The sequence below is a fragment of the Biomphalaria glabrata genome, chromosome 2 (assembly GCF_947242115.1).
Source record: "Biomphalaria glabrata chromosome 2, xgBioGlab47.1, whole genome shotgun sequence".
Lineage (NCBI taxonomy): Eukaryota > Metazoa > Mollusca > Gastropoda > Planorbidae > Biomphalaria > Biomphalaria glabrata.
In genome coordinates, this window is record NC_074712.1 from 62,208,898 (window position 1) to 62,466,456 (window position 257,559).

General features: G+C 36.6%; 11 protein-coding genes and 2 long non-coding RNA genes across 22 annotated transcripts; 6 read left to right on the forward strand and 7 right to left on the reverse strand.

Annotated features, from left to right (window-relative positions):
- Positions 1-302: 302 nt before the first annotated feature.
- On the forward strand, positions 303-12,514 carry LOC129924837 (tetranectin-like protein). Its single transcript, XM_056022133.1, has 4 exons — positions 303-430; positions 2,371-2,544; positions 7,449-7,634; positions 12,204-12,514. Exons 1-4 carry the CDS (start codon positions 373-375, stop codon positions 12,314-12,316), a joined length of 531 nt encoding a protein of 176 aa, XP_055878108.1. The 5' UTR covers positions 303-372; the 3' UTR covers positions 12,317-12,514.
- A 3,668-nt stretch (positions 12,515-16,182) lies between these two features.
- Positions 16,183-18,666, reverse strand: LOC129924389 (uncharacterized). The gene is made up of 2 exons (XR_008776314.1): positions 18,374-18,666; positions 16,183-16,352 (listed from the first exon to the last, which is right to left on the reverse strand). It is a non-coding gene; the product is annotated as an uncharacterized LOC129924389 (long non-coding RNA).
- A 1,379-nt stretch (positions 18,667-20,045) lies between these two features.
- Positions 20,046-22,309, reverse strand: LOC106078316 (uncharacterized). The gene is made up of 2 exons (XM_056022134.1): positions 22,113-22,309; positions 20,046-20,470 (listed from the first exon to the last, which is right to left on the reverse strand). Exons 1-2 carry the CDS (start codon positions 22,168-22,170, stop codon positions 20,049-20,051), a joined length of 480 nt encoding a protein of 159 aa, XP_055878109.1. The 5' UTR covers positions 22,171-22,309; the 3' UTR covers positions 20,046-20,048.
- Positions 22,310-26,273: 3,964 nt separating this feature from the next.
- On the reverse strand, positions 26,274-36,946 carry LOC106065372 (C-type lectin domain family 4 member M-like). Its single transcript, XM_056022136.1, has 4 exons — positions 36,681-36,946; positions 31,786-31,941; positions 27,962-28,147; positions 26,274-26,452 (listed from the first exon to the last, which is right to left on the reverse strand). Exons 1-4 carry the CDS (start codon positions 36,727-36,729, stop codon positions 26,337-26,339), a joined length of 507 nt encoding a protein of 168 aa, XP_055878111.1. The 5' UTR covers positions 36,730-36,946; the 3' UTR covers positions 26,274-26,336.
- Positions 36,947-39,803: 2,857 nt separating this feature from the next.
- LOC106061932 (lectin-like) lies at positions 39,804-50,519 on the reverse strand. Its single transcript, XM_056021821.1, has 4 exons — positions 50,419-50,519; positions 45,910-46,083; positions 43,458-43,643; positions 39,804-39,964 (listed from the first exon to the last, which is right to left on the reverse strand). The coding sequence occupies exons 1-4, from the start codon at positions 50,465-50,467 to the stop codon at positions 39,852-39,854; spliced, it is 522 nt and encodes a 173-aa protein (XP_055877796.1). The 5' UTR covers positions 50,468-50,519; the 3' UTR covers positions 39,804-39,851.
- A 16,040-nt stretch (positions 50,520-66,559) lies between these two features.
- On the forward strand, positions 66,560-80,223 carry LOC106061893 (uncharacterized). Its single transcript, XM_056021822.1, has 6 exons — positions 66,560-66,665; positions 70,749-70,956; positions 71,191-71,306; positions 72,063-72,201; positions 74,458-74,610; positions 75,856-80,223. Exons 2-6 carry the CDS (start codon positions 70,932-70,934, stop codon positions 76,062-76,064), a joined length of 642 nt encoding a protein of 213 aa, XP_055877797.1. The 5' UTR covers positions 66,560-66,665; positions 70,749-70,931; the 3' UTR covers positions 76,065-80,223.
- Positions 80,224-82,471: 2,248 nt separating this feature from the next.
- On the forward strand, positions 82,472-137,143 carry LOC106061877 (uncharacterized). 3 transcript variants are annotated; one of them, XM_013220099.2, is made up of 5 exons: positions 108,561-109,206; positions 121,585-121,666; positions 123,929-124,823; positions 130,838-130,922; positions 133,715-137,143. In XM_013220099.2, the coding sequence occupies exons 2-5, from the start codon at positions 121,597-121,599 to the stop codon at positions 133,745-133,747; spliced, it is 1,083 nt and encodes a 360-aa protein (XP_013075553.2). In that variant the 5' UTR covers positions 108,561-109,206; positions 121,585-121,596; the 3' UTR covers positions 133,748-137,143. The 3 variants fall into 3 exon arrangements, with proteins under 3 accessions (XP_055877798.1, XP_013075553.2, XP_013075552.2); XM_056021823.1 differs by lacking the exons at positions 108,561-109,206; positions 133,715-137,143 and adding an exon at positions 82,472-82,568 and having other exon boundaries at positions 130,838-133,237; XM_013220098.2 differs by lacking the exon at positions 133,715-137,143 and having other exon boundaries at positions 130,838-133,236.
- Positions 137,144-151,740: 14,597 nt separating this feature from the next.
- Positions 151,741-167,392, forward strand: LOC106061884 (uncharacterized). 2 transcript variants are annotated; one of them, XM_056021828.1, is made up of 5 exons: positions 151,741-151,975; positions 158,982-159,062; positions 162,928-163,457; positions 165,376-165,466; positions 166,919-167,392. In XM_056021828.1, exons 1-5 carry the CDS (start codon positions 151,928-151,930, stop codon positions 166,937-166,939), a joined length of 771 nt encoding a protein of 256 aa, XP_055877803.1. In that variant the 5' UTR covers positions 151,741-151,927; the 3' UTR covers positions 166,940-167,392. The 2 variants fall into 2 exon arrangements, with proteins under 2 accessions (XP_055877803.1, XP_013075564.2); XM_013220110.2 differs by lacking the exon at positions 151,741-151,975 and adding an exon at positions 151,982-152,262.
- Positions 167,393-168,122: 730 nt separating this feature from the next.
- LOC106061883 (actin-related protein 2/3 complex subunit 1A-like) lies at positions 168,123-181,381 on the reverse strand. Of its 2 annotated transcripts, XM_056021824.1 has the most exons (14): positions 181,227-181,381; positions 180,553-180,628; positions 178,168-178,319; positions 177,902-178,007; positions 177,622-177,739; positions 177,219-177,278; positions 176,417-176,523; positions 176,158-176,260; positions 175,491-175,566; positions 173,845-173,945; positions 172,029-172,118; positions 170,356-170,445; positions 169,157-169,247; positions 168,123-168,512 (listed from the first exon to the last, which is right to left on the reverse strand). In XM_056021824.1, exons 2-14 carry the CDS (start codon positions 180,617-180,619, stop codon positions 168,474-168,476), a joined length of 1,200 nt encoding a protein of 399 aa, XP_055877799.1. In that variant the 5' UTR covers positions 180,620-180,628; positions 181,227-181,381; the 3' UTR covers positions 168,123-168,473. The 2 variants fall into 2 exon arrangements, with proteins under 2 accessions (XP_055877799.1, XP_055877801.1); XM_056021826.1 differs by lacking the exon at positions 172,029-172,118 and having other exon boundaries at positions 181,227-181,380.
- Positions 181,382-181,604: 223 nt separating this feature from the next.
- Positions 181,605-192,726, forward strand: LOC106061882 (protein canopy 4-like). Its single transcript, XM_056021827.1, has 7 exons — positions 181,605-181,898; positions 186,267-186,387; positions 187,287-187,427; positions 187,936-188,020; positions 188,124-188,241; positions 188,921-189,025; positions 190,591-192,726. Exons 1-7 carry the CDS (start codon positions 181,760-181,762, stop codon positions 190,656-190,658), a joined length of 777 nt encoding a protein of 258 aa, XP_055877802.1. The 5' UTR covers positions 181,605-181,759; the 3' UTR covers positions 190,659-192,726.
- Positions 192,727-194,820: 2,094 nt separating this feature from the next.
- Positions 194,821-197,651, reverse strand: LOC106061891 (uncharacterized). Of its 2 annotated transcripts, XR_008776763.1 has the most exons (4): positions 196,858-197,651; positions 196,404-196,750; positions 196,107-196,221; positions 194,821-194,975 (listed from the first exon to the last, which is right to left on the reverse strand). It is a non-coding gene; the product is annotated as an uncharacterized LOC106061891 (long non-coding RNA). The 2 variants fall into 2 exon arrangements; XR_001216717.2 differs by lacking the exon at positions 194,821-194,975 and having other exon boundaries at positions 196,105-196,221; positions 196,858-197,650.
- An 861-nt stretch (positions 197,652-198,512) lies between these two features.
- On the forward strand, positions 198,513-222,662 carry LOC106079007 (nuclear pore complex protein Nup85-like). Of its 2 annotated transcripts, XM_056021829.1 has the most exons (22): positions 198,513-198,645; positions 205,626-205,719; positions 206,348-206,449; positions 207,019-207,079; positions 207,848-207,918; positions 208,535-208,648; positions 208,823-208,944; positions 210,128-210,253; positions 211,225-211,347; positions 212,050-212,181; positions 212,737-212,843; positions 213,204-213,293; positions 213,431-213,496; positions 214,484-214,534; positions 214,785-214,885; positions 215,186-215,271; positions 216,179-216,210; positions 216,709-216,809; positions 216,910-217,009; positions 217,427-217,478; positions 221,912-221,992; positions 222,378-222,662. In XM_056021829.1, the coding sequence occupies exons 1-22, from the start codon at positions 198,601-198,603 to the stop codon at positions 222,489-222,491; spliced, it is 1,971 nt and encodes a 656-aa protein (XP_055877804.1). In that variant the 5' UTR covers positions 198,513-198,600; the 3' UTR covers positions 222,492-222,662. The 2 variants fall into 2 exon arrangements, with proteins under 2 accessions (XP_055877804.1, XP_055877805.1); XM_056021830.1 differs by lacking the exons at positions 221,912-221,992; positions 222,378-222,662 and adding an exon at positions 221,516-221,629.
- A 345-nt stretch (positions 222,663-223,007) lies between these two features.
- LOC106079008 (transmembrane protein 104-like) lies at positions 223,008-236,244 on the reverse strand. 4 transcript variants are annotated; one of them, XM_056021834.1, is made up of 11 exons: positions 235,942-236,244; positions 235,173-235,250; positions 232,976-233,097; positions 232,122-232,209; positions 231,029-231,101; positions 229,430-229,476; positions 228,064-228,094; positions 227,830-227,929; positions 227,449-227,551; positions 226,119-226,212; positions 223,008-225,891 (listed from the first exon to the last, which is right to left on the reverse strand). In XM_056021834.1, exons 2-11 carry the CDS (start codon positions 235,248-235,250, stop codon positions 225,143-225,145), a joined length of 1,485 nt encoding a protein of 494 aa, XP_055877809.1. In that variant the 5' UTR covers positions 235,942-236,244; the 3' UTR covers positions 223,008-225,142. The 4 variants fall into 4 exon arrangements, with proteins under 4 accessions (XP_055877809.1, XP_055877808.1, XP_055877807.1 ...); XM_056021833.1 differs by lacking the exon at positions 235,942-236,244 and adding an exon at positions 235,522-235,880; XM_056021832.1 differs by lacking the exon at positions 235,942-236,244 and adding an exon at positions 235,522-235,880 and having other exon boundaries at positions 235,173-235,296.
- Positions 236,245-257,559: the final 21,315 nt, after the last annotated feature.

The window sequence follows — 257,559 nt, forward strand, 5'->3', positions numbered from 1 at the left end:
GACACCGTAGGTGGGAGAGTCCGCTGTCTCTAGAGTAATTGAACATTTCACATCTCTCTCCTAATTAAAAAAATCAAATGAAGACCTTTTTGAGTGTCAGAGATTTAAAAAAAATATTTTATAGGTTTTACGTTCTTCATTTAGTTTAATTCTGTCTTGTCTGACTAAATAGTTTAATTGATTTGGTTCTCATAATCAACGCAATATGAGATGGATGTTAGCAAGTTCAGCCTATTCAAAGAACTGTCTAATAAATAAAGATAATTAAATAAGATATACGTGGCAGTACGAGGACTTGATTATTTATACAACTTCCGGTAAACTTGAAGCTCATTACTAAAATATATCCACATAGAGCTAGGCAGAAGGGACATGACAATTCTAAATATTATCTACCTGGGCTTCCTCGTCTTCTTCTTGGCATGTGTAGGTAAGACGTTTTAGCTGCCCCTGAAAGTTGATATAAAGATATTAGTGTTATCTGTCCGTCCGTCCGTCCGTCCGTCTCTCACTCTAAAATCTAAAAAATATCCAAAGGTATAATGATCTTCTTACTGGGAACCCTTTTGCTTTTGACATAAAGCTTACAAGGCAAAGTTTTTACTAGAAAATGTATGTTTTGTATAAAAAAATTGATTATTATGCGAAGGATGTAGCATATAATGATTAGAAATAGTTTATCCCGACTAGAAAATAGCTTATAAATCCTACGTATTAAGGGAACTCTAACGATGATCATGATTTATCTTGAGATTGCGTGCTACAGAATTTGAAAAAAAAAAACTGATGTAAAATTTTATTCAATAGAAATTGGTTGAGCCAATACAACGAGGTGATTACCACCTTTATGGATTTTTACTTAAATGTAAAATGAGTGTCAATTCTATTATAAAACGACATTTATTCAGTTGTTGTTGTACATGTTATAATTGTTTTTAATTAAAATGAGAAACAAACTTAAGATCACCAGAACAAGTTTCCTTTGTTATAGTTTTGAGACAGAAATGGTATAACGCTGTGCTGTGTCATTTAAATTGTAACTACCATCTAGAATCTAAATGCGTTTAGGCATATTCGGGCATATATCTAGAGATTTTATTATTATTATCTTTTCCGATGTGTCTGCTTTTGCCAAGATATATTTTTTCCAATTTGTTTGTCACCTCTAAAATGGTGTCGCCCGGTTCGGACCGCACCCCTCGCACCCCCTAGTAACTCCACTGCTCCAAAATATGTACCTCTCGTCTCAGTGGCAATGTACGGGTGGTGCGGGCCGCACGGGCATCAAGAGTTGGGGGCATCAAACTGAGGAAATAAAATCTCAGTAAAACTACACATTGTAATTACATAAACAAAACCAAAAACATTTATTTGTTTTGGTAATTCGTTAGGTCCTAAAAAACAGTGGTCTCCCCTAATAAAGAGCCTCAGTGTTTGAGTGTTTAATAGTTAATAGTTGTAAAAGTGGTGTAATTTTATTTTTAAAAAATGCTTACATAAGTGATTTAAAATATTAGATTTTTCGCTTTCAGAAAATAAAAAAGTAGCCGTTGCATCAGAACTTTGAATGGTCTAAAATATTGCGATGTCGAATTTTCACTATCTTTTTTAGTTTACGAGATCTAAACGGGTAAATGTAGTAGGTAGTAGTAAAAAAAATAGTAAAGTTCCCCTTTCAGACCTTGTGGTCTATAGGGCAGATGATGTAAAGGTCATCTGTTTCTGTGCTTGCAAAATGGCTGTGTGAAGCGTCTAGTGTGGTAGCTTAACTTGTTGCCACCGCTGGCTAGTATCTGTGAAAGGGGAGCAATTTTGTAAGTAATGGCCTTTTTAGTCACACAAGAAGTTGCAAAGGGAAAAGATCGTCTCTCGAGACAGAGTCATAGTTAATTCAAATTTTAGTCGATACATCAGCCCACTTCAGCGAATACGTATACCAAATGCAATACAACAATTATTAAATCTCTTTCAACCCATGACATTGAACACGTTTAACTGACTTTAACAAAATTAATATGAATTCAAAAGAGTCACTCTTTCTCTCCGTAACTATTTGTCCACGTTTTAAAGGAATTCTTCATTTGGCTCATTACTACTTACCACCTCATTACCACCCCTGTTATAATTGGGCTTCAATAGCTTTGTTGTTTGTTATCAGAATATGTTGTATTTGGTATAGAATTAAAAGGGAAATGCATGCTCTTTTTATATAACACAAAGTTTTTCAAATTAAACATTAATTTATTTTAATGAGGTCAAAATCAACGATGGTATCGTCGATTAGGAGAGAAAGAGTTAAAGTGCTTCACCTGATTCAAAAACCACAGAAAAGAAATATCTCATAGTGTATATCTTTTTATCACTTTTCAGCACAACGGGATGTCGTCAAGGAGAGAAGCAGAAGAGTTACGATAACAGTGATGGATGCAAAATGTCGAAAGTTTCAAGACTTCAAGATTGAAAGATACGAGCTTGATGGCAAAATGTGCCTCTACTGGTCTAAAGGCGCTAAAAACTTTACCGACGCTAAAAAAGACTGTGAAGGTTTAAAAAAAAAAAAAGAAAAAAAAAAAGCATTACTACATTTCATTTAAAGACAAAAATATTTATTTTTTTTTTATATTTTTTGTATGCCTCGATAACAGAAAAGTCGCAATTTGTTTTGTTTGCTCTGACCGTCCGAACCGTCCGTTTGTCACGTTAAGATTGAAGATAGTTTACTTCAAGTCCAAAACCTTCCGCAGGACACCGAGGGATGGGAGCGGACAGGGCATGGGCTCGGGGCCATTGAGAAGTTGTTTGTAAGATATTTTACACTTGTCGACCGGCGGCGTAGCATACGCCGCTATTTTGCAGGGCCGGTCTTAGGCCACTGCAACCTATGTTACCGAAGGATCCGCACTTTCATGGAACCCGCGCTAATTCAAGGTGTATAAATTATTAAATTAAACCATTTTATAACTTAAAACAGATTTACCGCGCACTCTTGTCGATTTACCAGGAGCTCCTGGAAATCTCCCGAAATTGCAAAATATACGAAAAAGTCCTTAAAATATACGGAAATACATAGAAAAAAATTGTCATTTTGGGGTGTCATTCAATATGGAAAACGTCAATCCTACGCGCTATTAATAAAAACGGCATTATGCATTAAACGTAATTGTGTTATCCGGTGAAAGAAGCTTCTCGCGCCTCAAACTAATGAAGAATTACTTTAGGTCAACAATTCTCAAAGATAGATTGAAACATATGTTAATTCTTGCTATTGAGCGGGATCTATGTAGGAAACAGAATTATTATGATAAACTGTATGACTTTGCTACACGCAAGGCTCGTAAAGTAATTCTGTACGTAGTAAAGGTCTTTAAAAAAAATATGGCTTAACTATCAGCACAAAGAAAACTAATGTTATAAGACCACCTGCTACAGCACCACCCTCCATTCTCATTGACGATAACAAGTTGGATACCGTAAATGAATTCTGCTTTCATGGATCTACTATTCCAGATGACCTGTCTCTAGAAGAGGAGATAACAAAAAACGCATAGGGAAGGCCGCATCGACCTTCGCTAGACTCCGACCAAGAGTTTGGGAAAACCGGAAGCTGACTACATCGACCAAAATAGAGGTCTACAAGGCATGCGTTCTTGGTAAGTTACTGTACGGCAGTGAGTCGTGGACTACCTACGCAAAGCAAGAAAGAAAACTAAACTTATTCCAGTTGCGCTGCCTCCAAAGGATCTCGAAAATCACAAGAGAGAGTGTGCAATACTAAGATCCTCGCGCGAACGGTCCTTCCCAGCATCTTTACAGTCCTCAGACAACGCCGCCTGCGCTGGCTAGGACATGTTCGCCGGATGGAGGACAATCGCATCGCGAAAATCATTCTCTATGGCATCCTATACCATTTCTTTGCCGATCACTCACAGTTATACGATTCCTCAGTATCCTCAGAGGTGTTGCATCTGGCAGATAAAATCAATAGTACCGTTGCAAGGGTGAGCGATTGGATGGTTGAAAATAAGATGAACGAAGATAAGACAGAAATAGTTAAGATTGGCAACGTCTCAAAAGTTGAAAGCACAGATTCTCTTTTAATCACGAACTGCCAGGTTCCTTATGTCCATGTAGTGCGGAATCTTGGAGATTTCTTCGACTCAACACTATCTTTCGACCAACACATAAGTCAGCTCTGCAATGGTCTTTATCTGCAGCTGCGTAGATTAGGCCAGATCCGACCATATTTAACAACGGAGTCAACAAAAACGCTAGCTGTGGCATTCATACTCTCCCGCCTTGACTACTGTTACGTCGTGCTAGCAGGTATACCTGATGACAAAATAGCCAAGCTGCAACGTATACAGAACAACGCCGCACGAATAGTACTTAGAAAAACAAGACGAGATTCTGCTACTACGCTTGTGCGCACGCTCCATTGGCTTCCCGTGAAAGCGAGAATCGATTACAAGGTCGCCAGACTTTGTCATTAGTGTATATATAACAATGAGATGCCCTTGTACCTTAAGGAACTGATTACTCCATATGTCCCCCAGAGAGCCCTGCGCTCAATGGACTCAACGCTTTTAGTGGTGCCACGTTTGTCCCTCAAAAGCTACGGTCTGCGGGCTTTTTCAGTGCACGGACCAAAGGTTTGGAACTCACTCCCCGTTGATCTCAGACAGACAACATGCTACACCACTTTTAAGAAGAACATTAAGACCTACCTGTTTAAAACTTTTTAGATTAACTGTCAATTTAGCTCTCGTGTTTTTGTTTGTAATGTTGTTACAGCGCCTTGAGCCTACATTTTGTTTGTTAACAGCGCTTTATAAATAAAATTATTATTATTACTATTATGGGCAACTCGCGTCTGGCTCAAGAAAAACTGGTCTCCCCCACCTCCATTACGTGCATGTAATAAAACAGGATTTAAAAAACAGTGAACATTGATACTGACCATTGGGAATACACAGCCCTAGACCGCACTAGTCGGAGAGAGGCGGTAACCAAAAAAAAAACCAATGGGCAGTGTAAAAACAAGGGCCTCATCTCTACCACCAAAGCGAAAGCTACCTTGGCCTGATTTGTGGACGGGAGTGTCTCTCCAAAATAAGGTTCCACAGCCACATAAAAATGTGTAATGAAATAATAAATACTAGTATACCAATACCATGGCTTTATCGACAAAATTAGACTACATTAAACAGGTGAATGAAACCTGCACGTCTGACATAACACTGATGAAGTACTATTAACACACACACGCGGGACGTGACCTTTTTCGAGATAAACCATAGTCGTTCTACGACTGATGGAGGCCAATGTATGTTCGCACATATATCCCTTGCATCATACTTTTTTTTGCATGCAAACGAAAGGCAGCTGAGCGGGGCAGACAAAGGTGGAGGATATATATATATATATATATAACGGAAACTAAGAACATGTAGGTGGGTCTTTACACCCCCTATAGTTCGATGTGTACAGATACGCCCGTGGGCTCGTATTTCACTGGCGTGTTGCACTCGATGTGTCGCTTGTTAGAACGACTGGAGTACGATTGCATCTCAAGGAACAGACCCCTGATGAGAAACAAATCTCTAGTGCAGGGGTTCTCAACCTGTGGGTCGCGACCCCCCTTGGGGGTCGATTGACGATTTGCCAGGGGTCGCCAAAGACCATCGAAAAAGTTTTATTGTTTTTGTCTATTCCATCATTACTGTGTGTGTGTGTGCGGGGGGGGGTCGCGGCAGAGTGGTGGATTGTAAAAAGGGGTCGCCGAGCTTAAAAGGTTGAGAACCGCTGCTCTAGTGGAAGGGTTATGATCATGGAAGATTGAATAGTTTCTATAGTCTCGTCCTATTTGTCAGGTTTATGTTCAATAAGACTCAGACGACAACCTATAAACCTTTTCAGCTTATACCAGTCAATTACAATTTCTTTCCCTTGTTCGAGATAGCAAACAAAATAAATGTATAACCATTAGTAAATAAACTAATTCATTATTTTTTTTTTATTGATTTTTAAGTTGTCGGGTGAAAGAAATAATTGTACAAAATATCAGCTTGATCCGAGATTGGGTGTTTCAGAAATAACGTGTAAAAACTTTTTACCAGACAGACAATGTTGATATAAGCTTTGTAAAAAAGAGGGCACGCGTTAACTGATGAAACAAACAGTTAATATCCTGGGAATAAATCAACGGGAGTAGCTGGTGTTAAACCCTAGTTGTAAATTAAAGAGTAGCTGGTGTTAAACCCTAGTTGCAAATTAAAAAGTAGCTGGTGTTAAACCCTAGTTGTAAATTAAAGAGTAGCTGGTGTTAAACCCTAGTTGTAAATTAAAAAGTAGCTGGTGTTAAACCCTAGTTGCAAATTAAAAAGTAGCTGGTGTTAAACCCTAGTTGTAAATTAAAGAGTAGCTGGTGTTAAACCCTAGTTGCAAATTAAAAAGTAGCTGGTGTAAAACCCTGGTTGTAAATTAAAAAGTAGCTGGTGTTAAACCCTAGTTGTAAATTTAAAAAGTAGCTGGTGTTAAACCCTAGTTGTAAATTTAAAAAGTAGCTGGTGTTAAACCCTAGTTGTAAATTAAAAAGTAGCTGGTGTTAAACTCTAGTTGTAAATTAAAGAGTAGCTGGTGTTAAACCCTAGTTGTAAATTAAAAAGTAGCTGGTGTTAAACCCTAGTTGTAAATTAAAAAGTAGCTGGTGTTAAACCCTAGTTGTAAATTAAAAAGTAGCTGGTGTTAAACTCTAGTTGTAAATTAAAGAGTAGCTGGTGTTAAACCCTAGTTGTAAATTAAAAAGTAGCTGGTGTTAAACCCTAGTTGTAAATTAAAAAGTAGCTGGTGTTAAACTCTAGTTGTAAATTAAAGAGTAGCTGGTGTTAAACCCTAGTTGCAAATTAAAAAGTAGCTGGTGTAAAACCCTGGTTGTAAATTAAAAAGTAGCTGGTGTTAAACCCTAGTTGTAAATTAAAAAGTAGCTGGTGTTAAACCCTAGTTGTAAATTAAAAAGTAGCTGGTGTTAAACCCTAGTTGCAAATTAAAAAGTAGCTGGTGTAAAACCCTGGTTGTAAATTAAAAAGTAGCTGGTGTTAAACCCTAGTTGTAAATTAAAGAGTAGCTGGTGTTAAACCCTAGTTGCAAATTAAAAAGTAGCTGGTGTTAAACCCTAGCTGTAAATTTAAAAGTAGCTGGTGTTAAACCCTAGTTGTAAATTAAAAAGGAGCTGGTGTTAAACCCTAGCTGTAAATTAAAAAGTAGCTGGTGTTAAACCCTAGTTGTAAGTTAAAGTCATTGACCCAAAGCTACAAAATCCACTGTCATTTAATACTGCCTTTGACAAATGCAGTACAAGGTTGCCTTTGTGTTCTAAATTATTTCGTTTTTTGAAATTCACCTGGAATATAATAAATAAATGTGGTCTTTGCTATTTATTTTCCTTGCAGCTCAAGGAGCTAGACTTGGAGTCTTTAAAGGTGCTGAAAAAATGCAGATTCTCATCAGACAAAATGTCATATGGAAAAGAAATTTTTGGATAGGTCTTGATGATTTGGTAACTGAAGGCACCCTTGTGTGGCACGACGGAACTATTCTTCCACGGAGTGACTATTACCCACTTTATTTTAATGCATGTAAGATTTTTAAATTAATACAGCTGAATCCAATAATCAGATAACTCCTGGACAAGATCGTCCTGGTCCGTTTTACTGCCTAAAGAGCTGAACCGAAGGCTCTTCCAACACTTGTCTTGATTGAACAAACCGCTCTGTGCGGAAGAGGTCCAAGTCAATGTCCATATTTAACACTGCTATTTCCAATGTGTAATGCACAAATTGTTCAACAAATTTCCTTATGGATAATATACATTGTAATTATCAGTGCTTTTTTGTAAAAAAAAAAAAAATTGGTGCTGGTACTCAGTGATGGATTGCCTAACTTTTAACTACTAATAAATTAATATTAAACGTTAAAATACAAGAAATGTAATAATTTTTTCCCCACATTGAAAAAGGTGCCGGTACGTACTTTACAAGAAAAGCACTGGTTATTATTATTATTTTCTTATAATTTGCCAAGCTAACCGGGCAGGACTCAACTCAATGATGAAACGGTCCATTGAGGAATGGCGCCTGGATTTTTGATATGGTCGTGTGAGCTTACTTACTACTCTGTTCTGTGCAATGGGATTGATCTCGCACTCTCTGAGACTCTCCCACAGGACTCATGTGTGTTACTGCCCGTTCAGCCTATGCGTTTTCTTCCGCGATCGTTTCCACCCGAGTGCAACGTTTTGGGCAGGGTAGTGTACCCTTGGGGCAGAGTGGTGTACCGTTGGGGCAGAGTGGTGTACCGTTGGGGAAAGGTAGTGTACCTTGGAGCAGAGTAGTGTACCCTTGGGGCAGAGTGGTGTACCCTTGGGGCAGAGTGGTGTACCGTTGGGGAAAGGTAGTGTACCTTGGAGCAAAGTAGTGTACCCTTGGGGCAGAGTAGTGTACCCTTGGGGCAGAGTAGTGTACCCATGGGGCAGAGTGGTGTACCGTTGGGGAAGGGTAGTGTACCTTGGAGCATGTACCCTGGGGCAGAGTAGTGTACCCTTGGGGCATAGTAGTGTACCCTTGGGGCAGAGTAGTGTACCCTTGGGGCAGAGTAATGTACCCTTGGGGCAGAGTAGTGTACCCTTGGGGCAGAGTAGTGTACCCTTGGGGCAGAGTGGTGTACCGTTGGGGAAAGGTAGTGTACCTTGGAGCAAAGTAGTGTACCCTTGGGGCAGAGTAGTGTACCGTTGGGGAAGGGTAGTGTACCCTTGGGGCAGAGTGGTGTACCGTTGGGGAAAGGTAGTGTACCTTGGAGCATGTACCCTTGGAGCAGAGTAGTGTATCCTTGGGACAGAGTGGTGTACCCTTGGGGCAGAATAGTGTACCCTTGGGGCAAAGAAGTGTACCCTTGGGGAAGGGTAGTGTACCCTTGGGACAGAGTAGTGTACCCTTGGGGAAGGGTAGTGTACCCTTGAGGCAGAGTAGTGTACCCTTGGGGCATGGTTGTGCACCCTGGACGAGACACTTGTAGAACCCTCACGAAGGTGCGGGACACACATTTAATGTCCAGATAAAGGTCTTTGTAGAAGAAGGCACAGAAGATGTAAAGAAAACATAAATAGACACTAGCGGACAAGGGCTTTGTCTGCATGAAGTGTTAGAAAATATGCAAGCCAGAACTGGGTCTGCGTAACCACGTGAAACTCTGCACTCAAATCGCTTAAAATAATAAGACATTGCCATTGTGACCAGAAATTATTTTTGTCTAAAATTGAAGATGTTACATCTCTGTCGTGCATTTCAATAATTAAATCGCCAAAACCATTCTTTGATTAAAATCAATATCTACATAGCTAAAGACTTTTGGTTAATAAATGTAGCTGGTTATGATAATTGCGAGCTCTAGTACTTGGTATATTATATGATAATTAGATGACGCTGTAACCAGAATAAACATATTCAGATAAAACGGCCTCATTTAAAAAAACAACTTTGTTTTCCAAAAGAAAAGCCACAGTCCTAGACAGTCGCTAGACCTAAAAACACATTTTGTCCTAGGCAGTGTTGAAATGAGTCTCTACATATAATGATATAATCTTACCCTAATCTATTTCCGTTCGAAGTTTTTAATGTTTCGTCGCGTCACTAAGGAAATCCCCGATTAGTTTCAGCTTCTACGCGTCCAACTATAGAGTCATTACACTACTCTATATAGTTCGTCCATCGTGGTTCGATGATGACCACTTCTGTCACACATGGGGCTGAGGGCTTTGCACTGGGTTTTTTTGTGCCTCCTCGTGTGGCTGGTGAGACCTATGTGAGCCCCGAATGTTCGGCTGCAAACATGGCAGGTATTCCAACTGAAGCTAGTGTCTTTGGCCTTGCTTTTCTTCTCTGGGGTTTTTCTTCTGCTAGCGTTGTTCTCTTTTCCTCAGCAATTTGTGCGCCAGTTTTCACAGCGCGACGCCATGAAGCTCTGTTATGTGCTTCTGTCTCCCAGGTGGCTGAGTCGATGCTGAACGCTTTTAGAGAAGCTTTGAGGGTGTCCCTAAAGCGTTTTCTTTCTCCACCTTGTGATGCTTTCCTTCCCATAATTGGCCATACAGGAGTCGTTTAGGGATGCAAAGTTCTTCCATTCTGTTGACGTGTCCTGCCCATCGCAGCTGGGAGTGCATCAGGATTGTGTGGATGCTTTGCAGACCCGCTCTTCGGAGGACTTCAGAATCAGGTATTTTTTCTTGCTATTCAGTATTTTTTTGTTAGACATGTCATGTGGAAGTTGCTCAGTTTCTTTGCAAATTTTCTGTATACTGTCCACGTTTCGATGTAGGGAAGATGACAGATCGATAGACCCCTAGTTTTGTTTTTGTGGTTTACACTACTAATGATTTTCAATAGGATAGTGATATTCTCTGATCATGAGGCTCTATTGGCCCTGCTCTCAGAGAGCTCAGGCGCTAATGAGTATCTCAGAGAAATAAAACACATTCTGTAATGATGATTTCTTAAGACTAAATGTAAACAAGGTTACAAAGACAGTTTGTGTGGAAACACAAACTCAAAATTGGCCCCCGAAGTGGTCCACCCAGGCAGATAAAAAAGACAGGTATCAATATTTTCAGAAAGAACATCAGAATTAAATTCTATCAAAGACAAATGACAGAGAAGAATGGAGAAAGTAGGTTGACAGATCGTGTGTGGTGCCCCAGCGTTCCAGCAGACCAAAGAATAGGTGAAAGTGAATGTGAAGTTAAATGCGAACCTGGCCTAACTGATGTCTTATAATGAATATCTAATTGGTCTAATTGTTTTGTAAAAGGTCAATCTCTTATTCAAATCCTCAAAATTAAAAAAAAAAAACATTTTCAGCGTACGCAAACTTGTTGACCGCTAGCTAGTGTGAGCGAGTAAGGCGTAGAGAAGCTGTGCTATGACCAGTTCGTTTGTTTTGGTATGGGACAGTAGACTTCGAAGCTTTAACATAACTCACCAGCAAAATAACAACAAAAGTAAAAGCTACCTACATGCCTCTACGCTATCAAAGTGCAAACACTTTATGAAGCACTTAAAACTTAAAACAGATCGGCAAATTTTATGTCATTACTTCTCTTCCATAGTTCCATAATAAATGAATGTACAATAAAATGTTTTGTAAAATGTTTTACATTGTTTCGGATGTTCCTTCAGAGTTGAAGATAGTTTACTTTCTAGTCAAAACCTCCCGCAGGACGACGGGGGATGGGAGAGGGCAGGGTTTGAACCCTCGACAGTCGATAAATCCGAACGACAGTTCAGCGCGCAAACCGCACGACCAGGCAGTCATCCATACAATAAGGTGGTACGCAAATGTTTAATTAGGCCAATGGATTCATTAAAACTTGTAATGGTTTCCAAAGAAATGTTTTAGTATACTTTTGTAAGCTTAGTGACGTAAGCGTTGTCAAATTTGTTTTTTTTTTCCTTTGACGTCATATGGAATATTTTCATTCATAAAACATTCTAGCCAAAATTAATTGTTCGATATTGAAACATTTTCAAACCGATATAACGGTCGATCTCGAGTCTTCTCCATCTGGCCAATGAGTTGAGAATATTTTCCTCATTTATTTACATATACCTTGAAATTTTAAAGAAAATCGTTAGACCCTTTACGAAATAAAATTTATATATATATATATATATATATATACAAGAATTGCTCTCTAAGAGTATAGGAATCTGCGTTGTATAGATATGGTTCGCCAAGGTTGCCCTTGTTAAAGTGTTGATTTCCGCCGTGACGCTAATGCTAGTTGCTCGTTTATGTGAGCCTAGATCTTATTTAACATGGTGTCAGCGGTAATCGTTAATCGGTTTATAAAGATTCATTGTTTGCAATAATAAATAGACAACCATTACAGGGCTACGCCTTACAATGGTGGCAAGAGATTTCCTTCCTGTACCCGAGCCACTTGAGGTGGAAGGTAATCTGGCCGCGAATTGGCAAAAGTTTGAACCCGTTTTTTTCTTGTATACCTCACTTTTCAGTAAAAAAAAATATTTTTTTTAAATTTAAAAAATAAATAAATATATAAATAAAAATAGAAAAAGAAAAAAAATAATTAAAAAAAAAAAAAAAAAAAAGATGTAAGACAATCTCATTCAATGATTCCTTTATATTTCTAGACAACCCAAGTGGCAGTACACAAAGATGTGTTCAATTTTGGACATCTGACGGCAAGCTGGATGACGTAGAGTGTTATTCAATTAGATATTATGTATGTGAGAAATTGCTATAGTTGTTGTGTCAATCCTCAACCACATTTAAAACAATAAAAGTAAACTACAAATTGTATAGATTGTTGTTACACAGATGGTAATCTACACAGGATCTTGTCTTTGAATCTGGCTGCTCTTATTATTCTACCAACGACGAACACTTTCAAATCTAAACGGATCAATTAGTTTAGATCTTAGAATTAAACTATAAATGTATTTTTATTGTCATAATTATTGTTTTGCATAATTATCATTACGATCCTTTATAATCAGTCTCTGTAAGCACTGCCCGTTGATTTCTTCCCATGTTTTATATTGTTTCTTATGACCGGAACATCCCTTCAGTTTTGTTTACAAAGCTTCTATCAAATTCATTCTGTCTGTCTGGTAAAAAGGTTTATACACCTTGCTTCTACCACACCTAATCTCTATCAAACTTAAATTTTACACCATTACCACTTTTTATCTGACAACACAAGAATCAATTAAAAAAAAAACAACAATTAGTTACTTTAGTATTGGTAATTAATTATTTTGTTTGGCGGTATCTTAGACAAGGGGAAGAAATCGTACTTGACAGAAGTGGTGGTTTAATCTGAATTAGTCCCCTTGAGAAATCTTGAGCCCTGAGTAAACATTTTTTTAACGTTTATAAAACCATCATGTAGACATTCACTAAGACACCCCCTTATACATTCCCCTTTTACTAAACATATGAAAACAAATATTTCTATCGCATAGATTTACAAGTCTTAGTCAATTGTACATATAATTACATGACTGATCCAAACTAATTGATACAATTACACTGTATATAAGTTTTGTTTTTAAACAAGCAAAATATAAAAAAAAAAAATAATAAAAAAATCAACAACAAAGCTCATTTAAAGGGGAAGAACTCACTTTTTAAAACTATATCTACCAATAGTATATAAATTATTTCACTTTAATATATCAAAGTAAATAAATATTTACCAATAATTAGTTTATTGAGGTTTTTTAAAATTGATGAGTGTCCATTAAGTACAATATATAGTCTTCATAAGTATCAACTTGATCGTCAATAGTCAATACCATTATGGGCCAAGCACTAATAGCGGATCCATAACCTTTGAGGGGAGGCGATTTTTTTTCCAAACACTGACCTTAACGTCCAGTAAACTTACACGCACACACACAGCATATATAAGAATAAAAAGTTGTCTATCTAACAACTAGAGCAGTGTTTCTCAATCTTCGGCAAAAACAAAACAGTCATGTTGCTGGCCCTTCTCATGACAGATATGGGTCTAGGGGAGTTTTTTCTCGCATTCTTCACAGCCGAAACGCATTCTCATGACATAACAACTAGAGCAGTGCTTCTCAATCTTCGGCAAAAACAAAACAGTCACGTTGATGGCCCTTCTCATGACAGATATGGGTCTAGGGGAGTTTTTTCTCGCATTCTTCACAGCCGAAACGCATTCTCATGACATCTACAAGTTCATTATTTATCCTGTTTGAAAAAAAAGGCAGGTTAAATGAAGTAAAATAAAGTAATAAACGTGGGGGCAATGGCCGATACTGAAGTGAGACTGACAATCAAGGCAGAAAAGTGTAAGTATATCGTTATTAGGCATAAGTATCGTAATAGTATCTTCATGTTAAGCGAGACCTCTTGTAGTAGGCTTTTTTTTTTTTTGGTCAGAATAAGACACCTAAATGAACGATGATTTAATGCTCTTTAGATACTCGACCGTTTTAACGCGCGCAAAATGTCTAATTTTTCAATACTGTAGTAATTCCAGTGGCGGACCGAAAGGGTTAATGTATGTGCGGCCTACTGATACACACGACTCAGGCCCATCACACAGGTCAACGGGTCAACGGCTGTTGAACAAGGGACGGTACTGCTAGTTCACGCAAATATGACCCATGTTGTGGTCATGTGATCGAGAGCCTTCACGGACTAGCGACAGTGTAAATAGACAGTTGAGTCAAGGACAGCAAGGCATAAGGACTTGTGGTACCTTTGAGTCCTCGAAAATGTAGCTGTACGAGCTAGATAAAGACTTGTAGTGATTAGTTAGGCAGTTCTTTTGTGTTAAAGGAATATGAAGTTAGTGAAACCAATAAAGTGTTGAATTGGCTGTCCATGTAATTTGTTATTAAACCGCCACAGTGTTACTTAATGCTCTTGTTGTCAAGTTGATGTTTTAGACGTGCTATTGTGTTGTTGAGCAGTGTATGCAGAAGGCCTGGTAGAGAAGATCGTAACAATACTTTAGGAATAATGTGTTTACTTTTTTAAAAATTCTAATATGAATTTATAAGCCCTAACTACGTGACAAAACAAACGATTTATTCCTTGAAAAGAAAAGACACCCTACAGATTTTAGATTAAGTCTTTGAGGGTCGCCTCCGAATAAAAATGTCTTCGAAATATAATATTAAAAACGAAGTTCATTAATAATGGACTCATTTTGTTCAATACGCCTGTTTGTAGCTTCGTTTGGTTACAGAATTATAATTCAAAGCTATGAAAAACAAAAATTTCGGAAGTGGGAATAGAAATTAAGCAGACCAATTAGCCGAGATTCTACGCCTTTTTTTTTAGGATTCAAGTAGAAATTGTGAGTTATAGTCCCAAAGTTATTTATACAATAGAACAATATCAGAAAAGGCGATTAGGACAAAATTATTTGGGTTCAGAACTCATTACTCAGGATGGCTGCCTGGTCGTGTGGTTTTCGCGTTGGACTGTCGTTTAGATTTATCGATGGTCCAGGGCTCAAACCCTGCTCGCTCCAATCTCCCGTCGTCCTGCGGGAGGTTTGGACTAGGAAGTAATTATGTTCAACTCCGAAGGAACATCCGAAATTTATAAAACATTTTACAAACATTTTTACTCTTATACTTAAACATTTCTTATTAATTCCATATTTTCATGAACAAATTCTTTTTTTTTACAAAATTACGAAAAATTCATACGCTATTACATAAACTCTGTCGCCATATTTGACTATTGTGTTTTAAAACGTCATGTTTTCGTCGGAATGTGGGGGGTGGGAAGGGGCGGTAGAGTAAAAATGATTAATCATGTTAGTCTTCACCTTTTTTAAAACTATTGCTGATGATTACATTTGGCATTAAAGAATAGGATGAAGGTAACATACAGCAGGCATAGAATTATTTTTTTTTGTAAAAAAAAAATGTGTAATTTCTTCACTAAAATACAAACGAACAAGTCTTGGTCTGCTCGCTGTGTGTATGTGTGTGTGTGTGGGGGGGGGGGTAGTGATTGCATTCATTGCCCCTCCCACCTAGTACCTCTTTCGTTTTATATTTACAAATTTATTAAATTTCAGATTAGTATACAAAAGGGGTTAAAATATGAATAAGTAGCTTATATTATATAGATATTCAACTAACTTTGCTCACACGCTATGGTTTCTGCTTAACAATTGGACCACCCCCGCCACTCAAAGGGTTAAAATAGGGAGGACAGTTGATTCACTTGCCCTCCCTCCCCCCCCCCCCCACCGAATCAGCCAAGATGCCTGAGGTGAGTGACGGAACATAAAAATTATATAAATGTTTAAAATAATTTTGTTATGAAATCAAGATTTCTGCATTTATAAAAATGTCCCCCCCCCCCACACCAAATCGGCCAACATATTCTTATAATAATATAAATAGCTAGTATGCATTATAGAATTCGTATGCAAATTGTGTGATTTCTCTATTAAAATTCGTCCGCAACCCCCCCCCCCTTTTTTTCGGAGGGGTGGCGGTTCGGCCGAAATGGAGGTGGAGGGGGGAAATTGGGGGAGGTATTCTAAAAATAGACAGACTAACAAGTAAACAAAATATTGCAGATTAAAAACAAAACAAAACAAATTTAATCCAGCGTGACTCATTGCTAATTTATTTTACTTAATTGTGGTTAAAAAAAAACAAACGGTCAGATTTTTTCGCACACGTAATAATAGGCATTGGTGCATACGTTATCTGCCAGGTAGGTTTCTTTTTGCCAGTAATGAGCGCAGTCCTGATTATCGAAATTATTTGGTTGACCTGGGGGGGGAAAAAAACAACTGCACATGTTATTGTTTACCAAAAATGACGTCACATCTAATCTAGAAAGAAGAGGAGAACGAAGACACAGTGTGAGATGGCGGACGAGATTGAAAGACAGAAGGAGAGGAAAAAATGAGATTCATCGCAAAAGAGAAATAGAAATAGAGCGTGATTGAGTGAGAAATTCATTATAAGAGACTTCAATTTCTTTGCCAGATTTTTTTAGAAAGTAGCCAACATTGCTAGGTACAAAAAAAATATACTTTGCACTAAAGTTAAAATTGATATCTAAAAAAAATGAAATAATTTATACTAGTCCACCGGCAGCGTAGCATACGCCCATATTTTGCATGTCCGGTCTTAGGTCACTGCAACCTATGCGACCACAGTAGGCCCCCACTTTCAAAGGATCCGCACGTTTATAGGACCCGCGCTAATTCAAGGTGTATAAATTATTAAATTAAACCATTTTATAACTTATAACAGATTTCCCTCGCCCTCCTGTCGATTTACAAGGAGCTCCTGGAAATCTCCTGAAATTGCAAAATATACAAAAAAAGTCTTTAAAATATAAGGAAATATATTGAAAAAAATTTGTATTTTGGGGTGTCATTCAATATGGAAAACGCAAATCCTATGGGCGATAAATAAAATCGGCATTATGCATTAGCCGTAATTGTGTAATTCGGTGAAAGAAGCTTATTGAGCCTCAAACTAATGAAGAATTTATTGAAGTCAACAACTCTCAAAGATAGATTGAAACATTTGGTAATTCTTTCTATTGAGCGGGATCTATGTAGGAAACAGAACTATCATGATATACTGTATGACTTTGCTACACGCAAAGCTCGTAAAGTAATTCTGTACGTAGTAAAGAATGAATAAAATGCATAGACGAATTTATTTTCTAATTTAAACTCTTAAATTTCACTTATTGGCCGCTTCCCTACCCAAACTTGGCCCAGAGAAATCCGTTTCAATGCTTAAGTCCGGCCCTGCTATTTAGTGTTTGCAAAATGATTGTTTGTAAAAAAATTTACATATTTCGGATGTTCCTTCAGAGTTGAAGATAGTTTACTTTTTAGTCCAAATCTCCCGCAAGACGAAGGGGGGTGGTAGCGGGCAGGGTTTGACAGTCCAGCGCGCAGCCATCCGTAGCGACGTGTTCTCCCCCCCCCCCTTTTTTGTTATTTCGTGGGGTGACTCCGCAGAAATAAGAGAGTGATCTTTCCTTTAATCCTACTACTCGTTTAAACTGTTGACGGAAGAAGAAAATTACATATGTAGATTATCTTATCTTATCTTATATAATACAGACATTACTTCAAAAAGGAAGATTATATTAATTATACTCCGATATCTTTTAAAACATCTGACTGTGAAATATTCTGATGCCTAGGCTGATGAGCTGAATTATAATATTCTTTAATCTAATTAATCTCTGCTGTAAGATTTTTGGGACATGTCGTTTCCTGAAGCTGATAGTAAGATCAAACTGGGGTAGTAGCTTCAGCAAATTCTTTGACAGCAATCTAAAGCTCCTGCTTGGTGTGTACTAGAAGGGCGTATTTATCTGCATGGAGAAGCTTTATGTGTAATAGTTGACTTATTTGATTTCAAATGTATTGGTATAATGTCTGTGGCATTTAACGTTTCGATGAATTAACAATTCCCCTTTGCAACTTCTCGTGGGACTAAAGAGGCTAAACCTTGATGCACAGCCGTGGCCACAGGTTGGGCATTCGCAATCACAAAGCGCTGTACACTTCACTATTACTAGTGTATTTATCACAATTGTATGGATATAATCTAAGCAACGATGTTTATTACGGTACACAAATGTACACCTATCTCTTACAGATTGTCAAACTACTAATTAGCAAAATACGACAAAAATGTGTCAATATAAAAATAATAAATATAAAAAAACATTTTCTCATAATCTTAACATATGCGTGCATTTATTTTCATAATTGGTTTAAAATTAAATACTTGAAATGAATAATAGTACTCCTTACCGTCACTGAAATAGGTAGGTTGATAGCTCCACTGTGGGAGAATACTTCCATCATGCCACTTCCAGGTGCCTTCAGTTGCTATATCATCTAGACCCACCCAAATGTTTGCATTTAAAAGGCGTCCTTTCCTCCTCAGAATCTGCATTTTGTCAGCACTCTTGAAGACTCCGAGTCTTGCTCCACGATCTGTAATTTGAAGCAGAGAAACTCACTTCACATCTACACTATACCATTCTACATTTATGTATATCGATTGTTATAGCCACTGCATACATTTCCAGTTTTTAATAGGAATATAATATGACGAGGGTCTGGAAAGAAAGAAGAAAAAAAAACATTTCTAAATAATACATTTACATTATACAATAGTGTATACAATATAATACATTATACAACTTTAAAATAAAATAAATTATTCAAAAAAAAATATTTACAAAATATCTTAATCTTATCTTATCTTATGTAATACAGACGTTACTTCAAAAAAGAAGATGATTACGTCCTACGCGTCATGCATTTAGTCATGCATATTAACCAATGACTTAAATTCTGCCAAGTCACTGGTTTTCCTGGCTAGCTCAGGCAACCCATTCCATGCTCTAATAGCACTAGGGAAGTAGGAGTATTTGTACAAATTTGTCCTAGCATATGGGACGAGGAATGTGCCTTTATCTTTTGTGTCTTTCAGAGTATTTTATTAAATTTTATCTTTGTAATTGAAGATTATGGTTCAGTGTTTTATGTATAATTACTACTTTACTTTTGAGTCTTCTGTCCTGAAGACTTTCTAAATTTAGTGATTTTACTAAAGGTGTTACTCTAGTCAAATTTGAATATTCGTTTGTTATGAATCTCACTGCTCTATTTTGTGTCTGTTCCAGTTAATGTTTTCTTGAGTTGAGGGGTCCCAAACGGAGGATGCATATTCTATTATTGGCCTAACCAAGGTTAAATAACATTTTAGTTTTATGTTCTTATTTTGATTTATAGAAATTTCTTTTAAGGTTAGGGCTTAAGCTCAAACCAAGTATCCAACGCGTGATCTTGACACGGGCAGCTCCATTGTACGAACGATGCAAGCAATTAGCGGACAATGTATAATTGACTAATGTATTTATCTTTTTATTTTCATTATATAGACATCTAGAACTAGATCTTCACTTTTGATTTAGAAATTTTTAAACGACAGTCTAGCGCGCAGCCAGTCATCCGTTGTGTTTTCTCGTGGACTAATCCGCATAAATAAGAGAGTGATCTTTCCTTTACTTCTTGTTTAAACTCTTGAGGGAAGAAGAGAATTATATATATATAGAAGATATGGAGGCGCGGTGGCTTAGCGGTAAGGCGATTGGCTTTCGAACCGGGAGTCTCGGGTTTGACGTGGCAACGAGCTATTGGTCTAAGCTGCCCATAGCTTGCGACGTCACATGTTAGTGTTCACGCCTTCTATATCGATTGTTCTCGGTTGAAATCCCAGAGAAGACTCCGATTTGATTTGAACGCCCATGAGTTCACCCAACTGGCATCTTAGAAGTGTGAAAGGGGTTGGTTGTGGTGGCCTAATGACAGCCTTTTTAACCTTACAACATACTCGAGCGTTACATCATCTGACACCATAGATCGCAAGATCTAAAAAAAGGTAACCTTTGATCTCTACCCTACTTATTTTATTTTTTTACAAACCTTGGCAATCTGCTTTGGCGCTTGGGAAGCTTTTGGCGTTAGTAGCCCAAAAAAGACACATTTTTGAATTGGAAAATCTTTCAACTGAAAATCCTGGTGACTTCCTGCACTTTACGTCTAACGTAGATACAACATATCTTTTGTTCCTCGCTTTGATGTAATCCATTTGTGGGCTCTTCCTTGATGATTTCCCTTGGATGCCTTCCACTTGTTGGCGCTTCCTTGATGACTTCCCTTGGATGCCTTCCACTTGTTGACGCTTTCTTGATGACTTCCCTTGGACGCCTTCCATTTGTTGACGCTTCCTTGATGACCTCCCTTGGATGCCTTCCACTTGGCCCTTCCTTGATGACCTCCCTTGCATGTCTTCCAATCGTTGACGCTTTCTCGTCGATTTCCAATTGATGCCTTCACCTTGGGTATTAAGGTAATAAAAAAATGTTTGTAAAACATGTACACCTGTGACATAATTTCACTATCTTTTGTTAATGCTTTGTGTAATTAATCCGTTTATTGTGTTAACTGTCTAGGTTCATAATTAAAACAAGTACATTCATTTGAATTAGTTATACACATTGACTATTGTGTGGTACATTCTAATCTAGAATTATAAGAAAATGATCCTTTTTTGTTGTATTCTAGGGGTTAGGGGCGAGCCAATACTGTGAGATTGCATTTGTCAGTTCACTGTGTTCAGCTTATAAACGGGCCTGCTACAGCCTACAGTACAGTGGGTAATGTTTCGTTCCAGTGTATTGTGAAAGAAAGCAACAATTTATATTAAAACAGAGGTTTGCAAAGAATTAGTGGAATTATTAGCTTTATTTAAAAGTTCCCCTTTCAGACCATGCGAGATATAATTTTTTTTGGACAGCGTTTAACGAGCAGGGTGTCATGTGGCCAGCACAACGACCAACCGTCTTTACCTTCCCCAACTTGCTTCAGATACCCATTAGTGTTAAGTAGACTAAAGGGGGCCCTAAAAATACAAAAATTCAAATCCCAGTCTTCAGTAGGATTCGAAGTAAGAATCCCTGAATCGGAAGCCACGCGCTTAACCACTCAGCCACCCCCCCCCCATTTATTTAAAGCTTGTTTATTTTTGAAAGAGTAAAATTTTATAAATAAATACATAAATAATGGCAAGATGATCACCTGGTATCGTTAAGTTTAACTTAGATCTAAAAGCTAGTGATGATTGTTTAAATGTATGTAACAAAATACTATCTCTTCTCTGCCTGTAGTCCCTTGTGGTGCATAGGCCACCAACCAGCTTCTCTAGGCATCTAGGTACCTGGGAGAGTATCTCCAACTGTTCCCACAACTTGGCCATCCGCTTGGCCTCTGGTTCCAAATCGCGGCGCCATGTATTCTTGGGCCGTCCCCTCTTCCTCTTTCCTTGAGGATTCCAAGTAAAAGCTTGTCTTGTATTGTTGGATACATGCTTTTGAATGCTGTGGCCTATCCATCTACAATGGTCTGCTGCTTTGTTCTTTCTGACAGTCACCTATTTGAGATCTTGTCTGGCCAGCGGTTGTGGGCAAAATGTAATAAAATTTGTGGTGAAAATAGTGGTTAGCATTAGTAATAAAAGTGATGAAAGTAAGTGGTGAAATTTAGTAGTAAATATCAGTCGTTAAAATTAATTTGGAAAAAAAAATATTGTGTTGGTTTCTTGTCAGTTTGTCAAACCTATAATTGTGGGAAAGTTATTATTAGTATAACATTCTAGACGAGTTAAAATTATGATAATTGTTAGAGTTAGCTTAATAAACGACGGGGGGGGGGGAGCTTGTTACTAGTCGGGAAAGACTATTTTCGTATTTTTATAAGCTTTTTCACATAATAATATGTTATTTCTATAAAACATACATTTTCTAGTAAAAAACTATGTCTTCTAAGCTTAGTGTTAAAAGCAAAAGAGTTCCCATTCAGAAAATTTAAAGAACCTTTGAATATTATTTAGATTTAATGGTGAGAGACGGACAGACGGAAAGACGGACAGACAAGATTAATATCGGAGTATCAACTTTCGGGGACCGCTAAAACACCTTACCTACACATGCCAAGAAGATGAAGATGAATCCCAGGTAAATAATATACAGAGTTGCCATGTCCTTTCTGTTTAGATCTCTGTGGATATGTTTTGTAATGAGCTTCAGATTTACCGGAAATTGAATAAGTAGTCAAGACCTCGTACTGCCAAGTATATCTTGTTTAATTATCTTTATTTATTAGACAGTTCTTTTAATAGGGCGAACTTGCTAACATCCACGAGAAGAATAAGGAGGTCAAACTCCCATTGAATGCACATGATCTATAACTTAATTGTTTTATTTTTTTTTAAAGAACAATAATAGATAATCTGTGTTTACTACGCAGTGTGTAGCATACTGCGTTAATTATGAGAACTAAGTCGATTAAACTATTTAGTTTGACAAGATAGAAATTGATCTATTGTTTTCTTCGGTCCCTGACACTCAAAAAGGTCTTACTCTGATTTTTTAATTAGGAAAGGAATGCGGAATGTGTAATTATCGTTTACTCGGCGCTCTCACCACTCCCACAGTGTCTGCAGACACCAGATTGCCGTAATATCAAATATAAGTTACAAGCTCAGAATGTTTCTATAAGTAAATCAGAGGTAATAGCTAACGGCAGTCAGTGGCGTAGCTACCATGGTGCGAAGGGGTTCATTGTGGCCGGGCCTACGACCACTTTGGGGCCCAAAAGGGGTTATGTAAGGGAATGCGTTGACTATAAGAATTAAATGCATCACATCATAACATTATTTTACTTAACTCTTTCTCTCCGTAATTATTTACCACACTCTGGTGGAATCAACGTTGGTATCGTCAGTTAGGAGAGAAAGAGTTAAATCATGTTCATTGTTCTTAAATGATATTCCCGGTTTCCAAGCAAAATAACAAATCCATGTAAATCTTATTACTGTAATTTGTAATCTTTTAAAGGAAGATAACTATTAAATTGACAGTAAAGCGTTTCATTTAAATCTAACGTATTCTATTTTGTATTTAATAATAATAGTAATAATAACAATAACTACTTTTAAGCCTACTCATTGTGAAAGTGTACTATATGATGAATATAAGCTTTTGTTTTGGCCCAAGTGTTATTGATTTCTTTTATATTACAATGCACATTGACTAGTTAAAATACTTGAATTAATTGTATGAGTAAACAGTAGATGTAACATTGTTGTTTTCTTAGTGTATTTAGGGCATATATAGATATGCACATTTCGTCTAATTATAGTATAAAAAAAAAAAATAGTATAGACAACAGGTCTTCTAATTATTTTTTTTCGAAGTAACAAACATTTGTTCATGGAAACTGAACTTGAGATGCTTAAAAAACATCGTCTCCTAATTAGACGAATTACAGAAATGGGAATCAAATTGGAGCATGTCTTTCCATCTAGAAAAATGTCACTTGTTAAGAGTAACAAAAAAACGAATACAAATTAATTTCACTTATCTTATTCATGGTAAACCAGTAACACAAATTGGAAATCGACAAGAATTCTTAGGTGTTATAATAAATGAAAAACTGTCATGGGATCCCCATATTGGTGAAATTATCAAAAAATCAAACAAAGTATTTTGGTTTATTAAAAGACATTTCTATAACTCAAATAAGAACATAAAACTAAAATGTTTTTTAACATTGGTTAGGCCAATAATAGAATATGCATCCACCGTTTGGGACCCCTCAACTCAGGAAAACTTTAAGAAACTGGAACAGACACAAAATAGAGCAGTGAGATTCATAACAAATGAATATTCACATTTAACTAGAGTAACACCTTTAGTAAAATCACTAAATTTAGAAAGCCTTCAGGATAGAAAACTTAAAAGTAAAGTAGCAATCATACATAAAACACTAAACCATAATCTTCAAATACAAAAACAAAATCTAATAAAATACTCTGAAAGACACAAAGATAAAGGCACATTCCTCGTCCCATATGCTAGGACAAATTTGTACAAATACTCCTTCTTCCCTAGTGCTATTAGAGCGTGGAATGGGTTGCCTGAGCTAGCCAGGAAAACCAGTGACTTGGCAGAATTTAAGTCATTGGTTAATATGCATGACTAAATGCATGACGCGTAGGACGTAATCATCTTCTTTTTTGAAGTAACGTCTGTATTATATAAGATAAGATAAGAATAGATAACTATTTAGGTCTCTCGTTAATTGTTCTCTATATAAAAAAAATATGCAAAGTGTTCCGCTAAATACTCAGAATGTGCGAAGTGTTCCGTTAAGGAAAAAGTTTGGGAAACTTTGATCTAGTAAAATGTTGAGAATGTCTCAGGGCGACGGGGGGGGGGGTGGCAGCGAGCAGAGTATGAATCGGGGCCATCGAAATGGCTGCCTGGTCGTGCGGTTTGACCGCTGGACTGTCGTTCAGATTTATCGATGGTCCCGGGTTCAAACCCTGCCCGCTCCCATCCCCCGTCGTCCTGCGGGAGGTTTGGACTAGGAAGTAATTATCTTCAACTCTGAAGGAACATCCGAAACATGTAAAACATTTTACAAATGACCAGTCGAAAGTCCAGCACGAATACCGCACGATCAGTCAGCCAAATAAAAGACGCATATTGTTGATATTGGTCTAACTAATATTAAATAGTTTTTAGTTTTATGCTTTTGTTTTGATTTATAGAAATTTCTTTTAATAAACCCTGTGTGTTTTTAACATTTCATCAGTTTGGGATTATAAGATAACATTTTATTTATTTAATTCCTAGGTAGTTGGAATTTTTAGTCTCTGTAACTTTTTTCCCCCCTTTTTTCTCTTTCGCAGCTGAACATCATCCTATAATTATTTCGTGACAACGACTGATGATATTATCAAAGAAAGGATAACCTAAATATTAATTATGACACTAAAACCGAGTTTACAGTTTAAAGTTTCATTTTTGTGGGAAGCGTGGTCGAGAGGCTAAGAACGCCTGTCATCTGACTCGAGCAGAGTTTGTTTTTAACTGAGAGCATAAAGGCAGCACGGAAAACCTTCTCCCACATACCCCCTCCCCCACTGGTCCACAAATGAGATTGGACCATAGCGCTCTGAGCATGCTATAAGAATGAAAGTAGCGCTATATAAAAGCTATAACTATTATTATTATGTTAGAAATGAACGAGTAGTCATTCTCTGGCGCTGCCAGGGTCGAGTTTCGTTAAAAAAAAAACAAAATTCAAATTCATGGCAGTACCTTTGTCAGTTTCCACTGAGGAATTTTCTGGTGATGTGGCAGGTCTGCAGCAATACCGCCCTCTGTCTGAATAGAATGTTTCTAGTAATGTTAAGGGCCTTGAAGGTATCTGTGAAGTAAGTTGGCATTATCCCCCTCGGTTTATATAACAATGGGTTATAGTGTTATTTTGGATAACTTCCATAAACTCTTAATCTCCAAGCCTAGGTTCCCATATTTTCTTTGTTTTTCAATATCATTTTTTCTTACATTATGAGACAGTGGTACAACGATGTCAATAATGGTGGTATCCTTTAGACCGGGCGGTCAAGCCGATATTTTGGTCTGGGACGGACAATAGCGACTTAGAAAGTCAAGTAGTAATTTCAGTCAGATAGTAACTTTTGGGCAGTTGATGCCAGTAGTTTTTTTGAGACATGTATTTCTAGGAGTTAATCAGTATTATTCTGCACAGTGTTACCCGCTGAGATGTGGACGTGATTTGTAATCTACTCTAGAGAGTTTAACGTATTGGATATATTTGATACCGCTGTTATGCGGAAAGGATTGTTTCTTGACTTGTGTAACTAACAAGGAGTGCAGTATTATTATTATTGTTGTCAAATAAACTTTATATTTGTCTGCTGAAACGTCAATTTGTGGTATATATGTTTGTCACGTGTCAAGAGTACTCCAGGAGGCACGAACCCAGCATTCTACGCATTCGTGACACAGTAGTAGTGACCAGTCCCTCTATAGTCACACTATATCAACACCACGTCTCTAAACGTTTTGTCGGTCGAATTAGGCCTATCCCAGTACAGCAGATGATCTGTAGACTCGAGAACCTTTTGTGGCGAGTATTTGTTATCTGCAGGAGTATCACATTATGGGTCAAAGCCAAGTGTTGGTGAATTATTTTTTAGCATTTATAGGAGCTAACGACACTATTCCACATAAGACTACTAACTTGAAAAAAACAACAACTTTGTATGTGACTTCAGACTTCAGACGATTGGTAGTCTGACTTTATTGTTTCAATAGCAATTACTATTTCCTCAATCAATCACTTTCTCACACACATAATGTACAGGGACATGACACTCAAAGTCGTCCAATTTGTTGTCAAAGATCCATAATTGGATGCAGTCTTGGGTGGCACCAGATGGGTTTTCTAGATATACACACAAAGCGTTGAATAAATTTAACATATGATCTTGAGACGTTAAAAAGAAGGAGAGAGAGAGAAAGAGAGAGAGAAAGTGAAAAAAAATGGAGAAGAGAGAGAGAGAGCAAGAGAGAGAGTGAAAGATGAACAGAAAGAGAGAAAGAAGAAAGAGAGAGAGAGAAAGAGAAAAAGAGAGAAGAGAGAGAGAGAGAGAAAGAGAGAGAGTGAAAGAAGAAGAGAGAGAGAGAGAGAAAAAGAAGAAAGAGATAGAAAGAGAAAAAGAAAGGAGAAGAGAGAGAGAAAGAAAGAGAGAGTGAAAGATGAAGAGAAAGAGAGCAAGAAGAAAGAGAGAGAGAAAGAGAAAAAGAGAGAAGAGAGAGAGAAAGAGAGAGAGAGAAAGAAGAAAGAGAGAGAGAGAGAAAAAAAGAAACGAGAAGAAAGAGAGAGTGAAAGAGAGAGAGAGAGAGAAAGATGAGAAAGAAAGAAAGAAGAAAAAGAGAGAAAGAGAAAAAGAGAGAGAAGAGAGAGGAAGAGAGTTATAGAGGAAGAGAGAGAGAGAAAAAGAAGAAAGAGAGAGAGAGTGAAAGAGGAAGAGAGAGTGAAAGAGGAAGAGAGAGAGAAAGAAGAAAGAGAGAGAGAGAGAGAAAGAGAAAAAGAGAGAGAAGAGAGAGAGAAAGAGAGAGAGTGAAAGAGGAAGAGAGAGAGAAAGAGAAAAAGAGAGAGAAGAGAGAGAGAAAGAGAGAGAGTGATAGAGGAAGAGAGAGAGAGAAAGAGAGAGAAAGAGAAAAAGAGAGAGAAGAGAGAGAGAAAGAGAGCGAGTGAAAGAGGCGGAGAGAGAAAGAGAAAAAGAGAAGGAGAGAAAGAGAGAGAGTGAAAGAGGAAGAGTGAGAGAAATAAGAAAGAGAGAGTGAGAGAAAGAGAGAGTGATAGAGGAAGAGAGATAGAAAGATATATGAAAAAGAGAGACAGATAGAAAGAAGAAAGAGAGAGAGAGTGAAAGAGGAAGAGCGAGTGAAAGAGGAAGAGAGAGAGAAAGAAGAAAGAGAGAGAGAGAAAGAGAGAGAAAGAGAAAAAGAGAGAGAAGAGAGAGAGAAAGAGGGAGAATGAAAGAGGAAGAGAGAGAGAAAGAGAAAAAAAAGATAGAAGAGAGAGAGAAAGAGAGAGTGATAGAGGAAGAGAGAAAGAAGAAAGAGGCGGAGAGAGAAAGAGAAAAAGAGAAGGAGAGAAAGAGAGAGAGTGAAAGAGGAAGAGAGAGAGAAATAAGAAAGAGAGAGAGTGAGAGAAAGAGAAAAAGAGAGAGAAGAGAGAGAGAGAAAGAGAGAGAGAGAGTGATAGAGGAAGAGAGATAGAAAGATATATGAAAAAGAGAAAGAGAGAGAGAGAGAGAGAGAGAGAGAGAAAGAGAAGGAACTGTATAATACATAAGACAGAAGCCTAAAAGTTCTTCATTTAGAATGAGTGCTCTCTATTGGAGGGTGTCAAGAAGTCGTGGAGAATGATAACAGTTTGTCTTACCTGTGCTAAAATAAAGTGGGTAATATTCACTCTTTTGAAGTACTGTCCCATCATGCCACACAAATGTACCCTTAGTTACTGTATCATCAAGACCTATCCAAATATTTCTTCTCCAAATGTCCTTTTGTCTGAAAAGAATCTCCATTTTGTCAGCACCTTTAAAGACCCCAAGTCTCGCCCCTCGAGCTGCATTAAACAAAAATAAAAATAAATAAACAACTCATCATTGGGCCTGGTCTGGAGATTTTTTTTTTAAACGAAATCTTTTAGAAACCTAAAAAAAAAAACAAAAAAAAAAAAAAAAAAAAAAACACTGGGTTGTATTCAACAAGAGCAGCAAGGAGGCATGGCGGATGGGGTGGTAAAGCTCTTGGTTTCCGAATCGAGTGGTCCAGGGTTCGAACCCTAAACAAGACTGGGATTTTTAATTTCGGGATCACTAGGGCGCCTCTGAGTCCAACCAGCTCAAATGGGTACCTGACATTCGTTGGGGGAAAAGTAAAGGCGGTTGGTCGTTGTGCTGGTCACATGACAACCTCATTAACCGTGAACAATAGAAACAGGTGACCTTCACATCATCTGCCCTATAGATCGCAAAGGTCTGAAAGGGGAACTTTTTTTTAACAAAGGCAGTGACAGGTTTTTTTTCATATATAGCACTGACTTAAATTTACATTATCTTATCTTATATAATACAGACGTTACTTCATCTAGTCATGCATGTTAACCAATGACTTAAATTCTGCCAAGTCACTGGTTTTCCTTGCTAGCTCAGGCAACCCATTCCATGCTCTAATAGCACTAGGGAAGCAGTAGCATTAGTACAACTTTGTCCTAGCCATAGACATATATATATATATATTTATTTATGTATATGGCACTAGCACAGGGTTCTCAACCTGTGGGTCGCGACCCCCTTGGGGGTCGATTGACGATTTGCCAGGGGTCGACTAAGACCATCGAAAATATGGATTTTTAGTGTCTATTCTTCTATTGCTGTATGTGTGGGTTGGGGGGGGGTGGGGTCGATGTCGACGCAGATTGGGGGATTGTAAAAAAGGGGTCGCTGTGCATAAAAGGTTGAGAACCGCTGCACTAGCATATGAATGTGCCTTTATTGGAATGAATAGGGATTTTTTTTTAAAAAGTTCTGCGTTCGAAAAGAGTGACTGTAGTAATGGAGATTTTCAGACATGGTGACAAATCAATATATAGCAAGTTTTTTTTTTTGGTATATCTGGTGAATAAAATACATGAAATTTTGATAAACTGTTTTATTGTTAAATTTTATGCATAGACTTATATATTATATCTAGACTGAAAACCGCCATTGATCGATTCACAGAGATTTTTATGTACGTAACTCTTTTTCAAGCTCTAAGGGAAGTCGCCCCAATCAATCTTTTCTGTCTTTGAAAAGTAATGATCTTTAGTTTTCAAAGTTTAGAAATAATGCGAAATCATTTCTCGGATTTTCTTTAGAATGGGCTTATAATTCACGCAAATATATGAAACAAAGCGATTTCCTGTTAGTTTCCAATGAGATAATGTTTCAAAAATCCTAAATCGAAATAATTCATGTCTGTTGATTTTTATCATTTTATGTACATTTAAACAAATTGATTACCTAGATCTTTCTAGATTAGCCTACGTATCTAAAAATTGCAAAATAATAATAATGAGACGAGAGTACTCTTATTTTTTATGTTCAATTACTAGATCTAGATCTAAAAATTAAATTATATTAGTAAAAAAAACTACTTCTTATAACTACTTTACAAAAAAACGTCTTCTTCAGCTTTTTAAAAAAAAAATTTGCGACAATTTTTTGGAGTTTTAAAAGATCTAAATCTCCAGTCTAGATCTAATATATATATATATATATATATATATATATATATATATATATATATATATATATATATATATATATCTAAGTCTATGGTAATGATCTTTAGTTTTCAAAGTTTAGAAATAATGCAATAACATTTTGCGGATTTTAAATAGAATGGGCTATTAATCACAGAACCATATATTAAAGCTGACATAGAAGAGAACACCTGGTTTCATGCGGCCTCAGAACGAGACAGCTGGAGGTAACTCGCAAAAGCCGCGGGATACACACTTGAGGCCAAAAGAAAATCCGCTGCCTAGGACAGACGCAGACGGTGAAAAGAAAATTTTAATCGACCACCGGCGGACAATGGTTGTGCTTGCCTTGTTGTGGCAAAATATGTAGGTCACAGATGGGGCTGCGTAACCACGGGAAATACTGCATTCCTCGTTTATATTCGGACACGAAGACAAGCCTTATTATATATTCAAGCAGATCTATGATACAAAGCCATTTCCTGTTAGCTTCCGTTGAGATAATGTTTCGAAAATCGAAATAATTTAAGATCCAGACAGAAAATGTATAGATTTATTAAACTCTTTCATGAGCGCAAGCGGGAATACCCGCTGAAGTACGGATGCTAAGTATATAGAATGTCTGTTCATCCAGACCAAGTTATTTTCAGAAGGGAACATTTCGAAAAATTCTAACGGTCAAACCAGAATAATTCTTTTCCAAACAATATACATCAAGGTATCAAATGTCTATAAAAAAAAAAGAGTTAGAGCTGTTTTCGAGATCCGTGCCTACCACGTTTGATTTTGTTTTTCGGGTTTTGTAAAATTGTAAAACGAAATGATTGACTAAAACAATTAAAAGTCCAGTAACCCAGTTTTATGTCTGCACGTAGAGGGTTTACTAGAGAAAATAAAAGCTTTCAATCAATTTCATGCGGAACAAAATGTCTATTGTTCTATTTGTAAGGTTCTCCATTTCAGACCACGTGATCTATAGGGCGGATGATGTAAACGTCACCTGTTTCTGTGGCCCACGGTTAACAAGGGTGTCATGTAGCCAGCACAACGACCACAACGTATTATGTCAGGTAACCATTAGAATTCAGTGGCCCCCTAAAGATCTTGATAGTAAAAATTCCAGTCTTCATCATAATTCTAACCCGGGACTCCCGGTTCAAAAGCCAATCGTTTTACCACTCAGCCACTGCGCCTCCGTTGGTCTAAGAGTGAGGAAATGGGGACAGAGAAAGAGAAAGAGAGAGTAAAGAGAGAGAAATACAATTAATATATATATATATATTGTAGTAACTCCATTGGCGGACCGAAAGGGTTAATGTAATGCCTACTGATACACACGACTCAGGCCAATCACACAGGACAACGGGTCAACGGCTGTTGAACAATGGGACAGTACTGCTAGTTCACGCAAATATGACCCCATGTTGTGGTCATGTGACCGAAAGCCTTCACGGAAGAGACACAGTGTGTAACAATAGACAGTTGAGTCCAGGACAGCAAAGCAGTAAGGACTGTGTGGTACCTTGTGAGTCCTCGAAAATGTAGCTGTACGAGCTAGAGAGACTAGTAATGTTTTAGCTATGCAGTTCTGTTAAGTACAAGAAAGCATTTAAATTTGATGTAGCCAGTTGTGTTGAATTGGCTGTCGATGTATTTGTAATTAAATCGCCACTTTGTTACTTCAAGCCCTTATCTTCTTATCTTATATAATACAGACGTTACTTCAAAAAGGAAGCCCTAGTTGTCTAGTGCTTGTATTAGACGTGCTGTTGTGTTGTTCAGTAGTGTTTGCAGAAGGTCTGGTAGAGAAGATCGTAACAATATATATCTTTTATTTACTTTAAAAAGAAACTCTTTTTATTTTTAAAACTGCAGAAAGACTGGGAGCAAATAAAGAAAAAAAATGTTTACCTTTTTTTTTTCAGACTAGCTCTACATAATATTTGTATACAAACCTTGACAATCTGCTCTGGCATTGAAAAAAGTTTCAGTTGTCTTCGACCAGAAGAGACACATAGAGCCACCATTGTAGTTTTCAACCTGAAAATCTTTATTCTTTTCACAGCGTGAAGTCCGATACTTTCGCAGGCGTTCTCTTGTTTTACCTTGAGCTAAAAAGTTTGTCAATGGTCATGAAATCCATTAGAAATTTTTGTTCTGATATTTGCATTAAAAAAAAAACATTTTGTGTTAAATTATTACCTTTGTGTACATGTCCATGGGTTAAAGAGGTCAGTGTGTTAGTGTGGATGAGAGTGTAGAAACTTAGAGACATGGGTTAAAGAGGTCAGTGTGGATGAGAGTGTAGAGACTTAGAGACATGGGTTAAAGAGGTCAGTGTGTTAGTGTGGATGAGTGTAGAGACTTAGAGGCATAGGTTTAAGAGGTCAGTGTGTTAGTGTTGATGAGAGTGTAGAGACTTAGAGACATGGGTTAAAGAGGTTAGTGTTGATGAGAGTGTAGAGACTTAGAGACATGGGTTAAAGAGGTCAGTGTGTCAGTGTGGATGAGAGTGTAGAGACTTAGAGACATGGGTTAAAGAGGTCAGTGTGTTAGTGTGGATGAGTGTAGAGACTTAGAGGCATGGGTTAAAGAGGTCAGTGTGTCAGTGTGGATGAGAGTGTAGAGACTTAGAGACATGGGTTAAAGAGGTCAGTGTGTTAGTGTGGAGGAGAGTGTAGAGACTTAGAGACATGGGTTAAAGAGGTCAGTGTGTTAGTGTGGAGGAGAGTGTAGAGACTTAGAGACATGGGTTAAAGAGGTCAGTGTGTTAGTGTGGATGAGAGTGTAGAGACTTAGAGACATGGGTTAAAGAGGTCAGTGTGGATGAGAGTGTAGAGACTTAGAGACATGGGTTAAAGAGGTCAGTGTGTTAGTGTGGATGAGAGTGTAGAGACTTAGAGACATGGGTTAAAGAGGTCAGTGTGTAAGTGTGGATGAGAGTGTAGAGACTTAGAGGCATGGGTTAAAGAGGTCAGTGTGGATGAGAGTGTAGAGACATGGGTTAAAGAGGTCAGTGTAGATGAGAGTGTAGAGACTTAGAGGCATGGGTTAAAGAGGTCAGTGTGGATGAGAGTGTAGAGACTTAGAGGCATGGGTTAAAGAGGTCAGTGTGTTAGTGTGGATGAGAGTGTAGAGACTTAGAGGCATGGGTTAAAGAGGTCAGTGTGGATGAGAGTGTAGAGACTTAGAGACATGGGTTAAAGAGGTCAGTGTGGATGAGAGTGTAGAGACTTAGAGACATGGGTTAAAGAGGTCAGTGTGTTAGTGTGGATGAGAGTGTAGAGACTTAGAGACATGGGTTAAAGAGCTCAGTGTGTTAGTGTGGATGAGAGTTTAGAGACTTAGAGACATGGGTTAAAGAGGTCAGTGTGTTAGAGTGGATGAGTGTAGAAACTTAGAGACATGGGTTAAAGAGGTCAGTGTGGATGAGAGTGTAGAGACTTAGAGACATGGGTTAAAGAGGTCAGTGTGGATGAGAGTGTAGAGACTTAGAGACATGGGTTAAAGAGGTCAGTGTGTTAGTGTGGATGGGAGTGTAGAGACTTAGAGACATGGGTTAAAGAGGTCAGTGTGGATGAGAGTGTAGAGACTTAGAGACATGGGTTAAAGAGGTCAGTGTGGATGAGAGTGTAGAGACTTAGAGACATGGGTTAAAGAGGTCAGTGTGTTAGTGTGGATGAGAGTGTAGAGACTTAGAGGCATGGGTTAAAGAGGTCAGTGTGTTAGTGTGGATGAGAGTGTAGAGACTTAGAGGCATGGGTTAAAGAGGTCAGTGTGGATGAGAGTGTAGAGACTTAGAGACATGGGTTAAAGAGGTCAGTGTGTTAGTGTGGATGAGAGTGTAGAGACTTAGAGGCTGAGAAGAAAGAAAATTACGTCCTACGCATGTCACGTGTCAATCTAGTTCATGCATGTTAATTAATAACTTTAACTCTGCTAATCGTTGGTTTTTCTTGGATGATTCAGGCAACCCGTTCTATTCTCTAATGGCACTAGGGAAGAAAGAGCGCTTGTACGAATTTGTTCTAGCGTATGGAATAAGAAATGTGCTTCTATTTTTGTGTCTATGAGTATTTTATTAGATTTTGTTTTTCTATTTGTAAGCTATGGTTTAGTGGTATTATGTATTATAGCTACTTTACTTTTTATTCTTCTGTCCTGAAGTGTCACTTATGATTTTACTAATAGTGTTACTCTAATCAAATATTTGTTTATTACAAATCTCACTGCTCTATTTTGTATTTGTTCTAGTTTCTTTCTGTTTTCTTGAGTTGAGAGATCCCAAACAGAGGATGCATATTCTAATATTGGCGTGAGTAAAGTTAAATAGCATTTTAGTTTTATGTTCTTGTTTGATTTGTACAATTTCTTTACACCCTAATGTTTTACTTGATTTTTTTAAATAATTTCATCATTACGGGGAATCTGTATTATATAAGATAAGATAAGATCCATGGTAACTTTTCATTCATTATTACACCTAGATATTTTGACTTTTTAGTCTGTGTTAATCGTTTACCATGAAAAAAAAAAAAGTAGTTTTTATCTGTTTTCGTTTTTTGTTATTCTTAACAACTGACATTTTCCTGGGTGGAAAGACAATTTGATTCCCATTTCTGTAATTCATCTAATTCTCTTTGTAAAATTTCTGTATCTAGTGTGGTTTTTATTGTTCTATATATTATGCAATCGTCTGCAAAATAATCTGACTTTTGTTCTTGACCTATTGTGACGTAAATTAGAAAACAGTTGTTGGCCTAAGACTGTTTCTGGAGGTACACCTAAGTTAACTATTGTTGGTGTTGATTTGGAGCAAATTATTATTAGGCCTACAGTTCGCTCAGTTCCTACTAGTACATCTTAAGTTCCATTATTATTACAGCTTTTATATAGCTCTACTTTCATGCTTATAGCATGCTCAGAGCGCTTTGGTCCAATCTCATTTGTGGACTAGTGGGGGGGGGTGGAGGGGGTATCTAGGAGTTGGTTTTCCGTGCTACTCTGCCAGAGTCGGGTGTCGAACCTCGAGCCCCCTTCTAGGTAGCCAAGCAAATACAAGGTCAAGAGCACTTGGCATTTCGACCACGCTTCCCATTGATGAAGTGAACCACTTAGTGCCAAAGTATTTTAGTTTTTCAAGCAGACTGTGGTCGTGAACTTTTGTCGAATGCCTTAGAAAAGTCTAATAAAATGGCATCTATTGGCTCACAATTAATATTATCTAATCCCTTTGGGAAATCAGCAATTTATACTAATAGTTGAGTTTCACATGACCTATATCATAAAGCCATGTTAGTATAGTAAGTATGTAAGTAAAGTTTCCCTTTCAGGGCTTGTGGTCTATAGAGCAGATGATGTAAAGGTCAGGGTTAGGTTAACGAGGGTGTCATGTGGCTACCACAACGACCAACTGATGTCAGGTACCCATTAGAGCTGGGTAGAATCGGAGGCGCCCTAGTGATTCCGAAATTAAAAATCCCAGTCTTCACCAGGATTCGAACCCGGGACGCCCGGTTCAGAAGCCAAGCGCTTTACCGCTCAGCCACCGCGCCTTCTCTGTTAGTTTACAGGGAGGATATTATATTTGTTGATAAATAATTAAATTTTATGTGTTTCTAGTATTTACGTGTGATCCTGGTGAGTGATTCTGGTCTGTAATATACTAGATCAGATTTTTACAGATTTTTTTTTAAAATAGGGGAGTGAGTCCCTTGGTACTCTGCCCTGGTTAAGATGCCTGATAAAGTATTTTGAACACTGGTCGTGGCTTAGTTCTGTGAGTAATCCAGCCGAAATACCATCAGGTCCAGACGCTTTATTTGGTTTTATGTTAGCTAATAGTTTTTGGATTCCCTTTTCTTGTACATTTATATCTCTTATGTTTTCTACTTGGTTTACATTTATTAAATGTCTTTGTCTCCTGGGGCTGAGAATGATGATGCAAAATATTTATTAAGAATGGTAGCTTCAATTTCTTAATCGTTATGTGCTAAGCTAGTGATGCCCAAAACAAGGCCCGCGGGCTACAACCAGCCCACGACATGGTTCCATCCGGCCCGCCGAAACTTCGGCGCAAGGTGTAGAGAATATTCACAAAACTTCTCAATGCCTGATCGAGGATGACTGCGTGGTCGAGGGTGGCTGCCTGGTTGAGGGTGACTACATGGTCGAGGGTGACTACATGGTCGAGGGTGACTACATGGTCGAGGGTGACTGCCTGATCGAGGATGGCTGCCTGATCGAGGATGGCTGCCTGGTCGAAGGTATGCGCGCTGGACTGTCGTTCGGACTTGTCGATGGTCCCGGGTTCATACCCTGCCCGCTCCAATCCCCTTCATCCTTTTTGAGGTTTGGACTAGGAAGTAAATTATCTTCAACTCTGAAGGAACATCCCAAACATTTTACAAACTTAGCGAATGCCCAAACATTTACAAACTTAGCGAATGCCCAAACATTTAGCAATTTTATGAGATAATCCATAGCCGCCTCGCGACTTTTTTTTTTGCAGTATAAAAAAAGAATGATATTGTTATATTATTGTTAACACTTTATCTTATCTTATCTTATCTTATATAATACAGACGTTACTTCAAAAAAGAAGATGATTACGTCCTACGCGTCATGCATTCAGTCATGCATATTAACCAATGACTTTAGATTAGACTTCTCGTGGCAAACTTAATTGAATAGCATCCAATATTCAGCTAGACCTGGTGTGATTAATATAACAGAAATGAACTTATCTCTTTAGAAAGAAAATAGACATACAAAATATGAGAAGTTAAATGTACTTGAAGTGTGATTGATTTATCCAACCACGACCTATGACAACACTATACAAACTTACCGAACAAGATTAACATCAAGGCAACATAGACTGCACATGTAGATCTCATGCCTGTAATCTACAAGATAAGATGTCTTAAAGATTCTGTTCAGAATTCTGCTCAAAGATGTCCGTAGAGTTGGTCAAGGGACGTCTTCGTATTGCCACGTAGGACTCGCTGTCTACTTGATAAGGCGTCTCTTTCTAATCAGAGGCGTAGATGGTCGCCCAGATGAAGTAAAACGTTTTATAAACTTTCTGTTAAGTGGTATTTGAACTTTTTAGTAAGAATGAAACAGGCAATATTTTGAGAAAAAAAATATATCGGATAATATGGTTTATTATTATTGTTATTATTATGTTAGAAAAGAGCGAGTATTCATTCTCTGGCGAAGCCAGGGTCGTGTTTCGTTAAAGAGAAACAAAATTCATCGTAGTCCATTTATCAGTTTCAACCAAGGAATTTTCTGGTGATGTGGCAGGTCTGCAGCAGTACCGCCCTCTGACAGGCAACGAGTGTTCCTGGGACTGTTAATGGTCTTGAAGGTATCTGTGAGGTCAGTTGTTATTATCCCCTCAGTTGATATAACAATGGGATATATTGTTGTTTTTAGATAACTTCCATAAACGCTTAATCTCCAACTCAGGTTTTCTTAAATTATTAGTATTATTATTATTATTAGCTCTTTTTTTTTCCATACGAAAGTGTACATATAGGCCTATTGACGACTTTTCTAAGCTCTAGATGTTAACTGAAGATTTAGGTTTTATTATATGGTGAACTAGTAGAGTCGATAAAACCTGTCTTAAGATAAATGAAATAGACGTTAAGCTGTAATTTATTTATCTGCTCCTGTCTTCATGGACAGTGGTTCTAAACTTTCATAAGTTAAAGTAACTGCTTTTGATATTAAAATCGTTATCTTAATATAAATATCTCATTTGCATGTTGTATTTTCAATTTAGACATTGGACATTGGACATTAGACATTGGACATTGGACATTAGACATTGGACATTAGACATTGGACATTAGACATTGGACATTGGACATTGAACATTGCCAAAGCTTTGTGTCTACTTCTGTTTATAGACTGGATAACTAACAGAGGAAGGTCCTAGCACTGGAATTGAGACGCTTCAGAAAGATCCTAGGTATAACAATCAAAGACTGCATCACAAGCGAAGAGATTAGAGACGGGGTTACTACAGTGATTGGACCTCACGATGACCTGCTAACTTCTGAAAAAAAAAAGGAAATTAAAACTCTATTGCCATATTACAAGGTCTTCGAAGCTTGCAAAGACTTTCCTTCAGGGAACAGTACCAGGAAAAAGAAGAAGAGGCAGAAAAAGAAAGCGATAGGAAGACAACATAAAAGAATGGAAGGGCCTGTCATTGAAAGAGGTTTTATCCAAGCCAAACTAAAAAAGAACGGAATTAAGAAGAACGGTAAACGGATCTTGTGTGGTGCCCCAAACGCTCTAACAAATTACGGGATAGGAGAGGATGAACTAATATATGGAAAACTTTTTTTTATAGAGATCGGATATAAGAAAACTGTGTTTTATTTTCACTTTCAAAAATGGCTAAGCTCATTACTAGGTTTAAAAGAAAAATCACTTTATAAAGTAAACAAAGTTTTTTTTTTTTTTCATTTTTCTATTACCAGAAATCTAAATTTAGACTTAAAATTAGATAGTAAACAAGAAAAAGAAGCAATATTCTGTTTCGTAGGAAATCGTTAAAGATGTTCACTTTTTTATCTACTTATCGTGATTAAATTGGGGAGGAGATTTATAATTTGTTTTTTTTTAAAGATAGAGCGATAATTACATTTATCATTGAATATTGTCTTTCATTGAACTCCGGTGACGAACTACCCAAAAAGAAATTAGTTATTTGTAGGTTTTCATATTTGTGAGAACCAGAAGTCTGTAGGATTCTCTACTTAATAAAATATCACCAACTTTCTTTAAATAACTTACACTGTCAAGCAATGATGGTTCTTAATATGAGTGGACTGTACAATAGCCTTTAGGTATTGTTTCAACAAAAGCGGCCGCTTGCGCATTATGTTCACTGTGCTAAACAGTACTTACACAAGGTCTTCAATGAATCTGTCAGCTGTGTAGTAAATATAGGCTTACCGATATTTGTCATACATGGGGGGCATATTTTTGAACCCGGGCTCCACGGGTACCTTGCTACGCCACTGGTGGCTAGCACTACAAACAACTGCCTTTACGTTTCCCCAACTAATGTCAGGTGCCCATTAGAGTTAGGTGGACTCAAGGGCACCCTAAACATTCTGAAATTCAAAATCCCAGTCGCCACTGGGATTTGAACCCGGGACACCTCAGTTCAGAAGCCAATCGCTATATCAATCTGCCACCACGCCCCCCCCCCCCCCCATGAGTATTTTATTTCGCACCAAACAGACAGACAGACAAACAAGAAAATTATTTTAAAAAATACTTTTTACAAAACGTATATCAGCTCACTCTGTGCAAAATTTCAACTTGATACGAGATGGGGGGTGTGGGAGAAATAAGGTGTACAAACTTTTGACCAGACAGAGTGAGTTCATGTAAGCTTTTTTTAAAAAAAAATGAGATGTTCGGCCATATAAAACAATATAAAACCTGGGAACAAATCAACGAACAGTTTTTTACAGAGACTGATTATAAAGGATCGTAATGATAGTAAAGTTCTCCTTTCAATCTATAGGGCAGATGATGTAAAGGTCATCTGTTTCTGTGGCGTACAGTTAACAAGGGTGTCATGTGGCCAGCCCAAAGACTAACCGTTTTTACTTTTCCCCAACTAAGGCCAGGTACCCATTAGAGCTGGGTGGACTCAGAGGAGCCCAAAGATTCCGAAATTAAAAATCCCAGCCTTCATCAGGATTTGAGCCCGGGACCCTCGGTTCGGAAGCTAAGCGCTTTACCATTTAGCCACCGCGCCTTGTTTTAATAATAACTGTGACAATAAAACTAAATTAATAGTTTAATTCCAAGAGCTAAACTAATCGATCCATTTACATTTGCAAATGTTCATCGTTGGTAGAAACATAATGACAGACACTTTTAAGAGTGGCGTGTTTATTTTAATTTGGGTTCAACAAAACACCATTCAATACAATTTGTAGTTTAGTTTTATTGTTTTAAATGTGGTTGAGGATCGTCTCAATTAAAACACTTTCTCGCATACATAATATATCACATCAAAACACTCCATGTCGTCCAGTTTGTTGTCCCTCGCCCATAACTGAATGCATCTTTGTTCACTGCTGCTTGGGTTGTCTAGAAATAGAAAGGAATCATTGGATGAGATTGTCTTACATCTTCTTTTTGTATTTTTATATATATTTTTTTATTTTTTATATATATTTTTTTATTTATTTTTTTTTTATTTATTTTTTTATTTATTTTTTTTTATTTTTTTTTAATTATTTTTTGTTCTATTTTTTTTTATTTATTTATTTATTTTAATTTTTTTATTATTTTTTTTTTTTTTTTTTACTGAAAAGTAACGTATACAAGAAAAAACGGGTTCAAACTTTTGCCAATTCGCGGCCAGATTACCTTCCACCTCAAGTGGCTCGGGTACAGGAAGAAAATCTCTTGCCACCATTGTAAGGCGTAGCCCTGTAATGGTTGTCTATTTATTATAGCAAACAATGAATTTTTAGCAGCTGATTAACGATAACCGCTGACACCATGTTAAATAAGATCTAGGTTTACATTCAGCAACAAGCAAACAACTATCATTAGCGACTTGACGGGAAGTAATTCTTTATTATCTTGAACGAATACACCATTGCGCACCACATCTTGAACGAATACACCTTTGCGCACCACATCTTGAACGAGTGCACTATTGCGGTCCATATCAACACAACATAAAATATATATTTATTTTTTTTATAATTTAAAAAAGCCCGGGCATGTTACCCTGCCTCATCGTGGCGCCCGGGTGGAAACGATTGTAGGAGGAAACGATTAGGCTAAAGGGTAGCAAAACAAGACTCCCGTGGGGGTGCCTAAAGGGGTGCGAGAGCATCCTCATTGCACTGAGCGGAGTTGTAAAAAAGCTCCCACAACCTTGTCACAATCCAGGCGCTGTTCTTCAAGGGGGCCGTTTCATAAATGGTGTGTCCTGCACGGTTAGCTTGGTATAGAAAGGAAAATGGCAGGCGTCCATGTGCACGCGGTCTCTGACTGCGAGTCTGACACCTCGCCAGACAGAACAGTGTACACTGTTTTCATTCAGGCCGGTGAAAGGGAGCTTTTGTTCACTTTTGCTGGCCTAGAGTTCCAAGAGCCGAAGGCTCAACTCTACCTGACAGTTTCAAGAAGAAGAAAAATTTTAAAAAGAAATTATAACTCAAAGAAACCTAAGGTCAAGCCAGGTATAGAGCTCGCACTTTGGCACCATCAGCTCGATGTAACTACGAGCTACTTTGTATCATTGTAATTGTATTATTTAGTGGCACTTTCATTCTATAGACATCTCGAACTAGATCTAGACAGCGGATTTCTCCCCCGAGAAAGAACCATGGTTAAGTGAATGTATACATCTACTACACTTTATAATATTCCAATGATATGCCTTTAGTACTAGACGAGATAATGCGCAAAATTTTCTGTAAAGATTATTTTATTAAACTCTTGAATCAATAATTTAATCAAACATTTGGAAATTCCCGAACGCGACAGTCCTTTCAAGAAGCATAGGAAAATGGCGGGGTTTCCCGGTCTACTTCGGCACATTGGAAATAGCTGTGTTTAATCACTAGCGGATCCAGAACTTTGGAGGGGGGGGGCGATTTATTTTTCTAAAACCCTAACCCTAACGCCCAGTAAACCCCAACCCTATGCATAAACGTCCGTACAGCATATATATATATATATATGATTTCCGCCCAAGTCTAGAGCTGAAATGAAAATGCCGTGCTCGAGGCAGATGTCTTATGTGTTTGTTATGTCTCTTTGTAAATAAACCATAGACATAAATAAATATAGACTGGAAAAAGGAAGTAACTTCATGTAACTTGAAAACATGTATATCTATTGTTGTCGGATTTCCGAATTCTGAAAAGTTGCATGATCTTCATTCTTAGAGATTAAACAAAGCTACACTGCCACCTTATTTACAATATGTATAGGTGTGTGGCTGAAATAGATATGAATACTTAACTTTTATACTGCTCATAAATGCTTTATAATAAAGTACACAAAATTGCAAGTCACAAATTTTCGTTTCATAAAACTCTTTAATTGGCCAGTCTATATTTATTTATGTCTATGAAATAAACATCTATGTCTCGTTGAGTTGCCTCCCTTAAGTTATTACTCTCTCTCTCTATATATATATATATATATATATATATATATATATATATACTAGCCATATGTTACCCGCGGCCCGAGGGTTTTAATTTGCGTATCACTTTCGATGTAGTCACTGAGAGTGTTATCTCAATCGTTGCTCCTATACTGAAAAAATTCGTATGAATTCTACATTTTAAAAGCAAAGACTTTCTTTAAAAAATTATGATTAAATTCATGTGAAATTACATAAACTCTGTCGCCATATTTGACTATTCTGTTTTAAAACATCATGTTTTCGTCTGGAAAGCGGAAGAGCGGTAGAGTGAAAACAATCAATCCTCGATCCTTTTAATAATTTCTTCTAATGATTGCATTTGGCATTAAAGAATAGGAGTGGAGTAACTTGATATAAGAATTTAATTTATAGCATATATAAATTATATTAGTGACTGATTTTTTTTTATTTTGTAATTTCCTAACTCTAATACAAAAAGAAAAAGTATTGGTTTGTCCGATGGGCGAAAGTCGATTGCATGTATCGCCCCTCCCACCTGGTACAACCCTTTTCCATTTTATATTTACTAATGATACAATTTGAGATTAGAGTGTGGTGCGACATAATATACAAATGGGTTCACATATGAATACGTAGCTTATATTATATAGATATTCAACTTATTTTGTTCACAAACTAGGGCTAGAGTAGGGAAGGCAGAAGATGCAATCGCCCCCCCCCCCCCCCCAAATCGGCAAAGATAACAGAAATAAAAAATATATTTTAATTCATCTAATTTTGTTCAAAATCTATGATTTTCCCATAAAAGTAGGACCCCCCCACACACACACTCACTCAAGGCTTTAGGTGGGAAGGGCAGTAGAGGTATTCGCCCCCCCCCCCCCATGGGCCGACAGGGGAACGACATAATATAAAGATCGGCTAGAACATCAATAACAAGTTTTAATCATATAGATATTTTGTTTATTCTGTAAGCAAGCTGTGATTTCTAAAAATAAATTAGATCGCACCCCACTCGAAAGTCTATCTTTTGATTTCATCGCCCCCTCCCGACCCCATCAAATCAACCAACATACTAGAGGGAGCGAAATAATCTAAAAATAGGTTGAAATATAAATAATAAGTAAATATTATTAACAAAAGTAATAAATTCATATCCAGATTGTGTGATTCTATACCGCAATTCATCCACCCCACCCCTTAGGGGGGTGGGTCGATCGTGTTGGGGGGGGGGGCGATCGCTCCTACCGCCCCCCCCCACCCCCAGGATCCGCCAGCGTGTTTAATATGGACATTGACAAAGCGGTTTGTTCAATAAGGTTTAAAAGCCTATAGTTTGGCTTAACTCTTTTGACAGTAAGACAGACCAGGACGAACTTGTTATCTGATTCTTGTCTAATTATTATCTGATTATTGGATTCAGCAGTATTAATTTTAAAATCTTACATGAATTAAAATAAAGTGGGTAATAGTCACTCCGTGGAAGAATAGTTCCGTCGTGCCACACAAGGGTGCCTTCAGTTACCAAATCATCAAGACCTATCCAAATATTTCTTTTCCACCAGTCTCTTTGTCTGAAAAGGATCTTCATTTTTCCAGCACCTTTAAAGACGCCAAGCCTTGCTCCTTGAGCTGCATGGGAGGAAAAAAAATTGCAAAGACAAAATGTACTTATTAGGCCAGGTGATTTTCAAAAACGAAATAATTTAGAACACAAAGAAAGCCTTGTACTGCATTTGACAAAGGCAATATTAAATGACAGTGGATTTTGTAGCTTTGGGCAGGGGCGGACTGGCTATATGGGCATTCGGGCAAATGCCAGGTGGGCCGGTACCTAAATGGGACGGTAGGCTAAAGGTTTTGTCAGTCTCTTCTAAAAGTGACCCTTTGAACGGCATTTAAAGAAATCTTTCACACACTCTACAGTGTAATACTAATTTAATCGAACACATTTTCCGAAATAATGTAATATCTTACAGCCGTAGACAGTGCTACTAGTAGACTACATCCCTTTAGGGCCGACACGTTTAGCGATTAAAAAGCAACATTTGGCCCATATTTCTTATAAAGATATTAAGCATGTGTACAGTTATCGATACATTATCATACTTAACAATGATTTTGAGGACAGATAGACATAGAATTGGATGCCCATCATATTATATACAGTTTTGGGGCCGGATTGTACAGAAGTGCCCGGGCCGATTTTGACATTCAGTCCGCCCCTGGCTTTGGGTCAATGTTTTCAATTTAAAACTAGCATATTACCCGGCTTCTCCGGTCGATTTGTTGCCAGGTTATTTAATGTTTATTTTGATTAGTTAGTTGTTATGACATGATTAGGAATTAGTTATTTGTTTCGGGAATAAGGGGAAAGTTTTAATTAGCGACAAGTGACGTGACAGATCTTTGAAAAATAGGAACGCTCTAGACGACGCTAAAAGAAAGACGCTTCTTGTAGAGTAGTAGACTTGAGTACGACATTATTGACATCGGACGATTCCCTTCTTGAGTATTAAATATCTTTATAGAACAACATATCAGCGTCGACTACATATTTGATTGTTTCGGCCTTTCGCCGGTGTTACTGAATTAGTTTAGTTCAGCGTTACTTCCAGTCAGATCTACACTGGACAGATTGCCAAGAATCAACACCGCGCGGAAGCCTTAACAAACGCTTGGTCCTCTTTTTTTTTAAAGTTTATATCAACTCACTTTGTCTGTCTGTCTGGTATAACTTTTGTACACGTTTTTTCTCCCACACCTGATCAAGCTGAAATTTTCCACAATTATTTTTTTTATCTGACAACACAAGAATCAATTAAAAAAAACAAAAGTAATTAGTAAATTAGCTAATTGTCACAGACTCGTTTGGGACTCATTGTGACATGAAGTGATCTTGTAGTCACTTCTTAGACTCTAGATCAAGATCTAGAACTAAATCTAGAATTCAGAATAAATCTAGACTAGATCTAGAATCTAGATATAGAATCTAGATCTAGTCTAGAATTCTTATGACTTTACACGTTTAATCATAAAATTACTAGATCTAGAGTTAGGCCAATATTATGATCAGGATTAGAAGACCTCTTACTGTGTAATAGTGCTCTATGCTGTTCGCATCACATTCACTTCTTAATGTGATATTACTATTTACATAACAAATAAGCACCCCTAAGCTGTAAGACGATAAGCTACTTCCTTAATAATTTATAGATATAAAATTTGTTCAAATTGTTTAATACATTTAAATCTAAATCTACACCTGGCCTCTGTTTAGTCTAATTTAGATTGTTGTCAAGTTTATAATGAGGATAAGTCAAAACTGCGCGCAATAAAAGTAGTTATATTTTTTTTTTAAATTTCGACTAAAACGAAATTCGTATCAAAATCTTTTTTTTAAAAACAACCTTTGAATCAGCATTCCATTCCATAAGTTAGTTAATAAATGGAAAATATATATTATAATGATCCATTGATACTTTTTCTATTGAAATCTTAGATGCATTTTTTTTTTTACCAATGCGCGAATCTATAAAAGAAGCTTGAGTTATTAATGGAAAAGTCTTTAACCTTTTTAAAAACTTACCTCCCCTGAAGTTTTTTCATTTAAAAGAGGTGTATTATTTTGAAAACTCTGCTTGCATAGATCATTTTTAAAAAATTAAATGGTTCACTTTCGGAAAAGAAAAAAAGTAGCGTAGCATCAGAACTTTGAATGATCATGATTTCCAATTTTCATTTTCTTTTCTAGTTTCTGAGATCTAAACGGAACGGACGTACTGCCAGACAGACAGACCACACAAAATTAATAGCGTCTATTTCCCTTTCGGGGGCCGCTAAAAATATATATTTTCCCCTTTAAATGAAATATATGTATTTTTTTGTCTCGTCAAACCTTTACACTCTGCTTTAGCGTCAGTAAAATTTTTAGTGTTGTTAGACCACATGAGGCACATTTTGCCACCTAAATCGTATCTTTCAATCTCGAAACCTGGACTTCTTCTACATCTTACATCAATCACTGATATCTTAGCTCTTTTGTTTCTTTCCTTGGTGACGTCCCCTTGAGCTGAAAATGGATAGAAAAACATACAGTTTGAGATATTTTCTACTCTGTTTTCTTGTTCTTAACCCTTAAAACACGTGTGGTAGTTTAGCCTCTAAACATTAGAATTGTGTATGCACTCATTGTAAAACAGGTCAGCAATTTAAGGGTTAATCAGTAAAACACTTTGACTGTTTTGAGCTCATATTTATTTTATCAGTGTTTAGTCAGCTCAACGTAGTAACTGTCTTGGGCTCAAACAGATTCAATAATTATTATCAGCGGCGTCACTGGCGGGGATGCGGTCCGCGCCGCGTGACTCTGACCCTAGTGACGCCACTAATTCTTATATTGATTTTTTTCTACGTATTTTCTATAGTAAGCTGAGGCATCGACTACAATTTGAATGAACTCTACATGGTAAGCTCCAACGTTTGAGTTGGCTAAGAGCAGACTTTAACAATTGTCTAACTGCCTGAAAATTCCTAGAAAGAACTAGATAGTCAAATATGTATGTTCAAATTGACATACAAGAGTATACCATCACCAAAGTATGTACCCTATCCATGTCAACGCATTTACATAAGACCAATTGCATATTCAGCTGTTACTTAGTCTGTTGGATTGTTGGTGCACCATACATGATATTGTAGTAACTCCAGTGGCGGACCGAAAGGGTTAAATGTGTGTGCGGCCTACTGATACACACGACTCAGGCCAATCACACAGGTCAACGGGTCAACGGCTGTCGATAGACAAGGGACAGTACTGCTAGTTCACGCAAGTATGACCCGTGTTGTGGTCATGTGATCAAGAGCCTTCACGATCGAGAGACACGGTGTGTAGAGAGAGACAGTTGAGTCCAGAACAGCAAGGCATAAGGACTGTGGTACCTTTGGTACCTTCGAAAATGTAGATGTACGAGCTACAGAGAGACTTGTTAAGTTAGGCAGTTCTATTGTGTTGAATTGGCTGTTGATGTAATTGTCATTAAACCGCCACTTTGTTACTAGAAGCTCTTGTTGTCAAGCTCTTGTGTTAGATGTGCTGTTGTGTTGTTGTCAAGTAGTGATTGCTGAAGGCCTGGTTGAGAAGACCGTAACAATATGTTTACCGTCTCTCTCCATTTCCGTTTTGTCATCTACAAGAATTACAATAGCAGACGATTCTCTTTTGTTGATAGGCCAATCAGGGGCGTAACTAGGGATTTGGGGGCCCGGGGGGATTGACCTCTTTGGGGGCCCCTTGCATTTTGACATTCGACATATGACATGGACTAATGTACGCAAAAATATATAAGCCCCAAATCAAATTGGTTCAGTATATCAGTAAACTTAACAAAAAGTAATCAAGACTCTTTTAATGAATAAAAGCTTTGTTTATTAGTTAAATAATGCACAAGTGACAAATCTCAATTGATATCGCTTCACGTCTTGCATTCTGTGCAGCAAAGACATCTATAACATCAACTACATCGATACTTTCTAGTATTTGTGACTTCACTGACATTAAAGCCATGATAAGCCTTTCTTGTGTCATTGTGCTCCTGAGATAGCTTTTGATGAACTTGAGCTTTGAGAATGATCTCTCACATGAAGGAATGGAAGTGGCCTGAGCTAGCAGTATTCGGAGGAGGTTGCAAAGTTTGAGCACACGTAATTACCATATGAAGCCTGTTTCCTCAATATGTCTATTGGTGATTGTATTACTGGTTTGTTGATGAAAAGTGCTCGTGCATCAATGACATCATTGAAAAAGCGATTTTCCATTTATTTCATCATACAAACAGGAAAAGTAGCACAGTTTGTCATAAGCGTGTCTTCATCTAACAGGTGTCTTGGTTCAAGAAGAAACCCAAAGGTATCCATTTTCTTTCCAGCCTTTGAAATCTGCCCTTCATCTCCATATGAAATCTGTCCAGCACTTCTGTCGCAACACGTTTGAATTGCAGTTCTATTGACAGTCCTACATTAGAACTCAACTTCCCATCAAGTCTTTTCTTTCTTCTGGTTGTTTTGATTATTATTATTATAGCTTTTATATAGCGTTACTTTCATGCTTATAGCATGCTCAGAGCGCTTTGGTCCAATCTAGGAATTTTCCGTTCTGCCTTTAGGCGCTCAGTAAACGCAACTCTGCCCGAGTCGGGTGTCGAACCTCGAGTCCCCTTCTAGGTAGCCAAGACAAGCCAAGTTCAAGCGCACTTAGCCTCTCAACCACGCTTCCCACAGGGATTACACGGAATCCATAGTATTCACTACCTTCTTTTGCTTTTTTGATGGATTGGGTTTTTGTCAGTTTCTCATCATTTTGCAGAAAGCATGAAAGGGTTTTAATTTCTTTAGCAGCTTTCCGTATATGCAGTCCAGACTTTTGTAGTTTCTTCCGAACTATATTAATTGTGAGCAAGAGCTTTGACCAGAATTTCAGATAGGCAAAAAATTCGTAATTTTCCACTGCATGAAGAAGATTCTGTCCTAATATTATATGGTACTACGTTTATGTTTTGTGCGCAAGCAAAAGGATTCAGAGCATACAAAAGTGGGAAAGATCCATATCTCGTTATGCTCGAGTATAGAAATACTCCGATAAGTGGACTGCCGTATTCACCATCACAACTGGTGACGAGTAGAAGACTCAGGGAATCATTCGAACTGATCCCAAACTATTGAAACCATCGGTAGCTGAAAATGCAGAGACATTACTCAACGAACGACAGATGAAAAGCAAAGTGAAATACAATGCAAAAGCAAGACTACCTAAAGATAATTCTGTCGGAGAGTTCGTCTAGGTCAAACATGGCAGAAAGCAGTTATAAAAAACATTCAGCACCCAGATTTTACATCATAAAGACAAACGGAAAAACATACAGAAGAAATCAACGCTTTTTGAATAAGAGTTTCGATGAAGACATCTCTGGGTACTATGATACCGATGGAGACAATGAACTGCAAACTGTTGGAACAAACGAAACAGACAGTTATAGACCAACGTCTAGAGAACTTGTTGTGCCAGTCAAGACAACCAGAAGTGGACGAATTGTTAAATTTCCTAGTAGACAGGGCCGGCCTTAGGCCACTGCAGCCTATGCGGTCGCAGTGGGCCCCGCGCTTTCATAGGACACACGCTAATTCTAAGTGTACATTATTAAATTAAACCATTATAACGTATATAAAATAACAGGGTTTTCGTGACCTCCTGATTTTCCAGGGCCTCCAGGAAATCTCATGAAAAGGCAAAATATACGATAAAGTCCTGAACTTTTTTTGAATTTATTCAAATCTCCTGAAGAATAGACGAAATTGACATTTTGGGGTGCCAATAAATAAAAAGTGGCATTGCGAGCTTTCATTTGATAAAAATATATTGCAAAGACGAAAGTAGGCCTATTTTCTAATTTAAAAAAAATAATATTGACATTATGCTCATCCCTACCCAGACTAGGCCCCGCGCGATCCGCTTTGCATAGGGCCCCGCAAATGGTAGATATCACTCTTAAGAACTTTAAAAGGAAGGGCGTGATAATAACTTCAAAAGGAAGGATGTGCTAATATTATATGATATTACGTTATTGTTTGTTGTTTATGTTTTGTGCGAAAGCAAAAGGATTAGATGGAAATAAAAATAGAGTTTCCATTGGATTGAGGAAAGATGAATAGAGGGGTAATAACTCGAGTGTGAAGTTTAATTCTGAAATTATAGACGCCAAACCCGAATAATGGACTATTCTAGCATTATTAAGAATAACTTTTGGATCTGTTATACTCGATTCTGTAAATTTTGCTTCAAGGTTAATTAGTATAGCCATAAAATACTCGCCATTTAGATCTATTATTAGTAAAGGTAACAAGATACCTGGAATTCGCTGTATATCATGCAGTTTTATTCGTGGCAACAAAGTTTAAAATGTAAAACTAACTTTAAAAAAAACTTTGATCTCTGTGGGAAAAAATATTTTTAAAATGTCAACAAAGTCAACGTACTGATAGACCTAGATCTAGATTTAGTCTTTGTGATAAATTTTTAATCCATAAATGTTGAAAAAAAAGACACCCGTTGACACTATTTGTCAATCAAATATATAAATTTATGTATTTACAAATAAATTTCGGACACCCATTTGGGGGCCCCCCCTAGGTGGGGGCCCGGGGGGATTTTAAATTTCTCCCCCCCCTCCCCCCCCCTTAGTTACGCCACTGAGGCCAATCCATTCCTTGGAAATGTCTTCCCATCGCTTATATGGTCTGCCTCCCTTTCTTTCGCCTGGTACTGTTCTGTTCCCTCTGAGTCGACATACGTATCAACGAAATGTTATAATTAAAACAGTGTGTATAATGTTAAAAAAAAATACTAGCTCACCAAACGAGATAAAAATCAAGCCAAGGTAGATAATAGTAAGAGAACTCATATCGTGGCAGACTTCAGCTATAAGTATGTACTTAGTACTGAGTTCAGCATTAACAGATGTTTACAAAGATCACACAGTCACGTGTATATTCGTTCTATAGTTATTTAAAGCGCAGATGATTTAAATCATAGGCGTAGTTGTGCGCTTTAACTCTTTCTCTCCGTATTTATTTACCACATTCTGGTGGAATCAACGCTGGTATCGTCAGTTAGGAGAGAAAAGTTAAAGGGTTAAAATTGTTTAAAAGGACTGCAATGAATTTTGTATCTCTCTAACGAAGCTCGACCCTGGCAGCGCCAAAGAATCAATATTCGTTCATTTCTAAAATAATAATAATTTAATAATAAATCTTTTTTGTCACAATTTTTTTTATATCCTTTGAAAACAATGTTCTCAAACGACAGGAATGCTAGTGTTTAATAGTGTCCATTGAGGAATTTTCGGTGATGTGGTAATCTGTAGCAGTTTAGCCATTAAGATGTCTGCGAGGTCACTTGTCATTATTATTATTCTTTTGGTTGAAATAATTTTTAAAAAATTCCACTTATCTTATTCGTGGTTAAACAGTAACACAGACTAAAAACGCAAAATAATAAGGTTCTATAATAAATGAAAAACTGTCATGGAATCGCAATATTGATGAAACTATTTAAAAATCAAACAAAGCATTAGGGTTTATTAAAAGAAATTTCTACAACTCAAATAATAACATAAAACTAAAATGTTATTTAACCTTGGTTAGGCCAATAGTAGGATCAGCAACCGTTGTCTGGGACCCCTCAACTCAAGAAAACATTAAGAAACTCTAACAGACACAAAATAAAGCAGTGAGATTCATAATAAACAAATACTCACATTTGACTAGAGTAACACCTTTAGTAGAATCATTCAATTTAGAAAGCCTTCAGGACAAAGGATTAAAAATAAAGTAGCAACTATACATAAAACACTGAACCATAATCTTCAAATACAAAAAAAAAAAAAAAAAACTAATAAAATACTGAGAAAGACACAAAGATAAAGGCACATTCCTTGTTTTATATGCTAGGACAAATTTGTACAAATGCTCCCTCTTCCCTAGTGCTATTAGAGCGTAGAATTCGTTGCCTGAGTCAGCCAGGAAAACCAATAACTTGGCAGAATTTAAGTCTACGGTAAACACTCTTGACTAAATTGACCTAACCCTAACACGCGTAGGACGAAATCATCTTCTTTTTTGAAGTAACGTCAATATTTCATAAGATAAGATAAGATAGTATAATGCACTGCTGTAACCTATCCTGTTTCAAGTAGATCTGGCATGCTTTGAGCCATGTTATGGAAGAAGCCTTGTCAAGCTTGTCAACGTGTAATAGATAAGGGAATTGTACGTATAGTGCTTTTTCTTCTCGTTGGCGAATTTCCTGTGATAGAGAACTTTCACGCTGTGGCTCGGATCTTGTTGTGTAAAGACAGTGCTTTTGGACAGTTTTATTGTTTGTAGAGTGATACAGGTAATTTAGCTGACCTGGTTCGGGATCGTATTGTAATGGCCTCTCTCTCTCTCTGTCTCTCTCTCTGTCTCTCTCTCTCTCTGTCTCTCTTTCTGTCTCTCTCTGTCTCTCTCTCTGTCTCTCCCTCTCTCTCTGTCTCTCCCTCTCTCTCTGTCTCTCCCTCTCTCTCTGTCTCTCACTCTCTCTCTCTCTGTCTTTCTCTCACTCTCTCTCTCTGTCTCTCTCTCTCTCACTCTCTCTCTGTCTCTCTCTCTCACACTCTCTCTCTCTCTCTGTCTCTCTCTGTCTCTCTCACTCTCTCTGTCTCTCTCACTCTCTCTGTCTCTCTCTCTCTCTGTCTATCTCTCTCTCTCACTCTCTCTCTCTCTCTGCCTCTCACTCTCTGTCTCTCACTCTGTCTCTGTCTCTCTCTCTTTGTCTCTGTCTCTCTCTCTGTCTCTCACTCTCTCTCTGTGTCTCTCTCTCTGTCTCTCTCTCACACTCTCTCTCTGTCTCTCTCTCTTTCACTCTCTCTCTGTCTCTCTCTGTCCCTCTCTCTCTCTCTGTCTCTCTGTCTCACTCTCTCTCTGTCTCTCACTGTCTCTGTCTCTCTCTCTTTGTCTCTGTCTCTCTCTCTGTCTCTCACTCTCTCTCTCTCTGTCTCTCTCTCTCTGTCTCTCTCTCTCACTCTCTCTGTCTCTCTCTCTTTCTCTCTCTCTCTGTCTCTCTCTCTCACTCTCTCTCTCAGTCTCTCTCTCTCGATATTCTGCAAAGGACAGCTACTGATCGGCAGGTGGTGGACTTTGCTTACGCGATGATTAAGATAATGATGATTATGATGTGTTAGTTAGCTTCTTAAAATGTTTAAAATAAATAAGATTGCAAGCGAGGCCAGCGACCGAGACCTACGAGGAAGCCCTTCGTATTTCAAAAATGCATAGCCCCAAACTATGAGAATGTCGCTACAACCGTGACCTCCGTGTCTATGTCGAAGGTGCCGCTACAACAGAGTGCGATAAAGAACCGAGTTATGGGTAGAACAGGGGCGAAAAACTCCTTACTTCCTTTCTTTCCCCTTGTATCAATTCAAATGGAGGATTATGTCCCTTTTCCCTTCTTGCCTATGTTCTTTTATACATAGTTTCATTAGGCAGTGGTTCTTGCTATTTAAAAGCTGTGCACACTCAATATTCCTCATCTCTTGGTCTACATGTAGAATAGAAAGTGATGCTATGTTCACGCTGACTAATTGTAGACAGCAGGACCTCGTACAATGGCAGCTATTGCAGGCAATCGTGTGTGTGTTTTTTTTATTTTACATGTTTAGGATGTTTCTTCTCATATTTTGAAGATAATTATTTTCTAGCCCACATCATCGACAGAATGACAGAGATGGCAGTAGGTAGGATTCGAACAAGTGATCATCAAAACCACCGAACGACAGCTCTGAGCGCTTACCACACAATCATGTAGTCATCCATGTTTTTTTCTTGATCCACAATTTCGATTGTTGACAGTTTGAACTTCATAGCCTCTGATATTCGTGCTAAAAAAAAATACCGAAACCTGCCTTTCTGAACTGCTTAAAGAACAGCGAAACCAGATCGGACCCTTCGGGGCCGCCTCTGAGTTTTTGTTTCTAAAATCTTTTTTTTTTAATTGTTTTAACACTATAAATCAATAAAAATCAATATAAAAATGCAGCAATAATGAATTAGATCTTCAAGTACCACGCACGCACACACAAACACTCGATTTGAGAGTATTCAGGTCCCTCAGTCACGTGCCCCTTCCCGCCATTAACAAGATTTTCCACGTCTGCTCAGTCGAAATTGCGTACATGTGCACTAAAGATATTTTAATTGATAATAGATCTTATTATTTCAATTTGCCACTGCAAAGTAAGCTAATAGCTCTTAAGAGTTTATGCTAGTGCATTAGAGTGCTATTAATGGATATTGGTATTTTTTTTATTATAGATTCGACGTAATAGAGCTGCCTGGTCGTGCGGCGTGCGCGCTGGACTGTCGTTCGATAGTCCAGGGCTGCTACCCTGCCCGCTGCCTTCCCCACGTCGTCCTGCGGGAGGTTCGGACTAGGAAGTAGATTATGTTCAACTCTGAAGGAACATCCTAAAACATGTACAACATCCCCCCCCCCCCCAACTTAATGTGAGTTGGGTTTGGTCCAACTTAATGGACAAGAAACTAACAACCAAATCTATACGGTCACCATACGGTTAATGAGCAATCCGAATGTGTGAGCATTCAGGGCCGGATTTAAGTATACGGAGGCTCCGGGGCACGATTTTTGGTGGAAGCCCCTACACTCTTTCGAAATCTTTAATAAGGATCCAGTAATGAATTTCAAAAAGCAATGGATGGCTGCCTGGTCGTACGGTTTGCGCGCTGGACTGTCGTTCAGATTTATCGATGGTCCAGGGTTCAAACCCTGCCCGCTCCCATCCCCCCGTCGTCCTGCGGGAGGTTTGGACTAGGAAGTAAATATCTTCAACTTTGAAGGAACATCCGAAACATGTAAAACATTTTACAAACAAACAAAAAATACTTATATCTAAAAGCATGCTATATTTTAGTAGCAAGAAATAGGGCACTTGTAGATGTAATGTCAATTTCTTTTTTTTTAAATATATTTAATATATTTATTTAGTTGTAAAAAAAACTGAATATGATTGAGTTTGTGGGAGGGTAAGGCCCTTGGTAGACGCACTCCCGTAAATCTGGAGCTGTTCCGTTATTTACATGTTCCGAGCATGCTACAGCTGCAAGCGGGACACTTCGTAATCACGATTGCTACCCGATGTAAGATTTAAAGCGTTTGCGTACAAAAAAATGAGAGAGAAATACTTTAAAGTATCTAGCCCGTCGAAATTCCTATATATATTTTTTTTTGTGTGGAGACCCTGGGGGCTGTAGCCCGGCCTGCCCTCTCATTAGTCCGGCCCTGTGGGCGGTAGTTTGTGGTTGTTGGTAGAATGTAGTTCATGGCTTATGATTTTTGTAATAGAAAAAAAGTAAAAAAACGGTTTTAATGAAAGGCGAGGTGAGGTGACCGCTGTCAGAGTTGGATTTGGTGTGGAGATTATAATCGTTCAACTGAAATGGGTCATGTCCAAATAATTTCGGACAGTTGAGAAACAACTGTAGTTCAAAAACAAGAAAAACATTTAAAAAAAAAAAATTATATTAAGTGTAATAGTATCACTAAGTTTGGATCAGTTATAGAATCGCGAGTATAATACGCTTATACATAAAAAAATATGTGCGATAGAAATATTTTTACTAATTGTTTTTTTGCTTAGCATTTAATTAACTTTCTCAATGCGCTATTTTCTTATCACTTGTCTGGACCAGTTCTGAAAGGGGGAGGGAAGAAGGGGGGCCGTTTTTTTTTAAATTTATATTATAAAAAAACTAGTCGACCCGCGGCGTAGCATACGCCGCTATTTTTCAGGACCGGCCAAAGACCACTGCTACCTATGCGACCGCAGTGGGACAGGCACTTTCATAGGACCCGCGCTGATTTTAGGTTTAAATTATTAAATTAAACCATTTTATAACTTATAATAGATTTTATAACTTATAAACTCCTGAAATTGCAAAATATACAGGAAAGTACTGGAAATCTCCGGAAATTATTATTCAATGTTCCGGATCCGCTAGTCCCGGGTATACTATTCCGCATCAACGTGCCACTAGGGTGGAAACGATAGTTAGAGGAAGTGATTAGGCTAAATGAATAGCAAAACAAAACTCCTGTGGGGTTGTCCAAGGGAATGCGAGAGCTTTCCCATTGCACGGTGCGGAGTTGAAAGAGAGCTTTCATGTCCCTGTCGATAATCCATGCGCCGTTCCTCAAGGGACCGTTACATTAATGGCGAATACTGCACGGTTAGCTTGGTACAGCATAGGAAAATGGCGGGAGTTCCCGGTGTGCTCGGCCTTCGGCCATGTATTCTAGTCCATGCGCCCGGAGTGCTGGATACGTCGGAAATAGCAATGTTTTACATAGACATTGACTTGGACCTCTTCCAGTCAGAAAGGTTCGTTCAAGCAGGCTTACACGCCTAGAGTTCGAAAAGCCTTCGGCTCAATTCTTTTGACAATCAAACGGATCCGCTAGTGAATGAAAGCACTAATTACCTTTCGACTGCTGCTCAGGTTCCGACACTTATCCCGAATGAGAGACGACGGTATGCCAAAGGAGATTTTTATCTTAAAAGAGGACGGCGTAACACCAACAGAGGTGTCCCTCGTAGGCGCTATAAATATCAACTCAGGCACCATTTCGCCCTCACTGGCATATAGAAAACAGGCTTTGTCTGCACGAGATGCGAAAAATTATGCAGGTCGTAACTAGGCTTGGAGGCGCGGTGGCTGAGCAGTAAAGCGCTTGGCTTCCGAACCGGGGACCGGGGTTCGAATCCTGGTGAAGACTGGGATTTTTAATTTCGGGATCTTCGGGCTCCTCTGAGTCTACCCAGCTCTAATGGGTACCTGACATTAGTTAGGGAAAAGTAAAGGCGGTTGGTCGTTGTGCTGGCCACATGACACCCTTGTTAACCGTAGGCCACAGAAACAGATGACCTTTACATCATCTGCCCTATAGACCACAAGGTCTGAAAGGGAACTTTACTTTTACTTTAACTAGGCTTGCGTAGTCTTGTGAATTAATATAGTCATCCGTAGGCCTAATCTTCGAAGTCGAAGATAGGTCATCATCCCAATATAATAAGTAATCGGTTCTTTCGAAGACCACTTGTGGTAAGTATTTGTTGGTAAGTATTTGTAGTAAAAAATATTATCTTCTTAATCAGATTATTATTATCATTGTCACAACAATTATTGCCTTTAGCATTGGATTATTTGATAATACTGAGTCTGAACTGTCGTACCCGTGAAAGCAAAGACAACAAATCTACTTCCTGAAACTATAAAGTGCGATAATTCAGTATTTGTTTTCTAAAAATGGAAGTCATACGAAGTTCTCTTATCGTAACAATGTTAGAACTAGCTGTGCAAGTCATAATCTGAACTCGGCTGTTGAAAAGTTTTTAAAATCCCATGGTAACGGTGATAGAGACAGTATACGTACTAACCAAAAGGCAGCTTTTCTGTACAACTTGGATACAAAATATATTTTTCTTATTTTCTTGTCTTATCTTATAAAATACAAAGTTATTTCAAGAAAGAAGATGATTACGTCCTACGCGTCATGCATCTAGGCATGCATTTTAACCAATGACTTAAATTCTTCCAAGTTATTGGTTTTCCTGGCTGGCTTAGGTAACCCATTCGATGCTCTGATAGCACTAGGGAAGAAGGAATATTTGTACAAATTTGTCCTAGCATATGAAACTAGGAATGTGCCTTTATCTTTGTGTCTTTCTGATTATTTTATTAGGCCTAATTGTTGTTTTTTTTTTTTATTTGTTTTTGTACCAACTTTTATTTTAACACCTATAGACCATTGTTAAAATATTCGTCTTTTGTGATCGAGAATATATATATTATAATGCGTTATATGATAGACAAAATTGTTTCACCACACCACACCAGGTGGTATCAAAGCACTGTGTGCATATGAAGACAGTTTGGGTTATTTCGGTCATTCGGTTCAACTGCCTCCCTCCAAAAAGAGTAAAGATTGACCTCAAACATATAATGATTAACTATGAGTGGGCAACCTTTTTCCATTGAGGGCCGCATTAAATAAATTTAAGGAACGAGGGGCCGCATATATATATATATATATTGAGGAATTACTAGAGTTGGTAATTTGTCGAACTAATTTTACGAATATTTCTTTGAATTTTGTTATTGTCTTTTTTACATCACAACATTTCAGTTGTGCAGTTGTACCGAATGTGAAGTATTTCGCTGTTTACACTCGTGCATAATGTTCAGGAACTTTGGAATTAACTTACTAGATGCTACCTTAAGTTCTGGATCCGCTAGTGTGGCATCGGTTTCCAAAATGTTATTGACTATACTCAGGAAAAGTTCTGTTAGTGAAAGGCTATTTTGAGTGTATCACGTGACAGTGAGCGATTTTAGCGCTAATTCCAGAAACATCACAAAGGCTGATATTTCTCAAATACAACACGAAGCTCTGATTCTTAAACCGGCAGTATTCAACTTTGATCTGTGTTCTGCATCAGATCATTTGTTATTAGGCACATTTAATGCATCAATGTTTTGTCCACTTTGACTATAGCAATTTTCATGTTTCAAGATGGAGTAGCTAGTATGTTGCACATTATTTGTGTTTTATCTTTGTTTATATAAAGCTTCAAATTCAAATGCTTTAAGTTTTAAATTTAAAATTTCATTGAGTTAATACATGTAGCCTACTTAGTTTTGCTATTATCTTTTCTAAATAACATCTAATTGTAACCAAACCCGAAATTTTGAACTAACCGTACCGAATCCCAACCATGTCCTACTCGTTTCCGAACTCGAAATTTATAAAATTAGTTCGATTCCCATCTCTATTATTTAGGCTACTAATGATCTGCATTAATCTACAGTGTAATAATCAGACAGTCCTTTTTTCGCAGGTAATGCGGCTCTCTATGCTGATCTCGGAGATCTCTGGCATAAATATGGTAAAAAATAAAACATAAAAAAAAAAGAAATGATAAGGGTCCGAAGATTAATGAGGAATGCAGTATTTTCAGACACAGCCCCAGCTGTGACCTACATATTTTGCCACATCCAATGCAAGCATAACCATTGTCCGGCGGTGGTCGATTTAGATTTTCTTTTTCGCCGTCTGCGTCTGTCCTTGACAGCGGATTTCCTTTTGGTCTCAAATGTGTATTCCGCGGCCTTCGTGAGTGACCTCCGGCAGTCTCCGTCGTTCTGAGGCCGCATGCAACCAGCCAGGGGCGGATTGGCTATATGGGCATTTGGGCAAATGCCCGGTGGGCCGGTACCCAAATGGGCGGTAGGGCCACCGAAATGCCTGATCGAAGTCACTATGGCACATATCAAGTTGTTAAAGATTTTATTATATCCTTGTTATGTTATTATTTATATATATATATATATATATATATATATATAAAAATATATATATATATATATATATATATAGGCCTATATATATATATATATATATATATATATATATATATATATATATATATATATATATATATATATATATATATATATATATATATATATATTAAGCCCTCTGAGCGTCGTGTTTAAACAAAAAGTCTTTCACTGACATTACAGGGTAATACTCTTTTAATCAAACACATTTTCCGAAAATAAAATGTAGAATGTAGACAGTGCTACTAGTAGGCACTGGCGGATCCAGGGGGGGGGGCGGTAGGGGCGATCGCCCCCCCCCCACTCGGCCGACCCCCCCCCCCCGGGGGGGGGCGGACGAACTTTAGTATAAAATTCACACGATTTGTATACGAATTTATTATGTTAAAAATAAATATTAATTATATATATTTCAACCTATTTTAAATTATTTCGCCCCCCCCCCTCTAGTATGTTGGCTGATTTGGTGGGGTCGGGAGGGGCGATGGTATCAATCCCGCCCCCCCTTACACTTTCGAGTTGGGGGGACGGTCAAATTTATTTGTAGAAATCACAGCTTGCTAACAAAATCAATTAAATATCTATATCATTAAAACTAACTTGTTATTGATATTTTAACCGATCTTTTTATTATGTCGTTCCATGATTGCCGATTTGGGGGGGGGGGAGGGGGACGAATACCTCTACTGCCCTTCCCACCTAAACCCTTTGAGTGGGGGGGGGGGCGGTCCGTTTTTATGGAGAAATCATGGTATTTTGGCCGATTCGGTGGGGTGAGGGGGGGGGCGATTGCATGTACTGCCCTCCCCACTCTAGCCCTCTGAGTGCTGGGGGGGGGCGGTCCTATTTTTGTGGAAAATCATAGTTTGTGAATAAAATTAGTTGAATATCTATATAATATAAACTACGTATTGATATGTGACCCATTGTATATTATGTCGTACCACACTCTAATCTCAAATTGTATCATTAGTAATTTTAAATGAAAAAGGGTTGTACCAGGTGAGAGGGGCGATACATGCAATCGTATTTCCCCCATCGAAAAAATCAATACTTTTTCTTTTTGTATTATAGTTAAGAAATTACAAATTAAAAAAAATCTGTCACTAATATAATTTATATATACTATAAATTAAATTCTTATATCGAGTCGCCCCACCCCTATTCTTTAATGCCAAATGCAATCTTTAGCAGAAATTATTAAAGGAACGAGGATTAATCGTTTTCACTTTACCGCCCCTCCCATTTCCAGTCAGAGTTTTTTGTAATTTCACTTGAATTTATCATAAGTATTTTAAGAAAGACTTTGCATTGGAAAAGTTAGAATTCAAACGAAATTTTTCAGTATAAGAGTCATGATTGAGATGAGTTTTAAACTGAAATAATGTTTTTATAGTCGCCTTTTCCCAACCTTTACTCAATCTGATATTTTTCTAGCTAAAAATTTTGGAACTATAACTCACAATTCATACTACAGTTTTCTTGAATACTATTTATCGAAATATTTTTTTTTTTCGGCGGCGATCCTCAAAGCAAAAATCTAAATACGTGGGGTATCCTATCTTTTCAAGGAACAAATCGGTTTTACTTGCAATGTATTATGGGCCTATAAATTCATATTAGAATATTTTTCAAGTACAACATTATTCGAAAGGTCCTTTTTTAATAGTATGAATAATGAGCTTTAGGAGAATGCTTTTCTGCAGTGAAGAATGCAAGAAAACGCTTTTGGCGTCGGGGCTTCGCCCCGAACTCCATTTATTAATAATGTTGTAGATGTCAGGAGAATGCGTTTCTGCAATGAAGAATGCAAGAAAACGCTTTTGGCGTCAGGGCTTCGCCCCGAACTCCATTTATGAATAATGAGTTGTAGATGTCAGGAGAATGCATTTCTGCAGTGAAGAATGCAAGAAAATGCTTTTGGCGTCGGGGCTTCGCCCCGAATTCCATTTATTAATAATGTTGTAGATGTCAGGAGAATGCGTTTCTGCAATGAAGAATGCAAGAAAACGCTTTTGGCGTCAGGGCTTCGCCCCGAACTCCATTTATGAATAATGAGTTGTAGATGTCAGGAGAATGCATTTCTGCAGTGAAGAATGCAAGAAAACGCTTTTGGCGTCAGGGCTTCGCCCCGAACTCCATTGATGAATAATGAGCTGTAGATGTCAGGAGAATACGTTTCTGCAGTGAATAATGCAAAAAAAACGCTTTTGGCGTCGGGGCTTCGCCCCGAACTCCATGGATGAATAATGAGCTGTACTTGTCAGGAGAATGCGTTTTTGCAATGAAGAATGCAAGAAAACGCTTATGGCGTCGGGGTATTACCCCGAACTCCATTGATGAATAATGAGCTGTAGATGTCAGGAGAATACGTTTCTGCAGTGAATAATGCAAAAAAAACGCTTTTGGCGTCGGGGTATTACCCCGAACTCCATTGATGAATAATGAGCTGTAGATGTCAGGAGAATACGTTTCTGCAGTGAATAATGCAAAAAAAACGCTTTTGGCGTCGGGGCTTCGCCCCGAACTCCATGGATGAATAATGAGCTGTACTTGTCAGGAGAATGCGTTTTTGCAATGAAGAATGCAAGAAAACGCTTATGGCGTCGGGGTATTACCCCGAACTCCATTGATGAATAATGAGCTGTAGATGTCAGGAGAATACGTTTCTGCAGTGAATAATGCAAAAAAAACGCTTTTGGCGTCGGGGTATTACCCCGAACTCCATTGATGAATAATGAGCTGTAGATGTCAGGAGAATACGTTTCTGCAGTGAATAATGCAAAAAAAACGCTTTTGGCGTCGGGGTATTACCCCGAACTCCATTGATGAATAATGAGCTGTAGATGTCAGGAGAATACGTTTCTGCAGTGAATAATGCAAAAAAAACGCTTTTGGCGTCGGGGCTTCGCCCCGAACTCCATGGATGAATAATGAGCTGTACTTGTCAGGAGAATGCGTTTTTGCAATGAAGAATACAAGAAAACGCTTATGGCGTCGGGGTATTACCCCGAACTCCATTGATGAATAATGAGCTGTACTTGTCAGGAGAATGCGTTTTTGCAATGAAGAATGCAAGAAAACGCTTATGGCGTCGGGGCTTCGCCCCGAACTCCATTGACGAATAATGAGCTGTAGATGTCAGGAGAATACGTTTTTGTAGTGAAAAAAGCAAGAAAACGCTTTTGGCGTCGGGGCTTCGCCCCGAACTCCACAAGAGAACCTTAAAGCCCTGCCCCAGTTGTTTTGTTTTTCGCCGAAGGTTGAGAAATGCTGCTTTTTTTATTCTCAAAGATATATATATATGTGTGTGTGTGTGTGTGTATGTGCCGTACGCACGTTTATGCGTAGGGTTAGGGTTTACTGGGCGTTAGGGTGAGGGTTTGGAAAAAAATCGCCCCCCCCCAGTCCAAAGTTCTGGATCCGCTAGTGCTAGTAGGCTTCATCTTTTTAGGGCCTACATAATGGCTGATTTAAAAAGACGCTATATTGCTTATTAAGATATAGAGTTCACTGTATGCATGCATATCGATACATTATCAAACTTAACAATGATTTTTAAGGACAGATACACCTAGACCCGGGGTCGGCAACCTGCGGCTCGCGAGCCACATGCGGCTCTTTAGACTGGAAGCTGCGGCTCTTTAGTTCCTTACGCAAATTTTATTTTTATCGAAAAAAAAATCGTTCTTTATCTATCAACAATGAATTGGCACCGATTACATTTCTCAGCCACTTGTACTCGCTTTCCACCCCTCCCCTCCCCCGTGACACGCGTCGTCACTGTCGTCCTTCCGTTGGAAGCTCTCTATATTAAGTTTTACTTGGCTTTCGACACAAGACTATTTGGCGTCTACTCCACGTGCTTTGGCTGTGAAGTGGAGTTTGTTGTTTCAAGTAAAAGAGTTAGAACTGAGTTATCTTCAAGGTCATATATTTGAAAACAATTTTGTCTGGTTTATTTTTAGAACAATAACTGGTAGCAAGGTCGTAGATTAAATTTATTACAAGTTAGTTTAAAATTAGGACAAGGTTGTGGAATTTCCATACGCTTCAACAATAGCTTAGAATTAGATAGTTCGATAAAGAAGAAAAGGGGAAGATTGTAGAGTATTAACTGTTTTAAGGAGAGAAGAGACTTTGGTAAATATATTGATATTAAAATTGTTTTGTTCATTTACCGCAATCATGGCATCTACAAAAAGAAAGAGAAGAACTACTGAAGAAGAGAATCGAGAATTTAATCTGGATTGGACAGAGTCTTTCGCTTTCATCTGCAACTCAGATGGCCTTCCGATTTGCCTCATTTGCCATGAAAAACTCGCACACAATAAGAAATCAAATTTAGAGAGACACTTCACTAAAAAACATACTCAGTTTGCTAGTAAATATCCAGCAGGCGAAGAACGAAAAAAAGCTGTTGACGAGCTCCAAAAACATAGACAGCAATCAAGTTTCATGTTAAGTAACTGGACTCAATCTACAAGTAATGTTAATCTGGCAAGCTTTGCGGTATCACTTGAAATTGCAAAAAAAGGCAAACCATTCACAGATGGTGAGTATGTCAAAGATTGCTTCATACAAGCATCTGAAGAACTGTTTCGTGATTTCAAAAACAAACCAGAAATATTGAAAAGAATCAAAGATTTGCCACTATCCGCTAAAACAGTACAAGATAGAATAGCTAAAATGTCTTCAAATGTAACACATATGCAGGTGGAAGATATTCAACTTTCTTCTGCCTTATCACTTGCCATAGATGAGTCTTGCGACATAAAAGACACCGCACAAGTTGCCCTTTTTGTTAGGTATATGTCTTCCCAAGGTCCAAAAGAAGAACTTCTAGGATTATTACCGCTCTCGGGACAAACTAGAGGGGAAGATATAGCAAATGCCGTGCAAACATGCCTTAAAGACAATAAGATTGATTTAAATAAAATTGTTTCAATTGCAACTGATGGAGCCAGCAGTATGACAGGAAAAAATAAAGGAGCTACTACGATTCTTCGGAGCAAAATAAACCATGAAATTCTTACGTTTCACTGCATTATACACCAAGAAGCGCTTTGTGCCCAAACATTTCCAGCCGAAGTTGTTGAGGTCATGAATTTGGTAATCAAGATTGTTAACAGCATCTTGTCAAAAGCACTCTATCATCGTCAGTTTAAAGAATTCTTAAACGAAATGGAGACTCAGTATTCCGACCTTCTTCTTCACAATAAAGTGCGATGGCTTTCCAAAGGTAAAGTGTTGAAACGTTTTGCTGTGTGCTTGAATGAAATAAATACTTTCCTAAATGATAAAGGCATTAATCACCCTGAATTAGAGAACGACAAATGGTTGCAAACATTTTACTTTATGGTTGATATTACAGAGAAATTAAATGAGCTGAATCTAAAACTGCAAGGAAAGGGAAACCCAGCCTATGTTTTGGTGGAAGAATTAGTTTGTTTTGAAGGAAAATTGACTGTTTTTGTAGAAGACATTCAGAGTAGTAAATTACTTCATTTTCCATTTCTAAAGCAATATCGCGATAAAACCAATGCAACTGTTGACACAAATTATTTCAGCACAGTTATTAAAAAAATTAAAGATGAATTTGCTGACAGATTTCAACAATTCAAAACAAACAAAACCACTCTAGCATTCATAGTTAATCCTCTCAACACAAATTGTAACGAGATCCACATTGAGCCATTTGAAATTGATGCTGGATCTCTAGAAATGCAATTGATTGATTTGAAAGGTAAAGCTTTGTGGAGTGGAAAATTTACAGAAATGAAAAACAAGTTGGAAGAGTTGGAGGTCCAGAAATGCATGTATGTAGCACAAAAAAAGTGGACAGCTTTAAAAGAAATGCCGAAAGTTGAGTCACTTATATTCGACACATGGAATAGTCTTCCAGATTGCTACAGTGAAGTGAAGAAGCTGGCATTTGGAGTGCTGACTATCTTTGGATCTACATATTCGTGCGAGCAAGCGTTCTCTTGCATGAATATAATTAAAAGCAAAGTAAGAAGCCAACTAACAAATGAAAATTTAGAGTCTTGTTTGAAACTAAAAACAACAAGTTATGAGCCAAATTTATCCAAACTCTCTAGAACCATGCAAAGCCAATTTTCCCATTGAATTTGTTCGCTCAAATGTATGTAATTGCTTTCCTATTTTAAATAAAAGTTACATTGTTTAGTAAAGTTTAAGTTTTCTATTTGAATAACCATGCAAAGCCATCGCACCCATTGAATTTGTTCTTTCAAATGTATGTAATTGTGTTTTTTTTTAATATTGTATTTGAAGTACAAGTTACATTGTTTAGTAAAGTTTAAGTTTTCTATTTGAATAACCATGCAAAGCCATCGCACCCATTGAATTTGTTCTTTCAAATGTATGTAATTGTGTTTTTTTTAATATTGTATTTGAAGTACAAGTTACATTGTTTAGTAAAGTTTAAGTTTTCTATTTGAATAACCATGCAAAGCCATCGCACCCATTGAATTTGTTCTTTCAAATGTATGTAATTGTGTTTTTTTTAAATAGTGTATTTGAAGTACAAGTTACATTGTTTAGTAAAGTTTAAGTTTTCTATTTGAATAACCATGCAAAGCCATCGCACCAATTGAATTTGTTCTTTCAAATGTATGTAATTGTGTTTTTTTTTAATATTGTATTTGAAGTACAAGTTACATTGTTTAGTAAAGTTTAAGTTTTCTATTTGAATAACCATGCAAAGCCATCGCACCCATTGAATTTGTTCTTTCAAATGTATGTAATTGTGTTTTTTTTTAATATTGTATTTGAAGTACAAGTTACATTGTTTAGTAAAGTTTAAGTTTTCTATTTGAATAACCATGCAAAGACATCGCACCCGTTGATTTATTTCGTTCGCTAAATTGTTTGTTATTGATGTACATGTTGGTGTTGTGAGTAAATGTTTGATTGTTAATTTTATATTTAAATAGTAAGTTATTACCCTATAAAGCAATATACATATATATATATAATGTGACAAACACAATTTTTATGTGAATAAATAACTACTTTTCTTATGAATGAAAAAATATATTTGTTTTTTTTTTTATTTTAAACAAATTTATGCGAGTACCATTTATAGATGGCAAGAAAAAAAAATGTGCGGCTCTTTAAAAGCTTTGAAAATTTGTAAATTTTAATTTTTGGCTCTTCAGACTCAAAAGGTTGCCGACCCCTGACCTAGACATGGATGCCCATCACATGATAGAGAATTTGTGGGCCGAATTTTATAGAAATGCCCGGGCCGAATTTGACAACCTGTCCGTCACTGCAACCAGAATCCTAGGTGCTCTCTTCTAGATTTATTTCAGCTATAGAAAGTTGGCGCCTAAGAATTGATAATTGTCTTCCAAAGGGAAAAGAAATAATTGATATTGATTTAAGCTTAGTTTAGCAGCTGGGGAGAGTAATAAGAAAGGATCATAAAATATAGTTTTTACGGACTATATCTGCATTTAGTTCAGTACCTCAGCATAGGTGCGGATAGACAATTGCCAACTAATGGACATGAAAATGTGAAAAAGACACGGATCTCATCGGATTGTACCAGAATTTGAGTAACGTCTGTATTAGATCTAGAATCTAGATAAGATAAGATTCGGTCAAGATTCAACAGTATGATAACATTTGTTTCAGTACTTCTGTTAGAATAAATAAACCTAATAAAATAATTTACTGGTCTAGCTAGATCTAGAATTAAGAATAGATATCATGATAATATCGTCATATTATCATATAGACAATATCTACTACTATAGTAGTATGAATGATATACATACTGATACTGTCATACATTATACATAATATTAATATAGCCTTATACTACTTATTATACTTAGATAATCTATAATTATAGTGTTATAGTTATAGCCTATGCCGCCTATCCGCCTATGGCGGCTATGGCTATAATGCTAGTATAACTAAGTAATTAGTAAAAGAAGATCTATATATATAGCAGTGATGCCCAACCTAATTCGACCAGCGGGCCATTTTAGTTTCCGACACTCGTGTCGCGGGCCACATGACCGAAAACTAAACAAAATGAAATTGACTTTAAACTAATTTTATGAGAAACCCATGGATGTAGAATTGTAGTACTTACATTAATTAATGGGATATTGGAATGTTGTTTCTTTTCAGGCGTCGGAAAATGGGTTCATTTCTCTACTTCAAATGTGAGCAACATTTTAGCAAGTCTTACCACCGACTCATTTTCTTTCTCTTTTTGTTAAATATTCCCACCAATGCGCCATATTTGTTTCATAATGCTGTTCATATAGATAATCTATGTTTTTGTGTTTAAACAGCCACACGTTCTTTATAAAACAAATATGTTGGCCTATTATCATGTTCCACAAAAAGTAAAGATCCGTTCACTTTCCCTGGTACATTTTCAATTAAAGTGTTCAGTGTTGTGGTACCAATGCATTAGAAAAAAAATGAGGGCCCTAACTTAGGTAGAGCTTCATTTTTCAACCTTTTTTGGGGGAGGGGGGGGTTTTCCAAACTTTGAATTGATGTTTCGGCGGGCCGGATAGAACCACTTCGTGGCCGGATATGGCCCGCGGGCCGTACTTTGGGCATCACTGCTATATAGTAATATAGTATATAATATACGATATTTTATTGTCTAAGACTAAGTCTGAGTCTGGACTCTACTCTAACTCTAGACTCTAGTCTAACTAAGTCTAGTACCGTAACTAGAACTAGTACTCAAGTAGTAGGCCTAGTGAGTAGTACTTACTTAGACTTACTAAGTAGTACTAATCTAGATCTAGTAGTATACTAAATCTAGTAGTAGTAGTAGTAGTATTTGAGTAGTACTACTACTACTCTACTTAGTCTACTACTACTACTAACTGACTGTAACTATAACTAAGTAGTAGTAGTCTACAAGACTAGAATAATAGTCTAGATCTAGATATTATTAATTATATAGATCTACTTGATCTAGTAATTTTATTAATTACAAATAAATGCTCCTTCTTTCCTAGATCTAGTCCTAGTGATATAAGTTTAGTTTCACAGAAGGTTGCTAAAGATTTATACTCTATATATTAGTCTATAGACCACAGGCAGTGATCTAACACAGTGTAAAGTGTAACAGCGTGGGGGGAGGGGTCATTTTGTTTGAACCCATTGGCTCTTGCTCAATTGGGGTCCACATGATCCCTTGCACTTTGTAAAAAAAAAAAGCTGCTTTAAAACTACTGTACACTCGTATTGGAATGTCTTTTGGTCAATACTCAGAAAGACACAAAGATAAAGGCACATTCCTCGTTCCATATGCATATAAATATAGGCTAGGACAAATTTGTACAAATGCTCCTTCTTCCTTAGTGCTATTAGAGCATGGAATGGGTTGCCTGAGCTAGCCAGGAAAACCAGTGACTTGGCAGAGTTTAGGTCATTGGTTAATATGCATGACTAAATGCATGACGTGTAGGACGTATTCATCTTCTTTTTTGAAGTAACGTCTGTAACAAAATAAGATAAGATATAGTATTATATACAGACTTCATGATGTTTTTGTCGCACACTAAATTAGTTTTTTTTTACCCGGGTCCAAAGGTAACTTGCTTCACCATTATATATATTGGTACTAAACTCAACTAAAATAGTTGACACAATTTGACCAGGCTTTCATTTTTTTTTTTCAGCTGCTTTTTCAGGGAAGAAGAAGCATCACAGAATGTTTAAATGAAAATAAAAGTGTTAAGCTAATACATGAATATTGATTTGTATATTAACTCTTTCTACACAGTTTTAAATCTGCTCTTGTTTCATCTTCCTAAAATAATGAACCCAAATTTTGTGTATGGTAATATTTTTACAAAGCTTAAATTTCAACTCACTGTCTGTCTGGTAAAAAGTTTGTACATATGTTATTTCTAACGCATCCAATCTTGTATCAAGATGAAATTTTGCACAATTATTTCTTTTACCTGAAAACACAAGAATCAATTTGAAAAATTAAACAATTAGTTAATTAACTATTGGTAATTAATTATTTTGTTTGGTATCTCAAACAATGGAAAGAAATAGCACTTGGCAGTGGTGGTGGTAGAAACTGAATTAGTGCCCTTTATATCTCATCATCTGAGGCTTTGTGAACACATAACATGAATTAGTACAGGACGAGACTATATAAACAATAAGTAACAATCTTACATGTTCATAAGCTCTTTACCAGCACAGTGGTTATCATGTTGGCTCGAGAAGCCTGAGGTGGTGTTAGCCCACGAGTTCAAATTTGATCGTTCACCCTTTTTTTTTTTAAATAAATACATTTACATTTTACCCAGATACCCCATTCTTTCTCCTCCTGCCCCTTTACAACTAGTCCAGACAGGATAGGATCATTGCGTGTTGAGAAAGCTAAAATCATGAAATTGGGCTAAACAAAAACAATTGGTAAAAATATCTCTAATCATTCAGATTTATTATTATTATTATTATTAGTCTAGATCTGTTACAAATTTTATTACATGGCTGATCCAATTGAAGCTAATTGATAAAACTACACTTAACATAAGCTTTGTTTTAAAAACTTTTAAAGTTTATTTATTTTGTTTTTGCTTTTTATTAGTTTTATTTGTATTACTAATTCTTTCATTTTTAAAAAGTTTTATCAAAACACTGTCTGTTGTCTGGCCAAAAGTTTGTACAAGCACACGTTATTTATCCGACACCCAATCAAGCTGAAATTTTGCACAATTATTTCTTTTACCTGGCAACAAAATTTAAAAAAATACTCAGAAAAACACAAAGATAAAGGCACATTCCTCCTTCCATATGCTAGTACAAATTTGTACAAATGCTTCTTCTTCCCTAGTGCTATTAGAGCATGGAATGGGTTGCCTGAGCTAGCCAGGAAAATCAGTGACTTGGCAGAATTTAGGTCATTGGTTAATATGCATGACGCGTAGGACAAAATCATCTTCTTGTATGAAGTAATGTCTGTATTATATAAGATAAGATAACACAAGAATTAATTTTAAAAATTAACCAAGTAGTAAATTAACTATTGGTAATAAATTACTTTGTTTGCTATCTCAAACAAGGGAAAGTACTAGACTGAAGTGGTGGTAAAAGCTGAATTAGTCCCCTTTATACTAGGCTGCCATCTCAGGCTTAGTGTACACAAACATGAAATAGAAACCATAGAGAACTATTCAATCTTCCATGTTCATAGACTCATCGCTATTACGGGCACGACATGGCCTAAATTGTGCAGATGTGCCAAAAACTCAAACTTAAACCCTAGCTGAGTGGTTAACGCGTTGGCTTTAGAAGCCTGAAAAGGCTTTAGCCCTCAAGTTTGAATTAAGGCTGTTGTATTTTTAAAGCCTTTTTTTTTAAAAAATACATTTAAAAAGTGATCACCCAAATACCCTGTTCTTTCTCCCCCTTTCCAACTGGCCCAGACAGTGATAGAATCGTAGCGTATTGAGAAATGCCCAAAGCATGAAAATGCGCTAAACAAAAACAATTGGTTAAAAAAATATTTCTAATTGCACTGATTTATTATTATTAGTCTATATCTATTACATATTTAATTACATGACTGACCTAAATTAATTGATGCACATTAATATAAGCTTTGTTTTTTTTTTTAAAGTACTTTTTTTTTTGGTAGTTTGCTTGTTGTTGTTTTTGTGGTAAAAAATTTGTTTAGACATAATTTTTATTTTATAGCAAAAAAAAAGTAAAAAGCTGAAAGCCTTTGTAAAGAATGAGGAGACCTTCAAACTGAACTGATGACAGCAAATGAAAGCCTTGTATACATCTTAGTTGCAGTAGATAATGTGAGAATAGTGCTATCAGCTAGATCCATATATTCTTGTTGACTTGGGGAAGTTCTTTGTTCGAAACATCAACATGGGGAAAGATGATGAGAGAAGAAGTAAGTGTTTGAACAAACTTTCTTCTCTTTATCTCAGGACTTGTATTTCATTGGAAATGGTTACAAATTTTGACTCTCGCTTTGTCTCTATCAATCCAGAAAGGTTAGCCTACTGAAATGTTATCTTTGGCCTAGATTTTGATTTTTCTTTACTCTAGTACTTAAGTTATCAGTAAAGTGGTCAATAGTTCAGCCTGTACAGTTGTTAAGTCACTTCTGCACTCGTTGTCCCAGGTTCTCAGAAAATGTCTGGGGCTTCTAAAGAGGATCTAGTGCAGGAGCACGTTGAGCTGGTGAAGAGAGAGCAAGATCTCAATCAGAAGTTTCAAGAAATCAAAGGCATTTTCCAAGTGAGTCTTGACACTAACTTGTGCACATTTTATTTTCATTTTATGATAGCCTAACAAGTGTACATTATAAAGTGTACATTATTAAAACATATTTTCTTTAACTATTATACTAATAAGTTCTTAACATATTCCATGTTTTATACACATTATTGTCATAGTTTTTTTTTAAATACTAAAAGGGGGGGGGGATTATGTAGTATTTAATTTTAGTTGTTTTTTTTTTACTGAAATTTTTTTTTGCCTTTTAAAACAACAAAAGAGAATCTGTTAGAAGATTGTGTTGAATCTATTAGATCAGAAGATTGTATGCTTTTTTCAACACCTTGTGTAAAAGAGCTAGCTTTGAGGGACAACAGAATAAAAAACGTGGAGCAATTTTGTCCATCTTTTTTTTAAAGTGTCCCTTCGTACCACTGAGCAGGAGTAGTTTGTTGTTATTTAGTTAGATTGTCCCTTTTTTTATCGATAAAGTATAAGAAAGTTACATGTCATTACATTCATAAAAAAAAGTTTGAAATCTTTAAAAAAAGGAAAATTACTAGTCTCATTTTTCATTATATTTACAGTGTACGAGTCCCATAATCCAATGCAAATGACTTATTTAAACAAGAGGATGTTTGGACTGAGTCTTAAATTTTTAGTAATTTATTGAATATTTATATCACATATAGACATCAGCTTTGCTGTCAGTTTGTTATTAAGTAAAGTTTTATTTCCCTAGTTGTTGTTTTATTTCTCTAGTTGTTTTATCAACAGAAACTGGAAGAAACCTATCAGACATCTAAAGGAACATTTTCAATACAGAGGTATGGTCAGCTTAAAAGTATGATTAAAGAGGCTACCAGTGACAGCAACATTCAGAGTATACAGCAATCCATTCAGGCTGGCCAAGGAGGTAAATTACTTAAGACTTTGGAAACTTGAAATTAGTCTGTGGGAGATAAATTAGACTAAGACTGGTTTATTGATCCTTATTGGAATTTTGTTGTGATTACCGGGACTTTTTTCTCAAATGAAAACAACATTCATATAAATAGAACAGACACACCATACAGTGAAGCTCATTGTCACAGGTTTTTCTTTTGAGATTGTTGAGATCTTAGTTACTATGACATGCCGGGGATTCTGTAGATGTATCTCTAGATCTAAATAAGTCTTAGAGATTCAATTAACGAGGATCCTTTTAATTCAAATATGGAACTTTAATTCAAAACTTGGAATTACAATAATTTATAATATACAGCATGTACAGAAATAAAACTGTATCAGATGAATTATCTTCTTTCAAAGCCCAATAACAAAATATATTCAGGTTAATACTGGATTTAATAAAATATAAGACTTGTCACCTCAAGTTACAACTCAAAACTAAAATACGTCTTATCTCTATGAAATGTCCTCCACAACTAAATTCTCTAGATCCTTCTCTACCCAATCGTTTTCTTTATTCCTCCCCAGTCGGTTGCTTTAACCAATCCAATCATTACCCGCCAGATGTCACAAACAGCAGGTGTGTGACGTCATGGGTTTCTCCAGCTCGTGGGTTAAATCCTGAGTTTATTTTACCCTAGATTAGGTTTATTTAAACTGGTACGTGACACTCATTGAATGACTACACACAAACATCTTTATTCTTTTCATGTTCCCTAGTCAACGAGTAACGCTGATAGTCTGACAGAGTAAACAAGTTTTTGTACCATTCAGTTCTAGTCTTGATGAACAGAAGCCACCTACTTTGCGATGACTTGGTGTAGTTTTAATGGAGCGGGTGTCTTCTAAGACCTTTGAACAGACTGTATACTTTGGACAAGTGAGTTCACCTGAATCTAATGGGCACCTGAAATACAATGGGAAAGTAAATGTGTTTGGTCAATGTGCTTGTCGAGTCAATGTTTTTTAAGGCAGCCGAATGATAGAAAAACCAGAATCCAAACAAAGCCCAGAGATCAAGACTAAAATGAAGGTGATGGCTTGTGTCTCTCCTGTAACCAGGATTGCTATTGAGCTGACAACCAAGGTCCTAAACGAAGATGGCTTAAGGTTTTAAAAAAAAAAGATTAAAGGATTAATTTCAAGACTTATAAAATATATGGTTTGTTCTTTTGCAACATTTTTTAGAAGATATCCCATCACAGTGAGGTTGTTCTACCAGAGTTGACAAGTCCGCTGTCCATGGTCTTGAGGAATCTAGCCTACCCCCCCCCCCCTCACTTTACTTTTTACCCTGACTGTTGTTTAAAAGCTGAAAAACCTCTAAATGATTCTTTTTGAAAACAGTGATCAAATTGCAGATGGTTTATCTTGGGGAGAATTTGGAATCTATGGATATTGTAACAACTCTCTCTATCCAGGCTCTGTGCAAACACTGCACAACACAACCAACTCAAAGAACCTGACAACTCAAGGCTCCTAAAATGTAACTCTTTTAATGTCAAATAAATTTGCAGCCAATACTGTACATTTGGCAGCATGTGACACTCACTTCACCATAGGTAACTGTACTGCTGTATAAACTCTACTGGCCTCTCTCAGCCACCTTCTGGAAATGTAATGGGTTCATCTGTTTGGAACTGACTTCACACTTGATTCATTGTACTAGGCTGGATTGTCACAATTGTGAGTCTTCACTTCCTTGACTATGATTCATGAAATGAAGTGATTTGTCTTTGACACATTTGCTCTTTATCATGGGTCCCTGAAGGCCTTCTCAAAAGTAATGGAACCTCATCAGTCCTTTCAAGATGATCACATACATACATATCACATACATACACATACATATCTGATGTGAATGGCCTTCTTTCCTGAAGCATAGCCAGTCATCACAGATGACCGCTCTTCTAGTGCTGGTCTGTATTATCTGTGTCACCTGTTTATACACACAATTACCCCTATTTGCAATGCTAACAGAGTTACGACAATATCAGGGCTTATCTGGTTACTAGAATAGAAGGAATGAATAACTTGTAATTATAATTAGAAATGATTAGCTGAACATGTAAGAAAATGTATTAGGTAGGAAGGAAATAGCTTAGCAGGTACTCATGTAGGTACTCATTCATCATTAGCTTTCTAGAAGAAATGTCTGTGATTGTAAAAAAGAAATATAGTTTACAGAGTTTTAATTTAATTCTTTTCTTTTTTTTTTTAGCTCAATCCAGTGTTGCTGGCTTGTTAAGCAAAGCCAAAGAGTTCTCCTGTGATTCCCAAGGAAAAGCTCAGACAGCAGCTAAACCTGCTAGTAAATCTAGTTTCTTAAAGAAATTGAAAAATTTGACTGGATTCTCAGATGATCCTATCAGAGGTCAGTCCAAATAATTTGTATATATATATATATATATAAATATATTTTACGGGAAAAAGGAAATTATAATATACTGAAGTTTTATTTATGAACTGTGAACACTTATAGGTGAGAGGCAGTAGATGTGAGTCTGTTGTTGGAAAATGAAGAGACTTGTGTTAAAATGCAGTTCTTTCTGTAATATGCTACCCAGCTTGCCAGATAAACCACGTTCTTAAATATCATTAGTCCAACAGAGGAATCTATCTTAGGCATGCTGAAGGTGTTGACCAATGGGAAGGATTTACCCACAACTGAGAGATTCGCTCCTCACTGACCTGTCCAGAGGTCTCCTATCCACTAGATGATCATTTAATCACATCCGTCTTTATGAGCCCCACTGTTGTTCCCCCTTCCTGATTTGCTCCTATAATTTACCCCATTAACTGTGAAAGAGCAGTCACAGTTTACAGCCCCCATTATAGACAGAAAAGGCTGTTTATCATATTGTGACGTTTCTCCACTATCCAGGCTCTCTACAAACTGCACCACATGACACAACGAACTTAAAGAACAACACAACTCAGGGCTCCAAAGTAACAGTAACAGTTTAATTTCAAATACATCACAATTGGCAACAACATTAACACTGACTGTACAAAAACCTAGCCTCAGCTCCGGACTGAAATCGCACACCGTGCTGGTTCTAACTTCGCCTCGCACTGGTCACATTGCGAGGTAACGTGAAGTGTCTTGACTCATAACACACTCACTCTTATATAGGGTCCATAGGCCTTCTAGAATCGGATGGAACGTCGCTTGACCACTGGTTGATAACATTTGCAGTGACTCACGCGTGTAATATTTACAACACGGGTCCTCGCCGAACTGGCGTGTACTGTCACTTGTCATGGTTGACCACTCGTCCTGCGCTGGACTGAGGCGATTCGGGTAGGCTAAAAACACACACAGCAGTACCCCCATCTGTGTCACCGCCAGGTTTATAACAATATTATATTCTCTCCGCATCGCAATGTTTGTTCACTTGAACAGCTGTGGAAGTCCACTGTCCCTTTTTCCTGTTAGCATGTCTTCCCTAACAGACATTTCCACGAGGGTGCCACTGCCACGCGTAGGCCGGGAGAAGTTACCCACCAGAAATTTCTTTAATTAGTTCATTGAAGAATAGCCACACTATCTGGTATGGCTTTGGTTAACTTTGTTTTTTAATAACATTAAATCATTCTTGTATGCTCCAACCAACAGATGAAGATGTCATGTCAGAAGCTGATCTGGTCAGGGATAATGGCAGGAAACAGCGCTCTATACAGATGGTTTCAGGCCAGTTATCTAAAGCCCTTACCAAGCTAGAGAAATTAAAGCAAGATTACGAGCGCTCGAAATCTCACGCACCACCAAAGCGATATGTTGACTTGAAGGACATGATCAAAACAGCAGTGGCTGAAAAGTTGTGATATGTTTGAGGCTGAACCCTGGCATTCAAGTATGATTTTTAAAAAACTATTACATATAGTGGCGTCTTAAAAAATATTTGGTACTCACAAGTATAAAGTATGCATGCAATAATGATATAAAGCAATATTATAAAGTATATGACTTATATTGATTGTATACCTGCTGTTGTAAATAGTTTAATATAGCTCAGTAAACAATGAAAAATGATTATGACTAAGATTAGATCATGCTGTCATTTGATTTTAATCTCTCTGTGGAATTATCTGTTTTAACAAAATGAGTTTAAGGTATGTATCTTGACCAAACATCAGTCATAGTTATAATGATATAAGCTCATGATTTACTTTGTCAAGTTACTTTCAGACTCTGTCATGTACATTAGACATTCTTTTTATTTTACTTTGGATTCTAGTAACAAAATATTGCACCCGGGAGAATTTTTGTTATACCTTCTGTGATGCATTATAGCTACCAACTTCATTGTGATGTACATTAGCTTTCTGTAGGTCACTTTAATGATAAACAATGGATACTGTTTTCTCGTTCTTTATGTCCTCATGGTTTAGTATATTAGGTTTCAGTATAAATAAATGTGGGAAGCGTGGCAGAGAGGCCAAGTACGCTTGAACTTGGCTTGACTTGGCTACCTATGAATGGGGACTTGAGGTTTGACACCCGACTCGAGTAGAGTTGTGTTTACTGAGCGCCTAATGGCAGCACGGAAAATCTTCTCCCAGATACCCCCTCCCCCCCCACTGGTCCACAAATGAGATTGGACCATAGCACTCTGAGCATGTTATAAGCATGAAAGTAGCGCTATATAAAAGCTATAATTTAATTGGTCTAGTTTATTCCACATCTGATCTCTGGTTATTAATGTAGTTTTATTTATTTTCTTTATTATTGGACACACCATAGCTATTTTTAGCTAATGTATTTAAATTTAGAATTTGATTTTTACAAAACAATTTTATTGTCATTTATTTATTTCTCAATGTTGTGAATATTGTGCATACATTTTAAAAAGATATTTTTTCATTACTTTCTGCATGACTGTTATGGGGCCTGAATGTTGACTACTTGGTCAAGTCTCTGTTATCCACATTGCTGAGCTGGGACTTTGACTTGGAGATTATTGATTGACTTTTTTTTTTTATCATCTGTTACTATAACATCTGTTGTCAAGTTTATGTTGAGATAAACTCATTGATATCTTTACCCTTCAAGGTTTGATCTTTTTACTTTGTGCGTGTCATTGACTTGTGAGTGCATTGATTAGGATTTGTGTTAATTTTTTGTTTTCTCACAGTTTTTGTTCAGGGTTTTTTTTTAAATGTGCCTATAACAATGTTATATTTATAACTATATTTGTTTTTATGGAAACCTAAGCTGGCACACAGATATGCTGCATATTGTTATGATAGCAGTTACCTCTAGACTCTTCCTATTTCTTGCTAATTACCTATGCATAATTTATTTTTTATTCTGTTGAGTCTCGCAAAAGGTGGCCATTGTTCAAGCATTGAAATTGTGTCTGTATATGTTATGTAATAAGATGCATGAACATGTTTATTGGAAGGCTGCCTTGTTTTTCCCATGCTTGTGGGTTTGAACCCATATTGTTTACATAGGCTACAATAAACAAATTATTAATAAAATGATTTTGCCTTGTACACACACACACATGCTTGTACAGTACAATCTTTGCTGTAGTTTCAACTCCTTGTAAATTTTCTTTCAATTTTTTTTAATGCAAATGTTTTCAAGACTAAGATTGCTTTGATACTTGTAAGAAATGTGGTGTGGTTAAAAGGACTCTTTCTTTTTTCCCGAATCATTAACAGCAGCACTGGAAAAAAAAAACAGGCAGAAAGCACAGAGAAGTTCATAGAGTGACTACCCACAGCAGACGTCTCCATCTTTTCAAAAGGGAATAAAGTTTTTCTCAATGTGCTGAAATGAAGATCCTGATTATCTAGACAAGCGATCTTTCATCTATTATAGTGTGTAAATTGTCACCATTTCAGTCTTCCAAATAACAAAGTTAGTTTTGGTTCTAAACTTGGTTCACTTGATCTGAATTATTCAATCATTCATCTAAAAGCTGAACTCTCACTTCTTGTTAAATTGGTTTTCTTTTTACTATTTCTTCTGTAAAGTATTCACATACTGTAACATGTCTGATTCACATACTGTAACATGTCTGATTCACACACTGTAACATGTCTGATTCACACACTGTAACATGTCTGATTCACACACTGTAACATGTCTGATTCACACACTGTAACATGTCTGATTCACACACTGTAACATGTCTGATTCACACACTGTAACATGTCTGATTCACACACTGTAACATGTCTGATTCACACACTGTAACATGTCTGATTCACACACTGTAACATGTCTGATTCACACACTGTAACATGTCTGATTCACACACTGTAACATGTCTGATTCACACACTGTAACATGTCTGATTCACACACTGTAACATGTCTGATTCACACTCTGTAACATGTCTGATTCACACACTGTAACATGTCTGATTCACACACTGTAACATGTCTGATTCACACACTGTAACATGTCTGATTCACACACTGTAACATGTCTGATAAAAGAAGTGCTAGCCAACAGGATTTTATAAACTCATCTGCATGTCCTGACTTTTGGTCCACCACATTAATGAAGTTCAATTTTGATACCACACAGCATCATGTAACATGTCTGATTCACACACTGTAACATGTCTGATTCACACACTGTAACATGTCTGATAAAAGAAGTGCTAGCCAACAGGATTTTATAAACTCATCTGCATGTCCTGACTTTTGGTCCACCACATTAATGAAGTTCAATTTTGATACCACACAGCATCTTGCAGCTCATTTGTTTATGAGATTCAATCTGAAAACGAACAGCAGTGAAATTGGATTCCTTTTTTCTGCCCATTTTCCATTTTCAAAGATTTTAGAAATTCATCAATATCTGGTCTGCTATCTTATCTTATTGATAGACTACCACAGGACTGCTTTCTTGTGTGTAGGAGATATCCAGTATATTTTTAACATTTTCTGGTAGTTTTAGTAAAAATGACATTATATTTTCAGCTCTACACCTATTTATGATATAATCATTTTGTTTCTGAAACACAGTCTAATTAAATTTAAGTAGAGATGGCTGTCCCTTGTGATACAAAGCTGATGGATTCGAACACTGTTGTCTATGTGCCTTAATGCTGTGTACTATGTTACATCACTGGAACAGAAATGTTCATTACACTATTGTGTACCAGATGAAACTCATTGTTTATCTTTGTTTTGTTTTTTTGACTGTATTAAATCTGCTGACATTTATTTGGTCCACACAGTGAAGCAGCAAGCTTTGAGACGTGTATGATTTGTGCTTAATAATTAAACCACAGGGCATGGTTGTGTTAGTATTTATGACAACTTGTTATAAAATATATTTTATTGTAGTAACTCATACAGGAATTACTATCATATCTTTTTGTGTTTATTTGTTGAAAAATGTAAATATCTTTTTCAAATTAATTTTGTATGTTTTTTTTTTAATCATTTTCTAGGGGGAAAAAAGTAAGTGTAGAACTATTAGGTCTCCTAACTTCAAACTTTGATGAAATATTTCGTTTCAACAATCTATGATTTTAATAAGTGAGTTTAAAAATCGAAAAAAAAATATTGCCAGTCTTTTTGGTACTTTTATTTCCAATACCTCCCCCCTCCTCCCCTTTTTTTAATATTTTTTTTTTGCTATTGCTGAGATGTTCGTGTTTCAAAGTTGAGTTGTGTTGGACCTTGACCTTGTCAACTGCTTCACTGAGGCCTGGCATCATTTCTAATGTATGATCATCAATGGAGGGGCTCGTACTAATGTATCACCCTTCATACAATAATGAACAAATATGTCACTGTTATTTGTTTTTTAATTTTCTTTCTATGTACTTACCACTACCTTAAGGGGAGGTAATTGAGGTCTATAATTTTGTCTCCTTGTTACTGGTTATTACAGAGTTGTCGTGTTCAAATGACGTGCCTTTTTTTTTCCCCTTTTCATTTCCACTAGCAAATATTTTTTTGTTTCGGTGCTAAATGTAGAATTGTATATTTGATAATAAATAATTTGATTGAATTTTTGTTGCTTTGTTTTATTTGCTGTTGACTTTTACATCCTGTGACAATTCTCTATTGAGAGTATTTGAGAGCGAAAGAAAATTTAACAAGAACGAAAACTGGATGACAGTAACAAGTCATAGACTAAGGGAGAAAATGTATCTCTTAAACATATGACAGTGTATCTAGTTGGACTAACTGGAATCTTAACAGAATCACATGGGAACATCTAGTCAAACATTCTGGGCTGCCTTGTCAATAATAGATACACGAGTCAAATGGTATGAGACCAAAACTTGATTTCTTTTAAAGGTACAGCACCTATCTTGACGCAAACCTCAGAGAAGATTTGATAAAAAGCTGTGGACTTGGACTAAAACATATAAATGCTCTTATTGCCATTAGAGCATGGAACAGGTAGCCTGAATCAGCCAAGAAAAAAAAATGACTTGGCAAAGTCTATAAATTTAAAATTAGACTAGATTGACACATAAATACGCGTAGGTCGTAATTATCATCTGTTTAGAAGGAGCGTCTTTAATTTATAAGATAAGTGTGCAGATAAGAGAGTTATAGAGACAAGACTGTATTCGTGCAGAAACTGAAGTATTTTTTTAATCATGTATTAAACTAAAGGCACCCATTGCTAAAACTACAATGTACAGTCATTTTAAAAAAATAAAAGAGTCCACCCTTTTAGTAAGTTTTTATTTGATTGCCAGTGACATAAAAGATTGAATTCAGTTTATATTTGTTTCTTCGGTTTTTAACGTTTGAATACAATATAGCATGTTCAATGCGCCATGGTCCAATCTCTTGTGGACCTGTTAAAGACCAGTGGGGGGGGGGAGTATCAGGGAGAAGGTTTCCGTGCTACCATGCACAGCTTAGACTGAGTCGGGATTCGAACTAGACCCTCCTCGATATGTAGTAGCCGATCGGTTTTCGTCACTGGCCACATATCTTTTTGGATGAGATACATGCCTGTTAACTCATTGTCATGGAGTGTGTGTCTGTGTGTTTTATAGCGATGATGAGAAGACGTTAGCGATTGGTGAATGATGCAAGATATGCGGCAATGTCGTCAGCTGTCTTGGGTAGGCCAGACGATATCAGAGCGCCAGACTGAAAAGACGTGTTGTAAAATGTTTGTAAAATGTTTTACATGTTTCGGATGTTCCTTCTGAGTTGAAGATAATTACTTCCTAGTCCAAACCTCCCGAAAGACTACGGGGTGTGGGAGCGGGCAGGATTTGAACCCTAGACCATCGATAAGTCTGAACGACAGTCCAGCGCGCAAACCGCATGACCAGGCAGCCATCATTTTTTAGTAAGTTAGATTTTGCTCAAAATACCATTTTATATTATAATTAAAGTCTACTACACATATTTCATGTCATCTACAGAACAGACACAAAATAGATCAGTGAGATTTATAACAAACGTAGGCCCTATATTCCAAATTTGACTATATTAACACCTTTAGTAAAGTCACTAAATTTAGAAAACCTCGGGATAGAAGACGCAAAAGTAAAGTAGCAATTATACAAAAAACACTGAACCATAATCTTCAAATACAAAAAAACAAAACCTAATTAAATACTCAGAAAGACACAAAAATTCCACACATTCCTTATTCCATATGCTCAGATAAATCTACGATTGAATATCACAAAAAAGTTATTCAATTTATCTTTAAGTTTTTTAAGTTAAAATATAATACTCCTGTAGCGGTTTTGTTGTCTACTAGCAGTTTAGTTTTACTGACTATTAGCCGTGAACAACATTCATGAGATAAATTATATTATACCTCAAATATTGTTGAAGAAAGAGGTGGCACTAATTGAGAATATTATATCGCATTAATAGTTTCGCGTGTTAGACCAATGTATATCTGAGTTCATATTTTTTAATGTCTGCGACTCAAATCAAAGCTCGTGCCAGCCGTACAAGTCAGCGTCTGGTGCCAACCAACCAATAGAACTAGTTTCAAGAAATGCAAGCCACTCTATTGATCCACAATTTCTTGTTTTTATCTCCCCTTATGTTTTAAATCAACGATATTTTATTCGTACTCTGCATAGGAGTCACAATATCTAGCGTTCTATGTCTTTATATAAGTCTGTGTCTGTTTTATTCGCTAGACATGAAGCTGATTAAATTTAGCTCCAATACAAATCTTCCAAGATCCTTCTATTTAGATGACAAACATTGACAGGGAATTTCGCTGCGTTAAATTTGATAAACATTACTGTAGAGTGGACATCTCAATAAGTTGGGCATGAAAATATGTGCAGATAAATCGGATCTACATGTAATTAATATATACTGGAGTAACACATTCTTCCCAGACTTGGGCTGGTCGTAAGTTTTCTTGTTTTGTTTTTTATCTTGATCTGGGTAGAAATATTTTTAGCTATATCTCCTTCTATTTCCGTGAGTAAAAGTTTAAATCTTCCATTCGGAAGATTAATGGTGAGCTTATTTTTTTTTATAGGGTCTAGTTTTATTACAAGTGGCTTGACAATTTACTGTTGATGTTCTTGTATCTTTTTTTTTTTTGTACACAAATCATTGGCAAAATAATCAATAAGTCAGTCTAAGATCGTATTCTTGAAATAAAATATATCAGTGGCATAGCTTGGGTGGGGGAAGTAGGGGGGAGAATTTGAAAATCTTTCCGGGCGCCCACTTGAGGGCAGGGGCCCAAATTAGTGTTTTTTTTTACATTAAAAATAAATTAAATATTACGCAAAATGCCAAAGAGGTGATCAAATTTGTATACAAAATGGAACTGTTTGTGACTTTATCACCTTGTGTTTATTATTTCAATTCCTCTTATTAGCTTGCAAACTCTTCATTGCTGGGTGGACATTGTGTGGTCACGGATTTCGAAATCGGCTCTAACAATTTTCTTAGAAATTTGACAATTTATGTAGGTCCTCTGTCTTTGGAGAAAAAATACTACCTAACTGGCCGCACAGTGAAAACGTTGGTTTGACCGTTAGAAATTTTCATAATATAATCATTTTAAATTAAAATTTTGCTTATTTTGAACACTGTTTCAGCGGATATTCCCGCACTCACCTCAAATGTTTCTTTGTATTCATTGACGAGTTGAATAAATAGAAATTAACAGAATGAAAAATTATAGACCACCATCAACTTCATGTTTTTTGTTTGTTTGTTTGTTGTTATTTTTTTGTACAAACCTCTATTCAAATCAGAACTTCATTGAACATGGATCCAGGAACCTGGACAGCTGATCTCAAATAAAGTCTCAAACATTTTTACTAAAAATTTAACAGCTGATGTATATCGTTGGCTATATGGGGAAAAAAACTCTGTAGTTTGACCGTTATAATTTTTCAAAGTAAAAATAATTAAACGTACTAGAGACTTAATTAATTAATTGTGTATAATAAATGAAAAATTGTCGTGGAATCCACATATTGAGGAAACTATAAAAAAATCAAACAAAGCATTAGGATTTATTAAAAGAAATTTCTATAAATCAAATAAGAACATAAATCTAAAAAAGAATTAGACGAATTACAGAAATGGGAATCAAATTGGAGCATGTCTTTCCACCCAGAAAAATGTCAGTTGTTAAGAGTAACAAAAAACTTAAACAAATTAATTCCACTTATCTTATTCATGGCAAACCAGTAACACAGACTAAAAACGCAAAATACCTAGGTGTTATAATAAATGAAAAACTGTCATGGAATCCACATATTGATGAAACTATCAAAAAATCAAACAAAGCATTAGGATTTATTAAAAGAAATTTCTATAAATCAAATAAGAACATAAAACTAAAATGTTATTTAACCTTGGTTAGGCCAGTAATAGAATATGCATCCTCTGTTTGGGACCCCTCATCTAAAGAAAACATTAAGAAACTGGAACAGACACAAAATAGAGCAGTGAGATTCATAACAAACGAATATTCACATTTGACTAGAGTAACACCTTTGGACATTTGGTAAAATCACTAAATTTAGAAAGTCTTCAGGACAGAAGACTTAAAAGTAAAGTAGCAATTATACATAAAACACTGAACCATAATCTTCAAATACAAAAACAAAATTTAATAAAATACTCTGAAAGACTCTGCTAGGACAAATTTGTAGAAATACTCCTTCTTCCCTAGTGCTATTAGAGCATGGAATGGGTTGCCTGAGCTAGCCAGGAAAACCAGTGACTTGGCAGAATTTAAGTCATTGGTTAATATGCATGACTAAATGCATGACGCGTAGGACGTAATCATCTTCTTTTTTGAAGTAACGTCTGTATTATATAAGATAAGAAGAAGATAAGATCTAGGTCTAGATCCATCTGATCCAGCATCCATCTAGAAATGCCCAATCGCGCTCGAGATTATTAATACATTATTGTTGATGAACATTTTCTGTATCGTCTTCTAAGTCTAGATTTCATAATAATAATTTATTGAAACAAATATGGCGTAGTCAGCTATAGTGGTACCGATCATGCGATTACTAAATACATTTTAAGTTGCTTCAAAGTTTATTGAAAGAATATCTAGACCGGGCTAGCCAGGAAAAGCAGTGATTTGGCAGAATTTAAGTCACTGGTTAATATGCATGACTAAAGGCATGACGCGTAGGACGTAATCATCTTCTTTTTTGAAGTAACGTCTGTATTATATAAGATAAGATAAGATCTTAAGAGTTCTAAATCAGGTCTAGAGTCTATAGAGTCTAGCTAGTGCTAGATCGTTTTAAAAATACATTTTAAAATGTTTTTGTTATTAATGTTTCCGTATGTTTTTATCTACAATGCCACACAGGGAACAGGGAGAAGAGAAACTATTAGGCCTATGTATTTTTTATAGACTCTTACGAAATTTAGAAAAAAAAAATATTAAAGGATCTAAAATCTTAAGTTTATGGATTATTCCCCAAACCCAAATAATCCTTTTCAGAAAAAAAAAAATGCCCGCCCCCCTCGATCATGGGATCAAATTTGCTAAAAGCAGAGCTACCCCCTTCCTCTTTCTAAGACCTCGCCATATTCCAGTACGTGGGGTTTAAAGAGGGCAGAACTCTGGCCTGGTGGGCGGGGAAATACACGTTTAGAAATATCTAAATCTAAGTTAATGAAACAAAATGGCGAAACAGCTAGAATGGAGGGAAAAAAAAGTGTAAATTTTTATTTTTTTTATTTTTGGATGCGCAGCTCTAGCCAGTCACTAAGTGCGTCTCGTGGTGTCGTCTGCTTATCTTCGTGAGTATTGATCACGTGACCTTTTGCTGGAAAACATCAGCTCGGCTGATTTATCTCAAATAGTTCTGTTTGTCTCTTGAACGGAGATGCGGAGGGTTTATTTTTCTTTTTTTTTTTGGCGTAGGAAGAAATCTTGGGTAATGAAGAAACAGTCGTGCTGAGGCTGTGCATACTAAGTGGACCGTGTATCGGTAGTAAGGAGAGGGGGCTTGCGAAGGCTGAGATTTGGTTAGTATGGAGATGGTGACTAGCGGAGAACTCGTTGATGTATTATTTAGGCCAGCGGTTCTCAACCTTTCAGGCTCGGCGACCCCTTTTTACAATCTCCCATTCTGCCGCGACCCCTTTTTACAATCTCCCATTCTGCCGCGACCCCTCCCCCCCAAACACACATACAGCAACAGAAGAATAGACAAAAACAATTCATTTTTTCGATGGTCTAAGGCGACCCCTGGCAAATCGTCAATCGACCCCCCAGAGGGGTCGCGACCCACATGTTGAAAACCCCTGATTTAGGGGGAAAAAACATTGCTGCACGTCACCATCTAATTACGTCATACAGGGCCAGCTCGTAGAAGGGCCACTGTTAATGGTCGGTCGTTGGATTGTGGCTCTAAACAACTAGTACAACGAAACCGATGCATGCATATTATATTTCTCTTTCTGTAGAGTTATAAACAACTAAAACCTCTTTTGTGACTAAAACTCTCAATATAACTTTACTAAAAATTTACACGTTTTATCGTGCAAAATTCATCTAAAATGAATTCAGGGCTTACTTTATGTATATGGAGGCCCCTGAACTTTTTCGAAAGCTTTAATAAAAATATCCGCTTATTAATCATTGTTAAATAAAATCAGGCCACATTATGAAAGAAAGAGAGTACTTTATAAAATATGCATATTTTAGTAACCAAAAAAAAAAAGAACATTTTTGTGTTTTGTGCAATGTAGTACTTCTAGAGCCATGCTAAATATCCGTATGCACACTATAAACGGACAGCCTTTAACCACGACAGTGTTGCCAACAGTAAAATTTAAAATATTTTAGTTAAAAAAAAATCCAAAAAAATAAATGCGGAAAGAAAAATACGTTAAGTTGTTGACCAGTCAAAATATTAGAGTTTTTCTCTGTTGTGGGGGGACCCCTTTCTTGTGGATACCTCTGGGCAGTATTCCCGCCTGCCCTCCCTTATATCCGGCCCTGGGTATAATATTAACAAATTATCAACTATCATCCACGTGACTTCTTAACGTATATTATGACAGACCAGCTCATGATTTCATCATTCTACCTCGCCCAAAAAAAAAAAAATCGCTAAACCCTCCTCGCCTTTATGTTGGAAACACATTCAGACACTCTACAACATCAGCACAGGGGCGTAGCTAGCAATTTTCCATCGGGTTGGGGCCCGGGGGGGGGGCTTGACCTGTGTGGGGGCCCCAGCATTTTGTGTAATATTTAATTCTTTATGTAAAAAACACTCATTTGGGGGTCCCCCTCAAGTGGGGGCCCGGGGGGATTTTCCAGCAAAAGGAGGACATGTCCACTTTTAGTGTCGTGTCCTCCGTTCGGCAGGCGTTGTCCTAGTGTGTGAAAATGCCCGGATTACACTGTGATGTAAAGTGCAATTGTATGTTGTATGTTGTAATTGTAATTGTAAAATCTATCATTCGAATTCAGTTCTTTAAATCTTCTGACTTAATCGCCTCCTTCATAAGCAGATGTTTGTATATTCCAAGTCTCTGTGATTTTTTACAAAGTATATATTAACTCGCTGCGTCCGTCCGTCTGTCTGTCTGTCTGTCTGGAAAAAGTTTTTTACACGTTTTTTTCTCCCACTTCACCTTGAAATTGTGCACAATTATTCAATGTTGATGACAACTCATAAATTAATTTATAAAAATTTACCAACTATTAAATTTAGTAGTGGTAATTAATGAATTATGTACCATATAGAAAAAGGGAAATAAATCGAGTAGTACTGAGAAACAAAATGTCATTAATTGAATGACTTTTTCCCTTAGAAAAGCTTTGTTTAAAAAAATGGAGCTTTTATATTTTGCTTGTTTTTTTACAAAGCTTATATCAACTCTGTCTGTTTGTCTGTCTGTCTGGTAAAAAGTTTGTACACGTTATTTCTCCCACACCCAATCTAAGATTAAGGTGGAATCATGTTTCTTTTATCTGACAAAAAAAAAAGAATCAGTAATTTAAAAAAAAACAATTACTTAATTAACAATTGGTAATTATTTTTTTTGTTTGGTATCTTTAACAAGGGAAAGAAATCGTGCTTGACAGATGTGGTGGTATAAGTTGAATAGTCCCCCTTGAGGATTCTAGTATGCATTTGAACTAGCCCCCTCTTCCCTCCCCCTTTCACAACTAGTCCAGTCAAGTGATAGGATCATAGCGCATTGAGAAAGCAAATAGCTAAACAAAAACAATGGGTAAAAATATTTCTAATCGCACAAGATTTATTATGTCTAGGCCAAGTGTATATATAAAATTACACGACTGATCCAAACTAATTGATACAGTTACACTTTAAAATAAGCTGGGGTTTGTTTTTTTTAGTAATTTATGTTTTTCTTTTTTTCCCTTTGTATTCCCGGGCCTAGTGCTAACGTTAAAAAAACAAAAACTTTGATTGCTTAAAGCGCAGGGAACAAACTAGAGGGTCATTTTGTCTCAATCTGTAGGAAATGTGATAGTTGACCAACACGTATCTTGGCACTTATGATCCACTGTGTGAAGAAGCAGCGTCCCAGAAACATGATACTTAACTCTTTCTCTCCTAACTGACGATACCAACGTTGATTCCATCAGAACGTGTTAAATGATAACGGAGAGAAAGAGTTAATATCAGGGGCGGACTGGCTATATGGGCAAACGGGCAAATGCCCGGTGGGCCGGTACCAAATGGGCCGGTCTGGTCGCGACCAAAGAAAAAAAAAATTCAATGCAGACAACTTTTTAAAAAAAGTGACAGCATCAAGACACAAAGTTTTTTTTGTTTTTTTTTAATTATTATTACAATTAATTTTGTTTGAAATTCAACAAGAATATAATTTGAAGAATTACACTATACAGTGTACGTATTATCATTTGTAAAAACGTTAGACCGTACTTTCTGCTATGCACGAGCGGCATGGCTTTCAACACTACTTTGATGTCTTCGAGACTGTGTTTGGCCTGATCATTTTGCTAGTCGGCATGGGTCTTTGATGGCACTCCTATTTTTTGTTTTGCTCCTTCCCTCACCCGTTTTATAATGGTTCCATTGAAAATTAACGAAAAAGAGGGATGGGAGATGTTAAGTTAGAAAACATTGATATAACGCGGCAAAAGGGGAGACAATTAGCTCGTTAACAATACTTAATAGAAGTTAACTTAAACACATACACACAACCTCGAAATTGCAAACCACCCAACTTATTCATAACTCAATAAGGGTAAAAAGTTCTACTTTCTGCTATTTGAAAAGAAAAAGTAAATTTCTTGTTGTTTATTTGTAATAACATGGATCTAAGAATACTACACTTAAGGCTTACAAAAAAAAATATTTAATTAAAACATAAATCTAGATCTAGGCCTAAAGCAGTAGCATACAGCTATGATTAATGGCAGACTTATGCTTAGTATAAAGTCATTAATAATGAAAATTATTACAATAATTACAATAATTTATATAGCACTGTCACATCCGATATTTAATGAAATGATATTTAGAATCATGTATAGTTTAAATAATATTAGTCGACCGGCTGCGTAGCATACGCCGCTATTTTGCAGGGCCGGCCTTAGGCCACTGCAATCTATGCGACCGCAGTGGGGCCCGCACTTTCATAGGACCCGCACTTTCATAGGACCCGCTCTAATTCAAGGTGTATATATCTTTATTAAATTAAACAATTTTATAACAAAACAGATTTCCAGCGCCCTCCTGTCGTGCTCCTGGAAATCTCCCGAAATCGCAAAATATACGAAAAAGTCCTTAAAATATACGGAAATATATACACAAAAATCGTCATTTTGGGGTGTCATTCAATATGAAAAACGCCAATCTTACGCTCGGCATTATGCATCAGCCGTAATTGTGTAATCTGGTGAAAGAAGCTTCTCGCGTCTCAAACTAATGAAGAATTCATTGAGGTCAACAATTTTCAAAGATACATTGAAACATTCGGTAATTCTTGCTATTGAGCGTGATCTATGCAGGAAACAGAATTATTATGATATACTGTATGACTTTGCTACACGCAAGGCTTGTAAAGTAATTCTGTACGTAGTTTTTAAATAATATATTCGTATACAAATCGCGTTTTTGAAAATGTACTAGGACGAAGCAAGAACTTTTCACATTTAGAATTACCTCTCTAACCGTTCTGCTTTCTTTTATCTTTTAAAGGAATATATATAGATCTCTCTCTCTCTCTCTCTCTCTCTCTCTCTCCATCGTAGTTCGATTATGACCACTTTGTCATCCAGGGGGCTGAGGGCTATGCACTGGGGTTTGGTTTTATGTCTCCTTGTGTGGCTGGTGAGACCTATGTGAGCCTGGAATGTTCGGCCGCACACTAGGCAGGTTATTCCAGCTGGAGCTAGTGTCATTGGCCTTGCTTTTCTTCTCTGGAGTTTTTCTTCTGCCAGCTTTGTTCTCTTTTCCTCAGCAACCTGTGCGCCGGTTTTCACAGCGCGACGTCATGATGCTCTGTCATGTTCCTCTGTCTCCCAGGTGGCTGGGTCTATTCTGAACGCCTTCAGAGAAATTTTGAGGGTGTCCCTGAAGCGCTTTCTTTGACAACCTTGCGAGCGCTTTCCTTCGCTTAGTTGGCCATACAAGAGTCGTTTATGAATGCGGTGGTCTTCCATTCTGCATACTTGTCCTGCCCATCGCAGCTGGGACTGCATCAGGATTGTGTGGATGCTTTGTAGATCCGCTCTTTGAAGGACTTCAGTATCTGGTATTTTGTCTTGCCATTTGACATTCAGTATTTTTCACAGACATGTCATGTGGAAGTGATTCAGTTTCTTTGCATGTTAACTGTACACTATCCATGTTTCTGAGGCATAGAGCAATGTAGGGAGGATGACGGCTCGATAGACCCCTAGTTTTGTATTTGTGATGATACCACTTTAAAGGAATGGGTTGCCTGAGTCAGTCAGGAAAACCAATGATTTAGCATATTTTAAGTCACAGATCAACATGCTTGACTAGATTGACACGTGAAATGCGAAGGACCTAATCATTTTGTATTTTTGAAGAAACGTCTGTAATCTATAATAAATAACAAAAAGTTTGAAACTCATTAAGGCTGCTATTGTAGTGTCTATAGTTTTTAGACTACAAACGTGTATTAATAGAATACATTATGTAGGCCAACGAAAGCACACATCCAGTTTTCGATGCGTTATCAAACTTTATATAATTTGAATAGAATTAGGCTTACACCTATGATAAAACACATGGGCGTAACCGAGAGTGGAGGAGTTCAAACCATCACTGGCCTTAGATCTCATTGTCTGAAAGGGAAACTTTACTTACTTCCTCAGTGCTGCCAACTTAAGCAAACTACAGTCACCTAATTTCATCAGCGAAGCCAAAGGTGGTTTTGTGGTTTCCCTCTCCCTCTCCAATACAAAACTAAAGCATTTTACCATTTTCTACCAGTCGCTAGACACACATACAGCAACAGAAGAATAGACAAAAAACAATTCATTTTTTCGATGGTCTAAGGCGACCCCTGGCAAATCGTCAATCGACCCCCAAAAGGGTCGCGACCCACATGTTGAAAACCCCTGATTTAGGGGGAAAAACATTGCACGTCACCATCTAATTACGTCATACAGAGCCAGCTCGTAGAAGGGCCACTGTTAATGGTCGGTCGTTGGATTGTGGCTCTAAACAACTAGTATAGCGAAACCGATGCATGCATATTATATTTCTCTTTCTGTAGAGTTATAAACAACTAAAACAAACCTCTTTTGTGACTAAAACTCTCAATATAACTTTACTAAAAATTTACACGTTTTATCGTGCAAAACTCTTTTAAAATGTAATCTGGGCTGACTTTATGTATATGGAGGTACATGAAACAAAATCTAACTCACGACAAATTCACGTCTAACACGTCTCTGGGTCGTCTTTCGTTCAACTATAATCCACGTGACTTCTTAACGTATATTATGACAGACCAGCTCATGATTGCATCATTCTACCTCGCCAAAAAAAAACAATCGCTAAACCCTCCTCGCCTTTATATTGGAAAGACATTCATACACTCTACAACATCAGCACAGGGGCGTAGCTAAGAATTTTCCATCGTTTGGGGGCCCGGGGGGGGGGGCTTGACCTGTCCGGGGGCCCCAGCATTTTGTGTAATATTTAATTCTTAATGTAAAAAAACACTCATTTGGGGGTCCCCCTCAAGTGGGTGCTCGGGGAGATTTTCCAGCAAAAGGAGGACATGTCCACTTTTAGTGTCGTGTCCTCCGTTCGGCAGGCGTTGTCCTAGTGTGTGAAAATGCCCGGATTTTACAGTGATACAATTGTATGTTATCTATCATTCGAATTCAGTTCTTTAAATCTTCTGACTTAATCGCCTCCTTCATAAGCAGATGTTTGTATATTCCAAGTCTCTGTGATTTTTTACAAAGTATATATTAACTCGCTGCGTCCGTCCGTCTGTCTGTCTGGAAAAAGTTTTTTACTCGTTTTTTTCTCCCACTTCACCTTGAAATTGTGCACAATTATTCAATGTTGATGACAACTCATAAATTAATTTATAAAAATTTACCAACTATTAAATTTAGTAGTGGTAATTAATGAATTATGTACCATATAGAAAAAGGGAAATAAATCGAGTAGTACTGAGAAACAAAATGTCATAAATTGAATTAAGGATGACTGCCTGGTCGTGCGGTTTGATCGCTGGACTGTCGTTCGGATTTATCGACGGTCGAGAGTTCAAACCCAGCCCGCTCCCATCCCCCGTCGTCATGCGGAAGGTTTGGACTAGGAAGTAAACTATCTTCAACTCTGAAGGAACATCCGAAATATATAAAACATTTTACAAACAAACAAACAAACAAACAAACAAACAAACAATGACTTTTTCCCTTAGAAAAGCTTTGTTTAAAAAAATGGATCTTTTATATTTTGCTTGTTTTTTTACAAAGCTTATATCAACTCGGTCTGTTTGTCTGTCTGTCTGGTAAAAAGTATGTACACGTTATTTCTCCCACACTTAATCTAAGATTAAGGTGGAATTTTGTTTCTTTTATGTGACAATAAAAAAAAGAATCAATAATATAAAAACAATTAGTTAATTAACTATTGGTTTGTTGTTGTTGTTTTTTTGTTTGGTATCTTTAACAAGGGAAAGAAATCGTGCTTGACAGATGTGATGGTATAAGTTGAATTAGTCCCCCTTGAGGATTCTAGTATGCATTTGAACTAGCCCCCTATTCCCTCCCCCTTTCACAACTAGTCCAGACAAGTGATAGGATCATAGCGCATTGAGAAAGCAAATAGCTAAACAAAAACAATGGGTAAAAATATTTCTAATCGCACAAGATTTATTATGTCTAGGCTAAGTGTATATATAAAATTACACGACTGATCCAAACTAATTGATACAGTTACACTTTAAAATAAGCTGGGTTTTTTTTTTTAAAGTAATTTATGTTTTTCTTTTTTCCCTTTGTATTCCCGGGCCTAGTGCTAACGTTAAAAAAAACAAAAACTTTGATTGCTCAAAGCACAGGGAACAAACTAGAGGGTCATTTTGTCTCAACCTGTAGGAACTGTGCTAGTTGACCAACACGTAGGTTGGCACTTATGATCCACTGTGTGAAGAAGCAGCGTCCCAGAAATATGATACTTAACTCTTTCTCTCCTAACTGACAATACCAACGTTGATTCCATCAGAACGTGTTAAATAATTACGGAGGGAAAGAGTTAATATAGTCGTTGACAGCCTTGAATTTAGTTACGTTTTATCAAACAGATTCTTAACTCTTTTTTTTGTCCTCGTTTTTTATTCTATTGTCCTCCTTTTTTGTCTCTTTTGTCCTCTGTTCTTTTTTGTCCTCATTATGTACCTCTTTGTCCTCCTTTTTAGTTTTTTTGTCCAATGTTCTTTATGTCCTCATTGTGTTTTTTTTTGTCCTTATTCTCTTTTGTTTGTCCTCTTTTTTGTCCTCTTTTTCTCCTCTTTTTTCTCAATTTTTTCACCTAATTTACCCTGTTTTTGTCCTCCTTTGTCCTTTTTTGTCCTCTTTTTTGTCCTCTTTTTTGTCCTCTTTTTCTCAATTTTTTCACCTAATTTACCCTGTTTTTGTCCTTCTTTGTCCTCTTTTTTTATCCCTATTCTTTCGGGGGGGGGGTTCTTTGTCTTCCTTCTGCGTGTATGTCTACGGTAACTGTCGGGGTTGTATAATCGCCATAGCTCGTCAGCCAGGGCACCCCTGACAGTCTATCAATTAAGTCAACAAGGAATAGCCTACAAACAAGGTAACGCTTGGGAGAGATTGTGAAATATAAAGAGAAACTAAACAATGTCAAGGGCACCATATTGAAAGGTCAGAGTTGCCAACTTAGCAAGAAATACTTTATCACACAAGCGAAAGCGCCCGGAAATTTGACTTTTAAGTGCTATAAAGTGCAACCAAAAATTATCGTATGCCGATCAAAATGCTTAGCTTATCAACACTTGTTATTTTCTGTACGCCGGATGCACCAAAAAAAAGCTTGCTACTTAGAGATGTCCGCTACAGATGAAAATCTTCAGCCATCTTTTTCATCAATTCATTTGTTAACGTCCCTCTTCTGTCGGTCTATCTACAGCCAACGGGGTCACGGAGGTCACGGCCTATCTACAGCCTCTCATCAGAGCACGAGATCTGGCGTTGTAAGACACTTGTCATTGAGTTGTGAAACGTGGCTTTTTCAAAATAGACAGCAGCGTCGATGTTTTTTTTTTTTTTTAAGGAATCTAAATTTAGAGCACTTTTTTTTTTTTTTGACTTGATCATAGTCAGTAGGTCATCAAACCCGTGAGCTGACAAGATAGAGAGAGAGTGCAAGAGAGAGAGAGAGAGAGAGACTGTATGTTTAAAAAACAAAAGGACCTTACTTAGTACACAGACTTCTGCCACAAATACATGACAATTTTTCGTTCATCGCACGAGATGAAATGGATAATCTCAATGTAGTCAAGTAATTAGTTTGCAGTGTCGCGAGTTTTAATGACATGTAAGACTCTTTAAGTCAAGATCAAGGCAGACAACGACTGAAGACAATTCAAAATAGAAGTGTCTCTTTTTTTGTGTGTGATATCTGACTTATTACCTCAAATAAGCGCGCGTCATTAAAGAGCTAAGCATGTTCTCTCTTTCTTTCTCGTCTTCTCTCTTTCTCTCTCGTATTTTCTCTTTCTTCCTTTCTCTTTCTTTCTTTCTCTTTCTTTCTTTCTTTCTCTTTCTTCCTTTCTCTTTCTTTCTTCTGTTCTCTTTCTTTCTTTCTTTCTTTCTTTCTAGTCTTCTCTCTTTCTTTCTTCTGATCTCTTTCTTTCTTCCTTTCTCTTTCCTTTCTATTTCTTTCTTCTGTTCTCTTTCTTTCTTCTGATCTCTTTCTTTCTAGTCTTCTCTCTTTCTTTCTCTTTCTCTCTTTATTTCTCTTTTTTTCTTCTGACCTCTTTCTTTCTTTCTTTCTCGTCTTCTCTCTTTCTTTTCTCATGTTCTCTTTCTTTGTTTTTTTTATTTCATGTTCCCTCTTTTCATATCGTAGTGACACTTTCTTTTTCATGTTTTCTTTTGGCTTCTCGTTTTCTCTCTCTCTCTCTCTCTATCTATCTATCTATCTATCCATCTATCTCTCTCTCTCTTCCTCGTTTTCCAACTGTTTTTCGTGTTCTGATTTCTCGTCAAACCATTTCTCTAGAAGTTATTTGGGTATCGAATCAGAGATTCATACACTATGTAATACTTTGTTCTTACATCTGACTGGGCTTGTTCAGGTGGATGAAATGACCAGTTAAGAATGACTCGGACTTACTACTGAAAGAGAAACATGAAACTTTTCACAAACAGGATATCCGTCTCAGCCATCGCATGGAGAAGTGAGCCTGCAAGAAACGTTTTCCGGACGATGACCTTTGAACTTTCAATTATCTGACAGTACGAAAATGTTTAATTTTAAGAAATGTCTTAAAAACTGAAACCACTTTAAGCCAACAAAAATAGAGCTAACCAGCAAATACGTTCTGCAGAAAAAGAGAATCAGCGATAACTCTTCTTCTTCTTCTTCTTCTAGCCAGCTTTATTGCTGCTGAGCTGTGAGCTTTTTTGCAGACTGTGTCAAGTAACAACTTTTTTAGGCGACGTCTGAGCTCGTATGGATTTTTCTTAGAATTCCATAGTGTAGGCTGGGTATTTCCTCAGGCTTATATATATATATATATATATATATATATATAATACCCGCATTTTATGGAAGTTTTCGGTCTTGGCAATTTGCTCCAATACTGACGTAAAAGAACATCTGGGTCTAAAAACTGTAACTGCAGTATCCATGGAACAAGGTGGGGGTTGGCCAATGGTCCGTTCTCCGCCATCCACAGTTCTCTCCAAATGAAACTATTTTGCAGTAGAAAGCTTAAGGTGGACTGTGCCCTGGGTATGCCCTGTGGAATCGTCACATCCTGGAGCCCCTTCACGTTATCACATTCACCAGTTCCAGAAAAAAAACCTTCATGATGGGTTTATATCCAGTACTAGAGTGTAGTAAGACATAGACCTCCATCTGGTGTAGTGCAATCCCGACCTCAAAAAGCACCTGGGGGGGGGGTTCATTATTATTTGCTAAGTGAAATGTAACTGGAAAGGCAGTGGGGTTATTTATTACTCTTGGTCATTTCCAAGCCCCGATACCCACACGGGGGGAGTATCGCCACAGAGTGGAGGTTTGGAGTCAGAGTTTTCCTTCTCCTAGATGGGTTGCGTTATTCAGGCTGACGTGCCCCATCAACACGAAGCTAAACTGGTTTTGAGGCGCCAGTGTTCCGCCTTTCATCCCTTCTCCTGTCAGTTTGTAAGAACAGATTCCGCCAGATTTTTTGGGGGAAAATCACAGGTGAAGGCCAGGAGCTGGATTTGACTGCCAGAGGCATTTAGAGATGCAAGCCATGGGAGCATTTCTTGGAAAATCGGAGCTTATCCACACTTTTACCCCGACATTGGCAGTCCTTTGGAACCCATGATATCTGTTCAATCAATTTTTAAAAAATCAGTGAAACACGTCCTTGACATTATAGTCTATGCAGAAATAGACCCGGAAGCATTCTGGGCTTTGTTCTATTACATTACGGACTACGCAGCTCATAACATATTAAACACTATCAGCGCCTCTAGCGGTTAGGATTAAGAAAGGTTCAACAACCTAATTAAATCGGAAACTTTGACAGGAACCTGTGTTGAGTAGCTCTAAATCAGTGATTCCCAAAGTGGTCTATATAGACCCCCAGGGGTCTACGAGAACTTCCTAGGGGTCTACGAAAGTGAAAAATTAAATTGGGGGTCTATCTTATCTTATCTTATATAATACAGACGTTACTTCAAAAAAGAAGATGATTACGTCCTACGCGTCTATGAGATGTCCACTGTGGTCTATGATCATGGATTTCATTAAGCAGGTCATGACTTTAAATTTCAGATCCCTTTAATGTAATTATTTCATTTAGCCCCTCAGATTTGTACCTGAGGTAATCCTTTAAGTATTTATCCTGCTAATGAAGCAAACAACTGTTGTATTTAATTTCAATACTTATTTAAATAGCTTTATTTTGTCTACATGTAATAAATATTTAACAAAAAGAAATGTAGATTGGACAGCGTTGATTAATTAAAAAATGGGACTCTTTCCACCCTTGTCAAACAAGCGGTTGTTAATGTGTCTTTTATGACCACATGAAACTATATATATAATAGTTAAACTGGAAGATCATTTGAGACGATGCCACCCTGATAAAAAGATACATATTTGAAAAACGTTCGAATTCTTAAACATAAAGTTCAAAATGAACCCACACAATTTCTCTTCAACATCATATAAACAAGATGATAGTTTGTGAGCGTCTTACAATATCTCTTTTACTTATAACCAAATACAGAATAACACTACAGATACCAGCCGTGGAAGTAGTTTAAAAAACTGTTTTACACAAACCTACTTCTGAAATTATTTAAGCAACAATACAGTTCAAGGGCACATCGATGACATAAGTTATAACATTAAAAGCTTCTTATGTATTTCTTTGCAAATGACATATACAGTTTGGGATCAGCGGGTGTAGCAATGTGTGTTGCAAACTGCCTAAGAAACCCCGGCTCCTTATTTTTCCTCAGGGTTGACCCAAGAAACCTTTCCCATGTTTGGGTATAGCTGCAAGGCAGCAGAGGTTTGAATTCAGTTTTCCATCTGCTAGGTGGCCGCAAGCGAAGGCTATTGAGCACTTCATGCTTAAAGTTACTGGTTTAGTCGACTGTTACTTGCCTTCGCCCCTTCTCCTGTTAGTGAAAACAGTTCCGCGGACCCAATATTTGAGCCAGACGTGAAATATCAAGAAATACACGAGAAACTGCTCTTTGCGAAAATGTTAACAATGATACTTAAGGCTAATTAATAAATTAATTATTATATAATGTTTAAGGACTACTTCAGAGAACAACAAATTCCTATATGAAACATAATATCCGCAGAAATTTATGATGAACCGGCAAATATATATATATATATATATATCACTGGCGGATCCAGAACTTTGGTGTGGGGGGGGGATTTTTTTTCCAAACCCTAACCCTAACGCCCAGTAAACCCTAACCCTATGCATAAACGTGCGTACAGCATATATATATATATATATATATATTGTTATTTTATTGATTTAAATTAGATTTTTATCAATAAAAAAGATAGAGCTTTCTTACTTCAAATGTGGCTTTAAATTACTTGTTCATACTTCGACTCACATCAGTTAGAAATAAGTTTCAAAAAAATGGAATAGGTAAATTTGCAAAAAATGCAATATAAGTTAATCGGGGGGGGGGGGGGGGGGGGCTACCGTAGCTCAGAAAACATGGTAAGGGGGTCTACGAGACAAAAAAGTTTGGGAACCACTGCTCTAAATGAAGCTGAAACTTCTAATAAAATATCAACGCAGATTAAAAGCGATTCCAGAAATGGTTCAAACAATTCAGACCAAGTGTCAATATGTTGTTTACTGTAATACTTCTACTTTTCATTATTACATAGAACCTCAAGTCTGCTGATATACAGTTTTGCTACTATTTGTAGATGGCATTCGATTAAGATTTATATACTATACAGACATTGATTCTTATTCTTTTATTTCTAATAAGAGATTTTTTTTTAAATACCATTCCATGAGACACAATTCTATCAAACTCTCCGCCGAATACTTGAAACAAACAAGATTTGTTGAATTAAAAAAAACAAACATTATTTTTTAATACTAGATTTATACACTTTAAATATCTAATAAACAAGTTCTTTATTGAAATAACTGATCGAAATCACAAAAGAAAATAAATAAAGTATGGATCGGAGTTATGTCTTAATGAGATGTTTTTTTTTTTCCTCTCTCTTATTCAATTATTGATAGGCTTGTAACAAGTGATAGTGAATAATAAAGTACAAACATATTTGCAACGAACGTGATTCAGTTATTATTCCTATGTAGGTCAGTGAACGTTAATGCCCACAATAAATTGTCGTGCCCAAGTCACTGCGACAATCGTTTTTCTATCAATGTCTCTGTAATGAGATTGAACCTTGTGAATAAAAATAGAAGAGGACACACCCAAGGGAGGTAATTGTACTTTCCCAACGAATAAACACATCGAAATAGATCCTTTAAATGTCTTTGCTGTCAGTTACAGGTAATTGTCAAACACAAAGCTCTCCAACTGAGCTGTAGTGTGACTGTGTCTAGATCTAGGCTTTAACGACACGAAGTCTAAATAGCTCATCGAAATGTTCGAAAAAAAGGTAAAGAGATAATTGAATAAAGACAACGGTCTGGAGATCTACACATTTATTTCTCTTTTGAAGTAACGTCTGTAAAGTATAAGATGTGAAGATTGACCGAGCAGAAGCCAGAATATGAGAACATGTAAAAGACTTAGACATATAATAGGCGTAGGCCTACACTTGTATTCACAGGAATACAAGCAATAAAGATGTACACAGGAATACAAGCTATAAAGATGTACACAGGAATACAAGCAATAAAGATGTACACAGGAATACAAGCTATAAAGATGTACACAGGAATACAAGCGATAAAGATGTACACATGAATACAAGCAATAAAGATGTACACAGGAATACAAGCGATAAAGATGTACACAGGAATACAAGCGATAAAGATGTACACAGGAATACAAGCAATAAAGATGTACACAGGAATACAAGCAATAAAGATGCACACAGGAACACAATCTATAAAGATGCACACATTGATACAATTAATAAAGATGTACAGAGGAATACACGCTATAAAGATCTACACAGGAATACAATCTATAAAGATGCACACATTGATACAATTAATAAAGATGTACACAGGAATACAATCTATAAAGATGTACACAGCTATACAAGCTATGAAGATGTACATATTGATATAACTAATAAAGATGTACAGAGGAATACGAATAATAGAGATGTAAGCAGAAATTCAAGCAATAAAGGTGTACACAAGAATAGACATAAAATAGAAGTACACAGGAATACAAGCTATAAAGATGTACACAGGAATACAAGCTATAAAGATGTACAGGAATACAAGCTATAAAGATGCACACATTGATACAAGCTATAAAGATGTACACAGGAATACAAGCAATAAAGATGTACACAGGAATACAAGCAATAAATATGTACACAGGAATACAAGCAATAAAGATGCACACAGGAATACAAGTAATAAAGATGTACACAGGAATACAAGCTATAAAGATGTACACAGCTATACAAGCTATAAAGATGTACACAGCTATACAAGCTATAAAGATGTACACAGGAATACAAGCTATAAAGATGTACACAGGAATACAAGCAATAAAGATGTACACAGGAACACAATCTATAAAGATGCACACATTGATACAATTAATAAAGATGTACAGAGGAATACAAGCTATAAAGATCTACACAGGAATACAATCTATAAAGATGCACACATTGATACAATTAATAAAGATGTACACAGGAATACAAGCTTTAAAGATGTACACAGCTATACAAGCTATGAAGATGTACACATTGATATAACTAATAAAGATGTACAGAGGAATACGAATAATAGAGATGTACGCAGAAATTCAAGCAATAAAGATGTACACAAGAATAGACATAAAATAGAAGTACACAGGAATACAAGCTATAAAGATGTACACAAGAATAGACATAAAATAGAAGTACACAGGAATACAAGCTATAAAGATGTACACATGAATACAATCTATAAAGATGTACACAGGAATACAAGCTATAAAGATGCACACATTGATACAAGCTATAAAGATGTACACAGGAATACAATCTATAAAGATGTACACAGGAATACAATCTATAAAGATGTACACAGGAATACAATCTATAAAGATGTACACAGGAATACAAGCTATAAAGATACACACATTGATACAAGCTATAAAGATGTACACAGGAATACAAGCTATAAAGATGTACACAGCAATACAAGTAATCTTATCTTATCTTATATAATACAGACATTACTTCAAAAAAGAAGATGATTACGTCCTACGCGTCATGCATTTAGTCATGCATATTAACCAATGACTTAAATTCTGCCAAGTCACTGGTTTTCCTGACTAGCTCAGGCAACCCATTGCATACTCTAGTAGCACAAGGGAAGAAGGAGCATTTGTACAAATTTGTCCTAGCATATGGGACGAGGGGTGTGCCTTTATCTTTATGTCTTACAGAGTATTTTATTAAATTTTGTTTTTGTATTTGAAGATTATGGTTCAGTGTTTTATGTATAATATATAAATATAATAATATATATATATATAATAATAAAGATGTGCACAGGAATACAAGTATGCCTAATATGGACGTACATATGAACAAATAGGAAATGAATATTAGCATCAATTTAAAAAACAACATCTATTGCTTTTTAGAGAAAAACATTTATGGAATTCTTTGTCCAAGAAACTTAAAGGCTTGGAATATGTAGCATCCAGCAATGTCACTTCACGACAGTTTACATTACTTTACAGTCATTTACAGTCATTTACATCTTATTTGCTTCTCTGGTTTGTAGAAGTTTGTGTACTCATTAATAATTTTACATACTTGAAAGTACTCTACATAATCTTAAGTATTCTTAAGTACATAATTTGCAGTACTTTACAAAGTGTGCAGTACTACATGCTATAATAAACTTAAAAGAAAGATCTTTTTTTTTTTTACAAATCTGTCCTAGAATATGGAATCACCACATGTGCCATGTTCGGTTTCCTTATCTTGTTCAATACCAAACAAAATAATTAATTACCAATAGTTATAAAGATGTACACAGGAATACAAGCTATAAAGATGTACACAGGAATACAAGCTATAAAGATGTACACAGGAATACAAGCTATAAAGATGTACAAAGGAATACAAGTATTAACTAATTGGTTAATTTATTTATTGATTCCTGTTTTGTCAGATAGAAGAAATAATTGTGCAAAATTTCAACTTGATCCGACATTGAGTGTGGGAGAAATGACGTGTACACATTTTTTACCAGACACAGTGAGATAATATAGCCTGGGGCGTAGCTAAGAATTTGCCATCTCTTTGGTGGCCCCGGGGGGCTTGACCTCTTTAGAGGCCCCTGCATTTTGACATTCGACATCATGTCATGAGATAATGGGGTACTATTTAATATGTTATGTAAAAAAAATGTCGAACACTCATTTGGGGGCCCCCCATAAGTGGGGGATTTTCAAATTCTCCCCTCCCCCATCCCCTACCATAGCTACGACACTGGATATAGCCTTTGTAAAAATAACTCTACTTTGTAAACCAACCCCGTAACGTTATTTCATAAGTGATTGCTAAATCTGAACACAAATATGTTTGCCAGGCCAAATCAATAAAACAAGAAACTTTTCAAGGACGAAATTTCAAACCGCGAGGTTTCCCGGAAATAACACCTTTTTTTTTTCTTGGTATCAGAAACTGGAAGTAGCGCGTCTACCAGGAAGTATCGATCTGCTCGTGTATTCGTTCAGGACAAAATGGCGTCAATTCAAAAACATTGTAAGACGTTCATGTGATGCCTGGGTTTATGCACGTAGCACATAAACCCAACTAGAATAATGTACCAAAAAAAAACCCACTCCCCCAAGCTCTGTAAAGAGATTTGTAACACACTTGGTCGTGTTACATTTGCATATATAAATATGGCAGAGTTAACGTGACCTGCTAGTTACATGCGTTTGAGGTTAGCCCGTCATTAAAAAGAGGGGAGAGAGGGGAGTAGAGCACTAGATTAAAGTCTAGATATAGTCAAACCTCCATGGCCATAGTACAAGGTCTGGGGCTCGCAAAGACACTCCTTCAGGGAAAAGTACCAGGAAAAAGAAGAAGAGGCAGACAGAAAACAGCGATTGGAAGACAACATAATTGAAAGAGGTTCTTTCCAAGGCAAAAGACAGAGAGGAATGGAGAAAGACGGTCGACTGATCTTGTGTGGTGCAGCAACGGTCCAGCAGACTAAAGCAGGGGTTCTCGACCTGTGGGTCGCGACCCCCTTGGGGGTCGATTGACGATTTGCCAAGGGTCGCCTAAGACCATCGAAAATATGGATTGTTATTGTGTATTCTTCTATTGCTGTATATGTGTGTGTGTGTGGAGGGGGGTCGCGTCAGAGTGGGGGGTCGCGTCAGAGTGGGGGATTGTAAAAAGGGGTCGCCGAGCTTAAAAGGTTGAGAACCGCTGGACTAAAGGATTTTTTTTTTTGGGGGGGGGGCGGGGGGGGGGTAAGGGTGGATAGTGATAATCAATTTATTCATCAGGAGAGCTCAGTAAAAGTAGATTGGTTCACTAGTGTAAAAATCAAAACCGTTTCATCAATCTTGATAAAACTTGGCATAAATGTTTTTGAACTTAATTCAAAACTATTTAAGTGTGATAAAATAAAACAAAAAGCACACGGAAATTAAAGGAGGTGAGGGGGGTTAAAAACCTCAAGCGATTGATTTTTGAGACCTTCACAATAGGCAAGAAATAGTACTTGACCTTCCTATCCTGCCACAGTCTTAAGTACAGAAGAGAAGAGAGAGCGTTACATGAGACTAGAGAGTTTTACCGGCCTTGCACTGGCATTACATTACCCTCGTAAAATGTTGGCTTACAGAAGCCAGTTAGTCTTTACATTCTTTGGCGAATGATTCCAGTCATGTATTTTTTGTAGGGCTACTTGGTTATCTAATTTATGATGAGCTCGGCCATCTTATACCGAGACATATGTGATCGACTCGGCCATCTTATACCGAGACATATGTGATCGACTCGGCCATCTTATACCGAGACATATGTGATCGACTCGGCCATCTTAGACCGAGACATATGTGATCGACTCGGCCATCTTATGCCGAGACATATGTGATCGACTCGGCCATCTTATGCCGAGACATATGTGATCGACTCGGCCATCTTATGCCGAGACATATGTGATCGATTCGGCCATCTTAGACCGAAACATATGTGATCGACTCGGCCATCTTATACCGAGACATATGTGATCGACTCGGCCATCTTATACCGAGACATATGTGATCGACTCGGCCATCTTAGACCGAGACATATGTGATCGACTCGGCCATCTTAGACCGAGACATATGTGATCGACTCGGCCATCTTAGACCGAGACATATGTGATCGACTCGGCCATCTTATGCCGAGACATATGTGATCGACTCGGCCATCTTATGCCGAGACATATGTGATCGACTCGGCCATCCTATACCGAGACATATGTGATCTTATCTTCTTATCTTATATAATACAGACGTTACTACGTCCTACGCATCATGCACTTAGTCATGCATATTAACCAATGACTTAAATTCAACCAAGTCACTGGTTTTCCTGGCTAGCTCATACCGGCCATCTTATACCGAGAGATATGTGATCGACTCGGCCATCTTATACCGAGACATATGTGATCGACTCGGCCATCTTATACCGAGACATATGTGATCGACTCGGCCATCTTATGCCGAGACATATGTGATCGACTCGGCCATCCAGTAATCTTATACGTGATACATTTTGAACACAAATTCTCGCGACCAAACTAAGATCCAAACCTTAAGATTGGCTGGGATTGTATCTACACTAGCGAACATGCTGGAGAAAGTCATGGCATTTGGTCGATGTGCTGGCCACACGACACCCTCGTAAACGGTGACATACTTCACAGGCGTGCCTCGAAACGAAAACTGTTTTCTTCTTGTAACATATTTAGATTTTAGATCGTGACGACCTTCACACTTTAAACAAAATATATAGGTCGCGACACATTTGCTTTGCATTCTTTGACAAAACTTACACACTTCAGCGCGCACACACACACTATACAGACCACTGGGTTGTTTCATTTGAAATGTGATCCATTCAGCATTTCGATAGTCTGGCCTGTCAAACTTGCATACTACTTCCAAATAAAAACTTAGATACTACTTCCAAATAAAAACCTAGACCAATAGCTGTTTACCACGTCGAACAGACCTGGGGCGTGGCAATGAGCTACTAGTGTCCACTGCCCACAGGCTGTGACGTTGCAGGTCAATGGTTAGGCCTTCTATAACTAATGGTCTAGCTTAGACTAGGACGTATACAAATTGCTGGAGGAACATCAGGAACTTGTAAAACAAAACTGGATAAGTTTATGTTAATTAGTTTTTACAAAGCTTATTTCAACTAAATCTGTCTGTCTGTCTGGTAAATGGAGTGTATACGTTTCTCAAATAACCATTCTCAGATCAAGTTGAAACTTCATAAAATATTCATTGGCATAGACAAAACATGAATCTATAAAAAAAAAAAAAAACAGTAAGAAATAGTCAATTGATTACTGGTAATTAATTATTTTGTTTGATACCAGCAAGGGAAACTAATCCTTCAGTATTCACAGATATGGCTAAATGTGTTGAATTTAGTCCCCTTAAATAACTTACCGCTATTTCTCCATCACGCATTCTCATAACATGTTCATAATTTAAGTAATTATTTATTGTCCCTAACAAATCAAAAATCAATTTTAAAAAATATATTCAATTAGTAAATTCATTATTGATTTTTTTAAATAAGGGAAATAACTTTTACATCATTGATAGAGATTAAGGGCGGAGCTCTTCCCCTTTAGATAAACTTTGTTTTTTTTTTTTTTTGTTTTGTTTTTTTTTTTTTGCTTGTTAAAAAAAATTGATTATTTCTCTCTACCATTCCACTTCCATTCCAGGACATAAAAATGCGAATATTTTTTTCTCAGAAACATTTAAAATATATTTTTCGTTTCAATTTAATGCCGCAATTTTATTTTGACTCTCCCAGAGGGGATCTAAAACGCTTGAGTGAAAAAGGTGGGGGGGGGGGGGAATGTTACTGTTGCAGTAGTAGTGCTGAGGAGTACAATATTGTAGTCAAACTGAATTTACATTTCTTACGAACAATAAGAGTAGCTTATCTTATCTTATCTTTAGGCATTGACTAGTCCTGTGTTATCAATGGGAATGCAGTCACGTGTTCATGTTGTTGTTTTCATCCCAAGCCAGGGAATTCCCATGGTGCTCGTCACGCATGACTTCACATTGTCCAGTAAACTGTTTTAAGTGGGTCAATCTAGAAAGTCAACAGGTTCTGGACGTAGGATCAAGACCTGGAAAGTTGTTAGGGTATACAATTACGCAAACCAGTAAACATATTTTTTTTTTAATTCGAAAGAATATTCAGCGGAAGGATCAAGAATAATGGTATCCTGGCATCAAACAAAAGTTCTTATGATAGAGTATAACAGAAAGACAAGGCGAGACATCGGGGTTTCTTTGTTCAGTGTTAGTTTATTGTTCTTCACTGTTACTATTAATCACTTAATACTATCAGTCATTTAGTTCAAAAGAGTTTTTGAGATTCACAAGGCGATGGAACATCAATCACATCCGATCAGATCCTGGTTATCCGAGACCAAATGGGAAGGCGGAAGCTGCTGTAAAGATAATGAAGAATTGAACCTCACTTGGACGGCGGGCCATATTAATATCCGACACTCGAGTAGCGGGCCACATGAAGAAAAAGAGAACAAAAAAAAAGGGGGGAATTATACAATAAACCAATTTTTATTAGAAACCCGTGAATCTAGTGTTTACATTACTTCATGAGAAGTTTATCCTAAACTACTTTTAAATATCCGGCTGCATAGTTGAGACGCCACAGTACCTTTTATTGGGGGGGGAGGGGCGTCTGATGAGGAGGGCCCCTAACGAAAGTCTAGGAAAGATTTTCATTTAAGGTAGAATACTATAAATAGCTACCTTTTTGGTCTACCCGATGTGTATATAGTCCGTCCATCGTGGTTTGATAATGACCACTTTCGGCATCCAGGGGTCTGAGGGCTTTGTACTGGGGGTTTTGTGCCTCCTCATGTGGCTGGTGAGACCTGTGTGAGCCCGGAATGTTCGGTTGCGCTCTGGGCAGGTTATTCCAACTGGAGCTTGTGTCGGTTGACTTGATTTTAATTTCTCTGGCGCTTTTCTTCTGCCAGCGCTGTTTGTTTGTTTGACATGTTTCGGATGTTCCTTCAGAGTTGAAGATAGTTTACTACCTAGTCCAAACCTCCCGCAGGACGACGGGGGATGGGAGCGGGCAGGGTTTGAACTCTCGACCGTCGATAAATCCGAACGACAGTCCAGCGCGCAAACCGCACGCCCAGGCAGCCATCCTGTCCACTGCTATTTTTACGCCTGTTTTCACAGCGCGACGCCATGATGGTCTGTCATCCGCCTCCCAGATGGAAGGGTCCACGTTGAACGCTTTCAGAGATGCGTTGACGTTGCCCTTGAAGCGTTTTGTTTGTCCCCCTTGTGATCGCTTCCCTTTCTTTAATTGACCATAAAGGAATCTTTTAGGGACGAGGGGGTCTTCCATTCTGCACACGTGACCTGCCCATCGCAGACGAGACTGCATCAGGATTGTGTGTGTGCTTTGCAGGCTCCCTCTTCGGAGGACTTCAATTTCAGTGTCACGGATGAATGTCACGGATGGCTGCCTGGTCGTGCGGTTTGCGCGCTGGACTGTCGTTCGGATTTATCGACGGTCGAGGGTTCAAACCCTGCCCGCTCCCATCCCCCGTCGTCCTGCGGGAGGTTTGGACTAGGAAGTAAACTATCTTCAACTCTGAAGGAACATCCGAAACATGTCAAACATCTTACAAAACAACAAACAATGTTTGTAAGTGTATGTTCATCTTTTAATGGAAAAATAAAATCCATTATCGTGACCCACCGTGGACATCTCATATTTATTTTTTCCCTTTTCGTAGACCTCTTGGAAGTCTTCGTAGACCCCCGGGGGGTCTATATAGACCACTTTGGGAATCACTGTTAAATAGAGGAACAACTTTTATTAACATAATACCCCCCCCCCACCCTTCTAGTTGCTCATAGACATTCTTCATTAGACTACAATGAAATAAGATTCTCTGTACTTAAGCGTTCGGGTCCTCATGAGATCGTCCCCCTCCGAAGATTATAAATGTAATAAATTAGCAAGGCCTTGTTGTTTTTTTTTTCAACATCGAACTGGCTACTCTCGTCAGAATCGATACGCATTTAAACAAAGCAAATGATTGGATATCTTTCTCCGTGACGCAGTACTGTTGCTATAATTAGACTACACTAGCGGTGGAGTTATCTAGGCCAAGTCTGCTAGTTTGTAGTGGTTTAAAAAAAAAATAAAAAATAAAAGGAGGGTGAAAGCTTTGAAACGCTGGGTGGGGACCGATTGGGGGGTTACCGCTATTCAGGACGCCTGCTGACAGTTGATCACATGAGACCGGATCACTGTCGGGTAGAGGCGAGGTAGGGGCGGCAGTGGATAAGGAGTGCATACGACCTGGAAAGGAAAACTAAAGAGGGGACTTAAAAAAACGTAGATTACACGCTTGTACCACAAAAGAGCATGTGTCACATGATTTTATTTGAATAAGACGGAATATTCAAATCTACAATACCTCTGATTTATCTTCATGTCGGAGTATAAAGGAGTGTTAATGTATTGTTTTCCTTCGGAGCTATTCCGGATGAGTGTAATTAGTATCATTATTTGTACACGCGTGTGCTTGTTTACAATTGATTGACATCGTCTGGTATGAATTACACGTGGGAAGGGTTATCTGCACTTGTCGTCTGCTAGTGTGTATGTGTAGATTAGCCAACTAGACGGTGGCATCGGTAAGGCATTCCCTTACTCTCAAGTACTGTGCCAAGAGACTGGTGTGCTTTGATTAGATTTAGACTATTTCGGAGATCGTACTTCAAACTCTTTCATTGTGACATTGGGATTCGTGGTCGTCTGCCACAAAAGTCACGTGTGTTTTTTCCCTTAAAGTTAAGTTTTTGAGATTTTAAAACTGATAGGTAAGCCATATTTATGTTTGTATTGTCCAATTTAGTTTGACTTAGCATTTCTATCAAGGATAGATGAAGAAGCGCGAGATATGTTTTAATGTGACTTAAGCTGTTGACCCAATGGTCGGTGTTCGAATCCTTGCTGTTTTTTTCTGAAGAGGACTTCACTTAAAAGGGGGCATATTAGTATAATTATATATATAATGTAGTACGGTGAAACGCGGTGGCTGAGAGGTAAAGCGCTTGGTTTCTGAATAGGGTATCTCGGGTTCGAATCCTGGTGTAGACTGGGATTTTTAATTTCGGGATCTTTCTGGCGCCTCTGAGTCCACCCAGCTCTAATGGGTACCTGACATTGGTTGGGGAAAAGAAAAAGCGGTTGGTCGTTGTGCTGGCCACATGACACCCTCGTTAACCGTGGGCCACAGAAACAGATGGCCCATTTGCCCTATTTGCAAGGTGTGAAATGAAGGTCACAGTTGGCAATTACAATTGTATGCTGGAAATCCATCTTTGGGTTGAAAATAAAACAATTCTTTTTTTACTTCTTTTCTTCTTCAACGTTCTCATTGTTATGTTGGAGCGTTCAGGTGACTAGACCAATACATGAGATGAACTGCGCAGTGGTTTCCGAATCAGGCAGCTCTCCATACAATTTTCTTTCTATTGGGGTGTTTTGGGGCCAGTGTCTTGTACGGGCCTCTTTTTAAAGAGGGCAGTTTTGGAGGACGTGGTCGGCATTCTCTGGTGATACTCCACATGGGCAGATTTCACTGGTTCCAATTTTGAGCTTCCGGTACATGTGTTGTCGCATTCTGTTGTGCCCGGTAATAAAGTAATTTTAATCCCTCTAGAAATTATGAAAAGATTGAACACACACACACACACTATATATATATATCAATAATACACTTTATAATTTAAACATATTTTAAATGAATAAAATGCAAAGACGAATTTATTTTCTAATACAAAACTTTAATTTTCACCTATCCTTATCCCTACCCAGATTGGGCCCCTCTCAATCCGTTTCGCATCGGGCCCCCGCATTTGTAAGGGCCGGCCCTGCTTAACAAGTACAACATGTCACTTCTCCTATTGCAAAGTCGTGGCTTTGACAGTGAAGGTAAACCCTGACTGTCCTTGACGTAAAATGTATTTTTGAAAAGTTTAGAGTCCGTGGTACCTGGCCTGGCCTTGACCAGATCGATCTCACTCCGTCGTACTTGTCTTTAGCTTCCTAGCGTTCTGCGCTCTGCGCTAAATAGACGTTTCCTGCCCAAATATCCTGACCGAAACACAAGAACCACTTAGAAATGTTGGTCTGGGCTTTAAGTGGCCTGACCCTTTGGACAGAGAAGTAATTTAAAAGGTATCGGAAAAAAATTGGAGATGATATCAGGGATAGATTTCGAAAAGTTAGCCCGCGGTAACCGCATGTAAGCCTGTGATTACTGCACAAATTCCGGGGTTACTGCACGAAATATCATGTGGTTAATGCATTCAACTCTGTGATTACTGCATGAAAATCCTGGGTAATTGCATGAAATCATGAGGTTACTGCATAAAAGACTGGTTACTGCATGTTATTAAATTGAAGGAAGTACTTATCTATTTAGTTGATCTTGAAAGAATTGAGCGTTATCGTACACATTTATTTATTGATCTTTTTTGTATTACTTTTCAACTGGAAAACATTGCCATTATCAATAAGTGACATAGTGAACTATTGTCTCCTAATGTTGTATAGAAAGCTTCTCTTGTTTGTAAATGATATATGAAAAAAAAAAAGGTATCTTTAATCATACATCATGGTGACTTGTAGGCCTACCACTTTTTAAAGTAGTAAAATACATTTTTAGAAACGGTTAAAATGAAATGGAAGAAACGGTGTGGTGTTTGTGTGGTGTTTGTGTGGCGTGGTGTGGTGTTTGTGTGGTGTTTGTGTGGCGTGGTGTTTGTGTGGCGTGGTGTTTGTGTGGTGTTTGTGTGGCGTGGTGTTTGTGTGGTGTTTGTGTGGCGTGGTGTTTGTGTGGTGTTTGTGTGGCGTGGTGTTTGTGTGGTGTGGTGTTTGTGTGGCGTGGTGTTTGTGTGGCGTGGTGTTTGTGTGGCGTGGTGTTTGTGTGGTGTGGTGTTTGTGTGGCGTGGTGTTTGTGTGGCGTGGTATTTGTTTGGTGTTTGTGTGGTGTGGTGTTTGTGTGGTGTGACGTGGTGTTTGTGTGGCGTGGTGTGGTGTTGGTGTGGTGTGGTGTTTGTGTGGCGTGGTGTTTGTGTGGCTTGGTGTTTGTGTGGTGTGGTGTTTGTGGTGTGGTGTGGTGTTTGTGTGGTGTTTGTGTGGTGTGGTTTGAATGTAGTTTGACGATAGTGCTGCGTGGCTGGAATGTGATAAGAATTTTTTTAGATGTGGGGATTGGTGTGGTGTGATGAGTGTTGTGTAGTTGAAATGTGATCTGGTCAGAGTTTAATGAGGTGTAATGGTGGTTTGGTGACATTGTGGCGTGGAGAAACTGTTGTGTGGTCAGAGCTTAATGAGGTGTTATGGTGGTTTGGTGACATTGTGGCGTGGAGAAACTGTTGTGTGGTCAGAGCTTAATGAGGTGTAATGGTGGTTTGGTGACATTGTGGCGTGGAGAAACTGTTGTGTGGTCAGAGCTTAATGAGGTGTAATGGTGGTTTGGTGACATTGTGGCGTGGAGAAACTGTTGTGTGGTTAGAGTATTCTGCTCATGCGATATGGCGAGCGTTTGATGTGGGCAAAATATGGTTTAGTGACTTAGTCTGATTACTGTAATGAGGATGATGTGTCGTGTTAGTCTGTATTTAATGCCAATGTCACGGGCCGGAGACTATTATATAATCAAAAAAGGCACATTATTGTTTAACACATAGTTTTCTAAAAAAAATCATACATATGAAGAAAATTTAAAAAAAAATAAATTTGGTTACATTGTGCTTTCACAAAAAGTTTAGAGTTAATTTTTGTATGAAACATGCATCAACATTTTTGTAAAAACATGCCTGTCTGGTAAGATTTCTTTATCTCCCAACCTTAAGTAGTTTCCTTTTTTTTTTTTGGTTTATAACATCCAGATATAACTAACTTCCCATCTGCTACAATTATCTTACTATATTTTTCCCCTATATATTTCACTACCCCCTTCCGGGCCTTTCCCTAGATGCTTCCCTGACTGATCCTCTTGAATATACTGTACAAAGAAAATATCAAAAAATATGTTTCATTTTGCAAAGCTTAGAGTTCTGTCCCCTTGACATTATTTTAGTTTCACGGAGTATAAGTTATAAGATCTAACAGTTTAGTTAAGTGTTACGTCATTTAATAAGACATTGTTTTGTGTGTTTCTATGTTACGAGAGTTCTGGAGTATGTTTCTGGGGAGTTATAATTAAAAATAAACAATACATACCACCTTTTATCAATGCAGCTAATCAGTGTGTGTATAAATAAATAAATAAATATAGATAAATACATATTGATACATAGATCGAAATAGATATCTTCTTATCTTATATAATACAGACGTTACTTCAAAAAAGAAGATGATTATGTCCTACGCGTCATGCATTTAGTCATGCATATTAACCAATGGCCTAAACTCCGCCAAGCCACTGGTTTCCCTGGTTAGCTCAGGCAATCCATTCCATGCTCCAATAACGCTAGGGAAGAAGGAGCTTTTGTACAAATTCGTCCTAGCATATGGGACGAGGAATGTGCCTTTATCTTTGTGTCTTTCAGAGTATTTTATTAAATTTTGTTTTTGTATTTTAAGATTATGGTTCAGTGTTTTATGTATAATTGCTACTTTACTTTTGAGCCTTCTGTCCTGAAGGCTTTCTAAATTTAGTGATTTTACTAAAGGTGTTACTCTGATTAAGTGTGAATATTTGTTTGTTATGAATCTCACTGCTCTATTTTGTGTCTGTTCCAGTTTCTTAATGTTTTCTTGAGTTGAGGGGTCTCAAACGGAGGATGCATATTCTATTATTAGCCTAACCAAGGTTAAATAACATTTTAGTTTTATGTTCTTATTTGATTTATAGAAATTTCTTTTAATAAATCCTAATGCTTTGTTTGATTTTTTGATAGTTTCATCAGTATGTGGATTCCATGACAGTTTTTCATTTATTATAACACCTAGGTATTTTGCGTTTTTAGTCTGTGTTACTGGTTTGCCATGAATAAGATAAGTGGAATTAATTTGTTTTAGTTTTTTTGTTACTCTTAACAACTGACATTTTTCTGGGTGGAAAGACATGTTCCAATTTGATTCCCATTTCTGTAATTCGTCTAATTCTCTTTGTAAAATATCTGTGTCTTGAGTTGTTTTTATGGTTCTATATATTATGCAATCGTCTGCAAATAATCTTTTGTTCCTGAACTAATGCAATTTGGTAAATCATTTATGTAAATTAAGAAAAGTAGTGGACCTAAGACCGTTCCTTGAGGTACACATGAGTTTACTGTTATTGGTGTTGATTTAGAGCCATTTATTATTACAGTTTGTTCTCTCCCTAGAGAGATAGAGAGAGAGATTAGAACTTTAGATAGAGAGGGGGAGAGAGAGAGAGAGAGAGATTCCATTGTAAGAGTTCGTTTTCTAACTTTGAGAATCTTTGAATTTACGATATTATAATGTTGTGTAAACATTTTTTTTTCAAGTGTGAAAAGAGAGATTATAAATAAGAAAAGACAAGAGAATTGGCACTTAAATTCTAGATAGTCAGAAGACAAAGAACCAATATGGTTTGAGGTCAACTCCTTATAATTTAATATCTTTTGTTCAGCTTTAGATCTTATTGGTCAAATGACTTTAAACCGTTTAACTTACTAGTTTTACATGGGAATGTCCTACTAATATTTATGTAGCAATTGAGAATTCAGCTGGGTTTATTGATCTAGATCTAGTGTGGCCGTTTGCTGTTCAAACCAATGTTGGCATATGATACCTGATATAAACTCTGATTGGTTACACGGGACCGGCCTTAGGCATAGGCAAACTAGATAACCGCTGATTGTGGGGGCTCGAACAGACTGAAAGAATTATTTTAGAGAAAAAAATTGCGAAACTTGGGTCTAATCTCAAGCATAGCAGAACTATGTCTACTGGCCTACCTCTTAGTCTCTATTATGAATTTATCCGCGAAAGTTTAGAACTTTAAATCTACTTGTTAGACTACGAATATGTTAGAGTACAAGACCTTTGCTTCTTCCTTTTGGTGAAATGTCGAAACGTTATTTCTAGTCACGTGATCATGGATCGTCCACGAAGCACAATCGTGCTACCGGCGCTCTATGAATTTAATTTATTTGTTGATTTAGATCTAGATACAGGAGGGTTTATAATTCATTGCGTATTTTTGTATCTTAATTTTTTTTTATTTCTATTTCATTTTGGGGCCTCGCTATTCACTTTGCACGGGGCCTCCTGTTACAGAGCAGGGTAGACTGCTTCTGTTGTGCTCTAGCAAGAAACAGTCAAAACCAAAAGAAAAAAAAATTAAACATAAAATCACGATAAAATCACATTTATTAGCTTACTTGTAATATATTTTTTAAATATATATTTAGGGAGTGGTACTTTTGTTAATATATGTTTAGGGAGTGGTACTTTTGTTAATATATGTTTAGGGAGTGGTACTTTTGTTAATATATGTTTAGGGAGTGATACTTTTGTTAATATATATTTAGGGAGTGGTACTTTTGTTAATATATGTTTAGGGAGTGGTACTTTTTGTTAAAATATGTTTAGGGAGTGGTACTTTTTGTTAAAATATGTTTAGGGAGTGGTACTTTTTGTTAATATATGTTTAGGGAGTGGTACTTTTTGTTAAAATATGTTTAGGGAGTGGTACTTTTTGTTAAAATATGTTTAGGGAGTGGCACTTTTTATTAATATATGTTTAGGGAGTGGTACTTTTATTAATATATGTTTAGGGAGTGGTACTTTTATTAATATATGTTTAGGGAGTGGTTATATGTTTAGGGAGTGGTACTTTTGTTAATATTTGTTTAGTGAGTGGTACTTTTGTTAATAGGGGAATGTATTGTTTCGTGGTTATTTATTTTTTGAGTGATAATAAGGACAAAAAAAATCTCCCGCAGTTGGTATAGTTGATATGCCTTAGACCAGGGGTCGGCAACCTTTTGAGTCTGAAGAGCCAAAAATTAAAATTTACAAATTTTCAAAGCTTTTAAAGAGCCGCACATTTTTTTTTCTTGCCATCTATAAATGGTACTCGCATAAATTTGTTTAAAATAAAAAAAAAAACAAATATATTTTTTCATTCATAAGAAAAGTAGTTATTTATTCACATAAAAATTGTGTTTGTCACATTATATATATATATGTATATTGCTTTATAGGGTAATAACTTACTATTTAAATATAAAATTAACAATCAAACATTTACTCACAACACCAACATGTACATCAATAACAAACAATTTAGCGAACGAAATAAATCAACGGGTGCGATGTCTTTGCATGGTTATTCAAATAGAAAACTTAAACTTTACTAAACAATGTAACTTGTACTTCAAATACAATATTAAAAAAAACACAATTACATACATTTGAAAGAACAAATTCAATGGGTGCGATGGCTTTGCATGGTTATTCAAATAGAAAACTTAAACTTTACTAAACAATGTAACTTGTACTTCAAATACAATATTAAAAAAAACACAATTACATACATTTGAAAGAACAAATTCAACGGGTGCGATGGCTTTGCATGGTTATTCAAATAGAAAACTTAAACTTTACTAAACAATGTAACTTGTACTTCAAATACAATATTAAAAAAAACACAATTACATACATTTGAAAGAACAAATTCAATGGGTGCGATGGCTTTGCATGGTTATTCAAATAGAAAACTTAAACTTTACTAAACAATGTAACTTGTACTTCAAATACAATATTAAAAAAAAACACAATTACATACATTTGAAAGAACAAATTCAACGGGTGCGATGGCTTTGCATGGTTATTCAAAAAGAAAACTTAAACTTTACTAAACAATGTAACTTGTACTTCAAATACAATATTAAAAAAAAACACAATTACATACATTTGAAAGAACAAATTCAATGGGTGCGATGGCTTTGCATGGTTATTCAAATAGAAAACTTAAACTTTACTAAACAATGTAACTTGTACTTCAAATACAATATTAAAAAAAAACACAATTACATACATTTGAAAGAACAAATTCAATTGGTGCGATGGCTTTGCATGGTTATTCAAATAGAAAACTTAAACTTTACTAAACAATGTAACTTGTACTTCAAATACACTATTTAAAAAAAACACAATTACATACATTTGAAAGAACAAATTCAATGGGTGCGATGGCTTTGCATGGTTATTCAAATAGAAAACTTAAACTTTACTAAACAATGTAACTTGTACTTCAAATACAATATTAAAAAAAACACAATTACATACATTTGAAAGAACAAATTCAATGGGTGCGATGGCTTTGCATGGTTATTCAAATAGAAAACTTAAACTTTACTAAACAATGTAACTTGTACTTCAAATACAATATTAAAAAAAAACACAATTACATACATTTGAAAGAACAAATTCAATGGGTGCGATGGCTTTGCATGGTTATTCAAATAGAAAACTTAAACTTTACTAAACAATGTAACTTTTATTTAAAATAGGAAAGCAATTACATACATTTGAGCGAACAAATTCAATGGGAAAATTGGCTTTGCATGGTTCTAGAGAGTTTGGATAAATTTGGCTCATAACTTGTTGTTTTTAGTTTCAAACAAGACTCTAAATTTTCATTTGTTAGTTGGCTTCTTACTTTGCTTTTAATTATATTCATGCAAGAGAACGCTTGCTCGCACGAATATGTAGATCCAAAGATAGTCAGCACTCCAAATGCCAGCTTCTTCACTTCACTGTAGCAATCTGGAAGACTATTCCATGTGTCGAATATAAGTGACTCAACTTTCGGCATTTCTTTTAAAGCTGTCCACTTTTTTTGTGCTACATACATGCATTTCTGGACCTCCAACTCTTCCAACTTGTTTTTCATTTCTGTAAATTTTCCACTCCACAAAGCTTTACCTTTCAAATCAATCAATTGCATTTCTAGAGATCCAGCATCAATTTCAAATGGCTCAATGTGGATCTCGTTACAATTTGTGTTGAGAGGATTAACTATGAATGCTAGAGTGGTTTTGTTTGTTTTGAATTGTTGAAATCTGTCAGCAAATTCATCTTTAATTTTTTTAATAACTGTGCTGAAATAATTTGTGTCAACAGTTGCATTGGTTTTATCGCGATATTGCTTTAGAAATGGAAAATGAAGTAATTTACTACTCTGAATGTTTTCTACAAAAACAGTCAATTTTCCTTCAAAACAAACTAATTCTTCCACCAAAACATAGGCTGGGTTTCCCTTTCCTTGCAGTTTTAGATTCAGCTCATTTAATTTCTCTGTAATATCAACCATAAAGTAAAATGTTTGCAACCATTTGTCGTTCTCTAATTCAGGGTGATTAATGCCTTTATCATTTAGGAAAGTATTTATTTCATTCAAGCACACAGCAAAACGTTTCAACACTTTACCTTTGGAAAGCCATCGCACTTTATTGTGAAGAAGAAGGTCGGAATACTGAGTCTCCATTTCGTTTAAGAATTCTTTAAACTGACGATGATAGAGTGCTTTTGACAAGATGCTGTTAACAATCTTGATTACCAAATTCATGACCTCAACAACTTCGGCTGGAAATGTTTGGGCACAAAGCGCTTCTTGGTGTATAATGCAGTGAAACGTAAGAATTTCATGGTTTATTTTGCTCCGAAGAATCGTAGTAGCTCCTTTATTTTTTCCTGTCATACTGCTGGCTCCATCAGTTGCAATTGAAACAATTTTATTTAAATCAATCTTATTGTCTTTAAGGCATGTTTGCACGGCATTTGCTATATCTTCCCCTCTAGTTTGTCCCGAGAGCGGTAATAATCCTAGAAGTTCTTCTTTTGGACCTTGGGAAGACATATACCTAACAAAAAGGGCAACTTGTGCGGTGTCTTTTATGTCGCAAGACTCATCTATGGCAAGTGATAAGGCAGAAGAAAGTTGAATATCTTCCACCTGCATATGTGTTACATTTGAAGACATTTTAGCTATTCTATCTTGTACTGTTTTAGCGGATAGTGGCAAATCTTTGATTCTTTTCAATATTTCTGGTTTGTTTTTGAAATCACGAAACAGTTCTTCAGATGCTTGTATGAAGCAATCTTTGACATACTCACCATCTGTGAATGGTTTGCCTTTTTTTGCAATTTCAAGTGATACCGCAAAGCTTGCCAGATTAACATTACTTGTAGATTGAGTCCAGTTACTTAACATGAAACTTGATTGCTGTCTATGTTTTTGGAGCTCGTCAACAGCTTTTTTTCGTTCTTCGCCTGCTGGATATTTACTAGCAAACTGAGTATGTTTTTTAGTGAAGTGTCTCTCTAAATTTGATTTCTTATTGTGTGCGAGTTTTTCATGGCAAATGAGGCAAATCGGAAGGCCATCTGAGTTGCAGATGAAAGCGAAAGACTCTGTCCAATCCAGATTAAATTCTCGATTCTCTTCTTCAGTAGTTCTTCTCTTTCTTTTTGTAGATGCCATGATTGCGGTAAATGAACAAAACAATTTTAATATCAATATATTTACCAAAGTCTCTTCTCTCCTTAAAACAGTTAATACTCTACAATCTTCCCCTTTTCTTCTTTATCGAACTATCTAATTCTAAGCTATTGTTGAAGCGTATGGAAATTCCACAACCTTGTCCTAATTTTAAACTAACTTGTAATAAATTTAATCTACGACCTTGCTACCAGTTATTGTTCTAAAAATAAACCAGACAAAATTGTTTTCAAATATATGACCTTGAAGATAACTCAGTTCTAACTCTTTTACTTGAAACAACAAACTCCACTTCACAGCCAAAGCACGTGGAGTAGACGCCAAATAGTCTTGTGTCGAAAGCCAAGTAAAACTTAATATAGAGAGCTTCCAACGGAAGGACGACAGTGACGACGCGTGTCACGGGGGAGGGGAGGGGTGGAAAGCGAGTACAAGTGGCTGAGAAATGTAATCGGTGCCAATTCATTGTTGATAGATAAAGAACGATTTTTTTTTCGATAAAAATAAAATTTGCGTAAGGAACTAAAGAGCCGCAGCTTCCAGTCTAAAGAGCCGCATGTGGCTCGCGAGCCGCAGGTTGCCGACCCCGGCCTTAGACCAATTTGATACTGACCATTGGGAAGACATAGCTCTACGCCGCACTACGTGGAGAGATAAGATGACCAAGAAAGCCTTGGACAGCGAAAAAACATGGACCTCAGCTCTTGAAGAGAAGCGTATCCTACGAAAAATGGCCGGCTCCTCCACCACCAAAGCGAAAGCCAACTTAACCTGCGATATATGTGGACGAGAGTGTCTCTCCAAAATTAGGGCTCCACAGTTTCATAAACTTAGAAATGTGTGCTGCTGTGTACTGGCAAAGGGTCAAAAGTCATAAAGCGAAATAGACACTAAAATTCATTCCAAAATGTATAAAGTTAATTGAAATAGAGTTACACGTAACAATAAACTAGAGTGTTAAACAAATGTTATTTTCCGAATTTCCCATAACTCTTATCGTAAAAAAAATCCTCTTGACTGCCGAATAGAGTCTACGAGTGTGCTGTAAACCAGCGAGGCTCAAACCAATAGTACGCGCGCCGAAAATAGAGCTTTACAATCGCGATGTTCCGTATGAGAACCCATGTCTTAAAAATGGTTTTATAACCAGAGCAAACAATGGGATTGGAGTGTCAATAAAGGTTCACTGTACTAGTCGATTTTTTAAAGAGGTGTCAGTGTGTGTTTTCAGAAAAGGGGGTTAGGTATTTACAATAGAAATTATTCTAAATAATAACTGACCAGATTCAGTTTTTTGTTGACAAAAAATGAAACATTTACCATGGTCATTGACATGGTGGTATCACTATCCCATAATAGAACTGAAAGAGACAAAGAACAGCATACATAAAGGTAATCTTAAAGATTAAGTGACTGTGGAAGCTACCTAAAATAGCAACCGAAGGGATAGTGACAACTGATCTATCTGAAGCCCTATCCATCCATCCATCCCAGTGGCGCTACAGCCCATGGAGGGCTCTGGCCTGCTTCAACACATCCTTCCATTCTGATCCATCCATCCCAGTGACACTACAGCCCATGGAGGGCTCTGGCCTGCTTCAACACATCCTTCCAGATCTCTCCTGGGCCTTTCGTCTCCACGCCCTAACCCCAAGCTGTTGCAGCTCTGCTTCCACATCATCAATCCATCGCATTCGGGGTCTGCCTTTGGGTCGCCTGCCTTTTGGTTTTTTGCCTGTATACGATTTTCGCTCCTCTGTTATCTGACATTCTTTCAAGGGGACCTGCCCAACGTGGTCTGAAGCCCTAAATATTCCTAAACTAAAAAGATTTTCGTTTACATGTCAAAGGACAGTTGTGCTGCAGACCTGCCACATCACCAGAAAATATTTCTCATGGACTCTGTTAGGGGACTGCAATGAATTATTTGTTTCTCTTTAACCCTTAAAACGCGTAAGGTAGTTTAGCCTCTAAACATCAGAATTGTAATTCCATTTTGAATGCACTCATTGTAAAACAACTCAGCACTTTAAGGGTTAATTAACGAAGCTCGACTCTGGCAGTGCCAGAGAATGAAAATTAATTCATTTCTACAATACTAAAAATCTTTATTATCCAAGTGGCACTATGTATTACAGTTATACTTTACCATGCGCAGTATGATTTTATTTGTCACTTTAGAACAGATTTTAGTATCAGCCTCTGGCTTGTTTAATCAAGGCCGGATTATCGAAATGCAAGACTCGGCAGTCGCCCAAGGCATCACCTTAAAGGGGGCCTCCACATCTGAAAACAATCAAAATTTTTTTTTATGAAAACAAAAAGTATCTAGTAAGAACTGTGAATTTACAGCTATGTTTCACAGTACTGTAAGATTTGTTTCTCTTTTTCGATATCAAGCAAAATTAATTAATTACTTGGTTAATTTTTTTTTATTGATTCATGTATTGTCTTCGCCAGAGAATAATTGTGCATATAATCTGTGTAGATTTATACATTCGCTTAACCCGGATTTTTTTTCCAGGAAGGTTGGGCGACTAGGAGCGTGGTAAAAAAAAAAAAAAAGGTTTCCCAACTTTTTCAAAAAATTTATTATTCGTTAGTAATTGAGATTAAAATAATCGCTTTTACGAAGTCATCTGCTTCATAAATGAGTCACTGTCTTTTTTTTTTGTTACATATTTTCTTTTATTTTTGTTTTCAGAAAGTACAAGCCATGGCTCCCATGATGACACAGTTTTTCCTGCTTCTATTATCTCTGCAGTGTGTTCTCTCCAATATCACAAGTAAGAACATTTAAATAGTTTGCTTAAGTTTCTTTTTTTGTTTCTTCAGTAACTTCTGGAAAAATGATTTTATGTAGCAATAAATAGCAAAAAGCATAGGATGGCTGCCTGGTCGTGCGGTTTGCGCGCTGGTCTGTCGTTTGGATTTATCAATGGTCAAAGGTTCAAACCCTGCCCGCTCCCATTCCCCCGTCGTCCTGCGGGAGTTTTGGAATAGGAAGTAATCTTTAACTCTGAAGGAACATCCAAAACATGTAAAACATTTTCAAACAAACAGTATGTCTTGTTGGTAGATGGTGATGCTTTAAAAATGTATTTAATCTAATAATGTGTATGTTCGCTAGCCTTGGATGGCTATAAAGTTAAAATAAAGTCTCCTTTCAGAAATTGTGGTCTCTAGGGCAGATGATGTAAAGTTCACCTATTTCTGTGGACTGTGGTTAGCTAGGGTGTCGTGTGGTTATCACAACGACATACCACCATTACTTTTCCCCAACTTATGTCAGGTACCCATTAGAGCTGGATGGACTCAGAGGCGCCCAAAGATCCCGAAATTAAGAATCCGTCTTCACCAGGATTCGAACATGGAACCTCCGGTTCGGAAGCAAAGCGCTTTACCGCACAGCCAGCGCGCCTCTTTCATTCTCTCACGAGACAGTCAAACACAAAGTTAACACCCAGACACTGGCCCTAAAGGTAATAAATAGTACTCAATCTATCTAGCCCAATTCTGCTTAATTAGCTATAGCTTTTGAAATAAAACGGTCTAAATAAGAGCCTCTTAACTTACCCACTAAAAAGTGGATAAAGCCCCAAGTGTCAAGGGTTAGAAGCATCACGGATACAACCAAAACACTGCGTAAGACGCCCGTTACACTAACAGGCTTCTTGAACTACAATACCTCCTTTTTAGAGCGATAGTTTTTTCTCTTAGTAACTAAATAAAGTTTCATTTTTTATTAAAAGTGAACATTTTTTTAAGCACGCCCCCCACCCAGGGCCGGTCTTAGGCCACTGCAACCTATGCGGTCGCAGTGGGCCCCGCGCTTTCATAGGCCCCGCGCTAATTCTATGTGTAAATATAAAATTGCAAAATTTATACGAAAAATTCTTGGAAATGTCCTGCATTTATTAAAATCTCCTGAAAACTCATAAAAATCTCCTGAAAACTCATAAAAATCTCCTGAAAATTCATAAAAATCTCATGAAAAATAGACAAAATTGTCATTTGTGGGTGTCATTTATTACGGAAAACGCCAAAAACACGTGCGATAAAAAAAAAGGCTTTGTCAGCTTTCATGTAATAAAAAGTAATACGCGGACGAATTTTCACCTTAACCGAAAGTTCCAATACCTTTTTTCACTTTTATAGTCATTGTCTTATAAATATGCCATAGGATGCAAGGTTCGTAAAGTAAAGTTAATTTGATCGCTATTTTGTACTTAGTAAAGAATGAATAAAATGCAAAGTCAAATTTTATTTCTAATACAAAATCTTAATTTTTACTTATCATCCTTATTCCCACCCAGACTAGGCCCCGCGCAATCAGTTTCGCATAGGGCCCCGCATTCGTTAGGACCGGCCCTGCCCCCCACCCACCATTCGCCCGCAAGTACGAATCCTGGTTAAGTGAATGTATAAATCTACTACACTGTATAATGCTATAATGATAAACCCTTAGATCTAGAGTTGGAAGGCGGTGCTCAGAATGTTCCTCGACATTTATATATTAAACTATTGAATGAATAATGCCTACATGCGGAAATATGTTCTCTTTCTCAAGCCAAATTTAAATTTATTTGTTTTTTTACTTTGTAAAATTAAAAAGGTCAAACCAAAGTTTTCCGAGTGTGGCCAATGAGGTATTATTTCATTTTCCCAACCATATACAGCGACTGTCAAATTCCTAGAAAAATCTTTAGAGCCGTTTTCGAGATCCGTGTCCAGGTTCCAACCAGAAGGATGGTTTCCACGAAGTTAAAAGTTAAATAAAGATATTGTAAAACATAAATACGACAATGCTGAAAACAATTCTTCTTCTTGGGCATATTACGTCTCTAGAGACGATCTTTTCCCTTTGCAACTTCTTGTGTGGCTAAAGAGGCCAATCCTAGATACACAGCTGCCGTCACAGTTTGGGCGTATGTCATCACCAGGCGCTGTTGCATTTTCACCCTTCTTTTTACTTCTGTTGTATATGGCATCTTTAACGATTATAATTAGGTGAGAATAAAGTTTTTTTATTTTTTTTTATTTTCTAGCATCAGACTCAAGTTTCAGTGTGTCAGAAACATCAACAACAACGACAAGCACCACAGAACTCTCTACCACAACGTCAATCCCAGTTACCTCTACATCGGTCGAAAATACAACAACACAAGAAAACGCAACACAAGAAAGCACAACACATGTAGAAACAACGTCTCAAAGTACAAGAACACCTGGTAATATAACACCTGATAGCACAAAAATTGAGACTACAACTGAAAGCACAACAAAGCCTACAACATCTACAACTACTGCATCGTCTACTACAACATCTACAACTACTGCATCGTCTACTACAACATCTACAACTACTGCATCGCCTACTACAATATCTACAACTACTGCATCGTCTACTACAACATCTACAAATACTGCATCGTCTACTACAACATCTTCTGAAGTAACTAATAACACAGCAGAAGCTGTCAATAGCACGGCAGCGACACCTTCGACGACAGCCACCGAAACACCAACCACAACCACTGCCGCTGGCACCAGCACTTCATCCACTAGCATAACTACCTCAAACACTCTGCCATCACAGACATCAATTTCGACCAATACCAACGCTACCACAAATATCTCCCAAGCAACATCAACAACAGACAGCACCACCAGTTCTGTCAGCACCACCAGTGCTAACAGCTCCACCTATGATAACAGCTCCACCAGTGATAACAGCTCCACAAGTACTTACAGCCCCACCAGTTCATCCACAACAGCAAAATCGTCACCAGCGGTCATAGCTACCACATCCTCGTTGGTTACCCCTCAGGCCGAGGCTGTCTCAAAACAAGGACTTTCTCTAGGAGACAAATGGGCCATAGGGATACTCGTACCTCTAGCTATCCTCATCCTTGTAGTGTTGGGCATCTGGGTCTTCAAAAGGTGAGTCAGTAATGAAAGTTAATTTACCCTTAACTAATCCTACACCAGGTTATAACAGTAGGTCTGTTATGTCAGGACTGTGAGTTTATTGTTGATGTATGGTCTTAGACTATTTGCAGTCGTACTGTACTTTAGGAACGGGAAACTGACCAATGGCTATCACGATTTTTTGCATATATCATGGTCCTCGGGTTCTCTTAGAGAGTAGTAGGGGCAGGGGCGTTACAGGATGTGCACGTGTTTTAGTTTTAATTCATTTACTTTTTGATCTCCAAGATGTTTGCACACGTAACTCAAATTTGAAGGCTAGTCTGAGGCAGTGCCCAAATCGACCATGACACCAGGCAGCAAGAGAAGTGAAGTGAACACCAGACTTATCTTTTTATCTTATATGATACAGACGTTACTTCAAAAAAAGAAGATGATTACGTGCTACGCGTCATGCATTCAGTCATGCATATTAACCAATGACTTAAATTCTGCCAAGTCACTGGTTTTCCTGGCTAGCTCAGGCAACCCATTCCATGCTCTAATAGCGCTAGGGAAGAAGGAGCTTTTGTACAAATTTGTCCTAGCATATGGGACGAGGAATGTGCCTTTATCTTTGTGTCTTTCTGAGTATTTTATTAAATTTTGTTTTTTTTGTATTTGAAGATTATGGTTCAGTGTTTTATGTATAATTGCTACTTTACTTGTAAGTTTTCTATCTTGACTTAAAAGACGTCTGCCGCTAAAGTCACTAAGCGATGTCTGCAAACGCAGCCTCCTGTACACCGACATCATTCGTTAAAAAGTTTGATGTTACGTAGACCCGAGATACAGCCAGCCGCGTGCGCTAGTTTGCTGCTTTCGTTATAAGCAGACGTATTTAGTTAAGTAAGTTAAGTAAAGCTCCCCTTTCAGACCTTGCGATCTATAGGGCAGATGATGTAAAGGGCATATGTTTCTGTGGCCAACGTTTAATGAGGGTATCCGCACAACGACCCGCCTTTTTTTTCCGCAACTAGTGTCGGGTACCCATTAGAGCTGGGTAAACTCAGAGGCGCCCGAAGATGCCGAAATAAAAAAACCCAGTCTTCACCAGGATTCGAACCCGGGAGTCCCGGTTCGGATGCCAAGCTCTTTACCGCTCACCGCGCCTGCCATAAAGTTAAGTTACATCTCCGTAATGTGCTGCTGTCACAGGTAAATAAATAAAATACTGTAGACATTAATTAATAATAACAATAATAGTAACAGAAAGTTTGTGTTTATACCAGTAGACATAGAAGACTCTTTTTATTTGTCACATCCTGTTACGTATTTTCTCACAAAACATTCACAACAAACAATGACGCAATATACACATTAACACATCCTTCCTTTATAAGTTGTTATCACATCCTTCCTTTTAAAGTTCTTAAGACTGATATCTACTAGGAACTTTAACAACTCGACCACTTCTGGTTGACTTGACTGGCACAAGTTCTCTAGACGTTGGTCTAAAACTGTCTGTTTCATTTGTTCCAACAGTTTGCTGTTCATTGTCTTCATCGGTATCATAGTACCCAGAGATGTCTTCGTCGAAACTCTTAATCAAAAAGCGTTGATTTCTTCTGTATGTTTTTCCATCGTCTGTCTTTATGATGTTAGATCTGGGTGATTAATGTTTTTTTTTTATGACAACGGCTTTCTGCCATGTTTGTCCTAGATGAACTCTCACTTTCTCTCCGATAGAGTAATCTTTAGGTAGCCTTGCTTTTGCATCGTATTTCACTTTGCTTTTCATCTGTCGTTCGTTGAGTAATGTCTCTGCATTTTCAGCTACATATGGTTTCAATAGTTTGGGATCAGTTGGAATGATGTCCCTGAGTCTTCTACACATCAGCAGTTGTGATGGTGAATACGGCAGTCCGCTTATCGGAGTATTTTTTTCCCACTTTTGTATGCTTTGTTGAATATCTGCTTTACGATACCAACATACATCTCTTTGACCATTTGATTGAGGGTACCTGGGACTTGATGTTGTTATCTTGAAACCCCATTCAGAAGCAAACTCTCTATATTAATAGCTATTGAATGGCATATTGTCGCTCACTATTTCTTCTGGTATGCCATGTCTAGCAAAAATACCTTTCAGTGCTCTGATAACACATTCTGCTGTTTTGTTCTCCAGTCGTTTTATTTCAGGGTATTTGGAGAAATAGTCAACATCTAGCCAGTAGTCATTGTTTCGCCATTCAAACATATCTGTCGCAACCTTTTCCCATGGTCTGTCTGGTACAGCATGAGGTAGCAATTTTTCCTTCATATTATTTCTTTTGAACGTTGCACATGTTGAGCATTTCGTTATTGTCGAAAAATATCTTTGGACAATCCTGGCCAAAACACACTCTGTCATGCCTTCGATCTGGTTTTCTCAAGAATGACCTGTGTGCAACTTGTCGAGAATTTCATTTCTCATACTTGAAGGAATTAGGATTCTGTTCTCATAAAACAAAATTCCATTCTCTTCATGAATACTGTCTTTTAATGACCAATACACCTTTACTGTTTCATGCACTTGATTTTTAAACTTTGGCCATCCTTTTCTGACATAATTGCTCAATAACTTCAGTCTAACATCAGATTCAGTTTTGCGACGAATTTCTTTTATCTTCTGATCACTTCCGGGAAACTTTTCTCTAGCGCTCTGATTTGTCATAAGCATATCATCATCTGATCTCGATTGCTCTTGACCACGTAATAGTTCATCATCCTCATGCAATTGAGAACTTGACGTACAAGTTGTTGTTAGTTGATTTCTCTGCATCAACTCTCGTGGAACTTCTTTCTGTTGCTTGACATCATGTACTTCGACGTTTTCTTTTGCTTCAATTAGTTTCAAAGCAATAGACGTCCTCAGACTTAAAACTGGGTTTATTTTGTTCTTGATCACATACAGATCATCTTTGACTTCCACATCGTCGACTTTAAATGTGACCGATACAACTCCTTTCAGTTCTAATGATTTATCCCTTAATGCTCATAGGGTAGTATTTGAGTGCTATAACTGACTATCAGTTTCTAAAGTTTTCCACGTTGACTCTGATATCACATTAGCTTGTGCTCCTGTGTCAATCTTCATTTTGACTATTTTTCCCATAATATTGACATCAACCATCCAAACTTTGACATTGTTGTCAGTACCAATTGCCTCAAACCACAACTCATTTACTTGGCTTGCCTGACTTTCATCTTCCAGTAAATCAACAGCCTTGAAATGTTTCGAACGACATTTTACAGCGAAATGATTTCTCGTTTTACATTTTCGGCATGTCTGTCCGAATGCTGGGCAATTGTATTTTCCATGAGATCCACCACAAGATCTGCAATCTCTAATGAAACTTGTTACATGATTCTTTGCCATTTTTCCCTGTGAGGTTTTGACTGGCTTTCTATCTTCTGTCTTCTTTAATTTATTGGCAGCATCCACATGTAGTCCTTTCATATCTATCATTTGGTTCTGGGTATGCTCGTCAGCACGAATTATGCTTGCTGCCTTCTCTAAAGTTAAGTCTACATCTCTCAGAAGTCTCTCTCTCACTCGATCCGACTGTATGCCACATACCAATCGATCTCTGATGAGTTCCTCTCGAAGGTTGTCAAATTTGCATTCTTTTACCAAATTCTTCATAACAGTATAATACTGTTCAAACGTTTCACCGTCTTTCTGCTTTCTTGAGAAGAATTTAAATCTGTCATACACAGTGTTGGACGTAGGAAAAAAAAGATTCTCAAACCTTTCAATTACTTTGTCTACAGTCTCATCTTCATATACTTGAAAAGTATTGTAGATGTCTCGAGCGGGTTCACCGATCAGGTGTAACAATAAAGCTTTCTTCACCGGCTCGGGCTTCGTATTCTTTTCAGTGGCGACCATAAACAGTTCAAAACTTTGTCTCCATTTTTTCCATCTTTCAGATAGATTACCGTCTAGTGACAACGGTTTAGGAGAAGCGAATAATTCCATTATTCGTACAGATTCTAAATTCTATGTCTAGATCTAGATCTAAAACAAAATGAACTAACGACACCACTTGATACAAATAAAATGTACTTTTAGCAATTTAGAAACCACTGCCTGTTACACAGTATCTGTTGCTAGATCTGGCACTAAATCTGACACCATGTTCTGTTGTCACAGATAAATAAATAAAATACTGTAGACATTAATAGTAACAGAGAGTTTGTGGTTATACCAGTATACACAGAAGACTCTCTTTTTATTTCTCACATCCTGTTACATATTTTCTCACAAAACATTCACAACAAACAATGACGCAATATACACATATTAGCACAATAAAATGTAATAATAATAATAATAAGGCTTGTCTTCGAGTCCGATGATTAGTGAGGAATGCAGTATTTCCCGTGGCTGTGCAGCACCAGCTGTGACCTACATATTTAGCCACACCCGGGGCAAACATAAACATTGTCCCCAGGTGATTTAGATTTTCTTTTCGCCGTCTGCGTCTGTCCTCAGCAGCGGATTGTCTTTTGGTCTCAAATGTCTATCCCGCGGCCTTAGTGAGTGACCTCCAGCTGTCTCGTTCTGAGAACGCATGCAACCAGGTGCTCTCTTCTATGTCAGCTAAGGCAAGTTCGCGCTTAAGCTGGCCTTTGAAGCGTTTCCGTAGGGCGCCTCTGTTACGTCGACCACCTTTTAGCTCACCAAAAAAAAAAAAAGACTTCCTTTGGCATACGTTCGTCCCCCATACGGGATACGTGCCAAGCCCATTGTAACTGTCGGACCATAAGAAGTCCCTCTATACTGTCCATACCGGCGTTAGCAAGGACATCGCTGTTTATAGGGCGGTCCTGCCACCGTATGTCCATGATGGAGCGCAAGCATCTTTGGTGAAAGCGCTCAAGTAGTCTTAGTTGCTCTTTGTATAGTATCCATGTCTCAGATCCATATAGAAGGGTTGTGAGAACCACCGCCTGGTAGACATTGATTTTTGTAGGCAGGCGGAGCGATTTGTTCTTCCAGACTCTCGCCTGAAGGCGTCCAAAAGCGCTACTAGCCCTGGCCAGATGGTTATCAACTTCCCTTGAAAGTGAGGCATCATTTGACACTATACTACCTAGATATTGAAGTGGTCTACCACGTTAAGGGGCTGTCCGTTTACTGTGATCCTTAATAATAATTTAATAATAATAATTTTATTTATAAAGCGCTGTTAACAAACAAAATGTAGGCTCAAGGCGCTGTAACAACATTACAAACAAAAACACGAGAGCTAAAATGACAGTTAATCTAAAAAAGTTTTAAACAGATAGGTCTTAATGTTCTTCTTAAAAGTGGTGTAGCATGTTGTCTGTCTGAGATCAATGGGGAGTGAGTTCCAAACCTTTGGTCCGTGAACTGAAAAAGCACGCAGACCGTAGCTTTTGAGGGAGAAACGTGGCACTACTAAAAGCGTTGAGTCCATTGAGCGCAGGGCTCTCTGGGGGACATATGGAGTAATCAGTTCGCTATGGTACAAGGGCATCTCATTGTTATATATACTCTGATGACAAAGTGTGGCGACCTTGTAATTGATTCTCGCTTTCACGGGAAGCCAATGGAGCGTGCGCAAGAGCATAGTAGCAGAATCTTGTCTAGTTTTTTTAAGGACTATTTGTGCGGCGTTGTTCTGTATACGTTGCAGCTTGGCTATTTTGTCATCAGGTATACCTGCTAGCACGGCGTTGAGATACTTGGGGCTGAGAAGGTTTTATTCTCCGATCAAGTTGATACTTTAAACAATAATTTATTGCACTTAATTAACAAAACATGAATCAAGAAACAAAAATACTCAATCAGTTAATTCCTGCTCGGTGCTACTGTAACTAGGTAATTCTTTTATTTTGTTTGATATCGAATAAGAGAAATAACTTGTAAATTATTGGTAGATATAGTTTTAAGGACTGAGTTCTTCTCCTTTAGATAAGTTTTGTTTCGTTTTCTAATGGATTATTTTTTTATTGTACTTGTTCTTTTGTTTCAGATATCGTACCAGTCGCCGTAGTTTCACGAATTTCTTCACCAACAATGTCCGGTACCAGTCGTACAAAGACAACGCAGACGATCAGGTAGACTTTGAGGGAACTTCTATGAGACCACTCCATTAATGTCACGCTTCTTGTTCCTCCCCGAAGAAACCTTCTCCCCCCCACCCCTTGTCTACGGTGTTTTGCTTCACCCCTTACCGCTGAGATTTCTTTCACAATGTCTATATCATTCCACGACGAGCATCTGGCTGGGTGAACATTGGAACAATAAATACGCCCTTCAGATGTCTTTACGTCTTTTTTGGGGGAACATTGTTTTTCTTGACTAAACAGTCATAGGCATAGAGAACTATAAACTGACAAGCTAGGCCATTTTTAAGCTCATTTTGATAAGCTTTCTAATTCTAAATCTATAATGAAACAAAAATGAAATTGTTGGTAAATATTGCCTTGTCCAGTCGATTTATAGACTTAAACTTATATAAATACATTATATATATATATATAACTTCTATAACAAATTTATATAGAAACGATTTTTTTTATTTCAATATATTTAAATAGTTATGAACATAGAGCTGTAGTATGGGCTGACAAATCAGCATTTATATAATTGTGAACAAAACCTGAGGTCACAACGGATTTTCTGTCCTTAAAAGTAGATGAAGCTTCACATTCCAACGTACCCGTGAACTGGTTGACAGACATATCATTAGAAGTAATGAGCTTGGACCATGACGCCTCCCGCACACCTCAGGGGGCTCCTCATTTTTTTTTTATCTCTTTGACCCATTCGACAACGTTGTAGAATGGTGGGGGCTGTTAGATTTTTATCTTTTTTACTCATTGACAGCATTGAAGAATGGCGGAGACTGTTAGATTTGTTTCTCTTTTACTCATTGCTAGCATTGAAGAATGGCGGAGACTGTTAGATTTGTTTCTCTTTTACTCATTGCTAGCATTGAAGGATGGCGGGGGCTGTTAGATTTGTTTCTCTTTTACTCATTGCTAGCATTGAAGGATGGCGGGGGCTGTTAGATTTGTTTCTCTTTTACTCATTGACAGCATTGAAGAATGGCGGGGGCTGTTAGATTACTTTACACCGGAGACGGTGTAAACAAGTGACTCTAAGGTGTTGACGTAGTAGCTTTTGATGTACGATCCTTTAAAAGTGTCATTTATTATTTAGCAGAAAGCTGCAGTTGACAAAGTCATTTCTTAGTGACGCTGAAGAAACTCAAAATCTCAAAGTCCTTTCCATTCAGTAGTCTTGATGTTAGCTTTATAATGAACAAGTTTATTAATAATAAAGCAAATAACTTCAAGACCGAAGATTGCGTGAAAGATTTCGCAGATACAGTTATGGCCTATATATTTTGTCATAGTCAATGCAGAAAAAAAATATCTGCGGGGTGGGGGAAGGTCGAATTAAGTTTTCTTTTTGATGTCTTCTTGGGTGGATTCTAACCATTGGGTCTCTTCTCAAATGTGTCAGGTGGCCTTTTGTAAGATCTTTCCAGCTGTTCAAAGTCTGCTGTCCAGATTGGGCATTCTGCAGCATGGTCTAATATTTAAAGTTGCATCAAAAGACATTTGGCCATGGCCTTTTTTTTTTTTCTGCCCGACCATTCGAATTCGAACCTCAAATCTCAGTGGCATGACTTAAAAGTTGGACCAAATATAATGACCACCTTGTTGTATTCATTAAATAGTGAATTATTTCCTGACTGCCTTAAAGTAGTTCAATAATTATTTTCACCTCACGATCATTGAGTGACAAATAATTGTTTGAGAAATAAATATTTTTAGTGTTAACATTTATCCTGTTAAATCGTCTTTCTAGATAAATGTATTTTGAGCCTTATTTTTTTTTCTTTTTCCTTACCATATTTTTTGTTCCTTCCTGGTGTTAATGACTTGTACGACGAGGGTAAATATATTCAGATATTCATATATGCATAACTGAATATGAAGCTTGAATTTTGTAATGTTATATGCAGGGGCTGTAATAGCAATAGGTCAGTTTCATCACAGATAACTAAAGAGGTGAATGATTGTTAATTTAAATATGGATATTTATTAAATATGCATTTTGAATGAACGAATGCTAGATCAACAGATATATAATACAGCTGTAATTATAACATTTTTTTCTCTATATACCTACCATTTCCACATCGCACCATCTCTCCACACCTACTAGCTGATTACTTCCCCTTTCCTGTTATGCCCTATTTTTTGCTTTTTATTTTCAATCTCCAAAATCTTGGGTTTCTTGGTGGGTTTTTTTTTTCAACTGTTTTCTCATTCTCTTTCGCTTTTTTTTTTTCTTTTTTTTTTAAATTATTTGATAATTTATTTTTTAGTCTGAAATGTTCACAACTGTTTCCATATCATTTCTCTAAAGTAATTGTATAAGTATGCATAAGTATATGGATTATATACCCACACGTATTGATTGTTTATTTATTGTTTGTTTTTTTATTTATTCATGCAATAATTCTACTTGATGTAATTTACAAAAGTAAAACTTATGAATCGCTTACATTCATTTCTACTTCATTTTTTATTATTTTATAATTTCTGCTAATGCCTCTGTGCGCCAAGCCTTGCACTCGCGTCTCACTTTCAAGATATCTGGGTTTTTTTTATTTATTTCATTGCGGTGTGGTTATGTTTTGTTTTTTAAACATGTATTACATTTTAACACTGTATTTTGATATTTAGATCTAGTTGGCCTTTTGCAGAATATAATATTTACGTATGATATGTAAAGGATATTCTAATTCAATCAAATCTTAAACAATTACCAGATCTACATTCAGTCCATATTTTTATTGAGATTTTTTGAATTGTTTCGCTATATGTTTCAGGCAAAAATTTTAAAGTACGAGACTATCGACTGACGACGAGATTGGCCTTTCATGTTTCACACCCCCCTGCATGCCCCTGATTGTGACTGTTTAACAGACAGCTGCGGTAAATTCAATGATCTCACTCAGATAGTAGTGGTCCAATCAAATTAAAGTATGCCCTTATTTGAATACCTGCTTGCTAGACCAGTGATTCGTTAAAATCTTTTGTTTTTCGCAATAATAATAATATATTTTTTTAATTAATTTAGTGTTATACTGAAATCAGTGGCGTACCAAGGGTAGGGCTGGTAGGTGGCGCTAAAATGGTTATCAAAACACTACAGGAAAATTATATATATATATATATATATATATATATATATATATATATATCTGCTGTACAATATCTTGGGAAGGGAGAATTGAGCACAGGCCTTGTTGCATCGGGCACCTGGCACATTTGGTACGCCACTGAGCGATACGTTGATTACTTATGTGAATCACGAATCTTAGAATGTCACTTAGATTAAGTCCACTTATGGATAATACAGATTAGTAGTAGTAGTACTTAGAGTCGTTACAGCGATATTTAGGATTAACTGCGTTAGTTTCAAATGACTGATTTAAATGATGCAATAATAGTCATTTAATGGAGGTAATAAATTGTTTGTAAAATGTTTTGTTTGTAAAATGTTTTACATGTTTCGGATGTTCCTTCAGAGTTGAAGATAATTACTTCTTAGTCCAAACCTCCCGCAGGACGACGAGGGATGGGAGCGGGCAGGGTTTGAACCCTCGACCATCGATAAATCTGAACGACAGTCCAGCGCGCAAACCGCACGACCAGGCAGCCATTGTTGGTCGAATAATGTTTTTTTTAAAAAGTGATTTCAATGATGCAATAATAGTGATATCATTAATGTAATAATGTGATCAACGGTGTTAAAATAATGATCCAATTAAAGACAAATAGATCATTACGATTTAAAATAATATATGCGCCAAAATATCTGAAAACCACTGCCGGAAAAACTAATGCGAGATAGTATTTTAATATCAGACCGGATTCAGTATTTTTGTAAAGGGAGGGGTATGATGTAACTGTTTTTTTTCCTGCGAATAGCTGCAGTAAACTTTAATTGCAAATGTTTTTCTACAACAGCGAATGACAAAAAAAAAATTATATACACATTTTTAGTCACTTTATCAGACGTGTGAATACCTAATTATATAAGGGAGAGAGGGTCTTGCAGGTGAACAGGGTCTAGCAACCTATACTCCGGGTGTCATGATTTTCTACTAAATAAATTCTCATGTTGTTTCTGTGTTCAGTGCTAACGATTCACCAAAGATTGTCAAATTCTTATTATAGCATAGAAAACAGAGAATCTAATTGATGAATGTGTGTGGTCGATTTATAGTCAGCGGCCGACCTACCAAAGCTTAGGGACAGAGTTTATATTTGTGTATTTTGAATAACAAAAATAGTTTATATCTTTACGCATGCATTTTGAATTAAAATTAATTTATGGGTGTATATCTTGTAATATTACTGAAAAAAAGAAACATTTCCTATGTTCATTTGTATGGTGCAGTTGACATACCTAAGCTTAGGACAGAGTTTATATTTGTGTATTTTTAATAAAAAAAAATAGTTTATATCTTTACGCATGCATTTTGAATTAAAATAAGCTTATGGGTTTATATCTTGAAATATTACTGAAAGAAAGAAACATTTCCTATGTTAATTTGTGTAATGCCGACATCCTACCTAAGCTTAGGGACAGAGTTTATATTTGTGTATTTTGAATTAAAAAAATAGTTTATATCTTTACGCATGCATTTTGAATTAAAATAAGTTTATGGGTGTATATCTTGAAAATATTCTTTCCAACATGTGTCTGTGTTGCTGTAATGTTTTTAGGGATGTAATACTTGACGAATTAGTAGCGCACTACTTCCAGATGCTTATCTTATAAGATATAGACGTGACTTCAAAAAAGATGATGATTACGTCCTGTGCGTTATTGTTTGTAAACATATTGTTACGAATCTCACTATCCAGGCTCTCTGCAAACTGCACCATACACCACCAACTTAAAGAACTTGACAAGTCAGGGCTCCAAAATAACGTAAAGGTTTAATGTCCATAAATAACAGCCAATACTGTACAATTGGCAGCACGTAGAACAGTACAAATAGCTCTGCGATAACAAATATCTCTCCGATCACACCGTTCCGCCGTATCAAGTCTTGCACTGGTCTCTCCGTCTTGTTCCGGGCTTGCACTGGGTTCAACAGTTCAGGACTGACTTCACACACTAGGCTCGTTGTGTCGGACTCGATCACAGACCAAGATCAAGACGCCGTTCGTCTCAACTGTACTTGATAGTACTCCGCACTGAACCGTCGTAATGCTCCGTACAGAACCACACCGCTGAACTGTGCTGTAGTCGACCGTGTTCTGAACTCTTGTCGTGAACCTCCTTTCTGAACCGTCTTGACTGCCTCGCCTCCGCTCTTATATAGGGTCCCTACTGGCCTTCTCGAACCGGACAGAACGCCGCTCGACGTTTCTAGGTGGTCAGATGACTACAACTCTCGTGACGCCCCTGAGCTCTGTTCACGTCGGCGATCCTTCCCGAACTCTCTTGTTGACACTTGACTCGGCTGACAGTCTAACTCGTCACGGTTGACCGCTCGTCTAGCGCTGGCCTGGGGCGATTTGCGTCGTCTGACTACACACACACCACTACCCCCATCTGTGCCACCACCAGGTTTATAACAATATTTTGTTCCAGTTGAATAGAGCCTGTCTTGACATTCCTGATTGTATTGTTTTATTTTTATAGTGTTGTTATTTGATCAACATTTTTTGTTGTTTTGACTGGCTTTCTGGTCTGCACTTTGAAATGCTTTACATCAGTCACGTGACAAACTTTTTTTAAAAATCTTGGAGACTATAGATGTCATAGATGACAAGTGATGTCTTGATTGAATTGTCTGTGGCATTATACGATCTTTTCCCTTTTCATGTGACTAAAGAGGCCAATCCTTGATACACAGCCTGCTGTCACAATTTAGACATCTGTAATCACCAGGCGCTGTAGCTCTTTCACCCTTCTTTCTACTTCTGGTGTGTAGCCTACGTCATCTGCAACCCATGACCCTTCCTTTGTACTGGCTCTCCATTGGATCTATCCGGTGCCTCGTTTTTCCGACTCTTGGTGTCATGTTCGTGGTAAATATACATTGAGCTATGATAGTCAAAGGGAGATTACAATGAATAAGTTATCATTTTTTAATCGCCTTAGCATGTACATTGTACCGGTACCGTATATAATTCTCTGATACTCTGGAATGAGGTAGTAATGCATTAATATTAATATTATTATTAATAATTAATATTAAGTCTTGTGTACTGTAAAATGCTATAAAGGCCTAGATTACACTGGCGGATCCAGGGGGGGGGGCGGTAGGGGCGATCGCCCCCCCCCCCACTCGGCCGACCCCCCCCCCCGAAGGGGGGGGGCGGACGAATTATAGTATCGAATTCACACAATTTGTATGCGAATTTATTACTTATGTTAATAATATATACTAATTATTTATATTTCAACCTATTTTTAGATTATTTCGCCCCCCCCCCTTTCTAGTATTTTGGCCGATTTGGTAGGGTCGGGAGGGGGCGATGGCATCAATCCGCCCCCCCCCCTCCACCATAAACTTTCGAGTGGGGGGGCGGTCTTACTTATTTGTAGAAATCACAGCTTGCTAACAGAATCAATTAAATATCTATATGATTAAAACTTGTTATTGGTATTTTAACCGGTCTTTATATAATTTCGTTCACCTGTTGGCCGATTAGAAGGGGAGGAGCGAATACCTCTACTGCCCTTCCCATCTAAACCCTTTGAGTGGGGGGGGGGGCGGTCCTACTTTTATGGAGAAATCATAGTATGTGAACAAAATTAGTCGAATATCTATATAATATAAACAGGTGGAATTGCGATACATGCAATCCCCTTCCCCCCATCGGACAAATCAATACTTTTTCTTTTTGTATTATAGTAAGAAATTACAAAATAAAAAAAATTTGTCACTAATATAATTTATATATGCTATAAAGTAAATTCTTATATCGAGTCGCCCAACCCCTATTCTTTAATGCAAAATGCAATCATTAGCAGAAATTATAAAAATTAGCGAGGATTAATCGTTTTCATTTTACCGCCCTTCCCTTTCCAGACAGAGTTTGTGTAATTTGACATGAATTTATCATAACTATTTTAAGAAAGACTTTGCTTTGGAAAAGTTATAATTCAAACGAAATTTTTCAATATAACAGTCACGGTTGAGATGAGTTCAAAAGCCAGATAATCATTTCCTAGTCGACTTTTTCCAACCTTTACTCTATCTCATATTTTTCTAGTTAAATAAATTTAGGACTATAACTCACAATTTATGCTTGAATTTTATTAATCGAATATTTTTTTTTCGGCGGCGATCCTCAAGGCCTTAATCTAAATATGTGGGGTATCTAATCTTTTCAAAGAACAAATCGGTTTTATTTGCAATGTATTAAGGGACTATAAATTCATATTAGAATATTTTTCTCATTATTCAAAAGGCACTTTATAATAGAATGAATAATGAGCTGTAGGTCAGGAGAATGCGTTACTGCAGTGAAGAATGCCAGAAAACGCTTTTAGCGTCGTGGCTTCGCCCCGAACCCCACTAATAAATAATGAGCTGTACATGTCAGAAGAATGCGTTTCAGCCCGTGAAAAATACAAGAAAACGCATTTGGCGTCGGGGCTTCGCCCCGAATCCCAATGATAAATAATGAGCTGTAGATGTCAGGAGGATGCGTTTCTGCAGAGAAAAATGCAAGAAAACGCTTTTGGACGTCGGGGCTTCGCCCCGAACACCACTATTAGGTAATGAGCTGTACATGTCAGGAGGATGCGTTTCAGCATTGAATAATGCAAGTAAACGCTTTTGGCGTCGGGGCTTCGCCCGGAACCCCACTGATAAATAATGAGCTGTAGATGTCAGAAGAATGCGTTTCTGCAGAGAAAAATGCAAGAAAACGCTTTTGTGCGTCGGGGCTTCGCCCCGAACCCCACTGAAGAAGCTTAAAGCGCTCTCTCAGACCCCCAAGCTTGCAAGAGAAAGACTGTTTTTTTTCTGTTTTTTTTCGCCGAAGATTGAGAAACAGTCTTATTTTATTCTCATATATCGAATATATATATATATATATATATATATATACGCACGTTTATGCATAGGGTTAGGGTTTACTGGGCGTTAGGGTTAGGGTTTGGAAAAAAATCGCCCCCCCCCCACTCCAAAGTTCTGGATCCGCCAGTGCTAGATTACTGCATGTTCAATTTTTTTTTTTAATCTGAACTACAAAAGATTTATACCATCAATGGTTCTCACAATCTCCACTTTCCAGGCATTCCCTCATAATTAATATTTTGTTCTACCAACTGTTACTAAATACATATTGAACATTACAACTTCTAACCAGCATCCAATAAGCATATTAAAAGTATTGGTCATGCGCAAAACCGTTCTTCGCAAATCGACCAATCATGTTGAATCCTTGTGACCTAGTTTACAATGTCTCCCATGAGTTGCCCTTTGTCTAAATAGTTTAAAGGGTCAAGAAAAGGAGCCAAAATGAGATTCATTTATTGGGCAAACAGTGAAATTTTATATTTTAATGGCTTTGTGCTTTTTACTAGCTGTTTTTTTTTTCAATATAAGGTTTAAGGTTAATTATTGACACAGTAGCCGCCATTCTATTTCTATTAAAACGATTATTAAAACATTATTTATGTGATATAATATTTCGATGTTGAAATCAAATGTTGAATGTATTACTGATAACTTAAACATCTTCATCTATTCATGATTTATATTGTACAACATTCTTCTGCTGCGTAGGGTGACGGATGTTGTTTGTCTAGAAGACCATTTCGCCTAGAGAGATGTCTTTTTGTGTACAAATTAAAAACAGACCGCAAAGTGTAAACAAAAATCTGGTCAAACATTAGAGTTTGTTCACATAATGCCTGGTTGGTTTTCATTCTTTAAACTCGAAGTTAGTGTTTCCCAATCTTTTTCTTTAACGGAGCACTTCGTACTTTCTGAGTATTTAGCGGAACACTTTGCTTATTTTTTTAAGAGACATTAATTCATGTGGCGGCCAACTGGTTAATTATTCCAGTAGTTTGTGAAACACGTATTCAGACCTCTCGGAACACTAGGGTTCTGCGGAACACGGTTTGGGAACCACTGTTTTAAGCAATACGGCACAGTAGCATAGAAAAACAAGAGAGAGCAGTAGGGAGAAATATAGGGGCATTATAATGTCACCTAAATACATAAGTAAGAAACTTAACAGAAACAAGGACGCAATATTGAAAGATCAATGACACCAGCAAAATAATAAAAGTGCCTTCTGTTACAAAGGAAATCTCGGAAGGAAAGGATGTCATCTTAAGATCTGAACTTCAGGCTATCAACAAATGTCATCGGCAAGTCCCTTTGTTATTCATCTATGTTCTACCTCTGGTGATCTGATGCCTTCTGGCCGCCATGATTCTCTTCATGTTTTCTTCTTCTTCTTCGTTCTCATTTTACATGTCGGAGGGTTCAGATCAGTAATCCTGTATCTGAGATGAACTGCGCAGTGGTTTCCAGATCAGGCAGTTCAGATCAGTAATCCTGTATCTGAGATGAACTGCGCAGTGGTTTCCAGATCAGGCAGTTCAGATCAGTAATTCTATATCTGAGATGAACTGCGCAGTGGTTTCCAGATCAGGCAGTTCAGATCAGTAATCTTATATCTGAGATGAACTGCGCAGTGATTTCCAGATCAGGCAGTTCCCCGTCTAATTTTTTGTTCTATAGGAAGGTTTTGCGGCCAGAGTCTTGTTCGGGCCTATTGATATAGTATCTTCATGTTTAACTCTGAGCCAATTAGGATAATGTTGATACATAGAAGTTTTTGTTTTAATATATCCGAGGCTTGTAGGCTCCTATATATGGTTCCTTCTTGTTAGGTGGGTCCAATGTTATAATGAGTTGTAGTGTTGGTAAATGCCTGTTTTGTCATCCCTTCTATATGTGTTACCTGAATATTTATGTGATATAATATTTCGATGTTGAAATCAAATGTTGATAACTTAAAACATCCTTCTGTTGCGTAGGGTGACGCGTGAGAAGCGTGGTCGAGAGGCCAAGTGCGCTTGAACTTGGCTTGGCTTGGCTACCTACAAGGGGTTCGACACCCGACTCGGGCAGAGTTGTGTTTACTGAGCGCCTAAAGGCAGCACGGAAAACTAACTAAGCATGAAAGTAGCTCTATATAAGAGCTATAATAATAATAACTGAGATAACGTTTCTTTTATTCATTTTACATCTTGAATGCATATTTCATGTTTGTTATATGTAGTTTACATAATGACTCCATATTTCATGTTTGTTATATGTATTTTACATAATGAATCTATAGTTCATGTTTTTTATATGTATCCTCCATTGCATTTTATAAGACTGTTATACATCTTACAGATTTGATTTATGTATTTTTTGCTTCAATAAGTTGTTTTTTGTCAAGTGATACATGTATGATGATACATGATGCATGTGTTAGATTTGCGTGTTGATCATTATGTGCAAGTTCCTTGTATGTTGAAGATGATTTTATCTGATATAAAAAAAAAATAAACAATAATATTAATAATAATGATGATTAATGTTTTTTTTTTTTTTTTTTCATACAATTTCGGAATTTAGTTTTTATTAATTGTAACGCGCATCTTTGACGCGTATAGTTTGCCCAGTGCGCTCTGGGCCGATCTCTTTTTGTGGACCAGTTTGAGGGGGGGGGGGAGGGTTGGTGTACCCAGGAGAAGGTTCTCAGACATTGACCTTCTTTTGCGAAGAAACGTCTAAGCCCTTCTTCCCGACACATTGTTATTTAAATTCAGAAATATGCAAATTTTTTTAAATGCATGATAAACATAAAGAACGGTGCCCCTGTCAGGCCTTGCGGTCTATAAAGCGGATGATGTCATCTGTTTTATATGGCCAACTGTTAACGAGGGTGTCATGTGGCCAATACAATGACCAACGGACTGTACTTTCCCAAGGAAATGTCAGGTACCCATTACAGTTGGCTGAACTCAGGAATATTCTAAAAGTTCCTAATTTGAAAATATCAGTCATCACCGAGATTCAAACCCGAGACCATCAGTTCGAAAGTCAAGTGCATTCAGCCACAGTCCCCCCCCCCCAAATTAACAAAGGTCGGATAAAATGAGTTTGTGTTATGAGCATTGACCAGAACTTATTTTATCTTATCTTATCTTATCACATACGAGTACAAATGTTCCTTAAAAAAAAAAAAGGAGATTATTTTCCAGACTTATCCATGTTTTGAAACGGTTAATTACATATTTTAAGTGTGCTGTCTTTGATCATCCAGGCTGATTCATCAATGCGCATCGTGGTGTGAAAGTGGAATTGTGCGCATGCGCGTTGAAAGGAGAGGATAAACAAAATGGAGGAATATAAACGAAATAGTTTACAGTGTTAATTTTTAAATTCAGATAAAATAATTTCTAAACTATGATTTTGACGTTTGGTGTTAGCGTATTGCTAAAGGAGTCCCATGACGTCACAAGTGGCTATAAACTATTATTTTGACGCTTGGTGTTAGCGTATTGCTAAAAGAGTCTCATGACGTAACAAGTGGCTATAAACCATTATTTTGACGCTTGGTGTTAGCGTATTGCTAAAGGAGTCCCATGACGTAACAAGTGGCTTTAAACTGTGATTTTGACGCTTGGTGTTAGCATATTGCTAAAAGAGTCTCATCACGTTACAAGACGTAACAATTATACTAGATTTCCATGAATCCGAACTGACTTAATTCCTAATTTTCTTTCAGACGATCGCTCCTTCAGAAATGTTGATTTTTTAAAGCAAGCTAATAAATGAAACGTCATTCATGACGGCTTATAGGATTCGAACTCAGAACTATCGTGACCACGTGCAGCCAGAGATCCTAGCTAAAGAAATGTCATTTAACTTAGTAGTTAGAGTACTATGTTGTATTTTTTATGATTGAAAAAAAAGAGGAAACAACTTTCCCCCTTTTTTTTATCTATAATTGTCAGCAGATGTAAGCAGACAGATTAAACTTTAAGCTGATGATTTTAAATATAAACAGACAGATAGATTCAAATGTAAGCATATATTTAAAATGTAAGCAGACAGAGTCAAAATAAAGCAGACATATTCGAATTTAAGCTGATAGTTTAAAATATAAACAGACAGATTCAAATATAAGCCGATAGTCCTATATGTAAACAGATTCAAATGTAAACAGAAAGATTCAAATGTAAACAAACAGATTCAAATGAAGTCCTTGTATTAGCAATAAAAAGGGATTAATGAAGCAGTCTTACTCGTAGACAAATTTAAACGTAAACAGGAGGATTTTAATTTTAATGTAATTATACTTTAAAAATTAGTGGTAGAATAAATAAAACATTCACAGTTGCTCGTGTTTTTCCAGCAATTCTTCAAAAGATATCCCAAGTCTTTTTTTTTTTTTCATCCTTCATCGTCCAGACTCCATCTCGCATTCTTTTACCTCGCTTTATTGAGACACGTCTAGATCTATGTCTTTCAGTCATGGGTTTAAAAAAAAAATCAGCTAGTTGAGAAATGAAGCACGTTTGGTTGCAATAAAACTCATCTGATTGGTGGATGGCCAGCAGACGTGCTCCAAGAATAGCATGACCTATATAATATTTGAAGAGCTATTTATAATGGGCGTTTGAGTCCGAAAAGATCGCCATTTCCTTAAAAAACCGGAACAATAACAGGAAAGAAAAGTTACATGAGCAGTGAATCAATATTTAAGGTATCAGCAATAGTACATGGTACACACACACATACATGCATTAAAAAACAACATATTTTACGACTAACAAAAAGCTATTTTAAAATATATTCAAAGGACCCCCCCCCCCCAATCTAATAAGCAAGAAGGTTGAGTGTGACAAGTAACAGGTCAAGTTCCTGCTGTTTATAGTAATACTTTTAGTAAGAGCCATTCTAATCAATGAGAAATATTTTACAAGCAACGTTATCCTTACACTCTCTTCCATAACGACTTCTTACAAGTACCAATTTTACGACACTCAAAAACATGATCGTCTAATTCTCTAATTAAACATTAAACAAAACAGTCTGTTCCCAGTGGGCTCCGATTACTCAAGGGCCCAGGACCCATGGTCGCTACGCCACTGCGAGAGGATAAAGGTATGTATAGATCACATTTGTTGTGTGGTGTTATTCACTATTTTAAAAAAAACGTACAAGCCAATAATATCAACGAATAAACTTGTCAAGAATCAATAATTAGATGGTCTACACTTGATACTTATTTAACCTAATTTTTTATTGCATGCCTTTACTCCCCCTTTCCCAATTATTCAAAGTGTCGGAAACGGAATGGTCTTACACATAGAACTTATAACTAAATACAAATGGTAATGAGTAATAATGATAATAATAATCCACAAGGGAATTTATCATACAATTTGTGCATTACACCAAACAAAACATTATAAATATAGAAAACCAAAATATACATTCACACTGGACACACTCAGAAGTTACATGCGAAATGCTTAAATCAGACAGTCGATTTGTATTAAATGATTTGATCACTAGAAGAACAAAGAAAATTTTGAGTCAATTTTGTTTTTGTATTTCCTTTGCGATGGTAAAATCTCAAAATCCTGACCCAGAAGGTGATTTTTTTATTTTATAAATATTTTAAGCTTCCTTATGAATGTTTCTCTCAAATGAATGAAGTCTGTTACCAATGAGTTTGCTAGCAGCATTTAGGATTTTCTGCAGTTTATTTTTTATTTTAAGATTTCCATACCATGCAGTGAGGACTAAGACAAAGACTAAGACTAAGACTAGGACTAGGACTAAGACTAAGACTAGGACTAAGACTAAGACTAAGACTAGGACTAAGACTAGGACTAAGACTAGGACTAGGACTAGGACCAAGACTAAGACTAAGACTAGGACTAAGACTAGGACTAAGACTAAGACCAAGACTAAGACTAAGACTGAGACCAAGACTAAGACTAGGACTAAGACTAAGACTAGGACTAAGACTAAGACCAAGACTAAGACTAGGACTAAGACTAAGACTAAGACTAGGACTAAGACTAAGACTAAGACTAGGACCAAGACTAAGACTAAGACCAAGACTAAGACTAGGACTAAGACTAAGACTAAGACCAAGACTAAGACTAGGACTAAGACTAAGGACTAAGACAAAGACTAAGACTAGGACTAGGACTAAGACTAGGACTAAGACTAAGACTAAGACTAAGACTAAGACTAAGACTAGGACTAAGACTAGGACTAAGACTAAGACTAGGACTAAGACTAAGACTAGGACTAAGACTAGGACTAAGACTAAGGACTAAGACTAAGACTAGGACTAAGACTATGGACTAAGACATAGACTAAGACTAAGACTAAGACTAAGACTAGGACTAAAACTAGGACTAAGACTAGGACTAAGACTAAGACTAGGACTAAGACTAAGACTAAGACTAAGACTAAGGACTAAGACTAAGACTAAGACTAGGACTAAGACTAAGACTAAGACTAAGACTAGCACTAGGACTAGGACTAGGACTAAGACTAAGACTAGGACTAAGACTAAGACTAAGACTAGGACCAAGACTAAGACCAAGACTAGGACTAAGACTAAGACCAAGACTAAGACTAGGACTAAGACTAAGACTAAGACCAAGACTAAGACTAAGACTAAGACCAAGACCAAGACTAAGACTAGGACTAGGACTAAGACTAAGACTAGGACTAAGACTAAGACTAAGACTAGGACTAAGACTAAGACTAAGACCAAGACTAAGACTAAGACTAGGACTAAGACTAGGACTAAGACTAGGACTAAGACTAAGACTAGGACTAAGACTAAGACTAGGACAAAGACTAGGACTAAGACTAAGGACTAAGACTAAGACTAGGACTAAGACTAAGGACTAAGACATAGACTAAGACTAAAACTGCTTTATTGATCCTTATGGAAATGAGTTCTAATTACAAAGGATCTTTTCTCCTATACAGACAACACAACAGAAACATAACACCTAAATAGTAGTTCGTCCAGTTGTTCGTGGGAGACATATTTTAAGGCCTCTCGAAACACTAAAGTTCTGCGGAACATAGTTTGGGAAACACTGTTCTATAGGTTATTTGATCAGTAGAAGCCAGTAACTTTCCGATTTTTTTTTGTCTACCCTCTCCGCCTGTTAGTTGCTGATATATATTTAGCAGAGGGTATCACTCCTTTTGATTTCATCTCAACTGCTGACCCACGTGATGTACTGACGTTCACGTCTGCATCTGATTGATCAAAAGTGACCTTGAGACGTCAGTAAAGTGGCAAGTGCTATGTGACTTGGAAATACAAATCTTTTCTGTCACTTTGAAGTGTGTGTGTCAAAGTCAACAACTTTCTAATAGTAGTAGGGCGTGTAACCAGAAGGAGAAACAAACAAAAAAATACTTTAAAAAAAACCCAAATAAACAAAGCTTATATTAAGTGTAATCGAGCCAGTTTCATACCCTGTCCTCTGCCGTCCCGCGTCGCCTTTCTGTCCGTCAGTTGTCTGTCTGGTTTAGCACTAGAGTTCATCACCAGTGTCATTAACAGTATCTTCAAATTTCCAAACACAATGTGAACTCGGCCATGAAATGAAGTACATCTGTTGATGTCACGTGACGAGTAATGACTGATCTACAGGTTCACCGTGACCTTGTAACCTTTTTTGCTTGACAACAGCTTTCAATGATTTAGATCAGACAGACAGTTGACAATACAAAAGTACAAAAACTGCTAGGTGAGGGCAGATAGTCTACATATAGAGCTACCCAGTACTATAACAGTACAAGAACACTTTGGCGAGGGCAGATAGTTTAGATATTGAGCTACCCAGTACTACAATAGTACAAGAACACTTTGGTTCTTGAAGGCAGATAGTTTAGATATAGAGCTACCCAACAGTACAAGAAAACTTTGGCGAGGGCAGAATAGTTTAGATATAGAGCTACCCAGTACTACAACAGTACAAGAACACTTTCGCGAGGGCAGATAGTTTAGATATAGAGCTACCCAGTACTACAACAGTACAAGAACACTTTGGCGAGGGTAGATAGTTTAGATATAGAGCTACCCAGTACTACAACAGTACAATAACACTTTGGCGAGGGTAGATAGTTTAGATATAGAGCTACCCAGTACTACAACAGTACAAGAACACTTCGGTGAGGGCAGATAGTTTAGATATAGAGCTACCCAGTACTACAACAGTACAAGACCTATTTTGTGAGTGCAGAAATCAAGATTAACAGCAAATACAACAGCAGAACACATTGATGAGTGAACAAACAAAAAATCATTCCTCATCCTCATAAATCTTAAGCCCGCAAAGTGGACTGGTGGAGGGGAAAAAGCTCAAAGATCCCAGCGGGTCCAGTGCGGGACTTGCGTTCTGAAATGTATTCTACTGGCGTCCACAGAGCACACTTCTTCATAGTAAAAAGAACCCATGGGGCGTAAAATGCTAATATTGAAGTATATGAGACATTCGAGGTACGTTATGAAATGTATGTGTGTGTTTTCCAAAGTGATGATGAAATGGAGAATTAATTCTTGGTATTGGAGAATGATGAAATGATGATGAAATCACGATTGGGTCTGTCATAATTGGTGTTAAGAACGAAGGACAGTCTAGAGACAAAAAAGAGTAAAGACGTGTTTTTGTAGTGAGTTAAATTTTGTTTCAATCAAAGTTTATTTCATGAGTATTTCATCTATATCTCATCTCAGGTTAAATTATTGAATATTGTAATTAAAGTTTTATTGCGTTTTTGTTCGCAAGAGAAGTTTGTTCTAGTTAATTAAAGTTTATTTATCAAAAGTATAACACGCTTACATCGATTTAGTTGTACTAGCTGTTTTGGGGGCTGAAAGTCAATGACCGATCCTCAACAAGGCAGCGCCTGTAAAGGGATTGATTCGTAGTATGATCATCTTTGTGTTAAGCAACTCGCCTTGCAACGGGCCTGTTTGGATTATAAATAAGACGCCAATAGAACAATGGGACGTTGCTGGGGAGAAATTCGACCATTCTTATCTTTGGCGAAGCTGATATAAAACAGGGGTTCTCAACCTGTGGTTCGCGACCCCCTTGGGGGTCGATTGACGATGTGCCAGGGGTCGCCTAAGACCATCGAAAATATGGATTGTTATTGTCTGCTCTTCTATTGCTGTATGTGTGTGTGTAGGGGGGGGTCGCGTCAGAGTGGGGGATTGTTAAAAAGGGGTCGCCGAGCTTAAAAGGTTGAGAACCGCTGATATAAAAGGTTGTAATTGAAATAAATTAATAATAAAAATTGTTTAAATATTGGGGTAACAATGTCCTTGTAAATCAATATTCAAATATCGATATCTAATATATAAAGTAGACTGTAAGGTGTATGTATATAGTTATGTATGTATGTATGTATATATGTATGTATGTATGTATGTATGTATGTATGTATGTATGTATGTATGTATGTATGTATGTATGTATGTTATATGTATGTATGTATGTATGTATGTATGTATGTATATATGTATGTATCATAATGTATGTATGTATGTATATATGTATGTGTGTTCCGCTTACAAATTAAAACTGTTAGGCCAGTCTTAATGAAACTTGGCATAAATGTTTCTTAGACCATGGCGGAGACGATCGTGTATGTTTAATGTCCCTCCCACAACCGTAAGACCCTAAAAAGAAATTTTAAAAATCTAAATTTTTCTCTATTAAAGAACGAAACTTTTTAACAAACCGGGTAAACCCGTTTTCACAGTATTTTATAGGTGATATCAATATTTCGGCTAAAGTGTAAACCCATTTTCACACTCTACTTTCAATTTCGTGGCAAAATATAGAAAATATTAAGGGAACTTTCGCCATGTTTGACAGATCTAAATCTAGTCCGCTAGATCAATAATACACAAACTAAGGCACGCAGGCCGCGGGTCAAACCATGCTTCAATAACAATATAAATACTAAATGTCCTAAAGATAAAAAAAAAAAAGCGCTTGCTGGACGCCCCCCCCCTCACCTCCCCCCCCCCCCAGCACGTCCCACGACTGAGGTTGAGACACGTTTGTATATTATTGGCGTTTGAAGTTATGAAAGCAAATGTGTGTGTGTGTGTGTTGATCATGTGATATGTTTTAGGCCCCTCCCATTAATATCTATCCATCCGCTGTGTTACTGCGTTCCTCTCTCTCTCTCTCTCTCTCCCGCCCCCATCGTATGATCACAACTTAGGCTGTAAAAGATTGTAACAACTAGACAATCAATGCATGCAATATGTCAGCAGATATTGAATATTCTTTCTTGAATTTAGCCGAGGATCTATTTTATTGAGATTTGAACACTTCGCTCAAGGATTTGACCTCCTTCCTTCTGCTCTCTCTTTCTCTCTCTCTTTCTCATTCCTCCTGCTCTCTCTCTCTTTCTCATTCCTCCTGTCTCCCGCTCTCTCTCTCTCTCCGTCTCTTTCTCTGTCTGTCTATCTTCTTCTCACTCTTCAATCTCTCTCGTTCCATCTATCTCAATCTCTTTCCTATATTCTTTCTCTCTCTTTCACTCATTTTCTCTATCTCTTTCTCACACACACTCTTTCTTTCTCTATCTCTCTATTTCTTTTATAAAGTTCAGGCTTCCATCACAAGTATTCTGTCTACACCAATGCCACTAGGAGTCAACGTATTCGCTCAAGTACTTACACAGATTCGAACCGTGCATCTCTTTAGATGAATTCAAGCTCTACCAAGAGATTGTGCCATCAGCACCACGACAACCTGAATTTTGACAACTGGTGTTCAGTACAATGTACTTCAATCAGGGCTCAGTCAGACTAAAACGACCCCACAGCCAAATAGAAAAACTCATCAGACTAGACCGCAGCGGTTCTCAACCTTTTTAGCTCAGCGACCCCCCTAATACGATTCGCCACTAAGCGGCGACCCCCCAACCGTAAAATTTATTTCGTTCATAGGCGTAGGTAGAGCCTAAATATGATTTTGCTAATGTTATAAGATCACAATCAAATTTTAAATGTATATATATATATCTGACATTCATGATGTATCTACATAGCAAAAGCATCATCTAATTTTGCTTGCTTAAATTACAAAATTAAAAAGGTTATCTTTAATGTATACCACCTATGTATACCACATGTGCTTGTTACAACACTTAAGAAATCGTATAAAAAAAAAAAGAACAACTTCCAATGAAAAATAGACGAGAAACCGTAATTTTCGATGGTCTTAGGCGATCCCAAAAGGGGGTCGCGACCCACAGGTTGAGAACCCCTGGACTAGAGCATTGTAACGATACACTAAGTCCTTTGAGAGAAAAACTATTTTGTTTCACTATAGGACATAACAAAATATAATTTATTATCAATAGTGAATTAACTAATTGGTTAATGTTTTTAAATTGATTCAAGCGTTGTCAGGTACAAGAAATAATTGTTCAAAATTTCAGTTTGATCCGAGATTGTCTGTGGGAGAGCCATTCATTTTGACATCTACACTCAACAGGCAGTAGCCTACTATTTTTAATAGTTGCGCCGGCCCTAATATTAACTTTTGCCAACTCTACTCTCAAAAGCAGCTATTGAAATGAGATCTGCTCGCTTGTTTGCCTAGTTTTATTTAATAATCTGAGATAGCGTAACGCCTTTTCTGTGTTAATCTTAGAATGTTGTCCCAAAGCTTTTGTTCTATAAATAGAAACACTCTCATTAAGGTGTGGGCTACGCATACGTTTCTATAAATGACTTAATTGTTCCGTGACCTTTCAATAAAGTAATTTCATATTTTTAACTCACAGGATATACTTTCATAAATATGTGGCTGGACTTTTCTAAGATAACGATTTTAAGACGCTCAATTAATCTCTGCCAGGGGCGTACCGCTTGGATGGAAAATGTTTGGCTTACTAAAGTTGTGGACGTTAGTTCATCTTCTCTTTGTGATTGGTCGCATCACATTTCATCCTTATGCAGAAAATAATGGTTCTATGACGGACGTGCCTGGCAATCTCTCTCACACAGACTCTTATTCTCAAATAATTTTTAACTCTCTTTCTCTCTCTCTCTCTCTCTTTCTCTCTCCCTCTTTCTCTCTCTCTCTCTCTCTCATTTTCTTTCAAACTCTTTTCTTTTATTACTCTGTCTCCTTCTTTCTCTCCCTTTCTCTGTCTCACTATTTTGTCTCTCTATCTCTGTCATTATCTCTTTCCGCTTTCTCTCTCTTTCTCTCTTTCTCTCTCTCTCTTTTCACTTCCTCACTCTTTCTCTTTCTCTCTCTCTCTTTCTACTTTCTCACTCTTTCTCTCTCTTTCTCTTTTCACTTCCTCTTTTCTCTCTCTTTCTCTCTCTCTTTCTACTTTCTCACTCTTTCTCTCTATTTCTCTTTTCACTTCCTCACTCTTTCTCTCTCTTTCTCTCTTTCTCTCTCTTTCTACTTTCTCACTCTTTCTCTTTTCACTTCCTCACTCTTTCTCTCTCTTTCTCTCTTTCTCTCTCTCTTTCTACTTTCTCACTCTTTCTCTCTCTTTCTCTTTTCACTTCCTCACTCTCTTTCTCTCTTTCTCTCTCTCTCTTTCTACTTTCTCACTCTTTCTCTTTTCACTTCCTCACTCTCTCTCTCTCTTTCATTCTCTCTGATTACAGCTTATTAGTCTACTCTATCGCTTATGTTTCTCTTAATGTGCATTCATCGTGTGCCACATTAGGTCTACATCTCTGGCTGTGATCACGAGAAGTTTACCTACAGTAACAGCTGCTGTGTGTTCACAAGCGTCACAGTGTATGAGAACAGGGGAGATAATATGGAAGGGGGGTGAATAAAAAAAAATGTACATAGCGGACGTAAAAACTTAAACTTAAATGTGCAGACGACAAAAGGGAAAAAAAATAGCCAATCGTCTGATACAAAGAAAAAAAAATCTCTCTATTGTAAGGGATTAGTAAAGATATAATTAATTTCGAAAGAACTTTCTCGGATTATGCACACGTCTGATGTGCACATAACAGGACAGAGTTATCCTATGAGTGTAAGGATTCTTTCCCTTGTCACACTTGTGTTTACAGGACTTCTCTTGCGCACAAATCAGATTTCGGCCTGACCTATGTAATATTTGTAATCACTTTCATCTCTGATAGAGTGACGTAACACATTTATTTCTAAAGAGGAGGGGGGAAAAACACAATATTGAGATCAACGTAGAACAGAAAATTTCATACGAACTAACAAAATATCGGCAGACTTCGACTTTGTTCACTGTTTGATTCAAAAAGAGAAGGGATATTACATATTCTATTGTGGATTACTAAATCTGAGGTATTGTTATTGAAAGTTTGATCTAGACTTTTTTTTCTTATTGATCTTGTGTTAATCTGTATCTCATGAGGTGATGTTGGCCAAAAAAAATTCGTATTCTAATTTGTTTCTTTTTGTAAGAGCTCCCTTTCAGACCATGATGATGTTTCTGTTTCTGTAGCCCACGGTTAACGAGTGTGTCATGTGGCCAGCACAACGACCAACCGCCTTTACCTTTCCCCAACTTATGCCAGGTGCCCATTAGAGCTGGCTCAGCTGGGTAGACTAGGAGACGCCCTAGAGATCCCGAAATTAAAAATGCCAGTCTTCACCAGGATTCGAACTCGGGACCCCTTGTTTTATAAGAGAAGTGATGTTACTGTGGGTGTGGGGAGTGTACTGGGGTACTGCACGAAAAGAGAAGTCTGGGAATTTAAGAAACAGAAAAGTCGTAGTTTAAGACTGTTCCAACTTAAGTCTTACTTACTTAATCCTGTAAACTCTCAGGGGAGCATATGGCCCCCCTGAGTCTAAACATATTTTATATTGTTCCAGTACTGATTAGTTAACTTGTTAATATTTTATTGATTCATGCATTGTCATCGACGATGAATAATTGTGCACAGTATAAGTGTTTGGGGCATATGTAATCACCAGTGGCCGTTGCATTTTTATTCTTATTTCTGCTTCTGTTGTGTATGGAATCTGCAATCAGAGACCCTTCCTTTATGCTCGCTTTCCATGTGAATCTATCCAGTGCTACTTTTTCCCAGCTGCTAGTGACGATTTTGAAGAGCTTCATGTCGCGTTTGCATACATCCGTATACCGTAAAAGTGGGCGACCAGCGGCTCTCCTGCCTTCTATTAGATCGCCACACAGAATGTCTTGTGGAATTCGACCTACTGGTATTCTAAGAACGTGGCCAAACTAGCCAAGGCGTCTGCTGCTGATAACAGAGCGGATGCCTTCCTAGTAGTTGTCCAATGTCCACTGCTTTGACTTCCCCTTTGATTGCCTCCACGTGATGCCCTCGATAATATTCGGCCATAGAAACAGGCGAGCTTAAGTCTGTCGTCATCTTTCCTGAAGACCCAACATCTCCAGAGAAGTTGAACTTGTATTATTGTAGAGACGCTCTTTAGGTGACTGACACAGATAGGGAACGCATAATTGTGACGACATGAATTCAAAGCGAGGCTTTGGTTTAGATAGATTAAACAGACAGTTAAGGCCAGGCTTTCATAGAGGTAACATTTAACATGATAGTGGCTGAGACTAGACTGCTCCTGTTATGAATTAAACAGTTACTAGTCGACCGGCGGCGTAGCATACGCCGCTATTTTGCAGGGCCGGCCTTAGGTGACCGCAGTGGGCTCCGCACTTATGCGACCGCAGTGGGCCCCGCACTTTCATAGGACCCGCCCTAATTCTAGGTTATACATTTAGTAAATTCAACCAATGTATAACTTATAACAGATTTCCCGCGCCCTCCTGTCGATTTACCAGGAGCTCCTGGAAATCTTCCGAAATCGCAAAATATACGAAAAAGTCCTTAAAATATACTGAAATATATACACAAAAATTGACATTTTAAACAGTTATACTTCATACGCCTGTTGGTTGTTCACTCTATTTGTGGAGTGTTCTTAGTTATCTGCACGTCTGTAGCCACGAACTCACAAGCAATCTGACGCGTACAGAGACACGCAACCTATTTGCTAAACAGTACAAATTATACAGACCCAGATCAGACATACATCTCTTACATTATCTTTCAAGAGATGTTGAGCAAGCATTCAATCTTCATATTTCTTCACTATTGTGTTATTTTATCTGAACAAAATGTATTTTAAGTGTTGTGGGAAAGGGGGGGGGGGGGATAGGAAACACAAATAAGTGTAACAGATGTTTCAAATCTGTAGAAATGTGGAGGGGGAAGCCTCTATTCAGCTGATACATAGTTCTGAAAGGAGGGGGGGGGGGGGAATCAGCTGATAATCTCGATAACAAAATGTGTTGTCAGTAATGTCTCCCATGATGCCCAGTGAGTAATAGAAAAGAGAAGATTATAGTCAAACCCCTGTTCCTCTTTTCGTTGATATTTGTGATTGAAATCTCGTTTAAGAGAGACCTATTTGTAACAAAATATTACAGATTTGTAACAAAATATTACAGATTTGTAACAAAATATTACAGATTTGTAACAAAATATTACAGATTTGTAACAAAATATTACAGATTTGCATATTAAAAGTAAGTAGGTAAACGTAAAGCTCCCCTTTCAGACCTTGTGGGAACTATAGGGAAGATGATGTAAAGCTCATCTGTTTCTGTGGCCAACGGTTAACGAGGGTGTCATGTGGCCAGCACAACGGTCAACCGCCTTTACTTTTCCCCAACAAATGTCAGGTACCCGTCAAAGCTGGGTGGACTCGGAGACGCCCAGGGATCCCGAAATTAAAGATCCCAGTCTTCACCAGGATTCGAACCCGGGACCCCCGGTTCGTAAGCCAGACGCTTTACCGCTCAGCCACTGCGCCTCCAGATTTGTATATTATTCTTCTAAAACAAGCAAAACATCTAACACAAAGATGAACACGACTGAACTTAAGTCTTAATGACGATATCGAAGGATTCGGTTCTGGTACTGTCATTCAGGCCTCCATCAGTCGTAGAACGACTATGGTTCATCTCGCACACTTTTTCCTGTGGCTGTGGAGCCCTATTTTGGAGAGACGCTTCCGTCCACATATATTGGGGGTCAATGTGGCTTACGCTTTGGCGGTAGAGGAGCCGGCCATTTTTTCGTATTGCACGCTTTTCTTGAAGAGCTGAGGCCCATGTTTTTTTCACTGTCCATAGCTTTACTTTAATAATAGGCTAAACCTGGACAGTGCCATAACATGCTAGAGCTCGATAAGTTTTTTTTGGTTTTTTTTTACAAGCTTCTATCAGCTCACTCCGTCTCTGACTGGTACACATTCTGCACGCGTTTTTCCTCCCACTTTCCAGTGTCTCGGATCAAAAGTTGAAACTTTGCAGTTATTTATTGTCCCTAATAATGTGGAGCCCTATTTTTGGAGAGACACTGCCTGGTCGTGATAGTAAGTGTATGTGTTTTGCGTGGCTGGTAGTGCAGTGTGTGTGTGCCTGTGTATGAAATGACCAGTGGACCTTGAGTGTACATGGTTGAGTGAACAGCAGTGTGTCAGGGACTGTGTGTAAAAGGAAGTCAGAGTATAGAGAACAAGTGGCTGGAGTAAAGAGCATAAATAAGGACGAATAAAATCATTGTGTTTATTGAAGCTCGTGTTGTTTTAGTCTATTACATAGTGAAGTCAGAAGGTCGAGATGACTCCGTTGAGGAAACATTTTTCATCTGCAGTATTGGCTCCCATAGTCTAAGCAACGAATGGAACTCACTCATTACTGTTGAAAACAAACAAGTCACATTGGATACTGGAGCACAAGTCAATATTCTCCCATACAGAATCTTCAAGCAATTAAAAAGAAAGAAACTTCTCAAATCAACATCCAAACTTACTACTTACAGTGGAGAAAGATTGAAGGTTGTTGGCAAAGCACACATTAAATGTACTGTTAAAAGTAAGACAGCCATAATAGAATTTCAAATTGTGGAGACACATTCAAAGCCAATTATGGGTCTACCAGGCTGCCAACAAATGAATTTAATCAGAAGAGTTGACTTTATAGAGGACGATACACTCTCAGGCTACGCAGATGTATTTACTGGCTTAGGCTGCATGGAAGAGGAATATACTATAAAGGTCAATTCCAACATTAAACCTGTTGTACACGCAGCAAGGAAAGTCCCAGCGGCACTACGTGAGGAATTAAAAAATGAATTGAGAAGAATGGAAGATGAGGGTGTCATTGAAAAAGTAGATCATCCCACTGCATGGGTCAACTCACTTGTTATTGTTGAAAAGAAAGGAGGCGGATTAAGGATATGTCTAGACCCTCGAGACCTCAACAAAGCCATTCAAAGAGAACACTATCACAGGGTTTGCGCGCTGGACTGTCGTTCGGATTTATCGACGGTCGAGGGTTCAAACCCTGCCCGCTCCCATCCCCCGTCGTCCTGCGGGAGGTTTGGACTAGGAAGTAAACTATCTTCTACTCTGAAGGAACATCTGTCGGAGTGAGTTTGCCCGCACAAAACAAGATGCAGCATGAGTTTACAACCATATTTAATTCAACCTAAATTAGGTAACAAGACATTGCATATTCTTGGGCATAGATTGGGGCCCTAGGAAACTTCTGAAATAAACTTTTTATTTTTAAAATTCAATATACGAACTATTTCTTTACATAAATACGTTCAGTTATCCTTCAGTCTGTGGAACTGTTGGGGCACCACATGTGATCTGTCGACCGTTTTTCTCCATTCCTCTCTTTTACTTCGACTAGAACCTTTTGCAATGACAGTTCCGTCCTTTCTTTCATGTTGTCTTCCTGTCGCTTTCTCTGTCTGCCTCTTTTTTTTCCCCCTGGTACTGTTATCTGTAGGAAGGTCTTTGCGAGCCCCGAGAACCTTGTGATATGGACATAAAGTTTTAGGCTGCAGAATTACAGCTTGTCTTTTTCAGTTAAGCATCAGAGTTTTTTTTTACAGTGTTCAGCAGGTTATCTTGATGCACAATAGCCATTATGATTCTGTTTTGAATCTCCTTATTGGTGATGGTCTTTGTAAGTAATAACTTTGTAAGTAATAACTTTGTAGGTAATAACTTTGTAGGTAATAACTTTGTAAGTAATAACTTTGTAAGTAATAACTTTGTAGGTAATAACTTTGTAAGTAATAACTTTGTAAGTAATGACTTTGTAAGTAATAACTTTGTAAGTAATAACTTTGTAGGTAATAACTTTGTAAGTAATAACTTTGTAAGTAATGACTTTGTAAGTAATGACTTTGTAAGTAATAACTTTGTAAGTAATGACTTTGTAAGTAATAACTTTGTAGGTAATAACTTTGTAGGTAATAACTTTGTAAGTAATGACTTTGTAAGTAATGACTTTGTAAGTAATGACTTTGTAAGTAATAACTTTGTAAGTAATAACTTTGTAGGTAATAACTTTGTAAGTAATGACTTTGTAAGTAATGACTTTGATCCTACTATAACATCTCAATTTCATTGCTAGGATCCTATTTAGTAAAACTTTTTTTTATTTTATATAGACTATTATAGACTATTTACTAATTAACCTTGGTTAGGCCAATAATAGAATATGCATCCTCCGTTTGTGACCCCTCAACCCGAGAAAACGTTAAGAAACTGGAACAGACACAAAATTGAGCAGTGAGATTCATAACAAACGAATATTTACATTTGACTAGAGTAACACCTTTATTAAAATCACTAAATTTAGAAAGCCTTCAGGACAGAAGACTCAAAAGTAAAGTGACAATCATACATAAAACACTGAACCATAATCTTCAAATACAAAATTTAATAAAATACTCAGAAAGACACAAAGATAAAGGCACATTCCTCGTTCCATATGCTAGGACAAATTTGTACAAATACTCATTCTTCCCTAGTGCTATTAGAGCATGGAATGGGTTGCCTGAGCTAGCCAGGAAAACCAGTGACTTGGCTGAATTTAAGTCATTGGTTAATATGCATGACTGAATGCATGACGCGTAGGACGTAATCATCTTCTTTTTTTAGTAACGTCTGTATTATATAAGATAAGAAGATTTTTGAGTTTGAAACACGATAAAAGCGGAGATGCAATCATATCGAAAATCGCGTGGCTGAGCTTAAGCGCTCACCCAGATTTCCTAGTTGGTAGATGGGAAAAGGTAGGGGGAGGACCGGAATGGAAATCTTGTTGCAGGGGCGTGTCAGCTGTGTCACAAGTAAATAAGCATTGAAATCTAAAATACGCGTTGTTTTCAAACAAAAAAACAAAATATATGTTCGGTGTTTTACTTTAATAATAAGGCTAGTATTCGAGTCCGAAGATTAGTGAGGAATGCAGTATTTCCCATGCTTTACTTTAAAGTGCATCAAAAGGATATTCCTTACTAGGAATCAAATATCTTGGGTACGCCACTGAGTAGGGTGCTTGGCTCCTGAATCAAATATCATGGGTACGCCACTGAGTAGGGTGCTTGGCTCCTGAATCAAATATCATGGGTACGCCACTGAGTAGGGTGCTTGGCTCCTGAATCAAATATCATAGGTACGCCACTGAGTAGGGTGCTTGGCTCCTGAATCAAATATCATAGGTACGCCACTGAGTAGGGTGCTTGGCTCCTGAATCAAATATCATAGGTACGCCACTGAGTAGGGTGCTTGGCTCCTGAATCAAATATCATAGGTACGCCACTGAGTAGGGTGCTTGGCTCCTGAATCAAATATCATAGGTACGCCACTGAGTAGGGTGCTTGGCTCCTGAATGAAATATCATAGGTACGGCACTGAGTAGGGTGCGTGGCTCCTGAATCAAATATCATAGGTACGCCACTGAGTAGGGTGCTTGGCTCCTGAATCAAAAGTTGTATACGCTGGAAACAATAAGAAATTTATAAGGGAAATAAAGAAATCTCTGGAGAGTGTTGGGCGCCGGCATGCAGGTATGCCCTGGCTAGACACACCACAGTGGTTAAATTCATCTATGGTACGGCTATTACACCTCGCGCAAGGGGCTACTGAAAGTTGACAAAAACTGTATACATTCCTAAAGTATTATCTCAATGTCTTTATGCCAGGTAGCGTCCAGGATGTTCACGTTAAAGCGAGCATCTGTCATTGGCTACTTTCTGGTCTTAGTGAGCATCGCAGCAGGCCAGGTAAGCATTCACTTGTCATTTAGTCATTTTTTTTAAATCCTTGTTGATGTTGTTAAAAGGTCCTTAGAACAAAATTGTCGACTTTTTCAAATCATCTCTCTCTCTCTCTCTCTCTCTCTCTCTCTCTCTCTCTCTCTCTCTCTATCTATCTATCTATCTATCTATCTATCTGTTTGGTATCTGAACAGAATCTGTCTCTATCGCCCTTTCTTTCACTATCTCTGCTGTTTACTCTGAGTGAGTCTGATTCGGGTGGTCCAGTTTGAAATGGTACTGATATCCACAATATTTCTGTTATTTTTATGTCTTTTATTTTAAACCAGTACTTTACAATGGGAATTTATTTGAATAAGCCCGTTTAAATCTTCTAAAAAGTCAACCATCTGATACAACAATTAGCAAATGGGGCAATAATATTTATTCTACGCTAATTAGCGTTTAGATTCACAGAGAGAAGCTTATGAGATGTTTAAAAGTTATATTTAAATGATTTTTCTTTAGAAAGAAATTGATATTCCTACAGTTTGGTGATTTAGAATCCAATCTAACGGTTTTACCCGACAAAAAAGCGCGGATAAATTAACGCCGACTCAAAAGCGCTGACAAAATAGCACGAATTTCCCGACAAAATAGCGCAAGACTTATTTTTATGTATAATAGGTACCTATGAGTCCCGGGTTTGAATCCTGGTGAAGACTAGGATTTTTTAATTTCGGGATCTTGAGGGCGCCTCTGCAATTTTTCATAATTCGGAAATCCGAATACAATAGATATACATGTTCTCAAGTTACATGAAGTTACTTCCCTCGGCCAGTCTATATTTATTTATGTCTATGGATAAAATATAAAAACTTATGGCGCTATTTTGTCGTGACACACAATCTAAGTTTCATCAGTTCTATAAGTGCATTGACTGTATGAGCACACTTTAATTGAGCAAAATTTTTTTTAAAAAAGCTTATATAAAAGAAAGAACCGCACAAATATGGCCATATTTCTCAATAATATAAGATTTATCTCCCTTATTCTATGTAAAAACACTATAAGTAATTACCACAAATCAACTAGCTAATTAGTTGTTGTTTTTTTATTCATGTTTTGTTATTGACAATGAATAATTGTACAAAGTTTCAACTTTCAACGTAATCAGAGAAAGAGAGAATGCGTACAAGACTTGAACCAGACACAACGAGAGAATGCGTACAAGACTCGTACCAGACAGAGTTTAAATAAGCTTTGTAAAAACTTGCCAACACACTGCGGGTTGGTGACTGAAATGAAGCGTATACGACTGTTTAAAAAGTAGTTTTAGGCACACACTCACACACAAACACCAGCATCTTACTCATACAAGACGTCAATGACTTCAATACCCAGACGATTCACTGTGATGAATAGCTTACTACTCCCCACAACTAAGTCATGAAACCATGCGTCATTAATTAAATACAAACAATACTGAAGTGGATTTAGATGAGTAGAAAGATGAAATAATTAGCTTTAATGATACCTTTGTCCTAATCAGCTAGGCGACAAAGTTATTGAAAGCCACAACAGTGGCGTAGCTAGGTTCTGTGATCAGTGGCGTAGATTGGGTGTATGATCAGTGGTGTAGCTAAGGTCTATGATCAGTGGTGTAGCTAGGGTCTATGATCAGTGGGGTAGGCTTTATGATCAGTAGCATAGCTAGGGTCTATGATCAGTGGCGTAGGATCTATGATCAGTGGTGTAGCTAGGGTCTATGATCAGTGGGGTAGGCTTTATGATCAGTAGCATAGCTAGGGGTCTATGATCAGTGTCTATGATCAGTGGTGTAGCTAGGGTCTATGATCAGTGGCGTAGGATCTATGATCAGAGGCGTAGCGTCTATGATCAGTGGCGTAGGGCACTATTATCAGAGGCGTAGTGTCTATGATCAGTGGCGTAGGGTCTATGAATGCCACAAACTTGTCTTTTCAGCCCGTCCCTACCTTTCTGAAAGTCCAAAGTGTAGAAGTATTAAAAGCAATAACCCCAGAAATGCGTACTATTTGTCTTAGTATATGTACTATTTACACAACACAAAACAAAATCTAGCAATAAATCTTGATAATGTGAACCTAGCCTACTTTATAGGGAGTAATAAGAAGAAGAAGAATGGGACTACAATGAATTTTCTTATCCTTTTAATGAATATCTAACAATATACAAGAATTTTTTTTCATGTTTTAGATACGAATAGTAAGAAGAATATTTTCCTTGAAATGTGTCCTATAATTATGCATGACATATGCAAATACATTTATACATTACAAATATATCGAAGGAAGTGTACCCCTCTAGGTTTGAATAGTTCGGCTAGACTGGCTAGACGTTAGATTGACAGGAGATTGTATAACTGAATGAAGAAACCCATTTGTGCACAAATAATAAATCAGGCAGTAAAAAGCTGCTATTAGTTAGATCACATTCATTGTCGTAGCCCGACAAACAAGCACAGCCGGCGACCGTGACAATAATCACGCACACTTCACTCACTACAAGTGAGTTTTTTGTGGGGCTTCTATTCATTGTTTTTTTAAAGTATTGTTGTTTTTTTTTACATTTAGCATTAGGTTGTGTTTCTGTATATTAAATTAAATGGTTTAGTTTTATTATTAGTTATTATAGGCCTGACTACTTTACTATTAAGTCTTCTGTCCTGAATGGACCTCATTCACCAATCGTAAACAAACAACATTTAGCCACGTGATTCTCTATCTCTTCTATACAAATTACGATCTAATTTTTAATACACGATGGCTATCACGTGACAGTTTTTTTTTTCGTTGTTTTATCAATATTATCACGTGACTAAATGTTGTTTGTTTACGATTGGTGAATGAGGTCCATTGTCTTTAAATTAATTGATTTTACTAATGGTGTGAAATGCTGTAGAGTACTAATACAACAGTTGTTTTTTTTTTTTTTTTTTTTTTTGGGGGGGGGGGGGGGGGACGTGTGTGTGTCATCCGGTAGTGAATTCATCTAATAGGACCTATATTTACAAAGCTTATATCTAATCAGTCTGTCTGTCTGTCTATCTGTCTGGTTGGTTCACGTTATTTCTCCCATAGCTGTCTCCATAAAGATCTGTATTGGCAATGTCTGAAGCCTCCTCCCACCTGGTGTCCACTGTTCTGAGGTCGTCCATGAAGGTTTGACGCCAAGTAATACTAGGACGTCCCTGTCTGCGCTTTCCTCGTATTGGCTTCCATGTCATCGCAACTCTTGGTGTGCGTAATTCATTTTGTCGTAGAACATGTCCCGCAAACCTCATGCGGCGCTCTGTCGCAACCTCACTAAGTGTTCGACTCCCAGTTCGGCATAGGATTTCCCTGTTTGAGATCCGATCTGTGTAACTGACTCCCATAATTCGTCTCAGCCATTTTTGTTGAGCCGTTCTAAATTGAAATATACAATATATAACTATACAATCTTCACTAGTCCTAAATATAGCAGAGTAGTTAGTGGTTAGTGGTTAGTAGGCCTGAAACGAGTTCGAAGTCAAGTCGGTCCCCCCCCCCTTTTTTTTTAATGCTTTTAAAAACCAATTTCGTAAAAATCCACCCAGATATCCCTTTCATTCTCCCGCCGCCCTCCCCTCTCGTCTTCCCAACTGGTCCAGACAAGTGATATAGGATCATAGCGTATTGGGAAAGCTAAAAGCGTGAAATAGCGCTAAAAAAATATTAAACGCACAGATTTATTTTTGTTGGTCTAGATTTATTACAAAGGTAAAGTGACATGACTGATCCAAATTAAGTGATACAATTACACTTCGTATAAGTTTTTGTTGAAGCATTTTTTTTATTTTTTTTTACTTATTTTACTTTGTTAATTGTAGGTAGATGAAACAACAAGTCTTCAGCCATCTGCTTCCAGCGTCGATATTCCCTCTGACAGCTCTACAGAAATTCCAACCACGGTGTTATCGAATCTAACAGACAGTTTGTCTACGTCTCTCGTTTCCTCTTATGTGGAAGAAGCCGCCAGTCTTGTACCTTCCATCACACAAGAGTTCATTCCTATTGAACCTACTACGCTGTCTACAGACACGGCTAACGTAACAACCTCGTCTGTTAATAGCTGGGATGGCGCCTTCGACATTGCGCCATCATCCACCGTGGTGGAGGCTAGCCAAGGTTTCAGCATCGACGCCGACGCCATAGCGCCATCATCCACCGTGGTGGAGGCCAGCCAGAGAGTTAGCAACGACACCAGCACCAAGGAGGACGGATCGCCGGAAATTCAGCCTGCGTCTGGTCAAGACGCTCAAGAAGGAGAGCTTTCGACCGGGGGGAAGGTCGCCATTGGAATCTTTGTATCCCTGGCTATCGTCGCTTTGATCGTGGGAGGTGTTTGCTTTTATCAAAGGTGAGTAGCTTGATTGAAAAGGGGAAAAGTCGCCATTGGAATCCTTGTATCCCTGGCTATCGTCGCTTTGATCGTGGGAGGTGTTTGCTTTTACCAAAGGTGAGTAGCTTGATTGAAAAGGGGGAGGGTATTGCAACCAGTGGCGTAGCAACTAGGACGCGAAGGGGCTCATTGCGGCCGGACCCACGGCCAATGGGGGCCCAAACGGGCAATTGTAAGGAAACAAGAAAAGCATAAAATACACTAAATACTTCCTTCAGGGAACAGTACCAGGAAAAGAAGAAGAGGCAGAGAAAGCGATGGGCAGACAACATAAAATAATGAACAGGTCTGTCATTGAAAGAAATTCTATCAAAGGCAAAAGACAGAGAAAATGGAGAAAGACGGTCAACTGGTTATGTCTAGTGCCCCAATGGCTCAACATACTAAGGGATATGTGAAGTGAAGATGAATGAGTTAAATTTTAAAAAATAATAATAATAATAATTTGTAAATAATATGAAAGTGCTCTAATAGATTTTTAAAAAATTAATTGTTATATCTTTCTTTAATATTACGGTAGAAGTTAACTAGTTAAAATACATGAATTAATATTATGAGTTAGCACTAAAAGTGTTCTTTTTTTATCTTCCTGAAAACTTATAGTTGTACTTTAGATGCTTGTGAGGATTACACATCATCCCTCGAAATAACAATCCAAAATGTTTAACACAGGTCCCATCAAAATGTAACTCAAACACAAACTGAGCTCTGATTGGCCTACGTTGAATAGGATTAGCAATGAGCACATGAAATGCTCTTCTAAACTTTTGTCATCTATAAAGTTAATGTTAATCATTCGGTCAGGGCTATTGCACTGTGGGAAGTCTTTGGGTTCTTATGAAGTTGATACCAAACATTCAGTCAGGACTCTAGATCGTCCATCGTGGTTCGATGTCATTCGATGATGACCACTTTTGTCATCTAGGGGGCTGAGGGCGTTGCACTGGGGTTTTGTGCCTCCTCATGTGGCTGATGATTTGGGGGTTGGGGTGACTAAGTAACTTGCGCTGAAAATTTTGATTTAAGTGAGGAAGATTCGCGCAATACGTCGACCTCACTCTCTCGCCCTAAAGCCAATCCTTTTCCAGAAGCAAGATTTGGTCAAAGGCGTCCGTGGTTGAGTTTGGGTGCATTGGATGACCAGAGATGCTCTGTGTGTCTTGTTCTGCTTTAAAGTGCTCCACAGCTGGTAGTTGCCTTTCTGACCGATTTGTCTAGTTTTGTGACGTTTCGCACATGCCGCCAAGTCCAGACTTCACGTGCAAGGTTTGACAAAACCTCAGTGGAGTGTCACGGACACGTTAAGCCGGCCAGTCCAAGCCGTTTCCGGGGTGTGGCCGCTGCGCATGCCACAGGTGCGAGTTGGCTACCGAGTGGGGACCAAGAGTGAGCCAAGCTACCCTCAATAGAGGGTAAGATTGACTGTCCACTAGAGATGCGAACCTTCCTAGATACCCCATACACCCAGGACCCCATACAGTCACTGTGGGAAGTCTTCAGGTTCCTATAAAGTTGATGCCAAACATTCAGTCAGGACTATTGCACTGTGGGAAGTCTTCAGGTTCCCCATTCTTATGACGAGCAATGCACATTCTAATTGTCTGAAGATGCAGCGTGTGACTCGGAATCCTAGCAAGTTACATGATTGTAACATGTTGTGTTGTTTCGTATTTTTTTGGACATCAGATTCAACGTGTCATATTCCTGAACCCGGGCTCAACAATTGACAGATAATAAAAGTTCTCACAACTTTTAATAAATAATACAGATAGGATGTTTATTCAAGTACAGTTTTTTTTTCAATGTGCTACTTAGACATGCTTGTAGGCCTACATTAATACTAATAACTTCTGACCAATTAAGTTTTCCATTACAGAACCAACGATCCTAAAGGAACCTTGAAAAATTTAGTCAACCCTGGGATACAATACAGAAGTTTTGATACTACCGGCGGTAAGGAAGTGGAGGTATGTTTATCGGCTAGTATAAGTCAGTGGAGTACAATACCATAGTTGGCAGCTTTAACTTTACATTAAGTCTTATCTAATAAATTATAGACATTATACTTCGAAAGAGAGGCGCGGTGGCTGAGCGGTAAAGCGCTTGGCTACCGGACCGGGGTTCGAATCCTAGTGAAGACTGGGATTTTTAATTTCGGGATGTTCGGGCGCCTCTGAGTCCACCCAGCTCTAACCTGACATTAGTTGGGGAAAAGTAAAGGCGGTTGGTCGTTGTGCTGTCCACATGACACCCTTGTTAACCGTAGGCCAAAGAAACAGATGACCTTTACATCATCTGCCCTATAGACCACAAGGTCTGAAACTTTACTTTACTACTTATTTATAGGTCTACTTCAAAAGAGAAAACACTTACGTCCTATGCATTTCATGTGTAGACCTAGTCATGTGTGTGATTGTCAGTGACTTCAACTTCAAAGTTAAAAAGAACGTTAGTTTTATGTTTATGTTTGATTTGTAATTAAAAAAAATGAGGAACTCCTTGATGAAAGGCTGCCTGGTCGTGCGGTTTGCGCGCCGGACTGTCGTTCAGATTTATCGATGGTCCCGGGTTCAAACCCTGCCCGCTCCCATCTCCCATCGTCCTGCGGGAGGTTTGGACTAGGAAGTAATTATCTTAAACTCTGAAAGAACATCTGAAACATGTAAAATGGAAGGATTGTTGTAGATCTGGCTGCAGTGATCTGCAAGTTATTGAAGTCTAAGCTGTCTTGACTCAAGAGAACGTCCTTTGTGCTGCTATCTATGAACTGTGCTGAGGACCTGGGGCGGCACTGGGAAGTGTGTCGGTGGTCTGTATTGGTATTTAGGTAGGAAAGGACTGGTGTCACTTGAGATAGGACACTCTGGGACTTGATGGCTGAAGTCCACGCCTGTTTGTAGTGTAAATAAATACCTTGTTTATTGTTACCTCCTGTCTTTCGTTGAGTGCCTGCCTTAGATTTACAACAGTTAATAGCATCATGCTGAAGTCTGGGTTTGGCATAACTAATCTAGATCTCTATAAATGTATTAAAGAGCATACAAAAGTGAAAGTCTACTTGCTTTGCTTTATAAAGATAGAACATTTGGAAAGGCCCTAGAATGCCTCGATGATCTGGACCTATAATTTTGACTTGAAAAAATGCTCCAACTTTTATTTCAAAAGATAAACTTGAATTCATTCATGTCATGTTTTTTTTTTTGTTGTTGTTGTTTTTGTATAAACAATGGAGAAAATTGTAAATCTTGTTTGTTGCATGTTTGCATTGTTTCAACATAAATGAAAGCCTACTGCCCAAAAACAAAGCTACCTCTAACGACTCAATAACAGATTATAATCTACTACAAAAAAAAACTTTTTGTTTTTCTTTATTTGTATTCATATTTCTAAAATGTCACTGTCACCTTCTGTTGTTCCAGAGTACAGTCTCAATGCGATGATAAAGTGTGGTCAACCTCTTCAGAATCAAGTGTCACTTATACAAATGTTATGTAGACGCTCTCATCACATTCATATTGTAATTCATCAATACATCGTTCAACATTGTCACATCACATTTCATTCACTTACTCATCATGTCTCTTATCAACCACAAATTCGATGTACAATTGGGAAGAGGGATTTACTTAGCAATGACGGTGGTTTTTATGGTTTGAAAATAGAGTTTTGTATCGCACTAACATTCCATAATGAAATAATTTCTGGGTTTTTTTTTGTTTGCTGTCCTTATAAGATCCAATATTTAAAATGTTTTAGCTCTGTGTTTACAAAAGTGACTTAAAGTTTATTTTAAAACACCAACAAAAGATTGTACATTTTGATTCTCTACTACTCCCTTTATGCAGCTGAAACTTTTGTAAAAGTGCGAAATAAAAAATTGCCTAATATTCCAACCTTGATGTTGTTTGTGATAATGCTATTGAAAGTATGATATTTTGAAATAGTATTTCTTAGCAATAACCAAAAGACACTACTTTAAATAATATATTTTAATCAATGTCCTATTATGGTGTTTGTGTAACCAAGGTTAAATAGCATAAAAGATTTAAGTTCTTGTTTGGTGTGTGCAAATTTTTTTTATTACCATCCTTGGAGATCAAAACAGAGATAATTGAGAATCCTGTTGAGTAAATTTTTTTTTAGTTACATAATTATGAAACACTTTCCATAACTTATTCCTTCTCTTTATCTTCTTCTGAAGCCTTCCTTGCTTCTGTTTCATTATCGCTTCTATCTTTCAATCTATCACAACTTGATTTTATAAAAATAAAACTGATTGATTACCAAAAGTTTTTAACTAAAACCAAAAAAAAAAAAGTTTACAGAAAGATTGCAAATAGTTATATAATTATATTAAATGAACGAAAGCCTATTGTCTTTATGGTCTGGGGTTCAAACCCTGACTGCCAGAATTCTCTCCCCTGCCCATTCTGCATGAGGTTTGGGTTACCAATGACAATTTTCATTTCTGACAGAACATCCAAAACAGGTATTAAAAAAAAAACTGTTTAACTGCTGACATGTTCAATCTAGAATGACTGTTGGGGAACTCAAGATTGTTTGCCTGCTTACTTTCTTATCCATCACAACAGAATACAAAGAAAAAGAAGATAAAAAAAAACATTTTGAAGTTTCATTAAAAATTTTATTACAACAAAAGAACAACATTTGGTTCATCATGGTCTCAATTTGCAAAGCGCAAGGTAATGTGTTTATATGTATACAGCAAAGTGTTTCTTAGTAGAGTAAAGATGAAATTCTCATAAAGTTAACCGATGGCCATGAACTCACAGTTTTCACAGCCTACGAGCCAAAGAAATAAAACAAAAACAAAAAATGGACTGATAAGTGACAATGGATGATACTGAACAGAGGAAAATGGCCATAGCCGAGATATGAGAGTTTTAGATCGGTGATATCTGTTGATAGGCTGCAAGAGAGTAGCATTCATCTGTGATGAGTCATCAGTGTCTTTTATGAGATCTTCAATCCTTGAATGCTTTTCTCTAAAGACTGGAAAAAAAAAAAAAATTTTTTGATGTTGAAAAACCAATGAGTGCATGGGAATAACAAAGGTTTGCTAATTAACAAATACCATTAATAATAAATATATTCAAATATTACAAAATACAATATTTTATAAATTATGATCTAAAAACTTTTGTCTTCAAAATCTTTAGCACAGATGAATTCATGTAATTTTTTTTTTCCAGAATTTTTAATTCAAATGTGCAAAGGTTAAAAATGTGCAGTTTTACAGTAATCTAATTCCAAATATACTGTAAAACTAAAGAGTGTAGATTTTTTTTTTAGAATAGACTAAACAAAGAGGTTGGGTTTTTAAAATCATGTCCTGGTGGTTAAGTTTTATGATTTGGTCTGGTAATTACAACTTAGATGGATGGAATTAACTTTAAAGGATAATTACTTATAAACCTACTTACAAAGTTAAAGATTTTCAAATGTAAATGACACTAGATTTAAATGACACTGGTTGATGATGATTGAAAAAAAATTACAACTTGAATGAAAATTGTCGAGCTTCAAAAGTACTATTATTATCAATCAATCAAATTAGAATATTGTAGTACTATTAGGCATTCTAGTATTTGACCTTTGCACTGATAGAGCAGTAAATCAAACATAGTCATGTTTACCTTGAGGTCCCAGATGATCAAGTTACCATCCACACCAGAGGTCGCTATCTTGCCAGCATCAGCTTTGGTGCCACTGTAAACAGACACTTGGCTGCAGAGACATTAAAACAATGTTCTTACTTTCTTTCAATTAATGTGCAAGTAATATTAACAAAACATTGAATCAATCTCACCGAATCCATAGTTTAAAAACTAATTTAATATTTAGATTTTCATAGAACTAGAAGAAGACCTGTAAACCAGCCAAACCTGAATATAAATTCTTTTATGTCCATGGGCCCCAAACAGCCCAAGAGAGTTGACAACATTAATTGTGATAATATATCAGATGATGTCAAAATTAAATATCAACATCACTTTGCAGTGGACACATTGGCATCATGGAAAATGAAAAGGCAGATAAGCTATCAAAGACAGGATCATCTATGGAACAACCAGGTAGACCTGTTAACTACCTCACCCTAAGGTCAATGTTAGTCAACAATCACAAAAAGAAGTGGCATCAGAAAACACAGGCAGAGCCATATACAAAGAAATGACCATGCCTAACAAACTGGACAGTATTAACTTCCTCCCCCGCAAAGAGCAATCTACAATCTTCCAACTAAGAACATGACACACACTCTGTTAAATTACCATCTTAACAAAATAAATTCCACACAACTCCCCCTTTGTAGACACTGCGCCCACCCTTATGAAACCATAAACCATATCCTCTTTGAATGCCCCTTCCTAATCCACCTTAGGCACTACACTACAGCCAAACATAACCAACACACTGTACGGCAGTGCTGAACAACTGAAGAAACAGCACACTATTTTCCCTTGGCACAGTCTGCAAAAGAGCTCACAGCTCAGCAGCAATAAAGCTGGCTAGAAGTAGAAGAAGAATGCCCATGGGCAACAAGAGGAAAAGTTAAACATAAAAAAATAAAGAGTCAGATCAGGTGTAAGAAAAATAGAAAGTGTCAATTAGCTAAGTAATTTAGAGTGACAATGATCACATTTTTTACCCTTTATAGCATTAAAAAATTTAATTTCTAAGCAGTAGCTCAAATCAATTTTTATTTTTCAATTTTTATTAGTTAGTTGGCCAACAGTTATCTTCTAATAAAGCGTTCTTGATATTATTTACATACGAAAATGCTTATGTCAAAAGGACCCTACTATAAATAGACTCTGAATCGATGCAAACTTACGTGATGGTATTTTGATGTTGGGTCTTCAGGTCAGTCGAGGTTTCAGAAGCTGTGGCCTTCTTGTCCAGGTTTTTGAAACGATTCATGGCACTAAAACATTAGAGGTTAGCTCATATTTTAGAAGTATACCAGACATTGTTACATGGGACAATGAAAAGAAGTTGGAAATGCATATACTGAGGCATGAAAAAAAAAGCTTTTGATCAGGAAATAGCAGAAAGAATAAAAACACTATTAAAACTGTGATCAACTTTGATATGTATTAATAAAAACTAACATTTGGAATAAGTTTAAAATGAGATTGATTTTCTTTTTCTATTTCACAGTTGAACTGTTTGTTCTAAATAGTTTATCATCCAACAGAATGCAAGGTCATAATTCATGTTCATTCCAAATATAAAATTACAAGCAAAATCAGATCTTGACTAAATGATCAACTCCTCTCCAATCAGGCTAGAAAAGAAAGATTAAAAAAACTCCTTAATTCCACTGCGTGTCAGAGTGTTTCAAAGTCAACTGTTGTCACAGAGAAGTACAAAGAAACCCAATTCATAAAGCATTTATATTGTTATAGTTGGGTAACGCTGAGGTGGACAATTGTAGGGAAACTGAATTTCCAAACATTATCTTAAACTAAGAAGTAAATAGATAAGTAAGTAAATGATCTCTTTGAAGATATTGATCTCTTATGCCATTAAAGTATTGCTCTAATGAAGCATTTATCTATCTTCTCTTACGCCCATAAAATTATTGCCCTAATGAAGCATTTATCTATATTCTCTTATGCCATAAAATTTTTGCCCCTAGTGAAGCATTTATCTATCTTTCTTTGTTGTATTTCTTTCAAAAAGATACCAAAGAAATGGATGTAAATTTTTTTACTTTTTTTTTTGTTTTAAACATAACCAAGTAAAAAAAAAATCAGAATGTTTAAGTAAGTGCAAGAAACATATTGATAGCATTAATCCAGCTTTCTTAAACTGTCCACATTGGCAAAATATAAAAAAAAAAAAACTTAGAAAAACTATGAATTACAGAAGCTGCTAATTGTTAAAACACCAAGCTGACAATCTCACTGGTAAAGATAAAGTTTTTCTCCAAGAAACCATTTGTTTCCTTTTAGAGAATTGACAGTTAGTATAGAAAGCAAAAAGTTCCAAGTTTCATTTTCTGTAAACACGCATAAAAACACAAATGCATCCAATCAAATCACATGCACAAGCAGAGCTAGATGTTAAAACTAATTAATTACAACCAAAATATGTTAAGAATCAGATCATCTCTGCTATACCAAACACCTTTTGTTTGTCTTTTTTGCTAACATACATGCAGTTAATTTGAAGTAGTTCCCCTTGATCCCATTTTATTGAACTATTTTTATTTTACGCATCAAGGAGTTATCCTATCTCGCTTCATATATCAGCTTAATTTCAAAAATGCAAACAAGATTCAAATTCTAAAGTCGCCAGGACATGACGTAATGAAACCAAGGAGAATAAATTCTAATTAAACATTCAAGGCCAAGAAGTTTGAATTGAATCATTTCTTTATGGACAAAGAAATTAAAAGAGCCAACGTGTTCATTTACAATGTGGCACAAAGATTAGTCACATGATGTAGGTCACATGATTAGTCTAGAGCACCATTCTAAAGGTCGGGCCATGCCACTGAACCTGACTCTGGTGAAGGTCTCCTCCTCTTCTTCCTCCATACTCCCATTGATGGGCAGCGGGGGTGAATTCCAGCTTAAGGATCTGCCAAATCTACAAGTGAACTTAATCCAGTCAGCAATGTGCATGCTTTGATGGGTTACCATAATTAGTACTTACAAAACGAGTTGAAATCACATGTAAAGTAACACCAGTTTTTAACTAACTAGTTTAACATCTGAGCAGTTCTTTGATGTAAATATAACAGAACTAGAGCACCAATATAAATGCTCAAAGTTAACAAGTCATTTTAAATCCTACATTTGCAGGTTTCTTGTTTGTATTAAAGTAACTTTCTAAACTAAATATTTGACTTCTGCTATATTCAAAAAGTATTTAATTCTACACCTGAAATGCAGGATACATATATCTTACAGGGACAGAACATTAGCTATTAGTTTTGCGCTCTTATCAAATAAAAAGGTTTTAATATAGTAGCATTAAATCTTTATGGAGGCGCAGTGGCTGAGTGGTAAAGTGCTTGACTTCCAAACCAGAGGGCCCAGGTTTGAATCCCGGCGAAGACTGTGATTTTTAATTTGGGGATCTAATGGGTAAAATGTTGTAAAATGTTTTATTATTTCGGATGTTCCTTCAGAGTTGAAGATAATTACTTCCTAGTCCAATCCTCCCGCAGGACGGCGGGGGATGGGAGCGGGCAGGGTTTGAACCCGGGACCATCGATAAGTCTGAACAACAGTCCAGCGTGCAAACCGCACGACCAGGCAGCCATCTGACATTAGTTGGGGAAAAGTAGAAAAGTAAAGGCTGTTGGTCATTGTGCTGGCCACATGACACCCTTGTTATCCGTAGGCCACAAAAGAATGACCTTCAAACCATCAGCCCTATGGACTGCATGGTCTGAAAGAGGAACTTGACTTTTTTTTTTTTTACTATTAAATTTTTATATAAACATTGGTCAGAGTCAGAACTGAGTGGTAGTCAGTCTATGTGTTGATGCCACATGGCTAGGGACGTAAGAAAAGGACATGTTTTTTAGAGAATGTCCTGAAAAGGTGGAAAATAAATAATGGTTCTTGAAGAGCGAGAAAACTATTTTCTGTGGTAGTCTTTACTTACAGTAACTGAGTTTTAGATTTATTTCAGTTACGTTATAGGCTCTATAGCAATATATTATTAATCTGGAGTATTTTAATCAATCTGGTTGCTACGACAGAGTGGAATGGGAAAAGACGTTTGACAGTTCTTGTATGGTGCCCCAACAGTCAGACAGACTAAGGCAGGGGTTCTCAACCTGTGGGTCGCGATCCCCTTGGGGGTCGATTGACGATTTGCCATGGGTCGCCTAAGACCACTGAAAAAATGGATTATTTTGTCTATTCTTCTATTGCTGTGTGTGTGTGTGTGCGGGGGGTTGCAGCAGTGGGGGGGGGGGAGGGGGTAAAAAGGGGTCGCCGAGCTTAAAAGGTTGAGAACCGCTGGACTAAGGGATAGGTGAAAGTGGTGAAGGTGAAGACCTCACACTAACGTAAGACAGGATAGTTTAAACAATGGCAGTAATAAGACTATTTTTTTTTTGTTAGCCTGGTTGAAATACTCTGAAGTATATTATCTTAAACAGCTGTAATATGCACTGGTCCAAAATGTCACACTACACTTAAGAATTGTACAGTCAGGTAAGTAAAAGTAAGTAAAGTACCCTTTTCAGACCTTGAGACAGTCAGGCACATGAATGAAACCAAAAATGTAGTTTATAGTTTCACAACTGGGAAAGGTTTCATTCTCCCAGCAACAAAAACACAGTTACATTTTCAAATACCTTATCTGTCCAGATTCCTTTTCCTGAGATTGGTCAAGCTGTCCAACCAAAGTGAGTTTTCCACCAGTATGAGAGAACAGCATAGGGTTACAGTCATAGCCCTGAGAAAGAGTAAGATCAATATGGACACAATGATTAAGCCTGTCAACAGTATCGAGGGGGGGGGGGTGTTGGGATAGGGTGGGGGTACAATCGTATTTGGAGTTGCTGATCTCCCATCAAGCGCCTCTCTAGGTGGGAATATGGTGGGTATCGGGAAAATAAAATACCTGAGTGGACCAAAATCAAACCTGCTGCCTTGCAGGAAGTGGAGGGATCCACAAAGGCCAGGGCACCTTACCCGAAAATAAAGGCAGCTATCCAGATCACTAAAAGGGACACTCCCCCAGATGAACTTTGTCATATAAAAAAATGTTGTTACAAAAGGACATGATTTTTTTTTTTTGCAACATGGAATATGCTAAGCCTGTTTAGCAAGTGTGATAGCCCAACTTACCCACCTATGGTGTCAGAAATAAAAAAAAAGAACAGACTTGGCTGTACAGGTCACCTTGAAAGAATGTCAGAAAACAGGAGAAAAAATTGTTTACTGGCAATAACAAAAAAAAGGCAGGCGACTAAAAAGCATGCCAATGGATTGCTGATGTACAGTCAGACCTACAACAACTTAGAGTTTGGACATGGAGACAAAAAGCTCAAAAGAGATCTGAATGGAAGAATGTGGTGAAGCAGGTCAGAGCCCTCCATGGGAAGGATGTGGTGAAGCTGGTCAGAGCCCTCCATGGGAAGGATGTGGTGAAGCTGGTCAGAGCCCTCCATGGGAAGATGTGATGAAGCAGGCCAGAGCCCTCCATGGGAAGAATGTGGTGAAGCTGGCCAGAGCCCTCCATGGGAAGGATGAGATGAAGCAGGTCAGAGCCCTCCATGGTAAGAATGTGGTGAAGCTGGCCAGAGCCCTCCATGGGAAGGATGTGGTGAAGCAGGTCAGAGCCCTCCATGGTAAGAATGTGGTGAAGCTGGCCAGAGCCCTCCATGGGAAGGATGTGGTGAAGCAGTTCAGAGCCCTCCATGGTAAGAATGTGGTGAAGCAGGTCAGAGCCCTCCATGGGAAGGATGTGGTGAAGCTGGCCAGAGCCCTCCATGGGAAGGATGAGATGAAGCAGGTCAGAGCCCTCCATGGTAAGAATGTGGTGAAGCTGGCCAGAGCCCTCCATGGGAAGGATGTGGTGAAGCAGGTCAGAGCCCTCCATGGTAAGAATGTGGTGAAGCTGGCCAGAGCCCTCCATGGGAAGGATGTGGTGAAGCAGGCCAGAGCCCTCCATGGGATGGATGTGGTGAAGCAGGTTTCTCTCCTAACCAACGCTAATTTGACCCCATTAAATTAAATTATTTTTTGGTTTTATAAACTTTAATCATTGTTATTTAAAAAAGTGCATACATTTTCCAACAATTATATTAATTATATACCTAAAATAACATTTCCTGATAACATACAAAAATTTTGCAAGTTTAATCTTAACAGGATAGTGAAACACTCATGAGTAAAATGAATAATTCCATCGGGACGTACAGAATAATTACAGAGAGAAAGAGTTCAAATAAGAATAATTTTTCAGGGTATAAAACAACAAGAGTTTTATACTTACAGCTGCAACAAGGCTGTTCTCTGTGATCCAAGTTATTCCCATAAAGGGCAAGAAGCTATCTTTAATTACCAACAATCTAAACACAGGAACACATACAAGTTTTGTAAATATACGACTAACGTAATAAAGTATATCTAAATGTTTATCCAATATATTTATCTATAAACTGATATAATTTTCCAGACCCCTTTAAGGTTTAAATGGTTGATTAGGAGCATGTAGTTAAGATTATCTGTTTCTCTGGCTAATAACTTCTGCTGGAAAAATGTTTAGTTTTACATGTTTCAGGTGTTCCTTCTGAGTTGAAGATAATCTACTTCTTATTCCAAACCTCCTGCAGACGACAAATGATGGCTGGAAGTGGGAATGGTATGAATTCGGGACCATGAAGACGACGAAATGACAGTCCAGAGCAACAACCAAGCAGTCCAGTCATATGAATGGCTTTATTTAATCACCAAAAAGATCCATTATCTTAAATACCCCCAACCTCCTTCCTCAATAGCTGCATCAACAACCTCATATTATAAAAAATATATTTCTACTACATAAATATTTCAATACTTTAGATGCCAGAAACTGTGTACCGTGCTTGTACAAGCTATTTCATGAATGCCTGTACAACATTTCGGATTTAAAAGAAAAAAAAAAAGGTTTCCTAACATACTCATTCCCTTTAGTAGAGTCCACAACAGATACACTTGAGTCATGTCCAACCCAGGCCACCTTGTTACCACTGGCAGAGAAAGAGACTGAGTGAACCCAGCCACCTGAAGAGCAGCAAAGAAAACATAAAACAGATATTAAAAACAAACAAAAAAAAACTTAAAAACAGTTTTTTTACTAACTAATTATACTATTTAAAAAACTGCAAGAAGCTTGTCAAGCTACTGCAATAACTGCAAGATAAAATAAAACATTCATACCTCCACCATTGGCAAACTCTGCCATCAAAGCTCCAAACATCATCTTGGACCCCCAAGAGCTAGGGCCGGGTTTCTCATCAACTTCCTTGCGATAGGCAGAGAATATCCTTGGAACACACAAACACAGATGAAATAAAATTCAATCTAGTACTGCAAATTAAGTTACAACAATCTAGATAACTAAATGTTACTCGGTCAAAGAGTGCTGGAGAAGTAATACTTTTACTTCAATAAATTTAATCATTTAATCATTAAAATAGTTAAACATATATATTTTTTTTACAATCCCATGATATTCAGCAAGCAAGGTTTCTTCTCATTCCCCTTTCAGACCTTGCGATCTAAAGGCCAGATGATGTTATGGTCATCTGTTTCTGTGGCATACAGTAATCGAGGGTGTCATGTGGCCAGCACAAGGATCAACCACCTTTACTTTTCCCCAACTAATGTCAGTTATCCATTAGAGCTGGGTGGACTTAGAGGCGCCCAAAGATCCAGAAATAAAAAATCCTATTCTTGACCAGGATTCGAACCCGGAACTCCTGATCTAGAAGCCAAGCGCTTTACTGCTCAGCATCCCAAGCAAGGTTTACGTAATACTTATTATAATTCATATTACAGATAAAGTTTAGTCAAAGTAGTTAAAGCTAAATTTTTTAGGCTTTACTGCTCAGCATCCCAAGCAAGGTTTACGTAATACTTATTATAATTCATATTACAGATAAAGTTTAGTCAAAGTAGTTTAAGCTAAATTTTTTAAAGCTAAATTTTTTAGGTATACAAAAATAGGTTAGGTACCAACCTACACTTGAAGTCAGTGGAGCCAGCGGCTATTAAGACATTGTTGGGATGCCAGTCAAGGCTGTAACATAAGAAATATTTAGGTAAAGCAACTAGTCTCTTAAATTAAGAGCCTTTTATAATAATTATTATGTCTACTGTTATGTAGCTATCTTAGAAAGAATATTCATATTTTTCTAAAATAAAAGTAGTTATCTTATTGCAGTCTAGTCAAACTATATTTTCAATACACTTCAAGATAAACAGACAAAAGTAGCTTATAATTATTATTTCTATTATTTAGCCATCTTTAAAAGAATATATATTTTCTGAAATAAAAGTAGTTATCTTTTTTAGATTCTTGCAAAACTATACACACATACAAAAAGGTCAAAAGAAACAAGGTCAACTGTCTATGACCTTACCAAGTAACAGTTGATCTGATTGGCTTCTTAATGTGATGACTAAGCCACCAATTGTTTTCTACATCATAGTAGCAGATAGCAATCAACCTTGACCCACTGGCAACTGCAAACTTGTTTTCTAAACAAATTTTTGAAATAGCAATATGATGTTCGACATGAGGAAAGAAAACTAACTCTTCATGACTTTTTAAAGAAATAAATGACAGAAACTTAACTATTTACTCATGTGTCTTACAATTATGTTTTTTAAGCTCAATTTTTTATGACAAATTTATCTTACCCTTTGGTGACCAACGAACAAAAGTTGCAGCACGATTAATACGAGGAATGACAAGCACTTGTTTCCATTTACCATCCTCCAACATCCAAACAAATGCGTTACGATCCTAATAGAATAGACAAAACATAATTTTTTTTTAAAATCTGTATGACTCAATTATTGATGTATTAGTGTGAAAGATGATAATCAAGTAAAGTTTGATGAGTGATAATATAATAATATCCAAATTATTCTATTCTTAGGTGTTAGCTTCAGGGAGTACTTACAGCTGAACAGGTGACTATCCTGTTGCTGTTGGGTGCCCAGTCAATGCTGGTCACTCTCTGTCCATGCTCACTTAAGGTGTCAGTCTCCTGCCACTTATTGGCAGACTTCTTGTAAATTTTCACATTGGAATCATTATGAGACAGAGCCAAACCTTTCAGAAGAAGAAGTAAAAATGTTTCAATACTAAAAATAATGGCTGAATTGAAGAAAAATAATGATCAAGTTAATCATCTACACTAGCTATTAAATGCTATTGACAACGGCAGAAACCTTTAAATAATTTCTATTAATCTTGACATCAAGGTTGCATGATTTTTTTATAGATTTATTTATGAAAATGTGGTGGTAATAAGTGGCTACTGATGAGTCTGATTTGTAAACTGAATTTTTCACTCAGAATACTTTTTGCATTTAGACAAAATTAGTACCGGAAATTCATTCTAAAGGATGTAAAATTAAGTACGGATAATTCTATCTTATCTGCTTTAAATAGATTATTATTTTAATTTATTCAGCATTTAATTATTTTAATTAACTTAAACAGACACGCCTACCCTCAAAACCCAGAATGTGGAACACTCAGGTAGAAAATGTGGAATTTTGGGGCCCAATGTGGAACATAAACGCTTTTATGTTTGTCAGCCATACTGTACCTAATATATAAATAAAACTTCAATTATAATTACTTTAATAACAATACTAGTTTGCTTCTTATAAATTAGATGTAAATATTATAATTAAAAGTAAGAAAATCTTTAATTCATAATTATGTCCTTTGTTTGAAATCAATAGTTCTAGCTCCTATATGATGAATTCTAATGACCTAGACTAAAATGTTACTATTTTTATTTGTTACTACTAGATCTAAATCTAATGACAAGATCTAGATTATTCTAGATCTACTTGATTATCTATCCTTTTCTAGGGCTCTACTCTAGTCACTCTAGAAGTTGTCTCTACTAGATCTAAAATAATTTAAGAGTCTACTAGTCTAGGACTAGACCTACATCTAATAAGTCCTCTAGGTCTAAGAATACAGATTATAATAATTATATTATAGATCTAAATATTTATGTCTAGATCTAAAGACTTATTGAGAACTAAATTTATTACATAATGATATATAGAAATCTAGAGATCTATCACTATCACCTTCTAAGTCTATTTCTGTAGATAGATCTAGATTATTCTTAGTTCTAGATTTAGTATCATGATGATAATCATCTAGAATTCTAGATCTATTTATCTAGTAATCTAGTGCTAGATTGCTTACTTAGACTTAGGTCCTCCCACACCGTTCGGTGCATTGGGCGGCAAGCTGTCTCCATAAAGATCTGTCACTGGCAATGTCTGAAGCCTCCTCCCACCTGGTGTCCACTGTTCTGAGGTCCTCCATGAAGGTGTGTCGCCAAGAAATATGAGGACGTCCCTGTTTGCGCTTTCCTTGTTTTGGCTTCCATGTTATCGCAACTCTTGGTGTGCGTAATTCATTTTGACGTAGAACATGTCCCGCAAACCTCATGCGACGCTCAGTCACAACCTCACTAAGTGTTCGACTCCCAGTTCGGCATAGGATTTCTTTGTTTGAGACCCGATCTGTGTAACTGACTCCCAAAATCTATCTCAGCCATCTCTGTTGAGCCACATTTAGTCTTTTCTCAATTTTGACAGATGACTTCCACGTCTCACATGCATATGTAGCAGTTGGAATGACGATTGTGTTGAGAAGGTGTATTTTTGTCTCGAGTCCAATGGCTTGGCTAGTTCAAATAGGCTGCAGCCTTTGGAAAATGCTCCCTGCCTTTCCTATTCCAGTTGAGAGTGTTAGAATAGATCTAGATTGCGACTAGATCTAGACTTCTAGTCTACTAAACTAAGTCTAAGTCTAGACTAGTAGTACTAGTAGAGAGCCATTAGAAAGGGATTTGAATGGAACATTTGGCTTATTAGCACTTACTAGATTCTAAGAATAGATCTAGTATCTAGACCTAGAGTACTAGTAACTAGATCTATGTCTAGATCTAGATAGCTCAACCATATCTTTGTAAATTTAGGACACACAGATCCGGGTTCGTGAGGAGATGAAATGTAAACAATAAAAACAGACCTATATATATTTTATTTTGCATTCAGTATTTTTATTTTGCATTCAGTATTTACATTTCGCACTATTAATAAATAATGAAAAATCTGCGATTTTTTTTTTTTTTTGGTCGGAATTCAGACTTGGCGGAAAAAAAAAAATCGCGAATGCAGAATGGCAGAACATGTGAGATTTTTTTATGCTTTTGTGGGACGATTCTGCATAATGCGGGACTGTAGGCATATCTGCTTAAATAAGACATAGAAAATAAATAAATCACAATGATTAAAAATATACCTACCCGTTCTATTTTTGTCAAAAGTGTGACAAGTTACTGGCGCAATACCAAAATCATGCACTTCAGTCATTTTGATGATCTAAAAAAATATATATATATATACAAAATAAAAATAAATATTGAATATTTGTGTTATTTAGTAGAATTTATAATATTCTCTATATATTTATTATTATTTAATGTGTTTGTTGTTTTTTAAGTGTCTGCATATTTTAAAGAAAAATGTTTTTCAACTTTTTAAATCTATTCTGAACTTTGAGAATTGTAGATTTAGATATAGTTCTAGATCTAGAAATAATATATCTTATCTTATCTTATATAATACAGACGTTACTTCAAAAAAGAAGATGATTACGTCCTACGCGTCATGCATTTAGTCATGCATATTAACCAATGACTTAAATATAAAGCCCAAGGTCTGCATTGAGAGAGATCTAGAGTAAAAGAGAAAGAGAGAGTAGCACCAGTATAGCTATAGGATTAACTGTCTATTTTATTTAGTTTTATTTAATAAAATTTAATTACTTAGCATTTCCTGGTTAAGACAAGACACAAGTCTAGGTAATTCAGATCGAGTCAATATATTATTATATCATTAAATGAACATGTAATATTTCAGTGGCTATCACAATACTATGATCTGTATGAAAAAATAGATTAAATAAATAAATATTTACCGAAATTCGCGGACTCTGGTCAGTCTACACGAATTTCTAAATCAGTTAGTTAAGGAAGTTGAAAACTTTTAGATCATGATAGATCTGCAGCAAAGATACGCCCACTTTCTAGTTCCTAGTTAGACCTAAAACATATAATCATTAGATTTTTATTTTATGATGATTTCAAACGTATTGTTAAAGTTTCATTATGCGGAAAATGTTATTTTTTTAAATTTATTTTAATGATTTATTTTATGTTAAAATTAGTTTTTGGCCAATAAAATAGTCACAGCTAGGCAGATAGAAAGGGATCAATGGAAAATTGGGAATTTCCATAAGCAGTTTCGTTTCTGTTCATATTCGTTTCCTCTCGTAACTATTCTAGCTGCTCAGACCGACCCAGTCAGCCCAGTGATAATAAGTTAATAACATCATTACTATGTTAGGGGTAAGATGACGATGTCTGAGTAGCAAAAGGGAATATCAACTTCCTTGTCGGTTTCCTGTGATCTGAACCCAAGCAGTATTAACAGTAAATCTGGGGTTGCAAAATGCAAAATAGTTTAATTGTGAATCTGGCTGTTCTTTTCTTTCTGAGTGTACAATTAATTCTAGTTCGTTGTGAAGACGACGAGGAAGATAATTCAATTTCTAAACAAGATCCTCACAGGGATCCCTCTCTTTGTGAAGGTAAGTTTGCTAACAAAGAATGAAAGATCTAGATCCCATCATCATGTAATGTTTTGTTTTATACTAGACATCTATTAGTTTGCTTTCATCAGCATGTCTTTCCACCCAGAAAAATGCCAATTATTAACTAAAGAGTGAAAAAAATATATAAATACTTTTTAAAAAAACAAAGCTTATATTTTATATATTTAAGACAAGTGTAAATTGAATAGGGCTCTATGTGTACAGTCACATTAGAGAGTGCTGTACTAGAGAACCACAGTCTTTCTAGGACTGAAGGAGGCCTATACAACCAACATTCAATTCTTTGCTGCAGATCTATCATGATCTAAATGTTTTCAACTTCCTTAACTAACTGATATAGACATTTGTGTAGACTGACCAGAGTCCGCGAATTTCGGTAAATATTTATTTATTTAATCTATTCAAACTTCTCCAGCAATAGTCAAATAAGCATTAAAGTTGTGTTTTTACCTTAAGGAAGCTCTAAAATCTTAACTCCACTGATTTGACCATAAGACCCTCTGTTCTGTGACTAACAATCATATTGCTCGACTACAATTGACCAGTTCGGAAGCCAAGCCCTTTACTGCTCAGCCACCATGCCTCCATATTTGAGTGTAATTGTATCAATTAGTTTGGATCATTCATGTAATAATATGCATAATTGACCTGGACATAATAAATCTGTTTGATTAGAAATATTTTTACCAATTGTTTTTATTTCTCAACGCACTATGATCCTCTCATTTGTCTGGACCAGTTGTGAAAGGGGGAGGGAAGAAGGGGTGTCTTGGTAATTGTTTACATAATCCTTTTTTTAAATGCATAAAAAAATGTTCACTCTGGCTCAAGAGTCATTAAGGGGGCTAATTCAACTTACACCATCACATCTGTCAAGTACAATTTCTTTCCCTTGTTCAGGATACTAAACAATATAATTAATTACCAATAGTTAATTAACAAATTTGTTAATTTCTATTGATTCTTTTGTTGTCAGGTAAAAGAAATAAATGTGCACAATTTCAGCTTAATCTGAGAATGGGTGTGGGAGAAACAATGTTTTCAAATTTTTTACCAGACAAACAGACAGTGAGATAACATAAGCTTTGTAACAAATAAAAACTAGATCTACTTTAACACCAGTTAAATAGTTACGCAAACTAAATACTCAAATTACCTAGATCTAGCTCTAGGTGTCATAATAAATGAAAAAGTTATCTTGGAATCCTCATATTGACAAAATTATTTTAAAAATCAAACAAAGCAGTAGGGTTTATTAAAAGAATTTTTCTTTTTTTTAACTAAAGTGTTATTTAACCTTGGTTAGGGCAGTTAGGTCAATATTAGGTTTCTATATTGCGTCATCTTAATTCTTATTGCAGTACCACCATAGAATCAGAATATTGTTATAACTGTTATAACATTTTTTTTTTGTCTAGGCACAAATCTGAGCTATTGGATTAGTTGATTATGTTGAACACATTTGAATAAATGGAAAAAAACTCATAGAGAATGACATTATTTGATAAGAAAAATTGTTGCAACATGGTATTGATCCTCTGTTTCTATAGCAACATTCTAGCTAAAGGTCATTTAGCATAGTGAATGTCCAACCATTGCTGTTACAGCTGATATATTATTCATTTCAGGTTTTGGGTTATTTTGCATTTCTAGCAGATTGAGATAATATACACTATAAATAGGATGAGATTGATCTCCCCTGGCAGATTTCTCATCTAAGCATTGGGTTTGTTTGTTGTTGTTGTTTTTTTTTGAAGGGGGGGGTATATAATTATACAATGTGCATTTGTAAAAGTTTATTCAGTAAAAATGTGTTATTCATCCATCCATTGGAAAATCACATATAAATACATTTTACATCGCATGCATGTCAAAGAATATCAAGCTCATTTGGTTTTAACACTTGAAAGTTGTTAAAAGAGGAATTTAAGACACAAGAAAAAGTTTTTAACTTCTTATCTTATATAATACAAACGTCACTTCAAAAAAGAAGAGGATTACTTCCTACAACTAATCATAATGTTTCCCCTCCCTTCTCAACACTTTTTTTTTTACTTTATATACATTGTACAATAGATCATGCCATATACATTGTACAATAGATCATGCCATATACATTGTACAATAGATCATGCCATAGACATTGTACAATAGATCATGCCATATACATTGTACAATAGATCATGCCATATACATTGTACAATAGATCATGCCATAGACATTGTACAATAGATCATGCCATAGACAATGTACAATCTAGATCATTCCTAACCCTCTGTATATTAGAAAAGAGTCCTTGTAATCACAACAAATTTCTGTAAGGATCAATAAAGCAGTCTTAGTCTTAGTCTTACACTGGTTATTTTAAATAGAGATGGACCTTGTTTTTAATAGTTGTGAAGAAACAAGTTTCTGTGGTGACACGGTTGCTGTGTGGTCAACAGTGACACACAGTCAAGTGTTGAGTATCGAGAGTTAGGGGACTTGGGGGAAGTGACTAGTGTGTAAACAAGAGAGAGAGAGAAAGGTCAGCGAGTGAAGCAAGAGATCTGTACATAACGTTGGTCATTTGTTCTCCCACAAAGCCTGGGTATACCTGCAGTTTATTAGTGTGTTTGGCAGCAAATGCTCGATCTCTTGGTCTGTCGTTCCAATCTTTATTGCGTCGGTTGTAGAAGCAAGTCTCTGTTGTGTGGTTTGTTCTACCACAAATTTGACATTGGAAACGAACTCTTTGCTGATTACGTTGATATTCTCTATTCTTGTAAGTATATGTTGGGCTCCTTTCTTCATCTTTCTCTCTTCGATATCTATATGTTGGACTCATTTCTTCATTTTTCTCTCTTCGAGATCTATATGTTGGGCTCTTGTCAGCGTTCTCTCTTCTATATAGAGGGCTTGGAGTCCGCATTCTTGCAGCGTTGTTTGCCATAAAAGTCGCAGTTGGGTTCTCTCTAGCTAACACTTCCCTTGGGTGTGCGGCCTTATACTGCTATCAGGCTGCTGATGGTCTTTGGCTCTCGCTCCGTGACGTATGTTTTCACATTATTATTGTAAGCTTCCATCACAGCGTCCATTATGATGTGTTCTCTGAGGGTTTCATATTTGTGATCCACTTTTGACAGGTCTACCCATCGATCGAAGTATATCGACATGTTGGTGACGAATATTTGAGGATCGTCGTTCGCCAGAGGTGTCGACTCTTTCAATCTCCTTCTGTATTCCTAACTTGTGGAGCCAAACTGTCTCAGCAACGCCTCCTTCACGGCCACGTACTCTTTTCTTTCTTCATCTCTCATTTGAAGACAGATGTTGATGGCTCTACCTTTTAAGCGCCCCATGAGGCTTCTTGCCCATTCTGTCTGTGGGAGGTTGCATGATGTTGCTATATCCTCAAATCTCAGTAGATATGAGTCAATGCATTCATTCTGGCTCTCGTCAAATGGAGACATTCTGTCTAATTGTTTGTATTTGTCAAAGTGTTCCTCCTTTTCATTTTGCTGTTCTTTGTCTTTCTTTTCTTTAAGTTTTAGTTCTAGTTGTAAAATTTCCTTCCTTCTACTATCTTCTTCTTTCTTTTTGGATTCTTCCCTATTAAATCTCCTTTCTTCCCTTTCTTCCTCCTGTGTTATTTTTAGTGTAATGAACTTTTCAAGTTCTTCACTTGCAGACCATTTTCCTTGCCCGCTTCTCTAAATATTTTGTACATCGACATTTCTACTTACTTGTGCCTCGTCGTATCTCGTCGTGGTCGCCAGTTGTGAAGAAACAAGTCCTTTTACGTTTTAAGTGCCTTTTTAATTATGGAACATTTTAACAAAACATATACACGGCAACGTTATGTACAGATCTCTTGCTTCACTCGCTGACCTTTCTCTCTCTCTCTTGTTTACACACTAGTCACTTCCCCCAAGTCCCCTAACTCTCGATACTCAACACTTGACCGTGTGTCACGGTTGACCACACAGCAACTGTGTCACCACAATAATGTATAACATTTAGATCTTGAGCTATAAAAGGGAAGAAACCCTTGAGGGTTTATGGCACGACATGACCTAAATTGTTGCTGACGTGCCAAAATACCCAAAATATCACATATCAAATATTATTTTAAATAGAAAGCAATGGTTCTTTCATGCCAACGTCTTCTTACAGGCATATCATTAAATGATTAGGGTTTCTTTTCTTCCTTTACTATGACAGTCATTTTCTTTTTGAATCTACATTTGTTAAACCCAATCTTTGTACTTCTCATTTGAAAATTGTACTTAAACTCTGCAATATTATCTAACTATCCGATGTGGTAAACATTACCATTTGTGATCTCTTTTTTTATGTCCACAGTCTGCAAGTATTTAACGACTGAACTAAAAGGTAGACTAGATGAAACCGGCAAAACAAAAGAGGTCATCGAGACAGGTTATGGGCTGGACACAAAGAAGAAGAAAAAAGAATATTATAAATCGTACGTATGAATTTATTTAAGGGGGGCTAGAAATGTGTATTTTACTTGGCATAACAGTAAAAGGAGTCTTGTTTTAAATTAAAACCAGTGAGGTATACCACTGTGAAGTGACTCCATAGAATATAATAAATGGTACGTATGCATTTTTTAAGGGGGGGTTAGAAATGTGTATGTTACTTGGCATAACAGTAAAAGGGGTATGTTTTAAAAGCTGTAAATTAAAACCAGTGAGGTATACCACTGTGAAGTGACTCTAGATGATACTTTATTGAAATGATAGTGGAGAAGTTTAAAGACCAAGTTGTCATATGTTTATGTGGCCAATGGTTATCGTGTAGTAGCTAATAAAATGAACAACCACTACATTTTCAAGCATGTGCCATTTACCTATTATTTAGTTGAGTGAGCTAAAGGTCATTTTAAAGGGAGATCAATCCTAACCTTCATCTGATTTCAAATTAGTGATCCTCTGCCAATCAACCCCTTCTGAAAAAAAAAAGTGAGGTTAAGCAGCCCTTTCAGATCTTGCAATCTATAGGAACATAAGAGCTTGTGTGTTTCTAGGGCTGACGGCTAATGAGGGCGTCATCTGACGGCATAACGACTAACCGCCTTCACTTCCCCAGCATTAATCAAGTACCCATTGCAATTTGGGTGGACTCAGGGGGGTCCTAAAAATACAGAAGCTCATTCTTCAACAGGACTCGAACTCTAGACTCTTAAGTTGGATGCCAAGCACTTTACCACTCAGCCACCACCAAAAAGAGAATTCAAGTTTGTTTCCAGAGTAGTTTTTGTTCCACATATTGTACTCTTCATTAGATAATGTTCAAAACTAAATTCTTGATTTATCATTTTAATAATGAGCCTTTTGATAAATTTTTTGATTCGTTTTTCAGTGAGCTGCGACTAATTGAGGCAGTAAATGACCCTCATGTGTGCGACAAAATACTGGAGTATAACATTCATGCTGAAAGAAAAGGAAGCTTACGTTTTGCTAAAGGCAGAAGTCAGACAATGGAAGCGCTTCATAATTTGAAGTCAGTTTTAGCTTTTTGTTTGCTACTGTTATAAGTTCTGTTATGATAATGTTATTCCAGAAGGTACCTTGTAGAAAAGAATTATTCACAAAGAATATAACTCTTCAATTTCATATCATTTCCATAAAACTAGTTCCATATTCAGCTTCTAAGACACGATGCCTTATATATTTATATTCTCTTCTAAGAATAACCTCCAAGTTACGATGGCTTGCCCACTTATCTATATCTTTTATAAGAAACTTCTTTAGCCTCATATCACGGTGTATGGCCCAATTGTTTCCTGTACTAAGAAACTTCTTTGGCTTCTAAAACATGGTGCCTTCCACGATTGTATCCCATGCTAAGAAACTTCTTGAAATATACTAAAACTTTTTTTTTGTTTTGTTTATTTTCATTTTGCAAGGGTTTTTTTTTTTTGTTGTGTTTTTTTTTTCCAGTTAGTCAAATTATTTTTTAAATAATCTTTTAAGATTGATTTAATTAATTGTGACATTTGTTTGTCCAGAGATAAAGGTGTCAAAGTTGAGCTGGGAATACCTTATGAAATGTGGGACACGCCCTCATCTGGCGTTACTGAAATGCAGAGAAAAGTAAATATTTTACTTGCACTATTTTGTATGTTAAAATATATTTCCTTTGATTCCATTGTAGTGTAAATTTTCAAGTATTTAAAAAAAAAAAATTTCTCTGCAGTGTTTTAAAATAGTGGAAGAGTATGAAGATGACATTGAAGATTGGTACTGGAACAATCAGCACAAAGATCTGACAAAGTTTCTGTGTAGGGACAGGGTGTTATCTCATAATGATCAAGGTATGATATTATTGCAAAATTACTGTAAGCCATTTAAACAATCCTTCTCTTCCCTCGACACAAAGGGATGGCTGCCTGGTCTTGCGGTTTGCGCGCTGGACTGTCGTTTGGATTTATTGACGGTCCAGGGTTCAAACCTTGCCTGCTCCCATCCACCGTCGTCCTGCGGGAGGTTTGGACTAGGAAGTAAACTATCTTCAACTCTGAAGGAACATCCGAAACATGTAAAACAGACACAAACACTCTTTTGTTCCCCTGGCAATCAAATCATTAAATAAGAACAATCTGGTATAAACTTTGTCACATGTAAATTATGAGTGAGTCTGGTGTGAATGTACACTTTGATTTCTTATAGTTATAATGTTTTTTGTTTGGTGTAATGCACAAATTGTAAGACAAATTTCCTTACGGATAATAAAGATTATTATTATTATTATTTATGAGAGAAATAGGGACATAAAATATTCTTTTTTTTTATTTCACAAAGGATGTTTTTTTTTTCTTCTTTTCTTCTACTTAAGTAACCAGAGAAAAAAGGTTTTTGGAACTTTTTTGTGTTATATTTGTCAACCAATTAGTTTTACTAAACTGATATCTCCTGAAGCATACTGTAACAACAACTTTCATGTAATTACTGCAGATGATTTATCAACACAATAAATGTTTGTTACTTCCATAGAATGTTTAGCTGAGCAGTGGACTGGAGAAACTGAGAAAACTTCAGAAGAGAAGAGTTCTAAAGAGAAGAGTTCCAAAAAGAAAACTAAAAAAAGCAATAACTTAGGTAGGCTTTTTTGTTTGTTGTTGATTTAATGGATTATTTATAAAATGTTCTTGGGTGACTTGTCAGGATTTGTCTTAAGTTAAAACATAACAGAGAACACTCTACATTTTTTTTTTAGTTGAATTGTGCGGGGTTCTCTTTATCTTTATAAATAAAATAAAATTTATTTTGTGAGGAAAATTTTAATATTTTAACTACCCAACTCTTAATCTACCAGGATGTTCACATTTTTTTAAAGTTGTAGAAATCTCCTGTACGATGGCAGGGGTATTGTAATGACTATTTTAAGTCCACAACACATGGCCAGTACCAATCTGTCCTATGAAAAAAAGTATAGGACAAAAACCCGAAAAACCCAAAACCCGAAAAACCCAAACTCTGATATCATTTTAGGCCTTAACTCTCATATAATTGAATCTTTAAGGTTTTCTGCTTAAAACATTGGAGTGTTTCGGGACAAATATTTTGTTAAGGCAATTATTTTCCTTAGCATTGAATACCTATTTGAAATGAAATTGAGGGATGGAAACTTTTAATGAAATCTCATTTTGTTTGTGTTCTCCTCTGCCATATTAACTGGGTTTTTTTTTTTTTTATTTCTCCTGTTGCATTTTGACTCTATTTGTCAAATTGCATTTTATCCCAGGAAGCTTTCATGCTTCTAAAATGGTTGAACCCTCGTAGCTTTAACCATTCTCTCTTTTCTTTTTTTTTCTTCATTATCTAGCCAGCCTTTTGATACATATTATAATTTAGTTATAGGCTATTTCAGTTATCAAAAGTTAAAATTTTTTGTTAAATCAACGTCTCTTTTATTGAGGTGGGGGGGGGGGGGGAATTTGGCTCTTGTTTTTCCTGATGATAATATTAGAAATAGTAATTAGGTTTGGGAAAATGTTTTAAAAATTTATGATTAGTGGGAAGCGTGGGCGAGAGGCTCTAATGGTCGTTTTCACCTGGGTGCCACGGTGAGGCAGAACAGCGTACCCAGGAACTCAATGAAGATAAAAAGAGAAAAAAAATGTCTTAACCTAATATAAATTTCATGTCACTCTAAAATAGCAAAGAAACTTTTCCTCAATGAGACCTATCAGTAAGCTCATATGCAATTCTCTGAATGTCTTGGGTTCCATTCCGGGTTTAGACAGGCTTTTTCTTAAAACTGGAGGTCACTAGGTACTGTTTGGTAATAGAGACAGCTGGTCACTCAGTGCATTAACACCCATAAGAAACTGCAGAGGGAAATCTGTTTTACTTGCAATGAGACCTATCAGTAAGCTCATATGCAATTCTCTGAATGTCTTGGGTTCCATTCCGGGTTTAGACAGGCTTTTTCTTAAAACTGGAGGTCACTAGGTACTGTTTGGTAATAGAGACAGCTGGTCACTCAGTGCATTAACACCCATAAGAAACTGCAGAGGGAAATCTGTTTTACTTGCACTAGAGTGGCATTCTACAATTTTAAGGGAGACAAAAAATAAACTACAGAATTTTGTAAGGTCAATTTTGTTATCTAATCTTGTTTGCTTTTTGCTAACTTTCAATTTATTTGATTTACTTCTCAGAGAAGAACAAGCTCAAAGGGGACATCGGAGGTGATGATGGAACACATGAGACAAAGACTGAGTTATGAAACTTGCACTGACTAGGAAACAAATGTATGAATTGTGTCTGACTCTTGTTGCTTGCAATAAATGCTCATTATGATATTTGGTTCTTGTAGTCTTCTCAACATCTCTCTATCTCTTTTCTCTTGGCTGTCCTCTACATTTCTTCAAGTCTTGTTCACTGATGTTCATGCTGTATGTAATCTAAGAATTTTAAGAGAAACAAAGATCTTATAAAAAAAAGTTACGAGGTTTGAGTTTTTTAAAGTATTGTTGGTTGCATACATTCCTGTTGTCTAGTTTTAAAATGAAATAGATTTTACATCATCTCTTTTCCAAAGCTTAAATCTGTTGGAATTCAAGCCTTGCTATAAAGATTTATATATTGATATATTGTAAGCCTGGGCCATTGTTTCCCAAACTTATTCCTTAACAAACAGTTTGCACATTCTGAGTAATTAGCGGCTTATTTTTTAGAGAAAATTTTTTGTGATGGCCTACTAGTTAATTATTTCAGTAGTTTGTGAAAGACATATTCAGGCCCAGGGCACTCAGTTTGGGAAACATTGATCTAGCTCAATATGTGACTTTATGCGATTGCAGCTTTGTTTGTGGTGTAGTTGTTGAATTGATCATGGTGGTTGTTGAAGAAAGAATGTACTGACCATTAAGAGACCAGAAAACATTTGTTTTCACTGACATGTGTCTTGTTTCATGTATACATGAATGCATGTTAATGTTACTCACTTATTTTAATGGCAATGTCTTCGATTCAGAAGATTTAGGAACATCTGTATGTTACATGGTAAGATATTTTCATAAGTATGACTTATTTGTCAACACTTTCACTGCCTTGTGTTCTGTGAGTTGAAATCTTTTAAAAATTATATTTTAATATTGTATTGATAATAAAAGTATTGCAGATTTTCGTGCATTCGCTTGCCTCTAAATTTGTGGTTTCACTTGGCTTCAAGCTATATTTATTTATATTTGTAAGAGTTTTAAAATATTAGTCAATAAAACGTCCTTGACGTTCCTGTTATCCACATTTTGCTAGTTGCAGAAGACGACAATGATGAGTTATTTCTTCTGATCTGAGCTTTGTTGTTTCTTGGCTTTACCATTTTGTGATTTAGTGAATGTCTAAGGTTCTGTAGAAAGTTTAAATGAGTACATATTCTTCCATATCTCATTTTTAATCTGTATTGATGTTGCAGACTGCATTTACTTATGTGTATTTCTATTTGTCTGTAAATATATGCATTTCTGACTGTTTAAGTGTTATTTTAGCAGTTATTTAATATATTCTGTTTACTTTATTCGCTAAGATCACATTTTACATCAATTTAAAAATCTGAATTTTTTATTAACATTGCGCCAACAAGCAATGTTTTTGTTTTGTGGGGGGCGATTTCGTCAATCAGAATATGAAATTGCTCCTTTTTTTATGTTATTTCTCATGAATTTTAGCTTTTTAAAATGAAATTAAATTAAATGGAAAAGTTGATTGAACTGTTCACTAAATAAATAATCTCTTGTCTCAAGTGAATGGTCTAGAAATATGATTGTAAGAGTTTGTATCATAGATACATTTTTCTTTTGCATTAAGCTAACTGTTAAATCATTTTTTAGTAGCTTTACCTTGTACATCCAGGCTGCTAAAAATGATTCAATCATTTAAAAACCCTAACCTTACATTACCACCCTTCAAATTAGGGATTTATGGCTAGATAAAGCTTATTAGTTTTTTTTTACCATTTGTTCTATGGATCTTAGAAGTTTTCTATATGGAAGCAAAAAAAAAGGTCTATAAAGAAATATATACTCCTGGTAGTGTAATATATATATATTTGAATCCACTTAATCAGAACAGCTGCTTATTTGGATCGCATCCTTATTTCAGAAACAAATTCTGTTGACAATTGAATCCTTAATCAGATCAGCTGGTTATTAGGACCAAAAGAACTGCATTTCAATTTCGTCTTGATTTACTTGTGTGTGTATGTATATATATATATGAATATTAAGGCTACAATATTTGTGCATTTTTTAAATGTTTGATCAATAAATTGTCTTTATAAAATCAAAGTTTAATTTATTTTCTCTAACTTTAGTTGTTTGTTAATCTTTAAACATTTTATGAAAAAAAAAACTACCAACTTCATTGCTGAAAATATTTATTCTGCAACATAGTGTCTTTTCTTTCTGTTCTATTATAAAATCTCTTACTTAGGTACCAGTGTCGACTCTTTCAAGACTTCAAGCCAATGGTCTAAATCTTTGCTGTTGTTTATGTCCATTTGGGGTCTACCTTAAGATTTTTTTTTAAACGGATCATGTATTGAAACCATACCACCACATACCGTACCACATTTCAACTAGTAATCCTAATGTTGAATGTTTTCAAGCTGTCACCTTTTTTTCCTATCAACCGGTACCTTGATCTTTTGAAGCCAATTTCAACTAAATCGACAATAAGCCATCAGAAGAAGAATTGTTCAAATGATCCAAATGCAACGACAACCAAGAAGTGAATTGATTGATGATGCAAGTGAAGAAGGGTGGTGTGGTGGCTGAGTGGTAAAGCGCTTGGCTTCCGAACAGGGGGTCCCAGGTTTGAATCCAGATAAAGAGGGATTTTTACTTTCGAGATCTTTGGGGCGCTTCTGAATCCACCCTGACGTTAGTTGGGGAAAAGTAAAGGCTGTTGTGCTGACCACATGACAACCCCCCTCATTCACCGTGGGTCATAGAAACATATCATCATGTCTTATAGATCACACCAGTGAAGAAATATATAGATCTGCTTCGAGTATAGTATCTCCACAGCACAGGCACAATAAGGCTTATTCGTCTGAAAAAAATCCAGAAGAAAAATGCTATTGTTGGCTTAAGATTGAAGGACAAACTTCATGAGGAATATTTTCTACAACGGACTAATTCGTTTATACAGGGCCGTATTTAGATAAATTATAACTAAAAGCAAGTTATATTTTAGAAGAAGGAAATAATAGAGTTCTTTAGCATGTAATCTTACTTTCCTTTAAAAAAAATAATTTAATATGCATATTTTAGTTTTAAAAAGTGTATATTTTTTAGTTTGTGGAGGGTTAGGCCCTTGGTAGACACACTGTTGCAAATCCAGAGCTGTATTTTACTTATTCTGAGCATGCTACAAGCCTACACGTCTTAATCATGACATTTTTGCAGGGCTTAAAAATGCAAAGAAAAAAATGTTGGAAAAAAAAAACATGTCGAAATCCAGATATATTTTAAAATATTTTTCTCTCTTTTTTGTGGAGGCCCCTTTCTTGTGGGCACCCCCCTCTGGCCCTGCGTTTATGAAATAAGGATCAGATTGTGACAGCTAAACTAAGATGCAAAACGTTTTGAATCTCTCCCTACTGATGAGACTTCAGCACTTTATAAGCATCTAATTAACAAACACGACTAGATGGACACATGAAAACACATAGCATACATCTTCTCTTTCGAAGGAATGTTTGTAATTTAAGAGATAAGAGTCAGTGGATAGCTTTGGGTACATGACAAGTGGTTGAAATCCTGGGAGGCTCCAACATAGGCCATGGAGTCTGGCAGCATTTGCATCACCCGGACCAAGGCTATCCATGGTGGAGGTTCAAAAGGCCGGAACAAACGACAATTGCTAGTGTGTAAGATGGGGCTACTGCTGTGTTGGAGCATATTTTGCCCAGTTCCGGCTCAACTTTTATACCTGCTGCCAACACCGTGGAGAGTCAGTGGAAACAGTGGCGCATATCCTGCAAGAGTGTCCGCAGCTCTTGGAGCTTCAGGGGAATGGGTCTGCAGAGCCACTTGACCTGTATGGGAGATATGAGGCACTACTTACTACGCCAAATAGCAGAGTTAGCCTTGCTACCAATTGGAGTTCATCTCAGGTGTCAGATTTTGTTGCAGATGAATGTTAGCATATCATTAGGCCTATAAGGTGTCTTCTTATCTTATCTTTTACAGACGTAAAAACTGAATGTGACATTAAAGTACATAATTAAAACCCTAAGCCATTTGCTCACATGTAACGACAAAAATAAAAACACAAGAAAATGTGAGATCAAAATAATATAACTTTTTATATATGATGTCCACATGCGTAAAAAAAAAAAATAATTTCATTATAGCATGCTCAGGTCCAATCTCAGTTGTGGACCAGTGGGGGGGAGGGGGTATCTAGGAGAAGGTTTTTCCGTGCACTAGTAAACACAACTCTGCGCGAGTCGGGTGTCGAACCTCGAGCCCCCTTCATAGGTAGCCAAGCCAAGCATACTGAGCCTCTCGACCACGCTTCCCACCAGCACCATTATCTAAATATGAGAAAAAATGTCACTGTTGTAAATTACTGAAAGGTACACAGATATTTAAAAAAAAAAAAAACTTATTCATATACAGTAATATAAAAATACCTCCCCCCTATCTTGCCCTAGAATTTCCCGCTCTGGTAGCTTCTACCACCTTCTAACCTCATGTATTCCTGCTGAGCAATTATTTGAGCTGTTGCAATTTCTTTTCTCCTTCTTTTAGCCTCTAAAGACTCTTTTTTTTTTGTTCTGATTTTACAATACGTTTGTTATCTCTTTTTTTACCATTCTGAATAGATGCAAGGCTAATGAAGCAACCAATATTAGTAAGAAATAATTTTAAACCCAAGCTCCCAAAATTAAATTCAGAGACGGCTAAAGCTGTACCTATCTCCACTCTTTTTTTCCCCCCCAATAAATGTGTTTCGGGCATCTTGCTCATATCTTGGCATAAATGCTTAAATTAGCATTTTGGGTCATTCCCTGTAAACATCTTTCCAGCAGAATATCATCTTATCTTATCTTAAATAATACAGACATTACTTCAAAAAAAAGAAGATGATTACATCCTATGCATCATGCATCTAGTCATTCATTTAACCAATTGCTTAAATTCTGCCAAGTCACTGGTTTTCCTGGCTGGCTGAGGCAACCCATTCCATGCTTAGCTCTTTCTCTCCGTAATTATTTTTTCCACGTTTCGACAGAATTCTTCATTTTTGCTCATTACTTTTTCACTACCCAAATATGATTAAGCATCAATAGCTTTGTCATTTGTAATCGGAAAATATTTTAATTAGTATAGAATTAAAAGGGAATGCATGCTCTTTTTATATTGCACAAAATAAAGTTTATAAAATTAACATTAATTTAATTTAATGAGGTCAAATTGACAATGGTATCGTCAATTAGGAGAGAAATAGTTAATAGCACTAGCGAAGAAGGAGCATTTGTATAAATTTGTCCTAGCATACGGAATGAGGAATGTGCCTTTATCTTTGTGTCTTTCTGAGTCAGACATTAGGCATTCATATATGGGCTTCAGTTTGTCAGCTACATTTTTGGAGATGAAGTTGCTACTCTTGCCCTTTAACTTATGAGAAGGAGGAGGCTAATTATGAGCTAAAGCTCTCTCACCAAGAAGCCTTTCCAGCAGGATATCCATCATGTTGAGGACTTTCATCTGTTGAAGAGGCATGATGTGGTGTTGTCATTATCTTCCTTCTCCATTCCTCAGTTGTTGAACAGCCATCTGGTAGTGACGTTTGGAGCAGATTTATTTTTAACTATGATCAAACTAATGACAAACAAATTAACAACCACAGTCAAAAAAAAAGAAAAAAGGATATATTTTAAAATGCAATCAGAAATAAATGAGATCATAGCAACAAGTGCAAGACTTAATAGGTATAATATTGAGTAATATCTAATCACCTTTGTTAAGCTTCCAGTTTTACGACCATCATGTGTCCTGCCCAATTTGGATTCTGTTGAAACTAGATTCCTAAAAGTAGTACCAAGCCTCTTAGCCACATGATTAGCGCACTCTTCGTTGTTTAAAGCAACATTGTAAGGTGACAGTAACTGTAGTTCCTTGTGGGTTGTGCAGTCTGCATCACTAACAAATGTAGTGTAGCGTAGGCCAAACTTCACCACATGACCTTAGCCGCATTAACCTCCATGAGACCAGCAGAGCCAGAATGGTTGATGACACATTCTTTTTGATGTTTTCAAAACCATCATTATATGCAGCCTGCCCTCTTTCCAGTTGTTGAACATTTCTGTAAAATATATTATTATATTTTATTTTTCTGATAACATATTTTAATTTCAAAATGCATTTTTATAAATAAAAATATAGATATAGCTAGATTAATATAACTTTTACCTGACAATATGTTGACATCACATGAAAGTCAATAGCCAATCCAGTGGTGGTCTCAATGACAACTTCATGGTCATGTTTTGATGTATGTCCTCTTTTTGCCAAGAACCATCAAAGCTTACAGTAAGTTCAACAGTATCCTCCTAGCTTTTGGCGCCATAAAATTCCCTTACTTTCGCAACAGATTTCAGTTGTATGTCATCTTTAAATGTGTCATTTTTATTTCCTATGTATTTTAAATGAGTATTGTAGGTCTTGCTTCTCATGGAATCCATTCCCATGGCTTCACCAAATGACTCCATGCCAGCATATTCTAAACCTATGTTCAAAAAAGATCGTTTATTTTGTAATGTTTAAACTCTTGAAGTGTCTTTGAGGAAGCAGCAGTGGCATGAAGAGTCACAAAAAAGACATGACACTTTGAGCACATAAACAGAGCCAGTCCTTTTTTTCAAGACCCAAAGTAAGTTTGCTGTTACAGTTTTGACAGCCGATCTGGCCAATTAATTTACATAAATGATTTACCAAATTGCATTAGTTGAGGAACAAAAGTCAGATTATTTGCAGATGATTGCCTAATATTTAGAACAATAAAAACAACACAAGATACAGAAATTTTACAAAGAGAATTAGATGAATTATAGAAATTGAATCACATTGGAGCATGTTTTTCCACACAGAAAAATGTTAGTTATTTTTTTTTGAGTAACAAAAGAAAAATAAAACAAATAAATACCACTTATCTTATTCGTGATAAACCAGTAACCCAGACTAAAAACGCAAAATAACTAGGTGTTATAATAAATGCAAAACTACCATGGAATATCCATATTGATGAAACAATTTTTAAAAATCCAACAAAGCGTTAGGGTTTATTAAATTAAATTTCTAAAAATCAAATAAGAACATAAAACTAAAATGTTATTTAGCCTTGGTTAAACCAATAATAGAATATGCATTCTCAGTTAGGGACCTAGCAACTCAAGAAAAGATTAGGAAACTGGAACAGACAAAATATAGAGCATTTGATTAGAATTATTAGAGTAACACTAGTAACACCTTTAGTAAAATCACTAAATTTAGAAACCCTTCTGGATAGAAGACTTAAAAGCATTGTTATGAAAGTAGCAATTATAAATAAAACACTGAAATACTTGACAAAGACACTTTAAGATAAAGGCACTTAGGTCACATTCCTTGTTCCTTATACTTAGTAATACTAGGACAATTGTATACAAATGCTCACTCTTCTGTAGTAATATTAGATATAAAATTAGAGCATGGAATGGGTTGCCTGAGTCAGCCATGAAAACCAATGACTTATCAGAAATTTAAGTTGTTTTTTAAAGAAAATGCATGACTAGATTGACATGAGTAAGACATTATTATCTTTTTTGAAGTAACGGCTGTAGTCTGTAGTCACAGTGTAGTGACAGTAGATCTACTCTAGGTCTAGATCTACTTCATAAGAATTAGATCTAGATAAAAAAAAAAAAAAAAAGTGGCTATTCTCACTGCCTCGAAACTAGCATCACAGGGAGGGGGTGGTGGACTACTTTACTCAAACCGAGTCAAACTTTTAAGTCACTGATTAACATGCATAACTTAGATCTATTAACTAGATCTTATCTTCTCATCTGGACTGTAGTAAGTTAACAAGGCCCTTAATTGAGAGTAAATGAGCAATCCAGGCTTTATTTTTAAGAGTTATCAAACTTTTTCTTTCGGCTTATTTTGATTATCAAAATGGCGGCATCCACAGTGGATGGCGAAGTTGAAGTATTTACACTTGTAAGTTGTTTTATTAAATTGTATTAGATTATAGTTCTAGATCTACTTGAAGTCTAGATTAGATCAGTGATGGGGTATATTTTTTAGGAGTGGGCCAAAATTTTTAAGGAAACATTTTGGCGGTCCATAGAATAATTATTTATTTATTATAAATATTTAGATCTCTCTAGTAGTCTCTTCTAGTACTACCAGTGTACCAGTCTTAGTCTACAGTACTACTGACTGACTACTAGAGTATTTAAACGTTTGGAAACACTTTGGCACGATCTTTTGTTTTTTATTTATAGTTCAGTAATGGCAATACCTAGAAAAAAAAAGAAAGTACCCAGAAAATCTTCAACTTTTAATCTATATGAACAAGTCAGTTGCAAGTCTCTGCATTGCATTTTTCATATTGAAATTCATGTAAACTTACTGTAGGGTCGTCAACATTTGAAAACACTTTTTCTCGAGGTGCAACAAATGAATACACTGAGAAGAATTTGTAAACACGTTAATTAAAATGTTTTTAAAATTAATTTTAATTTAAGATTCCTAACTAAAGTCATTTTTAACATTAATTTCAGCATCTATTCTTTCTTTTTATTTAGTCTGGAGTATAAATATGGTTGCCTAGACTTGCAGTATTTTAGGTGATATCAATGCCCCCTCCCCTTATAAAATACATGTTTTTTTTTTCTTGTTTTTTTTTTTTATTTTATTTTTTATTTTCTTTTTTTTTTTTTTTGCTTGATGCAGGAGATGTTTAATATTTAGACTCTGCTATAAATATTTTGGTATTTTTATTAATTTGATTTCAAAGAAATAAAACAATAACAACACTATGTTTTTTATACATATATAATATATTATATATATTTACATTTATATATACAAATATACAGCCAATATTTACAATTGATCTTTACAATTTTACAAAAAAACGTCTACATATTTATATACATATTTAGCCTTTAAGTATTTATTTAGCTGCAAAGGAAATGTTTGTTTTAAACATATTTACATTTAGATATATATACATTTTATACACATACTACATACACTAATACAGACATATAGCAGATGTTAACTCATTTTATACAATTAAAATTTGCATATTTGCATAAAGGCATGGAAACCGCCCAATGTCAAGATCATTGATCTGGGCAACATAATTGACACACAAAAGAAAGATCTTCAAGTTCTTCAGTTGTCAAATTATTTGACATGTGAGTGCATTCCACATGAAGCCACTGATCACATATTTCACACAGGATCTGAATATTTCCACCTTTTTTTGCCACAACCTGAGCAAGTATCTTTTGTGGTTTGATTTATTACTTGGTCAGCACCATCAACACCTGCAGCCTGCTCGTTTTCCATCTCTCCCTTCTTAATAATGGATTGTCATCGCTGTCTTCATCTATGTCTTTTGAAGTACTCGGTTTGTTCATTTTCTTAGCTTCTAGTTTCTTCCTTTCTATTACTTGCTTATGCATTTTTTTTCTACTTTTTCCTTGTCCTTCACAACTTTGTTAGTTGCCTTTTCTTATAGACATTTCATTTTTATCCATTGCCTCTATGGCAGCTTTAACAATTTCAGGCTTGTGGTGAATATATTTTCTTTTCTTTTCTGAAGCCATATAGACATTAATAGATGATCAAGTATTGGATACGGGTATCTAGACTGTCAAGGAGAAGAATAAAAAGTATAATAAACAAATCAAATTAATAAAGCAATTAGATCTAACTTAGTCATAGTTAGCTCTACTCTTATATTTTACTACTGTTTCCATTTGCTTCTCTATGACATTTGTAAATAATTGTAATCACCCCCCTTTTATTTCTAATTCTCTTCAGTGAATAATCTGGGCTGTTTAGTGCGTGTTTTCCAACCATTTTTAAACCCTAAAACACAAGTCTGCTATAGCTAATACGTCAGGATGCTTAAAAATAGCAATCACCCCTGACCTGGTTTCATTATCCCTACGTAGGAGAAAAAAAAAAGTTCACGTACCTGTGGTCTTTGACCCTGTGTAATCTCGATCGTCTGGATAGCAACGAATAGCAGACTTGCAGGAAAGAAACAGAAATGATGCATGCGCATTACCAATGTAGTAGTTTTCCATTTCCTTTTACAATAAAAGTGCTGTGATTAAAAAAATACGATGGGTGTTTCCAAACCGTGCGCGTTTCCAAACGTTTAAATACTCTAGTACTAGAGTTAACTAGAGTCTCTACTAATTAATACTATTTTAGTATTTATTATTTTATTAATTTTTTTAGTTAGATCTCATCATAATAATCATAATCATTCATTCATTCCGGGGCGCTGCACAGCAGGCGACCTGATAATGATTATACCGGACTCTTTTTTCTAATTTTTTTTTCTGTTAATATTTCATGTAATTTGTTACTACTCAATGTTTCAATGGATGTGCACTGTGTCTTTTGGATTCTAATGTTGGTATGGATTTTAATTTGTGTGGAAACGTGTATTTCAGTGGAGTTTTGTGGTAAGACGCTTGACAGTATGGACAACACACCCGCCATCTTGGAACCTAATAACAAGCCTAAGCCCAAGGCTTTAACCGAATAAATCCCTAGCGCAAAACGTAAGAAGAGAGGACGTAGAGGAGGAATACGAGTTAAGTGTAGAAGAAGAGGACAAAGAGGCTTCCTTCCACCCATCGTAACAGGCAATGTTAGGTCTTTACTAAATAAGATGGAAGAATTAACAGGTTGCTGTGAACATCTGTATCAATTTAGAGAGTGTTCCTTAATGTGTTTCACTGAAACCTGGCTCAATGATACGATACCCGACTCTTCTGTTGATCTCGATACATTTTACGTTTATAGAGCAGACAGAACAATTAATAGTGGAAAGTCAAAAGGAGGAGGACTCGCAATCTATATAAACAAGGAATACTGCAACGCCAATAATGTGAACATCAGGAATAAAATTTGTGACCCTAACATTGAACTTATGTGTGTCACACTTAGGCCCTACTACTTGCCTAGAGAATTCACCCAGGTGTGTGTTGTTGTTGTGTACATACCACCGACGGCTGACACAGCGACTGCGTCGGAAATAATTTTTGATGTGTTACACAATGTACAATCAAAACACCCGGACTCTGTTTGTATCGTAACTGGAGATTTCAACAACCTAAATATTGACAACACACTGTCAAACTATTGCCAGTATGTCTCCCTCCCCACAAGGCAGGGCAGAACGCTCGACAAATGCTACGTAAACATTAAGCAGGCTTACAAATGTAAAAGTTTGTTCCCACTTGGAGAATCTGACCATGTATTACTCCATCTTATACCAAATTACAAACCTACTCTTAAAACTACAAAGAGAGTTATAAAAACGGTCAAGATGTGGTCTGAAGAGGCTGTAGAAAAACTACGAGGATGCGTTGAGAAAACTAACTGGGAAATCTTTATTGAGAACTGTCCAGACATAAACGAACTAACAGAAACTGTTACCTCATATCTATCATTCTGCGAGGAGTTAACAATTCCAACAAAAACAATACAAGTCTATGGAAACAATAAGCCCTGGATGACCAAAAAAATCAAACACCTTATTACTGAAAAGAAAACAAAGTATAAGGCTAGCAACGAAGAGTTTATAAATGCTAAAAATAAACTGAGAAAAGCAATAATTGAAGGGAAAAAAACATACAAAGAAAAAATTGAGAATTTCTTTGCAAAGAACAACTCAAAACAATGCTGGGAGGGATTAAAGAAAATAACAGGCTGCGCCTCAAAACGAAAACAAATTTTAGTGGCTGATGATGAGAAATTCGCCAACGAACTAAATTATTTTTATTCTCGTTTTGACAAAGAAGATTTTGTTGATCTACACAAAGAACTTTTCAACACTCTGTCCAAAGGAAAACAAGAGCCCTACGTCAATTTTGTAACGGAGGATGAAGTGACATTGTTATTTAAAAGAGTAGACGTAACAAAAGCTTGTGGACCAGACAAAATTAGTGGCAAGCTGATCAAGCTATGTGCGGAGCAAATTTCTTCTATCTTCTGTCATATCTTTAACCAGTCATTGCAAACGTGCGTAATTCCAAACATCTGGAAAACTTCAGAAATCATACCAGTGCCTAAGAAACCAAAAATAGATTGCTTAAATGATTTCCGCCCAGTAGCACTAACACCTATTGTTATGAAATGTTTTGAAAAATATATCCTTAAACAACTTGTAGCAGCCTAGACCCTCACCAATTTGCATACAAAGCAGCTAGAGGAACTGAGGATGCCATTCTATTGCTTTTGGACCAGCTTTATAAGCATCTCGATATACCCAAAACATATGCACGAGTCCTCTTCGTAGATTTCTCCTCGGCTTTCAATACCATACAGCCACATCTAATGATAAACAAACTGAGTAACTTAAATGTAAGCCCTTACTTGCAAGCATGGGTTCTAAACTTTTTAACCCAACGGCCCCAGTATGTTAAAGTCAACAACACCAAATCGTCAACTCGAGTACTATGTACGGGTGCTCCACAAGGTTGTGTACTTTCTCCTGTGCTATACACTCTTTACACTAATGACATAAGAAGCATCTATGACTCAGTTAAACTCATTAAATTCGCTGATGATACTGCCATAGTCGGTCTTATTTCAGGAGACGAAACTCAGTATCGAAGCTCGATAGAAGAGTTTACAAACTGGTGCACCGACAACTTTCTAGAACTGAATGTAACAAAAACTAAAGAACTTATAATAGATTTTAGAAAGAAAAAACAAACTATACGTGAACTGCAAATAAACACTACATCTATAGAACAAGTAAAGGCATATAAATATCTAGGCATTATCATCAACAACAAGCTTTCATGGGAAGACCACCTTGGAACTCTGACAAAGAAAACAGCCCAGTGACTCTTTTTTCTATACAAACTCAACAGTTTTAAATTAAATAAGAAGATCCTTGAGACATTTTACGGCGCGACTGTACAAAATCTGCTAACATACGGAATAAGTTGTTGGCAAGGCAACGCCTCATCTAAACTGTTGCAACGTCTAGAAAACATCATTAAAAAAGCATCAAAAATTACACTCACAACATTACCACATTTAAAGGAACTTTTTGAACAAACGTGCCTAAGAAAAATCGAAAAAATCTTGGAAGACAACGGCCACCCGCTCCATCAGAACTACGCCAGGTCGTCGCGAAGTGGGCGACTGCTGTCAATCAAAACAAGAACGGAGCGGTACAAAAACTCGTTCGTACCTCACTCGGTCAGACTCTATCACCGCCACTCATTGATCAGGGAACATGAAATGCACCAAGATACCTGTGTGTAGTCGCTGAATGAACTCTTTATGTTGTCTGTTGTATTTATGTGTATTTTTCTGTTGTGTTGTCTTTATATGAGAAACGAGTCCTTGTAATCACAACAAATTTCCGTAAGGATCAATAAAGCAGTCTTAGTCTTAGTCTTAGTCTTCATCATATTCAATATTGAATTGATATTCTCATCATCTCATGAGTCTCATGAGATCTAAAATCTAGATATCTAATTATCTAATGATGACTAATCTAATTTTATTCTAATGAGTAATAATTAGATCTATAACTATATTATATAATGATAAAAAAAATAAAACACGAAAACAAACTCTACTGTACTGTGTACAGTCTACAGTGACACACTACTCACACTTCACTGTCACTTAAAGTGAGATTAGATACTACTTTATATTTAAGGCAGTTTTACAAGTCTAGTAGTCTATACCATTATTTGTGATGAGGCTCATTATCATTCATTATATTATGTTTATGGCAATGAATCTATGTTGTACTTGTACCTAATAACAACAACAAGACTGGTTTTATCTAGACAACTTCTCTAGAGACTATACAATGACCCATAAAAAAAGCAGACTATATTGACTATAAAATTGGAATGTGTTTTTGGTAACCAGAATTTGTGGTAAATGTTTTACATGTTTCGGATGTTCCTTCAGAGTTGAAGATAATTACTTCCTAGTCCAAACCTCCCGCAGGACAACGGGGGATGGGAGCGGGCAGGGTTTGAACCATGGACCATCGATAAATCTGAACGACAGTCCAGCGCGCAAACCGCACGACCAGGCAGTAACCTTGTTTATACATTGGTTTAAGTTCCTTTTTTTGTGGATATTTCAAAAAGCTGCTCCTCTATTTGGATTCATCTGTGATGGAGTTCAATCCCAATCAGTAATAGCTAAATAGTTGAATAATCTTTGATTTTAGGTCATCATACTATAGTATGTTATAGACATGAAAACAGTAGCAAGTTGATTATTATTAAAGTTATCCGATTGGAAAAACTGGCTTTAGCTGAAGAAAATATTTTATTAATATTTAATACATATATGTATATATATATATATATATGTATTAAAGTAGTGGTACATGTTAATTAGAGACAAATATTGGTTGTCCTGGCTGATTCATGCAATCATTTTCATAAAGTTTAAAAAGATCTAGAATTAGAATCTCAGATATATCTAGATCTAAGTATGGAAAAGGTGAAGTGAACCCTAAAAGATGTTGCCCTACTAAAAAAAATATGTCAGGTATATATGAATACTGAAAAAAAAAATGTGGATATTAAATACTTTTTAGATTCACAAACATTATTTGCATTGTCATGATGCAATTCTATGGTTTTTAGTTCCAACTCAGAAAAACTGTTCATGTTTTGTTGCGTAGGCCTATCTACTAGATTGTACTTAGAACTAGATCTCTAGCCGCATATGGTAAGATGGTAAGTGACATACACCGAGTTAGAACCCAAATTAAATGATAAAACCAAGTTTTTTTGTGTTTTTTTTTTCCTACATCTAAATGGCTGTAGAATATGCTAAATGTATCTCTTGCTAATCATATGGATAAAGAATTAAATACTAAAATAATTAATTTCTATCCATTTGTATCAATGTTTATATTATTTTAAAGCCATATTATTTTTGAACCTCAACAGCCCTTTAAAAAATCCAGGAACTTGAAGCTGAGAAGTGTCTGGGGCATGGGGAAGGAACTGTACATGTTTCAGTCACAGATACCTCACAAAGAAAGTAAGCAGAAATGAATAATTATTTGGTTCTTGTTATTTTTTAACTTTTTAGTAGCGCCTGATTCAAAGTTGTTCTTATTGTCATAAGAGTCAAGTCATCTAGGGGTTCTCAACCTGTGGGTCACGACCCCTTTGGGGGTCGATTGACGATTTGCCAGGGGTCGCCAAAGACCATCGAAAAAATTGATTGTTTTGTCTATTCTTCTGTTGCTGTATGTGTGTGAGCAGGGGGGGGGGGTGCGACAGAGTGGGGGGGTTATAAAAATGGGTCGCCGAGCTTAAAAGGTTGAGAACCACTGCCCTAGGCCATCTATAGCATATTTTTACTATACCACCACTTCTTTGAGAGGTCCATTTGTTGAAAGATAGCCCCCCCCCCTCCTCCAGGGAAGTTGTGGTGGATTGGACAATATCATTGAAAAAAACATTTTCTCATTTTGTCAAGCGCAATTAACTTGGTTCCAAATGTTCTGTACTGTTGTTTTTTTTTCAATTGGCTTGTACTTTCAACAGATATTTTTTCGCTCAGGCACCATGCTTAGACTGAGAAAGGAGTCTGTGGGCTTATTCAAAAGAAAGTAATAAACATTCCAGTAGTTCAATTATTTTGTTGTTGTTTTTTTTTCTAGGAGAAGAAAGTCAGAGAAGCTCCAGTGAGTCTAAAATTTTTGATGTTCAGTGGAATGCTGAGATGCATGATATAGCCAGAAAATTGGTGAATGAAACACACAGTAAGTCACAAAGTTCACTTAGTTATTATAGACGTTAATAAATAGTGGTATTTGTTAGGTGTTTGTTGTAAACATTCAGGGCACCTATCAGGGGGGCTCGAGTTTGAATCCTGACTTGAGCTGAGTTGTGTTTGCTGAATGCCTAAAGGCAACATGGGAATCTTTAGGGAGGGTGTATTTGGGAGAAGGTTCCCATGCTGCCTTTAGGCGCTCAGCAAACTTAGCTTGAGTCTGAATTTAAACTCAAGCCCCATTGTTAGGTGACCAAGCATTGTGGCCTCTCAGCTACACATCCCCTAGTCTTAGTTTAATGTTATTGTTGTTGTTTTTAATAAATTTGTAGATAAACAATAAATTGTTACTTCTGTGGCATTTTACGTCTCGAGAGACGATCTTTTCCCTATGCAACTTCTTGTGTGACTAAAGAGGCCAATCCTTGATACACAGCTGCGATCGCAGGTTGGGCATATATAATCACCACCAGCCGTTGCATTTTCACCCTTCTTTCTGCTTCTGTTGTGTATGACATCTGCAATTGTTATTAAGTGAATGACAAATGTTCTTTTCAGATATTTTTGTAATATTGCAAGGTCAAGTGAAGAGTCTATCTCAGTCCATATTGTATTCACAGTGAGTATTGGCGTGAATTTCTATGAAAAAATATTTGGATGACATTGCTTTATATTGTGGTTGCTCCAGAGAAATTCATTAAGATATTGCGGCGCTCAACTTAAAATTTAAAAAATTACTGTGAGAAACAGAATTAATAGATAGTGAAGCCTAGAAACATTTGTAACTCTCAAATGATGACTATGTGAGAGCACCACCCTTGTTGCAAATGATCTAAGAAGGTCAATATTATAATCTGTTGTAATCCTTTCCCATAGGCTTCTAATGAACTTTTTTTAGAACATTTCTAAGAAGTATGTCATTAATGAGGAGGCGTGGTGGCTGAGTGGTAAAGCACTTGGCTTCCAAACCGAGGGTTCCGGGTTCAAATCCTGGTGAAGACTGGGATTTTGAATTTTGGGATTTTAGCGTGCCTCTGAGTCTACTTGCTCTAATGGGTACCCGACATTGGTTAGGGAAACGTAAACATGGTTGGCCATTGTGCTGGCCATATGACACCCTTGTTAACCATGGGCACAGAAACATCGCTAACCGTGGGCCACAGAAACAGATGACCTTTATATCATCTGCCCCATAGATCGCATTGTCTGAAAGGGGAACTTCACTTTTTTTTTTGTCATTAATGACTGTTGTTCTAGTATTGTTTGTTTTTATAAGCAATGCACATTTCTGCACTCTACGACCCAGTCTCTATAAACCCGAAAGATCCTTCTCAACTCATAGAGTACATCGTTTAAGTTTATTTAAATCCATTCTTTTCACCTTTAGGCTGCGTAAAGCAAGTAAACAGTACAGAGCAGTGTTAAAGGCTTGTAGTATGGAGCTGATGCAGATTGCAGGTAAGGACAAAAAGACATTAGCTTCTAATGCAACACTCATGTTTCTCTTCATAATTCACCTCACAGCTAGTTGTTGTTGTTTAAAATTTACAACTGAATCATAGGAGAAAGAAGTAAACATTTTAAATTCAGATATATTTTTACCAAGCTTATATCAACTCCTCTGTAAAATTTTAGAACATATTTTTCTCCCACACCCAATCTGGGATCAAGTTGAAATTTTGTATAATTTTTTCTAGTAGCTGACAAAACTAGAATCAATTTAAAAATTAACGAATTGGTTAATTAACTATTGGTAATTAATTATTTTGTTTGGTATTGAAAAAGGTAAAGAAATTTTACTTGACAGAGATATGATGATTTTTTTAAAAGTATTTTTTATGTTTTTTCTTGCTGTAACTATCAGTTGGAGGCCTATATTTTAACGCTCAGTTTGAGGCCTATATTTTAACTCTCAGTTTAAGGCCTATATTTTAATTTTCAGTTTGAGGCCTATATTTTAACTCTCAGTTTAAGGCCTATATTTTAACTTTCAGTTTGAGGCCTATATTTTAACTTTCAGTTTGAGGCCTATATTTTAACTCTCAGTTTGAGTGCCTATGTTTTCTGCTTACAGATTCTTGCACTGATGAAAGTAAAAAACTGAAATATGAAGAGCACATCCAAGAGTTTGAGATGGTTCAGCTCATTTGGAGTTTGTGTGAAATACTGTTCATAGATGTTGCTCCAGGTAAATGTGGACATTCTCCTAAAGCTCTTGTTTTTCTCATTTTATTGACTCACTGCCTTTAAGTACTTATAGCTGTAGCTTGGAAATACTCTGTGCACTGACTATGGAAATTGTTTAATGTCTTGTCTACTGATAATCTTTTAGTTGCTTCTCTCCTAAATGTATTTTATTCAGGTGGCCTTGTACTCACCTCTCTCCTCGATTGGCTACAGTGGCATTTCCAAGAGGGGAAACAACTGGCTACCAAAGTCATTCATTCAGACCAACCTTGTGAACATCCCCAATATTGGGAGGCTGTAAGTCATGTTTATATATAAATTAATAAATGGTAATGGACATTTATGGTACTTGTTTTCAAAAAGTTTTCTTTTGATTAAGATCTATTTTAGGACAATTTGCCCTAGTTTATCAGGGTTCTAGCAACCGACAAACAAATAAAATTTCAGCAACTTAGTTTCGGTTGAAGTTTTTAAAACCAGAGGAAAGTGGTTTCCTTACAAAAAAATACAGAAATGAAGCCTTTCTAGTGTTGACAATTACACGCAAAAAAAAAAAAAAAAAAAAAAAAAAAAGGATAGTAAGATGTGAATCACTTTAAAAATGTAGCAGACTGAGCCTGAGGTTTTATGGGCTGTGTCTACTTCTTAGTTAGTTCTTCCTCAATTTTCATTCAGTCCACACAAGAACAATTTACTCCTTGCTCATCATCAGCTAAACAGTTAGTCCATTATGTAATTATTATTTTTTTCACAATTAACCATGCTGTGTTTCCACACTCCCCCCCCCCCCTTTTTTTTTTTTTGCAATGCTTTCATATCATTCTCAAATTAGTTTTGTGTAACCCCTCCCCCCCCCAAAAAAAAATTCCACACTGTCCACCACTACCATCTATTCATGCTGCCTTTGTCTCCTCTTAGAGCCGGTGTCACACAATTAAATCTAGCTCACTCCAAAGTTCCTTCTTTCCTGCAGCACAAAACTGATTAGATTCCAAGTTAGTAGAATAGTGACACGCTTTCAAGACTTTCTAGTTTGTTTAGTGTGTTTGGCTTATGGAATACACACAATGCATTAATTAGAAGAAAAGGCATTATAATTAGGAGTAAATAATTTAAGGGTACAAACATTTTTTATTTATTTTTTTTTACAAAATCTTGTTGAAACTTTTTGTTTATTATTTTAAACAAGAATTGATAGCCTTAATAATTGTTAGTACCCATTATAGTTGTCAGCTTAAATAATTGGCCTAATTAATATTAATAAATTAATGTTAAACAAATATTCTGAAAACCTGTTTAGTTTGTTTTTTTTCTATCGCAATTTTAAATTACTACTCATATTTATATATATATACCATAGACATATGCAAAGATACGCACACAAAATCTTGCTTACGGTACAAATGCACAAATGTCTGCTTAGGTTTAATATCTATGTATAACGTTTTGCCATGGCTCTAGATTTCTATTTCTTTCCTAGATCTATCGTCTGCTACTCCAGGGAGATACAGAAAATGTCAGAAAGTTGCTGGCCCTTAATGTCTACAGCCACTCCGACTCCTTTATTGCCGCTGATGAAGTGTTGAAAAAGATGCCACGCTGGACAGTAAGTGTCTTGACTAGTATGCACTCCTGTTATAATTAAATTCATATTGGCACTTATGCTTTTTTATTTTTTATTTTTTTCAAATTAGTAAACAGACAATTAGTAATTATACTAATTAGTTTGTAATTGCTTAAACCAATCCCTGTCGAATTTAAAATGAGAGAGGCATAATTAAGAAGGCTGGTATTGGTTTCGCAGGATCAATGAGAGTGAAAAAAAAAGAATAATAAAGAAGTATATGTAACCCTTTCAGAACTAGCCATCTAGGGGCAGATGCTGTAAATCTCAGTCATCTGTTTCAATGGTCAACAGGGTGTGTTGGGGCCAGCAGAACGACCGAGATGAGAATGTGGGCATTTTCTTTATGAGACACATCATTCCACTTTGTTTAGAAATAGAACATTGTGGCTGTATGGAGGAGCTCTAGACCTCATGTTTAGCAATCAGTACTTAGCAACCTAGTGCAGATCTTTGTCTTTATTGTTGCCTATAGAATCAGTTGAACCTTCTTACTTCATCTGGTATATGTACCTTTAGGGTTAAAGGGGAAATGATAGAGTTACTATTTTTTTTTTTTATGACAATTAGTAATTCATTATTCATATCTCTCATGAAATAGCTGCCTGATGCCAAATATTATGTTTTGATTTTTAAATAGCTGTGTGATGTTAAATGTTATGCTTTGATTCTTGAAATCAATGTATTGTGCTCAAATGTTATGCTTTAGCTGTTTTCAATTTCAGTATCAACATGCTCAGTCTGTGTGGCATTTGTCTCAAATGTTAAGTTTTCTATTTCAGTATCAACATGCTCAGTCTGTGTGGCATTTTTCTCAAATGTTATGTTTTCTATTTCAGTATCAACATGCTCAGTCTGTGTGGCATTTTTCTCAAATGTTAAGTTTTCTATTTCAGTATCAACATGCTCAGTCTGTGTGGCATTTTTCTCAAATGTTATGTTTTCTATTTCAGTATCAACATGCTCAGTCTGTGGCAGAATATGAAATGAAATGGAGGCACTGGAGGGAAGAATGTGTACGCAGATATGAAGCTGCACAGTTTGCTGCCTACCCTGAACTTGAGACCATTGTTCAGGTAGCACAGCTTTTGTCAATCTCTCGTTGAACTGCTACATCACTCAGTTGTTTAAATTGTATTTTTCAAACTATCTTATCTTATGTAATCTTGTCCTACATGTCATGCGTCTAGTCATGCATGTTAACCAATGACTTAAATTCTGTCAAGTCATTGGTTACCCTGGCTTGCTCAGGCAACCCCTTCCACTCCCTAATAGAGCTAGGGAAGAAGGAATATTTGTGTAAATTTGTCCTAGCATATGGAACGAGTCATGTGCCTTTATATTTGTGTCTTTCTGAATATTTTATTTTGTTTTTTGTATTTGAAGATTATGGTTCAGTGTTTTATGTATAATTGCTACTTTGCTTTTGAGTCTTCTCTCCAGAAAGCTTTCTAAATTTAAAGTTTTCACTAAAGGTGTTACTCTAGTCAAATGTTAGTTAATTATGAATCTCACTGCTCTATTTTGTGCCAGTTTCAATGTCTTAATGTTTTCTTGACAAGTGCCTACAATGTCATAAACCTGTAGGGCACAAGTTTCCTGTTGACCATCATTTGTATCTGCTCTTACTAGAAACTCACCAGGAACCACCACCACCCTCTCCCTTTTTTTTTTTTTTTTTTTTTTTTTTTACCTACCACTTTTTGTCTACTTTTAATTTGACAATAGAAAGATATTGACTTAGCTCCCTTACTCTCCCCTCCTCCTCCCCTTCCCAGGTATTGTGTGGTGATGAGGCAGTGTTCAAAGATTTGAAAGACTGCTGTGAAACATGGTACCATCTCCTGGTGTCCAAGCTACTGTATCAGAACCCAACATGCAGAATACAAGATCTCACTTATGAAATTAAGGTAAACAGTACTGTACATAACCTCCCAATGTGCATGTTGTCCACAAACACTAGACTAATAATAATTATATTATCATTGCTTTAACACACATCTATAAAGATTTTGGCTTTAAGTGATAAAAAAAAATGTGTAACATTACAATCTTATAATGTGAAATTCCTGGCCTAACCCATTCTATGAAATGATTGAAATATGTGTCATTTCTTCTCTTGTAGCCACTGGGTTTTATCCCTTCTCTTGTGTCTTCTTTATGTTTAACTCTTTCTCTCCGTAATTATTTTCCTACATTTCGACGGAAATCTTCATTTTGCCCATTACTATTTCCCTACCCTGTTATGATTAAGCTTCAATAACTTTGTTGTTTGTTATTAGAAAATGTTGTATTTGGTATAGAATTAAAGGGGATAACACAAAATAAGTTTATAAAATTAAACATTAATTTAATTTAATGAGGTCAAATCAACGATGGTATCGTTAATTAGGAGAGAAAGCGTTAAGAATGTCTCATGTGTACTTAAAAAAAAATTAACTCCTTCGTTTGTGTCCACTTTACAGCCCTGCCAAGCAGTGTACTCAAACTCCAGTCCACAGATACAAGAACTAGATAACATTCTTCAAGCTGCCTTGGAATTTGATCTACATCAGGTCATTAAAGACAGTTGGTAAGTCTAGAAGTGTATTAGTTAGATAGGTAAATTGAAATTATTCATAATTTTCTTGACCTATTCCATGTCAAATGTTAAGCCAAATAATATGCCGAAATGTTGCAGCAAATAACAGTTACATGCAAATGTCTTTGATTCTGTACTGAAACACCAACCCTTAAACAGTCACTTTGTGTAGGCCCAATGCTGATTAGTCCTATTTTTTGGTGTTTTAAGAATGGTTAGAACTATTTTTGTTGAAACTATAGGTGAAGAATATTCTACATCAATGAAATAAAAATATCTATTTTTTAAGTTTTCTTAATGACCCTACAACATAAAAGAGCATAATTTCTGGGTTGTTGTTTTTTTTTCCAGTACTTTCCTAAGTAATCGCAGTTGGTGGTTTGTGTCTCACTTAGCTGACATACTGCACCACTGTGGTCAACTAGATCCACAAGAATTGCCGTAAGTTATTTTCAGTTATTTGTAATTTTCTTTACTTATGTTTGCTTTCTAAGAATTTCTTCGCTAAAAGAAAAACACTCACTACATGGTAAACTAGTTTTTTCCTAAAAAATTTTTTTTTGATGCTTTGCTCCCAGGTTTGGCTCCAATCTCCGAGAGTATTTGCTGTTAGAATATGCCACTTCATTGATGGCACACAAAAGGTATGGTTAATGTTCTACAGAATACAGATTATAATTACCGTCCACAGATATATATATATTTATAGCTTTTATATAGTGCTACTTTCATGCTTATAGCATGCTCAGAGCGCTTTTGGTCCAATCTCATTTGTGGGGGGAAGGGGTATCTAGGAGTTGGAGTTCCGTGCTACCTTTAGGCGCTCAGTAAACGCAACTCTGCCCGAGTCGGGTGTCGAACCTCGAGCCCCCTTCTAGGTAGCAGAGCCAAGCAAAGTTCTAGCGCACTTAGCCTCTCGACCACGCTTCCCACAGATAAACACATAATCATTAACGCACCTGTTATAAAATTATGTATATTTCAAAACTAGCCTTCTAAAAAATATATATATATATATATATAAGACATGATGTGGAGCGGGTGGGGAGAAGAAAAAAGGCACCAGTTTTGATTGTACATAACTGAATAAAAACCTCTTACATTGAAAAACTGCTCACGTCTGCTCAATGAAGTATTTTTAAAAAGTCAAATTGATTAAAAAAAAATGTTCACAGAATTTCTTCTATCACTTCACTTGAGGCATGATTTAGTTATCTGTCAATCCAGAAAATAAATGACATTGTTATCTCGTCAGTCCAGAAAATAAATGACTTTGTTATCTGTCAGTCCAGAAAATAAATGACTTTGTTATCTGTCAGTCCAGAAAATAAATGACTTTGTTATCTGTCAGTCCAGAAAATAAATGACTTTGTTATTATTTGCAATTTTGAAGTCTACCCTCTTCGAGATGGTCTACCCTCTTCGACATGGCCTAAATTGTGCAGATGTGCCAAAAACTCTAACTCTTCGAGCCTAAAGATGCGATTGTTTAGTCTTTTTTTTTTATCCACACTGTTTAGTTTATAAGCCGTTTACAATTACATTGAGGTCATTTCTGCTCTCTACAGAGTTTACTTTTAGCTATAGAACTCAGAACTTGTAGATACAATAAACCAAGATTCTTATTTCAGTTTATACCAAGTTGGCATAGATTATCTTGACTTTTGTCCAGTGTTTGGAAGGTTAGTGCCTAAATTAACTTTTTTTAAAATTTAGAATAAATTAAATCTTTTACTTAAAACTTAAAATATTGAACTTTCTCCAAAATATTGAACTTTCTCCAAGATATTGAACTTTCCCCAAAATATTCTAATCAAAAAATGCTTTTCTTTTCTTTTTTAAACTTAAATAAAATGAATTTAAATAGTTGAGTATTATTTATATATTTCAGTTTTACTTGTTATAATATTCCTAATTGTATTTTTTGCACAGGTCCTACATTGAAGCGTATGTTGAACGTATTCCTCTAGAGACAGAAAGAAAAGCTCATAAAATATTACATATTTGTCTGGAGCGAGATTTGTTAGTTCAAGGTGAGTAGAGTAACATTTCTTTTTATAAAGAAAAGCTAGTAGAGCCTAATTGCAGATCCATTTCTTCCTATCAAGATTATACGAACCTTTAGAGTGTAGCTTAGTCCAAACCAGCACTAGCGTTTAAATAGTTTACTAAGTCCTCTTTGTATTTTATTATTATAACAAGTGTAGACACTTTGGGGGAAGGGGGGAGCTGAGAAGTAAATCTAAATATTGTAATTTTTTGTTCACAAATTTTTGTTTTATATTACGTTCACCAAAAGATTTTTTAATAACATTTTTTTTTGTATTGTCCAGCTCAAAGCATTTGTAAAGTTATGGGCATGAAGTGTCTGAAACAAGAAAGATTTGGCAGTGCTCTCTCTTGGTTTCTTAAATCTAAGGTAAAAACTAATCAAGTTGTCCAGCTGTAAAATAGTTTTGAAATTTGCTTGTTAGTTTGATCTTCTGGCGGACTGATTTCATCAAGGGAAGACAGGAAAACAAGGCAAAGTAACTTATGTGTTTAAGACATTATAGCTTAATATATACACGGAGCAATAGAGATGAAGTCTGTTAAAGATTGAAGCCTTGAAACCCTACTACCACTCAGGATGTATCCCTGATAGTTCTTCTGTCATTGATACCATTCTAAGTAGCATCATTTTTTCCCTGAAAGTTCTTATGTCATTGATACCATTCTAAGTAGCATCATTTTTTCCCTGAAAGTTCTTATGTCATTGATACTATTCTAAGTAGCATCATTTTTTCCCTGCAAGTTCTTCTGTCATTGATACCATTCTAAGAAGCATCATTTTATCCCTGAAAGTTCTTATGTCATTGATACCATTCTAAGTAGCATCATTTTATCCCTCAAAGTTCTTCTGTCATTGATACCATTCTAAATAGCATCATTTTATCCCTCAAAGTTCTTATGTCATTGATACTATTCTAAGAAGCATCATTTTATCCCTGAAAGTTCTTGTAATTGATACCATTCTAAGTAGCATCATTTTATTGAGACTGGATACCCTGGTTGCTTTTGCTCATTTGTTTCCAGTTCCCTAAGGTGACACGCCCCAGGGAATCCCTTCATTATTCTTGTATGTTATCTCCATCTTTCCTGGGGGACTGCTATCTCCCAATCACTCAGCTTATTTCATGGAACAATTCGTCTCTTTTTCATTTGTCTAGCAGGTTTTCATTTAATCCTTACCCCACTATAGGGTCATTGACAATTATCAACATAAAAATGAGATCATTCTTATCAGCCATTCGTTTTAAACATGGTTTTTATTTCTATGTTTTCAGGATGCCACAGTCATCAAACAAGTTACAGATAGGTTCGTTTGTTTCTGGTTGTTTATAAAAGATAATAAAAACTGTACATTGAGCACAGCTTACGCTGTAATGCAAAGAAAATACAAAAAATCTTCCCTTTCAGACCTTTCGATCTATAGGGCAGATGATGTTAAGATCATCTGTTTCTTTGGCCATGGTTAACCAGAAGGGTATCATGTGGCCTGCCCAACAAATTACCGCCTTTACTTTCCCCAAATTAAGTCAGGTACCCTTTAGAGTTGGTGCCCTGAAAATCCCAAGATTCAAAATCCCAGTCCTCACTGAGATTTGAACCCTGGACCCTCGGTTTGGAAGCCAAGTGCTTAACCATCTGCACCCCCACACTGTCTTGTAGCAATAGCTTAATAAAAAGTTAGTTTTTTTCACTCTTAATTATGAAATATGTTATGCTCAGGGCTGGTTAGTTTAAATTGTATGCCGAGAGTATCTCACTGTCATTTTTGTATAACTCTCACCTTGATTCTTCACTTCTTGCAAAGGTTCCTGAACGAGTATTGTGAAGAAGGTAAATTCTCTCACCTTGACCTCATTGACCATCTTGGGCCATCCATGTTGATAACTAACAGTTTAACATTTTTAGGTAAGTCTCCTAGTCAGTATTCTTTCTCATTGCATATTATTGCATTACAATCATTGCATTTTGTACAAGAGTAAATAAGTTAAGGTTATTTTTGTTTCAGCTAAATACCGAGAGTTTCACACTTTCTATAACAATGGAGACGTCAAAGGAGCAGTTAATCTTTTGCTGTCCCTGATTTCCTCTAGACTGGCACCTAAATTGTGAGTAATTGATATCCTTTAATACGTTTTTTCAAATTGGAACGATGAAAATTAAAAATGTATCAGCATTGTCTGAAAACTATCACTTCTTTATCTCTGAAATTTCTTTCTTCCATTTTCACACACGTCATCGAGAGAAAAAAATGTTTTAATCTTGTAAAAAAAAAAAAATTTAAAATTTATATTCATAATGATGTGGGTCCATGAGAAAAAATATTTTTAATTTTTATCGTGCAGTTTCATTGAACTATAACATTTTAACCATAGCCAAAATGTATGCAATTGTGTAATAGGGCAGTACTTTGCAGCAAGCTTTAGAGAAAAACTGGCAGGGTTATCTTATGATGGTTTCATTTGCATTCTATTAAAAAGCTAGAAATCAGTTAACACAGACTTAAATTCATTAATTCTTTTCAGTTTCTGGATGACTATGTTGATGGATGCATTACCTCTTTTAAATCTTCCTGAGGTTAGTCCCTTTCTATCACTTAGATCTAGTTTTTACATTTAAGTTGTAGCTGGGTGGAAAAATGCAGTGTTGGTTTGTCAGTACAAATTACATAGGTCAGTTGATTTATTACTTGTATGAGTTTGATGTTGGGGCCTTCATTTTGTTCCTCATCATTGTGTTGGTAAGCCTTTATTTTACACATGCAAATTGTCAAGGTGGGTTTTACTGGTTTAATTTGGGGTTGGCTTGAATTGACTGGGTTCTCCACCTCGGCAGACAAATGCAGTAATAAATGACTGCAACACAAAGTCAATTTTAGCTTTAAAAAAGTCAATTCACTGTTAACATAAACATTTAATCGTTAATTCAATACATAAGTAATGGTCTATGATTCAGGCAATATCAAATAACAGTGTATAGTAAAACATATTTGTTTACTTCACACAATCAAGTATGACTATACAGCAGTGTTTCTCAAACTTTTTTGTCTGGCGGCACAGTAAAAAAACTACAAAAATTTCGCGGCACATCATGAAGAGCAAGTTATTTTATAATAAAAAGGAAAAAAGTATTTTACCTGTTTTGAAGTATTACATTTAATTTGAAGGGTTTGCCTGTTGTTTTTTTAGAGCAAATGCGATCTAATCGAGACTCCAGAGTCGACAAACAAACTCGTATTTCATCGTCTATTGTAAGAAGTCTCTCTTTTTTCTTAGATTTGATTTCAGTCAATGCTGAAAATCCAAACTCACAAACCCATGAAGATGCAAATGGAAGAATTATTTTTATTGCTTTTAAACTGATTGAATGATATAACTTGTTGATTGAAATCCAAAACTTATCCAGGCTTTTCTTGTCAAAACTTGACTTAAGAACTGCATCGTTTTTTAAATCAATGAGCTGCTCTGCTTCTTCAGTTTTCAGATTTGTAGCCTCATTGTTTCCAAATGGATAACTGACCCATCCATATTCATTACTTCCAACTGTTGGAAAGTAATGCTGCAATGCTGACTGCAAGTGTGTCAAAATGTCCAGAATTTCGGGGGTGATTTCTTTATTTGAAGCACATTCATAGTAAGTAGGAAAGCAGTCGAAGACTCCTTTCGAGATCTTACTTTGCCACAAAGACAATTTTTCACCAAATGACTTCAGTTTTGAGGATGCAGTGATGATGGTTTCCGATGGTCCTTGAAGACTTAAATTCAATGAATTTAATTTGTCAAATAAATCAGAGAGAAATGTCACCTTAACCCACCAGATTCTTTATTTGAAGCACATTCATAGTAAGTAGGAAAGCAGTCGAAGACTCCTTTCGAGATCTTACTTTGCCACAAAGACAATTTTTCACCAAATGACTTCAGTTTTGAGGATGCAGTGATGATGGTTTCCGATGGTCCTTGAAGACTTAAATTCAATGAATTTAATTTGTCAAATAAATCAGAGAGAAATGTCACCTTAACCCACCAGATCTCGTCATGAATAGAAAATCCAAAGTCTTTTTTGTTTTCAGCCTCCAAGAATGAAATCAGCTCAGCCTTGAGTTGGACGACACCTTTAACACTTTTCCCCTGGAGAGCCAACGAACGTTGGTGTGATACAGGAGACATTTGTAGTCTGAATTCATTGCTTCACAAAGCTCTGAGAAAAGTCGGGATGCAAGCGGTCGAGATTTGATGAAGTTTACAACTTCAATCACTTGATCCAGAGCAGACATCAAATCTTTCGGTAAAGATTTGAAGGCAAGAGCTTCTCTGTGGATCATGCAGTGAACAACTAATACATTTGGATTTTCTTGACGCACAAGAGTGACGAATCCCTTTCTATTTCCCTGCATGGAAGGACAGCCATCAGTGCAAACGCTGACACAGTTTTTCCTTTGTAGTTTGAAGAGCAAAATGTTTTCCTTCACCACTTTAAAAATATCTTCACCTTTGGTCGTAGTTGGTATGTCTTTGCAAATATAAGAATTCGTTGACACATTTTTCATCCTTTATGAACCGAATAAAAGCTAGCAGCTGGGCTTTGTCGCTAACGTCAGTGGATTCATCAACTTGAAGAGACCACAGCAGAGACACTTCATCGTCAGTCACGTTGAAGTGTTCGCAGATTTGATCTTGTAAATCTGACGATAAGTCTTCAATTCTGCCCGAGATATTATCATTTGAGAAATGAACTTTTTTAACTTTTTCGGCGGCATCGGGTCCAAGGATAGTTTCAACAACTATTGCTAAAGCTGGTGCAATGATTGATTCAGCCTCTGTGTGTGCTTTCTTGCGTTTTTGTTAATAATTGAGCAACCTTATAACTTGCAATCAATCCCTTTTCTGTCAGCTTTAGGTACTTCGTAAGTTTCTTAGCTTGTTTATTTTGTTGAGCCCTGATGTTTTCAACGTATTTTTTCGGTTGCGCTTTTATAGCTGGATATTTTGTCTCCTAGTGTCTCTTCAATTTGCTTGGAACAAGCGCCTCATTCGACAGAATTGCATTGCAGATCAGACAGAATGGCAATGGAGCATCTTCAGGTCCCGAAGATATGAAACCATATCCGATGTGATCTTCTTTGTACCTTCGTTTGGTTCCTTGCTTTTCATTTAACACTTTCGTGGTTTCATTCTTGCTAACGTATTTCTTCATGGATAACAATGAATAAGGCTTAGTGATAACTTGTTATTATTAGCATACACCTAAAAAATTTACATGAAACGCATCGCTTATTATTATCGTTACCAATTCAAGAACTGCTGTGCGTCTGCTAAGGCGGCCTACATTTGAGTCATTATAATAATATATGTATAGTTAAAAAATTCCATAATATGAATAAATAACACCCCTTTCCGTCATAATGGAGCGATCCACTACTACTACTGGTCATTGCAAGTAAAATAAAAATTTAATAGTAGGCAGACCTGTGTAACGCCTGCACGTGTTCTGAAAACTCCCGTGGCACACCTGCAAATCTTCGGCGGCACACTAGTGCCGCGGCACACAGTTTGAGAAACACTGCTATACAGCCTAACCACATAGAGCCAGTTACAGGATACAGTCACAGGATGAAGTCACAGGTGCAACTCTCAGAGACTCAATCTCCAACATGCTGCTATTGCATCTAGGCAGCCATGACTTAGCTCTGCAATAGCCAAGACCTGACTCAAATGCTGCCTAAGATCTGGCTCAATCATGGCCGTAAGCCTAGCTGCCTGTATAACATACAATAGAGATCTAGTGATGCTGCTAACTGAAACTTGAGCAACAAGGCAAACACCAACAAATAAAGCCCTGCCTATGTAAGTCTGTTTACTTACCCTTCAACTAGGGGAAAGCAGCAGTACAATGCAGAACATCAACAACAAATACCTTCTAAAAGAGAAGAGTACTAGGAACACACATTCTTAGCAGAAAACTTTAGGATTGTGGGATTGTTAAAACTTTCTAGGCTGCGCTGTCTGAATTTGTGCATTTTAAAAAAAGGCCAACTATGGAAAATGAAATGATCTGCTAAAATGACTCCAGCAATTTGTAAGACTAGAAATATAGTTATATTTTGTTGATGTTATCTGGTTTCTCTTAATAGAAAAGCATTGTCAACTGTACACATTTTCATTCTGACTTACAATATTCCAATTCACTTCAGTGATAATGTCATTAAATCTGTTTTAAACTTGGTAGTGGCTGTCAGTGAAAGAATACATTTTATTAAGTCTGAATCTTTTCATAATTTGTTGGTTTTTTTTTTTATTTAGATAAAACATCTCTGTAGTGTAACTGAGTTGTTTATTTTCTGCGTCCAGCATGTAAGAGGGTCATGTCCAGTGTGTGTGTGTTCATAGTACTTAATGTTATGTGAGCCGTGTTTGTGATCCTTCACAGTCTGTTATAATCTTGTTGAATAAAGCCATGGTATTGGTAATTCTAGTAAAGTTATTTCATTACAATCTCTATACATTCTTTTTGTTTAGGTTGTTTTTAATGTCAGCCAGACCTATGAATTCCTGCACTGTTTAGATATTTTAGTAGTGTTATTCCATTACAATCTCTATTACATTCTTTTTGTTTAGGTTGTTTTTAATGTCAGCCAGACCTATGAACTCCTGCACTGTTTAGATATTCTAGTAGTGTTATTCCATTACAATCTCTATTACATTCTTTTTGTTTAGGTTGTTTTTAATGTCAGCCAGACCTATGAACTCCTGCACTGTTTAGATATTCTAGTAGTGTTATTCCATTACAATCTCTATTACATTCTTTTTGTTTAGGTTGTTTTTAATGTCATCCAGACCTATGAACTCCTGCACTGTTTAGATATTCTAGTAGTGTTATTCCATTACAATCTCTATGACATTCTTTTTGTTTAGGTTGTTTTTAATGTCAGCCAGACCTATGAACTCCTGCACTGTTTAGATATTCTAGTAGTGTTATTCCATTACAATCTCTATTACATTCTTTTTGTTTAGGTTGTTTTTAATGTCAGCCAGACCTATGAACTCCTGCACTGTTTAGAAGAGTTACAAAGAGATGGCACCTCTAATTATAAGGTAAGAGCAATCTTTTTTTTTGTGTGTGGAATCAATGCAATGACTTGTTTTACCATTTACAGACCTTCCTTAAAGAGATGAAGATATTAAATTCCACTTTCGTTCATTTGTTGATCCAATTATTGTCACATGGAGATATAACAATGATATTCTAAGCTGATTCACACTTGGTCCATGCTTGAATGGTGCTTGGAAAGAAAGAGTTTACTCGAACAATATCAAGGGAAGATTTAAATCTAATGAGTTCAAACTATAAACTAGAAATGTCATACAGTGCTTTACAGTACTGGTATTGTGTTTTTGGTATTCAAACTTAATATTATATTTTATATCATGATTTGCATTCTTTAGTCATTAAAATAATGTTATTTTCTTTTATTTGTAGAATCTTAAGGAAACAGAAATTGAGAAGTTGAAACTTCTTAGGATTGCATTGACCAGAAATTTGGCAAATGCCATTCTCCAAGAGAGGTCTGTCAGAACTGTCAGTATATCCTAGCTGCCACCAGGAATTAGACATCTTCCTGTTACAATGAAAAGATGGAGAGGTCAGAGGTCACTGTTATGATAATGCTGGTTTTCTAATCTCCCTTGCCTATGTAAAATAAAACTGTTCCATGTATGAATATATGCTTTTTTTTTTTTGTATATTGTCACTGACTGCTCAGTGCAGAAAATAAAAAAAAAAAATTCCTTTTTTTCTCGTTTTGAGATTTATTGGACTAGAATGTTAAGTTTCATAGCACTAAATTAAACAGACATGGCGACACTCATTTCTAAAATAGGGGCAGTTGACAAGTTTCATTTCTAAATTACAACTTAGCCATGAAATAATCGTCTGTACATGTCAGTGAGGGAAAATATTACACTAAGAAATAAATGTGAGGACATAGAAAACAACACAACTGTTAGGTCTACAATTTTTCTAATCAATGGGAATGCTTGTAACTGAAAAGATTGATTTTTTTTTTTTTCTAATATTAATTTAACACACCACAAAATGAGTACCACAAAGTTTTGTTAAAAACAATTCCTTTTATTCTCTATTTATATATTACACAGTTCAATATACAGTTTCTGAAAGACAAATCATCAATATATTACAAACATTTCAGCAATGGAATAACTCAATGGAATTCTGACTGCACATCCAAGTCGTATAACTAGTGGTTACCGTGTAGTGAAGGGATTCTTTGGTTCCCCCCGAACACTTAGTTTGACACAATGGTGGGAGACAGTTTATGCATAAAATAAGACAACAAGCCAATTGAACAAATTCAATGTTAAAACCTGTATGAACCATGTTGCCATTCCAATATAATATGATGCTGGAAGCAACCTTTGTAAATTACAATAAGTTATGTAACTGAAAAACATGACAGTAAATAAAACACTTAGTTTAATGGGGAAAATCTATGAAATGTTTTACAAATCAAAATGAGTCTTTAAAAAGTTTCACACATTTAAAACATCAGCAATTCAAATTGGGTGTCCCATCATGAGGGATATGTTAAAACGCGCTATCCTCAACTCCACCAATACATCCTTCCATGCGAGTCCAAAAATAAAATTAAAAATACATCTGATCATTTGATATCCATTACAGACAATGTAAGCACCGAGATTTATTGTTGCTTACAGGTAACAAACAATATAATGATAGGAAAAGGACTAACGTTAAAAGAGAATTAATCTGAGTGATCAAATACAGTCAACTAAAGGAGATATGGCCAACAATGAACCATAGTCTTGAAATAATCATTTCTTATGGATTGTATACGTATTAAGTAATAAAGCCATTTAGAAAGCATAAAATCACAAATAAGTCAGCCCTGTACAAGCTCTGTTTAAAGTTAAAATACATTGACATTAAAGTTTGAATGTTTCCTGGCAAGCATTCTGTCTGACAGGAACTAGAGCTTTCAAAAAAAAATAAAACATTTCATTTTGTGTCAATGGATCTAGAAGTATTGTTTATTCAGTTCACATAATAATAATAAAACAAAATTTTTACTGCACCCTGTCTCTCATTAAAAATACCACTCACTTAAACTACTGAGTTATAAACAGTATTGCTACTTGGCAGAGTGGTATGTGGGGACTGTCAAGGTGGACTTGAGTTCAAACATTGTCAGCTGCCATCCTGTTGGAGGCTAGGGCTATGAAGTAATAATCATTTCTGATGAAAATGTTAGAATATTATAAAACAAACAAAACAATAAGGTGGACAACTGGGCCATCCTTCAAACCTATTTAACCATGTAACAATGCATGGAAAGTTCATGTGGACTTATTATGGGAAGAGAGTTAGTGTGCTATAATTGATTAAAACATTCTGCTAGTCTTGAGAGCATAGCATTTCATGGCAAGGCAACTGATAAAAAGAATGAAGTAGATCTAAATCTGGTACATTTCAAACACAGGACTTCTTACACGAAACAAAGTCAAGCCCTTTTTTAAATATATGAGAAATGTATGTTTTGCCTCTGAGTCATCCTTGTCATAAAGTGAGTGTTCACTTGTCCTAAAGTAACTTAAACTAGAGCAGCCATCTTTTCAGCTGACATATTCTAATTTTGCTTTATTGAAAAAAGTCAAGTTTCCCTTTCAGACCTTGTGAAATATAGGACAGATGATGTAAAGGTCATCTGTTTCTGTGGTTCGTGGTTAAGAAGGGCGTCATGTGGCCAGCTCAACGACCAACCGCCTTTACTTTCCTCCAACTAATGTCACGTATCCATTAAAGCTAGATGGACTGAGAGGTACCCTGAAGGTCCCAAAAATAAAAATACCAGAAGCCAAGTGCTTTACCACTCAGCCACTGCGGCTCCAACTTTATTAAAGGTCAACATATTTCAAATAAGTAAAAAACAATATTTGCTAATCTATCTAAACAGTTCAGTGAAACTGATGTATGTAGTAGAGCAGCTGGTTGTACTAACATTTCAACCAGCCAAAATGTGTACGAGTTGAGCAATAAAAACAACTTAAAAACATTGCAACAAAAAAAACTTAGAAGCATTGCATTGAAAGCATATAACAAATACCGGTATCCATTTGAACAAGACAAGTGAAGATGCATCACTTCCTGTTTTGATGTAGACATTTTCTGATTTACAAATAGATCAAGCTTAAAATGAGGTAAAAGTCTTAAGAATAGCTAATAATGTAGTTGGTTGTTACAAATGCTACACAAATAAGCGCCCATATTACTGTGATGATAACCCATGACTTGTGGGAGAAAGGCGACTGGTGCAGATAGCCGCCACCTATAGCTAATATGTCTTTGCGTGCCAGGTAGACAAGAAATGCAGGTATGACGTACTGAATCCCAGCACCAGCGTAGGAACCGGTGAAGCCCACAAGGTACTGGAGCTGATTGGTGGTCATTGAAACGATCAGCGGTGGAATGATGGCCAACAGGGGGCAGATAATTTTGGAGACATACCCATGGACGGCGCCAAAATACGAGGTAATCATGGCAATGAGGTTGTTGCGTAGAGTGATGGCGATGATGGGGAAGCTGGTAGATATGGTGAACACTGGAAACAACGCCAAGAAATACTGGATTGGGACGATGTCAGTTAAAGAAGTGGAGCTTCTGGGTTTGAAGTTCAAAGTGTAGAGGTCCTCGATATCCTCTAAAGCGAAAATGGCGGTGAAATTCAGAATAAGATAAAACACTAATATCACAGCGTAGTCTCCGGCCAGCACTGGCATGATGTGTCTCTTGTTCTTGATGGGGGTCACAAGAGATGGTAAGGAGTGGTGGCACATAAAGCTGTACACACACACACCAAACAGGTTGGGAACGCCAGCGATTCTGGCCACTGCAGGAGTGCTTTGGCCTTTACCTTGAGCCAACCAGATGGAGGCCAGAATGATCATCATTAGGAATGCTGGGAAACAAATGAATATTTAAATTTATGTATTATGAATAATTAAACAAACAGGTCTTTTTAGAATGAAGTTAAGCTTTGCTTTATGAAAACTTAGTTTAAAACTTAATTAGTTCTCTTCCATACAACGCAATTTTAAAACCCTTTATATTATTTACCTACATGGCCACACTAATTAAGAGTGTGTATGACCACTTGACTGTTTCTCCAGGCCACATTGCACTTACCTATCCACCTAGCAAGTGAAGTCATAATTTGCAAATACTTTGTCTTCTGAACATTGAAGAATGTAAATGGTCCAAGGAGAAGGATAAAACAAGCCTAAACAAGCAAAATAATAAAAAAAATCTTAACTAATAGGAATAACTCCACATTTAAATATGTATCTCAATACTGTAAGAACTATTTCCCTTTTCAATATCAAACAAAATTAATTAATTACAGCTATTTAATGAATTATTTGTTTGTTTTTTTTATTGATATATGTCCAATAAATAATTGTGCAAAGTTTCATCTTGATCTGAGAATGGAAGGGGGAGAAATAAGGTCTTCAAAAAATGTGTAGCAAGACAGCTTTTTAAAAATTTATGGAACAAATATTTCTATAAATATCTTCAAATTTATGGGGAAAGGAGCAATATAATAAAAAATAAATGCCTTAGGCTGTATAACAGGAGTCAATGCCTTAGGCTGTACAACAGGAGTTAATGCCTAAGTCTATAAATCAGGAGTTGCTCTCAAAGACTGAACTATAGATGTTATAATCCAAAGCATGTGTGGAATGGTGTGAATGAAATACTGCAGTGGTTTCATTGTAAGAACAAATATTTAGCAGGCAAAAGAGAATGAAAGCTTTATGGGTTATTTTTTATATGTACAGAAAGGGCCAATCCCCAAGGTAATGGTCTCATAAACCTATGGTCAGCGTCCATCTCCGTGGATCTCAATAACGAAATGTTAATCTTATGTAATTCTAGTTTTATTTTTGATATTGCGACAAAATTAAAAATCATGAGTTAGAGGGACAACTTCCAACTGAATCGATGATGTATTAGTGTTTAGTGTTGACCTGTGCCAGAGACTATGTTATGATACTGACTTATCTGGGCTACTTGTAAAATGGCTTCAAACGAAACTGTCATTGAATGAACTATAATCAGAAAGTGGCAGGAGAGAAGAGACTTCAAAGACTTTCATCAATATGACTTTAGTCTAAGACCATCTCAGATTATTTGGAAATAAATTAAAAGTAACCCTTTCAGACCTTGCAGGAAAGCTCATCTGTTTCTACGGCTGGTCAATGAGGGTGTCATGTGACTAACACAACAACCAACCACCTTTGGTCCCCAGCACAGCTTATGTTTGGTATCTAAAAGAGTTAGGTAGACTTAAGGAGCGTCCTTAAACTCCTGACTAAAAAATCTGAGTCTTCATCAGAATTCGAACTCAAACAGACCCCTTCAAAATCCAAGCGTTTTACCACAAAACCATCATGCCCACCAGATTATTTATAATAACTGTAAAACTTTTCAAAACTAGAGTAGAGTCTATTATTACCACAAATATTCTGTAAGCATCCATCCTGCTGACATTGGGACTACTCGGCCAACAAGGATCACTGTCTGTCAAATTCTGGGATGTATAGTTGAGTTCAAAGGTGCTGTGAGAACAAAATTTGAAATAAAAATCAACTTCAAGAATAGAATAAATGTCTTTTAGTACATCAATTATTAGAGAGCTGTTCATCAGTTCACAGAAAGGCTGCGGGACCCACATTTGAGACCAAAGGAAAGCCATTATTGAAGACTGGAGCAGAAGACGGGAGAAAATTAAATAGATTGCCAGTGGACAGCGGTTTCGGAAAGTTTTTTCCAACTCTTTTAAAGAATGTGTTTTTCTATTATATACTACTTGATGGTGGAAAATAAAAGTACATACCAAGCCACATCACGTAATGTCTTGGGCACAGCGGCAGCATATATAGCCAGATCTCCATAGAGATAAATAATTATACACAAGTGGAACAGTAAAAGACCAACTGTAAGAGACAATGTAACATAATTTTTAATAAGTTCATGGAGCCTTCATTCAAGAAGATGGTGGGTTTAAAGCCTAACTTTAAATCTAAAAACTAACAATATCAACAAATTTATATAAAGCAATAGTAAATACCTTTATTGAAATACATGGAAGCCATTGTACCCTGAAATGATGACAAAAATTAAAGAAAAATAATTAATTTTGTTTACTATGTCAATATGAATTTTTTTAAATGGATTATGAAATTTTTTTATAGGAGGGTGTGATAGGGAAAGAAACTTTTCAGCAAGCTGGGTTTTGGGGAAATAACAGTGTGGACTAGTGATACGTTCAAGTTTCATAGGACAGTGATATGTACATGTTTCGTAGGACTAGTGATACGTTCATGTTTCATAGGAATAGTGATACATTTCATAGGATTTTGTAAGATGAATGAAGTTTGAAGTGCTGAAACAAATGAAGAATAACATTAACATATGAGATCAGCACTAGGGTACAATAATTACTCAAGTAGAAAGTGAAGAAAATATAGTTCATTAATCTGATGAAACATTAACGGACCTAGATAGTCAAGTCAGATTCTAGCCTGGTCCTTGGTTTGCAAGATAAATCTTGGAGATTCATGGTTTGAGTTCTTAGAGTTAATCTATATTTAACCACATTTTCTTTGCTTCTTTCAATAACTATTGCAGCCTGTGTTAATGTCATGTTTTTCATCAAGAGATTTTGATCACCATTAATCATCATTGAAAAATAAACCCTCGCTAGGCTCAGTTGGTGGCTACTTTTAAAGTCCTGTTCGCAATCAAAACATGTCATTTCCAGTCTACATTTTACATCATACAAATCTTAGTTTTAGCTCATAAAAATTTCTTGACTAATTTCAAAAGACTTGAATATTCCATTTTGCAACATAGAATTTAGAGTGCAGCTTGAATCTGTCTTTATCAATTTTGAAGGCTAGATGTACAGCAAACTGACAAACCAAATGGTATTAGCAAACACAAAAATGTAATCAAAACGACATCACATTTTTGTGTGGGCAACAATGTTCCAACCATAGTCAGCAGCCTGGCTATCATCTTGTCCTCCACCAGGTGAGCCAGGTGAATTTGTTTCACTAAAATATGACTTTAGGTCGGGTTGCTGTGTGAAATCAGCAAATAGGTAGTTTAGAACTAGTCATGAAATCAACTTCCGACAGTTTTCTTCTTTATCTGTCTTTTTTTTTTTTTGTAACTAAGTTATAATTTGAAATTGCAGCATAAAATCCGAAAGGGAGTTTAAAAATAGACATAATTCACCTGTTAACATGAACATTATGTTAAACATTATGTTTAAAAATAGACATAATTCACCTGTTAACATGAACATTATGTTAAACATCTGTTTTTTTCACTATATAATATAAATATATTTTTAAAAACTTCATTTGATACCAAAAAATAAAATTACTTATGAAGTTTACAAAATTTGAATAAAAAAAATTTTTTCTCACCATTTCTACTCTCTCAGTTATTTCAAAGCTTGGTTTCACTTCAGAGTCTGTCAATAAATTGGCAATATATAGAATCATTTGTTTAATCATATATAATAATAATAATAATTTTATTTATAAAGCGTTGTTAACAAACAAAATGTAGGCTCAAGGCGCTGTAATAACATTACAAACACGACAACTAAAATGACAATTAATCTAAAAATGTTTTAAACAGATAGGTCTTAATGTTCTTCTTAAAAGTGGTGCAGCATGTTGTCTGTCTGAGATCAATGGGGAGTGCAATCAATCGAAATACTTTTCAGTTTTGTTTTTTTTTCTATGGAAATCTTTCTTTAGAATGAGTGATGGTTGTTAAAAGTTATTCAGCTTTAATAGTTGATTTCTCATTAATTTAGAAATTCTTCAAAGCCAACTAATGAACAACTTGGTAATTAAATTAAAAATGTTGAATTGGTTTCACTAATAAACCAGCATCCTAATGTAAAGCCTAGTAGGCAAAAGAGAAACAAAATTCTACCCAGAAACACCTAGAGAAAGAACTTGAGAAACATCAGAATGATATGCTTATCAAGATTTTATAGGTGGCACATGCCCATGAACTATTGACATTGGTGGTCTATGCCCAGGAATTATTGACATTTGTGGTATATGCCCAGAAACTATTGACATTGGTGGTCTGTGCCCAGAAACTATTGACATTGGTGGTCTATGCCCAGGAGCTATTGACATTGGTGGTCTATGCCCAGAAACTATTGACATTTGTGGTATATGCCCAGAAACTATTAACATTGGTGGTATATGCCCAGAAACTATTGACATTGGTGGTATATGCCCAGAAACTATTGACATTGGTGGTATATGCCCAGAAACTATTGACATTGGTGGTATATGCCCAGAAACTATTGACATTGGTGGTATATGCCCAGAAACTATTGACATTGGTGGTATATGCCCAGAAACTATTGACATTGGTGGTATATGCCCAGAAACTATTGACATTTGTGGTATATGCCCAGAAACTATTGACATTGGTGGTCTATGCCCATGAGCTATTGACATTGGTGGTCTATGCCCAGAAACTATTGACATTTGTGGTATATGCCCAGAAACTATTGACATTGGTGGTATATGCCCAGAAACTATTGACATTGGTGGTATATGCCCAGAAACTATTGACATTGGTGGTATATGCCCAGAAACTATTGACATTTGTGGTATATGCCCAGAAACTATTGACATTGGTGGTCTATGCCCAGGAGCTATTGACATTGGTGGTCTATGCCCAGAAACTATTGACATTTGTGGTATATGCCCAGAAACTATTGACATTGGTGGTCTATGCCCAGAAACTATTGACATTGGTGGTCTATGCCCATGAGCTATTGACATTGGTGGTCTATGCCCAGAAACTATTGACATTGGTGGTCTATGCCCAGGAGCTATTGACATTGGTGGTCTATGCCCAGGAACTATTGACATTGCTGGTCTATGTCCAGGAACTATTGACATTGGTGGTCTATTGACAAACATAAGTAAGTTATTTATAAAAATAGGTACAAAAATTATACGACATATGTCTTAGTAAATAATACTCACAACTATATTTGGGCTTGGGAATCAAAGGCTGAGTCTCGTCTGTGTTGAGTGATGTATCCAATGAATTACGCTTCTGTCATTAAAGAATTAATTAGCCAAAATGTGTCAACATTCTACATATCTGAACATTTTAACACAAAAAGTGTTCAGGTTTTCAGCTAATGCATTTACAGTTGTTTGATAAATCATAAAGACCATCTCATCTCATAAGCAACTTCACAACCCATGAAATGCTTATACTGGCATGTATCTCTAATAGCCAATGGCAAGCAGTCCAGCTCCTAGCCTTCACGTGTGGCTCAGATATTGGCTCCAGACAAAACTGTTAACACTGACAGAAGATAGGGTGAATGTGAGTACCGCAAAGTAAACCAAAAAGGTTCAGACATAAGGTGTTTGTTAGCCTTGGTTGGCTACACACCTAGGAGAAGGAAAAACTGAAACCAAATGTCCACTGCCTTGCGGCTAAACCAGAACACAGGAAAGGCTTTGGGAGTCAACCCTGAGAAAAAAATCAGAAGCCAACGACCCTTAGACAGCTTGTAACTCAGTGCGCTACAATCCAGCAGACCCTGCAATACTACTAATCCCAACAGCTTAGTGGAGAGGGGGGAATTTCTTTGTGGGCGGCAATGTTCTGACCAAAGTCAACCCAGGCTCACATATCACCCTCCACCAAGCCAATGCAGACTGTTAGAGCATTATGATAACTAAGTTTATTGGGTTTTTTTAATTTTCTTGTTTAAAAAATGTGCTACTCAAATAGCAAATGATTAGTTTAAGTTATTAGAATGCGTGTACAGAAAAGAACAATTGTAGTCACCCTTACTTTCAAACTGATCTTACAGTGTGCAAACAAAGCAGATTTAATAATTTTAATAATTAAAAATCACTCAATGCATCAAAATAATTCTGTTCGTAGTAAACTAATTTATTAATATAAATAATTTATATAAATAAAAAGTAAATATGCTACAAAACCAAAATTATTAGGTTTCAAGTATCTTCGTCAAAGTTTCATGGGACTAGTCTGTCCCTAATTGTGGCTGTTAATTAAAAACTTTTTTTTTTATACCTGTTTGCTGAAACTTACCCCTGAAGTTGCAGAAACAATGTCATAAAATCTAATTTTTGCATTTGATATTGCCATAGCTTCTATCATGAATGTCAGTGTTAAATAGCTGTAGACAAAAAAGTATGAAAATAGAATCAATTTTATATTTGCATTATTTAATTGTTATATACAGAATTCATTTTAAAAAACTTATTATCATAAATTGTTTTCCTTTAAAACGAATCACTATATATATAAAAAATATACAAAATTCATTTTAAAAAACTTATTATCATAAATTGTTTTCCTTTAAAACGAATCACTATATATATAAAAAATATACAAAATTCATTTTAAAAAACCTATTATCATAAATTGTTTTCCTTTAAAACGAATCACTATTTATATAAAAAATATACAAAATTCATTTTAAAAAACTTATTATCATAAATTGTTTTCCTTTAAAACGAATCACTAAGTTATTTTTAAAAAATAATTTAAAATAATACAAAATGTGGATAAAAGATTTTTCAAAACTACAAATCATAGGAAAAAAAATGTTCAAAGGAAGGTAGCCACACAGAATTAATTTAACAATGCCCCATCAATCCACCCTAAGGCGCTACAGCCCATGGAGTTTAATATATTGTTCTTCAGCCTGATTTTCTCGTCATTAGAACATACTTGGTTTTGTTTTCATTTATTTCAAGTCCTGCTGGTCAAGATGCTTCTTTTAGTTGTGTAAAAGGACATAGTGTAAAAGGACAATGTCCCATAGGTTTGTGTTTATAAGATGTTTAGATCAAAGAATATCTGTTTAATATCCCAAAATCATATTGAAAAATGAAAGAGATTTTTTTTTTCTGAATTTTATCTAATTGTATAACTCTTACCTCATAAAAGCTAATACTATAACTATTATTAAACTGAGAAGCCATCCTGCCTCTCTAAAAGCTGCTGGCATGGTTAATGCCCCAGTTCCAACAATCAAATTGAAAACATACACAAATCCAACCTGAAACAGCAAGATCACTTTCACTCATTGACAGAGAAATCCTAACTAAAATTATAAATAATTAACTTAATTTTGTTTAAAGCAATGATGATAATTTATTTCTACTTATTATTTATTTAGTTATTTTATTTCAAGTCATTTATAACTAAACTTAACAAATTTACTTATAACCTTTTTGATTTGTGTTTTAAAAATTTATTTTAAGGCTATTTGTCTAATGGCAATGTTATATTTTCTTTCTAATCAATTCATCATTGTCTGAAGCTGGTGGATACATAGCTATGTGTAAAGAACTGATTGTCTGCCACAAGAATTGTCATATACAGGGAGCTGTAGATTTGGGAGCATGGTGGTTGATGGGTTAAGCACTTTGCTTCCAAACCTGGGGTCCTGGGTTCGAATCTCAGTGAAGACTGGGATTTTGAATTCAGGATTTTTAAGGCACCCCTGAGATCACCAAATTCTAATGGGTACCTGACTTTTGTTGGGGAAAGTAAAGTCGGTTGGTCACTGTCCTGACCACATGACACCCTGTTCATTTACCGTTGGTCCAAGAAACGGATGACCATAACATCATCTGCCCTATAGATCACAGGGTCTAAAAGGGGAACTTTACCTTCACTTTACTGTAGATTGGGTATTTTTGTAGGTCTTCTGGGGTCTATACCACATTAACTTTTGGTACTGTCTAACTAACAAAGGTTGCTGGGGACTTGATGGCCACATTGGTCGCTTGTTAAATGTTTTACATGTTTCAGAAGTTCCTTCAAAGTTGATAATCTGCTTCGTAGTCCAAACCTCACCAAGGATGACGCGGGATGGCAGTCCAGAACAACAGTCCAGCATGTATACCGCATGACTAGGCAGCCACTTCTTGGATGACAAAGTGTTGACTGACTTCATCACTGCCTGTCATATTTTTTTCTTGTGTCTTTATTTTCTTTGTCTTCATCTTATGCTGTTGTATTTTCTAGAGCTGCTGATCTCAAGCTTTATATCAACAAATCTCTTTCTTTGATCCCAACATGAACTAATATCAATTAAAATGGTTGCCTGGTTGTGTGATATGTGCCCTGGTCTGTCATCTCAATGGTCCCGGGTTTGAACCTTTCCTGCAGGAGATTTGGGCTAGAATGTAATACATCTTCTATTCTAAATGGACATCAAAAACGTATTGTAATAACTTAAGGGAGGCAACTCAACGATATATATTTAAATGGGAGCCTCTTCATTCTTCTTCTTCTAGCCAGCTTTATTGCTGCTGAGCTGTCAGCTCTTTTGCAGACTATGCCAAGGAAAAATAGTGTGCTGTTTCTTCAGTTGTTCAGCACTGCCGTACAGGGTGTTGGTTATGTTGGGCTGTAGTGGAAGTAGGGTCTGCCTAAGGTGGATTAGATAGGGGCATTCAAAGAGGATATGGTTTACGGTTTCATAAGGGTGGGAGCATTGTCTATAAAGGGGGAGTTGTGTGGAATTTATTTTGTTCAGATGGTGTGTGTCCTATTCTTAGTTGGAAAATTGTAGATTGTAGATACGTCAGTATTGGAGCAAATTGCCAAGACCAAAAAGTTCTCTAAAATGGGATTATATATAAAAAAAAAGTCTGAGGAAACACCCAGCCTACACTAAATGCCAAGGGGCCTCTTCATAAGTTCTAGACTCAGGCAGACCCTCATCTTCTTCCTAATGTAAACATGCTTCCCCATCTAGTCTCTAACAGTGCACACCTTCTGCACTAGCTTGGATGGCAGTGTGCATGGCAGGGTTATAACAATATAACTTTTTTTTTAAATACATGACATTTATGGTTAAAGTTAGCAACACAATATCATCTATAAATTGTAAACTAAAGTGCTTTACACACTTTAGTAAAATCTTATGATTTCTTATTCAAATATAGTTCTAGATTAGACTGACTAGTTGTTGTTGTTGTTGTTTTTTTCAAAGAAAAGAACTAGATTTAGATCTAGATAACTAGATTCTTAATCTAGTAATACTAGACTAGTACAATGAATAAGTTGACTAATTTATAAGTAAGTAAGTCACTTAAGTATAATAATTTATATGTGACTCACCAGTCGTGAGTAGCCATTGCCAGAGTCTGTGAGAGCTTGGGTGCCTCCATGCTCATTTCTTTCTATTGCCATCATCATCTAAATAAAAGAAGTCGAGTTCCAATCGTCACGTGAATCACCTGTCCTGTATAAAATACAGACAGTATTACTATGACTTTTACTAGACTACTTTTAGTTTTAGTTACCTAGATTTAGATCTATCTAATTCTAGTTACACTAGTAATGACTAGTATATCAAATCAAACTAGATCTAGAATAATCTAGATCTAATAAAATCTAATTAACTTTATTAACTCTCACTTGATAGTCACAACATTATTCTATATAGTATATACTAAAATATACTTACATAGATAGATTTAGATGTCTAGACCTAGATTATAGATTAGAATAGATGTCCTGTAAATGTTTGACACCATTTTCGACCAACATTGTTTGGCACGATTGGCCTAATTATTTCGCAAAGTAATCGATTATAATGAATGATTATTTATGTACAGACTATAGATCTAGATATCAACATTAAAGAAGTTGTTTTAAATTACATTAGCTTTTATTGAAAATGTAGAATATATATCTAAACATATATGAGAAAGAATAGTCATTAGAAGACTTTCTTCATTTTTTTTTAATTAATATTTGTAAGTAGACTCTCAATATCTAGACTAAGTGGTTGTCATCTTTTATCGACCATAATAGTCTTGTACTCGTTAAAACAAGTATAGAATCACATGATTTGATCATGTGACAAGATCTTAAAAAGACACACCTTCGGCTTATTCTTTCTTTCCCCATTATTCTTGGAAATAAATGTCACGAAAGTGACGTGAGACGTTCAGGACATAGATCTAGTGGTTTGGTGTTGTCATTATGAGATAGCCAACGTATAAAAGTTTAGATCTGAATCATGAATGATTTTTGAACCAAGACGCTGATTTATAAGATCTTGCTACAAAACATATTGTTGGCCTCCTTCGGTGGTAACGAGTATGGTTCATGTCGTAGAACACATGTGTTCTTTCAAAGGTTCCGGTTGAAAATTTAAGGGTGTCATTTAATTTGATCATGTTATGAGCAAGGCCATGTTAATTGTAACAATGTGACCTACTAATTTTAATGGCGGATCTTTATCAACAGAAACGGGTTAGGTAGATAAGCCGTGTCTTTTTCTCTTTCGATTGGAATAGCTCATAGATCTACATGCCACTGCCAGGTTTGCTTTTAATGGAACAATCGAAAGAAGGATAAATAGACCACTGATTGTTATAATTAACTGCATGTCAATATGTGCAGAGAAATTAACATTGCCATTGATTAGAACGATGCTTACCAGCACCAGAATCAGGGGGTTCTCAACCTGTAGGTCGCGACCCCCTTGGGGGTCGATTGACGAATTGCCAGGGGTCGCCTAAGACCATCGAAAATATGGATTGTTATTGTCTACTCTTCTATTGCTGTTTGTGTGTGTATTTTTTTTTTGGGGGGGGGGGAGGGGTCGCGGCAGAGTGGGGAAATATAAAAAGGGGTCGCCGAGGTTAAAAGGTTGAGAATCGCTGTATTAGATCTATAATAAATAGGCCTATTTCGCTATTAGGCCTACTCGGATTCGAATTCTTGTGAAGACTGGGATTTTTAATTTCAGGATTTGTAGGGCGCCTCTGAGTCCACCCAGCTCTGATGGATACCTGACATTATTTGGGGGAAAAGTAAAGGCGGTTGGTCTTTGTGCTGGCCACATGAAACCCTCGTCAACCGTGGGCCACAGAAACAGATGGTCTGAAAAGGGAACTTTACTTTAAGAAGGCCTACTTGGAAAAAATAAAATTTAAAAAAAAAAAGCTATTCGAAATAAACTTGTGGACTTGTGTATTTTTGTATTAGTAGGCAGATGACTTTATGCTAAAAACAAAAACCTTTTTGCAAGCATCATCGATAAAACCATATTACTATAGATTGCATATAGGGCTCAGTTTGTTACAATATAGCTTATCTACGCTAAGACTGTACAATACATAAATACGAATCGTGTGACTATATCCAATAGTGGCTAAATTTCACTGCTGCCAAAGTAGGCTCCAAGAAAAAAGAGGAAAAAAGTTTATTTTTAGAAATGTACCTATTTCATTGAAAACACTGCTTTAATTGGCTTCTAGCTATACCATCATTTGCTCTGGTATTTTCATTGTGTTTGTGTGTGTGTTTCTTTGTTGCTGTTGTTGTTTTTGGCCGGGGCGTGTTTATAGTGATGGGCAAAAGTTAACTAAAAAGTTAGAAGTTTTAGTTTAACTAAAAAAAAAATTAGTTAAGACCATTGTTTAACTAGAAAAAAAAAGTTTAGTTAAAATCGTAGTTTAATTTTTTTTTTTTTTAGTTACTAACTAAAAAGTTTAATTAAAATTTGTACAACTTTTCAACATGTGGTCAGGGTTAAAACACACATCCTTGTTTTCGGGTCATGTGATATCAATAACTTTGATTATCAAAAAAAATGATGCAGTTAACAACTATTTAGTCAGTCTGCATTTGAAGAGGGTAAAGTAAGATGCTGGTAGAAATCATCTGATTAAATATTTGCAACTGAAAGTAGCAGTATAATAAAATGTTGTTAAACATTTTTTGCTAAAAGCTTCTTTGCAATATTATGAATGGGATTGTTCCGATTTTTTTTTTTGAGCCACGTGGTGGTGTTTAATTTCTGTTTCTAGTGGGAATCTGATTAGTGAGTTAGGTCAATATTTAGTGGTTTTAATCAATTCATTTGTGGCAAACAATAATTTATGAACATCAAGTACGCTCTTTTTATAGTCTTAAGACTTATTATTGAGATCTAAGAATTGACAGTTAGGCCTATATAGATCTTAAAGCATTGGGATAACCAACTCTATAAAAATAAAAAAAATCTTAATCCACACCCTCTCTTGACCATAAAGTAAATAGACTGTGTCCAACTGATTTTAACGTCTGGTCAGCTAGACATACAAACGTAGGCCTAGTGTACTATACGTGTGTAGTTGATGATAATACAAGACTACCTTGCATTTTTTTCATTACGCGTTATGCAATAATGTTTTTGCTTAATGTGGAGTGGTCAGACGAGGCATGGCTAGTCAAGCATGTTCTTTACACTAAAATATTACACACCAGACCTGCCCAGAAAGTAAATAGACGGTCCAACTGATTTTAACAATCTGGCCAGATAGACGTACACGTGTAGGCCTATATAGTGTACTGAGTGTGCAGTCCATAATGACAAGACCACCCTGTTTTTTTCCCTTGCGCGTTAAACGGTTATGCAATAGTGTTAGTTGTATTTTTAGTGGTCGGACAAAAAATAGCACATTGGCATGGTTAGTCAAGCATGTATTTTACACTATGAAATACGGTCAAATGTTTCTTAAAACTCCAACAATTTCGTTTCTATTTCATTGGTCAATAGATCTAACTTTTAAATTCTAATTGTATGTTATTTAATGAGATTTTAAACTTTACCGGCATAAGTAATTAAAATTTTCCGTTGTATAATAAGTTAATATAATTAAAAAAAAAAGAGTACTATTCTTTTCTAAAGGTTTTAATTGAAGGCAAAAATACAAGCACACATATTTATTTAGACATCTTTTTTTTTTTTAAATTTTATTGTGCATTAACGTTTATGTAAGAAACATATTCCTTAGTCCTGATTTTATTATGGATAAATATTTCTAGGTCAACTCCGCCCCCCCCAAAAAAAAAACAAACTTTGTTATAGTTTAATTAATTCTCTTTAGTTAAGTTTAACTATATTTTGAAATTCATGATAAACTAATAGTTTAACTACTTTATTTTAGTTGATAACTAGTTTTAGTTTAACTTTTAAAAGTTAGTTTAGTTCCCATCACTACGTGTTTATAGAAAGGGCCTCTATATATAGTCTATTCTGTTTTAACAATCTGTAAAAATATCTATAAAAATGCTCGTAATTCAAGTTTAAAGCATGCTTTTTTTTTTAATAAGCTATATAGGCCTATGTCCATTTGTGTTGCCAACTCTCTCTCCCTCCCTTTGAGGAAAGCTCGATATATAGTAAAGTTCCCCCTTTCAGGCCTTGCAATTTATTGGGCAGATGATGTAAAGATCATCTGTTTCTGTGGCCAACGGTTGACGATCAGGGTGTCATGGATAACAGATTGATAACAGTAGTTTATTTGTCAAATACTTTGATGGCGTCTTCTCCCCCTTTGAATATACCATTTAATAAATAACACAACACTCTTTAAAAAAAAAGATTGCTGACCTCCTTCAGTCCATATGCTAAGACAGATTTGTACAAATGTGTACGTAGTGCTATTAGAGCATGGGATATGATGGAATGGGTTGCTTGAGTCAGCCAGGAAAACCAATGACTTGGCAGAATTTAAGTCATTGATTAATATGCATGACTAGATTGACCTAGGAACACGCGTAGGACGTAATCATCTTTTTTTTTTAAAGTAACGTCTGTATTTCATAAGATAAGATAAGACGTAGAACGACTATGGTTCACCTCGTAGAATACTTTTTTTCATTTTTTTGGGCTCTACAGTTTTAAAGGTTGGAACTTTGAATAACGATATGAAGCCTGCGCGCATTAGTTATGATCGGAACTACTCGGAACAATGTCGTCCTAACCCCCACCCCCCCTTTTTTTTTCTTCTAAAATAATATGCAAATAAATTAAAATTTCACGTTAACATAGAAAGTGATAAACGATGGTTGAAAAAATAAGTTCATTGTTGGAAGTATGGTTTACAGGTTCACCCCTTAAAATAGCAACGTACCAGAGTTCACGTGACACCCCAGTCTACTAATATGGGCGGATTTCACGATAAACGGAACAATGCCAAGGACGCTAAATTGAACTCTCCTATTTCCAACTAGCAAGAGACCGTGGAAGAGTGGGGTGGTTTTGCTAAGGCCCTATGTTCCATGAGGAACTCAAAAGGAATGAGAATGAGGATGATTTCCAACTGAACAGTAAAGAATTGAGCAATTATTTTAAATTTTAACACTATCTCAATGCAGGCAGTTGATCTTCATGTGATCGAAATATCAAGTATCAATATAACAACTAGTTGCCCATTTATTTTTAAATCAACGTGAAGTCAAAGAGTGACAGTTTAATGCTTCTTCAATATTGAAATTAATTTGAGCTATATACGAATGAGATTTGAAAAATCGGACTCCAGTGCGAAAAAGTGCACGAAATTGACCTTTTGACCTACTTTAGCAACACTTTCTTTATTTTTGCGCACCGGATACGCCAAAAAAAAGCCTGTTATTAATAGTTTTTTCTCCGCCATATATTGAAAATCTCAGAGACCATGAGGAGGCAGAGGCGTGGCGAGCGAAACGTACCACCTTATTGGGCGCCCCCCCCCCCCATTTTCCTTGAACATCACATAGAAATATAGGCATCGTGCCCCCCCCCCCCCCTTTACTACGCCACTGCCATGAGGGTGTGGCTTCACCTTCACCCATCCCTTAGTCTGTTGGAATGTTGGGGGACCGCAATAGATTTGTCAAGCGTCATTCTCCATTTCTCTCTGCCTTTTGCCTTGGATAGAAGTATCTTTCACTAGCAGGCCCGTCCATTATTTTATATTTTCTTCCCATCGCTTTCTCCGTCTGCCTCTTCTTCTTTTTTCCCTGGTACTGTTCCCTGAAGGAAGGTCTTTGCAAGCCCCGAAGACCTTGTAATATGGCCATAGTGTCTTAGTTTCCATTTTATTTATATTTTCTTCTGATTTTGAAATCTCGGGAGATCCAGAGCTACTAAAATGTGGCTTCACATTGAGGGCTAAAAACAAACCAACAAACAAAACATGTTTAAAGACAAGCCTTCTAAAAGATCAGTAGGTATCACATTTTCGAATGAGTTGATGAAAATGTGGACAGCGGAAGAGGGGGCATGGCCGCTGTGACACAGGGAGTAGAAACGACCCTTGCGCCTTCGTAACCTGTGAACCCATGGCTATAAATTACAGATTTCTACGCGGCTGAATGCAGTTGAGGTGTCTCTGTAACCCGGATGTCCTAAGTGTGTGTGTGTGTGTGTATGCTAAGAAGGGTCAAGGAAAAATAAAATTCGCTTGTGTTTAAACAAAAAGGACAATATAGATAAGTGTTGTTTTTTTTTAAAGTGCACACTGCATATGTTAAAATTTGTACCGGAAAAGAATAATGAAAAGTAGTAGACCCTACTCATGGAACTATACTTACCCTACTTAGGCTAAATTAAAAAAAATTATTTTTAAACGCACACAAAATATTTTTCATTTTAATTGCAAAATACAATTTTAATTTTAAAAATACATTTCTGTAATTTTTGTGTGTTTATTTGATGCTGTCTGGTATCCACAGAATCAGGAAATTCTTAAGTAAAGTAGCAATAGTACATAAAACAATGAATACTATTTTACGGATACAAAAACAAAGCCTAATAAAAATACTCAAAAAAGACACAAAGATATAGGCACACACATGTCTTATTCCACAGGCTAGATTAAATTCGTACAAGTGCTTCTTCGCTATATGTGCCGTTAGAGCAATGGAACGGGTTGTATGCATCAGCCAGGAAAACAAACATCTTAGCAGAGTTTACGTCACTGGTTAACATGTAAGACTAGATCGACACATGAAATGCATATTTATTTATTATTATTTAATCTTAACAATTCACACGTTGAAACATGTTCAGATGAATTATATACATGGGCGTAGCCAGGATTTTTTTTCGGGGAGGGTTTTGGGGGGGGGGGGGATTCCCCGACCTCCACCCCCCCACCCCCCGTGAAAAAAAAATATATATGTGTGTGTGTACATAATTAATCTTTATTACATTCTGACCCTTTCGGAAGACGTTTATTGTTTATTGTAGACTCCCCGACCTTGACAGTAAGGGGGTCTGGGGGAGTGCGCAGCGCTCCCCCACCGCGGGGCGAGCACTATTTCTGGTATTGAAAGCCAACAAAATGCATATTCTGAGGTATCTACAGTGCATTATCTTGCTATTAAAAAGTTTTATTTCAAAAACCTAATGTGCTATTCTTACTGACTTTAAACCCTCTCGCGCCGTTCGGCGCATTTTCCGGCAAGCTGTTTCCGCAACTCTTATTTTGCGTAATTCATTTTGTCGGAAAACATGTCCCGCAAAACCTCATGCGACGCTCTGTCACAACCTTACTAAGGATTCGACTCCCAGTTCGACATATGATTTCTTTGATTTAGACCCGATCTCTATGACTCCTAAAATCTGTCTTAGCCATCTTTGTTGAGACACATTTAATGATTTTCAATTTCGGCAGAAGACTATTCACACTTAATTAATGGAGCCCAAGCCACTGGTAGAAATTTGTAACATTTCTTAACTACGCTCTTGGAATTACATGCCTGTATTTCGCTTTAGATTTTATATCGAAAAAGAAAGTTTTTTCGTCAAATCATCTGTTGAGGGGTTTTAAAGTAAAAATTTTTTTTTTGTTTTGTTTTTAATTCAAAACCCCATTTAGCTACGATCATAGAATTTGGTGACTGTAGTTTGCTTTAAAATAATATTGAAGAGAGAGGTTTTCAACTCTAAACGCTCTGTAGGGGAATTTTAAACTCAAAACCATCTGGAGGGGTTTTAAACTTTAAAGAAAAAGCCATCTGGAGGAGGGGGATTTAAACTCAAAACCCCTTTGGCTACGTTCATAGATTTTATAGTGCGTAATTTGCTTTTTTTTATATTGAAGAGGTACTTTTTAGCTTCAAACCCCAACTGGAAGGGGGAGGGGGGTTAAACTCAAAACCCCTTTGGCTACGCTCATAGAATTTTGAGTGTGTAATTTGCTTTTTTTATATTGAAGATGGGGTTATCGTAAATTTTGGATGGGGTTTTAAAATCAAAATCTTCCTCAACTGTGCTGTTGGAATTTGGGGATTGTTGTTTGCATTTTTTTGTTTTGTTTTATAGAAGAGGGGAATTTAAATGCAAAAACCTCTGGTAGGGGGTTTAAAATTCAAAACCCCCTGTAGGGGGTTTTAAACTCAAAGCCACCTGGTAGAGGGATTTGTATCTCAAAACCCCCTGATAGGGGTTTTTAAAATCTCAAAACCCCCTGGTAGGGGGATTTAAACTCAAAACCCCCTGGTAGAGGGTTTTTAACTCATAACTGCCTCGGCTGTGCTGTGGTAAGTGATGATTTAGTATTAAAATCTCACCTAAAATAAACAAAATGAAAGCAAAAATCAGTCACTTAATTCCGCAGGGGGGGGGGGATTTCATTTCGGGGGGGGGGGGGGGTTTGAACCCCAAGAACCCCCCCCCCCTGGCTACGCCCATGATTATATATATATATATATATGTATGTATGTATATATATAGGGCCTATATTATTATAATAATCTTAAATAATAATAATTATTGGACCATATTTTAAAAAAAGTATGTTGATTAATATAGGGGACAAAACTATGTGTAAAAAAAGCAAAAAAAAAAACTTTGGCCTTTCGTAATCAATAAGGAAATCTAGATTTCAACTTATTCCATCGTTCAGAGAATCAAGAGGTCATACCAAAGTCCATCTCACAGCCATATAAAATGACTCCCATAGTAGAGAAACTTGAGAAGGGGGGGGGGCGAAAAATGAATATAACGAAACGAATATTTAAAAAAAAAAGGATTAGAAAATGAAATCACAAAGATCAATAAAGACAGACGAAAGACAAATAGAACTATGTTTTTTTTTTATCGATAAAACTCAAGCTGGCCAGATTGCGTTGCGGCAGGCGGATGTACACATTTCCGGCCTATGTACACTTTGGTTCCATTTTGATGTCAGAAGATTCTGTGAATCAGCGGTTCTCATGACTTGAATTTTCTTGCTAGAATTCTAGATATAGATCTAAAAGTGTCAGAATTAAAATGAAACAACATAAAAAAAACAGGTGGAGGATAGAGGTCATAGAACAGAACCAAAAACAGTTTTAAACAGCCATTGTATTCCTACTACCGATAGGCCTACTTAGTCTGTAAGATCATTGTCTTCAATTCCGATGAGTGCAGCAGAGTTGTGACCAGGGCCGGCCTTAGGCATAGGCAAACTAAGCCGCCTAGGACCTCTAATGGTAGTGGCCTCGCACAGGACTTAACGAAAAAGAATGCGAAAAATTGATTAAATCTCAAACATAGCAAAACTCTATGGCTCTATGTCTATTAGCCTCGTTCTCAACATAGCAGAACTCTATGGCTCTATGTCTGCTAGCCTCGTTCTCAACATAGCAGAACTCTATGGCTCTATGTCTGCTAGCCTAGCTCTAAGTCTATTAACTCTTTCTCTCCTAACCGACGATACAAACGTTGATTCCATCAGAATGTGGTAAATAATTACGGAAAGAAAGAGTTAAGATTCAAGGTTTATTCAAGAATATTTAGATCTACTTGTTAGACTACAGATGTTACAAGATAATTTATTCTTCCTTTTGGTGAAATGTCGAGACGTTGTATATTACTAGTCAGGTGATCATGAATCGCCACTGAAGCACATAACATTCGTGCTATCGGCGCTATATGAATTTAACTAATTTTTTAAATTTAGATATACATTCAGGTTTTCAATTCATTACGTTTATTTCGGTCTTAGTTTTCTTTTCTATATCATTTGGGGCCACCCTATTCTCTTCGCCTAGGGCCTCCATTTACCGAAGGCCGGCCCTGCAGCATATATATATATATATATATATATATATATATATATATATATATATATACATGCATGTATATTCAACGGTTAGCCTACAAAGATATATTTTTAATTAGAAATTCTGAAACTTTGTTAGTGTGGGGGCTCAACGTACTTTTCAGACATTTTTTTTTATCCCATTGATTAGAAATTTATTGATATAAAGTAAACTGTTATGTGAAATCAATAATTCAAAGGCCAGGTCGTGTTTACTGGCTTTCTTTTCCCCTCAGGGTGGAGGCTTTATAAATAATTACCATCTGGGGGTTTGAAATAATCAAAAGGGCGACGGAAACAGCTTGACTGAAGACCTGTAAGCACAGACCTATATAAGAATAAATTCATAGGCGAAGACACACATATTTTTTTTAAAATGCGTTCGTCCATCTCCTTTTTCAGAATCAAAAGGTTTGTAAGGCATCCATAGACATGTATATAGGTTGTGTGATGGCATTGTGGATATAAAAATAGGTCTGTGATGGCATCATAGACATAGAAATAAACCTATATGCAGGTCTGGATCTTTTTGTTTTACAAGTTTCGGATGTTCCTTCAGAATTGAAGAGCATAACATCCAAGCTAAAGCCTCCCACAGGACAGCGGGGGATGACGGCGTGAAGGGTTCGAACCCGGGAACATCGAAACGGCAGTTCAAAGCGCATACCACAAGACCAGGCAGCCTTTCTTATGTGTAGATCTTGTAGGATGTCTAAACCTATATGCCTACTCCTTTAATAGTTCCGTCCTTTAAGGATCTTACGTAAGAGTATCTTACGTGGATTGAAACGGTCACTGAAGTTATTGCCTTACGAAATAAAAACCGGATCTTTGCTGTAGGCATAAGTTGTTTCTGTAGGGCATTGTAGGCTCTGTATAGGCCTATTATTTGTATTTTATTTCTTTAAAAAAATAATATCGATAATGCTGCCATATAAATCAGAGATTTAATAAATTTATGGATAGGCCTAACTTAAGAGTTTTTTAGCATTAGGCTAAATGTAGGCCTAATATTAAGTCACTGACAAAGCTCTATAACTTAGGCCTACCTTGTAACCTCCTGTTTTATTATTACAATACGAAGGAACCTGGAGGGCGGAGGAACCTGGACACGGATTAAAAAAAAAAAAAAACAACGGCTCTATATAACGATTTCCCAAGATATTTAACAGTTCGTGTTAAAGAAAAGAATTGATAGCACATTGGCCAAACCTGGTAAACTCTAATTTGACCGTTATAATTTTTCAAAAAAAAAAAAAAAAAAAAAGAAATCAATTTAAATTTGGCTTGAGAATTAGGTCTAGATCTAGATTCAACATCGGTTTTGAAAGTTTCCGAATGTAAGGTAGGCCAATTATTGATTCAAGAGTTTTTAAAATTAATGTTCAGGAAAATTTCGCTCATCGTCTAGATCTAAAGGCCTATCATTAAAATATTATAAAGTGGAGAAGATCCTAGAGAAAAGCAATCTCTCTATAAGTTGTATAAAGAAGGTATTGTCTTTTTAAAAAGTATTTTAATGTGTTGTTTTTTCTTCTTCTTATCTCTCTGTCCGTTGGAGCACTTCTATTTCCGCCTATATTCTCGGTAGAACTGGCCCTTTTATATAAATCGATGTTGTTAAAAGCCTATGAGCCAAACAAACGCCATGCTGACAGAGCAAGATTTAAAAAGTAAATAATACAGAAGATAACACAAAAGTAATAAGGGCTAAACGTGTGACATAAAAAAAATAATATGTTAACAAAATAAGCGAATCATAGGCCTAGTTGCGCTGTATTTTTGTTTCGCCAAAAGGCAACTAATAAAAATGTATTATGATCTAGATTGCCATTTTTTTTTAGGACTAGATCTAGATGCAGATAATTAGGTATTAACAAGTAGGTCTTACGTGTACAAGTCGACAGTTTTACCAATCGACAACACGCTTAGTGTTATTATACATTGCTAGCAGCAGGGCCGGATATAAATGCGTGGAGTCCTTGGCAGTACTTAAAGTTTATTTAGTGTAGATGTCTCTTTTGAAGTTTTAATGAAACGCACGTAGACTTATTGTACATATAAACTCGCCAGCTGCTATATCTATCTATCTATCTATCTATCTATCTATCTATCTATCTATCTATCTATCTATCTATCTATCTATCTATCTATCTATCTATCTATCTATCTATCTATCTATCTATCTATATTTATATATCTATATATCTATATATAGATAGATAGATAGATAGATAGATAGATAGATAGATAGATAGATAGATAGATAGATAGATAGATAGATAGATAGATAGATAGATAGATAGATAGATAGATAGATAGATAGATAGATAGATAGATAGATAGATAGATAGATAGATAGATAGATAGATAGATAGATAGATAGATAGATAGATAGATAGATAGATAGATAGATAGATAGATAGATAGATAGATAGATAGATAGATAGATAGATAGATAGATAGATAGATAGATAGATAGATAGATAGATAGATAGATAGATAGATAGATAGATAGATAGATAGATAGATAGATAGATAGATAGATAGATAGATAGATAGATAGATAGATAGATAGATAGATAGATAGATAGATAGATAGATAGATAGATAGATAGATAGATAGATAGATAGATAGATAGATAGATAGATAGATAGATAGATAGATAGATAGATAGATAGATAGATAGATAGATAGATAGATAGATAGATAGATAGATAGATAGATAGATAGATAGATAGATAGATAGATAGATAGATAGATAGATAGATAGATAGATAGATAGATAGATAGATAGATAGATAAATCTTGTTCGTGCTTCCCTCGATCTAATTTTTAAAATATTGTTTAGAATCAAAGGATACGCCTATGGCCCAGATACTTGTAGCTCTACACATTCTTAAACTTCTTTTGTATAAAATAAAACATAAGGTCCCCTGTACAGAATTGGCTCGTGTATAAAGCAGTATAACAGTAGTAAAAGAGATAAATACGCAACCAAAGTGTAACATAAATAATACCATGGTCTGTATCGATTTTGTGACAGGCATTGAATTGAAGACAACCCTTCACACAGGCATTGGTTATAAACCAATGTTCACTCAGGTTGTAAACTTTTATGCAAGAATGTTTGCTGACAAAATCTACAAAATAATGAAATAATGATATGATCTGTATGAATTTGACCTAAGCAGTGGATCTGATTGGGTCATATACATGATTGATATTGAACGCATTATTAACCAAGTCAATCTAAATATAGTCTCTTTTCAATTTTAAAAAAAAACAACATAAATCTCTGTGGGACAGAAAAATTTTCAAGTTCTGTAGGTATTTGGAAAGAAGTTAACATTTAGAGAGTGTTTGCTTGACCGAGTGGTTTGTATGTCGGACTGTTGTTTTAGTAGTTTTTAGTTCAAATTGATGTCCGGCAGATTTGGGTTATGACGTAATAATCCTTAATTCTGAAAAACATCGGAGCAAAATTTAAAAGGATGAGATAGAAGAGAAAGAGTTGCTCTTATTTCTGTTTCAAATTTCTTCCCTAGTGCCAGTAGAGAATGGAATGGGTTGCCTGAATCAGCCAGGAAAACCAACGACAGAGTTTAAGTCATTGATATATGGGCATGGCTTCGGGAGTCAACCTTGTCGTAAAATCAGGAGCCGGTGACCCGTAGGCAGCTTGCAACTCACAGTGCTACACCCAGGTAGAACGCTGCAGACCCCAAACTGTATCGGCGCCTGCCATTCCTAAGAACACACCAGCTGTTTGGAGGGGGATGGGGCGGGAGCTGCTGTGTGGGCGACATCGTTTCGCTCATGCCCAGGCATTCACCTTATTCTTAAGAGATGATCCATTGTCGCCTCGTGACTGAAGGAGGCTGAAGATCCCACGAAGAGACTCAAACTGAAAATGCAGCAGATACAGCAGATACATCATGTTTCGTGTATCGCAGTGGACATGATGGTAAAGCTCATACAGTTGAGGAATGACCAAAATACTTTCTTCTGTCATTGTAAAATAACTAACCCTAATACCAAATAAAATACTCAAAAAAGAAACAAAGCTATTTCACATTTCTTATTCCATATGCTAGGACAAATTTGTTCAAGTGCTCCTTCTTCCCTAAAGTATGGATTAGTCAGGAAAAGTTAACAGAGTTAAGTATCTAATAATGTTCGTGACTAGATTAACACATGGATTCGCGTAGGATCTCTAGTTATCGTATATTTTGAATGTACGGCTAGGGTCGGCCTTAGACATTGACAAACTAGGCAGCTACATAGGGCCTCCGATTGGTGATGGCATTGCAAAGAACTCAAGACAATTTTTTTTTTAGAACAAATATAATCTTTTGTGCCGACTGTTATTGCTGGAGTAAACTAGGTTTTAAATAAATTGTGTCATTTTATTTTTTCGATGTTTATTTTTATTTTTCTATTTCATTTGGGGCCACCGAATTCACTTCTCGTAGGGCTTCCAATTATCTAAGGCGGTCCTCGTACGGCTTTAATTTATATGCTAATATAAAAATAGCTATTGTTGAGGACTGCTATTGTTGATTTCAAAATTTATAAGGGTCAGGATCATTTGTCAGGATTGTCGGTAAACAATTAGCATGTAAACCATTTCTCATCGAATAGTCTAGTAAATCATTTCTCGGACTCGGCAAATAGTCTACTATTTTTCGGCGAATTTTTTGGTAAACTATTTCTAGCGAATTGTTTGGTAAACGATTTCTAGTGAATAGACTTGTAAACCATTTCTCGATTGAGTCTATTGAACCACTCAGGGGCGGACAGGCTATATGGGCATTCGGGCAAATGCCCGGTGGGCCAGTGAAAGGGCCGCATGGATGCCTCTAAGATTCGTATTAAATTGTAAAAATATTTTATAAAATTCTTTTGTAGTGGAGTTGATACTTTTTCAGGCCACACCGGCCACCCAAATATCCACGTGACCCTTCCCCTTTGTGTCCGCGTAAAAATGCAGAACAATGTGGGCACTGTCCATTCTACCGGCATCTCTTGTCGCTGCAGTGTCTGGACGTAACTGGACCTACGTCGTCTCCACTCCCTGTTTGTGCCTGGTTCTACACCATGTGTTTATGTATGGCTGCAGGTCTTTAGCGTGTCATAAAGAAATTGAAATCGGCCTACGAGTTGTCTTCCTTTCATCATTTAGAATCATAGACATAAATAAATATAGACTGGCCGATTAAAGAGTTTTATGAAACGAAAATCTGTGAATTGCAATTTTGTGTACTTTATTATACAGCATTTATGAGCAGTATAAAAGTTAAGTGCTTTTTTTTAAACTTTGTTTTTAATATACACAATGATACACACCTATATATATTGTAAATAAGGAGGCAGTGTAGTTTTGTTTAATCTCTAAGAATGAAGATCATGCAACTTTTCATAATTCGGAAATCCGAATACAATAGATATACATGTTTTCTAGTTACATGAAGTTACTTTCTTCGGCCAGTCTATATTTATTTATGTCTATGTTTAGAATTTAGTTTTCTGTGCCAAACCCACCACACTTTTAGGAGCACTCAGAGCATTCTCCCTCACACTTCCCATTTTCGGATCAAGTTTTTGCATAATTATTCATTGTCGATGTAAATAAAAGTAAAGACCCCTTTCAGACCTTGCGATCTACGGGCAGATAATGTATAGGTCATCTGTTTCTGTGACCAGGGCCGGCCCTAACTATTGCCGGGCCATATGCGAAACAGATTGCGCGGGGCCCAGTCTGGGTAGGGATAAAGATAATAAGTGAAAATTAAGATTTTATATTTGACAATAAATAAATGTGTCTTTCATTTCACTATTAATCAATGAAAATTAACAATTCCTTTTTTTTTTTAAATCTTGCGTTGGATCGGCGTTTTCCATATTGAATGACACCCCAAAATGACTATTTTGTCTATTTTTTATGAGAGTTTTATGAGTTTTCAGGAGATTTTAATAATTTCAGGAAATTTCCTGGACTTTTTCGGATATTTTTTCAATTTCAGGAGATTTCCAGGAGCTCCTGGAAAATGTTATAAGGTATAATGGTTTAATTTAAAAATTTACACCTAGAATTAGCGCGGGGCCTATGAAAGTGCGGGGCCCACTGCGTCCGCATTGGTTGCAGTGGCCTAAGGCCGGCCCTGTCTGTGACCCACGTTAAACGTGGGTGTCATGTGGCCAGCAAAACGTTCAACCACCTTTACTTTTTACATTGTCGGTGACAACACACGAATCAATTATGAACCGATTAGTTAATCAATGTAAAAAAACAAAAAGGACAAAAGTAGGCTACCTTTTTCCGACCTTGCGATCTATTATGAAGGTCATCTGTTTCTACGCCCGTCGGTTAACATGGGTGACCAATCACTGACCATCACCAGAGCCAACCCCTTTAATTTCCCCCAACTTTAAATTCATGCAATTAAAAATCTCAGTTTTACCGAAATTCAAAACCTCGGTTCGGAAGCCTGGTCGTGCGGTTTGCGCGCTGGATTATCGTTCGGACTTACCGATGGTCCCGGGTTCAAACCCTGCCTGCTCCCATCCCCCATCGTCCTGCGGGAGGTTTGGACTAGGGAGTAAACTATCTTTAACTCTGAAGGAACATCCGAAAAATGTCAAACAAACAAACAAGCGCTTAATCACTTGGCCACCACGCCCAGTAGGTCTATTGAGTCGTAATTAATCTTGCTTTATATACAAAATGTACTAAGCTAAGAGGAGATAAGCCTTGTGCACAGAATTAGGTCGTTTGCTACTAATTTTAAACTAACAATAGTCTATCTATAAAACCTATTTTCATAAGTATTTGAATAACACGTCAGCATTCCATCATGGAGCTTGAGACGCGAGTTCGACTCCAGACTCGAGCATCTTTTTTTTAAAACTGCTATTAATTACATTATTGATTCTAATATAGATATAATGCAATTTCACTCAATACAAGCTTTGCTTTAAATAAGTATATTTTAAAGATTTACACTTTCCCCTCCCCTTTCCCTAAGATCTGAACGAAGTGGTCGTCTCCTTTCCATTAGGACTAAAACTGAAAGATTTTAAAACTCCTTTATCCCACTTTCGGTCAGAGTGCTACAAGATCATCTGTCGTCATCGAGAAGTACATAGAAGTCAAATTCATAAAGCGCTGGTTGTGAATGTGTATGTGTTTCGTGTGTGAATGTTGTTCAAATTTTTAAAATCTATATTGTTATTGTACAGTAGTTAGGCTGAGGTTGCCAATTGTCAAACTGAATTTCCATTTTTTTGGATCAATAAAAATTATTTTATCTTATCTTATCCTCTGACGATTTGTGGAATTATGTTCTCGTTTGCCCATCCAAATCCAACTCTTTAACCCTTTAACTCTTTAACCCTTATGTCACTAAGTTTTAGACAATTTGTAATCTGTACCAACTGAAGGTCCGGCACTAAAATAACCAATGGCTTCTGAACACACACACACACACACACACACACATACACACACACATACATACATATATATATATATATATATATATATATGCCTACACACATACATAAATACATATGTGTATATAGTGCCTTTTATGTAAAAAAAAATAGGTGCCGGTACTCAATGATGGATTGCTTAACATTTAACTACTAATAAATTATTAATAAACTTTAAAATACAAGAAAAGTAATAATTTTTCTCCACAATGAAAAGGTGCTGGCGTAGGCTACCGTCATACAAAAAAACAACAACCTACATATAAATATGTATATATCATCGAACCACGATGAATGAATTATATATATATAAATATATATATATATTATATATATATATTATATATATATATATATATATATATATATATATATATATAAATATATATATATATATATGAGAACCATCCGGTGGTATGCGAACCACAGATAAAGAAACGCCGTACCAAGGCCTTCACCATACACCGTCCCTGTTCGGCAACTAGGCCTTTGCACGTCCTAGGCCTACTTTATACATTCGGGCACGCACTGATCCATCAGTAAAAATAGCCTCTAATTCAAACCGTTCGAAAGCATTAATAAACCCATTCGCTTGGTCTTCTCGTAAGACCTGTTGTACTCTCCTTCACCATTTTGAATAGCACAGACTTGCTTACACATGTTGGGGGTTGAGTCGGTCTGTTTATTTAATAAGAGTCAATGTTTGACTTAGTGAGTTTATTTATAGAGTTGATCTAGTAACGAATGTCCTTTTAAAAAGATAAAATGTTGTAACCGTAATTTTTTTTGGGGAGGGGGAGGTACCGTATTTCAGTAACACCTACCGTCAACACACAAAATATTTGTATAATTGTTACTTTTGTGTCACTATGATGAGATGGCCGATGACCCACTAGTATCACACTTTATGGGGGAGTGTGATTTCTTCTTAAAGTAAATCTACTACAGACACTACATTAATGGCATAAAGGCGGTGTAGAAAATCATCATTACATCTAATTCCGACAAGACGATGTAATTTTTTTTTCTTTCTACAAATGAATTTAAATCTAGCTAAAAAAAATATTTAAGTATAGGCCTATAACTTAGTGATACTGAATAAATGAAAGAAAAATGCCCTTATTACCGTCAGGGACAAAAAAAGGCGGAGGAGATAAATTGTACTGCTATATCACCTCCCTTTATTTCTCAAAAAAACATCCTCTCTTGTTGTGGTGTTAAGCATATAACAGAGCTCAAGTAGCTCCTCATCTATCTCAAAATTCCTGTCACAGGCCCTTATGAATATAGTCAACTGTGCTACACCCGTTACATCAGTTGACTCATTGAGAGCAAATGAAAATAATTCAAAATTAACTATTTACAAAGCTCAACAACAACAGCAAAAGAACTGTTATTCAATGGATACCAGCTCATATACAACTAGAAGGAAATCAGAAGGCCGACACACTAACCCAGAATTAACTCACTAATATACTCTGCACTCTATCCAGAAGAAATTAATTGTAAATAAAATAAATGAGAAATGGACGAGCTCTCATCCAAATCACAAGAACGATGACGCTTACTATAAGCTATCCCGACAAGACCAACGTCTAATCTTTCGACTCAGGACCGGACACAACAGAATGCGACAACACATGTACCGGAAGCTCAAAATTGGAACCAGTGAAATCTGCCCATGAGGAGTATCACCAGAGAATGCAGACCGCGTCCTCCAAAACTGCTCTCTCTATACCAAGAGGCCCGTATAAGACATTGGCCCCAAATCACCCCAATAGAAAGGAAACTATATGGATAGCTCCCTGATTTGGAAACCACTGCGCAGTTCATCTCATGTATTGGTCTAGTCATCTGAACACTCCAACATAACAATGAGAACGAAGAAGAAGAAGAAGAAGAAGAAGAAGAAGAAGAAGAAGAAGAAGAAGAACTATTTTGTTCTATGTTCATGTAAACAGGCTGACATGTCATTTATTCCATCTGTCACAGTGTCACTAGTTGACGCTATTTCTTTGAATGCTTTCGCCTTTTCTGGACAAATCACTTCCGCAGCTTTAACGACACACTCCTTCATAAAATCACATTAAACGATTTTCTGTGGCTTGCAATTAAGTCTGACAAAATGTAGCTTGCTTTCACTGCAGACTTACTCTCGTTGTTCAGTTTAACAAATACTATTTTTTCAATTCAAGTAGCTGGTCATCTCTTATTTTCCAGCGTAATAGTTTAACATTATTTTGAAAAATGTATAAGGTGGCCAAGCGAGCCGCATGCAAAGTGGTCGTGGGCCGCATGCGGCCCCCGAACGCCGTGTTTGACATTCCTGATTTAAAGCCTGAGAAATCGCATATGACCTTGTAGTTTCAGGTGAAAGAAAGCCCCAACAAACATGTTACTATCCACAAACCGTTCTTCACGGGACGGTCTTTTATTTCAGACAGCTGCATGGCTGACGTGTTACACAGAGAAGGAATATTGAGAAGTTTCCCAGGTGTGCTCGGCCTTTGGCCTCGCTTCTAATCCGAGAGTCTTTGGATACGGGCCTTCCTTAGGGATGTAATAATTTGCATCTGCTTGGATATTTCCATTAGTCTTAGACTCAGCTCTTAAGTCAATTACGAAGAAGAAGAAGATCCCCGGCCTCCTGCAGGAGATCTGGGCTGCGTCGTAATAACATTCAATTATAAAGGAACGTCCGAAATTATAAAACAAAGCAAAAGCTCTCATTATTTTATAAAATACGTCTCAAATTACCTCTCAAAAAAAAGGCTTGTGTAGCTTCAACTTAAGTCGCTATGACGCCGGGCTACACCTGAAAAGACAGGCAAAGTATCCTGCCTATTGCGGGCACCAGTGAGCAGTAGAGACCTGAAGAGCAAAGCAGTGGAAATATTGTATATCTAGACTACTTGGCAAAATGGGTTAGCGTGAGAGCAAGTCCGGAAACTGACCAAGTGCGCTAGTGACAAGAGAGACTGCCTTACAAGTGTTACGTTGTTAAGATATTTGCTGGGTTGTTACTACTTGTCCACTACAACGGAGATAAAGACATAGATCTAGTCTTTAAAGTTTTCATGCAGGGGCGGAAAATGCATCGAAAATCATCGGCCCAGGCAATATCGTACAATCAGGCAACAAAGTTTGTGTCATAGGCCTATGATGGGCATCCAATCGTACCTGTCCTAATAGTTATTATATACATCTTGATAATGTTTCGAAAACCGAATGCATCCATGTCAGGGGCGGACTAGGTGTCAAAATCGGCCCGGGCATTGCTATACCATGCGGCCCACAAATTGTATTTCATATGATAGGCATCCAATCATACCTGTCCTCAAAATCATTATGTTAGGTTTGATAATGTATCGATAACTGTACGCATGCATAAAGTGAACTCTATATCTTCATTAGAAATATATGCCATATGTTGCTTTTTTTTTATCGCTTAGTGTGTGGGCCCTAAAATGATGAAGCCTTATTCCAGTAGAACTGGCTACGGATGTTACATTATTATTATTACATTATTTCTGAAAATTTGTTATATTAAATTAATATTAGACTGTTGTGTAGAGCCTGTACAAGTTTGTTTTTTTTTAACACGACGCTCAGATGGCCCCTTTTAATAAGAGAATATTATATAACCTTAAACAATTTAATGCGTGCAATAGTGGTATCCATACGGCCCTTTCGGGAACCAGCCCACCGTATATTTGCCCGACTGCCCATATAGCCTGTCCGCCCCTGATCCATGTGAAGGTTTCTGTAACGTAATATAGGCCCATTTCTATAAGTTGGTAGGCTGTTTAGCTAAATTAATAATCTATTAGTTTATGATACCTTTAACATATAATTGATATCAATCTGCAAGGCACCAGTACCATTCATTAGTAATTAAGAGAAAAATAATGGCTCTATGCCTTAGTGGCTTTTGTTTGTGTCTGCTTTCGGGCCTTGCTTTTAAATTGAAATAGCATCATAACACATTGTCAATTAGGCTCAATAAAGCAGTCTTAGACTTAACGTAGTCATTTTTTTTTAATCATTAGAATAATAGGCTACAGACGTAAAGAGACAAATCAACCTTTTCTCAGTGCCAGATGTTGAGCCACTTACATGTTCAGAGGAATCAGAAATTGAAAGTTACACTCGTCGTCTGCTAACGTGGCTCGACCTCCAGAGTAAATGGCGCTGTGCCTGTTCATTCATGCGCGCTACCTTAATTCATAAGGAACAACAACCGCTGATGAGGAAACAGCAACATGGCTGCAATTTTGGTAATAGTAGGCTATAGCCTACTAAATATCCATAACATCGGGAAATTCCTTGGTTCTTATATAGATTCATCCGAATATATTCGCACTAACGCGAATTCTATGTTCTATATAAGAAATATAGGCTAAATATTAGAAGCATAGGTCTTCGCTTTACCAATATGAATTGAAGAAAAATACTCCCGTGTGCCCTTTTCTAAGATCATAACATAAAATCTTTTAAAATGTAATACGTCGAGTCCTTCTGCCACCATTTTCCCCGGGTATTTTCAAAGAAATGCCCATATGGCCAGCCCGTCCATGTTTTTCAAGCCTTGTTGGACTACACATACGGGTTTTAACTCCCAAGTTCTGACAAAAAAAAAATGTTCTAGATCTAATCTATATTTAGACGTGTCAAATTATTGGCGGCTAAATCATTAATTAGACTTTGCTCTAGATAGGCTAATAGACTTTCTTCACGCCAAACATGCAGATTTGTGCGATTCAAAATTTAAATGCGATCAGATTTATACTTGTGTCATAGTGTAAGTCAAGATCTAAATACATTCGGCCGTATTCAGGTTCGCGTTGTTCTTCAACGACACCTCCCGTACTTGGTTTAACATAACATTGGCTTTCTTCCAACCAAGATTCTCGAAAGCAGTTAGTGGAGAGTCATAGCAGGACGATGTTAAGGCGTTAAATGTTTTTTTTTCTATTCTTGTTTGGTTTATGAAAAAAAGTTTTAAAAAAAACATCGTCTATAACGTATTTATGGTAGGAAAGTGAAAGTAAAAAATGAAGTTTCTGCAATTATAAATAAGTCAAGTGGCTTAAAAAAGTAATTTAAAGCTAAACATGGAAATATTTTGTGTGTATGCTAATAATATTAACTTTGA

Excerpts from the sequence above, each read along its gene's own strand:
- LOC106065372 (XM_056022136.1), bottom strand. The coding sequence starts at position 36,729 with ATGAGATCTACATGTGCAGTCTATGTTGCCTTGATGTTAATCTTGTTC. Across the intron at positions 28,148-31,785 it reads TGCCAGAGCAGATTGTCAAG|CTCGAGGGGCGAGACTTGGG; the intron begins GTTTGTATACAA and ends TGTTTAATGCAG. Across the intron at positions 26,453-27,961 it reads CCCACTTTATTTTAGCACAG|AAAACCCATCTGGTGCCACC; the intron begins GTAAGACAAACT and ends GTGTATATCTAG.
- LOC106061884 (XM_056021828.1), top strand. The coding sequence starts at position 151,928 with ATGCACACGTCTGATGTGCACATAACAGGACAGAGTTATCCTATGAGT. Across the intron at positions 159,063-162,927 it reads TGAGCATCGCAGCAGGCCAG|GTAGATGAAACAACAAGTCT; the intron begins GTAAGCATTCAC and ends TGTTAATTGTAG. Across the intron at positions 165,467-166,918 it reads CCGGCGGTAAGGAAGTGGAG|AGTACAGTCTCAATGCGATG; the intron begins GTATGTTTATCG and ends CTGTTGTTCCAG.
- LOC106061877 (XM_056021823.1), top strand. The coding sequence starts at position 121,597 with ATGGCTCCCATGATGACACAGTTTTTCCTGCTTCTATTATCTCTGCAG. Across the intron at positions 121,667-123,928 it reads TGTTCTCTCCAATATCACAA|CATCAGACTCAAGTTTCAGT; the intron begins GTAAGAACATTT and ends TTTATTTTCTAG. Across the intron at positions 124,824-130,837 it reads GGCATCTGGGTCTTCAAAAG|ATATCGTACCAGTCGCCGTA; the intron begins GTGAGTCAGTAA and ends CTTTTGTTTCAG.
- LOC129924837 (XM_056022133.1), top strand. The coding sequence starts at position 373 with ATGACAATTCTAAATATTATCTACCTGGGCTTCCTCGTCTTCTTCTTG. Across the intron at positions 431-2,370 it reads CTTCTTCTTGGCATGTGTAG|CACAACGGGATGTCGTCAAG; the intron begins GTAAGACGTTTT and ends ATCACTTTTCAG. Across the intron at positions 2,545-7,448 it reads CGCTAAAAAAGACTGTGAAG|CTCAAGGAGCTAGACTTGGA; the intron begins GTTTAAAAAAAA and ends TTTTCCTTGCAG.
- LOC106078316 (XM_056022134.1), bottom strand. The coding sequence starts at position 22,170 with ATGGCAACTCTGTATATTATTTACCTGGGATTCATCTTCATCTTCTTG. Across the intron at positions 20,471-22,112 it reads CATCTTCTTGGCATGTGTAG|GTGAAGGCATCAATTGGAAA; the intron begins GTAAGGTGTTTT and ends TTAATACCCAAG.
- LOC106079007 (XM_056021829.1), top strand. The coding sequence starts at position 198,601 with ATGGCGGCATCCACAGTGGATGGCGAAGTTGAAGTATTTACACTT. Across the intron at positions 207,919-208,534 it reads GGAGCTGATGCAGATTGCAG|ATTCTTGCACTGATGAAAGT; the intron begins GTAAGGACAAAA and ends TTCTGCTTACAG. Across the intron at positions 217,479-221,911 it reads CTCTTTTAAATCTTCCTGAG|GTTGTTTTTAATGTCAGCCA; the intron begins GTTAGTCCCTTT and ends CTTTTTGTTTAG.
- LOC106061883 (XM_056021824.1), bottom strand. The coding sequence starts at position 180,619 with ATGACTGAAGTGCATGATTTTGGTATTGCGCCAGTAACTTGTCACACT. Across the intron at positions 176,524-177,218 it reads TCCACTGACTTCAAGTGTAG|GATATTCTCTGCCTATCGCA; the intron begins GTTGGTACCTAA and ends GTGTGTTCCAAG. Across the intron at positions 168,513-169,156 it reads TGATCATCTGGGACCTCAAG|TCTTTAGAGAAAAGCATTCA; the intron begins GTAAACATGACT and ends TTTTTTTTCCAG.
- LOC106061932 (XM_056021821.1), bottom strand. The coding sequence starts at position 50,467 with ATGAGTTCTCTTACTATTATCTACCTTGGCTTGATTTTTATCTCGTTT. Across the intron at positions 43,644-45,909 it reads CGCTAAAGCAGAGTGTAAAG|CTCAAGGAGCAAGGCTTGGC; the intron begins GTTTGACGAGAC and ends CCTCCCATGCAG. Across the intron at positions 39,965-43,457 it reads CCCACTTTATTTTAATTCAT|ACAACCCAAGCAGCAGTGAA; the intron begins GTAAGATTTTAA and ends TTCTATTTCTAG.
- LOC106061882 (XM_056021827.1), top strand. The coding sequence starts at position 181,760 with ATGCAAAATAGTTTAATTGTGAATCTGGCTGTTCTTTTCTTTCTGAGT. Across the intron at positions 181,899-186,266 it reads GGATCCCTCTCTTTGTGAAG|TCTGCAAGTATTTAACGACT; the intron begins GTAAGTTTGCTA and ends TTATGTCCACAG. Across the intron at positions 187,428-187,935 it reads GAAGCGCTTCATAATTTGAA|AGATAAAGGTGTCAAAGTTG; the intron begins GTCAGTTTTAGC and ends TTGTTTGTCCAG.
- LOC106061893 (XM_056021822.1), top strand. The coding sequence starts at position 70,932 with ATGGGGAAAGATGATGAGAGAAGAA. Across the intron at positions 71,307-72,062 it reads AAATCAAAGGCATTTTCCAA|AAACTGGAAGAAACCTATCA; the intron begins GTGAGTCTTGAC and ends TTTTATCAACAG. Across the intron at positions 72,202-74,457 it reads CATTCAGGCTGGCCAAGGAG|CTCAATCCAGTGTTGCTGGC; the intron begins GTAAATTACTTA and ends TTTTTTTTTTAG.
- LOC106079008 (XM_056021831.1), bottom strand. The coding sequence starts at position 235,777 with ATGACTATTCTTTCTCATATATGTTTAGATATATATTCTACATTTTCA. Across the intron at positions 228,095-229,429 it reads TAACTGAGAGAGTAGAAATG|GGTACAATGGCTTCCATGTA; the intron begins GTGAGAAAAAAT and ends TCATCATTTCAG. Across the intron at positions 225,892-226,118 it reads TTCACTTGCTAGGTGGATAG|CATTCCTAATGATGATCATT; the intron begins GTAAGTGCAATG and ends TTTGTTTCCCAG.